At 44.2% G+C, this 288,358-nt stretch overlaps 4 protein-coding genes across 13 annotated transcripts in view; 2 read left to right on the plus strand and 2 right to left on the minus strand.

The window, feature by feature from the left end:
- Positions 1-19,869: 19,869 nt before the first annotated feature.
- DEPDC5 (DEP domain containing 5, GATOR1 subcomplex subunit) lies at positions 19,870-152,503 on the minus strand. 6 transcript variants are annotated; one of them, XM_080821111.1, is made up of 43 exons: positions 152,357-152,503; positions 151,563-151,688; positions 148,483-148,570; positions 148,043-148,089; positions 146,048-146,133; positions 145,101-145,184; positions 144,063-144,112; positions 130,057-130,126; positions 123,258-123,336; positions 121,846-121,907; positions 116,750-116,819; positions 116,380-116,452; positions 104,508-104,611; positions 104,148-104,222; positions 102,478-102,612; positions 101,576-101,637; positions 100,899-100,972; positions 96,017-96,086; positions 93,593-93,629; positions 92,716-92,836; positions 90,218-90,438; positions 85,635-85,838; positions 83,557-83,692; positions 82,453-82,550; positions 71,784-71,849; positions 68,511-68,667; positions 67,885-68,045; positions 64,371-64,488; positions 63,747-63,914; positions 62,499-62,718; positions 61,052-61,185; positions 55,508-55,616; positions 52,511-52,576; positions 42,160-42,314; positions 39,904-39,981; positions 39,264-39,396; positions 37,722-37,830; positions 36,242-36,466; positions 31,217-31,386; positions 26,203-26,374; positions 23,585-23,645; positions 20,805-20,887; positions 19,872-20,636 (listed from the first exon to the last, which is right to left on the minus strand). In XM_080821111.1, exons 2-43 carry the CDS (start codon positions 151,618-151,620, stop codon positions 20,344-20,346), a joined length of 4,782 nt encoding a protein of 1,593 aa, XP_080677237.1. In that variant the 5' UTR covers positions 151,621-151,688; positions 152,357-152,503; the 3' UTR covers positions 19,872-20,343. The 6 variants fall into 6 exon arrangements, 5 of the variants coding, with proteins under 5 accessions (XP_080677241.1, XP_080677237.1, XP_080677239.1 ...); XR_013967833.1 differs by lacking the exon at positions 39,264-39,396; XM_080821113.1 differs by lacking the exon at positions 63,747-63,914.
- Positions 152,504-157,264: 4,761 nt separating this feature from the next.
- Positions 157,265-213,954, plus strand: PRR14L (proline rich 14 like). The gene is made up of 11 exons (XM_080821386.1): positions 157,265-157,457; positions 159,215-159,337; positions 165,573-166,098; positions 179,053-179,125; positions 187,929-187,952; positions 189,092-194,255; positions 198,439-198,510; positions 199,149-199,320; positions 199,898-200,004; positions 210,256-210,327; positions 211,916-213,954. Exons 3-11 carry the CDS (start codon positions 165,625-165,627, stop codon positions 212,193-212,195), a joined length of 6,438 nt encoding a protein of 2,145 aa, XP_080677512.1. The 5' UTR covers positions 157,265-157,457; positions 159,215-159,337; positions 165,573-165,624; the 3' UTR covers positions 212,196-213,954.
- Positions 213,955-240,127: 26,173 nt separating this feature from the next.
- PISD (phosphatidylserine decarboxylase) lies at positions 240,128-283,015 on the plus strand. 5 transcript variants are annotated; one of them, XM_080820885.1, is made up of 10 exons: positions 240,145-240,218; positions 251,644-251,723; positions 255,172-255,347; positions 276,627-276,851; positions 278,382-278,547; positions 279,854-280,090; positions 280,282-280,420; positions 280,600-280,746; positions 280,986-281,146; positions 281,745-283,015. In XM_080820885.1, exons 4-10 carry the CDS (start codon positions 276,799-276,801, stop codon positions 281,967-281,969), a joined length of 1,128 nt encoding a protein of 375 aa, XP_080677011.1. In that variant the 5' UTR covers positions 240,145-240,218; positions 251,644-251,723; positions 255,172-255,347; positions 276,627-276,798; the 3' UTR covers positions 281,970-283,015. The 5 variants fall into 5 exon arrangements, with proteins under 5 accessions (XP_080677009.1, XP_080677010.1, XP_080677012.1 ...); XM_080820883.1 differs by lacking the exon at positions 276,627-276,851 and having other exon boundaries at positions 240,128-240,218; positions 255,172-255,253; XM_080820886.1 differs by lacking the exon at positions 276,627-276,851 and having other exon boundaries at positions 240,142-240,218.
- The window catches only part of SFI1 (SFI1 centrin binding protein), a gene marked incomplete at its 5' end in the record, with an annotated part of 92,227 nt that continues 86,813 nt past the window's right edge, over positions 282,945-288,358 (minus strand). The window contains 10 exon segments of the mRNA XM_080820882.1: positions 282,945-283,195; positions 283,278-283,389; positions 283,612-283,946; positions 285,049-285,280; positions 285,377-285,481; positions 286,162-286,424; positions 286,495-286,671; positions 286,802-286,876; positions 287,474-287,548; positions 287,940-288,100. Coding sequence (XP_080677008.1) covers positions 283,091-283,195; positions 283,278-283,389; positions 283,612-283,946; positions 285,049-285,280; positions 285,377-285,481; positions 286,162-286,424; positions 286,495-286,671; positions 286,802-286,876; positions 287,474-287,548; positions 287,940-288,100 — 1,640 coding nt within the window. The 3' untranslated portion in view covers positions 282,945-283,090.

Raw genomic sequence — 288,358 nt, forward strand, 5'->3', positions numbered from 1 at the left:
CAGAAGAAACATTTTATGAGTTCAGAGCCTAAGCCGAAAGAGACAGTGCAGCTTTCGCCTTCCCCCTCTTAGAATGCTGCCCCTCAATCACCATGTAAGGCCAACTGCAGGATGAGAGGCTGTGCGACAGGGAGCTGAGGTGCCCCAGCCAACAGCCAATACCAACTGCTAGAAGGCTGAGTGAAGCGTTCTTGGACCTTCCAGCCCAGCTGTGCCTCCAGCTGCATGCAGGAGAAACAGGCAGAGAAACCACCCAGGCCAACGATAGACTCATGAGAAATAATAAATGGTTGTTATAAGCCACTAAGTTTGGGGGTTTGTCACACAGTTTGTGTTTGTAATGTGGACATCCATAACATACTCGTCTTCATTCAAGTACCTGCTCAGAGGTCACCTCCTCTGAGAGTCCTTTCCCGATCATCCTGGCTAAAACAGCACACTCCCCACCAGTTGCTCTCTACTCCATTATCCTGTTTCATCCTGTCCTGGGCATGTGTCACCGTCTGAAATCATGATGTATTCACTCACGGACTTGTTCTTCTCCTCCATGGGACAGCAGTTTCCATGAGGCCAGGGGCCATAATGGTTTGTTCCCTGCCATCTCCCTAGCACCTGTGTGGGGTCTGACACAAGGAAGATGCCCCCAGTTGGTGATGGTGGTGAAATCATGTGCCTGTCCCTTGCTGGTGTGGCACCTCGGGGGGCAGAGTTGTAGGTGTGAGCTCCCACCTGGCTACATCCTCCAGAACCAATGCCCCTGGGAGGTCAGGAAGGAAAGGCCAGGTGTCCAGGCTTCTCTCATGGGCAAGAGCTTCAAGTTGAGCAGGAATGAAAGGAAATTGCCAAAACATTCATTTTCAGCAGGGACTCGGATTCAGACCGAGGACATCACTGGCTTTCTCCTCCCGTTGCCGATCACCAGCCGCCTGGCCATGTTCTCCTGAAAGATCACAAAGTTGAGGATCTAGGCAATGGCAGACAGTGTGGGGGACACTGAGTCACTCCTCAGGGACCAAGGATTTCCGAGTCCCTAACACAAAGCAGATCCTCCGAGCCTGCTTTCTCCAGTGCCAAAAACTGGGTAAAGCCACAGCCTCAACTGAGGGAAAACTGCACAGCCAAGAGCAAAAGAATCTGCTATCAGATGTCTCTTCAAGCTACCGTGTTGCGTTCTGTGGGGGCGGAGAGCGCATCGCCACTGTCCAAACCGGGCAGCTCTCCAGCCGGGTGGGCTCATGTTGAAATTCTGGCTGCACTGCTGGGTAGCTGTGTGACTTTGGTGCGCTACCTAACCTCTCTGAGCACCAGCTTCTGCATCTACAGACGGCGCACAATGAAAACCGAAAGTCTAAAGTTGTGCTGGTTGTGGGAGGGAGGGGTGGTCGATGAGATTGCGCATGCGCAGCACAGCGCCGACAAACAGAACCCATCAACGGTTCAGTTCGCCAAGTATTTCCTTACCTCTCCATATGCTGTTGGGGGTTGGGGTGGGGGGCGCAGAGTGTGGAGAGCAAGGTTTGAGTAAGACTCGGACCATTCCTGGGGATTGGAGCCACATTTAGGAGCTGCCTGACAGGGACTCAGTTTACAGTGTGAACCCCTCGGTCCATATTGGAAACACTGGAATGCCTGATTCTACTTAGCACTCTTCACAAGGCTTATGAGAGGACCCCTCAGAGCAGTCCTCCAACCCTCGTGGGAGCACCCCCGGTATGGATAAGGCAATGGTTTGGAGGTAGAGCCCTGGTAGGGATTCAGGAGGCCAGGGTTGGAGGCCCAGCTCTGGCACTAATAAGCTGTGTGACATGGAATAAGTCACTTGCCCTCTCTGGGCTCTGCCTGGTGTCCTCATCTATAAAATGGGTCATTCATCCCCGAATTACCAACTCATAGGGTGGTTGGAGGATCAGATAATGATTCAGATGCAAGAATGTTTTGGAAAGCATTAGCTGTCTGATGAAGAAAACTATTAAAACTGAAAGGACTATGGGAAATCTCTGTACCTTCTGTTCAGTTTTGCTGTGAACTTAAAACTTCTCTAAAAAATAAAGTCTATTTAAAAAGAAACAAACCGGGGCGCCTGGGTGGCTCAGTGGGTTAAGCCTCTGCCTTCGGCTCAGGTCATGATCTCAGGGTCCTGGGATCGAGCCCCGCATCGGGCTCTCTGCTCGGCAGGGAGCCTACGTCCTCCTCTCTCTCTCTCTCTCTCTCTCTCTTGCCTGCCTCTCTGCTTACTTGTGATCTCCATCTGCCAAATAAAGAAAATCTTAAAAAAAAAAAAAAGAAACAAACCTGGATTCTCTAGCAAAAAAACAAAACAAAACAAAACAAAAAAAACACCTCTAAAGCTTTTAAATTAAGCAGTATAATATGAGGTCGAATTCTAGATCGCAACTTGCATGATTCCGGGCAAATGAGTTAACCTTTGTTACTGACAGAGGCTTGGTTTTGCTTCTGCAGGAGACAGGAGCCCTAGGGCAAGAGAAGGGCCAGGGAAGATACTGTCAGATACAAGACAGATGAGATAAAAAAGATGAAGCCTACCAGCCTCCCAAACCCCTGGGCAACCCACAGAGGAGGGTTCCCCACCCAACTGTGAGCTGAGGGCATGGGGCTACCTGTTTCCTTTGCATCCCCTGCGCCCCCTCTGGATCTCAGCTCCACCCCAGGTAGATGGTGACTCAAGTTCTGCAGACTGGTCCCTCTGCCCCTGTTGCCATGGTGCTGCAGCACAGCCCGGCCAATCAGGAAGGAGATGGGTATCTGAGCCTCTGTTGCTAAAGCTGGGGCAGGACGCCTGGCCAATGGGAAGAGCAGCAGAGTGGGGCCACCATGGAAACCTCAGCCCTGAGGTTCCAACTGCGTTTTATCTCCATGCCTCCTTTGCAGGGGGATGGGGAGGGGGTAGGCTGGGTTTTCTGCATTCCTTTTTGGCAAAGAGCATCTCACAACCCCGGGAGGACATTCAGGAGTCGCATTAGGGGTGCACGACAAGAGGCATCTTCAAAGAGTGAGAAAGGACCCCAAGCTTAGCACAGCCCAGCTTCGGACATTCCCTTCATTATGCTTCCACGATACACTCAGCATCACTTATGTCTTTGATCTTAGCCCATCCCCACGGATCTACCTAACCCCATCTATCCTAAGAAATGGCTGAAGACTGCAGAAAAAAACCCACCTCACCCCAAAGTAAGAAAAGGAACACAGGGCTTACCCCCAAAAGGATGCTCTTCTGCTCTGTAGCTTTGTGGTTTGGCACAACCTGCCCCACCTGTCCCCCCAAGGGCAGGGTACAAAGGGGGATCAAGATCAAGGTCAGACACAGGTGTTGCCCCTCTCTGTACAATTTGAAGACTGGGCAAATGGGCTCTGTGATTCCCTTCAGATCTCACATTCTAGACTTAATGCTCTTTTAATCTTCAGGCTCTGGAAAAGCAGATCTACAAGGAATAAGTTTCCCAGGGGGAGCCCTATAAATGGTGTCAGTGGACACAAATAAGACTCAGACTGCTTTGTGCCCTTAAAATGCCAGACCAGCAGGGCCATGGGTTTTAGAGCCTAGGCCCGGAGGGGTAAAGCTGCCCCCTCAAGGTCACTCAGGAAGATAGATGCAGAGCCAAGACTAGAAGCCGTAACTCCCAGGCTCAACTCTTTAGCCTGTAATGTGCAACCTCCTTAAACCAGGCTTTTACCTCGTGCAGGCAACCAGAGAGCTATGCATGCCCATCTTCCCATGCCCCTTATTTTGCAAACACGGGCATAATAACTTCAGGTTAAAATGTGTCCGTCCTGTTCCCCACTTTCTTCAGTCTTTTACTCTGCTGCCTGGCAACAGTTCCCTCCAGACACCTAGTTGTCATCCCAGAGACCACTCCTTCACCCTCATCCTTCCCACCAAACCCACTGCCTAATCATTTCATCTCCTAAATGGCCTCTGAGTCTCCCACTACTCCCCTCCCCCCACCGCTTTCCCCAGTTGAGGTTCCATCATGAGCTTCCTGGACAACTGTTGGCTTCTCACAGGCTTCCTGTTTTTGCACTTGCTCATCCCATCCCCCGCTTCCATTTTCTATAACCGCAGCCAGACGGTGTCTTACAAATACAAATCTGATCCTGTTACCTGAGGCTTGCTTGAGCCTTTAAGTATAATAACCAAAATCCTTAATATGCCCCGGAGGCCTGCAATGTCAGTCCCGCGTCCCCAACTTCATCTTGCCCTTCCATGTGCTCTGCTCTAGCTGCCTGGAATATTCTCACCCCTACCATGTCCCGCAGTTCTTCTAGTTACACCTACCCACCCTTTGGCTCTCTGTTCAATGGTCACTCTCTTGGGGAGGCTTTCTGGACCTCCTTGAATTGGTCAAATTGCCCTGTTTCAGGCTCTCCTAACACTACGTACAACTTTCGTTTGTAGCAAATATCACAGTTGCTGTTTTACACTTATCCATGTAATTATTTGATTCATATCTGCAACCCTGCCCCACTTGATATAAGCTTCATGAGGGCAGTGGCTTTGTCTTGTTCTATGCCTTAAACGTATGGATGAGTGGATGGATGGATAGATGAACAGGTGTATATATGGATGGATGGATGAATGGACAGACGAGTGGGTCTATGTATGTGTGTGGGTATTACTGGATGATAGATAAGTGGGTGTATGGATATATGGATGGATGGAGACTCTCATTTTCCCCAGCTTGATTAGACCTGATCATATCTCCCTCTATTCTATGGCTAGTCTATCCGCCCTTTATTCATTCAACATATACCTAGCATATCTGATGTACCAGGAATGTGCCCACAGTGCTGTCAGAGCCCAGGGAAAGAGGGATCATCATGCCCTTGGAGTTTATTTTATTTTTTTTAAGAGTGTATTTATTTATTTGACAGACAGAGATCACAAGTAGGCAGAGAGGCAAGGAGAGAAAGAGGGGTGTGGGAAGCAGACTCCCCACTGAGAAGAGAGCCCCATGCGGGGCTGGATCCCAGGACCCTGGGATCATGACCTGAGCCAAAGGCAGAGGCTTTAACCCACTGAGCCACCCAGGCGCCCCTATTTTATTTTTTATTTATTTTTTGAGAGAGAGAGAGGGAGTGTGTGTGTGTGTGTGTGTGTGTGTGTGTGTGTGTGTGTGTTTGCAAGGCAGGAGAGGGTCAGAGGGAGAGAGAGAATCTCAAGCAGGTTTCACAGCCAGCAGGGAGCCCAACATTGGGCTCAATCTCACAACCCCTAGATCATGACCTGGGCTGAAATCAAAAGAGTTGGATGCTTAAAGAACTGAGCCACCCAGGCACCCCTGGCCTTGTAATTCAGATATTAATAGCTACTTCCAGTTAACACTTACTACTGTGTGCCAGAGACCACTGTATCCTCTCCTCCTGCAAAACATACTCCTTCCTTTCTACTTATCAGAGCCCAGCGGGGTCTCAAGCGTCAATTCTTCTCTGGTTATCCAGCCCGTGCCTGATCTCCCATCCTCAGAACTGCCCAGCACAGAAGCCTGAGCCACTCTTGCTGGTCTTTGCTCATAAACTTCTTCATGTTATCCTTTCTCCTCGAGTCTTCCTCTCCACCATACTCTAAGTAAGCTCCCTGGGGACAGGATTCATGTCTCAGGGAAGGCCAATCTGTGGGCTGGGCATAGTAAACACATTCCCTCATATAATCCTTACAGACGACTGAGGGAGGCATGATTACCCCTATTTTCAAGAGAAGGAAACTCTTTTTTTTCCCTTAAGATTTTATTTACTTATTTATTTGACATACAGAGATAACAAATAGGCAGAGAGGCAGGCAGAGAGAGAGGGAAGCAGGCTCTCTGCTGAGCAGAGAGCCCGATACGGGTCTCTATCCCAGGACCCGGGGATCATGACCTGAGCCAAAGGCAGAGGCTTAACCCACTGAGCCACCCAAGAGAAGGAAACTCCTGCCTGAGGTCACATAGATAGTAAGTGGTAAAACCGGGTACTGAAGCATGGTGGATTTGAATCTACGGTCCTTAATGGCATTCACCGCCAGCCTGAATATTTCCTCCAGCAGCCCTGGCTGTAGCCCCTCCACCTGTGCCTAAATACTGCTGGTGTGGAGTGACCTGGCCTATTACTGAATACTTGCCTGTTAGGACCTTATTCTAGGGGCATCTGGGTGGCTCAGTCGGTGAAGTGTCTGCCTTCAGCTCAGGTCATGGTCCTGGGGTCCTGGGACTGAGCCTGGACTCAGGCTCCCTGCTTGGCAAGGAGTCTGCTTCTGCCTCTGCCTCTCCTCATTCCTTGTGTGTTTTCTCTCTCTCAAAGAAATTTAAAAAAAGAGAGAGAGAGAGAGAGAGAGAGAGAGAGAAGAGAACTTTTATTCTAAACTAAGGTGAAGTTTGGGGTCACTGTGTAGCAGTTTCAGACAGGAACTTTTTGACTTTGCAGCTGCTACCCAGTGACCCCATTTCTGCCCCCGTGCGACCAGAACAAGCACGTTCCCCTCTTCCACATGGCAGTTTGTCAATAATTTACAACCAGCTCTCATGTCTCCCCTACATCTTATCCTCTTGGGGTTGGGGGTGCTGCAGAGAGAGCACTAACCTTGAACTAGAGAGAGCCTGGGTTCTTATCCTGGCTCAGCCACTGTCCATGGACCAATACATTTCAAAACAAAATTAAGTAGGTGATTTGACAAACAAGGGCATTAAAAAAAAAAAAAAGAAACCCTATCACCACCTCCCATCACCCTTGTTTCATAAAAGAAAGGGCATCCTGACATAAAAAGTAGGGCAGACAATCTGAGATTTAATTTACCTTTATGACAACTCCCTACATTGTCCCCATTTCTCTCATTTCACCGTGTCCCGGCTCAGACCCTGTGGGGGACTGGCCCAGGTCTACAGCCTGCAAGGACCTCTGCTCCAACCAATTAAAGAAAATGCCATCAGCCAGAAAACCCAGAACAGAGTGCCCTGCCATCAGGACACTGTTTCGAGAGGGAAGGAAAAGGGGAACGTGTCTGGCTCCGTGGGATAGCGAAGCTCAGGAAGCAAGACAGACTTCTCCACTGTGTCGCAGCCTCCTGTCCAGTTTCTGTCTTGGCTTAGATGAGCAAAGTCTCTCCCTACCCTCGTAACTCGGCGGGCACCCCTGAAGGCATGCGGCATGCAGGAGCTTCCCAGGACCATATCGCTTAATGGTAGAACCTACTAGAAGTCAGAAGGACTGTTGCGGCTGGAAGGCCGGTGCAAAGCCTGGTTGGTTCTGCAATGACCGCAGATTTTCTCTTGGGGCAGTTCTGGGCTTGTTCTGCCCAAAGCCTCTGACCCAAGTCCTCCTTGCCACTCATTCATTCTCCTCTTTAATGTTTTAAAAAGGCCTGCTGTATGCAAACACTGTGCTAACATCTGCAGTGCAAGGAATGACTTGGTCTCTGTCCTCGTGGAGCTCAGTCTATTAGGAAAGGCAGAAATTAACCCAATGTAGGGGATGGGTGCAAACCTATGTGTGTGACGAGAGCTGGTGCAGAGACACATGCTGCCTGGATTGCATGAACATAGGGGAATTCTGCTCCTCTGTGGTCACGGAGGCTGGGGCGGTAATGACCAAGCTGAGATGGGAATGAAGAGCAGGTCTTGATTGACCAGGTGAGGAAGGAGGGAAAGCAACTTGCAGGCCAACTGCCTGGTGTGGGACCAGCAGGAAGAGCTAAAATGGGGCCGGTGTGACCACAAAGGGGGAAAGCACTGGAGAAGACATGCAAGAGGATGATGCTCGAGAGATAGGTGGAGGGCTCACAGGCTACTTAAAGGCACTGGCTCTTTTTCTTAATTGAAATAGGAGACCACTGAATGGGACTGAGTAAGCAAAGTGGCACGAGGGCAAAGAGGAAACACCTGCCTTCTCCAGGAGGGAAACTGGGAATGGATGTTGACCAGGTTTCGTGCTGATCACTTTGCAACTTAGACATATGTCAAACCATTATGCTGGATGCCTGAAACTCACATGATGCATTATGTCAAGTATACATCAACTTAAAAAAGCAGCAATGCGGGGGCACCTGGGTGGCGCAGTCACTTAAGTGTCTGACTCTTCATCTCAGCTCAGGTCTTGATCTCAGGGTTGTGAGTTCAAGCCCCATGTTGGGCTCCATGCTGGGTGTGGAAACTACTTAAAAAAAAAACAGTGATGATGGTAGTAGTGGTGATAATAATATGGATAAAACTAATAACAGAGCTAGTGTTACTGAACACTATGTCCCATATGCTGCTTTCACAAAGCATTCTTTATGCATCCATTCATTCAGTCCTCACGTTTGCGCTGTGAGGCGGGCACTATTAATATCCCCGCTTCACAACTGACAAAACTGAGGCACAGGAAGAGTAAGTAAGTTGCCCAAGGTCACACAGCTTGTAGGTGGTAGAGCTGGCAGATAAGGGAATGACCTCTGAGCACCTATAGACATTGGTCTCATAAAGAAGTCCTAGGACCAGAAAACGCTCTCCCATACAAAAGACGTCTGGGGACAGCAACCTCTAATAAACTTGATGTGTAACTTGGGCCCTGAGTCCACGTGATTGGTTCTGTGGACAAGCACTCACTGAGCACCTACCGCGTGCTATGTATGCACACTGAGGTGAGTACTGAGGATTTGGAAGGGCCAAAAAACAGTCCCAGAACTTACACTCCAGTGTGGAGAAAAGACAACATACAAGTGGGCAAACAATGCAGATAATTGCAGGTGACGAAAAGAACTGTAAGGGAGAGAGAACAGGGCAGGGTGTTGGGCAGTGACAGGTGGGGGGTGGTGCCTCTCTAGCCAAGGAAGACCTCACTGAGAAGGCAGCAGGTGACACCAACAATGAGAAAACAACTGAGCCGTGACCTTGGGAAAACAGTTCCAAGAAGAGAGGAGAGTCGTCCAAGGCCCCAAGGCAGGGGCAACCTTGGGGTGTTCATGGAACAGAGTGAAGAGATGTTGCATCATTCTGAGTGAGCAGGAAGAGTTGAGAATGGAGACAGATGGTTCCAGAAGCCCAGTCCCCATCGGGCCTTGTGGGCTGTGCAAGAAGTTGGGATTTCATCCTGAATTGATGGGAAGTCACTGGAGGGTTTCAGGCAGGGGAATGGCACAGCCTGTTCTGTGTTTAAAAGAGAGCACGGTGGCTGCTGTGAGAATACGTTCTTCAAGGCAAAAGAGGACACCGGAGGACCAGCCAGGATGCTGCTGCATCAGACGAAGGTGGAGGTGGTGAAAAGGTCAGATTACAATACATTTTTGCTAATGGATTAGATGTGGGTGGGGCCAAGGGAAGGAAACACAGGATAACCCCAAGGCTTTCCGCCTGAAAAACCGGGTAGATGATGGTACAGAGACTAAAACGGGGAAGACTGTGGGAGGAGCAGGTTTGGGTAGGAGCCAGGAGGACACAGCTAAATCAAGAGTTGTGTTTTACACATATCCAGTTTGTCACCCTCTGAGATCACTCAGGAGAGGCTGAGAAGGCAGCTGGACTGACAGGCTGGAGTTCAGAAGTGGGGTTGGGGCTAGAGATCTCAGGTTGAGACACACGAGCCTGGTTAAGTAGGTGGTGGTTAGAATCATGAGACTGGGGCGCCCAAGGAAGGAAATGCAGAACATAGGTCCAGGGCCCACACAGCCTGGGATCCTCCAGTGTGTGGAGACTGTACGGAGCCATGGAGGCCAGTAAGAGAGGGTAAGGAAAAATGGCTGGAGAAGGGAGTCCGCAAGGAGAGTGTGGCCTGGCCCAGCTCTCTGCTGAGCTACCTTGTCGTCTCAGGCAAGTTGCTCCCCATCTCTAGGCTCCAGTTTCCTTTTTGTAAAATAGGGGCAGGAGGGGTTGGCCCTACCCTTCACTGAGATGGCTCCCCCTGGATCGTTGTGTGATATTCCTATGGCCACTGGCCAAATGAAGAAATCAAAACTCGGGCCTGACCACTTCATTTCCAGTCCTCCTATAATGGGCTCGCACTAGAAGAAATACAAAATACGACAAAACATAGCCCAAAGGCCCACCTCTGAGGGCCAGGGGGCAGGGCAAGGTTATAAGACCTGGTGTAGAATCCAGATCTTGCCACATGCCTGCTGGGTGACCTTGGGTGACCCTGATCCTTACAGGTACTCCTCTGTAAGAGGCAGCCAGTAATGCCCACTACGAGGGGTTGTTGCTAGAAATAAACCAGGTGGCAAGCAAAAGCACCCCACACAGCTCCAGGCATGTGGTCAATGCTACTTCCTTCCTCCTTCAGGAAGATTTCTTCCCTGAATCAAAAGAAAAGGACTCCAGAGCAGCTCTACCCTTGGGGAGCAAGGCAGCTCTGCTGGGCCCATGTAGGGGCAGGGAGGCACAAGGGGGGGCATCCGCTTCTAGGGCCAACCATAGCTATAAACTGAAGCCTTTTCCCAGGCTGGCAAAGTCGGGAGATGCTGCAGCAGGAAGCAGGTTGGGTGACCAGGCTCCGTGTCTCCTAGAAGCTGCCCTGGGGTGAAGGTGGCCCCCAGAGTGTGGGAGCCGGGCCTGGAGCCTGGATTCCTGGCCTGGCTCTGTCACGGTTAGACTAATGGCTACACTTACCAGGAACCTCCGCACTGCCAGACACCCAGCCGGTGCTTCAACTGAGGGTTCTTCAGCAACCCTGCACGCATGGTGAACATATTCCTATCGAAAAGAGGGGACTGAGGTCCAGAGAAGAGAAAGTCTTGCCTAAAGTTACCGGGCCTTCCAGATATTTCTCTTGAAGATGTGTCGGACAGGGGGGACCCCTTCAGTGGCCTATATCCTGCGTGTCCTTGTCTCTGCTTTCTCCAGCCACACCGCCTCTCCCCAGGGCTCACAAGCTTCATTTCCCTCTTAGGTTCTTCCTTTCCTCCCACCTCTGCCCTTTGCAAGCTCTGCCATCCATCAGATTTCCATGGAAATGCCTAGAAAGCCTTCCCTGAGTCCTAGACCAGATTGGGAATTCCTCTTTAACCTCTCACAGCGACCTCTCCTTGCCTTTGCTGCACTTTTCACAATGAATTATTTCACAACCATAATACTAGTGAGCTATGTAACATTTTATTTGCCATTATTCTCCCTCCTGTATCTGCACGATGCCTGACATAAAGATGGCTCTCAATGTTTGTAGACGGGAGGATGACCAAACTTGTGAACATGAATGAGAGAGTGAGGCACAAACGAATCTCCCTCTTGAAGAGACGAGCTGATTGCAATTCTGCCAGGAGACAGAATACTTGTATAAAAGGCCGTCTCCTTTGAGGTCTAAATCATAGAACCTGGGAGAAACAGCACCTTCCAATCACGCAGATGCTGCCCAAGGAGGCATGCGTGTGGAGACCCCAAGCTGTGTGTGTTGGGAGGTAGACACCCAGCTCCCAGCATGGGTTAGGTCCCCAGACCAGGCTGGCTTCTCAGTGGCCCCCCCAACCCCAATCTCAGACCCCAGCAGGGTCTGCCAGTCTCCTAGTTTCTGCAGGAGATGGTGGCAAGGGAGTGGTGGTCAGACTTGCCTCGTGTCGCAAGGGGAAGTGGGCCCCGTTTCACTTCTGCTTTGAGGCGAGACACATCCTGTGTGTCCCACCACCCAGGAGTGCTCCTTTCCTAGTGCCAACCACCAGCTGCGACCAGTGTGGAGATGAGGCACTGGAGATCCTGGGAATGTGGCCCTCACTGCCATGTGCCCAGGCCCCAAGCCCTGACCTCCCTCCTTCCTGGACATGGCTGCCCCACCATGGAAGCTACCTTCAGTGGGCTTCTTGTTTCCATGCCTCCACCTCTTTCTCTCTAAGGGAAGAGCCCTGGGGATGGAGAATCCCTGTGTTCAATCCCTCCCCTGCCACATGGACACTCAGTAACCTTGGTTAAGTCCCTCCATTACCCTGAGACTCAGTTTCTCCTCGGTGGAGTGGGGGTACCACCACCTAGCTGCCTCCCTCAGACTGTCCTCAGGCTACTAGCACTCGGCTCATGGGCACGGACTTGCTTGGGGTTCAGTGTAAGAGCTCCTGCTATTACCTTTCTTCTGCTTTCTGTCACTCCCTTCCCAAGCTTCAGACCAGCTTGTGCTGGACCAGGTTCCTGGCACATCTGCCAGCCACATACAAAACAGTGTCTGGTCTCCATGAGGGGTGTATTTACAGCACTGCCTTAAAGTTATGGCATATTCTGTGTGCCACCCAGACCACCTCGCAAAGCTGATGGCATTAGGTCTCCAACTCCCAATTCCTTGAAAAAGGCAGAAGGAACATCGTCCTTCCCCTGCCCCCAAATTTGAAGTCCAGCCAGTGGAACGGACTTGCTCAGGATCGCACAGGTTGTGGGCACTCAAGTCAGACAAGAACTGTAGGGAGTCCAGCTGGTTGTGCAAGTTCTTAAAATATTTCATAGCACTCCCCCTGCCGGGGGTCTCATACCCATTCCCTAGACTCAGCATGATTCTGGGAGCTTGGACAGGCCAAAACTACGAGCAGGGTTTCTGGCTTACTGAAGAGAAAGGGGATAATCAAAGAGGCTCATTCTCTGCCTGCCCTGTCAGGGATGTCAGCCCCCTCCTTAGAGCCTGGGTATGTTTAAAGCTTGCTCTTCAGATCCACGACCAGAAAGAGCAAAGCCTGACAGGTGAGCAAGGTGTCGTATCTCTGTCCCCTCCTCCCCAAGGTGGGACCCCGGGGCCCAGGCTGGCTCAGGGCTTCCTGACAGTGGACCATGTGTCACTCTGGTTTGTACCCTGGAACTTGACCACACTAAACTCCCTCTGGAAATCAGCTGTTGGAAGTGGGCGCTAAGTAGGGCGGGTTTGGAGAAATCTCTCTCCAGTTTCCTCCCTGTCAGGTTTTAGGCAGTCACGTTCTCTTGTTTGGCCTGGTGCCCTCCAGAATCCCTTCCCCGGCCCATCCTCCTCACCCGCCTACCTTCAAATCCCAGTCGAAATGCCCCTTTCTCCAGTCTTCCCAGTTCCCCTACATAGGATTAGGCCCCTCTCCTCTATTTCTGTAGTGCTTTACATCTGTGTCCTTCCACGGAGAGTGCAGGGCTGACATGGTCGAATGAATGAATTGAATCAATGCTAAATGAGCCGAGCCTCTATGTGTGACGGGCGCTCAATGTGGAGGACACAAGGATGAGCAAGATGTGCTCTCTGCCCTCAAGGAGATTATATGTTACTGGAGAGATAAGCTCTTTGTACAAGAAAGAGAAACACAAGGGCCATGCCACAGCACGTAAGCACTCAGTATGACCAGGATTCTAATCCTGGTTCTGTGCACAACTTGCGATATGGCCCTAAGCAGCTCCCTTAGCCACTCTGGCCTTGGGACATAGCAAGAGTAATAGCTATAGGAGATTGGGGATGGGGCTGCCATCAGGAAAGGATTTAGAGCTCCATAATCAGGGGCAAGTGGCATGTATCTTTGCCTCCAAAGTCACAGGAAGAGGGGCCCACCATCTGGGCCTCTTACCAGATCAGAATCTAGTTCAGGGTATCCTAACCTCGACTTTATTGATGTTTGGGGCTGAATAATTATTTGTTGTAGGGGTTGTTCTATGCATTACAGGGTGTTTAAAAACACCCACGAGATGCTAGTAGCACTTCCCACAGTTGTCTCCAGACATTGCCAAATGTCACTCAAAGTTGGGCCAAAATAGCCCCCAGTTGAGAACCCCTGGCTAGCTCCTGGTTCTCCTCCAGTGCTGTATCCAACCGCCTGGAAAAGGGGTGGGGGTTTTGAGACAGCATCAGGACAAAAATGTCACAGGCTGGTCTCAGGCAGAGCCCCACCCGCCCTCTCAAGCTTGGGTCTGCTCAGCTTCTGAGGACACACAGGATGAGGCAGGACACTTCACCTTGTGAAGAGGTGCCTTTCCTAGGACAGCGCCTGGTCACACCTATCTGTTGCTCCCAGACTGTGGGGAGGAGAAGAACCCAGAATGTGAGCTACTAGGGTTGGATGAACAAAGACATTAGGAAGATGTTTCTCTCCCAGAATGCCCTGGGCTTAAAATAAAATTCTGTCTCTTTTTAAGGGACACCCGAGGATTATGGGGAGAGACTGGGCCTGGATAAGCAATCTGGTACAATCCACAGTGGACAGAGAGGAGGTAAGGGACTCAGCTCTCATCCGAGCTGCCACCAGCTACCTCGGAGACTGAAAGGGACTCTATTCCCTCTTGGCACTCAGCTCTCCTGCTAGTCGAGGAGGGGAAAGATTTGAAATCTTGTGATTCCCCAAGGCTTCTCCCAGACTCATTGCCAGAGGAGTTCAGATGAAAACACTGGGGCCTGGAGAGAGGGGTTTGCTGGTGGTCATATAGCAATTCCCTCCACCCACACTCTGCTTTGCTACCAGGGTGAGAAGAGATTTTCTTCCTGGAAGGACTATGTGCTGATTTGCTGAGGAAAAAGATGAATCTTGCTGCAGCCAGAGAAGCAGAGGGAAAACAAATCTAAAGATGGGTAGGAATGAGTCCTTGGTGCCTGCTTTGCCCCTCTCAACCCATGCAATCCAGGCCAGGCACTGGGCAAGTGTGTGGCCTGGCCTGAAAGCCAGGACGTACCCAATGCACTTGCAGGCTGAAGTCGGTGTGGGGCTGGAAGGGAAGGAGCAGACAGGGCCTTCCAGAGAGGAGCCTGGAGGCGAGGAAAAGCCACTGACAGACGCTCAAAATCACTGTGTGCTCCCAGCAGACCATCTATATGTGAGGCCACGTTCATGTGTTACACATCTGTACACCAGCAGAGCCGTACCACACACAATAGAGTCAGCTGAAAGGAATACGGGGCCCCTAGCCAGAGCCCCAGGTCAGAGCAGTGGTGACGCCTCACTGACCCACTGAGGGGACAGCACAGTGGATGGGGGCTGGGCTCTGGAATCCCACAGGCCTGATTCCCAACCCTGCTATTAGCTGTGTGGTCCTGGGCTCCCCTGCCTGGGCCTTCCATTCTCATCTGTCTGAAGATGGCTGGTAAGATTGCCCAATACAGTGGAACATAAAGTATGTATGCTACATTGCCCAGAACAGCCAACACTCAAGAAATGGAGTGTCTGGGACACCTGGGGTGGCTCAGTCAGTTAAGCATCTGCCTTTGGCTTAGGTCATGATCTCAGGGTCCTGGGATTGAGCCCCGCATCAGGCTCTCTGCTGAGCAGGGAGTCTGCTCCTCCCCCTCACTAGCTCTCTCTCAAATAATTAAAATCTTAAAAAAATTAAAAAAAAAAGAAATGGAGGGATGCCTGGATGGCTCAGTGGTTTAGGGCCTCTGCCTTCAGCTCAAGTCATGATTCCAGGGTCCTGGGATCGAGCCCCACATCGGGCTCTCTGCTCAGCAGGGAGCCTGCTTCCTCCTCTCTCTCTGCCTACTTGTGATGTCTGTCAAATAAATAAAATCTTTAAAAAAAAAGAAAAAGAAATGGAGTGACCATTATTATATATAACTGAAATGTTCAGGCTTAAATTGGCTTCTATTCAGCTTTCTGCCCCACTATTTCCTATCCACATTGGTAAAGCCTCACAGACTTCCTTAGCATCAAGCGTATGTCATTTGCTTCTTCCTTATAATACCTCAAGTTTCCATTTTAATTATTTGGATGGGTCTCTTCCTACACGGGGGATGCGGGCTTCCGTGCCCATCCCATGTAGTACTTGGCAGTTCCCGGCCCAGCTGCATAGGCGTTGGTGGTCCTGTGCCTTGGGCCGCCCGGGCAACTGTCTGCTCTCAGATGTCATTTCCCTCAGGCGTCAAGTTCTCTGCCTCTACTGTGTTGCCTTTCAGTGTGTGGCTTCTAATCTGCTTTGGTCTAAGAATCAGACTTATAGGATAGTTAGAGCTGCATGTAGAGTACTCACAAAGAAGCCCAGAGAAGGAATCTGGAACAGGGCTTCTCAAATGAACCACTGAGAGCAGGGTGTCTGTTTCTAGCGCAGAGTCCCGGGACACCCCGCATCAGAATCTCTGGGAGAGGCTCTGGAATCTGCAGTTTATGCAAGCTCCTTCACCCAGGAGCACCGAGAACCACAGCAGGGGGACTAACACAGCTACCACTTCTGCTGTGAAGACTTCTTGGCTTCTTTCCATTCCTTTGGTAGAGGGCCCAGGTGTTATTCTAGCTCGTCTCTTTTCCCATCAGGTTTATCTGTATCTCACACTCTGCGTGGTTCCCCACCCCGGATTCATTTCTACATTCAGGAGGTCGTCTGGTGGCTCACGAGGTGTCCGAGGGCCTGGGTACACCCCAGCATGACCACAGAACTGAGAAATGTCTCCAGAGCTGCTCAGCTTCGGTCAACAACCCTGTTCACGACAAGGAGCCAGCATGGCATGGTCAGGAGGCCCTCTTCATGCTTTTGGCAATGTGGCACCTTTGACAAGAGAAAAAACTTCTCAACAGAGGTTCTTGGCACCTAGATAAGGCAGAATGACCACAGCAACTAGTTAGTGGAGTGCAGCCCTCTGGCCCAAGTGGGGACACTGGGCTCTCAACTACTCTGACTCCTATCCATCCTACGAGGCCCAAGGCCACTTTCTTTTTAAAGACTAGCCCATCCACTCCAGCTCTCTGATTATTCCCTTCTCTAAACTCCTCGGGTTCAGAGAGTCTGGGGCAATTGCCATCATTTTAACAGTTGAAGTTGAGGGAGGGGCACAATGTTCCAGGCACTGTCCAAGCTCTCTACCTACACTCTCTCATGTGGTTTTTAAAACTCTGGGAGGTGGTAGTAGTGTCTTATTTTACAGATGAGGAAACTAAGGTTTGGAGAGATGCAGTAACTTACTCAGATTCACATGCTGGCCAGTGGCCCTGCTAGAATCTGAATCCAGCCATTTGCCTTCTGCGCCTGCCCTCTCAACCGCCACACTGCTGACTACAACCGAATGCTTAGAAAAACACTGGGCCTGGGAACTGGAGGACCTGGCCCTTGTCCCAGTTCCACCTAGAGCCTGGGGCAGGTCATTCCATGTTTCCTTAACTGGGAGAAAATGAAAGGGTTGGTCCAGATCAAGAACCCCTCTGCTCTAAGGCTCTTGTCTTACTTGGCCACCCTCATCCACCTTACACTGGGGTGACCCCAAGTCATGTTGTACATGTGTCTGGGTCTTGATGCCCCACTTCTGAACATGAATAAGTACCCTCCATGACTTAATTGAGGGAACCAGATTGGCGAGCCCATCAAGGTCCTCCTTACAGCCCATGTGTCCTTCCTTTGTGCTAGACCCTGTGAGGGTCCCTGCCATGTGCACCTGCTCCCTTGGTCTCACCAGCTCACCCACTCAATTCTCAGTGACTGGAGAGTGTGCCAGAAGAAATTCTCAGCCTAGAGGGCTGAAAGGGGTCAGCAAATAATTACATTGTCCCAAGCACAGAAGAAGAGCAACACTCAAGAGAGGTAGGGGTATATGTGTGTGTATGTGCATGTATGTGTGTTTGGGGTTGGGAAGAAAGGTGAGGCCATGTAGTCTCTAACAGGTAAGGAACCACACTTGGGAGCCAGAACACTCTAGCTCTCATAGCAAAGAAACGGCAGGGCTGGGATTTAAACCCAGGTCCTCTTGGCCCCAAGCCTCCCGCCTCCCTCTTTCCACCAAGAAATGGTTATTCACATTTATACACCTGGTGTGGGGCCTCCGATCTGCATGGACACATCCCTCATGTCTAACCAAACCACATACTTCCTCAGGCTGGGCTCTCTCTGCATCTGAGCAGCAGGCACGGAGGGAGGTGGGCAGGCCTGAGGGACAGGTGGGAGGACTAGGTGATGGTGGAGTTGAAAGAGGATTGAGTTCTACTCCCAGATTCTGCCTTGGACAAGTGGGTGGAAGGAGGTGCTGGTCAGAAAGGAAGAATGTGGGGACACTAGGGTTGAAGGGCATAGATGTTTCAGGCCCAGCTCTGAAGAATGAGTGGCTAGCATTCTTGCTTGTCAGCTGCCTTCTTCCACCAAATCACTGAGCCTTCTTTTCCCGGGTCATCTTTGGAAGGGGAGGGTGGAACGTAGGACACTGAGGACCACACGTGTCTGTGCCACATGATCTGATTCGGACAGGCACATCCATCGACAATCATGTAGGAATCATGTCGCCACATCCGGCAAGAATCATGCAGGAAGGGTGCCTGGGTGGCTAAGTGGGTTAAGCCTCTGCCTTCAGCTCAGGTCATGATCTCAGGGTCCTGGGATTGAGTCCTGCATTGGGCTCTCTGCTTGGCAGGGAGCCTGCTTCCTCCTCTCTCTCTCTCTGCTTGCCTCTTTGCCTACTTGTGATCTCTCAAATAAATAAATAAAATCTTTAAAAAAAAATCATGCAGGAAGCTGGATCAGAAATATGGCAAAGAGGACTTTCCATCCAGGAATGTCAGAACCACCAACGTTTGTTTACTGCCTGCCAGGCAGTAAGTGCTTTCATATACCTCTGTCTTCTGGTCCTCCCACCATCCTAGCAGACAGTTTCCCATTTTACAAATGAAGAGTGTGGATGCTTAACAAAGAGTAAAGGTTTGTCTGATGGAGGGGAAGGTGAGAAAGAGAAAGAAAATGGGATTTTTATCAGGGACCTATTCCTCACCAGGAATCAACCCGTGTGCTTTCACATATATTAACGGATCTATTCTCTCAAATCTCTACATGTAGCATAAATAGCTCCAATTTACAGATGAGGAAAGGTGCTCCATTAAGTAACTTAAGAACCCAGCACAGGGAGATTCAGATGCAACACCCAGCGCCCGAGTCCTTGAGTCCAGAGTTCATGCATTCACTCCGCATATTCAGCCAACCCCATTTCTCCAGCTTTGCTATTACACTGCATGTTTAAGAACACAGAGATGAACAAAATAGGCAAGCTTCCATCATGCTAGCGTGGAAATGTGCTGAGTGTTGCCCGGGAAGTACAAGGTACCTGAAAGGTAGCCTACTGTGCTTCTCTGGAGAAGTACCACGTGAGCAGAGAGCAGATGAATGATGACCAGGAGTTAGCAAGCAGAGTGGGCCTGGAAAGGAGTGTTCTAAGCAACTGTGCAAAGGATAGCATGTGCAAAGGACCTGAGCCACTAAAGAGTCTGTGATGTTCCAGGTGGTTGGAGGAACAGCCCAGGACAGATAGTACATGACTATGTCTAGGATGTTTGAAGTTCAAGTTCCCAAAGACGTCTAAGTAAGTGGCCGGCACGATCAGAGTGGTTCTTAAAGAAGACTCTGACTGCCAGGTGGAGGATGGCCTGGAGGGAAAGCAGAGATGGGTTAGGGGCTCTCCTAGCCATGCAAGAGGAGGAGGAAGATAGAGGAAGGCTGCACAGGGCGGGGTGGGGAGGGCACAGCAGCAGAAGGCTGGGAAGAAGTGGGTGGCTTTGCAAGCTACTGAGGAGAGAAATCAACAGGGCTTGTGTGGAGAGATGGACGGGGAGGAAGTGGCAGTACCTAGTCATGTCCCCTCTGACCCACAACCCCTCATCCCTGCCACTAGCAGGTTAGGGAAGGGTGCTGAGGTTGAGGCCCCATGCTGAATCTTATTCCTTTAAGAAGTAGGTTCTAAACCTTGGCGTCAATAGAGACTTCCCCCCAACCTTTTTTTCAGAATGCCATGAAATCTGCGTGCCACACCTGGGCTCACCCACTTAGCAAGATTCATTCTGACAGCACAAGCCTGCAGTTGTGCGTGGTACTATCTGCTCTGCTCACTAGGTCTGAAAGAAACTATTCTGTTCTTGCCCAAGGGCTTATGAAAAGACATCTTTCAGGAAATCCCCAGCCAGACTCTCCCAAGACAGTGAATTCAAAGTCCTTCTCACCTTCTGTGGCTGCTTCATTTGCCACTGTGTCCCTGCCAACAGGCCCCGACTGCCCAGCCGAGGATGGGATCACCGCTGCCAGGAACAAGGCAGGGGCCAGAGATGCTGCATGTGGCACTTTATTCCTGCTTCTGATATGTACAGGTATATACAGTTGGTGTGAGCCTATGGTACACTATTTCACAAAACTATCTTACATCCTGTGCATACTTTTGGGCGGGAATCAGCAGACAGCTCCGAAAAGCCCACGGCTAGGGGAAGGAAAGGACGCTCCCAGGAGCCACCCCCTCTCCAAGGACATTCATGGGGGCTGCTCGCCCCTCTCCCCAGTACTGAGGTCCTCCCACGGACCATCTGGGCCTCCCACCTGCTCTCAGCACTTGTTTCTTCCCGAGTCTTTCTCCTCAAGGGGAAGAACATTTTGTTGGCGGGGCAAGGGGAGAAAGCAGCAGCAATGGCCCCCACTCACCGACGGAGGCACTGCCGCCTGCCGCCCAGAGCCCCACTGCCCCTAAGGGACTTGGACAGCAAGAACAGAATCCTCCCTGTGCTTCGGCCCACAGTGCAGCCTGGCCTCACGGGGCACTGGCATGCATCTTCTCCAGGCAGCTGGTCCAGAACGTAACCAGTCGGTTGTCGCGGTTGATGCAGAAGTCCGTGAAATCCCTGAGCAGCCGATCAGCAAACTTCTCGTCCCCTGTGGCACTAGAGCGCCACGTCTTGGTCAGCATGGTATTATAGGCCCAGTTGTAGCCAACCCGTTCCTCACAGAACATGTTCTGGTTGGTGGAGCTGGTGGAGTTCCGCCGCCGCCGCTGTTGTCCTGAGAATTTGCGCCTGGAGTAGGGCAGCTGCAGGAACACTGTTCCTGAGGAGCAAGGGGAGGCCCCATGTCACCGCCACCAGGAGGGCTCCCCCACCCCTGGGCAGCTGCAGGGGCTTTGCAGACACAGGCTTAATCAAGGGGAGGGGGTCTCATGCACAGGCTCCCGCCACAGGAACCCACCTACCCCACATTTCACCTAGAATGTCTCACCTGTAACGTGGATGTACTGAGGCTTGTTCTCGGCGGGGAAGTTAAAAGCAGAAGCGGAATATTTATCTTGCACAAACCCAAACCTAAGGGAAGTACAGGAAGACACACAGATTAGGGCCTCCTTAGCTAAAGGGACAGGGAGAGCAGATGTGGCTAATAGGACTTCCTGACAGCCTGAGCTACATGGACCTGGGAAAATCTCTTTCAAGATTGAACACTCAGGCTACTGGTTTTCGCCCTCACCAGACCTCCTCCCACAGGCTCCCCATCATCTCCAGGTGCGGAAGAGCCCTCACACCAGCTGCACTCCACATCCAGCCCTGTCTCTGCCCCGCCACCTGTCCAGTCAGACCCTCCTCTGGGTGCTGTTGCACTGTCCCATCCCACCCCTCTTCTCTCTCTCCCTAGAATCCACAATGGGTCCTTGACCATGCTGGGTGCCCACCCACAGGACGACAGGGGGAAGGTGCTTATCTTAATTCATCTTAGCCACACCTCTTTCCCTTAGCTCTCCCAGCTAAGCACATAGTGGGTTCTCAAAGAAGGCTCTGAATTGAAATAGAATGAAACCTCTTAACTGAAATCCTCTTCTTAAAAATGAGGAACCAAATCTGGAGCTCTCTGTTTCGCTGCTCCATTCTGGAAATGGGCAGCAGGAGCCACTTTTCATCTGTGACTTACTCGATTCTGTTTCTCATCTATGGTTTATTCTATTCCGGGTTTTTCTATTTCCATCAAACACATTTATTACAGCTCTACCTGTTAACTGCTGAAAAGGACGTGTTAACAGATGTAGCTCCCGCCCTGAGTCTGAGAGGTTTATGTAACGAAAGCAGTGATGTGGGCAGAACTAAAGGAGGTAAAGCACCTGTTTCCTTCCGTTGCATCCTCTGTATAAGCCGCCAGCTTTACACCGGCTTTCAATAACTATTTATCAAGAACACACGAAGTCAAATATGCAAGTTAAATGGATCACCTAACGTGTGCAGCAAGCCCCATCATCTATAGGCTGATTCTATCATGTGTAAGAATGGCTCTGGATTTTGCCTTTCTTCCCCTCTACTTTTCAACCAAGGCTGTTTATTTACTCAGCATGGATCAGCCTGACCAGAATTTTCCCTCATTTCTTCCTTAGGTCACCAGGAAAGACCTTTAATTTTAAAATGGCAATTTAACCACATAGCACTTGGCTCCCTCATTGTCCACTTGGGAAGCATTCGAGAAAGGACTACAGCAAAGGTGGGGGTGGGGTGGGGGGCACCCATCCCACCCAGAAAAATATGAAGGCGCTGGGGAGCCACAGCAGGAAAGCTGGGGAAGGTCCAGGGAAGCTGGACCAGTTTCTTCTTCTTCTTCTTTTTAAAGATTTTTATTTACCGGACCGGTTTCTAACTCTTTCAGAGATGAACCTTATGGGTGGGCTAATGTTTCATTTCAGAGCCACATTCCAATCTAGAGTTCCCTGCTGTGCAAAAGCTACTCTGGGCAAGGCACTTTGCTAGGTGCTGTAAAGGGAAACAAAAATGAGAAAAATGCATACCCTTGTCCTCCAGGGGCCCCTACATTAGGGTAACAGATGGAAAAAAGGGATTGAGAGAGCAGGGACGTGGAATCTGGGTAGAACATGGCTGATAGATGGAGAAGGGGGTGGGGGTTTAGAGGAGAATGTGGAGGTAAGATATAAGTGAGGATGGTGGGTCTAGGTGGGGAAGGGACTGTGATGTTTAGGTGCAGGGACACCAGCAGAATCCATGCAGTGATTCGTGGGGATGGGACAGAAGACATGAAAAAATCAAAAGGCCATGTCCCAAGTGACACCTAATGATATCATCCAAGGGAAGCATCAGACCTGCTTATAAATTCATCAGACAGCTGGGGTCTTCCTAATGATACCCACTGTCTACCCAGGGCTTCCTAGGTGCAGGGAACTCTGGAGAACCCTCCCAACAACCCAGCAAGTGGTGAGAAAATGAAGGTGAAGCAGTTTCAGAACTTGCTCATGGTTCCTCAGCTGCATGCTGGTGGAGGCGGAGGTGAGCCAGGCCTCTCTGCTTTCTGGATTGACACCCTTTGCCACCGACCCACTGCGCTTCCCACCCTCTGCCCCCAGTCAGCACCCTCTCCTGCTGGAAGAAGCCAGTCTGGGGTGGGCCAGGGGCAGGAGTGGGGTGTGAGGTGGGGTGGTAACAGCTGAATAAGGAGATGGCAGGACATTGCAGACAGTGCCGAGAGAGAGGATTATGGAAGTGGGAATGGAGGACTTGCTTCTTCCATGATTAACATGAAGCAGCAAATGAACACTGAGTGGCGCATTCTAGAGACAAAGCTGGACTGGCCTCAGGGCAGCTAAGCCCAGGGAAGCCCCTCCCTGGCACATATCCTAGTACCAGTAAATACCCATGGACTTATCCATTGCTTTTTAACCCCCATTATCTTCTCAGCATGTGTCAAGGGGCTCTTGAAGCGTTTTATAGTTTTTCATCTCATGTCATCTGCTTGACAGCTTGGCTCAAAGTCTTGCTGGAGGCTAAGGAGGAAGCTCTATGCTTTCCGCTCAAGTGGAAGACAGTAATGTGGTCTGAGAAACAACAGCTATGGGTACTGGAGGGGTAACGCTTATCTTTGAAACCAAGGCAAAGGGTCCTGTAGGGTATCGGCAGCAAGTCAGTCTTTGGTGAACTAGATCCGCTTCCCCAGAAATGAAACAAACTGGGTTTGGGTTGACTACTCACAACAGTCACTAATGCCCTCCTACGATGCCCTCCTGCTAAGGGACAAACCTGTGTGCAATGGCTTCCTGGAAAAGGTGCATTCGATCCCAGTATGTTTCCGGTTCAAAGCCTGAAAGAAGAAAAAAAAAAATGCCAGGGTGTGATCCCAAGGTTTTTAAGTTTCCCTGGATCTGGCTTTCTGTATCCTTCACTTCTCTTGGCCATTCCTCCCCTCTGAGCTTCAGTGCTGCTTTTCCACACAACCCGCTTTTGGGAGACCAGCCTCTGTCCCAAGGAACAAAGGCGCATTCTCACCACCACTTCCCTGAAGCTCTATCAGGGTCTAGAAAGGCACTGAATAGGAGTCCTCAGCAACCAGTGTGAGCTACCAGAACTCGAGGTAAGACTCATTCTAATGACTTCCTATGAGCAAAGTGGAAAGGAACATGACATTAAAAATACCAACAAAAGATAAGCTTTAAGTGCATGTTATCTGCTTCTAAGGAGAAAAGAAAAAAAATTTTATTGCCCATCTTCAATTTCCCTACAAGGAAAGACAATAGTACAAGCTCCATTTTAGGGGTGGGGAAACTGAAGTAAATAAATATAAAAAATTATTTTTGGAAAAGTGATGGGCTGGGGAGGGCAGGGGAGCAGACAAGTGCCTTCCTCATCACCCATATCATGGCTCCAGCCTCGCTCCTTCTGCAGCACTGGTGTGAGGACCAAGAGCTGAGGAGGAGATGGAGGGCTGAGGCAGGCTGTCGCTCGGCAACAGGCAACGGGCCAGCGCTGCTCTTGGGACTGAGATGCTGAGGGCTGGAGGAGCAACTGCACAAGATATCCTAAAGAATAGGGGCGCTCTCTCTACTCTCTTTACATTTGGAATTTTCTGTCTAGAATACATTTGAGGGCTGCAGGCAACTAAAGAGCAAACAAGAAAAAAGACTTCAGCCTTAAGAGGTAAAAACAAAGAGCAGATTCCTTGTCAGATTTTTAAGCTTTGGAATCCACTGTTATTGGAAGGGGAGATCACAGAAAGAGAAGCAGCATGGATGCAAGAAAATTGATTTTTAGATTCACGCCCTTTTTGCTTTAAACTAGGACTCCTTTCTTCAGCTGTAACCATGGCAACCAACAGAGGATGCTGGTCTTGAAGCCTCGGTTACAATAGGCAGGGAAAACCAGCAGCTCATACAAAAATGTCCTCCAATGCCAGCCTTGCCAGCAATCCTGTGCTGTGACAGTGAAGGTAGAAAACCCCAGAAGGGCTGGCTGGTGTGGGGGACGTGTCTCCTGAGCATATTAAAAACAGCAGCATGAGGCGGTTGTCTGGCTTGAAATCATCAGATACAAATAGAATCATGTGGCATTTCAAGACTGCAGTGGTCCTCTGTCAGCCACTGGGAGATTACACGAGAAGGGGTGTGTGTGTGTGTGTGTGTATGTGTGTACAGCACTGTGTCAACTCTACAGATCAGGGAACCTATGGCCTCCAGTGGTTCTGTGGGACCTGCCTCAAACCCTAACCATCACTGAAAATAGTGTCTGCATAAAAACGTCTTCTGAGACGTAAACAAAGAATATACAGATGGGCCTTAGGAATACAAGCTGTTTGCATCCCTGGGGCAGCCTGTCACAGGAAAAGTGTGGCAACATTTAGTGAGGCCCTGACCTAGCGAGACCTCTCACCCCCTGGGCTGCTTCTCTCCTTCCACCATTACACAGACTTACACAGGCACGGGAAGAAACCATCTCCCTCACACCAAAAAATTCTTCATTTCACATTTATAATTTCTACATCTGAGAAACGAAAGGGCTACTGACATATTAGCAGCAATTCTAACTTTTCGTTTTCAAAAAGGTCATTCGTCAGCTCACAAAGAGCTCTGTAGAGGCTATTTATATGTTCATAGAAATGAGCAATTAATTGGGGATAAAAAATGTGCTATGTAAAGTAAGACTTGTCCTCCGATCTGTCCTATACCTACCCTCAGAGATCTGTGGGGCAAGGGCAGAGCAGCAGGACAGCCCCACCCACTCCCTGCCTCTGCCCACTCCCAGTTCCCCCTGGACTGACAATCCTGTCCCAGGGGAAAGGCTGTCCTCAGAGTCCTGCGGTCCTCCTCCGAGCCCCCTTCTGCTCTGTCTTCCCTGAGACGCTGGACTCAAGCCACATGTGTGTACCAGGTGCTGACACACTACAGGTTTGCACAATAGGATCCTGGATCCTGTTTTGCATTCAATGCCTTCCTCCCCCCTTTTTTTTAGCCCGTTTGCATGAAATAGCAGATTCAAGCCTCCCATAAGGTTCAAATTCCCACAGCCCTAAGCCAGTTAGGCTGGAGCACGGAAAGGAGAGTGTGGGGAGAATACCAGAGCTGCTCGTGATTTACAGTGTCTCACACCCTCTCCTATCCACCATCTGCTCCCAGCCTCACAAGGGTCTTCCTGAGTTGGCAAGGCAGTGTTAAACTTGACATGCTCTCATTTGAGGAATAAGGAATTTAAGACATTAAGTGACTCATGCAGGGTTACCTGGACACTAAGTAAAGAACCAGTATGAGACCCAGATCTTTTCGGCCCCCTTGTCCAAAGGCTCCCTCTGTGCACTAGCCTAGAGGGGTGGCCTTGGGGGAAGGGGTCTTACTCATGGAAATAGAACATCCAAGGGGAGTGTCTCTTACTATCAAACAAGTGCTCACTGCCCTCCTTGAGCAGGCAGCTGGTGTTGAGTGGAATGAAGAGCTGTGCTCGAAGCGGATCGCCATACAGGTAACTGGGCAGCGCAAAGGGACCCTCCAGAACAGGGACCAACAAAAAGCCGCAGGAAGTGGCTTTGCGATGCCAACCCTGGACCTGGTGGAAAGCACAGAAAGAGAGTCATCTCCAAGTGAATTCAGACAAGAGAAAACACTTCCCAGGGAGTGAGGCCGCCACTGTGGCGGCATACGTATTGATTGGCATGTTCATTTATTCACGTTCACTGGCTTCAAACTGGTCCTGGGCAGGAAACAGCACAGTTTAAGCTCCTCTGACAGATACTTGAAGAACTGTGAATTAAGCGGCTCCTCCTCCCAGTTCGAGCTTCGGCAACTTCAGTGTTTCTTCTGGGAGGAAGCGACTGGAGAGAGCTATTTCTTGCCTCCTAAATGGCCTTCTCATTCTATAGGATGTTGGAGGAAGGTCACAGGATATAAGTTAAGTCCTTCTAAATTTGTCCTTTATCAAAAATTTACTAAGCCCAAAGTATCAAACAGGAAAACAATCCACTCAGGCTGGCTGGAAGGGACATGACGCAGGGCACAAGATGACTGTGGTGGCCTCTGGCCAAAAGCGATAAGCCCTGACCTGGCGGAATTAAAGTCTCTCTCCGGCAAACTCCCAAAAGCCGTCTGTCCAAAGACTCTGAACCAAAGTTAACTGGGGCAGTGAGACAAACCTCCCCATCAGTACCATTTCCTTAGAGAACAATGGCGAATTTCTACATCTTAAGATATTTTCTAGGGGCGCCTGGGTGGCTCAGTGGCTTAAAGCCTCTGCTTCAGCTCAGGTCATGATGCCAGAGTCATGGGATGGAGCCCCCGAATTGGGCTCTGCTCAGCGGGGAGCCTGCTTCCTCCCTTTCTCTCTCTGCCTGCCTCTCGGTCTACTTGTGATCTGTCAAATAAATAAATAAAATCTTAAAAAAAAAAGATACTTTCTGAACCATAAAACTACGTATATTAAAAAAAAAAACAACTGATGTATGTGGCTTTGGCATACAGATGAGGTATGTGTCAAATGTTATTTCAAGGGACGCCTGGGTGGCTCGGTCACTTAAGCGTCTGCCTTTGACCGTGATCCCACGGTCTTGGGATCAAGCCCTGCATCAGGCTCCCTGCTCAGCAGAGTGTCTGATTCTCCCTCTGCCCCTCCCCTGCTTGTGCTCCCAGTCTCTCTCTAATATAATTAAAATCTTAAAATATATAAATGCATGTGTGTGTGTGTATTTATTTATTTATTTATTTATTTTGAGCCATAATTTAATTTAAACAGATATGGTTACCTTAAAAATTGAAGGGGACCACTCTTAGCTTTTTTCCCCAGAAACAGTCATAACAACAATACATCAACAACAAAAACCAAGATTTCTGTTTCACCAAAATAATCTTTTTTTTTTTTCTTAAAGATTTTATTTTTAGGGGTGCCTGGGTGGCTCAGTGGGTTAAGCCTCTGCTTTCGGCTCAGGTCATGATCTCAGGGTCCTGGGACTGAGCCCCAAATCGAGCTCTCTGCTCAGCAGGGAGCCTGCTTCCCCTCCCCCTTCTCTGCCTGCCTCTCTGCCTAACTTGTGATCTCTCTCTGTCAAATAAATAAATAAATCTTTAAAAAAAAAAAAAAAAGATTTTAAGTAATCTCTACACCTAACACAGGGCCCATACCCACAACCTCAAGATCAAGAGTCACGTGCTCTACTAAGCCAGTCACGTGCCCCTGACCAAAATAATTTCTAAAGCTCTTTTTATTTTATGTCATATTTTAAAATATGTCATATTTTAATATTATAAAATGCATTACAATATTATAAATATTACATATTACAAAATTACATAATAAAACATGATTTATAAGAAATTTGGACACTCCCTTAAAATAATAATTAATCTACGCTACAGATTCCTAAAAACTTAAAAAATACCATTGACCTTTGAACAACATAGGGGTTAGGAGCATTAACACCCAATGCAGTAAAAAAATCTGAGTATAACTTTTGACTCCCCGAAAACTTAACTACTAATAGCCTACTGTTGACCCTACCAATAAGACAGGCAGCTGATTAGCATATATTTGTATATTATGGGTATTATATACTGTATGCTTACAATAATGCAAGTTCAAGAAAAGAAAACATTAAGAAAATCATAAGAAAAAAATACATTTATAGTACTGTATTTGTATATACTTTAAAAATTTGATTTAAAAATCAAACCCCTGTTGTTCAAGGGTCAAATCTGTAATGATAAAGGGATTAGCAGCTTTCAGTGGGTTTTACATGAATTGGTGTGAAAAGTGTATTTTGAAAAGACAGTTGCTATATTCTCCCGGGGAGATACTCTTCTTCCCACGGAACTGTGACTATACATGTGCATCTAAAATGTTATGGTCATGTTGTTTGAGGTTGGGCTTCCAAGGAGAAGGCTTAGCTTACCAGGTCAGAGGGTTAGTTCTGCCTGGAGGGAGTGGTTATCCCAGTGTCAACTGGCTGGAGAAGAGCCAGTGTCCTCTGAAAGCTGAGCCAGACAGGTGGCTGGGTGTCTTTTTTTTTTTTTTTTTAAGTAGGCTCCCTGCCTAGTGTGGACCGCAATATGGGGCTTAAACTCACGACCGTGAGATTGAGACCTGAGCTGAGATCAAGAGTCATGTGCATAACCAACTGAGCCACCCAAGCACTCCGCTGGGCATCTTTTTTGATTTGGACCTTGAGAATGTTCCAGTGTTCCAGGGAAGGGGTCCACAGAGGCACTACTGCCATGCGGAGGCAGACTGGGGATGGGCAGGCAGAGAAAAAGACAAATCTCTTCCCCAGGGTATCATGCCCTGTGGGACAAAACTAGGGTTCTGAGCCCTGCAGAGAAAAACAATACGCGGCCAGCTGATGCCATGCTCACTCTCTTTGGTCATCTCTTAGCTTTCTGTAAAGTCTTCCTGAACCTTCTGGCTGCTCTCAGCAAAGCAACGAGATGCTTGCGCGAGTGTAGGAGGACAGCGGGACTCCGTTAAAGCCACAGAAAAGCATTCTTCTGGGTTGAAGGGAAGAGTGTATTAAAGGAGTGGCAGGCTGCAAAGATGGTTCAAGAGGGCACCTGGAAGATTCTGACGGCCTGGCTAAGGAGGGCTTGTTCTAGAGACCTAGTCTCCATTGGGACCAGGGATGGCGGTGGCCAGGCTGGCCTCTCAGTGCGAGCAGTGAGTGACCCGATTAGACAGACTGGCCAGGCCGACGAGAATGACGAAAGACAGAAGACCAATTACAAGACAGCTTCTCAGCTTTGGCACTCAACTTTGGCTGGTTAATTCTTTGTTGTTGAGGCTGTCCTGTGTGAGGTGTTATAGAGTGATACGCAGTAACCCTGGTGTCTACCCCACTAGACACCAGCAGCACTCTTCTACCATTAGTGCCAAGTTAAAAATGTTTCCAAATGTTACCAAATGCTCCTACGGGGACAAAATCACACTCTCTCCCCCAACCCGACCCCTGTTGAGAGCTAGAGTTAAAGGCAGTGATGGTCACTGACAGGGGCTGGTTAAGTAAACAATGATACAAACAACAGAATATTCTGTAGCGCTTAAAAACAATGAAGCACATTGTTTGAAACACAACGAGGCAGACTTATTTATACTGATACTGAGGACATAGTAACAGGACAAAAATAGTAATAGTAATAGTAATAGTAGTAGGACAAAGAACACATTGCAAATACAGTTGGCACTTGAACAACACAGGTTTGCATAGGTCCATTTACATGCAGTTTTTTTTTTCTAAACAGAGGACTGTAAATACATTGTATCTTCCTTATGATCTCCTTAATAACATTTTCTTCTTCCTAGCTTACTTTATTGTAAGAATACAGTATATAATACATATGGCATACAAAACGTGTTAATCAACTGTTTACGTTACCTTTAAGGCTACAGGTTAACAGTACCCTATTAGTAGTTAAGTTTTGGGGAAGTCAAAAGCTTTACTTGAATTTTTGACTGCACAGAATCAGCATCCCTAATACCCCTGTTCAAGTGTCAACTACAGTATTCCAAGCTACCACAGCTGTTTAAAAAAAAAAAAAAAAAGGTAACAAAGCTTTGTATGTGCATATACTATCTCTGGAAGTACACTCAACAAAGTGGTGGGGTGGCTGTTTTTTATTTATTGATTAAAAAAATGTTTTTTAAGTTTGTTTTTGTTTTTGTTTTAAGTAATCTCTATACCCAATGTGGGGCTCAAACCCACAACCCTGAGATCAATCTACTGACTGAGCCAGCCAGGTGCCACAGGGGGTTGCCGGTATTTTTTTCTTCAAATTTTCATTTAAAATTCTAGTTAGTTAACGTATAGTGTAATATTGGTTTCCGGAGTAGAATTCAGTGATTCATCACTTACATATAACACCCAGTGCTCAACATAAGTGACTTCCTTAATATATAACACCCACTTAGCCCAACCCTCACCTACCTCTGGGTGGTTGCTTTTAGATGGAAGTCCCTGAGAACGGGGTAAGGGTGGGGGAAGGATTTACTTTTCACTCGAGACCAGAGATTCTCAATTGAGGGCAATACTCCTCTTCCCTGGGGACATGCAGCATTAGCTGGAGACATTTTTGGTTGTCACAAGGCGGGCATGCTCCTGGCATTTAGGGTAGAGGTCCTAGATATTGCCTAACATCCTACAATGCACAGAACAGCCCCGCTCAACAGAGAATTATCCGTCTCTAGATGTCAAGAGTGCCAAGGCTGAGAAACCCTGACCTAGTTCCTTGCTGACTGTCTCAATTTTTTATTGCATTTAAATTTTTTACAAGGCTATTCCAAACAGTCCAGGTGAAAGGTAATCAGAGCCTGAACTAAAGGGGAAAAAAAAGTGACACAAATCTTTACCAAACATCCACTGTGCCCCCTCGGTAAGGTGAGCCAAGGCCCTGACCACAACACAAGGAGGCTCACCATCTCAAAGAGGACCGCGGCAGTCACAGCCATCCAGTGGAGCTTGATCTCAAAGGCCGCATTCAGGGAAAAGTTGCCATGATAGTAACAGCTGCACCACTCCAGCCGGTCTGTGCGGTTGTTCACGTCCACGTCCAGAGTCACAGTCCTCTGCTCTGGGACAGTGGCAGCTACATCAGCACATTGGAGGGGCCCCGAGAGAGAGAGGGAGAAGAAAGAGTGGGATGAAGTGGAAGAACAAATAGCTAGGCATCCAGATATACACCTGCAGAATCACCTACTAGAAAATCACAGATTCTAGAAGCTTCCTGAAAATCATCTAGTTCAGGGGTCAGTCAACTTTTCCTACATAATGGTAATGTAGCCTGGTAATATGTTGGGTTTTATAGGCTCTGTGGGCTCTGTTTCAGCCACTCAACCCTGCCATTGCAGTGCACTAGCAGCCAGAGACATATAAATGAATAGGCCAGGCGGTGTTCCAGTAAAACTTTATTTACAAAACCAGAAAGATTTTTAGGGCAGTGAAACTATTCTGTATGATACTATCACGGTGGATACACATCCTTACATGTGCATCAGAACTCAAAATATACAACACCAAGAGTGAACTCGAATGTAAACCAGAGGCCCGGGGTGATCCTTGATAACGTAGGTTCACGGATGGTAACAAACGCCCCACTCTGGTGCAGGGCATAGACAGTGGGGGAGGCTGCGCGTGTGCTCGGGCAGGGAGTATATGAAAACTCTGCATGCTTTCCACTCAACTTTGCTGTGAACCTAAAAGTGCTCTAAAAATAAAGTTTATTATACAATAAACAAACAAACAGATGGTAGTCCAGATTTGGCCGGTTAAGCCATAGTTTGCCTCCCCCCATTGGCTCCAACTCCTTCATTTGCAGATGAGGAAACAGCAGCCCATGAAGGAGAAATGCCTTGACCAAGATCAAAGTCAGAACCTCAGCCAGGCTGAACCCCAGATCTTGCCCCTCCAGTGACCCACAAAGGAACACCATGGGACAGACAGCCCAGACCACAGTGAGGAGGAAGTCTCGTTTTTCTGGTTTCGGCCCAGGAAGACAATAGTTTTAGAATCTTTTCTCAAGAAACGAAACCTCATAATGAATTTCAACACCCTGTTCCATCAACTGCGTGTTGCTCAGATTCTAGGCTGGTATCAAACTAGCTCATCCTATCTGGAATTCTTGCTCAGAAATCCTGTTCAACCCAAGATAGGGATGTTTTAAGGATGGATCAATCAAGTTCCTGACCAGACTGAAGGCCTGAAGGAGGCTCAGAAGTAATGGAAAGATCAGGGCTCTGCTCTGCCTGACTGGGCAGTGCCAGATGTGGGGTTTCTACAAACTATTATCAGCTCCTCATTCTCCTCAGCCCCATGAATCCAAAAGTATCCCTTTATCTGAAGCCATCAGCTTAGTTCTGGGTTTTGCAGGTAGAAGCCCTCAGTGGCTTTTACCACTGACAAGGATGAAATGGCTCTTGAATCAGCAATTTTAATCAGCTCCTGCTGAGCAGCAGTGGAGCTACAGCCAGGATGCTGAATGGCCCCGGGGTGAACTGATATTCAGCTGCTGGGTATATAGCTTATCATGCTCACATAGCCAGAATGTGCAAAATGGGAAATGTTCTTCCTCTGGAGTTGGAAGGTCTATGCTCTGCCATTCAGCCAGGTGCCCCTGAGGACAGGGCTTCAGCTCTAATGGTTTAGTTCCTCATTTGCAAACTGAAGTGGTGTCCACCCAGCTGCTTCCTGGAGGAGGGTTGAGGATCAAGGAAAACGTGGCTGTCAGGAGGTTGCAGACTACCCCCACTCTTTCATTCTCCTTTAGCCACCCCACTTGAAACTCTCCTGTTATTCCTTCCTCCCCCATTTAAGCTACAAGCTCACCAATGTTCAATCTGAGGCCTTTCCATGACTCCCATGGACACTGCTCAGCCACCGGGGACAGTTGAGGCTAAAGAACATGGTGGCTCCAATGCTAGAAGTCTCATCAGAACTAGTTTCTGTCTCTGCCTTGTGTTCCTGATTCATGGCCCAACCATAGTAGCCTTTCACTTAATAGCCCCAATCAAAGGAATAAAGCTTTGCTCTCTGGTCTTGGATGGGGTAGTCCTCCCCGGGGGAAAAGCCAGGGTCACAAAAGAAAGGGCACTCAGTAAACACCAGCAGAGAACCTCACACACCTCCTCTCTCCCATCTGGCATGTTCAGTTCAGAACAGGCTAGTCTGAGGAAGCCCAAGGAAGTGTCCTGTTCAGCCAAGTGGTTACAGGCTCAAGATACCACTAGCTTTCACTACTTCAGGGGTGAGATCCGACAGTATGGACACGGCCATCAGGCTAACAATGCTGACAAAGGCTTAGGCCCCAGCTGTGCTGCAGCTTCCAGCGAGTTCTCTGAATCACTCCTTAGTTGCATAAGAACAAATTTACTCACCTTGGGACAGTGAGCTACACTGAGTTGCAGTAAACAGGGGCAAACCCAGAGGAGGAACAGGCTGAGGGTCCTTCACCCGGGTCACAGCAAGGGGGCTGACAATGACCTGGGAGGGGATCAGTGCCACTAGAGGAGAAGAGACTGCAGTCTCAGGTAGGGCACCAGAGATCAATAGTCACACCCAGAGCTGCCCCAAAATGGAAAGAGTAGTCAGTCACAGGAGTGAGTGCCGTGTTGGGGGTAGTTTTCAAGGAGTAGCTGGCTCCCCACTTATTAGGAGTGGGATGGAAAACATTCATGCGTCACGGTTTGGACCGAGGTGTGTGGCAGCCTCTTCTGACCCTGAGACCCAGTGGGGTTATCAAGAAAAAACTGAGAAGTCAAGGATGTGTCAGTGGGCTTAAGGGATACAGTGCTGCTTCTCCCCGGGTCTCAGATGCCCTTGTAGTTTCACAGGTAGGCAACAAATGACAACATGAGGGGAGAAGTGGGAGCCACCATGGGCCAGGGCAGACAGGACTGTGGCACCCATCAGGAATATCAGAACGTCCTTCTGCTAAGAAAAGGAGGTTTCCAACTGAGAATCTGAAAGGTTTGAAAAGGAACATGCCGAAAAAAACAGAAAGGGGAGCAGGTCATAAATGATACACACTTCTTCTTCCCCCTATAAATCAGGTTAATTTTTTTTTTTCCTGAGGGGAAAAAACTAACACTGAGGACAGTCCAATTCAAAGATAACTCATCTTTCTCACTTAAGTAAATGTCTACATTCTAACCTGGAAAAAAAAAAAAAAGGCTGGGAAGAAGTAGCTCCTATCCTAACACAGAGGTCTGAGAGGTGTTGCTGGATAAAATTAGCAGTGGTAAGAAACACATTTCCTGTGGCGGGGGGTGGTTAATGGGAAAAGAAGCGGATGAGTGAAATTCTACTATAATCCTGTGAGCCACTGGAAAACTAATGAAAGGACAGCTTCAAGAAAACAGGCAAACGTGAAATTCCTTCTGGTTTCAGAATCAATGCCAACACCCTAACGCCCACATGCAAACCCCAAGTGGAGGACACCTGCTTAATAAACCACCTGATGAAGACCTAAATCCTCTCTTTCCCCTTACTCTCCCTTTGTTTTGGGCAGATGACTTATTTTTCCATACAGTGCTCCTCTTTAAGTGCAATTTTTCTGAAGTAACTAAGAACCAAAGCTAAAATGAAATAATCTGAATCTCACCTTAAGCTTAGGACTATGGTGGACAGGAGAGGGTTCCACCAGCCTGCTGAAGGAGGAGACTTTGTTAATGAGGATGTGCATGCAGAAATTGTCAAGACAGCCTCCAGAACCAGAATGATGATGCAAAGGGGACAGTTCCCAAAGCAGTAACTCTGACCTAGGAGTAAGTGGGGACATTGGACAATGTCAAGAGATATTTTGTCTCACTGGGTGGTGGTGTGGAGGGCAAGGGGGAGGGGGTGGTGTGCTACTGGTAACTAGTAGGTAAGGAGTAGATGGCCTCTTTTTTCCCAAAAGACTTCAAGGAGGGACAGAGTTAAAAATGCAATGCAAGGAAGTGGGTAAGTTGTGACTACGGGGGGAAGGGGAGCCACTTTCTTCATAGTTTTGTCTTCTCCATGCCCCCCTCAATTCTCACACACAGTGCTGGGCATGCTGGGGTGAGGGTATAAGGCAAGGTTCAAAGCTACATCTGGATCCAAGTGAATCTGACGATCTGGAAACTGTCATGACTCTTAGCATTTCCATTCTACCAGCTAGGTAAGAATTCTAATGAGCTGGGCGTTTCCAGGCAAACTAGGCAGAAGGTGGAATTTCCCTGGAGTCTGATCTATGTTACATTTCCTCCCTTCTTTCCAGAGGGTTTTTAGGATCTCTCCAACCTGCCATTGAGGTTAAATCTTGTGACTGCTTGCCTAGAGCATGCATTGCCTAAAGACGTTTACAGCCCAACCAATCAGTCCAGTTCTTGAGAGCAGAGGTCCCATTTCCTAACAGAGGTCACCACCATTCAATATGTGAATGTGCACCCCTATCTTGGAGCTGCAGGAACCAAGGAAAGGAGGGAAGACTCCTAGTTTACATCCCTTGATGTGGTGAGCACAAGTGGGGAGGAAAGCTGGAAGAAAGATTCATGCTCAGCCTCAGTGTCTGGAATGGATAACCTCTGAGATTCCTTCCTCTTCAGACATCCTAAGACACTAAGGTCCTGGGAAGGCTTCTGGCAGGTCCTAAACCAGCAGTGAGCAGCAGCTCACAATCCCTGTTGTCTGGCTGCTTCTTGGGAAAAGTGGCCCCACTGTCTATTCTCTCCTGTTTATGCAGGTTTAGCACTGTGCCCTGATTTGAGAGTTCTTGGACACTGTTTCTTGGTTGGGATAATAACGATCTTGACCCCCTCAGGTCAATGGGAGCTAGTGTAAGAGTCCACCATGTGGACAGACTACCAGTATGACAAGCGCAGTGGCTCTAATCCTGGTCCATGTGTCATTGTCCCCTTGGCTGACTGCCCTTCTCCCTCAGCTCCCGGCATCATCCCCAGGCCCCATCTGAGCTGAGCACCTACCTAAAAGCGCAGCTGCCTGGCTCCGCCCTCCGAAGCTGCGGCTGAAGGAGCTGTGCCTGCTTGCATAAGAGGCTGGCCGGCTAGGCAGCCAGGGCAAGAGGAAAGCAGGAATCTCGGAGTGCAAGAGCTCTTCGGCCACAAAGGCCACCTCAAACCACTTGCGCTGGAAGCTGGCAAAGTCCTCCACTACCGTTGTGTGCCAGGTGGTGGGTTGCTGCATGGCCACTGGGAAAAGCAAAGGGGAGAGAAAGCGCCCTCAGTACAAATGCTCATTTTCATACCGATGCAGGGCTGAACCTTGAAAACACGATGCTAAGTGAGGGAAACCATACACAATAGGCCACATGTTATAGTGTGCCACTTGAATGAAATATCCAAAATAGGCCACTCCCTAGAGACAGGAGGCAGGCGCGGGGGGCAGGAGGAGTTTGGCAGTGACTGTCACTGGACACAAGGGTTCGTTTCAGGTCCAGAAAACGATCTGGGCCCTAGATAGAGGTGGTGGGTTTGCACAACACCAGGAACGTACTAAATGCCAAAGAAGTGTTCCCATCAGAATGGTTCGTTTTATGTTGCGTGAACTTTTCTTCAATTGAAAAAGATTTTTCTTCCCTCAGTTTCATTCCTCTAATTTCAGAGCAGGTAACAGTAATCAGTTTTGTTTTTTTTCCCCCCACTTGAAGGTAAAATTGGTATTAGTCCAAGTGAGAATTTAAGGGGAAAGGTGGCCGTGAACATGCTATTGGGTGCCAGGAAAAAATCTGCACAGATCCACTTCCGACATGTTCTTGGATAAAAGAGCACAGTGAGAGTGCTCGCTGCTTCATCTGATTCCCAAAACCCAGAGGCTGAGAAGCCGGTTGTCTGCCGGATGGGAGTCACTTCCAGCCAAGGTCCCTGTGGGTTCTGGGTGGACTAGAGCCATGGCTCTGAATCTTGGGTGCCTTGAGCACGACATGAGCTACCTTTGACCTTGCTGGAATGGGTCCCCTCTTGGAATTATGTTTTCTCATTAAAAGAAAAAAGTTAAAATGTATCTTAGAAAACTTGCTAGGATTTGATAGTATTTCTAGGGTAAGAAATGGGAGTCTAGCAAGTAAAAAGTGCTGTAAGTTACAGATCAGACCCTGTCTATACTCAGAACCACCTGCATTGGATAGAGGTGGGAGAGGGAGCACTATAATTCAAATTAGTAACCAAAAAACGGCTAATGGGAATTTCCTCACACCAAGATCCCTTGGCTTCTTGTAGGTTTATCTTCCATCCACATTGTTCTGACCAAGAACATATCATAGCTTTAAGAAACACCCGTCACTCTGGTTATGCTTAAATTAAGTACAAATGCTCAGGAAGTTGACAGATCTGTCTACTTAGAATACAAAGTCACACAAGGAACTCAAGAACCACCATCATTTGACAAAGCAAGCCACCAGGAAAAACACTTGCCCCCGTGGGCAACAGCATTCGCCTTATCTCTGACCTCGGTCAGGTTCTTTGTCCATGACTATCTTGTAGAAATAGAAGCCATAGATGAAGGTCCGCCAGACTTCACCAGATGCATGTGTGATGAGCTGCTCTTCCAGCATTTTCTAGAAGGAGAGACATTGAAACTCTGAAATTACTGTGGAGGTACATCTTGAGGTGCAGCCCTCAGTTCCCTGGAGTCAAGGAAGTGACCGGAACATTGAGGAGACCCTACTCTTCACCCCCCATCAGCCATGATGATTGCTCTAGGATAAATGCTGCACCTGATGTAAATTATATAACACAATTCAAAGGCTTATTATAGTATCGTCAATTATTTCAAACATACAGGAAAGTATAAAGAAGATCCAGGTATACCCCTACCCAGCTTCAACAAACTTAACATTTTGCTATACTGACTTCAGATCTTTTAATTAGAAGACAAAACAAAATATTCTGTGGACCCTCCCATGTCTCATTCCTCTTCCTCTCTCCCCAGAAATAAATGGTTAGTGTAATGTTATTCTCATGCATGTTTTTAATAATTTTATTATATGCACAAGGATTGATAGAGAATATGAGGTATTTTTGTGAGACTGTAAATTTTAAATAAACGGCATGATACAATTATCAGTTTGCATATTGGATTTTCATTCAACATCATGCTTCAGACATTTGTCCATGTTGTTATATGCATCCTTTATGCTCATTCATTTTAAGGGCTGTAGAAGCATTCTACCATGTAAAAAGGAAAATCTGATTCTCGGGGATGGGTAAAGGTCATGTAAAACTGCCTAATGAGACCTTCGAAGAGGGAAATGAGTATTGCATGCTTATTCAAATCAGCTACTGATTTTATGTTTCAGGGATGACAAGTTAGCTGGGACTGTTTCCAGTGGGGGCCTCTGTGTGGACAGGACAGCATGAACCCCATCAGCCAACTTGACCTTCCCTGTTCTTTTCCTCTCCTGTGTGATTTCAGTTCTGAACAGTGTCATTAAATTCAGCAAGTGTTTGCTGGGTGCCTACCGTGTGCCAAACAGCATGGTGATTTGGAAATGGGAAGACAAGAGATAGCTCAGCCCTCAAGGAGCCCAGTCAAGGTGGGAGACAATAAAATGAGATAGGCAGCATCTTCCTTCTGTTGTGCTAAGTGCTCTGACACAGAAGGCCAGGGCACCAGAAGGTCCCTGAGGCAGAGGCCTGGATCCTGAATAAGCAGGAGGTGCCCAGGGCAAAATGGGGGCTGGAGGTCAGAGAGAAGGCATTCCCTGGGAATCTTTCACAGACTCCTCCAACGTTCAAGAGCGCAGACTCCATCCAGAACACTTCAGTTCAGATGATAAATTCTGCTGGATTTTTAAGTCAAGGTACAGTGTCTTTCAAATCAAGACCTGCACGTTCATTGACTGCAGACAGGCCTTATATTTACTAAAAGCAGAGCCTTACCGCAACCCACAGATCCCATTACTGGAAAGCACAGCTGCTTCAGAGACCAGCTCTGGTTTCCCGGGGGCCTGAGCAGACGGTCCTGTGGGCCCTGCCCGTGCTGTCTCACCTGCATGATATCGATCGCCATCGCCTGTGTCTGGACGCCCTCCACATTGTTCACCAGCCAGTGCACCACCTCCGCGCTGATGAAGCAGCACGGTGAGAGGCCCTTCTGTTCTGAGAGCAGCTGGACTCCCGTCCTGAATTGCAACATGGCAGGCAGGGAGCAGGGTATGTGTGCATGGTGGCAACAAGCAAAAGAGAACATGAAAAAGAAGGGACTCCCACTAGAGCATTTAATTTCTGAAGTAAGGCTCCGCACAGTATAATTTCTCTCACTATTCCTAAACCCACAAAAATCTGCAAGACAGGACAAAAGGAGGTGTTATGGGGGGAAAAGGAGAAGATGAAGGAAGAGGAATCTGACACTTAAGAGAATTACCTATAGCTGTCAAGCATTGTACTAGGTAATTTACATAATTATTTCACTTGATCCTTACACTAAGCCTGCAACTTAACCACAAGTATCCAATTTTACAAACAAGGTAACATAGGCTCAGAGAGGTCAAGTAACTTATCCAGGGTCTCACAGCTGGTGAACAATACAGCCAGCTGAATCCACCAAATCACACTGCCCGAGCATCACTGTGTCTCAGGGCTCTGAAATCTTCCTACCCTTGCACTCATACACATGACAAACCACTTACGAGGGGTGCTTCATGGCTTCCAGGATCTCCGTCAGGGTGGAGGATGAAGTTAAGGAGCTTGCTGCCAGTTGCTGAGAGCTGTAAACAGAATGTCCAGTCAGCAAAGCATGGGGATATGGGTGCGGTCAAGAGCATGACCTTCAGGAACCATTCTTACAGAGCTGGAGGCCACGGATGACAGTGATACTGAAGGCATTCAAGCGAATGCTGGTCACTATATCCTAGGGATATCTCATGGGGGGTTTCCTACTTCTAAAACATACATGTTAAGATTAAGAAAAAAAAAAAAAAAGAATCAAAGTGGTTTTGTGTCCAAACTTGCTTCCCTTAATAAGCATCTCCCCTTTTAATTAACACCTCAGCCACTTCCGAGAGATTTCCCTGGACAGCTCTGGTTTTACCCCCAAGGCCTTCCCTACCATTTAATCTCACCAGAGAACGCTAGGTAACCTGGTAAGAACAGGAGAGAGAGAATTCCAGTATCATTGCTTACCAGCTGGAGGGACTCTAGTTCCCTCACCTGAAGATGGGGGTGATACTATTCCTTATCTTTTGGGGGTGTCTTGAGGCTAATGTGTGTAAAATACTGAGTGTAGGGGCAATACCTACAAAGTCTTAAATGGTGAACAATACTGAACATAATAACAATAACATCAACTGGAAACTCAGAGAGGTTAAAGGAACACGTAAAGGTTAAAGAGCTGGGAGGTATCAGGGTCCGGGTTTGAATTCAGGTCTGCCTGTTTCCAGAGCCCAGAACTTTCTACCACCTACCACTTTAGTTCTTCCTCAGTGGTCTGGCTTTAAACATGTGCAATACTTGACAGCCGAGCCCAGATTACTGGGTGGGGGACACTCCTAGCCACCCACCATACCAAACTTGGAGCTTATTCCAGAAGCTCCTCAAGTCCATAAAACCTCTCCCCTTCCTCAGTCTCAGCTGCCTCTTCCTATTTGGAGGGTCCAGGACTCCGTGGAGCATTTCAGAATCTCAGGTTAAAAAAAGCCTGTGAAGACACCACCCACTCCCCCATGAAGTGAACTTCCTTCTAAGGCCTGAGTCCCCACTATAAGAGTCCAAACAAGAGGCTGTCCCGCCCGCAGGAACATCTTCGATGGCAGAGAACTTAGCTCCTTTATGCAGCCCATTTCCCAGGGGCAGTACCAACCGCTAGTCAGTTCTTCATCACAAAATGGGACCTGTTCTTTGTCATTTTCATCATCGGTCCTGATTTGTGTCACTTCTGGTCTTCTCATCTCCAGCCTAAGAATCCCCAGTTCCTCTTTTCTTCCAAAAGCAGAACAAAACCTGCCACTCAATGAGGAAGCAGAGAAACGCACTCCCTCCCTAGGCAGTCCCTCCACTCTCCTCCACGTCCAGAGCCGAAAAATCAGCCAGGCTTGATGGGGATATGGGCCTGGAGGGACAAAAGAGACTAAAGAAGTCCAGGCTGCCTACTGCCTCTGAAGTGATCCTCAGCCCTCCTGGCCAGAGTGAGTGAGGTGCCCTGTACCAGAGGCAGGGAAAACTGGCAGACCATGGGACAGAAAGGAAAGTGGGTGGCTGCTAGCAGGGGCCAGCCAGGTGAGCTGCCGCAGGGGCCCTTTTGCTCTCGGATAAAGGCATGCAAAAGTCACATCTGAAACTATTTCACCAAGGACTGCTCAGGCCGCAGGATAGTGAGGCAACCAGAACAGACTGGGCAGAATATTAGAAGGCTAACACAGCTGGGAAGGAAATCAAAAAGTTGTTTTTCAGATGTGACAAATCGTATTAAAATCTGGGGCTAACTTTCTCAAGTAAATGAGATCCAAGCAGCTTCTTTTTTCCTCAGATACTCAGGAATAGGAAAAGGACAGCCATGGTTGGGGCACAACCAGCCACTCATCTGCTGTTCATTCATTTCTTCAAGCTGCAGACACTGATTGTCCATAGTCAGGCACCAGGTGTGCCACACTCAACAGGACAGACTGGGTCCAGGACCCCTTCCCAAAGCCCACTCCTGCACAATGCCTGATACTTCCCTGTGTCTCCGTGGGCACCTGTCAGCTATCCAGGAAGGAAGGCAGGGCACAGATCCTTAGCCCCATCAAATAGGTGCCACTAAGACCTGAGTGCCCCGGGCTTCCAGGTAGAACTCACAGCTGAGCCAGGTAGTGGACCTGGGACTCTGGACTCTCAGCCTCCACAGCCTCTGTGGCCAGACCCTCCCCAGTGCCTCCCCAGTGCATGAGTTTGGCCATTCTGAGTCTCACCTGCTGTCACTGGAGTTTGCAGAGGGGAAGCTCTGTTCCCCTGAGTTCTGGGGGTTCCCAAAGGCCTGGCTGTTGCCTCTGTCCACAGACTGGCTTGTGCTTACCCCCAAACTGGTGCTGTCCAGCACTGGGGTAGCTGTCTGGTCCACAGACACCTAAAGGAGATTTGAAAATGAACAAAACAACGAAATTCTTTAAGGTTATTTATATACGTGATCCTCCCCATTTCTCTCTCCTTCCTAAACCTCAGTGGTTTGTGGTAAAGAGCTAAAGGAGTCCAGCCCAGTCTCATGTGGGCTGCCTTCTATCAGAGCCATGGGAATTCCTGCACCCCGCACCACGGCTGATAGGAAATCGCCATTCACAGTGAATCCCCAGAACCAAAAAATGGCTCCAGCACCTGACTCAAGCCACAGATTTACACTAAAAAAAAAAAAAAAAAAAAATTCTCCACAGAAATAGTAAGAAAGGCAGCACTCCTGTGAGACTGAGAAGTGGGAGAGAGAGAATACAGAGACAAACGGGTGAATATCCTATCAAACGCCCTCCCTCACCATGGCTTACCCTTTGCCACCCCAACCTTCCTTTCCCGTGTCTGTCAGCAGGACAGTCAACCTTCTAAGTGCCCAGGCTCAATCCTCAGGGGCATCTGGTAGCTCCCTTCCTTCTCTAGCTTCACCTCTAAAGAGAGGCCTAGTTCTGCAGCCTCGCCTCGGCCGATTCACATGTATTTCCACATCATGCCTGTTCTCCCAGGAGAGGCTGTACAGTCTCCTACCTGACTCCACCAACTGCAGCCTCTCGCCCCTGAAGACCCTACCTGCCAGCCACCTCCATTTTCATCCTCCTAAAAAAACCAGTTCCCATCGCTCCGTGACTCTGAAATCTTTCAGGTCTCCCCATGAGCTACCAAACTTGCAGAGCCTTGCGGGTCCAGCACAAACAGCCCTGGCTGGTGATGGCCCTGCACAGCCGGCTACTCACCCACATACACATTTCCAGCCAAATCAGACCCCGTGTGTTTAATCCCGTCTGTGTGTTCCGCCGACTAGAGGTGCCCTTCCCTACAACCGTAAGCTAAAAACCCATCATCTTAAGGGCTACTTCAAATGCTGCTCCCTCAGTAAAATGTCTTCTGACTCACTCTCACCCCAGCTCCCAAAGGAAAACCATCTCTCTCACTCTCTACTTTGGATCTCTAGAATCCCCTCCTGGCAGCTGCCAATTTTTGTTTCATGTAATATTTTATTGGTCTCATTCCCTATAAACATCTTAAGAGCACAGGACTATGACCTGTTCACTTAGAAGGGCTGTACTGTACCCCACAGCAGATACCTGGAGAGAATAGCACTTCCAGAGCACTCCAGGAAAAATCTGACTCCTAGTCCCTCTTATATGGGTTTCTTAAGTACTTTAGAATGGAGCCTTCTATTATCAAACATTTTGTTGGATGTTGTTAAAAATCACTCCTAAAATGGGGTGTCCCAACCTTGGCACCATTGCCACTAAAAGCCAGATGAGTCTTTGGGTGGACTGTCCTGTACCTTAGAAGATGCTGAGCAGCAACCCTGCCTTCACCTACTAGATGCTGGTAACACCAGCCCCCCAAGCCCTCCATTTTCAGCTGTGACAATTAAAAATACCTCCAGATACAACCGAATGCACCCTGGGAAACAAAGTAGCCACCAGTTCTTAAAGAACCATTCTCCTACATCAGGCTCAATCATTTCCAAAAAAGACCACACAGACTTTGCTAGTGCCATAAATACACAGAGAAATGCAGCAAGAAGCAGCTTGCAATTACCAATCACCATCTGCCTCTAACCAGCAAGACTTAAAACAGGTACTAGACCATAAAATTAAATGAGAAGGGCGCCTGGGTGGCTCAATTGGTTAAGCAACTGCCTTAGGCTCAGGTCTTGATTCTAGAGTTCTGGGATCAAGTCCCACATCGGGCTCCCTGCTCGGCGGGGAATCTGTTTCTCCCTCTGACCTCTCCCCTCTCATGTGCTCTCTTTCAAAGAAATAAATTTAAAAAAAAAATTAAATAAGAAGCTAATTGACAGGGGCTAGACCCAGCTCTTATGTTCTACCTTCCAGACCCCTATAGCGGAGTTAACTCTAATCTATAGCACCTGAGAATTGCCCCACCAGCCTAAACTGCCAGAAATTTACATGATTCCTATAACTTTATTTTAGCAGGCCCTCTGAATCAGAAATTGGCAAACATTTTTTGTAAAGGAGCAGAGAGTAATTATTTTAGATTTTGTGGGCTACAGGGCCCTGTTGAAACTACTCAATTCAGTAAGGACAGAAGCAGCCCGATAATGTAAATGAATGGGTGTGGCTCTGTTCCAGTAAGAATTATTTACAAAAGCAGATGGTGGGTCAGATTTGCCCCATAGTTTCCTGACCGCCTGCACTATATCGTATAATGTCCATCTTTCAAGAGACTGCTTAGAACTTAATACCATGAAAGATTATGCTTCTCCCGGGCAAATGGTTTGCCTTTACCTTATGACCACTCTGAATCCTAGAATAGATGTTTCCCACTTTTCTTTGGCTCCCAGATAGTTCAGGGCTGAATTTAGCATTAAACTCTAGATAATTTATAAGACCTCAGATGATATCCTATCTTAAGTTTTTCTTTTCCTACATTTCCTCATTTAGTCACATTTTATTCTGGAGATTGCATTTATTGCCGTAACCCACCTGAAGGACCTTTCTGGAATGAGCAAAAAGACAAGGAAAGTTGGATGCACAGAAGGGCAGAATTTGCACAGAGGCCTAGAAAAGGCAAGTGGTGGGAGGTGCTTGGTGTTGGATGCAGCTCCATTTACCCCCCCCAAAAAAATTTTTTTTTATTTATTTTTAATTTTAAAGTAGTCCCTGCACCCAAAGTGGGTCTCAAACTCACAACCCGGAGATCAAGAGTCACATGCTCTCCCAACTGAGCCAGCCAGGAACCCCAGAGGCAACTCCATTTTAAGAACCTTATTCCAAATCCTCCTTACAGAGGGGTTCCACATAACCTGCATAGACACCTCCACCTCCAGGAGCTGCAGGTGAATCTCTCCATCCTCTTTTGAGTAAGCTACAGTTAGGGACTTGCTTCAAGAACAGAGTATAGGAAGGGAAAAACAGTAACTTCATAATGGAGATCACTGACAAATACTACAACACCAAGTGATGAAGGTTCCTGTAACCAATGATGTTGTGTGGATCCCATGGATCCCCTAGTATGATGTGAGGAGAAGCATACTTCACCACTGAGCTATTCTTGTCAAGAATCCATAACTCCACCAGAAGAAAAACATCAAGCCAGCCCAGATTCAGAGGCATTCTACAGGGTATCTAGCCAGGGCTCCTCAAGACTCTCCACATCATTAAAAAACAAAAACAAGGAAAGACTGAGAAACTGTCACAGATCAGAGGACACTGGGGAGACACTAAAACTAAATGCAACTTGGTGCCCCTGGACTGGAGCCTGGAACAGAAAAAGGACATTAAGAGAAAAGCTGGTGAAACCCAAATAAAGTCTGGTATTTAGTTAAACAAACCAACCCTCATCAGCAATGCCAATCCCCAGTCCCATTCCCCCTTCCCATAGGCCTGAAGCCGTGGGAGAAGATGAGGGATGAAGCTCCACCAGGGATGCCCTAGAAGTTCGCACCATCCACAACAGGCACCCCCAAGGAACCTCCAACTCATGTGGCTGTCACAGCCCCACTTTCTGATGCTGGAAGACCATCAGCCACCAGGAAGCTGTCAGATCTGCCAGCCCAGCTCTCTAACTGTACCTCGAGGGTGGCAGACAGAACATACTGCTTTGTCTTATCTGGAGACAAAGTGGGCTAAGTGGTGTTCCTGGTTTCCCCTCACCTGGCTCTTTTAGGGCATTTAGAGGCATCATAAAGGGACCCATGACAGAATCTCATATTCAGAGAGCTTGGGAATAACTCTCAGCTCCACAGCCAGGTTTCCCAAGGTTTATAATATCAGGGAAGGATGGAATATCTTTTATTTTATTTTATTTATTTGACAGAGAGAGACACAGCAAGAGAGGGAACACAAGCAGGTGGAGAGGGTGAGGGAGAAGCAGGCTTCCTGCTGAGCAGTGAGCCCAGTGTGGGGCTTGATCCCAGCACTCTGGGATCACGACCTGAGCCAAAGGCAACCACCCAACCACCCAGGTGCCCCTGGAATATCCTTCCAAATCAAACCTCTGCCCCCCTGCCCTCATGGAGCTTGCCATCTGGGTGTGGGAAGGAAAAACAGACATTAGACAAGGAATGCCCATGTTAGGACAGCCCTATGCCTAGGAAGAGCTCGGGATTTCTGATCTCAACTGAACCACATTTTCTCCACAAGTACAGCCTCCCTCTTCCATACATCCATCCTAGCCCCTGACTCTGAATGGTTATTTATATTTTCATATCTCAGCACCACTCTAAAAAAAAAAGGAAGAGATTATCAATAAATAGACATACAATAAGATCAAATAAATACATGAGAAAATCCAGTGAACAAGGATAGAAAAAAATGAGAAAAAAAGTAAACAAGGGTAGGGAAAAAATGTGACATTCTAGAGTATCCATAAGTACTTCAATGGTAACATTTTAAATGTCTAGACCGGTTCCATGCAATACAGTGACTACTAGCTATCTGTGGCTATTCAAATATAAATTAAAATAAAATGTAAAATTCAGTTCCTCAGTTGCACCAGCCTCTTGTCAAATGCTCACTAGCCATGTGTGACTAACCATCTGTGTTGGACAGCATGGATACAGAACACTTCCATCATGACAGAAAGTTCTAGTGGACAACACTGTTCTACAGCAAAGGTGGCAAATGAAAATATGTATAGGGACTATTGATATATATTGGCACAGCTGGCTATTACCAAAAAAAAAAAAAAAAAAAAAAGGAAGGCCACACTGCTGGGAAGGAAACCAGGACCCACATCTAGCCTATTTTATAATACAAGACAGAAACCTGTGTATCTGTATGAAAGTTCCTGATTTTTAAGTATTTGCAACCACTTCAAGAGTTAAAAATGCACAACAGCAAGGCTGAACATGTTTTCAGGAGCTGGGAATGAAATGAATGTCCTGCAGGTAAAACTGTGCTCATGGCAAAAGCCTTACACAGAGATTTCTGATAAGAGCCTGACTGATGGTGAAGGGTTTAGGTGAGGGCAACGGTTGATTAATATGACCCTAAGGTCCTCTGGGGGGAGGGTGGAACTAAGCCCCCAGGAACATGAGCCTTTTGTTCACTCTTGTCTCCAAAGAGAGAAAAACAGATCAAAGGTAAAAAGTCCACTTTTGGTCACTGACTCTGACTTCCCTGGGCTCCCACAAGCATGCCAAAAACTGAGGCCCTAACAGCTGTGGCTTCAAAGTGCACTCTGCAACAGCCTGGGTGCCTATGGGAGCATCTCTGGGGCCATCACAGGGCACACCTGCTGGGGGCTGGGAGCCTTTTCAAATCCCCTACATACTTAAGCCAAAATAGTTCCACAGAAAAGAAATTAATTTACCCACAGAAAAGAAAAGGGTTCCTTTTTTGGGTTCCATTGTTCAAATAAACATTTTCGTGTCTATCTCCCCCATTAGTATATCTCAGGCAGTACTTACTGAGCTCCTCCCAAATGCCAAGCAGGGTGCTGAAGAATAACGGTGAGCAACACAGACATGGCAGCTGCCCTATGGGAGCTTACAGGCCTACAGTCTCATGAAGTTTGGCACTAATCAAATCCCAGCCATACAAACACAGAAGTGGAACCAGGAGAAGAGCGGAAAGGAGGGGCACGGGAGCTGTATGAATCTTTAAGATGTAGGATTTGATTAGATGGCTAGGAGTAAACCAGGCACAGAGGGAACAGTGCATGCCAAGGCACTGTGGGTGGAAACCTAGTGCCTACAGCAATGTGGAGAAAGGCTCCTGTCGTTGGAGTCCAAGAGTGACAAAGAGGATGACAGAAGATGAGGCTGAAAAGGGAGCGAGAGCCTTGATCATGCAGGCCCTTCCAGGCTATCATAAGGATTTTAGCCTTTATCCTAAAGGAAAAAAAGCCACATGTTAAGGACTGAATATGTGCCCCCCAAATTCACATGTTGATGCCCTAAGCCCTATGTGATTATATTTGGGGGTGGGGCCTTTGGGAACTGATTAGGTTTAGATGAAGCCATGAGAGTAAAGTCATGATGGGATTAATGTCTTTGTAAAAAGAGGAGAGACCACGGCTCTCTCTATCTGCCACTTGAAGACATAAGAGAAGGCGGCCATCTGCAAGCCAGAAGGCGACGCTCACCAGGAAGTGAATGTGTTGGCACCTTGATCTTGGACTTTTCAGCCTCCAGAACTCAAAGAAGCCAATGCACCCCTTAAGCCCCTAGTCTATGGTGTTCCATTACAGCAAAACCCTGGGCTGGGAAACAGACTGCCAAGAGCCAGGATGGAAGCAAGGAGATCACGCTGGAAGCTCCTTCAGGACCAGGGTGAGAAATGGTCACAGGGACTGGGGGTGGAGGACTGGTGATAGAAATGAAGGAGAAAAGGAGGTGAGTCCTTGCTGGGGTGAGCCCCTGAGACCCATGCCTGCTTTGAGAGTAACTGGCTGGGGGTCAGAGGATGGGGGAGGGAAGAAAGCCTAACATCAGCTCAGGCCTCAGGTGGCAGGAGCTTGTCCCCTTGACCATGATATTCCCTCCAGCTTCAAACTGCAGACTAAAGATACCAGGCTGAATTCTGAAGAAAATTTCATTACCAAGGGCTTCTCATGCCCTCCAAATGCTTGTGTCAGTTTGTGATGATAAAAATCAATTTCCAGAGAGCAGGGCACAGAAAGCACTGTGTAGCTCTGTTCCGGTTATCAGATAGAGTGACATGTTCATTATCATTAGAATGATGAATTGGTGGCACAAGGAACTAGTTTCCAAGGCTGGTGCACGGCCCTGTTACCTGGAACCCTCTGCACATTGCTGTCTGTTTTAATTTTATAGGCACTTTCTTCCCTGAGCAGAGTCAGAGTCTGGGTGATGTCCTCCTACCCCCTTGGCCAGAAGGAACCCCTTGTCAGTAGAAAGCTGTTGTGAAGGGCAAAAATCACAGGCAACATCCTGGCGACTCAGAGCTGGAGGACTTAGATTGCAAAGTCCTACAGGTTCATCCCGAATTTCAGAGATAAAAGGCGCAGGAGACGTCACCCAGGCCCAGTGCATTTTTATGAACACACACACACACACACTCAGGGAAAACAGCTGATGGCCCGATCAAGTTGGGTCACTACCTGGTACCCTCAGCCCCTGTCCTCCCTCCCCTCTCCCACACACAGATACACGTAAGGGGGAATGTACTACGTGCCAGGGTCCAAACTAACCACACAGAAGCTTCATCTCAGTTCCCTCTCAGAGCAAGCCTACAAAGAAAACACAACTAGTCCCATTCTACAGATGAGAAACCTGAGGTTCAGGGAGGTTAGTGCAGCTGCCAAAAGGCTCACAACCAGTCTGATGCCAGAGCCTACACACTGTCTTTATTTTTTTTTAAGATTTTTTTAAAAATCTATTTGACAGAGAAAGAGAGAGTGGCAGGCAGAGGGCGAGGGAGAAGCAGGCTCCCCACTGGGCAGAGAGCCCGATGCAGGGCTCGATCCCCAGACCCCAGGATCTCGACCCGAGCTAAAGGCAGATGTCCAAACAACTGAGCCACCCAGGTGCTCAGTAGGGAGTGACAATCTTTTAACACATAGCACCATTCTCTTAAGGAGCTCATGACCCATTCTTTGCAGTTCCCGGTCTGGGAATTGGGGTGGAGAGCAGAGGCTGCCAGAATGGCGAATAGGCTCTAATAAGCAGCTGTCCGAAATGGACACAGAAACCTGGCACGGTAGGAATCCTATGCTAATCCCAGCCAGTAGCCAGCCATCACATCCCATGCAGCCTGCGATACTGTCCCTGCTTCAGGCATTATTAGAAGTGCGTTACCTAGTTTCCAAATATGTAGGGCTCTTCTAGTTATCTAGTTGTCCTTGACCTGTTACTTAACTGCTCCGTGCACAGAAAAATGCTTTATGGGATTTCATTCCCTTGAAGTCTGTTGAGAAATGCATATTCTTTATAATCCTCAAAACTATCCTACAAGGAAGATATTTTTATTCAAATGAGGAAACTGAGGTTCAGGAGGTTAATTCACATGCCTAAAGCAGCTCCCTGGTACAGTGCTGAAGACGAAATCTGAAAGGAGCCCTCTGACTCCAGTGCCCCTCTCTACTCTCCACACATCATGGTAGAAAACAAACACAGCAAATTCCATGTTACATATATTTTAACACAACAATAATAAATAAAACAAACAAAAACAAACTGAGCACAATCTCATTTTGTGTCAGTATAGAGGATCCCTTACTATATATGAGCAGAGCCAATCTTTTGATTTATGTGTAAGCTTAACAACACACTCGGTTGGTAATACAAACTTTATTCGCGTGCCTCTCCCAACAGCTCATTTTTATACGTGATTTCCAACTGTGGGAACTTGTCCATTTTTATTTCACCTGGAAATCCACCAAGTGAAGCTGTGTGGACTGCTACATTGTTATGGGACTTATAAAATAATTCCCTTCTGGCTCAGCTGATTTTTCTTATGTTAAATTCTAATCCAAGTCCAAAACTTTTCACAACAGAGTCTCTTGTTAGAAAGTAAAAGGTTAATAAGTCCATCCTGAGTTTGATTTAAACCAAAAATGCAGCGTGCCTCCCACACTCAGAGATCAGAGATTTTGATTAGAACTCAGAGATTTCCATCGGGATTTGCCCAGGGTGACACAGCTCACTGGGAAGAGGCAAGCGCAGACCTCTGAAGACCTGCAGAGACAGGCACAGCATCATCTGACCTCTTAAGAAAGGGAAGACTCCAATGCTCATTACCCCCTTTCCCTCCAGGTACATGTGCTAAATGGTGCAGGGGCTCAGCCACTTACGACTTGTGTGCCTTTGACCAGGTAATATATTAAGCCTCAGTATCTTTATCTAGAAAATGGGGTGATAACACCAACACCTCACAGACTGTTGTGAAGACTGCATGTGCAAAACCCTTTGCACAGTAGCTGGCAGAGTGAGGACTAAATCAATGTTGGCTTTCTGAATATCACCAAATAGGGATCCCTTAACCTTTGCCTTTGAACCTCCGAAGTCCTGTCCTCCTTAGTCCACCTCTCTCTGCATAAGCCCTGTCAATTATTTTTTTTTAAGATTTTATTTATTTGCCAAAGAGAGAGAAAGGGAGAGAGCACAAGCAGGGGGAATGCCAGGCAGAGCAGGCAGAGGGAGAAGCAGGCTCCCCGGTGAGTAGGGAGCCTGATGTGGGACTTGATTCCAGGACCCCGGGATCATGACCTGAGCCGAAGGTAGATGCTTAGCCGACTGAGCCACCCAGGCATCCCTAAACCCTCTCAATTCTTTCAAATCTCTGTAACTAAGTCAATTTCATATACTTAGGGACCTTGAAAAAGGGTATAGAGTCCGGTTTCCCTTCCCCTAGGTCCTGTCAGAACAGTAATTACTAAAGCCAATCACAGAGCAGGGGTCACGAGTCAAGCCTGTTGGTCCTGGATTTAAATCCCAGCTCAACCCTGTCCTGTGTAAAGCACAACTTCTTTGTCCTTCAATTTCTCCATGTTATCAACTTACGATAAATTAACTCACAGGTTAGGTAGTGAGAATGAGATGAGAGAACACTACGTGTTTGGCACAGAGCAACTAAAGACTGTTTAGTCTTGGAAGGCCTATAGAGGTCTGGTCCAAACCCTTTATTTGGATTCATTTAGTTAAGGGAAGTCCAGAGGCAAGGCGAGCTGCCCAGTGTCACCCATCATTAAACCTATGATGAAGTGTATGCCCTATTAATAACTGTTTGCCGTTTTTTACCACTTCCTGCCACACTGCTATGAATTTATTAGGTTGCACTGGGAGGAAAAAAAGTAAGTGTTCAGTTCTTAAGAAAGCATATTTCACATTGCTTCTATTATATGGACAAAACACCTGAAAGGGAAGATGCTGCTGATGTGGCAGAGAATTGGTGGCAACTACGTGGCACAGAGAGGCAGACTCAGGAAACACGAGCATCAATGCTGATGGTTCCTCTGCTCTCCTGCATTCATCATTTGCATTCCCCTTTGTCGCCACCAACCCGATGGAAGGGAATGCACACCCCTGAGGCCAAATTCAATTTCCGCTGCTCTTCAAACTCAATTTCAGCCCAAGTCTATCTGTTCAGAGCTGAGCTGAAGCCTTCTGCTGATGGGACAGGCATGCACGGGCTGCAGAGCCCTCAGAGTTTGACTGACCTGTGGGTAGATGGCAGACGATGCTGTGCGCGGGCTGCGGACAAACTCCATAAAGAAGGCCCCGTCCTGAAGTCAGAGGAGGAGGAAGCAGCGGTGGCAGCAGCAAATGCAAGGGAGCGAAGGGACGAATGTGGACCCGTGGTGAACCATCAGGGGAAGGAGAGAGGTATGAAAGAAAAAAATAAAAATAAAAACGAGGAGGGAAGGAGAGAAAGAAGGGCACATGAGGGGAATGGAGAGGAAACAAAAAGAGAGAGAGAGAGAGAGAGAGAAGGGTGGGGGGAGGGGGAGCAATCCACCCAGAAAGACCATATCCAAATGCAAAGCATTAGCAGGAACTCACACCTTCCCAGGCAGAATGTCCCATCTGTGTGGGAGCAAACACAGGGACAGAAGGTGTGTCCAAGCTCCCTCAGGTCTCATCAGAGCCTCACTTGGATGTTGCACCTTCCCACATAGCTCTGAACTTTCTTCAGACCTATGTCAAGGGAGACGAAAAGGCCACAGAGCTGCTTGGTGGGGAGGTGGGGGAAAGCCTGTAGGGGTCACTTCCTGGCCTCCCACCTGGCTAGGTGACCAGCAGCCCTCTTGGGGAGATACAGAGGTTTGAGGTCTTCAGTTAATTAAAATGACAGCCAGATGGGAGAAAAGGATTCAATGCAGGCAAAGTTGGGATCCAGAAGCCAGCAATACCTTCTCCTCCACTGGTTGTATAACAAAATAACCAAGAAGCTGAAATATACATAGTGTCAGAAACATAAGCACTCATAGGATGGAAGACGGGAGCTGGGAGAGCTCTCAAGCTGCCTTCCCTGCTGAACCCTAGCCTTGTGGGGTAGAGGCTTCCAGGTATTTGAAACAAAAATGAATTTCCCAGAGACCCCTCCTTCCATCTTTCTTAAAATCAATAAGTGTCCTCTTGTCCCTTCCAAATATTTTTACTTTTTACACATTATCACTGAAATTCAGAAATGGCACTTGATAAATCTGAAGGTCTGCTTTCTTACAACTTTTCTCCAATTCTCAAAGTAGAATCACTGAAATATGTGAAGGTCCATTTCATCAATACTGCTGCCATTTCCCCATCAACCACGTTGAAGTCAAGTAATAAATCATGGGAATGTGTGGCTATGGAGATGCAAGTTCAGGGACCGCTCTCCGCTTCCTAACACAAGATAATGACTGGAGACACGGTTGGCATTTCTGAGTATGTCACCCAGTGCTCGCTTCGGCAGCACATATACTGAGTATGTCACCCAGAGGTCTTCCCTCTGACCATCTCATAACACCTTCACTTCCCTTTGATTGCTTGGGGATCTACATTGGCCACAAATGATAACCATCCATGTGGATTTTTAGCATTCATTTGGAAAATGGAAGAATATTCTGAACAGCAATCTAATATTTGGCCATTGGTGCATTTTAACCTTACTGCTTGTGGTTCTATAAGTTCTCTACTTCTCAGGCCTGTCCCAGGGACTGGTTCTAATCCTCAAAGATGGCAGTAAGTATGGGTAACAGACAGTGGGCAGCATGCAGGGCGCTTATGCAATCTCATTGTTTCATCTGTGTCCCTTCTCTGCTAGAACATAGAGAAGCAGATGGGCTAATGCTGCTGGGATTTACATACATGTGAAAAGATTCTTTCTTGACTGACAGATCATTCCATATGCAGAGACTGCATATCCTTGGGACTGTACGTAAAGTCACTTCCTAGAGCTGGGTGAGCAAACTACAGCCTGCAGGCCAAATCTGGCTACTGGTTTATTATAGTCTCTGAGCTAAGGGTGGTTTTTAAAATTTTAAATGAATATAGAAGTACCTACATTTAAAAAAAAATGCCTACATAATACCCTTGATCTTGCCTCTTGGCTCATAAAGCCTAAAATATTTATTTAGATTTGACAACCTCTAGTCTAGAAAATATATAAGCTGCCTATAGTCTCAGCTGATACTCTTTCTCAGATTTTAATCCCTTCATCCTGACGGGATAAATTTATCCCAAAGAAATAATAAGAGATGTGGTCAAATAATTATGTGCAAGGATGCTGTTTGCAGTATTATTTATAATTGTGATACAGTGCAGAATAACTGTAAAAATTTAAGGAATAATTACCAAAATTCTTTTTAAAAATCAGAAACCATCTACATTTTTAACAAAAAAGTAAGTTATAAATGAAGGTCTATCTATATGATGAAATATTATGTATTTTTTTTAAATCATGCTTTTGAAAAAATAGTTAACTGACTAGAACATTTTTAAGATATGGAAGTGAAATTTAAAACAAATACATATACAGACTTACAAGTATGTAAGTTGGCCACAGTTTTGAAAAATAAAATACATCTATTGAATCTCCTTCATCTTCTAGTGATAGAGACCAGATAAGACAATGCATAGTCAGCTCACCTTGACTCCCATACCAGATGATCTCACATTCTGAATTTCCCTGAATGAGTAGACAGAGCCAAGTATATTGGTCTTAAAGGATACAAAAAGCCTGACATATGGAGTTTTGTACTTGCTATTCTATATGAGAGGCCGAAGGCCCCACATTTTGATCTTTTCCCCCACAGCATGCCTCCATTTTACTATATTTTTCAGGAGTTTAAGCAAACAGATAGGAATTTCTTTATCAAAGAGTGAGTTCTCATAGGAGCTACCCCACTAACTTTCTACCTCCTGTCTGGGAGAGCCAAAGATGTAGCTGAAGGAAAACCAGATGGCCAATTTCACAGCTCAAGCCAGATCTTGGGACCTGACCAATATAGTTTAGCCTGACTGTGTTATATCTGCATTTATCTAGCAGCTAACTTCCTTACAACTTCGAGCAGAAACGGCTTCTATAGAAATGGCAATGCTTAAGAGGGTTCAGGGTAGAATTCATCCAAATCCTCAGCACGTTCATCCCTGGATTCGAACCACTCTTCATTTTCCTCTCCACTTCGGGTCCCTGAGAGCACAAGGCAGCTCCCTGATGGAGTGGCCCCCTTTACCTTTCGTGGGCTGTCCACGTAGGTGGGAGTCATGGCAACGCTGCTGCTCTCAGCTGGCTGGGAGGAGCTCTTGGCACCATGCACAGCTGCCTGCTGTTCTCCTAGACACCTGAAAGATGGAAAAACACACTTGTAGCTTGCTGAAAGCCCCTGGTAAAAGGCCCATGTCAGCCAAGATGAAATGAAGACAGGTCAGCTGTCACCTCTGAAATACAGACTTCTGCTTTGTTTCTCTTTCAGGCCCAACACAATACCCTTAACTGCATTCATTTTCCTGAACAATCACCGGTCCCCCAAGGTAATAAGAAAAGAGCCCAAATTAAGAAGCACTATGGCAGTACCTACTACTTTGAAAAGTGAAGTAACATGGTGTGAGTGGCTCCATCCAAGAACACCATTTTTTTAATCCACTGGGAAGACTTGTTCTGTTTGTATTAAATATACCAGCAGAAGCACATTCTGAAAATTAGGGCTGCATTAACGTGGCATAAACTAGATGGGGAAATGCATCGACTCCCCATACATTTTGAAGGTTTACATGTTAATTTTTCAAATGCACACACTTAATATCCTTGCCCCGTCCCCCAGCCACATAAATCTAACAGACACTATCTCATAACCTGAGACAACAATGGTTTCTTAGAATATCTTATCCCTCTCAGCTCTGATGTACATAAAAGCATACTTCCACGTTTATTTTCCTTCCATCTGTACTAAAAATAACTATGAGCCATCATAACTTAAATGTTCCCCCAAATTAGACTGCTTCAACACATCACTGAATTTTTGCTTGGAAGATTCCAGAAGTCTCACATTATATATAGTCTTAAATCTTCGTTATTATTGCAAAATATACTTCCTGCAGTGGGCACTGTGAGGCACCGCCCAGATCCCTCTGCTGTGGCCTTGCTGTCATGATAGCTGGGCATACTGTCCAGTGAGCTCACCTGTCAGCCCCTTCAGGGACAGCCCCAAATGCAGAGCAGCCTTGTTTCAGGCTCTTGCCACACCACCCCCAGCAGCCCGCAGACAATGAATGATCCACGAGGGAGTGTGCAGGTCTGGCCATGTTGGGCCACCTGGGCTCATCTCTGAAGGCTGTTCTAGCTCCAGAGCTTGAGTGAGGTGGCCCAAAGCTGTCCTTGGGGCTGTGCTGCACCTGGGCTTCTCCCTCTGTTCGCTCTTGCTTCCTCCTCCCTCCCACACATGCTGATCCCACTGACTCTCCTTAATAAACATCCTGCATGGGAAAAAAAAAAAAAGTCCTGCATGTTAAACTCCATCACAGTCTGCCTCCCCAAGAACCCAGTCTGTAAGACTTCCCTACTCTCAAATTCTGACATGTTTGTTACAGATTGTCAAGTAATCTCATACCAGAGATTAAAAATCAGTTTCCATGGTAACCTATTACACTCTTTTTTTTCCTAGTTTTTATTATGGAAAAATTTCAAACACAAACACAAGTAAAAGGGCTAAGATAATGAGTCCCTACAAATTATATACTTAGGGCCAATTATGACTCATCTATACCCTTTAGCTATACATCCCAATTATTTTGAAGCAAAACTCACACATATTATTTCACCCATGAGAACTTCAGTATGCACTGTATCCCTAAAAGAAAGTAACTTGTGAAAAAACACAACCACAATTCCAATACACTTGAAAATTTTTAATTTTCTAATATCAAGTATTTCCTCAACTGTCTCCCAAAAATCACTTGTACAGTTTGTTTGTTCAAAGCAGGTTTCAACTAAGGTCCCTATGTTGCAATAAGTTATGTCTCTAAACTCTCTTTTAAGGCGTAAGTTCCTCTTCATTTCTCTTTATATCTTTACAATTTATTTATCAAAGAAAGTAGCTCATTTGTCCTGTAAATTCACATAGTCTGGATGGGCTGATTTTCTCCCTTTACTGTTTATCATGTTCCTCTGTGCCTTCTACCTCCTGAGAACTAGAAGTTTTATCTAATGGCTTGAGCAGATTCAGGTTCAATTTTGGGCAAGAACTCTTAAGTGGTGTTGTGTACTTCTATCTGGAGGCCTCTCTCTCTATCTGGCCCTCTCTCTCTGGTGGTAGTAGTGGCCACTGGTGAACGCTGTTAGATCCAGAAGTTCGTTAAAGATCACACATGGTAATAGTCTATCATTCCTTCTGTACCTATGAGCTGTAATACTGAAAATATACAAACCTCCCTATACCAATTACTTTGTTACTCTGAGGTGTAATTCATAGAGGAAAAGCAGAACTAATGCTCAATTCTTTCCCATGTCCCTACACCACACTGTCTCTCTCACAGTGAAGTGTGTTTTCCTCTGAGCTTCATTCACAAATGCACACTGTGACATTCTCTCGTACTTCCCCAAGGCTGCGGGGACAGGAAGCCCTGGTTACCACCCGCCGCCCCATGTCCCCTTAGATGCACATGACAATTCCCATTTACTGAGTTGTCTTCCTTGTGGGGACCTGTGGACTAGGAATCAGGGATTCAGAGGTGAGTAAAACCCTGTTTGGAGGCTCCTTGTCTGATGGCTCAGAAGAAGGGGACCTGCCCGAAAACGAGCAGTTCTACTATACATATGTATATGTGAAAACATACACAGAGACACGCTGCCTTCTGCTGGGATGGGGTTGCCGGCCAAGCCTCTATGGAAGCAGTGACAACTGCTTTTTGGTGGTTTCTGCCCTGACTTAGCTGTCATCAGGTTATGCTCATCTATTACGAGCAGCTGAAGCAGCACCAGCTGCCCAGACTGGTCCCAGTCATGTAGACAATGGGCAGAAGGCCGAGACTTTTGGGGCCTCTACCTTCCACGAGAGTCTGACTAAACATTGACCCCAGATACAGACTAGAAGAGAACCGGAAGAAACACAGTTTATGGTAAGATGGCAGGACTACAGGTGAAATTTTTAAAAATTCTTTTCCATATCGCTATTGCATTGTTTTTCATAATAAACAAAATTGGATCTGCTTAGTGCAGCGAAAGCAAAAGAAAAAGCGCACAAATAAAAAACGCTATGTGAGCAAACATTATATAAAGGTCTGGCTCCCTCTGCTCTACCTCCTGCACTGAGAAAACACAGCAAGTCACCCAAGAGCAGTCATCTGGGGAGAGAATAAGTCTTGGGTCTCTCTGTCCTGCCTATTCCTGGGGGGTTAGCTGAGAGTCTCTCCCTACACACGGCGGGGACACTACCACCCCAACTACCTGCTTCTTCCAGTCTGAGCAGAAAGATGCTCCTTGGAGCATACTAAATGGTGACTCACCGACAAATTAAAATAAGATCCCCACCCCCACCCCCAGCTTCACACCCCTCCCAGCAACATATGTTCCTTGTTCTTTTTTCCAGCAGGAAAGATCTGTGATTAGTTACAGGGAGGACCTGCCAGGCTGAGTTCTGAGCTCTTCCCTTGGTCAGACGAAGGTAAGAGGACCCAGTTCCCCCAGTAATGAGCCCAACCTACATTTGTGCTCTTCCTCTCATTTGTCACCCCAGTGTCCCCGCCATGTTCCCTTCTCTCCCTGTGTCCCTTCCTTTCCATTTTTATCACCGTCTCTCCATCTTCTGTGGCCTTTTGCCTGACTACTGAGAGCCTGCCAAAGAGTCTCTGTCTCTTGAGGCCCACGTCCCAGGCCTTCCTATACATGGGGCTCATCTCCGAAAACACTTCTGTCAAAGACACTGACTGGATATTTCTTGCTATTAAGGAATGACTATAACCTTTTAGACAAATTACAGTATTAGGACTTTTTTTAAAGGGGTACTTCTCTTTCAGTGATATATACTGAAATATTATAGATGAAGATATATGATGCTTGAAATTTAATAAAGAATAAAAAGGGAAGGTGAGAACAAGCAGGATATAAATAAAATAAGAATGGCCATGAGTTGATAATCATCGAAGCTGCCATGACAGGTAAACAGGTATTTATTATACTAGTCTACTTTATCTGTTTGAAATTTTCCATTAAAATAAAACAAAAAAACTTGCAAAGGATCCCTCTTGCTATGAGAACATGCAAGGATAGCTTGGCATCCAAGTTCCCACCTGTCTGTCCAACTGTAACTCCACTATGCCTCAAGGTCACTCGACGTGACGTGTGGAAAGCCTAATGGACACAGGTACCTGCTGGACACCACATGGCCTCTACACCAGAGAGACAAGGTCTAGCCTCCCCTAACATCTGTACAGGCACCCTCAGCATCCCTTCCTCTATCATTCCAAGACTATTTACTGTGCACGTCCTATATTCCAGGCACAACACACAGCCTCTACTCTCAGAGCACAGGCAAACCAGGGGGAACATGAGTAAACCCTGGTAGAATTCTGGGGTAAGGGCTCTGATGCGTGTTGGCCCGAGATGCTGGGAAGCGCAGAATCTGAGTTGGCTGGGAGGACAGAGGGGCAGGAAAGGCTCCTAGAGTGGGTGCCACCTGCACACAGAGGTATTTTCTCCTCTTGCCCAAGTTCCCCCCTTGTCCCTCTGTATAGATACTTCCTTTCCTGCAAGGCCAACTCAAATCTCCCCTCCTGGGATGCTGTCACTGCCCTCCCAGGCAAGATGTGGCCCCACTAGCATCCTGGGAAATGGAGTGCTTACTGTTTATGAAGGGACTACACAAATGCCTAGAGAAGCTAGCCAGGTCACACTCCTGAGGGAACAGGGCAAGTCCAAGACTAGAGGGTGTGCTGGTTTTCCGATAAACCAGGGGGCATGTGCCCATTCTAAAGGACCAGTCCCTCCCATGGCTGGGTAGACACGTGAGTATGCATGCAGCACTATAACTGAGGCTCTTCTATTTTTCAAAAGATTGGATTTTATCTATTATCTATAATACAGTGTTGTGTATATTGCCTATAATATATTGTTTTATATATAACATAATCATGTATCATGTTGTGTATACTATATAATTTCCTGTAAAATCCAGATTTGTATTCCAAATCTCCAAACTAAAAAATGTGGCTCAGCTATTTTAAAAATATTTTGGGCCTTTAGGGCAGTGAAACTACTATGTAATGGTAGCTACATGTCATTATAAATTTGTCTGAAATCCACAGAATATACACTGGATGATGATGATGTGTCAATGTAGCTTTGTCAATTCTAACAAACGGACCACTCCGGAGGGTGGTGTTGACAATGGAGGAATCAATGCAGGTGTGGGAGTCCGGGTGTATATGAGAAATCTCTGTTCCTTCCATTCACGTTTGCTTTGAACCTACAACTGTTCTAAAAAATAAAATCTATTAAAAAAGAACAAAGAAACAAACAGAAACCTTACTTTGTGGGCCAAAGCAAATGTATCTGTAGCTCAAATTAAGCCCCAGACTGCAAGTTTATAATGTCTGGCATATTTCATGTTATTTGACACTTACCAGGTATTAACCCAGCTTTCTGGCTCATGTATGCATCTTTTTCTTAATTTCAGGCTCCTTGCAGATAGAAATCATATTTCACCCCCACTCACAAGGTGGGGCACTGAAAACCTGTGGAGCCTGCAGGGTGGGGATGAGTCTCTTCCCAAGCAGGCACTTACTTCTGACTGGCCTCCATCTCCAACAAGGCGGACAGAGCTGAGGTTCCCTTCTTCCCAACCGGGGGGCCAGTCGACTCAAGGGAGTGTGTGGCAATGGGCCCGGTCATCTGTAAGCCTTTCATGGCAGTCCCTTTCTAAAGCAGAGAAGAGGAAATAAGGCCATCAGCCCAAGTGGGCTCCCTCAGTGGATGCCACTCACAGCCCAGAGAGTGCCTCCTGCATCTGCTGTGCATCAGGCCCTCTGGGAATCCAATTCACAGGCAAGCAACACAGACGCTTGTTATTCGGTAAATGCTGAAAACTGCTTTTTGCCTAAGCTGAAGGTTCGAATGCCTACTGACTCAAAATAAACTGCCTCTTTGAGGTGGATTCCACAGATTTTTTCACCCTTGTCCTGGATCTAGGAAGTAAATAATGTTTTATCTAAGTCACAGAAGAAGAAACTGAGTCCCAGAGAAGTTAAGTGACTTATAGTGAATCCCACTGGAGCTGGAGGTCAAGCTCTAATCATCTGGTTTCAAGACCAGAGCTCTTTCCACCATGCACGGTCTTTAGGAAATCTTTTCTTTCTTTCTTTTCTTTTCTTTTTTTTTTTGAAATGTTTCCCATCATAGGCAATGCTGTTGACAAAGGGTAGCCAGTGTATGGGGAAGAACACTGAACCTGGGGTTAAAAACATAATTGATGATGCAACTCTATTCACACTAAAAAGGAATGAACTACTGAGATGAGCGACAACTTGGATGAATCCCAGAGGCATTGTGCTGAGTTAAAGAAGGCAGCTTCCCAAAAGATTATATTATGTGATTCTGTGCATATGACTTTTGGAAAAGACAACAGTATAGTGACAGAGAACAGATCAGTGGCTGCCAGGGGTTAGAGATGGGGGCAAAGTGTGAGAGAAAGGGTAGCATGAAGGTTTTTTTGGGGAAGTGATAGAACTACTCTGTATCCTGATTATATGAGTCTATACATCCGTTAAAATTTATAGAACTATACACACACACACCCCCAGAATTCCAGCTCTGCCCTTTATTGGATGGGTATCCTCAGACATATCCCCACCCCATGAGCTTCAGTGTCCTCCCTGGGTAGTGTGTGGGTGAATGAATGCCCAAGGTGCTCGAAATTCTAAAAGTGATACAACAGTAAACAAGTATTGCTGCCATTACCCTCTTGAGTGACTTCTACTCAGTAACCCAGCAGAAGCAGCTGGGCTCGACATGGGGTCTCACCTGGGAAGCACATGAAGGAGCTGTGTGTCCTCAGGGCCACAGAACACTGCCATTGGCCGCCTGGTACCCTATCCCTCCCTCCTTCACCCTACACTGGAGAACACACTGTTTTAGATTTAAGATAAATTGTAGAGTAAATCAACTGGCCAGAGAAAGGCCCCCAAGATAGGAGGAGACCAAGCACAGTCCCCAAGGGGCCCACAGAGCCCTACCCGCATCATGCGATCTGAGCGATGTCTCCTGCGGATTCGGTTCAAACCCTCCACGAAGCGGATAAACCCATCCAAGAGCTGCCATTCCTCCTCATCTGCCCGGGGCCTGTCCCCATAGATGTCGCAGTGGGCTTCCCCTTCTGTGATGCGCTTTGTGGCAGTGACACAGGCTGGTAGTAACAGGAAACGGGTCCTCCAGAACTTCAGAGATTCAATTAAGCTGTGAAGGGCCAAAGGGAGAAAAGGGGGTGGTGGTGAACAAAAGCAGGTAATGCGAGCACTCTCAGAACACCAGGGTGGCTCAGTCGGTTGAGTGTCTGACCCTTGGTTTCCACTCAGGTCATGAGATCAAGCCCCGTATCCAGTGGGGAGTCTGCTTCTCTCCCTCTGCCTCTCCAAAAAAAAAAATTAAAAAAAAAAAAAAAGCACTCCCAGTGAAGGTCCCATCTCTAGCCTGTCCTTGGAGCATGTATGTGAGGGGTCCTCTCCCCTTGAGTACGTGTTTGTCTGATGTTACATCTCATGGTTTCATTTAAAACACAGCTCTAGAGGAAGACCACAAAGGGTACTTTTAATTTATATCCCAGAGATGTCAGGACGGTTCTGTACACCCAGACCCGATGGAGTTGTGGCTTTTTATCACCACAATCATAAATCACACATAAAAATTAAAGATCAAAAATGAGATACCACAGGTAGTTAGGAAAAGGTTAAGAACATGATCTACACTGACATTCCATCGAAGAGGACTTCATCACTGAGGTTTCTGTCGTTTCGTGGTAAAATGTGCATAACAAAATGTACTATTTTTTTTTTTTAAAGACTCTACTTATTTATTTGACACACAGAGATCACAAGCAGGCAGAGAGGCAGGCAGAGAGAGAGGAGGAAGCAGGCTCCCCGCCGAGCAGAGCCCGATGCGGGGCTCGATCCCAGAACCCTGAGACCGTGACCTGAGCCGAAGGTAGAGGCTTAACCCACTAAGCCACCCAGGCGCCCCCAAAATGTACTATTTTAACAATCCTTCAGTGTACAATTCTATGCCATTAAATATATCCACACTATTGTGCAACCAACGCCACCACCCACCTTGTTGCTGAGTTTCTTAACTAATGCAGATGTGCTTTTGTTCTTCCATGTTTTCTAAAACAAACATCATCTTGTAATCAGAAAAAAAAAAGGACAGACATGTTCAAAGTCAGGTACACCCAAGGTAGCTGGATGGAAAGCCAAAGTATGTTCTCTGACCTGAAGTCCTCAGAGCCGGCAGAACAGATATACTGATCTAAGTAATTCCACTTGTACTCCTCTAGCCGCTCATGGGAGAATTCCACCCAACAAGAGACGAACTCTGAGTCTGAGTGGGAAGGGCAGAGGCTGTAGGTATAGTGGATCTGGGCAGATTCATAAGGGTACCTGAAAAACAAAGGGCATGCCCAGAAGTCCAAAAGAAAATCACTACCCTGCCACCCCTTTCCATCTCAATACAGTTAGCACCATCCTTGGCATTCAATCCTCAAGTGTGGTAACCAACTCAACCTGGGCGGACCGGTAATGGAAATTTCTCATTTCTTAAACTCTGCCATTCTTTTATCCTCCCACTCTTTATTTCTAATGGGCTTGCTAAGAATCAAGCTAAACGTTACAAGCTGATTCAAACCCCTTTTAGAGGCAGGTGAACTACAACAGTAAAATAACCCTAGAAAACAAAATAGTAATTCCAAGAACAGGAAAACCAACCACTCAACCTGTCTTGGTTTTAATAATGTGTCACAGAATTCACTAGGTGCACAGCAGGCGTTATAAACAGAAGTTAGGATATGGACACAATTCAGGACAGTAGCGGAAAACCTGAAATTTCCAAGGACTCACTTGGGAAGGTAACGTGTCACTGTGATCATCTTATCCTTCAGCGTCACTTTGTGGAATGTTCTGCCCATACTCAGCCAGTACTGATCCTCCTCCTCAGGTCGGTTTCGGGACACAAGGCCTAATAGAGAGGGGGGGAGAAATCATTTCCTCTATCTGGTTGAGGATCGTTCCTTTAATAGGCAATAACTTATCTTCCATATACAGTCAGAAAAGGAGAAACAAAAGAAGCAACTCTCTCTCTTGAGGGACAGTTTCCTGGAAAAGGCTTATTCTTGGTTTAAAAAAAAAAAGTCCTGACGTTGGCAGAATTTTCTGTTACTAAGCCAGCCAGCAGCAGAGAGAGCCCAGAAGTGCTGACAGCATCCAGAAGACGCACTCAAAGGTGAATAGCCTGACTCCTCAGCCTCTGAGAAGGAAAGTTCTGGATTAGATGTTAACGGGCCAAGAGTCAACTCCGGGACTGAAATGGAGCTCCACTCCGCTCCAGCACAAGCTGCCACCCTGGCAACTGAGGTCTTCACCCCAGGGTGGCGGCCAACCTGGTGTCAGCTTCAATGACTCCCACACCACACCAATCCTACTTCAGTCTTAAAGGACTTTCTTCTCCAAACATTGGCTCCTATTGCTTTTTCTCTGCCTTCTCTTCCTGAGCCACAATCAAGATCATATGGGTCATTTAAGGTCACCGTCAAATGCCACTTCCTCCAGAAAGCTAGCAGATTCCATCTGCTGTCTGAATTCTACCCTGGATGTGGCTCCCCATGTGGGTGTCTCACACCCTGCAAACTGGAAGTTCCACAAGGCTGGGGCCCAAATCTTATTTGTGTTTAAATTTTCCAGAGCACCTGGCAAAGTGCCATGCCTACAGCAGGTATTTGAAAAATATTAGTTGAACTGAGTTGGGCATCAGAAAGAGGGAAATTATGAGGAATCAAGAAAAATACGAGCTTTCAAGAGAGTAAAACTAGTGCCTCGATGGACAACAAAGCCAAGACAAGATTCCCATAATCTCAAGATTAAAGACTCCCCTTGTGTAGTTCTGAGAGACAGTCATGCAGCACAGGCAGCATGGGAACTGTTAGGACAAGAGAAGACAGCAGAGGCTGTGGAAAATTTTCTAGGTGATAGCAGTGAGGGGCAGGCTGTCTAAAAGAGGTCAGGCTTTGACTCAGAGGACCCTGGGTTAAACCCAGCACTTCCATTTGCCAGCGGTGTGACCTTGGATGTCAAGTCTCCAAGTCTCCCTTTCTGCAACTAGAAAGTGGGCTTGCGTCTGACTTCAGTTCAGGTCATGATCTCAGAGTCCTGGGATCAAGCCCCACGTCAAGCAGGGAGACTGCTTGTCCCTCTGCCCCTCCCCCCAACCACGCACTCTCTTTCTCCCTCTCTCTCTCAAATAAATAAAATCTTTAATAAAAAAGAAAGAAAGGAAGGAAGGAAGGAAGGAAGAGGCCTTGCCCCCCATCCCTGCATCCTTCTTTCTTGCAATCCCGCTTGCTGTCAGGAAGTCATGGAACAATGTTCACGAGCACCTAGCACAGTACCAACCCCACTCTAAACTAGTTCCTGTTTTTATCCTGCACAGCACTCTTTACAACTTGTGATCAAATAAATACTTGTGGCTTATTAGTTCAATGACTGTCTCATCCAGTAGACAATAAACTTTGAGGACAGGGCTATTCTGTTCACTACCGGAACAGTGTCCCTCTTATAACCAGTAGTCAACAAATCTTCAATCAGACACAATGTCACTTATAATTACTTTTCCAGTAATTATAACAATGATACCATTTCTGTTACTACAGAAATAAAAGGATTAAATTTATTGAAGGAGAAAAGTAGCCAGAAGGGGTGAGTAGACTCTGGCTAACTAGCCATGACACAAGGTTCATTAATCAGCCAGAGCAGAACTGGATGCCAGAGGAATTATGAACCACTAAGGGACACTGATCAGCTACTCTAGAGAAAAGTAGGTAGGAAGGCTGGACAGGGCCATTGACACTAAAGGTGAATTCATTCCACTATTCTTGGGATAAAGGACAAAATCATGTGGCTTTGTGAGGCCTGGGTCTCCTGACATGTCTGATATATCTCTAGCTTACTTCCTGTGCTCCACCCCACCAGTCTTCGTTTTGGTGCCCAGAAAGTGTCACGGTGCCTCCCACCACTCGGCCTTTGCACATACTAATCGCTCTTCCTGGCATGCTCTTCCTACCTACTCCTGCCCACCACTCCCAAGCTGCTTCTCTTCCTAGTAACTCCTGCACATAGTTTAGGTCTCACCTCAAACATCACCTTCTCAAGGAAGCCATCCCTGACCCTCCAGACCAGATTAAGTCCTGTATTAAATATACTCATAGCCCTTTGGTTTTTCCCTCACAATCTTTATCACAATGAGGAATTATATTTCAAGTCTGACTAATGTTATTTTTCCTCACTGGGAATGTTATTTTCCTCACTGGGCTGTAAGTACAAGGACACTGTTGAATGAATGAATGAATGAATGGCGATTCATTCATTCATATATTTATCGACCCACATTGTTGTATACCAGGCACAGTCATTTCCATTGTAGAAGATAAAAACATGAAGATGAAAGAGTCCTGGCACTCAGGAAGATTACTATTCAGTGCAGTCTAGAACATGAAAAGAAGGCAACAAGTGATAAATATCATAATGGGTTTTCAAACAACATCCAGAGGGAGTCCAAAGCTTCATCATAAACAACAACAACTGGTCCATCCAGGACCACCAAGCTCCCCATCACACTGCTTTGATCCTCTGGCCCAAAGCACTTTAATGTGGCCAAAGATGATCTGAGGCTTTGAACTGGGAGTTTAGGAGAGTGGGGAGGCTCAGTAGCTACAAAAAGGAAGCGGGAGAGTAATGGATTGTTCTGGGAAGTGACCACTGCTTTCTGATCCTAAGCACCCACACTTTATTCTCTCTACTTGACTTATTTTAGAAAAGCTCTCCAGAGCCTGGCTGAACCTCAACTGGCCTCACTGAGTCTCTATCACTTATTAGTCTCTACCACTCACAGATGATCCATTATTGCTTCATCATGCTAAGCTTCAGTGACAAAGAGAAGATGCAGCCAGAACGGGGTGGGGGAGTATAAATTCCAGGTTTAAGTAACATCTGAGAACATGCTGTGTGTCCAGGACTTGTGCTAGAAATAAATATCAGGTCTAAAATATTCACAATGTACATTGATAGTTCAGGCCTGGCTCAGCTGCCTGCTACTCCTAGGTGTTGCCAAAGCCAGGCTGTGACATTCCTGAACTGGGTCACACCCCTTCCTTAAAAGGAGAGTGGTAGATTAAGAGAGCTTTAAGATAAATCTGGGTGTAGCAGAGACTTTATTCTTCATGTAAAAGTAAAATTAAGAAAGAAAAAATTTTGTGTTGAAAAGTAATTCTCCTGGATTTATCTATTCCCTACCATCTTGAGAACCTACTTACATGAATTTAGTAGAAAAGAAAAAAATCCAAGTCCAAGAAGAACAACTCACCTCGGCTATAGAGCGGGCTGCTGCTCAGTGGGGGTGGGACAGCGGGGTTGGGCTTCGGGGCCTTGGGCTGCACTATGATTTGGTAGCCCTGCATGAGACGCTGGCAGATGAACTCTTCAAACACCTGCTGGGCTGTCATCTGCACACCCTCCTCGTCCCTCCTGAGAAAACAGACGGTTGTTCACATGTACATGCTTGGTCCAGGGTGAAGTGACACTCAGAGTCCACACTCCCATCCTCTGTTTTGCTTTGACTCCACAAGCCAGCCCTGATAAGCACTCCATGGTAGTTCATAAAACTAACAATCGATAAGCCAGTTTGGGGAGAAATGATCAGTTCGAAGAGGCAGAGGAATAAGGCGGGGAATAGCTAACAGCTGTTCCTAGAATAGCTCAGATAGCTAATCTTAGAAAAAAAGATCCCATCTAGTGGGTCCAGAGCAACTGCCACAGAAAAATGTGAGAAAGCACCCGTGAGGAGAAATGGTTAGAGAAGGCAAGTCAACAGAACCCTAAAGAAAAAACGGACAGTTCTTGCTTCATGAAATTCTCTGAACAGAAAAGGAAGACATAGGTTTGAGAATGCAGTGTTTGGACGCGCATCCAAAACCCTCCTCTGACACCGACCTGTCGATGTCTGCTTCTGGAAGGAGATCGTAACAGCCCTCCGTGTAGTCGTTCTGCAGGCCCTGGCGGTCGGGGAAGTAGTCGGTGGTGAGGGGGAGGCACGCCGGAGTAGTGAGAGATTTCCAGTCCACTCCAACTGTGCAACAGAAGCCTGGCACTACAGGGGGAGCAGACAGTGTCAGAACTGCCTCGTGTAACAGAGGAGAAAGGCATGTGTGGTCACCAGGGCAGGTGTGGGATGTGGGCGGGGCAGGAGGGGGAGGAGTTCACAGTGAACAGTGACAAAATGGCCAGGAAAGGGGATAAAGAAGGAAGGGGGTGGGGGGGAGGGAGAAAGAGAGAAACAGAGTTTGTTAGACAATGCAGTGCACGTGCTCATCCAATCCCATCATGCAAATGGGATTCACAGCTGGTACTCATTTTCTGCTGATCTTAAGCTACAGCCAAAATGCCAGTGAGGTTACTGCAGGGCAGCGCAGGCAGAGTTACATGTCGAAGCAAATCAACATTCCAAGAGTTCCAGCCAGAGCCTCTCTGGAGGACTACAGAGTGGCTGGTGGGGAAAGAGCTCAGCCTGATTTGGGAGCGAAGAGCACATGGTAGCAGAATTGAGGAATACTTCCAGAATTGCAAAAGTAAGCCACAGATCCAAAAGGGTAGGAGAAGTCAAAGAAGGATGTCTGGGAAAGTTACAAGGCCAGGACTTCAAGAGACAGAGTTTAATGATCTAGAAAGGAAAGCTGCAATCAGCAGAGCGGGCCCAATTACGTGGGTCTGCCCTGAATTGCCTGCTCCTTGGTGAAAGCAGGGTTTCTTCACCTTGGCACCACTGACATTTTGGACTGGGTAATCCCTTGTTGTGGGGAGCTGTATTTTGTATTACAGGATGTTGGACAGCATTCCTGGACTGTACTTAGTAGATGCCAGTGGCATCTCCTGGGTGTTAATACTGAGAATGTCCGCAGTTGTTGCCACATGTCCCCCTGGGGAGCAAAAATCCTTCCCTAGTTGAGAATCCTAAGTCAAGGTAATAGGGCAGTTATCTCTTTAAGTAATTTAAGCAAAGATTATTTTTTAAATCTCTAGACAAGGGAGCAATAGGAAACAGAAACACTCCATGCCTTTCTTTGCCTCTAAGTCTCAAGCAAGGGACGCCTTCAACACTGTATCTTTTGCACAGTGCTAATGTGGCTCACAGCGTGATACACCCCTGTTGTCTCATCAGCCCTTACATGGCCACCCTGGAGCAGGGACTGTAACACCATCAACCCCTTTCAACACCTGGCCAAGCCAAACCTCCCAGAGGTTACTCGATCAGAAGCCTCTCTGCTTAGGGATCTTCCCACCATGCAGTGACAGAGACACACACACTACCCAATACAACAGAGTCCCACTTAAGCAGAGTTAAAGGACAAGAAAAGGACCCGTATGCTAAGTCATAGTGGGAGACATGCCCCATGTAGCTACCGCCTTGGGAAAGATAATTTGACCTGCAAGAGGCCTAACTCCATGGTCTACACAGGTCTGAGTATTTTATTTGTGTGTTTGAATTCTACCTTACTGTGGTAAGCTCACTTAACATGAGAACTCTCTTAACAAATGTTTAAATGTACAACACAATATTGTTAACTTGGGCACAGTGCTGTACGGGTCTCTAGAATTTATTCATCATGCATAACTGGAACTTTACACCACTGATCAGCACCTCCCCATGTCTGCCTCTCCTCAAGCCCCTAGTAACCACCATTCCACATTCTCATTCTATGAATCTGACTATACACAGGCCTCGTTAACTTATTAACACTTCAAGAATTGAAAACACAACCCAAAAGAGCCTAACTGATCACCCGAATTTCCCTAAATGGCAGATGAAGGGGTGAGCTTGTTCCTACTTCCTTGTTAGGACCAGGAGCAGAAGGAAGACACCAGATCAAAACCACAGTGGGAAGCCAGAAGCACAAGACAGTTGTATCTTCATGTCCTCTTAGATCGTTCTGGCTCTCGTTAGCATCCTAACCCTCAGGATCATGAACATCTTTCAGAAATGTTTTTTGCTGGGCACACACCAAGACACAGAGAATTCAAATGCGTGGTCCCAAATCCCATGGTGAGAAAGCTCCTGATTCTTAGTTTAATGGTGTTCTTTCCCTGGGAAAAGACTGTGGCCTCTCTTCTAACTCCAGCATCTTCAGGCCCTATAAAGAGGGCCTTTGAGGAGGACCCACATCAAAACCATTAACAATGATAAACGTGGATTACAAAATCCAGTCCTAGGGTTGTACAGAAGAAACAGGCTCATCTATTCATTGCTGGAAGCTTTCTGGAAAATAATCAGCCTGCCACCTGTACTTTGGGGAAAATATATTCCAAGGATGTGAAGGGAAAGAAAAGCTATACCCACTGCATCAGGTATTACACCTGCATTCTACATTATTGCTAAGAAACTAGAAACCACCCAGATGGTCATCAATAATGAATGATTATTCAAACTGGGATGTAATGTGTTTGACACTGCTATTAAAAAGGGGCCTGAAGAGGGACGCCTGGGTAGCTCAGGTCATGATCCCAGAGTCCTGGAATCGAGTCCCACATGGGGCTCCTTGCTTGGCCAGGAGCCTGCTTCTCCCTCTGCCTGCTCTGCCTGCCTCTCCCCCTGCGTGTGCTTGCTCTCTCTCTCTCTGACAAAGAAATAAAATCTTCAAAAAAAGGGCAGTGGGGGCGGGGGTTGAAGAAATAGCAAAACGATTATTATGTTAATCATAAGCCGGGGGAAAACACTCAATAATATATCGCTACTGGTTATAGCTAAGTAAAATAAAGTCTATCAGGTGGTAGGATTTTTTTTCGGTACTTTGCTGTTACAGATATTGAGATGTGCTCTTCCTGCACAGATGTTTCAACAGATAAAGATGATTTTTAAAAAACGCAACCCAGTCAAACAATTTCAACTACAGGTATGTAAACAATTCCAGTCCCTCTTATTCCTTTGTTCCCCAGAGCCACCACAGAGCCTTTAAGGGCTAAGGCCAGCTCTGGACCAGCATAAGGACTTCTTGAGAATTCCGTTACCCTTCCCACATGCCCTGAATCACATTCCAGAACAGGTTATCTGGCCCCTCTCACTTTCCATTGAAGAGGCTGCAGAGTATTCCCTTACCACACTGCCTTCTGGTACCCCAGAGATGTGTAGACTACCCACAGGGGTACCCCTTGTTTCCTTATGCTCTGGCCACCCCCACCCTGACCCCACCCTAATCAGCTGCCCCCTCTTACTTGGGTCTGGAGAGGTAGAAACACTGTCCTCTAGGGAATCCTTATTCTGAGTCCTAGGATTCATACCTATGGAAAGATGAAAACAGGTTGTTTTAATAAGGCTCATTCTGCAGAAAAAAAATTATGGCCAGTTATGGTTGAAAGAGCCCAAAATTATAGCTAAAAATAAAAATGTGAATCAAGTACAAGTTCTATGCTGAATATTTCAAATAGCACAAAAGAGTCAATCCAAGAAAAATGAACAATCTAAAATTTGAGAATAAGCCAAAACTTTACTCTGACGTAATCAATACCACTCTTTGCCCAATGACAGTTAGCATTCACATACATGTGCATGCACACACACAGACACACACACGCACCGGCAAAAAGTAACCCACCACTTATTTTAAGAAGATGGACACATTTCAGTCATTTCAACTAACTGGAGAAAACTTTAGCAAATACAAAATGACCCACTTAAAGTTCATTTCACTCATCAGTCATCTTTATCATCTGGATTTTTCTTCTCCAAGTCTTGGTTTTCTGGAATATGACCTAGGACACATCAAAACTCACCACTTTAAGGAAAAACAATGATTTTCCCTATAGGTGGTCTGAAAGGAAAAACAGAAAGATTCTTTGAAATGCAACTTATTGCCTGAAAAGTAACAGAACTAATTTTAAAGTACATATCAATATTTAAAGGTCCCTTTCTAAATATGTATTTACTAGAAAATTATGATACTATAAAAAAGATTGAAAAAATCCTCACCCAACTGTCAACAGTGGCTATCTGCAAGAAAGAGGTGGAGGAGGTAGTGGGAGGTAAACCAGAACTCGTAGTTTTTATTCTAGATATTGTGTGTCATGTGACTCTTTTACAACAAGAATAAATATGTATAAATCCCTTGTGGAATCTTTGAAAAGACAAGCCACGACATGGGAGAGAGCATCTGCAAATCACTTACCTGGCAAAGGACCTGACCCTGAATATATAGAGACCTCAAAACTCAAGAACAAGAACAAAATAAACTGAAGAGAAATTGGGCCAAAGATTTGAAGACTTCACCAAACATATACAGAAGGCAAAAAAGCACAGGAGAAGATGCTCAACATCCTCAGCCACGAGAGAAATTACCTCTACAGACCTCTCACAATGTCTAGAATGACAAGTCATGCCAAGTATGAATATGGATGTGGAGCCATGGTAAACCCTACACATTGATGGTAGGAATGCAGAATGGTGCACCACCTTGGGAAACAGCTGGTTTCTTTAAAAGTTAAACAGACAGGGGCGCCTGGGTGGCTCAGTGGGTTAAAGCCTCTGCTTTCGGCTCAGGTCATGATCTCAGGGTCCTGGGATCGAGCCCCGCATCGGGCTCTCTGCTCAGCGGGGAGCCTGCTTCCTCCTCTCTCCCTGCCTGCCTCTCTGTCTGCTTGTGATCTCTCTCTGTCAAATAAATAAATAAAATCTTAAAAAAAAAAAAAAGTTAAACAGACAAAAAAAAAAATTTAAAACAGACAGGGGCTCCTGGCTGGCTCAGCTGGAGAAGCACACAACTCTTGATCTCAGGGTCCTGAGTCTGAGTCCCGTGTTGGGTGTAGAGATTACTAAAATAAATAAACTTTTTAAAAAAATTAAAATTAATCTCTCTGATATGAGGAATTTGAGAGGCAGGGTGAGAGGTTTGGGGGGTAGGGAAGGAAAAAATGAAACAAGATGGGATCGGGAGGGAGACAAACCATAAGAGACTCAATCTCACAAAACAAACTGAGGGTTGCTGGGGGCCGTGGGGGGAGGGATAGGGTGGCTGGGTTATGGACATTGGGGAGGGTATGTGACATGGTGAGTGCTGTGAAATGTTGAAGCCTGACGATTCACAGACCTGAATCCCTGGGACAAATAATACATTATATGTTAATAAAAATAATAAAAAAAAGAAAAAAATGGAATGAATGAATGAATGAATAAAGAAAATTTGGTAAATAAAAAAATAAGTAAAATTAATGGGGTGCCTGGACGACTCAGTTGAGTGCTGGACTCTTGAGTTTTCAGCTCAGGTTATGATTTCAGGGTTGTGAGATCGAGCCCCACATGAGGCTCCACACTCAGTGCAGACTCAGCTTGAGATTCTTTTCCCCTCCTACTCCCTCCCCTTCTCCTCCCCCCATTTGCAGGCACACACATGCTCTCTAAAGATAAATAAATAAAATAATTAAAAAATAATAATAATAAAAGTTAAAAAGATATTTACCATCTGACCCAGCAATTCATGCCTAGGAAATTACTCAAGAGAAATAAAAACCAATGTTTACAAAAACCTGTTCTGTAAATGTTTATGGCGGCTTTATTCATAGTTGCCAAAACCTGGAAACACCCCAAATATCTTGCAACTAGTGAAGGGATAAACAAATTAATACATTTATACAATGGAATGCAATTCAGGAATAAAAAGTAATGAACATCTAACAACTTGGATGAATCTCAAATCATTAAATACTGAATAAAAGCAGCAAGGCTCAAAAAGCTACGTACTGTATGATTCCATGTGCATGACATGCTGGGACAAGACCAAACTAGAGGGACAGAGAACAGATCAGTGGGGTTGCCAGTGGACAGGGGGTGGGGTTGTATACAAAGGGGCCACACACAAAAGAATGGGGGGGGGTAATGTAAGTGTTCTGTATCTTGCTTGATATGTTTGTTAGTAGTTTTATGACTGTATACATTTGTTAAAAACTCACAGAACTGTACACTAAAAAGAGTGAATTCTACTGTATGAATTTTAAAATTAATACTTTCAAAAAATTTATTTGATAGTGCACATGAGCAGGGAGAATGGCAGAGAGAGAGGGAGAAGCAGGCTCCTGGGGCTCAATCCCAGGACCCTAGGATCATGACCTGAGCAGGAGACAGACGCTTAACTGACTGAGCCACCCAGGCGCTTCTAAAATTAAAATTTTTTTTTAACATTTAGAAATTTTTTTTTTAATTTTTTAAAATTTAGAAAGATGATGGCACTTGGCCAAACAGTTTTAGGACTTCTTTTTTTGGAACTGCCTTCAGTAGATTTTTCTTTTTTTAATTTCTAGTCATCAGAATAAGGAGATAAAACTTACTAAGTCAGACAAATTCAGTGTTTCATTTTACTCAAACCCCTGCTATGAGGCAGGTATGAAGTAGGTACTATTCCTTTTGTACGGACAAACTGAAGCTCAGAGAAGAGAATTAACTTAGGGAAGATCACACGGTAAATAGGGGAAAGATGCATTTAGACTCTGCTCAACTCTACAGATGCTACATTTCCTGACTCTCCATCTGCAGCACCAGTTTTCAGCTATTGAAAATGTTAGCTGTTCTTTGTCAACAGCCAAAAGCCATTTGAAGCTAAATTTTCTGAAAAAGTGATCTTGGCTGATAACATCCATCTTCATGCAACACAAAGCATGGCTCTTAAGAAGCAAAGAGGTGGGGGCACCTGGGTGGCTCAGACAGTTAAATGTCTGCCTCTGGCTCAGGTCGTGATCCTAGGGTCCTGAGATCAAGCTCCAAGTTGGACTCCCTGCTCAGTGGGAAGCCTGCTTCTCCCTCTCCCTCTGCCCTTCCCCCTGCTCGTGTTCACTCTATCTCTCAAATAAATAAATAAAATATTTTTTTTTAAAAAGGCCACAAAGTGGATTTTCTTGTTCAGCCTGAGAATTAGTATGAAGGCAACTGGTATAAAACCAGCCTCCTCAAAGTATTCTGAGCAATAGGAAATTATTAAACATTACCTCACAGATTTAGATGCTAAATTTTTGTCATTAAAGCATCTTTTTTTTTTTTTTTTTTTTTTTTTTTTTAAGAAAACCCAAATCCAGACTGGGTCTATGAGAACTGAAATTCTTACACTAATAAAGAAACAGTTCAACTAATAACTATGTGGGCAATTCTTTGAGTGCAAAGAGGCAAACCAATAGGGATTCTCAGAGCAGCTCTGGCTTCTAGGCCCAAAGTAGAACTGTGCCATCTCTAATGGACAAAAAGCACATTTAGGGCCACCAGCCTTTTATGACACACACACACACACTTTACTTTTAAAAAACAGCAATGAAAAACATTAAAAGAAAGATATTTTGTGCTCTTTTATGAGGCTCTTTATACATAGTTTTCTTGCAGTTCAAGCCCAACGAACTGCTGCTCCCACCAGCTCTGCCTTTAAGATTTTACTTTCAGTAAAATGGACTGGCTATTGGCATATGACAGCCTCACAACTTGAGGTGACCAAGGTGACACCTCATGGTCAGTTAGCTCTGCTCCAACATAACATTTGTGAATGAGACCTTACTCTCAACATTCAAAGTCAAATATTCACTCAACTTGGGGAAACAATGCTGAAAATCGCCATCTTAGCTTTGTCTTTTGACATCTCTTCAATGTCAAGAAATCTGAATTTTGGGGCATGTCGGTGGCTTAGTCAGTTGAGCATCCAACTCTTGATTTTGGCTCCAGTCATGATCTCAGGGTCGTGGGATACAGCCCCACATTGGGCTCTATGCACGTTGGGGAGCCTGCTTAAGAGTCTCTCCCTCGGGGTGCCTGGGTGGCTCAGTGGGTTAAAGCCTCTGCCTTCGGCTCAGGTCATGATCCTGGGGTCCTGGGATCGAGTCCCGCATCAGGCTCTCTGCTCAGCAGGGAGCCTGCCTCCCTCTCTCTCTGTCTCTGCCTGCCTCTCTGCCTACTTGTGACCTCTGTCAAATAAATAAATAAAAAATCTTAAAAAAAAAAAAAAAAGTCTCTCTCTCCCTCTCCGTCTGCCCCTCAGCCTGCTCGTGGGCACACACATGCTTGCTCTCGCTCTCTCAAAATTAAATAAATAAATCTTTTTAAAAAAGAAGAAGAAGAAGAAGAAGAAGAAGAAGAAGTAGTAGTAGTAGTAGTAGTAGTAGTATGAACATATCCTTTGCTTGCTAAACTCAGGCCAAAATGGGTAATCAGTGTGGAGCCTTCGGAACTGGTCCCCAGTGACATCTAGAAACCTGTGTGTGGGGCTAGTCATTTCTCCTCTCTGGGGTACAGAGATGGAACTTACCCACAAAAATCCCAACCTGGCCTGGGTGAATGACTCTGAGGGCCTTTCCTCCAGCCTCAGTGTGCTACGATTTCCTCTTTACTTCAGCTATCAGGCTGCCACATGTACCTAATACTCAACACAAATACCAAGTTGCAGATTCTGAGTCCTAATACCACAGGGAAAGAAAGCATGGCATCCAGTTGTTTTCTTTTCCAAAATCACCTAGAGCACTTATCCCCAAGGAAGGGAATGACAGTGACTGACAAGTCTTATAAATGGGTGCCCAGTTAAAGAAACAAGAGGGATAAAAATGATCTCCCCAGACTGCTGGGAGACTGGGTGGCTCAGTCGGTTAAGCACCTGCCTTTGGCTCAGGTCATGATCCCAGGGTCCTGGAATCAAGCCTCCCAGTGGGCTCCCAGCTCAGCAGGGTGTCTGCTTCTACCCTTCCCTTTGCCCCGCCCCCTGCTTATGCTAGTTCACACTGTCTTGCTCTCTCTCTCAAATAAATAAAATCCCCCCCCCCCAAAAAAAAAAGAAAAAAGAAAAGACTGTCTCCCCAACCTCATCAACCACCTGGTCCCTGCTGGGGAGCATGGTGAAAAACAAGTGAAGTGTATAGGTATGAGCCCCAGCCAACAATGCTTGAAATGAAATTCTAAAGGGCCAGGAGGGAAACCCACAGAGGCACCACTCCTGTGAATCGTGACTTGCATATGAATCTTGTCCAAAGGCAGGAGAAAATCTGAGTCACGCTTGAGTGCCTGCAGATGGTGCAAACTGTCAAGCCCAGGAGGTAAAGGCGGGGTCACATATGAGGTTCTGTTTCTTTTCTACCTTTTAATGAATAAAAAGATAACTAGTTGTTTAGTTAGACCCCACTTTGTCCCCAGATGAGAACCTATTGTAACAATTTTGCCCTTAAGGAGCCCAATCTACCTTTGCTCCTTACAATAACCCTGTGAGGCAGGCATGAAGATGAAGATCTTTATGTCCATTATACAGATGATGAACCTGAGCATCAGCAAAGGTTGAAGGCTAAACTCTAAAGACCATGAGGGGGACGTCTGGGTGGCTCAGTGGGTTAAGCCGCTGCCTTTAGTTCAGGTCATGATCTCAGGGTCCTGGGATCGAGCCCCGCATCGGGCTCCTTGCTCAGTGGGGAGCCTGCTTCTCTCTCTGCCTCTGCCTGCCCCTCTGCCTACTTGTCATCTCTGTCTCTCTCTCTCTGTCAAATAAATAAATAAAATCTTTTTAAAAAATAAATAAATAAATAAAGACCATGAGGGACAGGGCTGGGGCACTCCTTCATCTATCATATCATAATGCAGCAGAGGTCATATGTTCAAACTGCACAGTAAACCACTAGGTCTAGCTCCCACAAAAGGGCTTCCCTTTCATGGTTGTTATCTTACACAAAACTGCTTCAAACAGAATTGCAAGTGAATGGCGAGCCAGAGCTCCCTGAGGTGAAGAGAACTGGTGCCTTAATTATTTTGTTTCTTCTCAGGCCTTAGCACAGTGCCTACACTTCAATAAACATTTCTGGAATAGGTAAGAGTATAGTGGGTTTTGAGAAAGCAAACCAAATTCCAGGAAGATTGAGGATGGCTTGAAAGGAAAGTCACTTCAAAAACAAGCAAGGCAGAAAAACACTATCCAAGCCTTTGATAAAAGGCATCCAGTTCATTGTTCAACAAGGTTATAAGACAGGAAAGAAAAGCACTCTCCAGTGGAGGAAAAGCTAACCTCAGAAAGCTTTTAATATTCATTCAACTACCTGATATGTGCCAGGAACTGTTTTAAGTTCTGAAGATACAGCCATGAGGGAAACAATCCTTGCCTTGTTGGAGCTTACAATAAAAAATACAAAATTAAAAGATCTAGTATAACAGGTGGTATTCTAGAGAAATAATAGGCATGGAAGATGGATGGGAAGTGCCAGGGTAGAGAGAGGCAATTTGGATAAGACCTAATGGAAGGAATAGAAAAAGCTGTGGGTAGGATGGCCATATCATTTATCATCCAATCCAGGACACCTTCAAGAGTTGAAAGGAGACACTATTAATAATTATACAGGACACTGAATTCAAACCAGGACTGTCCTGGGCAAACTCAGACATGCAGACCTTACCCATAAAGCTCTTCAGTGTGACAGCAGAGCAGAGGGATGAGCAAGAGTGTGCCCCAGATGCAGAGTGTGCCTCATACATTTGGGAAACCACTTCACTGAAGTGCAAGGGGAAATGAGGAGATGAGGTCTGAGAGTAACAAAGGGGTCGCAAGAGGCAGGGGGCTCTGTTGGCTATCGTAACACCCTTGGCTTTTAATCTGAGTGCACTGGGAAGCCCCAGAGGGTTTTGTGCACAGAAGTTTCATGATCTAACTTCTATTTTCAGAGGGTCACTCAGAATTGCTGTGCTGGAAATAAACTACATGAAAGGACAAAAGGAGGAAGCTGAGAGACCAGTTAGCGGGATACTGCAACAGTCAAGCAAAATATGAAGGTACCTTGGACAGGGCTGGGACTGGTGGCAGTGATACCATATGGAAAGATTCAAGATATATCCTGATAGGTCTGACATTAATTGGTTATTATACATGGTAATAAAATTAGAATGATTTTTACGTAATCCTTTCTGTGGCTGGCTAACATAATTGATCAGGAAGCACAAGATCAAAGATGGGAATTCAATTCCTAAGGGAGCCCAATCCTTCAGCCTACCTCCTAATGACCTCTTGCCTCTTTGAAAACACATGCTACCAGCCATAAAGAGACCAGGCAAAGGTAAGGATGATCCTACTTAAGTTCTCACCCTGACTAGAAAAAGACTCCAAGGAGCCCACACCGTCTCTAAGAAGCTACACATTCTAGAACATATTTATGTAATTGCGCACTTGCATACCAATTAAAGAGAATAATTTCATGGGCTGTTCAAATGCTTCTCACATATGGCAGCTTGATCGTGGAAGCACAAATTCATTTGTCAATAAATGTGCTAAACACTGTGGGGAGAAGATGAATAAAGATAAGTTCTCTCAGTCTAGTGCAGAGACAGACATAGAAACAAACAGCGGGATCATGATATGCCAAGTAGTACAATCGCGTTATGCATATGGAGCTCTGTGGAAACATGTCTACCATCTCCTGGGAAGGCCTGGGGATGAGAGCGAACCACCAGGGGTGGCTTCAAAGAGAAGGTATTGTTGGGCTTGAATCATAAAGACTGAGCTCATGTCTTCCAGGGAGAATGAGGGCTAAAGATAGAGGAAAAGCATTCTGCAGGCAGACTAGTCCATGCAAAGGAATAAGAGGACAAGGATCTTTGGAGGAGCCACAAGCAATGGCTGGAATATAACATATGCACATCTCATAACATACCCGATAATGGCAGCTCTCATTCACTGAGCACGCCCCACACATGCCAGGCACTATTCCAAGCACCTTACGTGGATTATCACACTGAATGATACAGATGAAAGTGAGGGCCTCATTGCTCATTAGAAGTGGAGTCAGGACTCACATCCGAAGAGTCGATAGCCTGAGTTCTTTCTCCATGCAGTGATGTGCGGAAGTGGTAACAAATGAGGACACAAGGCAGGCAGGAGACAGGTAATGACCAGCATTACAGGCCACGAACCATGGGAGGGTTTTATACACGGGAAGTGGTGGCTGATCAGATTTGCATTTGGAACTATGTCCTTGGTGACAGCACGGAAGATGAATCAGAGGGGACAGGAACAGGATCGGGAAGATCACTTAGAAGGCTGCTATCATAATCCTGGCCAGAAATGACAGGGGTCATTTCTGAACCAAAGCAGCGGCAGTTGAGGATGGGGGGGAGGGGCCAGAGTCAGAAGAAGGAGGGAACAGAAGAGGGAGAAGGGGTAGGGGAACCACAAGACATGATTTTCGTTGTCAGTACACTAAGGATGAGGTACTCGGGAGTCATCCAAGCAGAGAGGCCCATCAGGTGCATGGATGTATGGTGCAAGCATGATGGTGTCATTAGAGGATCTTCCACAACCATCCCCAAATAAGGATTCTTTGAAACTTCCTTTTTTCCTCAAAGTAGATTTCAAATTTCCAAAAGATTCATCTTCTGAGAAATCATCTGGTCTACCTTTTCTATCCCAGGCCCAGAACCACCCCAAGACTAGTCAAGGTAAATCTTGGTGCTGTTGCCATTGGAACCCAGAATCCCCTTGCTTCAGGTCACCAGTAAAACTAGGTCAAACTGTAGTCCTGTGAGCCCTAGAGCAGTCCTCATTGGTTCAACCCACTCCAAACAGCCTGGGAAGTTCAAAGTCTAGGTTCCTATAAAATGGCCCCTTGACTTAGCAAAATGGAGAGGTTGCCTTTATGATGTTCTGAAGGCACTTTACAGGAGTCTGGTAGCCTAGTGACATTTTCAGAACCCTGAGTGCAGGCATAAAAAATCTCTTATCCCCAAACTGTTACTCAGTTCATTTTCTCATTTAAAGAGAAAGAATAAAAGAGAGAGAGAGAGAGGGAGAGAGAGAGAGAGAAGAAAGGAAGGAGGGACGAAGGGAAGAAAATGAATTAATTATAATCCTTTAAGGATTCATTTACTACCAACTGCTTTTCAATGCTTAGCCACAGACCTCTAGAAATATTGTTGGATGAAGCAACCAACGAATGGAAATAACACTTCATAAACCAATCTCATACAACTTCACTTTCATATACCTTCTTTAAGCTAATTTATAGAAATGCAGTTAGTTACAGAAAACTAAGAGCAGCCCATTTCCACCCTGCCCCCCAAGTTTTAATGGTTTTCACACTCATGTTGAACAACAGCTGTCCTGTGAGGTTTTCCAAAATCTGTGCTCACCCATCCCAACTCCTACTCCCCTACATCCTAATGGTACTCTGAAAAGTGTGGTTGAAATGACGAAGAGCAGTCTGAGTCAGGATACCTGGCCACGGGCTTGAGAGATTCATGTAATATCTCTACACCTCCGGGCATTAAGTTGCCCCATGTGCAAAAAATATTTAATAGCATATGTCCTCCTAGGATGACTGCATGACAGGGGAGATATACAAGTGCTTCTGGAAATCATATAACCTGTATAAATTTATACTCTCCCCACTTCCACCTAGAACCCTCACCTGCTAACTCTCTAGGTAACCAAATTCTATGCCTTCAACTCTGAGGTGCTTGCCCACTTCTTGAAGCAAAAATGCCACTCTTCTCTTTTCTGATTGCACAACTGGAATCACACTGTTTCACTTTGGGCCTCTTCTGATTATTTTTATGCTTCTGGGTGAGGCTCCTACTCCCAGATCTGGAAGCTCCTTGAGAGCAGAGGCTACTCCTGCTGTCCCTGGTGTTACCCTCCACACCAAGCTCATATGCAACCCTTGGTCACGACTCACTGACAGGCCAATGATGAATGCGGCTTGACCAATGTGTTCTTGGCTCAAAACGTAACGTGCGGCCCATTTCTAATTCCATGCATTATACAGCACTGCTTCTAAATAGGTCACCCAAAATCGTGGCTGAAATGATCCCAAAATAGATTTGGCCCTGCTTCTCTGGTTCCCTGTGTCTTTTCTAGATGTGAGCCTGCAACTCTGAGCATCCCAAGTTACCTCTTGGATTGGTTACCTGCACCACTGTTGCTAAGCAGGCTGACAGAAAGCTCTTCTGTTCCACTGAAGTTCAAGAAGGACATGCTGTCACCAGGCTGACGGGAAGTGCTGTGCCTGCAGAGAACAGAGCCCAGCCACCTGGCTTAATGCAGACCATCACCTCTTTCATCCTGCTTACCCTGTATCCCAGGAGTTTTCATCAAAAACAGCTCTGAATATCTGGCCACATAGGCTGGCAACAACTGGGAGCCATATCACAGGCTACCAGGCTGCCGTGCTCGGTATGTGGGCCAGCTCTGGCCTCCCCCGTGGCCTGTTTGTCCTGCCCTCGCCCCTTCAAAACTACTCACCCACTGCCATGCAGGGCAGCCCGCCCTTTCTTGTCCTCAGCCTTCCCCTGCTCACATGGACAGGAGGATGTGAGGTGACTGAAAGGAGGTACCAACTTAAGCTGATTAAGAGGGTCAGGCCCTGCCCTATCTCATCCAACCCATGGCATGTCGAGGTGATTGAAAAGGGGGCCAAAGACTGCCCTTTGCCAAGTGTCTCCTAAAGCATCACAGGAACAGTGAGGCTGGAGGTCACCCTAGCTCATGTTTGTCAAGGCTTAACTGACTTTATTCCTGCACTAACTCTCTTGGCTGCCTTGTACTGCATTCATAGCCCAGGTTCAGAAGAGTTGTCTCTATAAATGCAGGCCTTGATTTCCACTGCTTTTAGCATAAACAACTTCTAAACTCAACAGTGGAATTTCTCAGTGACCAAAACGACAAAAGTCATAGACAGACTGCCTGAAATACGCAGCATGAACCATCTGCCTCAGCACTCGGTCTCTTAACCCTTGGCTAAGGTTTAGACAGAGCTCAGTTTGAGGTTTACCAAGTATGCTTTGAATGAAAGCTACAGCAAGGCCTGGGTAACACGTGTGGCAACAGTGTCAAGCTATTTGCTTTGCACTTGGCCCGGTGAAAGGAATGGCACTGACAAAGGAAAGCCTTGATCTCATCCTGCCCCTTCAAGTCATGGAAACATAACATTTGGTCAGCAGACTGTTCAGCCATGGTCCTGGGTGTTGGGGAGTTTCTCAAGGTACCTTCTGGAGCCCTACACACATCCTCACCTTCCAGCTGCTTCATGATACGCTAACTCCAGCAGCTCTGCAGAGGAGTGAGTTGGGTCCCTCTGCCCGCTGCCCTGCAGCTCCGCCATATTCTGCCGGGTCTGGTGATGGATCTGGATGGCCTCTCCGGATGGTCCTACCCAGACAAAGATCCACTGAGCATCATTCCCACCCAACAGCCAGTGCTTTGTACTTAGCTTGATTCTTCCTTCTTGCTATCTGCTGGGACATGGGTGCTGGGAGAGACCGTCAAGAGAGCACACCAAGGGGAACATTACACACATGACCCTCCAGCTTCCCAAAAGGACATCTCGTCTTCTGAGCAGGACTCATCCTCCTGTGGGGCCTCATACTTGTCATCCTGTTCAGCCTCAGAATACACTAGAAGCCTCTGTCTCATGCATGTCAAGCTGAGACACCATGGAGAAACACTGACATATAGGAGTAGAGGGCCCCTCCCAGGAGGGCTAACACAAACTAAACAAGGAACACAACAAGTGAAATGCCAATGACTCTGTTAACACATAAGGCAGTGACAACTGCAACTCTAAGCAGCAGAGGATGAGCAAGTGCAGAAAAGACATCGGGTGGGCGGAAGAGAAATCACCATGGGTGAAATCTACTAAAAAATGCTTCCTGGGAAAGGAGAAGCTTCAGAGGTGAGTGTTCAGCAAGGTTAGCAGGAACTGAAGGAGAGGGTGGGTACCTGGGCAGAAGAAACAATGTGTATGAAATTGCAAATGTGGAGGAGCCAAAAGACAAGCAGGAGACCACCAGATGGGCTTGGGGAAGAACAGAACCTCTGAGGATGGGAGCAAGGAGATGCCAAGTTGGGGAGTCGGGCAAAGTCAGCTATGAGCAGGCGGGGCGGGCAGGAGGAGGAAACAGAGGAAGCAGGGCCAGACAGTCCTGTTTTAGGAAAGTGCACCTGATGGTTGGGAGCAAGAAGAGCTAGAGGTCACACAAGAAACATCAACAGTTCTCGTAAGAGAATGTGAAGGGAGCCCATGGGGATAACAATGTAGGGAAAGAGACATCGGAAAGAAACAAATCGTGCGACTGATTATGGGGGCAAGAGGGGCAAAGAGGAGTTTGGGAGTAACCCCCCATGACAGCCCAAACAACCAGATTCATTTCTCACTTATTCAACTTTTAACACTAAAAGCAAGTGGAAAAGGAAATAACTAGACATGTGCAGGCATTCAGCAGGATCGCTTCCATGAAAAAACCCTGGAGTTTAATGCATCTGTTCCCTCCCAGCCCAGTCAGAGCCCATTAAGCTGAAGTTTAATTTTAGCCACAGCTTTATAAAATCTTGCTGTCATCCTCTGTAGGAGAGAACACGGATCAAAGAGGACGGGCTAGGAAAAACAGTGAATTTGAAGAAAAAAAATTTTCTTAAGTTTTGATTGCTTTTGAACTTAATTTAAATGGAATCATACAGAATGTACTTCTTTATGTCAGGCTTCTTTCATTATGTTTGTAAATTTAAACATAGGTTTGTATATGGTTGTAGTTCAATTTTATTTCTGTATAGTATCTCGCTATAAAAAATAGAACCCAGTTATTTTACACACTCTTCTTTTTTACTTATTTGAACTAAAAACAAAAAACAAATAAACAAACAAAAAGGTTCACCCATTTCTCAAAAAATGTTTTGTTTTTTTCAGTTGTCAGAGACCTCTGAGAGAGCACAGAGTAACATAACTTCTGTGTAAGCAAGACAATAATATCACTATCCAGAGAGAGAGCTAGGAGAGGAAGAAATGAACAAGAATGAGGGGCAATCGTCTTAAGAAAGAAAGTAGGTGACAAAGTACAGTTCTTTGCAAACAAAAATGAGAAGCCCTTAGGTTTACATAGCTCGGTTGTTACAAGGCCCTTTTCAAGTGTGCCCTCAAGGATCCTCACAAGAACCCCTGGGGTAGGCAGAACAGCCATGGTTATCCCCATCTCATGTGTGGGGCACCAGAGGTGTAGAGAAGTTGAAATACTTGACCAAGCCACATGGTTGGTTAGTGACAAGGACCAGGACTAGGAGCTCCCAGCCTGGGCTCTTTCCCGAGTAACCAACTTACCCACAGGAAAAGTGTGCATCCAGCGCCTTCTGTTGGAGGTAAGCTTCATGGGCATTCGTGAGGGGGCAAAGGGGTTAATGAGTGCCCGCTGGGGTGTGTATCCCCCGGGTCGAACATGCAGCATGGATTCCGCACTGCCTACGTGGAACCTCCCCGGTGCGCTAGAGTCTCGCTGTGGTGGCTCCATCATGTTCTCCAGGACATCTGTCAGTGATGGTGGGGGCACAAAGAGAAACCACAGATCATGGTGAAACCAGGAATGGGCAGGCAATCAGCCAAGCTGACCAGAATCTTGGATATCATACATGTTAGGGAATGAGAGAAACATGTAAAATCACTGAACTATAATGAAATGAAACATTTGATTTGCTTTTTAAATACCTGCTCAATCACTTAAGGGGTCTGACTCTTGATTTCAGCTCAGGTCATGACCCTAGGATCCTGAGAGTCGAGCCCTGTGTGGGGCAATTCTCTCTCCCTCTCCCATTGCCCCTCCCCCATGCTTTCTCAATAAATAAATACCTGAAAGAAGGGCATTCTGGTTCCTAAATTACTGGCCCAATGAAGTCACACCACAATCTGATGGGGAGGACCACACACACATCTGCAGGAGACCTTATACTTTGAGCTGAATGCAACAATTCCCTGGGAGATAGGGTGAGTATATTCTATATGGAAGGAACAATAAAAATAGATATTTGAGGGACACCTGGGTGGCTTAGTCTGTTATGCGTCTGCCTTCAGCTCAGGTCATGATCCCAGAGTCCTGGGATCAAGCCCTGCATCGGGCTCCCTACTTGGCAGGAAGACTGCTTCTCCCTCGCCTACTCCCCATGCTTGAGTTCCCTCTCTCGCTGTATGTCCCTCTCTGTCAAATAAATAAATCTTTTTAAAAATTAAAAAAAAATAGATTTTTGGTGCCTAGAAGGACAGATCCTGGCAGAGATAGCAAATGTGTAGGCATGCGAGACTACAGCCCCTTTGTGCTGGGGCCAAATAACTTCATTCCACCCCTTGCACTATTGATAGGAATGTAAACTGGTGCAGCCACTGTGGAGAAGAGTAAGGAGGTTCCTGAAAAAATTAAAAATAGAATTACCCTATGATATAGTAATCATACTACCAGGTATTTACCCAAAGAATACAAAAACACTCATTCAAAGGGATACATGCACCCCTATGTTTATAGCAGGATTACTTACAATAGCCAAATTATGGAAGCAGCCCAAGCATCCATCAATACATGAATGGAAAAAGATGTGGTATATAAATACAATGATAAATTATTCAGCCATGAAAAAGAATGAAAACTTGCCATTTGCAATGACATGAGTGGAGCCAGAGAGTATTACACTAAGCAAAATGTAAAACAAATGAGCAAAGGAGATAAAGAGAGAGAGGGACAAACCAAGAAACAGACTCTTAACTATAGAGAACAAACTGATAGTTACCAGAGGGGAGGTGGGTGGAGGCATGGGGATTAAGGAGTATACTTGTTGATGAGCAATGGGTGATGTACAGAATTGTTAAATCACTCTATTGTATACCTGAAACTAATAAAACACTGTATGTTAACCATACTGGAAATAATAAAATAAAAATAAATAAAATAAAATAAAAAACTTTGTTCTAGCCAAGAGAACACAGGCAGAAGTGACATGCTCCAATTGAAGGCCTAGACCACAAATATCTCCACTCATAAGTATCCCTTCTCTTTTCCCCTACTGTGCCAACTTTGAAGACCAGTGCTAATGATCATGGCATCCCAGGATGGAAGGATCCTGGGGCCCTAATGATTGGGTGGATCAGAACCTCTTCCTTCTGACTCAGTGACCTGGACATAAGAAAGCAATCAAATGCCAGCCACTGTGTTTAAAAAAAAAAAATTCTTGGGAGAAAAGAATGAAGAAATGGATGCATCCAGTGCTGACCTGGCAAGGAGGTGGCATGATATTTAGACTCAACTTGTCCCCCGTCCAATGGCAGACAGGTCCCTATTATAGAGATGGAGGCCACAGGCTACATAACCTAAGTGGATCAGAGAGTTAAAACCCACAACCAGCATCCCTGGTGTGCATCCCATGTTCACTAAGCAATCACCCACGTTAAAAAGGGGATCCAACAGATGCAAATTCCATGGCATCAAGGAATCTGTCTTGTCCACCAATATTTAGCCAATGCCTACCAAAGAACCTGGTATACAGTAATAGCTAATTCCTCACAGCTGATCTGCATGCAAGAAGAACATTCAGCTCTCTGTGAAAGCTATATATTTTTCACTGTTAGTTAATGAACCGATGATCTGGTTTACCAAGTAAAGAAGAATATGGTCTAGTTAGTTGTCATGAAAGTAAAAGGTGAAAACCCAATTTTTTAAAAAGGTAAGTTCATGCTTTGAAAAGGATGAGAAATATGACTAAGGGATAAAATGGGTCAAAAATACATGTAGAGGAATGGGGAAATGCTTTTTATGTTATGTTGGGTAGGTAAATAGATAAGGCCCCCTGAACATAGCAGAGAAATAGTAAACTAAGAGCCTATAGATTGTACTGCCTTACAATATTCCAATGAATTGGTTTTTGGCTTTCTCAATAAACTCCTAAATATCACTAAAGGACATTGAAATCAATTCTACTATTCAGATAATTTTTAAGAAAACTATTTTCAAAGCTACTTTCAAAGCTATTTTCAAAGCTACAATGTTATCTCCCCAGAAAGCTGGATTTTAGAGTAAAAAAGGGTTTTGAAAGAATTAACGTTTAGTTTAATTTTAGCTTTTGTTACAGACCCTACCAAGAATATTTTCAGCAAAATGGGAGTACCTGTCATGTAAACTTAGATATTTCCAGAAAGTGGGGAAAAGATAACCTAGAAAATTTCAAATGTATTAAAATTCCTTTGAATGCTAAAACTAACTAATGTGACATAGGTTATATACTATAGTCACGCAATTAAATATCTGCTCCTTTCTCTTTCAGCATTTCCTTTTTATACTTTGAGCCAGTTAAAAAACAAACTTCTTCCTGCGGTCAAAAATGTTCCTAGGCCTGGAGCACCTGGGTGGCTCAGTTGCTTAAGTAACTGCCTTCAGCTCAGGTTATGATCCTGGAGTCCCAGGATCAAGTCCTGCATCAGGGTCCCTGCTCAGCAGGCACTCTGCTTCTCCCTCTGACCCTCTCCCTTCTCATGCTCTCTCTCTGTCTTGCAAATAAATAAATAAAATTAAAACAAAACAAAAAAAAAAATGTCCTAGGCCTTTGGCACAGTGTATATGATGCTGGAGCTGATGCCTTCCCCTTCAATGTCCTGACACACAGAAAACAGTCCTCACCCTTCAGGAATCCTTCCAGGAGGGCAACAGAGGGCAGCTGCATGTAAACAATATTCCTAAGTCACTTGTCAAAAGTCAGAAGGGCTATGCTTACATTTATAGAACATCTTTGAAATTAACAAAATTATAGAGAAAGAGAATGATTACTGACAGTGTGTGGCTATAAAGGGGTAGCACAAGACAGCCTTGTGATGATGGGATAGTTTGGTATCTTAATTATGATGATAATCACAAATAAATAAATCTACACACGTGATAAAACTGCATAGGAGGTGCCTAGCTGGCTCAGTTGGTAGAGCATATGACTCTTGATCTCAGAGTCATGAGTTCAAGACCCATGTTGGGCATGGTACTTACTTAAAAAAAAAACAAAACTTACATAGACATACACATGCACAAATGAGTACATGTAAAGCTGGTGAAATCTGAATAAGCTCTGTGGCTTGTACCAATGTCAGTTTCTATGAGTATGAGGTTGTCTATAATTATACAACATGTCCCCATGGGGAAATGAATGAAAGGTACATAGGACCTCCCTGTGTGTGTGCGTGTGTGTGTAATTTGCAGTTTTCCATGAATCCATAATGATTTCAAATAGAAGTTTTTTCAGGAGGGGCCTGTAGACTGCAGGTGCTGTCGGATGGCAGGATGAGATACAGAAAAAGCAGCACCCACGCTCGTTACTGCAAGCCAGGTTAGTAGGTGACTGTGAGAAATCTTAAAGTAGAATATGAGGCAGTGGCTGTTTAAGGGATGGCACAAATGACAGTGATAAGGAAATAAGTAAACAGGGATGCCTGGGTGGCTCAGTCGGTTAAGCGTCTGCCTTCAGCTCAGGTCATGATTTCAGGGTCCTGGGATTGAGCCCCATGTTGGCCTTCCTGCTCAGCAGTGAGTCTGCTTCTCCCTCTGCCTCTGTGTTCTCTCTCTCTGTCTCTCTCTCTCATTCTCTCTCAAGTAAATAAAGTCTTCAAAAAATTTAAAAATTTTTTAAAAAAGGAAATGAGCAAACACCTTTGACTCTAGGCCTAAGAAAGTCTCTATATTAATATAAGGAAAGGTATACAGTTACAGTGAAGGGGGAAAAGGTGTCAGAGGCACATACATACAGCTCAATGCACTGGCATGGAAATAATTAAGATATGGGACTTACACCCCACACCTGGTCACATCCCGTGCCCCCCAGCCCCGGCTATAGGAAGGGAGCTGTCCTCATCTGTCCCTAGCTGTGCCCATGCTTCAGCTCTCTGACCTCGAGTGCTGGTATAGCCCAAGGAGCTGCTGACTTCATACTGGTGCAGGTGGGGGTGTGGGATCATCAGGATGTTGGCACTCCTGCCCAGGGAGCTGTCATCAGAAGCCTGGCTCCTCACTTCCTCAGTGGGCAGTGCGCGGCTGGGCAAGGAAGGGCTGGATGAGACGTCGCAGGAGCTGGCGCTCTTCCGATTGTGACTCTCCCGCTCTCGCACAGACCTGACAGATGAGAGACACTGAGTTACCAACCAACAAGTGATGCTGCCCCACCCAGAACTGAAAACACAAAACCAGTCGCCACCCCAAGATACTTGTGAAACCAATAACAAAAATCCCCAATGTGATCTATGAGTGGGAAATAATGTAGGAGGTATTCTGCCTTGACCAGCTTGAGATGCTGTGTAAAAACTGACTGTTTTCAAATGGCCCAAGTCCTCGCTAGGGTCACTGCTGTCAAGCAGTGACTGGTCCAGTCTGACCCTGCTTGATCCCCACTGATCCATCTCATATCACTGAAAATGGGACAACTAAGCAGGATACGGTATGATGCAAGAGAAAAGTACACAGCGCCACCTCAAGAGTCTTCCTGCATGAAAAATTGAGCCTAAATCTAATCAAGCCTCTGGAGGTCATTGCAGGTTTATAGGAAATCCAGAAAAGAGAGAAGAAGTTAAACATTGTAACATAACAATCAGCCAAAGGAAGAAAGCAACACAATTACATTTAGAGAAAAAAAGATATTCCAATCAAATGCAATGTCTACATCTCCTTTAGATCTCAATTCAAACTAAAAATACATTTTTGAAACAACTGGGAAATCTAATTATAGACTGGCTAGTAGAAGATATGAAAGAATTAGTGTTAATTTTGGTACTTGTGATTACTTATTCTTATCTATTAGAGACATACACTATAGTATTTACAGGTTTTAAAAAAAGGATTTGCTTTAGAATACTCAAGCAAAATGCAAAATGTGGGGAAAGTAATGAAGTGAGTCTCGCAAGACACTGAGCACTCTTCATTATACTACTCCATTTGAACATGTTTGAACATTTCCTTAATAAAGGTTTAAAAAACAGTATACTATTATTAAAACATAAAACTCCCTAAGGGGGAAACTTCTGAAAGCAGTAGGAGGAAGGATCAAAAGGGTAGAAGCCCAATGGGGAGACAAAAATCTAGAACGGAAAAGTTAGCAACTATAGATAAGGCTTGCCCTCTGGCATCAGAGCTGTTTGCTTTCCACCTGGAGGGATTTTGCCTTAAGTCAGAGCTTAAACAGCCTGAAAACAGATCCCCTGGGCTGACCATACGTACATTACTGCAACAGTAAATATATGGACACTAGCGTATGCTCAGTCCTGCACAGGGTACACAGCACCAAAACATGGTCTGCTCCCTCAGGGAACATATAACCTAGGTCTCTGAAATACCAGGTCTTGCCACCTCTCATTAGAAAAAGGAAAACCAAGGATCTTGGACCATGAAAGCATTTTAAAATAGTCCAAATGAAAGCAAGACCGAGCCCCTAAGCAGCATCTATGTGTGGGAGAGCTGTAGTTAATGGCACTGAATGTTCTCAACATTTAGGAAATGTTTTGTCTGAGCTCTAAATGTTTTCATCTTGGGGATGAGGAAAAAGGACAGAAGATAATCATGTGGCCACTATAAGCTCATTTACCAATGTGAAGGGATGCATATTTTTCCAATCACTTGTGCTTAAACAAACTTGCATATTTAAGAAATCTGGAAAATGGGTTTGTGGTACTTGGTTCACAAGGACGGGCAGAAGCCCTGGGATAGGGATGGCTTTTTTTTTTTTACATAATACTCAGAAATGAATATATTGGTAAATCTAACTACATCACTCTTAAAGATTATTTTATGACCAAATACCATGGAGCAATTTAAAAAGCAATTAAAGAGGGATGCCTGGGTGGCTCAGTCGGTTAAGCGGCTACCTTCGGCTCAGGTAATGATCCCAGCGCCCTGGGATCAAGTCCCACATAGGGCTCCTTGCTCTGCAGGGAGCCTGTTTCTCCCTCTGCCTCTGCCTGCCACTCTGCCTGCCTGTCCTCTCTCTATCTCTCTGACAAATAAATAAATAAAATCTTATTTTTAAAAAAAGCAATTAAAGAGAAGTCTCTTGCCTTCTGGGAATAAAAAAGCCAAAAGGAACTGTGGATCTATAGGATCTATACATATTAGTAGCAGCCCAGTGAGAAGAAAATTCTAGAATCTGAATTGTTTCTCTTGGTTAGAAAAAGCAGAACACTCTCTTTATTTGGAGAAAATACTTCCTGCAAATATAGCTAACAAAATGGGTGGGCCAGAGAACCTGGAAACAAAATCCCCAATGAGCTACATGGTATAGCTTCCATTGGCTAATTTTAATTTAAAACAATTTCAGCGTTATACTCATGAAGGTCCCTACAGGCCCTCAGATTTTTTCCAAGCAACTTTTATATACACCCCAAAGTGAATCTGGCAAAAAACCTGCAGGTGGCGAGGCGTTGGGCCCGAGATGGGCCTGGTAGCCTGAAAACTTGGGCGTCGTAGGCATCATAATCTACTTGGATGGGAAGGGCGTTCTCAGGTTCTTTTGGTGTCCCAAGAGCTGAAATGCATAAATCACACAAATAGTCATTAAAACACATTTCAACCAGATGCCTTTGGAGGGTCTTCATCAAAATCTGCAAGGCAGAGATGATCACCATAATGACCGCCGGAGAAAAGCGAGATAACAATCCATTCATCAGGTTGTTGAAATTAAATGACTTACATGTCAAAGTGATACAGAAAAAATAACACTAGCACTAGGGTACATAGGTGGCTCAGTTAAGCATCGAATTCTTGATTTTGGCTCAGGTCATGATCTCACGGTTGTGAGATCGAACACCGCATAGGGCTCGGTGCTCAGCGTAGTCTACTTTACATTCTTTCTCTCCCTCTGCCTCTCCCCCACCCACTCGCTCTCTATCTCTCAATCTCTCTCTCTCTCTCAAAATAAATTTTAAAATATTTTTAAAAAGAAAAAGAAAATAATATAGCACTAAATAAAGGGAAGATTTTGGCAATATTTCATTCTTCTGTGATTCCACTTTAAAAAGATCATCTTAATATGTAACACAGTACTTTAAAATTTTCTACCCAATCCCTACAACTGACCTAAGGAAAAGAAAAACAAGGTTCGTCACCATCCATTTTGCAGGTGATGGGACAAAAATACACAACGTGGTTAAGGGACCTTCCAAAGGGAACTTCAGTTTCCCAACTTGGCAGTGAGCTGTTTATGCGACCTCACATGGTCTTGTTGCCATGGCTTAGCTGACTCTTTCTAAAAGGGATGAAAGGAGATCACAAAAATACTCACATGTATCACGGCCATTTTTTGCTTTCTCAGAGGCAGGCTGTAAAATTAAATAGATAATTAATCACTGTCTCCTCTGCCAGAACAGAACTTATCACAAGGCACAATATGTAGGTGGCTGCTCCCCAGGGAAGGCACAGTGCCTTCCGCCTCACTGAAACTGACGGAAAGGCAGGAGGGAACACTTGAGGCCCACCTACCTCAGTATCAGGCCCTACCCAGCCCACTTCACACCTTGGTCACCCTCAAAACTCTATCCAATGGGGATATGCACCCCACCTTCAGGAAAGGATATTCAGTTCTAAAGAGAAAAAGGACTTGCTCAAAGTCACATGGTTAGCAGCTGGCAGAGCCAAAATCCAAGCCCAGCCCTTCATGCTCTTGGTCAGTTCATTGGTGTGTATGTCCTACCGTGGCTAGCTCCTACCTGACCTTAAGCCCTGCATGCATGCCTCCCCCTTCACCATGGTACTCTCACCAGTCTGCCTACACCCACAAGAGCTCAGCACTCAGTGGATCACCCAGTTTGCTGAAATGGTATACAGAGATAGAAAATAGAAAGAGCTTTTTTTCCCCTCAAATAAATATTTTTCAGGACCCTTTAAACTTTCATAACAATACTCATTGTTTCTTCTTTAAAATGATCATGTTGGGGCGCCTGGGTGGCTCAGTCAGTTAAGCATCTGCCTTTGGCTCAGGTCATGATCCCGGAGTCCTGGGATTGAGCCCTACATTGGGCTCCCTGCTCAATGGAGACCCTGCTTCTCCCTCCACCCCTCACCCTCTCACCCCACTCGTTTTCTCTCTCTCGATCCCTCTCTCAAATATATTTTAAAAATCTTCAAAATAAAATAAAATAATTGTGTTGCAGGGGCACCTAAGTGGCTCAGTTAGGCATCCACCTCTCAATTTCAGCTCAGTTCATGACCTCAGGGTCGTAAGATCAAGCCCCACGTCAGACTCCATGCTCAGCAGAGAATCTGTTGGAGATTCTCTCTCTCTCTCTCTCTCTGCCCCTCCCCCCCCGGCTTACACGCAGCATGAGTGCTCTCGTTCTCTCTCTCTCAAATAATAAATCTTGTGGGGAAAAAAAAAGACAAAAATTATCATGTTGCAGAGAAGTTCCTCTGTGTTCCTCTTTGCCCAGAAGGGTTGTGATAAAGGCATAAAACCTCAGAGGACAGGAGATGGCCCTTTCTGGGCAGAGTCCCTTCTCCCAGCACGTCACTACTTGACATGGCCTATTTTAAGAAGAATCCTCGTAGTCCTTAAAATTAACATTTTCCTTATTAGACAAGTAACATTAACCCCCCATTATCTTCCAGAAAGGAAGAAATGACCCTGATACTACTAACACAGTGACAATGGGACAACTTTCAGAGTTCAGCTCTGGTAGAAACAGGCAGCTGGGTGAGAGCACACTGGTATACCACCTACATACCTAACAGTCTGTTCTTCTCTTCATATTACATCAAAAACACCATTTAAGATTCTTAAAACTGGCATTTTTATTGGCTGTGAATATACTCCATCGAGTGGATATCTCATGGTTTACTTAGTCATTTCCCTATTATCTTCAACTTGTCACTATTATAAATAATACAGGACCAAGACTTCACTTGCATTCAGTACAGCTCAGTTATTTCCTTAGACCACATGGCCAAAATGCAATTATCTAAGTGGCATGAACATTTGCACTGCCCTTGATATACATGGCTGAATGCTTTTCGTAAGTATGGTACACCAACCAGGTACTTGAGCACCAACTTCACCACTTTTTCTAGGACTTGGTATAATTATTTTGTTTTAAGGCTATCTGGTAAGCAGGGGTGCCTGGCTGGCTCAGTCCGTACAGCATGTGACTCTTAATCTTTGGGTTGTTAAGTCTGGGTATAGCAATTATTTAAAAATGAAATGTTTAAATATAAAGTAAAATAAAATAAACCCATTTGGTGAGCAAAAAATAATCCTATTCTTGTTTGAATTTGCATTTCTTTACCACTAAGATTTGATCTTTTCATCATATTTCCCCTTTGCTGCAATGCATGCCCATGTCTTTGTCCCCAAAGGTATCTGAGAGGTCCCAGTATCTGAATAAACCAGCCACATCATAACAAAAATAATTTTTCATTATTAATATTATTCATATTTTTCATTAATAATTTTTTCATTATTATTTCATTATTAATTTTTTCATTATTTTTCATTATTATTAATTTATTTCATTATTAATTATTTTCATTATTATTTTCATTATTTCATTATTTGCCTTGTTACTGATGTATTTAATGTGGAAAATTACAAAGTTCTAAGACGAATATCTTAAACTTATTAATGACCGTAAGGGAGAAGGGCATATCTTGGGGCCAAAATAACCATGTTGGTGAGGGACTGTCCCTGAAGGCTCTGGAGGTTGGTGACACCTACCTTCTTTCCCGCCAGTTTTATTCGCGGGGTGAAACTGTTACAAAAGAGCTGGCTTTTGGATGTATAGAAACTGTGAAAGAAGAAAGGGTCATTAATCTAAGCTCCTTTCATTTTAAACTTCAAGACACAATTAAAACCCAAGCCGTGGATTAGCCCTCTCGTGACTGCCTATGTCTCAGACTTCACTCATTCCCCCAATTCTAACTTGTTCTGTAATTACTATAAAACATTAAATATGGTTTTCATTATTGTTCTTTAATTCTCCATAAACTGTTTCATGCTAGCCCTGATTCCTCACTGGATGAGAATTTCCTCCTTAAATCTATTTATACCATGATACTTTTGCATCTTGATACTTGGCATGATGCTGGGCCCAACGGTGCTCCTTATCACTCATTGGCTGAATAGTATTTGGTAAGCAAGAATAAATCAGGCGAGGAAAGAAAAAAGTGGTCTCATGAAAAGACAGCACAGGGGTGGCTCAGTCTGTTGAGCATCTGACTCTTGATCTTAGCTCACATCTCAATCTCAGGGTTGTGAGTTCAAGACCTGCACTGGGCTCCATTCTGGCCATGGAATCTACTTAAGAAGAAAGAAAAGAAAAGAAAGGAAAAGAAAAGGAAAAAGAAAAAAGGAAAGGGAAAAAAAGAAGGCACAAACCATCAAATTCCTACCCCTTTGAAAATCACATTTGTCATGTCAGGCACAAAAGAAAACTGGGAGACCCAAGCTGGCCCTGGGTATACTGAATGAATGAGTAAATAGAGGCTATACAGCCTTTTCCATTTCTCAGGCATGTCTCTGTATCCTCTTTAATCTATAATTAATTTATGGGAAGGATGTTCTGAATACTAACCAATCCCCACCTTCCATCATAACTCTGATCATAAGCAAAAAAAAAAAAAAAAAAGGCAGTATCAATAGATAACCAGCAGACTGTAGGGCAATCCTAGTAACTAACACTTTATGTGCACAAGAACGTAAGAATACTAACTGCAGTGAGACCTGGAGTCCAACCAGCCCCTGGCACTTGGCCACTCCAAGTGGTACCAAGGAAAGTACCATGTAGAGGATGTAGCTCTGTTTCCAGATATTAATTACAAAAATCTGAGGGAAGTGATGAATCACTAAATTCTACTCCTGAAACCAATATTACACTATATGTTAACTAACTCGGATTTAAATAAAAATTTGAAAAAATATAAATAAATAAAAATTTAAAAATTTGTGTGGCAAAGTGATGTTCGCCAGAAGAATGGGTTTCTACTAGATTTATCCACATGAAATTGCTGTGTTTGAAAGTCAAAACCAGTCTCCTATCACAATTTCAAATGGTTTAAACCAAACAGCTTCAGCTTTGCCATGAACTTGCTGTTCAACCCTCGCAAGCCACTTTACCTCTCTGGAACTCAGGTTCCTCACCTATACAGTGTGACTGGAGGTCTCTATGATCTCCAAAACAGTCTCCGGGGATGGTCGGTGATATCCCCCACCTTTGTAACTCTTATATATCTGCTATTAATTTACTTTTTGGATCTATTTTCATTATTAACCAGCAATACTTGGAGAGTGATAATTTTTCACTGAAGACAATTTGATTATGCTTCAGGTAAGCTCTCTGGCCTTGTGGGATGCTTTTGAAGAGGCTGCGGACAGAATGAGAATAATGGCCCCTATGAGCAGCCATGCAGCCCAGGCAGCCAGCCCTCTTTACTCCTGTCCCTGGGTGGCTCAACCAAACAAGTCTCACAATGAGAAGTGAAAAGCAGGCCTCAGGCCATCCCAGCTCTCAAATTCTGAAGCCCCACCTATGTGAATCTATCATCCATCTTAAATGGCATTAGAGAGCCAATTTGGCATGAAAAATAAAGTGATGAATCAGGAAACCTTCAAGTTATTATTAATTGAAATTTGAGGAAATTACAGTGCTTAAATTCTTATATAATTTTTTGTGTGCTACAGCTACTCTGTCCTTTAATTATTTCCTAAACTAAACATAAAACCATGAAATATAGTGTATAATTAAACAGTAGCTATTTTATAATGGGCAAAAGAATCTGAATGTCTATTTAAAGATTACAAAGCCAAAACTAATTAAAGGGCTGACAAAAAAGAAGATACATTGCTCCCTGAAATAAGTGAAAAATCAAAAAAGTTCAAAATACTATTTTACTGGGACCAAGTTTTTAAAACGACAGTAACATAAATACAAGATGAGGAAGATTCTGAAGGCAACCTCTTGAAAAGCAGGCACTTTTTCTTAAAGTGACTTCGTCAAGCAATGCAATGACAACATACAAAACTGAACATCACCGAACAGTTACACATACATGTACATAACGGAATCACATGGATGACCAGCCAGAGAGTCCCTCACTGGGCCAAGAAGGGAGAGACATACTCAGAACAGGACCAGACCATCCTTACACGGATGGCCAAACCACTATTCCTTCTTGGTTCTTCACCTATGAATGATTACAGCTGCCTGGGAGCAACTACCATACAAGGAAAACCTGGCCCATAACAAAGGTAGAGGAAAAACCAGAAGGCCAAAATCAGCATCTGTGATCAATTTTCAAGCTGGTCTCCAGCAAAGACTTGCAACTAAACAGAAGACAAAATTACAGGTTCAGTTTAGCTTGGGGAACAGCTGAGCAGTCTTCTGCCCCTCACAGAATGCCGGCTTAAAACAGACAACCCAGGGAAGGGCAGAATGCTCTAGAAACACTAAAGAGAAGGTGGCTATTGGCTCTCTAGGACAGCACAGGAAAAACTCACAGAAGAGAGATGTTGGGGTCGGGTCTTAGAGGATAAATAGGCATTTGTGAGGAAGAGGGCAGGTGGAGAGGCCCTCTAGGTAGAAAGACTCAGAAGAGGGGGAAGTGTGCATCTGTTATGCAGAATAAAAGAGGGCAAGAGGGGGAAAGGAGGCCTCAGATGTCAAACACTTTAGTCTTCATCAAGCTGGTATGAGCAATCAGAGAAAAAGAGCAACAGGATTTAGTTTTCATGAAATGACTCTGGTAACCAGGTAGAACAGTAGTTGACAGATGCTGGTCCCCAGACCCCCAGGGTTCCTTGGGGTGACATATGGGCCTACTACATCAGGAAAAGTGAACTTTTCCTTATACAAAAGTGAAAAGAGTACTTTCTCACTACTGTATACTTGGTTGCAAGTAAGACTTATACTTTAAAAAAAAAAGGTGGGGAGGCTGTTGCTTAAGAAAAAAATTGGAAAGAAGAAACCACTGGCCTAAAGAACTGATTCTCGAAGTGGGGAATGGGGAATGAGGTGGGACTCTGCCACCCGGGAGGCATGTGGCAGTGCAGGAGACATTGGATTTTTTTTATTTTGTTGTTTTTTAGTCTAAATGATTTCCCTCTCCAGTTTCCAATGGTTTCAAGTGCACTTTCCATAAACCTGCAGGCATTTTTTAGAAAATCATAAAACACTAAAAAGAAATAATAAAAATAATAAAGTCTTTTCACTTTTGGCAGGTCTGAGGATATCTAGTTCTCATAGTTAGTTTCCAGGAGGTTATGAGCTCTACTGGCAGATTTCAAAGGAACAGATAACTCGCTCCAGGTTTTTTGATAGGAAAATTCACTTAGCCACAGTTCTTATAGACATTTTGGTTGTCATGCTGGGGGTGGGTGCTGCTGGCATCTGGTGGGTAGAGATCAGGGATGCTGCTCAACTTCCTACAAGGCATGGGGCAGCCCCCCAACAACAAAGATGATCTGGCCCAAAATGTCAGTAGTGCTGAGGTTGAAAAACCCTGATCTAAAGGATGGACTGAAGGAGAGAAATCAGAAATAGACACACTATTAAGACTACTGCAGGGCGCCTGGGTGGCTCAGTGGGTTAAGCCTCTGCCTTCGGCTCAGGTCATGATCTCAGGGTCCTGGGATTGAGACCCACATCAGGCTCTCTGCTCAGCAGAGAGCCTGCTTCGCTGCTCTCTCTCTCTGCCTGCCTCTCTGCCTGCCTCTCTGCTACTTGTGATCTTTCTCTCTTTATCAAATAAATAAACAAAATCTTTAAAAAAAAAAAAAAAAAGACTACTGCAGTTATCCGGGGCACTTGGGGGGCTCGGATCATGATCCCAGGACCCCACAGTAGACTTTCTGCTCAGCGGGTGACCTGCTTCTCCCTCTCCCGCTCCCCCTGCTTATGCTATCAAATAAATAAAATCTTAAAAAGAAATAAAAAGATTATTGCAGATATTCAATAAGATGAGGATGGGAGAAGGCAGTAGCACTGAGAGAGGCACGAGAGATAACCCCATTGAGTCTCAGTCAGCAGAAACACTGAGGCCTTGTCCCATGTGAAGAAGAGGCTTGGGGATTTTTCTACAAACAGAGAATGGCAGAATGTTCATCTGCTATAATCTGTGGGAGCTGGGAACTGTAGTAGCTAGGGCTAATAACAGAAATAAGTCCTTCAAATTTGCCTTTATTTTTTCACTCTAGACTGTTCTTATGTTACTGCCACCGCTTTGCATATACAGAAGCTCTAAGCAAACATTGGAACTTTGGTCTCTGCATTTTCTGGACAAAAGTTTCTATGGTAAGAACTTTATAGATTGGCGGGGGGAAGGAGGGGCGCCTGGGTGGCTCAGTTGTTAGGCGGCTGCCTTCGGCTCAGGTCATGATTCTGGGGTCCTGAGATTGAGCCCCACATCCAGCTCCCTGCTCAAAGGGAGACCTGCTTCTCCCTCTCCCACTCCCCCTGCTATGTTCCCTCTCTCTCTGTGTCTCTGTCAAATAAATAAATAAAATCTTCCAAAAAAAAAAAAAAAACTTTACAGATGGGAAGAGAAAATGGCAAGGAAGTTACTCAAAACCCACATCATCTACTACGAATCAAGGTCACACCTACCTGTGGTTTATCCAGTGAGGAATATTATAGTCATCGCCCAGACAAGAATCACGAGGAGCACTTCGATTATGTAGCTAGAAGAGAAAAAGCCAGGTCACAGATCAGCTAGAAAACAAGGAGGCTGTGGAACTGCTCCAACTTTTCTTTTTTTTAAGTTTTTTTTTTTCCATTTTATTTTACTTTATTTCTTTTCAGTGTTCCAGCATTCACTGTTTATGCATCACACCCAGTGCTCCATGCAATACATGCCCTTCTTGATGCCCACCACCAGGCTCACCCAACCCCCCAAGCCTCTCCCCTCCCAAACCCTCAGTTTGTTTCTCAGAGTCCAGTCTCTCATGGTTCATCTCCCCCTCCAATTTCCCCCAACTCACTTCAACTTTTCTGTTCTGAAGTATTCGCTCTTTTATTGTTTTCAAGATTTTATTTATTTATTTGACAGAGTGAGACACAGTGAGAGAGGGAACACAAGCAGGCAGAATGGGAGAGGGAGAAGCAGGCTTCCCACCAAGCAGGGAGCCGGATGTGGGGCTCAATCCCAGGACCCCGGGATCATGACCTGAACCAAAGGCAAACACTTAACAACTGAGCCACCCAGGCACACCTATTCGGAAGTATTCTCAAGACCACCCTAGTACTAGGAACTAGGTTTAGGAAGCACTCCAAAATCAAATTACCTTGAACAACGGGACAGCATGTAATGGTTGCTCCCCCATGCATACCAAGTCCACACCAATTCCTAAAAAAGAGAGAAGACAAAAAGAGTTTGGGGTAGAGGTGGGAAAAAGTAGAGATAAGTGTCCTAATCTATTAACAATACTATTTAAGCGGGTCAGGGTATGAGGCAAAGCTGACTTCCCATCCTATGATTTATAACCTCATTTGCCTACATAGCAGACAAATAAATAGATGCATTTTGTCTCTTTCCTCTTTACCAGGTCCCATCACAGCCTGCAATTATTAAATGCTTGACAATTAACCTTTGACTGCTTTGTAAATCATGACTGGTCAAAAAGACAACCCAGGCCCCCATTACTCAAGTTTCAAGGCCAGAAAGGAACAGGAACCTTGTTATTTCAGTAAAAAAGCAAAACAATCCATATCATTTAATGGAGCTTCTTCATTGGCAATCAGGATCTACATTCCACCTCCATCTTGTCGTTGAAGCACAAATTTAATGAGGCCAGGGGTACAAGCTGGGGTAGCAGGGCACATCATGGAGGGAGGACAGGATCAGAGGATCTGATGGTCCTCCCCAAGGCAGACTGATGGCACACCGGTTCCTTGAAACGATCCCCCCCAAAAGAGTTCTCCAGTGTCATATATATTTGCAAAACCCTGAGTACCATTAGAGATAGACAAAGATACACTAACATATTAAAACCTGCAATTAGGGAATCTGCCTAAGCTGTGTATGACCCAGCACTTCCCAAACCAATTTGACCATGGAACTTTTTTTGTCCCCTAACACTATTCACATCTCCAGGATCTCTGACGCACAGAGCCAGGGAAAGCTCAGAGTTCTACGGGTAAGTCAGGCTATAAACACTCAGAGACAGCACAAACCAAGGAACATTACCATTATCTATCATCCGCTGCTTGGTCAAGATCATGAGTAGACGGTCCACTTCAAACACACCCACCCCAGGCGTGATCACCACAGACATTTGCCCAGTTCGGTCAAAGTTGCGGTTGATGTAGTGCTTGTCAAACACTTGAAAGAAAGCAAAAGTTCTCAAATGAAGACGTTACCGCTTCTCAGAAACCAGCCACTGGCGAGCCTCTCTGTGCCCTCAGGGTATTTTGTCCATGTTTCTTTGTAGCAACATTCTGAACTGAATTCTAGTTAGTCGTGTGTACATCTGCCTCTCCCCATCTACATTAAGAACTGTTTGAACACAAGACTATGTCACATTTGCCTTTGCTAACACCCCATCATTGATGCCTAATACTTGCCTTTTGCAGCATTAAATGCTCAAATTTTATGTCATTAATTTAAACAATCCATAAATGAGTCTATATTGAAATTCATAAAAATCGAATATTAATCTAGGACAATATTTAGAAGAGTGGACTTTTTATATCTGGCAAGTTAATTTTTCTTTCTGTCCTATACAATCCTGACTTTAGAAAACCAAAGATGTTCCAATATGACTAAAGATTGACTAACACAAGACCCTGTGCTTCAGAATCCCCAGCACACCTGGGTGTAGACCCATGGGCAGGTTATATGCAGTGAAGTGACCACACATCATCACTTCCACCACTAGCCAGTGCCAACGGATGCCTAACCAGAGCTGGGCCGATGAGACTGTGCTGGGAACATGGAATTCTGGACAGAGAGGAGAGAGCTGGGAGCTGAACACTGTTCTAGGAATACCTGCTCTTGCAGTTCCTAGAGCCACCTTGGTCCCCACCTTCTTCTGCATGATGTTCAAGCCTTCCCTGGTGGCCTCACCAGGTCTCTATATCCTCAGAGTAAATTTCCCTTTTTGTGTAAACCAATTCAGTAGGTTTCTGTTATTTGGAAACAAAGCATATCAGCTCACACATATATGCTGGGACAAACCTTCAGAAGAAATCACACCACACTGTTAACAAGGTTCCCTCTTAGAAGGGAACTGACAGTAGAGGGAGGGGGAAGATCTTCATTTTTACTTGATATACCTCTGATTATTTGAATTCTAGGAACATGAGTTCCTTTTGTAATTTAAAAAAAATCTTTTTTAATTCCCTAGAAGCATTGAGGCATGGGGAAGAAAATAGCAAGAACATAGTTTTAGTAGAACAGCCCAAGGAAGATTCCTTCCAGCTCTTTACTCTCAGGTTACCATGAGAAGCAGATGAGAACAGCAGACCCAAAAGCTAAATGTTGGCCATTAAAACCATCCAATCAGAAGTTACTGCTTTTAATTAATCTTTGAGGTAGGTGGGTGGGGAGATTATCAACTGGATCTGGGTCTTTGGATGATAGTAAAAAGAAGTTCATAGTCCGGGCGCCTGGGTGGCTCAGTGGGTTAAAGCCTCTGCCTTTGGCTCAGGTCATGATCTCAGAGTCCTGAGGTCGAGCCCCACATCGGGCTCTCTGCTCAGTGGGGAGTCTGCTTCCTCCTCTCTCTCTCTACCTGCCTCTCTGCCTACTTGTGATTTCTGTCAAATAAATAAATAAAATTAAAAAAAAAAAAGAAGAATTTCATAGCCATGTGGTAAACAAGATGCCAGGTCACCATGGCTAGTGTCCTTACTCACCATTGAATGACAGATTGATGGCCTCTAGGTAGTTTCCTTGTGCTGAGGTAGAATTGTCTCCTTGAGGAAAACCCTCTGAAGCAAAAAAACACGAGAAGGAAAAGTATCTCATGAAAGATGAACTCTAAAAGGACAAGTGGAAAGTGGTTGAACAGGGCCCCCCAACCCTGTAGTAGGGACATTATTGAACTTACTGCATACCTAATGAACAAGTGGATGCAACTAGAAATAGAAACCTGACCAGAAGCAGAAACTATGCCCAGCACCAGGAGGGAAGCAAGCATGAACCTCTTCATCTCCCCTCCTTCATCTCTCCATCCTCCTCTCCCTGCCGCACCTCCTATCATATGTATGCAGTACCTGCCTGTTCCAGTCGCACCAACACTGGATACTGGATGAAGAGTTTTTTAATGGTCACAAGGAGTGAAGTCCACTCTTCTCTCCTCTCATTCTGCACCACCACTCTGAAAGGAATATTGTCATAAAATACTGAAGAGATTATTATTTATATCAGGTCCTTCACAGGGTTTTGAAGGAAAGGAGAAGATGGGATTCCCAAGGTTAGGGTAATTTATCATATAATAACAAGTATTAAAGTCAAATGCACATAACAAACATTAACAAAGAAATGTAATCACATAAACAGTCACACAGATTGAAAACAAAAATAAAATATTTAAAAACTGCCTTGAGATTGTATTAATGCCTAGCATTGAGTAGGAATATGAAATTTTCACATAATGAATTACAATTAGGGAATATATAAAAACCCTAAAAGAAAATATCTATATGTATGCTCTACATATATATCCAATAAACATGTCTAGGTCAGGAAACTAGATTAATAGAAAGGGATGGGTTGGGGGGAGCCTCACTGGCTCACCCAGTGGAGCATGAGACTCTTGATCTAGGGTTGTGAGTTTGAGCCTCATGTTGGGCATAGAGATTACTTAAAAATAAAATCTTTAAAAACAAGTAAGAATGGACACCTGGGCAGCTCAGTCAGTTAAGCGTCTGTTTGCAGCTCCGGTCATGATCCTGGAGTCCCAAGATGGAGCACCACGTTGGGCTCCCTACTTGGCAGGAAGTTCACCTCTCCCTCTGACCCTCACCTGCTCATGCTCTCCTGCTCTCTCTCTCAAACAAATAAATAAAATCTAAATAAATAAATAATACAAATGGGGCACCTGGCTGGCTCAGTCAGTAGAGCTTGCAACTCTTGACCTCAGGGTTGTAAGCCAGAGCTCTATTTTGGGCATGGAGATTACTTAAAAATAAAATCTCTTTTTTAAATTGTATTTATTTATTTGAGAGAGAGATAGGTGCTGAGCAGCTGAGCAGGAAGCCCAATTCAAGGCTTGATCCCAGGAACCTGAGATCATGACCTGACCTCAAGGCAGATACTTAACCAACTAACCCACCCAGTGCTCCTTAAAAATAAAGTCTTGAAAAAAAAAAAAGGAAAGAAAGAAGTGATAGGTGGCAATCTGTTTACTACAGACCTTCTGAACCATGTGAATGTATCACAAAAAGTAAAATTTAAATTTAATTGAAAATAGATACATTTGCATTAAATTAGCAATTTTATTTTTTTTAAAGATTTTATTTATCTATTTATTTGACAGAGGGATAGAGAGAATCAGAGAATACAAGCAGGGGGAGTGGCAGGGGGAGGAGAAGCAGGCTCCCAGCTGAGCAGGGAGCCTGATGCAGAGCTCGATCCCAGGACCCTGGGATCATGACCTGAGCAGTAGCTTAACTGACGGAGCCACCCAGGTGCCCCTAACCTAGCAATTTTAATGCTAGGAACTTATCCTAAAGAAACACACAGCAGTGGGTGCCCCGGGTGGCTCAGCTGGTTAAGCATCTGCCTTCAGCTCAGGTCACGATCTTGGGGTCCTGGGATGGAGCCCTGAATTGGGCTCCCTGTTCAGTGGGTAGCCTGCTTCTTTCTCCCTCTCCCCTGTCTCTGCACATGCTCTCTCTTGATATCTCTCTCAAATAAACAAATAAAATCTTTTAAAAAAGAAAGGAGGAGAGAAAGAAAGAGAGAGAGAGAGGGGAGAGAAAGGAAAGGATAGAGGGAGGGAAGGAAATGGGAAGGAGGGAAAGAAAGATGGAAGGAAGGCAGGCAGACACAGGGAGTGTCCAGGTAGCAGAGTCAGTTAAGTGTCTGACTCTTGATTTTGGATCAAGTCATGATCTCAAGTTGGGCTCCACACTCAGTGCTGAGTCCGCTGAAGACTCTCTCTCCCTTGGCACCTCGGTGGCTCAGTTGGTTAACCAACTGCCTTAGGCTCAGGTCATCATCCTGGAGTCCTGGGATCGAGTCCCACATCGGGCTCCCTGCTCGGCGGGGAGTCTGCTTCTCCCTCTGACCTCTCCCCTCTCATGCTCTCTCTCTCATTCTCTCTCTCTCAAATAAATAAATAAAATCTTAAAAAAAACAACAACAACAAAACTCTCTCTCCCTCATCCCATACCCCTATCTCCCCAGCTCTTATACTCTAAGATAAATAAATCTTAAAAAAAAAAAAAAAAGAAAGAAAGAAAGAAAGAAAAGAAACACACAGGACCCAGAATAGCCAACCCAATATTGAAAGAGAAGGAAGTTGGACACCATCCAACTTCAAGAAGCTACAGTAATCAACACAGTGTGGCACTGGTGAAAGAGCAGACAAACAGATTAATGGAACAGAATTGAGGACCTAGAAATAGAATCCCCAAAATATATCAATAGATCTTTGACAAAGAAGCAACAATAACACAATGGAACAAAGATATTCTTTTCAACAAATGGTGTTGGAACAACTGGACATCCACATGCAAAAAAAAAAAAAGAAAGAAAGCAAACCAGACACAGACTTTACGCTCTTCATAAAAATTAACTAAAAAATATGCTTCGATCTTAGGTTTTGGCAGAAAACTTTTTTTTTTTAAGATTTTATTTATTTATTTGACAGAGATCACAAGTAGGCAAAGAGGCAGGCAGAGAGAATGAGAGGGAAGCAGGCTCCCCGCTGAGCAGAGAGCCCGATGTAGGACTCGATCCCAGGACCCCGAGATTATGACCTGAGCCGAAGGCAGTGGCTTAACCCACTGAGCCACCCAGGCGCCCCTGGCAGAAAACTTTTTAAAAACCAACTCAAAGTAGATTATAGACCTAAATATAAAATGTAGAACTATATTGGGCACCTGGGTGGCCCAATCAGTTGGGCGTCTGCCTTCGGCTCAGGTCATGGTCCCAGGGTCCTGGGATTGAGTCTCACATTGGGCTCCCTGCTCCACAGGGAGTCTGCTTCTCCCTCTGCCCCTCCTCCTACTCATCTCTCTCTCTCTCTCTCTCTCAAATAATAAATAAATGAAATCTTAAAAAAAACAAAACTATAAAACTCTAAAAGATAACGTACCATAAAACCTAGATAACCCTCAGTAGGATGATGACTTTTTAGATTCAACACCAAAGGCACAATCCATGAAAGAAAAAAACTGGTAAGCTAGATCTTATTAAAATATAAAAACTTCTGCTCTGGGACAATGTTAAGAGAATGAGAAGACAAGCCACAGACTAGAAGAAAATGCTGGCAAAAGACACATTTGATAAAGGACTATGATCTAAAATACACAAAAAACTCTTAAAACTCAACAATAAGGGGCACCTGGGTGGCTCAGTGGGTTAAAGCCTCTGCCTTCGGCTCAGGTCATGTTCCCAGGGTCCTGGGATCAAGCCCCACATCGGGCTCTGCTCCACGGGGAGCCTGCTTCCTCCTCTCTCTCTCTCTCTCTCTGCCTGCCTCTCTGCCTACTTGTGATCTCTGTCTGTCAAATAAATAAATAAAAGTCTTTAAAAAAAAAAACTCAACAATAAGAAACAAACAACCCGATTTAAAATAGGCAGAACACCTAAAAAGACATCTCAGATGATACACACATGGCAAATAAGTGTATGAAAAGATGTTCCACATCATGTCATATGGGGAAATGCAAATTAAAACAACAATAAGGGACCACTATATACCTATCAGAATAGCCAAAATCCAGGACACGGACAATACCAAATGTTGGTAAGGATGTAGAGCAATAGAAACTGTCATTCATTGCTGGTGGGAATGCAAAATAATGCAGCCACTTTGGAAGACAGTTTGGTGGTTTCTTAAACATACTCCCATCATATGATCTAGCAATCATACTCCTTCATATTTGCCTAAAGGAGATGAAAACTTTGGTCCACACCAAAACCTACACACAGATATTTATAGAAGCCTAATTTATAACTGCCAAAGCTTGAAAGCAACCAAGATGTCCTTCAGTAGATGAATGGATAAATAAATTGTGGTATATCCAGACAATGGAATACTACTGAGTGCTAAAAAGAAATGAGCTATTGAGCCATGACAAGACTTGAAGGAACCTTAAGTGCATATTACTAAGTGAAAGAAGCCAATCTGAAAAGGTTATATACTGTATGATTCCAACTACATGACTTTCTGGAAAAGGCAAAACTGTACAGACTCTAAAAAGATCAGTGGTTGCCAAGGGTTACGGCTTTGGGGGAAGGGATGAATAGTGGTACACTGAGGATTTTTAGGGCAGTAAAAATACTCTGCAAGATACTATGATGATGGAGACATATCATTAAATATTTGTCTAAGCCCACGGAGTGTACAATACCAAGAGTGAGTCCTAAGGTAAACTATGGATTTTCAGTGATTATGGTGTATCTGTGTAGGTTCATGAGTTCTAACAATGGCATCACTCTGGTAAAGGATGTTGATAATATGAGAAGGGCATTATGTAGGTAGAGAGGGTGTATGGGAAATCCCTGTACCTTCTCTCAATTTTGCTGGGAACCCAAAATTGCTCTAAAAAAATTATAAGTCTTAATATTAAAAAAAAAAAAAAAAAAGGGCAGGGAGCCTGGGTGGCTCAGTGGGTTAAGCCTCTGGCTTCGTTCAGCTCAGGTCGTGATCCCAGGGTCCTGGGGTTGAGCCCCACATCAGACTCTGCTCAGCAGGGAGCCTGCTTCTCCCTCTCTCTCTATCTGCCTCTCTGCCTACTTCTGCCTATTGTGATTTCTCTGTCAAATAAATAAATAAATAATCTTAAAAATAGGGACACCTGGGTGGCTCAGTAGGTTAAAGCCTCTGCCTTCCTCTCAGGCCATGATCCCAGGGTCCTGGGATCGAGCCCCGCATTGGGATCTCTGCTCAGCAGGGAACCTGCCTCCCCCTCTCTCTCTGCTTGCCTCTCTGCCTACTTGTGATCTCTGTCCGTCAAACAAATAAATAAAATCTTTAAAAAAAAAAAAAGCTTAAAAAAAAAAAAAAGCAAGAAACATTCAGGAATGCATAACTATATACCTGTATATCACAGTGGACATTGATTAATTTAAAAATTAGAAAAAGATTGGGGTACCTGAGTGGTGCAGTTGATTAGCCATCCAACTCTTGGTTTTGGCTCACGTTGTGGTCTTAGGGTTGTGAGATTGAGCCCCGTGTTGGGCCCTGCACTCAGCACAGTCCGCTTGAGACTCCCTCTCCCTCTGCCCCTCCTGCTCATTCTCTCTCTCTCTTTCAAAGAAATAAATAAATCTTTTTAAAAATGAGAGGGGTGCCCGGGTGGCTCAGTCAGTTAAGCAGCTACCTTTGCCTCAGGTCATGATCCCAGGGTTCTGGGATAGAGCCCCACGTCAGGCTCCCTGCTCAGTGGAGAGCCTGATTTTCCCTCTCCCTCTGCCTGCCGCTCTGCCCACTTGTGCTCTCTCTCCCTCTGTCAAATAAAGAAATAAAATCTTTAATAAATTATTAAAAATTTAGAAAAAATATAAATTAGAAACAGACTAAATATCTAACAATAAGGAACTAAATTATGATAAAATTTCAGACTACAATAGATATATAACTATCAAAAATGAAATCCTCTCTGATAGCCATTTAATATGAGTAATGAAGGTTCACAATGCTATCCTCACCCAAATATATTTGATTTTATTAAAAACAAAGCAAGCCAAAAAAACATCCAATTTTAAAACAGGCTAAACAGGGGCACCTGGCTGGCTCAGTCAGTGCACCATGCAACTCTTGATCTCAGGATTATAGGTTTAAGCCCCACACTCAGTGTAGAGATTACTTAAAAAATAAAATAAAATGGGCCAAATAGAAAAAGATCTAGAGAAACATACCACAGTATTAAAAGTACTTCCCTTTGGATTACAAAGTCAAACCAGGGATAAGACAAAAAACAAAAAAGATGAAAAAATTAGCTAAGAAGATGAATATACAATTTGCAAAAGAGAAATACAAAGGCCAATCAGCATGAGAAAACATTTACTCTTGGTAATAAAAGAAATGACTATTAAGACTTAGTGAGGTAACTGTTCTTCCACTCTAACTGCGAAGAAAGAAAATATTCAGTGTTGGAAAGGACAGAGAAATAACATGACTACTGGGAAAACAGATTTTTTTTTAAACTTCAGTGGTTCTGCAGGGCAATTTGGCAACACAAATGAAAAGCCTTCACAGAAACAGAATATCTTTGACCCAATAACTCCATTTCTGGGAACTTATCCTAAGTTTATGCTTAAGGTTATGCTAAGTTATAAGGTTATGCTAAGGTTATAACTAAGCTAATGCTTAAACACTGTAAGACCATTTACTGGTAGAACTTCTGACAGTAGTGGAAAGTTGAAAATTACTTGTGTTCAATAATAGTTAGCAATCAAATGAAATGTCTGCAGAGCAATAAAAATGATGCTGTGGAAACAGAGTATTTGACATGGAATGGGATTTGTGATGAAGTAAGTGGAAAATGCTGGTTTTGGGGTGCCTAGGTGGCTCAGTTGTTAAGAGTCTGCCTTCAGCTCAGGTCATCATCCTGGAATTGAGCCCCACGTCAGGCTCCCTGCTCAGCAGAAAGCCTGCTTCTCCCTCTCCCACTCCTCCTGCTTGTGTTCCCTCTCTCACTCTCGCTCTCTCTCTCTGTCTGTCAAATAAATAAATAAATAAAATCTTAAGAAGAAAATGCTGGTTTAAAACATCGTGTGAAAAAAGCATGGGAGTCTGTGACCACATCTCTGTGAAATCTACTCTGTCTCTATAAACAAAGAACAGGGTTTGATACACCCAAGTGATGATGACTGCACCTGGGAAGTGGAATTGAGGGTGTCCTATATTGTATTACCCTGTACCTAACTATATTTCATCATTTTCCTAAAAATAAATCTGTATTGTTTTTATAGTAAGAAAAATACAACCAAAGCTTCTTTTAATTTAAAAAATGTTGGGGCTGTTTTTATAATAATTTGAGGAAATTTTAATATACTAATGATATATTATCTTAATGATATATTTATGATGATATATAATGATATATTAATGATATACTTAATATGTAAATCTACACTTGTAACTCATTCATGCTTTCTACAATCTGTTTTAATATGTCCATAATTATCCTCAAGTGAATTCATACTCATTCATATTCATTATGTAGAAATAACTTCATACATTCTTAGGCCAAAAGAGGTTCTAATCAGCTGGCTCAATTGGAAGAGCATACAACTCTTGACCTCAGGGTCATGAGTTCAAACCCCATGTTTAAGTAGAGATTACTTAAAAATAAAATCTTAAAAAAAAAAAACAAATAAAAAGGTTCTAGGAATCCACTGAAGTGGTATGAAGAATTTAACAGCATGAAAGGATAAATGGTGACGTTGGGGGAAGAAATGGCCCATTACAATACAGGACCCAATAGAAAATCAACAAATAATTTAAAGTATGATCAGTATGGGGTTGAAGAATACAGTGGTCAAAAGCACAGACTCTGGGGTGCCTGGGTGGCTCAGTGGGTTAAAGCCTCTGCCTTCGGCTCAGGTCATGATCCCAGGGTCCTGGGATCGAGCTGGACTCTCTGCTTGTCAGGGAGCTTGCTTCCTCCTCTCTCTCTGCCTGCCTCTCTGCCTACTTGTGATCTCTGTCAAATAAATAAATAAAATCTTTAAAAAAAAAAAAAAAAGGCACAGACTCTGAACCACACTGTCTGAATCAAGTGCATACTCCATCACTTAATCCTCCATGGACTTTGGATACGTTACTTAAACTCTGTGTCCAAGTTTCTGCATCTGTAAAATGGGATAACAGCAGCCATCACAAGGAATGCTATGATATTTAAATGAAATCAAGATACTAAAGTGCTTAGCCAGTGTCCCATACATAGTAAGTCCAGAATGCAAATGATAACAATTATCATCTTATTACCATCTCAATAGGAGAGTGGAGCCACTCTTATATTCTATCTTACGCTCCTCTATAGATTTTTCATAATTTCTACAATGAAGATGCATTATTTCTTAAATGATAGAAAAAGGTAATCTGGTAAGTGATAAAGGAAATAGAGTTGACTTTTGAACAACATGGGGGTTGGAGGCACCAACGCCCCCGCCCTGTGCAACTGAAAATCTGCGTATGTTTTGACTCTCCAAAAACTTAACTACTGGGGCGCCTGGGTGGCTCAGTGGGTTAAAGCCTCTGCCTTCAGCTCAGGTCATGATCCCAGGGTCCCGGGATCGAGCCCCACATCTGGCTCTCTGCTCTGTGGGGAGCCTGCTTCCTCCTCTCTTTCTGCCTGCCTCTCTGCCTACTTGTGATCTCTGTCTGTCCAATAAATAAATAAAATCTTAAAAAAAAAAACAAAACTTAACTACTAATAGCCGACTGCTGACCAGAAGCCTTACAGATAACATAGTCCATTAATGCATTTTGTATGTTATAGATATTTTAAACTATAGTCTCACAATAAAATAAGCTGGACAAAATAAACCATTATTAAGAAACTCATAAGTGGGGGAACCTGGGTGCCTCCGTCAGTTGAGTGTCTGACTCAATTTCAGCTCAGGTCATGATCTCAGGGTTGTGGGATAGAGCCCTGTGTCCTACTCTGTGCTCAGCACAGAAAGAGAGATTCTCTCTCTGTCCCTTCCTCTCCCTCTGCCTTTCCCCCTGCTCACATGCATGAGTGCTCCCTCTCTCTCAAATAAATAAATCTTAAAAAGAAATCATAAGGAAAATACCTTTACGTACTGTATTGTGTCTATCGAAAAAATCCACATATAGGTGGAACCAGGCAGTTTAAAACTCATGTTGTTCAAGGGTCAACAGTATAGCAAAATGTTAATTATAGAGCCCAGGTGGTAGGTATACAAGTGTTCACTATACAATTCATTCAACTTGTCTCTCTGTTTGAAAATTTTCACAGTAACATACTGTAAAAACAAATAGAAAACTACCTAAGCTAAAAATGATACATGATCCTAGAAAGAAATCTGGATCAGGAAAAGCATCTCAAGAAGGAATATTAGGACAATTAGCACTGTTACAATGTCCTTGCTCTAAGGAGATAGATAATGAAGTATAAGATAATCATGTGTCTATTAAATGTTAATAATTGATAAATCTGGTGAAAAGTATACAGATATTCATTATATTCCTCCTTCCACTTTCTCATAACTTAAAATTTTTTGAGATAGAAATTTTAAAAGGTTGCCCAAAAAACTGCCTAGAAAGTGTCCGTAACTTCTGTCATTCTTTGGGGCTTATCCACAACCACAGTTTAAAATATAACTATGTGTATGTATATACACACACACACATATACATACACATAGTAAGTCCAGAATACAAATGATAATGTGTGTGTGTGTATATATACATATACACACATATATATACATACACATACACATATATACATATACATATACATATATATATACATATGTATACACACATATACATATACACACACACAGTTATAAAAGAATAAAAAATTTCTTCTTTAGGAATGTTATGACAAAGTTGAGAATGGGGGCGGGGGGGAATACTCTACAAATTGGCATTTGGTGCTGGCTTGGAACTTAGGAAGGAACTAGCTACAAAGAAATGTCTTAAGGCTCCAGGTTGGGGGTAGGGGAGAAGAATGGCCATCTGAGACAAAAACTAAACCCACATACTAAACTGTTTCTGCAAAAGAGAGAGACATTGATTTCCCAGTCTGAGGTAGTAAGGGAAATGAGCAAAGGGTTCCTCCTCTCAGTTACAGAAGGAAATAAATAGTCTGAGGCAGCAAGAATAAACCAGTAACAGAGTCATGTGCTTGAGAGAAGCAGTCTCTACCTGCTTTAACAAGTATAGTAAGGTGAGGAAAAGTGCTTCGTATCAAAAGAGTTCCTTTTTATTTAAACATAAATTTTTGGGGGGCTCCTCAGTGGCTCAGTCAGTTGAGCATCTGCCTTTGGCTCAGGTCATGATCCCAGAGTCCTGGGACTGCCCCGCATAGGGTTCTCTCTGCTTGGTGGGGAGCCTGCTTCTCCCTCTCCCCTCTGCCTGCTGCTCCTCCTGCTTCTGCTAGCTCTTTCTCTGTCAGATAAATAAATAAAGTCTTTAAAAAAAAATATTGGTACCTCAGGCAAAAATAAAACAATCCATTTAAACTCTACAAAGCGAAAGGCTTTCTAAAGCCTTGAGATCTATTCTATCGTCCATCTGAAGTGCCAACAGTCATGTGATAAGCTTCTCCAAGAATCTGAGAATTTAAAAGATCAAAGCCCTTCAGCTCCAGCCCATTGAGCAATCCCCATCTGACTGTATCTGCTATGCTTCTAGCATCTCACAAAGCGTCCCCTTATTCAGCAGCACTGTCAGGACATCTGGACTGATCTGAACTCTGTGCTGACAGAATGAGAAGTACAGGGCATCAGCAACGAGGTAAGTCTTAACTAAAAAGGTCCAATCAAGTCTTTCCAGAGGGCTTCTCAACCTCAGCACTACTGGTATTATGGGCTAAGTAACTTTGCTGTGCAGGCTGTCCTATGCACATTGTAGGACACTTAGCAGCATCGCTGGCCTCTCTGCAGGAGAGGCCTTCTTACCTCCAGCACACTATTTTGACGATAAAAAGAAAAAATCTCTCGACAGTGCCAAATGTGCTGGGTAAGTAGAGGCGGCAGGGAAATTGCCCCAGTGGAGCCTCTGGTTTACAGAAAACAAACCTACACCACCATAAGGATGCACTTAGACCAATCCAGAAGGGGTCTTCTACAGCCTCCCTACTCAAAATGGGATACAAAGACCAACCTACGCAAGCAAAGGAGCTAGCTAGACCGAGCAGAATCTCAGACCCACCCCAGGACTCCTGAACTTAATGGAATCGGCATGATCCCCAGGAATGGTTCACCTGCGCATGGAAGTTGGGGAAGCACACAGTACAACTGAGATTCTTCAACACATCAAATGTTTGGGGGCAAAAAGGAAGGGGGAAACTGCTTTAGATTTAGACTTAACAAGCAAATCAAACATAAATTATTTCAGAGATTAATTAATGACATCTGAATATATACTAGATATTGGATATTAGAATTAACTTTGTTCAACATGACCATGACATTGTGGTTATATGTAAAAATGCCCTTATTTTTTAGATATACCAAAGAACAAAAATGTCACAACATCTGTAATTTACGCTAAAATAAAAGCTAGCCGAAAAAACAAGATGAAGCAAAACAAAGAAACAAACAAACAAAACAGAAGCAAATATGGCATAATAATAACTGTTCAATCTAGCTGTTGGGTATGTGAATTCATTATATTATTTATTCTTCTTTTCTGGGAGTTTGACAGTTTTCACAGTACAAAGTTTGTAAAGTCTAAATGCAGTGTAGTATCCTGGATGAGATCCTGGAACATAAAGTAGAAAAACTAATGAAATCTGAAAACCATTTGAAATTTAGTTAATAGTAATATACCAGGGCCAATATCGCAGTTTGGACAAATGGACTTTGGTTATAAAATGTTAACAGGGGAAACTGGGTAAAGGGTATATGGGAACTCTCTCTCTGGGCTATCTTTGTAACTTCTCTGTAAACCCAGAATTATTCCAAAATGAAAAGGTTAACTTTTTTTTAAGTTAGGAAAGAAACAACCAACCAAACAAACAAACAAACAGAGCATAGAGGGCACCTGGATGGCTTAGTCGGTTAAGCATCTGCCTTTGGCTCAGGTCATGATCCCAGGGTCCTGGGATCAATCCCCACATCAGCCACCCTGCTCAGTGGGGAGCCTGCTTCTACCTTTCCCTTTGCCCCCCCCCACCCTGCCTATCCCCCCGATTCTTGCTCTCTATCTCAATAAAATAAATAAAATCTTTTTTAAAAAAGGCATAGCAAACCACTCAAACATACTTATAAAAGTCTTCATAGTACCGTCCCTTGTGATCCTGTCGAATTGAGGCTCGGTTTACTTCAGGAAATTCATCTGAAAAAGAGAAACAAACACACATAAATCAGAGTGAGAAGAGAAATTCAGTTTCTCTGCTCCCTCTTCTGGGTTGAAAATATGCATCACCAAAATAAATGAATGAATAAAATTATATATCAAGTTGGCTAATCACAGCCTGCAGACCTTCTGCATCCACTAATAGACTATACAATTTTCCATTTTACCCTGGGCTCATAACAGAAAAAGTAGGAAAGATGAGCATTGTGAAGGGAAAGATGTAAGGAATGGGTGGGAAGCTTAAAAAAAAAAACTAGAGGAGAAAGACTTACTCACCAAGAGATTTTGCATCATAGAAAGTTCTAGAAAATAGGACCACTGTCACTTCATGACTACAGTTCTTCTCCTAGAACGAGTAGAGAAAAAAAGGCTTACATTTATTTCATTTACTTCACAATGAAGGAGCCTGCATGAATGTAACAGTCTCAATTTTAGGAGGCTCAGTGGTAGCACACTGTATTAGATGATATCACGTAACTGAGGTTGCATAATGCAGTGAACACAGCACTGCTGGAGTGAGAAGATCTGCACTGAGTCCTGGCTCTGAAATTTACCACCACGTGACCTTGGGCAAATTACCTATTGTCTCAGAAATGCAAAAAACCAGCAAATTGCCAATAAGTATGGGTCACCATCTCCCAGCTCTTGATTTGGCATGAACTAGATTAGCCCAGTTTCAAAGGATTATGGTATCTGTACCTGTTTCGTGGCGTTTTTAAAATTTCTTCAGAAAAGTAGCTTAGGAAACAAGAAGAAAACCCATGGTGGTAGATGTGAGAATCAAACACATCCCAACATCCTACCACTGTCATAAAGATGAGGCTTGGGAGCTACTTGAGACGCAGGAGTCGAAGCCAAGGCAATGAAGTACCTTTGGATGGGGATGGGTTTTGGTGAGAATAATCATTTCCACAGAGTCTGGAGATAAACGTTCTAGAAATAGGCTGTTCACAGATGGCATGAAATTTGGCTTGCACCAGTGAGCCAGCAAGCCCAGTTTCAGTTCCTCCCGATCTTCGAAGAGGATAGCTTACAATGACCCATCTCTAACCGACCATACTCACTGACTACACAATTCACCATTCACCATGTAAGGTATATATACAACATGATGCACATTATACCTCATATACCCCCATGGATATACCTCAAGTGGACAGAAATTCCTAAATACAAGCCACAGCACCCAGAGCAGAGTGCTACAAAAGAGCACATCTTCATTAGCCACCAACAAATCTACTGGATGCCCAGTGCTCCAAACTCCACTCCTGATTTATCTGATTTTGGTATAAGTGATATACAGAAAAAAATGCCTTATAATGGGCTGGTGTGGCCATATGAGCCTCTCAACTCACATGATGACGGGGATAATATATGACAGGCGACATGACCTGGGACTATAATAATACAGACAAGATAGCACAGAGGTTATGATCTCAGGCTACCTCTGGGTGAATGGAAGGCACCAATTAGAATCCTCATTCTGCTTTTACATGCTGTTGATCATGCGCAAATTACCCAGCCTCTTTGAGCTGTACTTTCCCTACCTGTAAAATAGTGGCAAGAGTTTAGTGAGATAATGTGGATAAAACACTTATCAAGATACCTGCTATGTCAAAATTCTCAATAAATGTTAACTCGGACTACTACTATTACTCCCACCACCACTATATTTTGGGCTCTGAAATGAATTCATGAACTCTCATGCTCAATCCTTTTGTCCACAGTGTTAACTTTTAAGTTATTAGACAAGAGGAATAAACAACCTTCACCAAACATCATTAAATCAATACAGAGTGGTTACAGAAAGTTATTTAATTCATTTTCAAGCTCCTGCTTTAAAACCAAGTTCTTGAGTGCCTGGGTGGTTCAGGCATTAAGCATCTGCCTTCAGCTCAGGTCATGATCCCAGGGTACTGGGATGGAGTCCCAGATTGGGATCCTGGTCAAGGAGGAGTCTGCTTCTCCCTCTGCCTCTGCCCTCCCCCAGCTCGTGCTCTCTTTCCCTCTCACATTCTTTCTCACAAAGAAATAAAAATCTTTAAAAAAAAATAAAACTAAGGGCGCCTGGGTGGATCAGTGGGTTAAGCCTCTGCCTTTGGCCCAGGTCATGATCTCAGGGTCCTGGGATCAAGCCCCACATCGGGCTCTCTGCTCAGTGGGGAGCCTGTTTCCCCCCTCTCTCTCTGCCTGCCTCTCTGCCTACTTGTGAACTCTCTGTCAAATAATAAATAAATTTAAATCTTTAAAAAATTTAAAAAAACAAACCAAATTCTTGAATTTAAAAAATAAACAAATTCATGGGGTGCCTGGGTGGCTCAGTCAGTTAAGCAACTGCTTTTGGCTCAGGTCATGATGCCAGGGTCCTGGGATCGAGCCCTGCATCGGGCTCCCTGCTCGGCAGGGAGTCTGGTTCTCCCTCTGCCCCACCCACTCTCTCTCTCTCTCTCAAATAAAAATAAATAAATAAATAAAATCTTTAAAAAAATAAACAAACCCTAAGAACAAAATCCTGTAATCTAATGACTGGGCTTATGCCAAATTTTGCCCCTACAGCTAATCACATATCCACTTACAGAATCTTGGGGTAGTCCACATCTAAGAGACAAACGAGGCAGACCTAAAATGAAGGTTTTCACAGACCTAATAATGAAATGGCCATTATGAGGTCCAAGGTAACAATTATTCAGCCCACCCCAACCTTTAGGCTCAGTACTCAGGCAGACACCAAGGCCTGATCATGGTTAAGCCACATGACTGCAGAAGCCTCCTGGCTGGTCTGCTTAATTTCAGTGTGTCCCTTCACCAAACTGCTCCTGGCCACTGGACTCTTCTTTCCTCAAATTCTCCCTGGCTTTGATCATACTGATATCTTGGTTGAGAACCTGTAATAGCTCCCATACTTCCTGTCAAGTCCAAAACTACCTGGCTCAATGTGACCCTACCTTTCTAATCCACCTCTTTACTTAATTATTCCCCATATAAAGCCCCTGTGAAGTTGCCTAGACCACACCCCACTCTCACACCTGTCTACATCCTTTTGCTCGAACTGTTCACGTGACATACCCTCTCCATCTTCCTTTCCAACATCCAAACCTTCCTCGGCCTTCCAGGCCCAAATTCAAAAGTAAATAAAGTTTCAACCCCTAAAACATACAGTTTGCTATTGCTTCAAATACACAGATGCGAGCTCCCAGCAGATCTGTAAGTTCTCTGGGGGCAAGCATTGTACTTCTACATCTATACCCTTCACAGCTGAAGGATATTGCTTCCATGTTGCTGAGGAAGATGGGACTTAGATTCAGTTGAGACCAGGATCCTACTGACACCATACTATGTACAGATGCTTTAAAACACCTTGTGAGGCAGGAACTATTATCAACTCCATTTTGCAGAAAAGAGAAAAGAGGCCCAGGAGACTGACTACTTCTCCAAAATAAAAAACCGAATCAAAGTAGAACCATAATTTTAAACCCAGTCGGTCTTTATCCAAACTCCACGCTCTTTCCTGCTACATAATATAACCTCAAACATAGCTCTCCTATTTAAGTCTTTGATCCACCTTGAGTTAATTGTTTTAAGGATGTATTTATTTATTTTAGAGAGAGAAAGAGCACTCAAGTGAGGGAAGGGGCAGAGGGAGAGGGAAAGGGAGAGAGGCAGACTCCCTGCTGAGCAGGGAGCCCGAAACAGGGCTTGATCTTACAAGCCTGAGGTTATGACCTGAGCCAAAATCATGAGTCGGATGCTTAACCAACTGAGACACCCAGGCACCCTAATTGAGTTAAGTTTTAAATATGGATGTATAGTGAGAGTCCAAATTCATTCTTTTGCCTATGGGTATTTGGCTCAAAACCATTTGTTGTAGAGACTATTCTTTCCCTCATTGAATGGACTTCACATCTTTGTCTAAAATCAATTGCTCATAGATGTATGGATTGATTTCTGTACTCTCAATTCTATTCCATTGACTTATATCCTTTATCTTTATGCCAGTACCATGCTGTTTTGACTACTTTAACTTTGTAGTAAGTTTTGAAATTAGGAAGTAAGAGTTTTCCAACTTTGTTGCTCTTCCTCAAGGTTGTTTTGACTATGCAGGATCCCTTGCAATTGCATATAAATTTTAGAATCAGCTTTTCTGTTTCTGCAAAGAAAAAGGCCACTGGGATTTTGATAGGGACTGAACCATAGTTTGTTTGTTTGTTTAAGATTTTATTTATTTATCTGAGAGAGCAAGAGAGAGTGAGAGAGAGCATGAGAGGGGAGAAAGTCAGAGGGAGAAGGAGACTCCCCGTGGAGCTGGGAGCCTGATGTGGGACTCAATCCCAAGACTCCGGGATCATGACCTAAGCCGAAGGCAGTCGCCCAACCAACTGAGCCACCCAGGCGCCCTGAACTATAGTTTGTTTTGAGTAGTACTGCCACTTTAACACTATTAAGTTTCCCAATCTATTCTCATGGGTTGTTTTTCATTTTTTAGATCTTTATTAATCTCGGCAAATTTTGTAGATTTTAGTATACAAATTGTGTATCTCCTTGGCTAAATTACTCCAAAGTATTTGATTCTCTCTGATGCTCTTGTAAATGGAATTGTTTTTAATTTAATTCTCTTTTTCAAATTTAACTCTTTGTTTTTATATTTCCTATTCAAACTGTTCATTGCCAATGAAACACAAATGATGGTGTGTGTTGATTTTGTACCCTGAACTTTGCTGAATCCACTTACATTAGTTCTAATAGTTTTTTTGTAGATTTTTTAGGATTTCCTACATATAAGAGTTCATCTGTGAATAGAGGTAGTTTTACCTCTTCTTTTCCAATAAGGGTGCGTTCTACTTCTTTTTCTTGCCTAGTTGCTGCGGTTAGAACTTTTAGTACAACACTGAATACTAATGGTGAAGGCAGGCATCCTTACTGTGTTCCTAAATCTCTCTCTCTTTTTTTTTTTAAGATTTCATTTATTTACTTGAGAGAGAGAGAGAAAGTGAGAGACAGCATAAGAGGGGAGAAGGTCAGAAAGAGAAGCAGACTCCCCGTGGAGCTGGGAAGCCAATGCAGGACTCAATCCCAGAATCATGACCTGAGCAAAGGCAGCTGCCTAACCAACTGAGCCACCCAGGCACCCTGATGTTCCTAAATCTTAAAGGGGAAGTTTTTAGTCTTTCACCATTAAATCTGATGTCACCTGTGGGTTTCTCACAAATACTTTACCATGTTGAGGTGGTTAAAGTAATGTAAATCTAGAGTTTTATCAATTTCGGCTTTAGCTATGGTAACTTTAATTAAAGGCAGCTTAATAAAAATGGTGTATTTCTAAAATCCGCAATAGTAATGTTTATGCAATGAGATTTAGTGTGTGAGAAACATACCTTCCACTTGGTAAAGAGATCAGCAAGGAAACCATTCACAGCTTTCTCAAAATATAGATCCCCTGAAAAGCAACAATGAGAAGAGGGTGAAGATTATCTTTATTTCTTGTTTACAGTATCTGCTCTCAGTAAAGTAGCAGGAATGGGACCAAAGACAAGGTGGGTTCTGCTATATCTTAAAACAAGATTATAAAAGCCAGGTGTATAAAAGTAGCTTCAATCTAGACTTTCCACAGAGCCAAATTAAATATTTGCCTCACTCAGTAAGAAGCTGCGGCTCTAAGGTAAAAGCCAAGATTGAAAATGCTTTGATGACTGAAAAATGCAGTGTTACCTTCAGAATGAGAGGACCATCTTAACCTCCAAATGTGAGTATTCTCACAGTGATGCTTAAAGTTGGTTAGAAGATGACCCTGGGCATTCACTGAATTATCAGTTGCAGTTCCTACTGTTCTTGAGTGACTTTGATGACCCATAAAAGAATTTAGTTTATAGACATGGATGGAGGCTCCACAGCTCAGGGGTTGGAGCACTGGTCTTGTAGACATGGATGGAACTAGAGAGTATTATGTTACGTGAAATAAGTCAATCAGAGAAAGACAATTATCATATGATCTCACTCATATGTGAAATTTAAGAAACAAAACAGAAGATCATAGGGGAAGGGATGGAAAAATAAAACAAGACAAAACCAGAGAGGAAGACAAACCATAAGCGACTCTTAATCACAGGAAATAAACTTAGGGTTGCTAGAGGGAAGGGGTTTGGGAGGATAGGGTAATAGGGTGATGGGCATTATGGAGGGCATGTGGTATAATGAGCACTGAGTGTTACATAAGACTGATGAATCACTGAACCATACCTCTGAAACTAATAATACACTATATGTTAATTAATTCAATTTAAATAAAAAGATTTTAAAAAGAAATTAGTTTGTAATTTTGCTAAACACAAATTTGAAATACATGTACCATAGGGCTGGTGTATTGGACACAGTAGCCACACCTCATAGCAGCTTTATTGCCCTCTATTCATTACATAATAACTCTAATAAAATGAGACAAACATGGAGAGTTCTGAGTGACATGAAGAGAAATGAATGATATCAAAGAAAGTTTGCTCCTAGTCATAGAGTGACTTTGTCTTTTCAACCCAGACTTGCAGGATAATTAAAGATCTGAGAAGTCAGATTTTCCATTAATACTTTATAGCATTTCATGGAATTCACCATATAAATATATATATGTAAAATATTTTCTTTCAATTTGTTTATTTTGGCATTTGATGATTTGTAAAGATCTCAGGACAAATTTTTAGAGAATGTCAATAGCTTACTGTAAAATGATACCAACTTGGGAGAAACCAGAAATGTCAACCCAATGGCAGCTACAACCAGCACTTAGGAACAGTACCATAAATATCGAAATCCCACATTTCACAGCTCATCTGAATAAATATGTAAACCATAGCCGACGTAGAACGAAACACCACCTGAAATAAACAAAAATGTAATTGCGTTAAAAAGCAACGAAATATGGAGTTTCAGTTGTGCAAGATGAAAAAGTTCCAGAGATCCATTTCACAACAATTAAATGTAAATGCACTTAACCCTACTGAACTGTACACTTTAAAATGGTTTAGACAGGGGACCTGAGTGGCTCAGTCAGTTAAGTATCTGACTCTCGATTTTGGCTCAGATCCTGATCTCAGGGTCATGAGATCTTGCCCAGTGCTGGACTTTGAACTGGATATGGAGCCTGCTTGAGACTCTCTCTTCTCCTTCTGCCCCTGCCCCCAACTCGCTCTCATTCTCTCTTAAAAAAAATAAAAATAAAATAAAATGGTTAAGATAGGATGGGGGGGGCGGGCCCGGCTGGCTCAATCAGTAGAGCATGTGACTTTTTTTTTTTTTTTTTTTTTAAGATTTTATTTGTCAGAGGGGCGCCTGGGTGGCTCAGTGGGTTAAAGCCTTTGCCTTCGGCTCAGGTCATGATCCCAGGGTCCTGGGATAGAGCCCCGCGTTGGGCTCCCTGCTCAGCGGGGAGCCTGCTTCCCCCCCTTCTCTGCCTGCTTCTCTGCCTACTTGTGATCTCTGTCTGTCAAATAAATAAATAAAGTCTAAAAAAAAAAAAAAGATTTTATTTGTCAGAGAGAGAGAGAGAGCACAAGCAGGGGGTGGGGCAGGCAAAGAGAGAAGCAGGCTCCCCGATGAGCAAGACCAATGCTGAGCTCGAGACAAAGGCAGACAAAAGCAGACACTTAACCAATTAAGCCACCTGGGCACCCTGCATGTGACTTTTGATCTCAGGGTTGTAAGTTCAAACCCCACACCGGGTGTACAGATTACTTAAAGTAAAATCTTAAAAAATAAATAAAACAAAATAAAATGGTTAAGATGGTATATTTTATGTTTTTTACCACAAAAGAAAAAAAAAAGCAATGATGGAAGATTTTTCTTAATTGTGACATGGAACTTCTAAAAGCAAGCTTCACCCCTGGCATCATAAAGCCACAAAGAGAAGATCTTGTCCCTGTCCTCGAGGAGCTTAGAGTAGAGGATTAAAACACACAAAAGACTGCAACATATACAAACATTCCATGAAGGTTCTCATAAGAAATCTAGGAGGGGCAGTAAATCTACCTAGGAAAGTCAAGAAAACCTCATTATGAATGTAGAACTTGGGCTAGGACATGCCAGTTGATGAGCTGCAAGTCTAATAAATTATTAATTATAATTCACATCAGACACACCCTTTATACCTAGACTGCTTCAAGGAACCAGGAAGGCTTTCCAGAAATAAGGGAGCCTGAGACAAGCACAGAGGGATGAATGAGTAGCTTGTAAGGGGGAGAAGGCAGGATCTAAACGCTCCAGACAGGAGAGAGAAGTAGAGAAGTATGTGCAAAGACATGGACACAAGAGAGAACATGGCATGTTTGAGGAACAGCAAATGGTTCCCAAGGGCAGGACAGCATGTGATAGAGGGACTTATGGGAAAAATGAAAAAATGAGCTCCAGATTCCAATGTCTCCCCAGATTTCTCCTCTCAGAAGTCCAACAGGTATCTCACAAACAACTTTTTTCAACTGCTCCCAAATGTCTCCTCCCCAGTCTTCCTCACCTCATAAAAGACATCACCGTCTGTCCATCAAGCTGATCAATTCTTCTCTTTCCTTCACTCCTCATACCCAATCCACCATTAAGTTTTGTGAACTCTACTCCAAAATGCATCTCAAGTCTGCCCACATCCCTCCATTGCTAGGGCTCCTACCTTAGTCCATACCATAGTCTTCTATCTTCCTGACTTGTTTCTCTGCTTCTACTCTTGCCCCTACAAATAATGCTCTACACAGAGCAGAATACTATGGGTGCGTATGCCACAACCTTTCTTCCTAAGTAATGGGAAGCTGATTCTATTCCAAGAGGCAAGGCACCCAGTCAAAAGACCAAACCTCCCAGCTTCCTGAGTAGCTACATGTGACTAAATTCTGGCCAATAAGATGTAAACAAAATGTCACATCCGGAAGCTGACATGGCTGGAAGGAGCATCCCTCCTGACTTTCTTCCCTTCCTCTCTCCTCAACCTGGAATATGAATGTGGTTACAGCAGCTCCAGCTGCACCATGGAAGCCCAGTCCTGAAGATGGCAGAACAGGAAGACAAATAGAGCCTTAGCTCACCAATAATTGTGACACTGCCATACCAGCTGGGAATGGTCTTTCCATGGACTTCTTTTATCAGAGAGAAAAAAGTTGACTCTGGAACATCAATTTGCCGCTGTTACTTTGGGGTTTTTTTGTTCAACAAAATCCAATTGAATGGCTCTGAACTTGGACCTCATTTGCGGTGACATGGCTAAATGCACCACGACGGTCAGAACTGTCGGTAAATAACAGCACCCATTACAGGGTCTCCCTCAGGAAAATAATGAAGAAAATTCAAAAAGTCAGCACACCAAGTACACATGCTCCTTCTGTGGCAAACTAAGATGAAAAGATGAGCTGTGGGCATCTGGTACTATGGTTCCTACAGGAAAACAGTAGCCAGTGGTGCCTGGACCTACACAACCTCTTCTGCCATCAGAGTGAAGGCGGCCATCAGTGCAGGAAAGGAATTCAGAGACGAGCAGAAGCTCCATCATTTGAAACACCTCTAGCCTATAATAAGTAGGTTAATTAATGTAACAACACAACAACAAAAGAAAAAAAAATGGATGAATAAGTGATCTTTTGAAAGCATAATTCGGGAATCACTCAACTACTTAAAATCCTTCAATAAATTCCAATTGTCTTTCTACCCCAGTTACAAGGACCTGTGTGAACTGGCTGCAACCAGTCCACCTTCCCACCCACATCATTCTTCCTATTCATCTCTTATGCTTCTGCCACACTGGCCTCTCACAATTGTTTCCTCTGCCTGGAAAGCTCTTTGCCTCATCCTCCACACACTGGCTAAGTTTCACTTTTCTGGCGTCTTTCAGAGACACCTCCTTGACCACCTTTGTAAAGAAGATCTGTTACTCTCTCTCTCGCAATGCTCTGTTTCCCTATGAATGTTTACCTCATTGTTTACTGAAGGCCACCTTCAATTAGTCTTTCTCATTACCCAACTAGTTTCCTTTGGACTACTCATCATAATCTAATTACATTTATGGACTGGTTGTCTATTTACATCTGTCTCCCCACTAGGGTGTGTAAGCTCTTTACCAAGAGGGATCTCATCTGTGCTGTTCACTCATGCCTCCCCACTGAGCGGCAGTGCTCCACTCTGAATTCCCCTCTAGAATGAAGGATGTTCATAGGTACACCTGGGTGGCTCAGTCAGTGAAGTGTCTGCCTTGCTCAGGTCATGATCCCAGGGTCCTGGGATCGAGTCCAGCATCAGGCTCCTTGCTCAGCAGGGAGCCTGCTTCTCCTTCTCCCTAGCACTCCCCCTCCTTGTGCACACTCTCTCTCTCTGACAAATAAATAAATAAAATCTTTAGAATGAAGGATGTTGATGGATAACATTCTATACCAGTTTGTTTGGTTTTTTTTAAATAGGTAATCTCTATATCCAACATGGGGCTTGAACTCATGACAAGATGAAGAGCCACATGCCTACCAACTGAGCCAGCCAGGTACCCATCTACCAATTTTTTTTTTTTTTTTTTCAAATTAAGTGTTTAAAAAAAAAAAAAAGAAAAGCACAGTAGCAGGTAGAAGGTGCTTCCATATTATTTTTAAATATGTGAATGAGGGATGCCTGGGTGGCTCAGTCGGTTAGGCCGCTGCCTTCGGCTCAGGTCATGATCCTGGGGGCCTGGGATCAAACCCCACATGGGGCTCCTTGTCCAGCGGGGAGGCTGCTTCTCTCTCTGCCTCTGCCTGCCACTCTGCCTGCTTGTGCTCTCTTTATGACAAATAAATAAAATCTTAAAAAATCTTCAAATATGTGAATGAATGAGGTTGAAGAGGTAAATAAGCATATGCCAAATTATTGTGGTCTTTGTAAATTATGCTTAAGAGTAAATTTCTAGAAAAGTGGGGACAAGCAAAACAAGATCACTATAAAAGAACAATTTGTGCCCATTAGAGCTGCAAAAACTTTAAAAATCTAATACTGGGGCGCCTGGGTGGCTCTGTGGGTTGGGCCTCTGCCTCCGGCTCGGGTCGTGATCTCACGATCCTGGGATCAAGCCCCACATCTGGGCTCTCTGCTCAGTGGGGAGCCTGCTTCCCCCTCTCTCTCTGCCTCTCCCTGTGTCAAATAAATAAATAAAATTGTTAAAAAAGAAATGAATAAATAATTAAATAAAAATCAAAATCTAATACCAAATGTAGGAAAAAATGAAAAATAACAGGAAATTTTATATATTGCTATTAGGAATATTACCTGGTCCAAAATTTTTGAAAAATAATTTTCCATTATCTTACCTATGGCCTATACACTCCTAAGTATAGATTAAAAATATAGTATTGGGGGGGTGCCTGGGTGGCTCAGTGGGTTAAAGCCTCTGCCTTCGGCTCAGGTCGTGGTCCCAGGGTCCTGGGATCGAGCCCCGTGTCGGGCTCTCTGCTCAGCAGGGAGCCTGCTTCCCTTCCTCTCTCTCTGCCTGCCTCTCTGCCTATTTGTGATCTCTGTCTGTCAGATAAATAAATAAAATCTTAAAAAAATATATATATAGTATTGGGGAGCACCTGGGTGGGCACAGTCAGTTGAGTGTCTGACTCCTGGTTTTGGCTGAGGTCATGATCTAGTCATGAGATCCAGCCCTGTGTTGGGCTCTGTGCTTGGTGCAGAGTCTGCTTGGGACTCTCTCTCCCTCTCCCTCTGCCCCTCCCCTCTGCACACTCTCTCCTTTAAATTAATAAATTAATCTTTTTTTTAAAGATTTTATTTATTTATTTGACAGAGAGAGATATCACAAGCAGGCAGAGAGGCAGGCAGAGAGAGAGGGGGAAGCAGGCTCCCCTCTGAGCAGATAGCCCGACGCAGGGCTCGATCCCAGGACCCCGAGACCATGACCCGAGCTGAAGGCAGAGTTTTAACCCACTGAGCCACCCAGGCACCCCAAATCTTTAAAAATATATAAAAAGGGGATGCCAGGTGGTTCAGTCAGTTAAGTGTCCAAGTCTTCATTTTAGCTCAGGTCATGATCTCAGGGTTGTGAGATCAAGCCCTGAATCGAGTTCTGCTCTCAGTGGGAATCTGCTTGAGATTCTCTTCCTCTCTCTCTCCCTCTGCCCCCACCTTGCTCGCACACCTGTGCTGGACCTCTTTCAAATAAATAAATCTTAAAAGTATATACATATTAGTATTAGGTACAAAAAGCTAGCTAAAAAGGACTATACTTTTTTTGACTTTACAAAGCTCAAAAATTAGTGAAACAAATAATATACTGTTAAAACACATATGTATTTGTTACTAAGTAAACAAGAAAAATACACAAAAATAGAATTCAGATAGCAGTTACCTATAAAAGCACTGGTTCTCAACTAGAGGCAATTTTGCTCCCCAAGGGGACACTCAGTAATATCTGGAGATGTTTCTGATTGTCATGACTCACAGGGTACTACCGGAATCTTGTGCAGAGAAATTAGGGATGCTGCTAAATGTCCCATAATGCATGAGACAGCCCCCCCAATCACATTACTGCTATGTTGGACCAGGTAATTCGTTGTTCTGGAGATCTGTCTTATACATTATAATCATGTTTACCACCCTTCTTCACAAAATCCTGGCTGTGACACATAAAAATGTCTCCAGACATTGCCAAAAGATCCCAGTGGAGGCAAGATCACCCTCCGGTCAAACCACCACTCCCAAAGGAGGCAGAGGATGAGAACAAGGAAGAGCAGACAGGTGGTTTCACCAGCATGGGTAATGTTTACAGCTCTTCAGTTTGGATTTTTCCAACTAGAATAGAGAACCAAAGAAGGAAATTCCTTCACAAAAGTCTCTGTTGATGTTTACCAACTGCAGTCTTCTACTAAGTTTAACCTTTGCTATATACTCGCAGGCATCAAAGCCTGCAAACTAGACACTGCATTTCCATGTTTAGACCTCTTTCAGAAGAGAAAACAAAGGGGCACCTGCATGCCTCAGTCAGCTGAGGAAGGCAGCTAAGCATCTGCCTTCCAGTCAGGTCATGATCCCAGGGTCCTGAGATTGAGTCCCCCACCGGGCTCCCTGCTCAGTGGGGAGTCTGCTTCTTCCTCTGCCCCTCCCTCCACTTGTGCCCGCACGCTTGCTCTCTCTCTCTCTCATAAGTAAATAAACAAACAAATAAATAAGAAGAGAAAACAAAGATTTGACCCCAGACTGGAGAGCTCCAACTATAAAACATTAGAATTCCAGGAGTCCTTGGGGAACCTGGGTAGCTCAGTGGGTTAAGTCTCTGCCTTCAGCTCGGGTCATGATCCCAGGGTCCTGGGACTGAGCCCCGTATCCAGCTCTCTGCTCAGCGGGGAGCCTGCTTCCCCCTCCCCCTGCTTTTCTACCTACGTGTGATTTCTCTTTCTCTGTGTCAAATAAATAAACAAAATCTTCAAAAAAAGAAAGAAAGAATTCCAGGAGTCCTTAACAATATTACAATATTATTTACCAGGGTGAACAGTACCCATCAGGAGATAATCAAGTTTTTCATTGTTTCTGATTTGTTTTTGGTGTCAGGACTCAGACATAATGGTATGAAGAAACAAAACCAAAAGGCATTTTATCAGTCTCACCCTGGTATCTTCACTGATATAACCACACATGACCTTCTCATTCTTCACCCACAGCTCACCAGCCTGTGCCCTGAAAAGACAGATACACAGGGTTATTGCAAGTCTTACGTAAAACACAAAGAAACAGGGATAACTTCAGGGTGGCTCCCTGTACTCTGATACTTATCTCTAAATGACCTGCCCAGTTACCGATTTCCAGAGAGAATGCCATGAACAGATTACGCAACATAAAGAATTCTCAGAATGGAGTGGAAGTGCCCTTTCTTCCTTTCTGCTATGGGCTGGAGTAGCTGGTGTCAAGATGGACAAGTTCATGAAACCCAGAAGGTGGTGCTGGTCCTGGCCAGACACTGCTCCAGATGCAAAGCATTGATGATGGCACCTCAAACTGTCCCTACAGCCATACTTTGGTGGTTGGAATTGACCACTATCCCCACAAAGTGACAGCTGCCATGGGCAAGAAGAAAATCACCAAGAGATCAAAGATCAAGACTTTTGTGAAAGCTGGTAACTACAAACAACTTCATGACCACAAGGTACTCTGTGGATACCCCCTTGGAAAAAAACTATCATCAACAGGACATCTTCAGAGACCCTACTCTTAAACACAAGGCCTGAAGAGAGGCCAAGGTCAAGTTCGAGGAGAGATATGAGACAAGCAAGAACAAGTGGTTCTTCCAGAAGCTCCAGTTTTAGATCTGTTTTGTCATTAAAAATAGAAGAAGAAAAAAAAAGAATTCTCAGAGTATAATGAATTTATATGACAGTTCTTAATCTGGGAATCCATAGGCAACATGCAAGTCTCAGGAAGGGCTTCAGGAAATCCATGAATCCTCTGAAATCATGCAAAGATTTCTGGGCAAAGAATTACAGTTTTTGTCAAATCTCTAGAGGGTCCATGTCACAAAAATAATTAGGAAGAACTGACAAACAATTTTGATAATCCCAGCTTTGATATGATGAGTTTCAACAAAAACAAAAATCCATCTTAATATCAGGATTAGAAGACAAGCCATTAGGAGGCATGGGACAGAGTCCCTATTCAATGGAGGCCACTCTGAAAAATATTCATGGCAACTTGATATTGCACTTTGGGGCTTAATGTCTTTTGCTCTGCAACTTATTAAGGGCATGAAGTGGATAGCATAGTTCAAAGAGCATGTCCTTCTGAGCTGACCAGCCTTGAGTGGAACTATTCTCGGCAGGAATCTCAGTTCTAAATGTACTTAAGTAGATGAACGGCCATAGGGAAATAACTCTGAGGCCCAGCACCCTTATCTTAAAAAAGGAAATAATGATGTTTACTTTATAGAGCTATTCAGAGAATTAAACCACATACTGTGGGGAAACTGATCAGGACAGTGCTGGGATAGGAGGTGTCAGAGTTAAGACTACTAGTAGCGGGGCGCCTGGGTGGCTCAGCAGGTTAAGCCTCTGCCTTCGGCTCAGGTCATGATCTCAGGGTCCTGGGATCAAGCCCCGCATTGGGCTCTCTGCTCAGCAGGGAGCCTGTTTCTCCCTCTCTCTCTGCCTGCCTCTCTGCCTACTTGTGACCTCTGTCTCTCTGTCAAATAAATAAAATCTTAAAAAAAAAAAAAAAGAGTACTAGTAGCTACTTGTATTAGCAAGAACTGTAACAATGGTAAGCATTTTTTTAAAGATTTTATTTATTTATTTGCCAGAGAGTGTGTGTGTGAGTGCACAAGCAGGAGGAGCAGCAGGCAGAGGTAGAAGGAGGATCTCTGTTTAGCAAGGAGCCTGATGAGGGACTCGATCCCAGAACCCTGGGATCATGACCTGAGCCCAAGGCAGACACTCAACTGACTGAGCCACCCAGGCACCCCCAGTCTCAATCTTTCTGAGCCAGTTTTTTAAAAAATCAGTAAATGTGATTAATAAGAACACTGCCCCATCCATCTTCTACAGCTCTTGAGAAGACCCAGTAAAAGAGATCACTGTAAATGAGAGTACTTGGTGTACTGTGAAACAATTATTATTCCAATGTAAATGGTTCCTTATAAAACACATATAGAGGGGCGCCTGCATGGCTCAATAGGTTAAAGCCTCTGCTTTCAGCTTGGGTCATGATCCCAGGGTCCTGGGATCGAGCCCTGCATCAGGCTCTCTGCTCAGCAGGGAGCCTGCTTCCCTTCCTCTCTCTCTGCCTGCCTTTCTGCCTACTTGTGATCTCTGTCAAATAAATTTTTAAAAATAAACATAAAAATAAAACACACATAGAAAATTCAGTATTGACCTTTGCTCCTAAACCTAAAATCTGCCCTTTGCCAAACAGGAACTGAGAATGACCCTGAGGTAGATTTTCTTCTCTTTTCTGCTGGTTCAAGGGAAGAAAAACTGCCACGGACCAATGCAAACACAAAATCCATTATCCCCCAAGACAGAACCTAAGAGCACACATGGCTTATGACAAGACAGAAGGGCACACTGCCAAGCCTTGAGGATGAAGGTAACCCAGGGAGTACTAGCCCTTGATTTATGTAGAAGCTTAGGCAGGGCACATCCCCTCCCTTTTCTATCGAGTGAGCTGCTGAGGATCAGTGACTTCCACTATCCTTTACAACTAAATTTCATCCTTCTGTGAATACGAAGTTAAAATAAATGCAAAGTATGGTCACTATCTTGTTACTGTGTAACACAGCTTTGAACAAACTGAATGTCCAACAATGGCAGACAGGTTAAGTAAATTATGATGTAACCAGACAAGAGAATATCATGCAACCATTAAACTCATGTTTACAAGGAGTTTTAACTTCACCACAAGTGTTTATAAGCCTTTAAGTAGAAAAAAGGATACAAAATAGTACACACAGTATCATCATCTATATAAAAATATATGCATGCATGTGTATGCATGAAAATAAACATTGAGGGGTACCCGATTCAGACAGTAGGTCAGGCATGCAACTCTTGATCTCTGGGTGGTGAGTTCAAGCCACACTTTGGACATGGAGATTACTTAATCAAAAATAAAAAAAGAAAGGAAGGAAGAAAGGAAAGAAGGGGCACCTGGGTGGCTCAGTCAGTTAAGCACCTGCCTTTGGCTCAGGTCATGATCTCGGAGTTGTGGGATCGAGACTCACATTGGACTCCCTGCCCAGTGGAGAGTCTGCTTCTCCCTCTGCCTCTCACTCATTCTCTCTCTCTCTCTCTCTCTCTCAAATACATAAATAAATCTTTTTAAAAAATAAAAGAAAGAGTCAAGATGGCAGAGGAGTAGCAGACTGAGATGACATCAGGTCGCAGGAGTTCAGCTAGATAGTTATCAAACCATTCCAAACACCTACAAACACAACAAGAGATTGAAGAGAAGAAGAGCAGCAATTCTAGAAACAGAAAATCGACCACTTTCTGAAAGGTACGATGTGCGGAGAAATGAATCTGAAGCAACAGGAAGATAGACCGTGGAAGGAGGGGCCGGCTCCCGGCAAGCAGTGGAGCAACAGAGCACAAAATCTGAACCCTTAGAAGTCTGCTCCACTGAGGAACATTGCTCTAGAGGCTAAGCAAGGGTGAAGCCCTCACGGGGAGAGTGTGGTCTCAGGTCCCGCAAGGTCACAGAAGGATTGGGAGTGTCTGAATGTAGCAGAACTCACAGGTATCAGAGCGGGGAAGCTGGCTACAGAGACAGAGCCAAGGAGTGAGCTCTCAGCTTGGGAATCTTAAACCATGATCCATGGCACAGTCAGACCACTGCTATCAGAGCAGGGACCCCACAAGTGGCAGATCCGGAGAAACCCACCTTCATCTGCCGGAAAAGCAGAGCGGCAGGAATCTGCTGGGTTTGGAGACTCCAAAGAGGGCTGTGTGCCAGAGACAGAAACGCTCAGTCACAGGCCGGGTGAGCTAGGAGTGCGGCCGAGACCAGGGAGAGGGGAGTGACTGAGCGCTTTTCTCCAAGGGCGCACTGAGGAGTGGGGCCCAAGCTCTCGGCTATTCCAGGCCAGAGAGTGGGAGGCCGCCATTTTAATTCCCGTCCTCCAGAGCTCTACGGAAAGCGTTAGCGGAAGAAAGGCTCCAGAGAGCGAACTGAGCAGATTACTTAGCCCAGCCCCTGGCAAGGGCGGCGCAATTCCACCTCGGGCAAAGACATTTGAGAATCACTATGACAGGCCCCTCCCCCAGAGATCAGCAGGAACAGCTAGCCAAGACCAAGCTCACTGATCAAGGAGAACAGTGGAATTCCAGAGGAGGGGAAAGCAAAGCATGCAATGCATGGTTTTCTCCCTGTGATTCTTCAGTCTTGCAAGGTTAATTAATTTTTTTAATTTAATTTTTTTCTTATTCTAATTTTTTTTAACTTTTCCTCTTTCCTCTTTCAACATTTTTTTAACTAGTTTATCTTAACAATACCTTTCTAAAAAAAAATGTTTTTAAACCTTCATTATTATAATCATATTTTATCCTTCATTGTATCTAACTTTATTTCTTGTATACATATAGGGTTTTTCTTCTAAAAAATTTTGGGATACAATTTCTTCTAATAGATCAAAATATACCCTAAATCTAGCACAGGGCTTTGTTCTAGTCTCCAGCCTGACCAAATTCTCTCCACCTTCTTTTTCTTTCTTTTACCAACCAATGTATCTTACCAATTCTTTTTTAGAAATTTTTTTTAAATTTTCATCTTTACAGTCATATTCCATTCCTTCATCATGTTTACCTTTAATTTTGTATATATGTAAGTTTTTCTTTCTTGAAATTTTGGGAATTAGTTTCTTCTAAGAGACCAAAATACACCCCAAATCAAGTGGATGGCTCTGTTCTATTCACTAGTCTAATATATATATATATATACACATACACACACACACATATATATACGTATTATAAAAAATACATATATATACATATATGTACATATATATGTACATATATACATATATACATATTAAAAATGTATATATACACATATTAAAAAATACATATATATGTGTGTGTATGTGTATATATATATATATATGTATTTTTTTAAATTTATTTTTAAATTTTTTTTAAACTCCCTTTTACCCCCTTTCTCCACCCCCTGATTTGGGGTCTCTTCTGATTTGGATAGCATACATGTATCTAGGGTCTTTGCCACCCTTTTAGTTATTTTATTCTCTCGTTCATATCTGGATAAAATGACAAGGTAGAAAAACTAACCACAAAAAAAAGAATAAGAGGCAGTACCAAAGGCTAGGGACCTAATCAATACAGATATTGGTAATATGTCAGATCTAGAGTGCAGAATGACGATTCTCAAGGTGCTAGCCAGGCTCGAAAAAGGTATGGAAAATATTAGAGAAACCCTGTCTGGAGAAATAAAAACCATCTCTGGAGAAATAAAAGAACTAAAATCTAACCAAGCTGCAATAAAAAAACCTATTAATGAGGGGCAATAAAAAATGGAGGCTCTTACTGCTAGGATAAATGAGGCAGAAGTGAGAATTAGTGATATAGAAAACCAAATGATGGAGAATATAGAAGCTGAGCAAAAGAAAGATAAACAACTACTGGACCATGAGGGGAGAATTCGAGAGATAAGTGAGTGATACTATATGACAAAACAGTATTAGAATTGGGACTCCAGAAGATGAAGGAGGCAGAAGGTATATTGGAGGAAATTATTGTAGAGAATTTCCCTAATATGGCAAAGGGAATAAGCATCGAAATCCAGGAGGTGCAGAGAACCCCCCCTCAAAATCAATAAAAATTGGTCCACACCCCATCATCTAATAGTAAAACTTAAAAGTCTTAGTGACAAAGAGAAAATCCTGAAAGCAGCCTGGAACAAGAAGTCTGTAACATACAATGGTAAAAATATTAGACTGGCAGCAGACTTGTCCAGAGACCTGGCAGGCCAGAAAGAACTGGCATGATATATTCAGAGCACTAAATGAGAAAAACATGCAGCCAAGAATACTATATCCAGCTAGGCTATCACTGAAAATAGAAGTAGAGATAAAAACCTTCCAGGACAAACAAAAACTAAAAGAATTTGTAAACACCAAACCAGCCCTACAGGAAATATTGAAAGGGGTCCTCTAAGCAAAGAGAGAGCCTAGAAGTACTAGACTAGAAAGGAACAGAAACAATATACAGTAACACTCACCTTAGAGGCAATACACTAGCATTAAATTCATATCTGTCAATAATAACCTTGCATGTAAATGGGTTAAATGCCCCAATCAAATGACACAGGGTTAAAAAAAAAAAAAAAAAAGACACGGGGTATCAGAATGGATAAAAAAACAAAACCCATCAATATGCTGTCTACAAGAAACTCATTTTAGACCCAAAGACACCTCCAGATTTAAAGTGAGGGGGTGGAAAACCATTTACCATGCTAATGGACATCAAAAGAAAGCTGGGGTGGCAATCCTTATATGAGATAAATCAGAATTTAAACCAAAGACTATAATAAGAGATGAGGAAGGACACTATATCATACTCAAAGGGTCTGTCCAACAAGAAGACATAACAATTTTAAATATCTGCCCCTAAAATGGGAGCAGCCAACTATATAAACCAATTAATAACAAAATCAAAGAAATACATCGATAGTAATACAATAATAGCAGGGGACTTTAACACTCCCCTCACTGAAATGGACAGATCATCTAAGCAAAAGATCAACAAGGAAATAAAGGCCTTAAATGACACACTGGACCAGATGGACATCACAGATACATTCAGAACATTCCATACCAAAGCAACAGAATATACATTCTTCTCTAGTGCACATGGAACATTCTCCAGAACAGACCACATCCTGGGTCATCAATCAGGTCTCAACCGGTATCAAAAGATTGGGATCATTCCCTGCATGTTTACAGACCACAATGCTCTGAAGCTAGAACTCAATCACAAGAGGAAATTTGGAAAGAACGAAAATACATGGAGACTAAACAGCATCCTTCTAAAAAATGAATGGGTCAACCGGGAAATTACAGAAGAATTGAAAAAATTCATGGAAACAAATGATAATGAAAACACAACAGTTCAAAATCTGTGGGACACAACAAAGGCAGTCCTGAGAGGAAAATATATAGCGCTACAAGCCTTTCTCAAGAAACAAGAAAGGTCTCAAATACACAATCTAACCCTACCCCTAAAGGAGCTGGAGAAAGAACAACAAAGAAAGCCTAAACCCAGCAGGAGAAGAGAAATCATAAAGATCAGAGCAGAAATGAATGAAAATGAAACAAACAAACAAACAAAAAAAAAAAAACAAAAAAACAAAAAACGGTAGAACCAATTAATGAAACTAGGAGCTGGTTCTTTGAAAGAATAAGATTGATAAACCCCTGGCCAGACTTATCAAAAAGAAAAGAGAAAGGACCCAAATAAATAAAACCATGAATGAAAGAGGAGAGATCACAACCAACACCAAAGAAATACAAACAATTATAAGAACATATTACAAGCAACTATACGCCAGCAAATTTGACAATCTGGAAGAAATGGATGCATTCCTAGAGATGTATAAACTACCAAAATTGAACCAGGAAGACATAGAAAACCTGAGCGGACTTGTAACCAGTAAGGAGATTGAAGCAGTGATCAAAAAAATCTCCCAACAAACAATAGCCCAGGGCCAGACGGCTTCCCAGGGTAATTCTACCAAACATTTAAAGAAGAATTCATTCCTATTCTCCTGAGACTGTTCCAAAAAATAGAAATGGAAGGAAAACTTCCAAACTCATTTTATGAGGCCAGCATTATCTTGATCCCAAAACCAGACAAAGACCCCATCAAAAAAGAGAATTACAGACCAATATCCTTGATGAACACAGATGTGAAAATTCTCACCAAAATACTGGCCAAGAGGATCCAACATTACATTAAAAGGATTACTTACCACAACCAAGTGGGATTTGTTCCAGGGCTGCACGGTTGGTTCAACATCCGCAAATCAATCAATGTGGTACAATATATTAACAAAAGAAAGAACAAGAACCATATGATCCTCTCAAAAGATGTTGAAAAAGCATTTGACAAAGTACAGCATCCTTTCTTGATCAAAACTCTTCAAAGTGTAGGGATAGAGGGCACATACCTCAATATCATCAAAGCCATCTTTGAAAAACCCACAGCAAATATCATTCTCAATGGAGAAAAACTGAGAGCTTTGCCACTAAGGTCAGGAACACAGCAGGGATGTCCATTATCACCACTGCTATTCAACATAGTACTAGAAGTCCTAGCCTCAGCCATCAGACAACAAAAAGAAATTAAAGGCATCCAAATCTGCAAAGAAGAAGTCAAACTATCACTCTTCGCAGATGATATGATACATATGTGGAAAACCCAAAACACTCCACTCCAAATCTGCTAGAACTTGTACAGGAATTCAGTTAAGTGCCAGGATATAAAATTAATGCACAGAAATCAGTTGCATTTCTATACACCACCAACAAGACAGAAGAAAGAGAAATTAAGGAGTCAATCCCATTTCAATTGCACCCAAAACCATAAGATACCTAACCAAAGAGGCAAAGAATCTATACTAAGAAAATTATAAAGTACTCATGAAAGAAATTGAGGAAGACACAAAGAAATGGAAAAATGCCCCATGCTCGTGGATTGGAAGAACAAATATAAAATGTCTATGCTACCTAAAACAATCTACATGTTTAATGCAATTCCTATCAAAATCCCATCCAAAAAAAAACAAAAAACAAAAAAACCCAACTGTTGTTTTTTTTTTCCAAAGAAATGGAACAAATAATCCTAATATTTATATGGAACCAGAAAAGACCTCGAATAGCCAGAGCAATATTGAAAAAGAAAGCCAAAATTGGTGGCATCACAATTCCAGACTTCAAGCTCTATTACAAAGCTGTCATCATCAAGACAGTATGGTACTGGCACAAAAACAGACACATAGATCAATGGAACAGAATAGAGAGCCCAGAAATAGACCCTCAACTCCATGGTCAACTAATCTTCAACAACGCAGTAAAGAATGTCCAATGGAAAAAAAATGGTCTCTTCAACAAATGGTATTGGGAAAACTGGATAGCCATATGCAGAAAAATGAAACTGGACCATTTCCTTACACCACACACAAAAATAGACTCAAAATGGATGAAAGACCTCAATGTGAGACAGGAATCCAACAAAATCCTTGAAAAGAACACAGGCAGCAACCTCTTTGACCTCAGCTGCAGCAACTTCTCCCTAGAAACATCACCAAAGGCAAGGGAAGCAAGCACAAAAATGAACTATTGGGACTTCATCAGGATCAAAAGCTTTTGCACAGCAAAGGAAACAATCAACAAAACCAAAAGACAACTGACAGAATGGGAGAAGATATTTGCAAACAACATATGAGATAAAGGGCTAGTATCCAAAATCTAAAAAGAACTTATCAAACTCAACACCCAAAGAACAAATAATTCAATCAAGAAATGGGCAGAGGACGTAAACAGACAATTCTGCAAAGACATCCAGATGGCCAAAAGACACATGAAAAAGTGCTCCACATCACTCGGCATCAGGGAAACACAAATCAAAACCACAATGAGATACCACCACACACCAGTCAGAATGGCTAAAATTAACGAGTCAGGAAACGACAGATGCTGGCGAGGATGGGAAGAAAGGGGAACATTCCTCACTGCTAGTGGGAATGCAAGCTGGTGCAGCCACTCTGGAAAACAGTATGGAGGTTCCTCAAAAAGTGGAAAATAGAGCTACCCTATGACCCAGCAATCGCACTACTGGGTATTTACCCTAAAGATACAAATGTAGTGATCTGAAGGGGCACATGCACCCGAATGTTTTATAGCAGCAATGTCCACAATAGCCAAATTATGAAAAGAACCTAGATGTCCATCAACAGAGGAATGGATAAAGAAGATGTGGTATATATATATACACAAAGGAATACTAGGCAGCCATCAAAAGAAACGAAATCTTCCCATTTGCAACGACATGGATAGAACTAGAGGGTATTATACTGAGTGAAATAAGTCAATCAGAGAAAGACAATTATCATATGATCTCCCTGATATGAGGAATTTAAGAGGCAAAGTGGGGGGTTTAAGGGGTAAGGAAGGAAAAAATGAAACAAGATGGGATTGGGAGGGAGACAAACCATAAGAGACACTTAATCTCACAAAACAAACTGAGGGTTGCCAGGGGGAGGGAGGCAGGGAGAGGGTGGTTGGGTTATGGACATTGGGGAGGGTATGTGCTATGGTGAGTGCTGTGAAGTATGTAAGCCTGACAATTCACAGACCTGTACTGTGGGGCTAATAATGCATTATACGTTAATAAAAATTTTAAAAAAAGATATTAGCAAACAGCATTCAACAATACATTAAAAGGATAATTAACTGTGAAAAAAAATTTTTAAAAATTAAAGAAAAAAAATACTGAAAGGTCACACTAAAATTTAATAGTGGTCACCTATACATAGTTAGCTTATATCCCACCCTAAGTTTTCTACTTTTTTTTTTTTTGAGATTTTATTTATTTATTTGAGAGAGACAGAGCACAAGCAGGGGGATCAGCAGAGGAAGAGGTACAAGCACACTCCCTACTCAGCAGGGAGCCTGATACGTTTTGATCCCAGGACCCTGGGATTATGACCCGAGCTGAAGTCAGACACTTAACCACCTGAGCCACCCAGGGACCTCTCTTTTTTTTTTTTTTTAAGATTTTATTTATTTATTTGAGACAGAGAAAACATGCACACATAAGCATGAGTGGGAGTAGGGGTAGAGGGAACGGGAGGAAGAGAACCCCACTGAGCTGGGAGCCTGATGAGGGGCTCGATCTCAGACAGGGCCTGAGCTGAAGGCAAAAGCATAACCAACTGAGACCCAGGTACCCCAAGTTTTTTTTTTTTCTTTATACTCTCTGTACTACCCAAATTTTCTAGAATAAATGTTTTTTTCAAATTATGAAAGCAAAGTTTTCAGGTTTGGTTTTTTTTCCCACAGAATATAAAATCATGTATACTACATGGTCTCAAGCCAAAAAGAATATTTTGGCAGAACTACATCAAAATGTTAATAGTGGTTGATTCTGAGTAGTAATGTTATGTTTCTCTTCCCTGCTTCTTTTTTCCATTTTTCAAACTGTTTACATTGAACACATATTATATATAAAAAATACTTAGCATATGCCTGGTATCTAACATGTGATAAACAAGTGGTACTTAGTACTAATACTATAGTTAGAGAAGACATTCTAAGAGAATGGCCACCATAGAAGACTCAAGTCAGAGAAGATTCCAGATCTGCAATACAGCAGATCTAGCAGGAAAACACCCAAACTGGGTATTTCAAGGGGGTTTAACTATGACTCTCCACACTGGTCTGTCTGCTTCTGGACAGCTGAGAAGTCAAGGCCAGAAATTATCCGGTGTTGCTCCCTCTGGAGTGTGATCAGAAAAAAAATCTTTTTTTCAGTAAAAAAAGATACCGTAGCTAGTCAGCAGTCCCAAAACTACCTGGAAAAACTTCACGATGAAATCAAATGGACTAGGTTTTTAAGTTCCATATTTTTAAAAAAGCAAAATGCTAATTTTTAGGAGATAGTATTTTAGTGCAGTATTTTTCTTTTAAATTTTTAATTTTTTTTAAGTTATCTATTGCAGGGTTTATTTTTAACATTTTGAAGAATACATTGGGAATTTAGTCTGAGAAAATCAAAATGTTTACCTCTGAAGGAAAAATGATGCTTCAAAGGCAAGGTCTCAAGGTAATGAAATTGTCTCATATGTCCTTAAGAATTAACTAAATTACCAAGTAAAGAAGCTAAATTACAGAAAACTTCAATAATTATGACTTTATGTAAATAACGACTACCTTTTGTTATGTGAGGCCCAGATTATCTTTTTTTTAGTTTCTTTCTTTCCTTCTTTTTTTCTTTTTGTCTTCTTAATTTGCATGCCTCCTCGTAGGAAAGAAAGTGACTTTTGATTCAGTGTAGGAAGATTATAAGTAAGTATTCTGGAGAAATAGTAGAAGACTGTGGTTTACATTTAACCATGAATAAGCAAAATATTATACAGATCTTTAAAAGTCTAAGCCTGACATTATGTCAGGGTTCTCGTTTCTGTATCTGGCACCATGTGGATATGGGCACTTGCACAGAAAAACAAGTAATTTAAGAATGAAAGGTATCTGAGTGGGTTTCTAAACCAGGACTCAGCTAACTATAGCCCGCAGGCCAAATCCAGTCCATCTCCTATTTTTATGTGGCTCACAGTTAAGAATGGATTTTATATTTTTAAATGCTAAAAAAAAAAAAAAAAGCCCAAAAAACAAAAACTTTGCAACAGAGACCTGAGACCCATGTAGCCCAAAGCATAAAATATTTACTCTCTGGTCCTTTACGGAAAAAGATTCTAAACCAACCATTTCATTTTGCAGAGGAGTAGACTCAGAGTCTCCCTGACCTGCCCAACATCACCCCACTAATCACTGGCAGCACAGGAACAGATTATAGGTTTCCGGACTCCTGGCCCACCACCTTGGAGAGACTAAGTTGTACCGGAAAGCATGAATCTAGGTTACATTTCTTATTTAGCTCAAGGCTTAGTCACTTCTTGGGCTGTGCTTTATAATGTTTCACTAAAATTTCTCAAAGAATCTTGACCCTCCAATTTTTAAACCATCCCCTTTTTGGGGAAAAAAAATGAATCCTTTATCCTTTCTTTCCTTTAGGATCAGTAGTTCAGACTAACCAATTAGCCCTAATTGATGATGAAATGTTCTTTACAAAAGGGATTCTGAGGGTGCCTGGGTGGCTCAGTCAGTTAAGTGTCTGCCTTCAGCTCAGGTCATGATCCCCAAGGTCCTAGGATCAAGTCCTACATCAGGCTCCCTGCTCAGTGGGGAGTCTGCTTCTCCCTCTCCCTCTGTGTGCTTGCATGCATGCACTCTCTCTCTCTCTCACTCTCTTTAATAAATAAATACATCTTAAGAAGAAAGGAAGCAAGAAAGAAAGAAAGAAAGAAGGAAAGAAATGGATGGATGGATGGATGAATGGATTCTGGCTAATAAAGGTAGGAGAAATGACTGAATCAGAAAATCACCAACATAAAACGATCATCAATGGGTGATACCATTAGGTGAAAAGTTGATGGGGAACTTCTTAATGGAGGACCAGACTACCTCACTGGAACCCACTGATCAATCCTAGTGCCATTAAAAGTGAGTCAACCAGGGGTGCCTGGGTAGCTCAGTGGATTGATTGTCTGACTTTTGATTCTGGCTCAGGTCATGGTCTTGGGGTCCTGAGATTGAGCCCCACTTTGACTCAGCATGGAGTCTGCTTGAGATTCTCTCTTTCCCTCTCCCTTTGCTCCCACTCACTCACATGTGAGCTCTCGCTCTCTCAAATAAATAAATAAAATCTTAAAAAAAAAAAAATGTGAGTCAACCAGATGTAAACATGCTTGTGTTATACATAACAAATTTCAGGAAAGAAACAATTTCTTCTAAGGAGAAGGATTTGTTTTTCATTATACACCTTTTTGCCCTGTTTGAAGGCTTTACTCTGTGGATGTTGTGCTTTTCAAATTAAAAGGGCTTTCAAAAAATCCCTTTTTCTCTCTTCTTTACAAACTGAAATTTAGGAATCATTTTAATAAATCAAGGGCAGTGCAATACGGTTAAAAAGGCAGCAAATCAGGAACTACTGGGCTAGTCTTTTTGTAACTCCAAGTATGTTTCTTAATCTGTAAAACAAGAAGGTTTGATTAAATACATTCATCTAAGGCTTTTTCTTGTTCTGAAATGATGATGCTATGCCTCCTTTGTTACAGAATACCATGTGGCTTCAGCAACTTCCACTCAACTTAAAACTACTGTAGTGTACTTCGGGATTTTTTGGTTTGTTTTAGCAACAACAGTCTAATCGTTTAAGCTATCATGTATTTTATTATATGGACACCACACACCTCAAATGCAGTACGTATCCCAGTTACTGCACTAGATCCTACTCCTAGATATTAGCTGATAAGTCAAGAGTGATGTAATACCTACCTGATGCCAGCAAATTCCACCTTTTGAGTGATATAGGCACATGTGCTGACCTAAGGAAGACAGAGAGACAGAGAGAATATGAGATTCAACAACACATCAAGGTCACAAAGAAGGTCTCCTGCCTTTTTAATTTCTTCTAACAACCAAAGGTTCAATTAACAAGGGAGTAATAGATTTACCCTATAGGCAAACCTGCTGGGACAAGTATAACAGTAGGTTCTTAAGAGTGTGACAAGTATAGACAATAATAAAGACCAGGTGGAAAATAAGTGCCCAGCTTCACTAACATGCTATCTTCACATATGTTTGCATACATATCTCTATTTACATGCTTATTTAATTACACAACATTCATTTCTCATTTTAGCTCTCATTTTATAGAATGGAACCCTCCCCTGTCCAATAAAAAATGAGCAAACATATTTTTTTCTGAAAATATTCACTGTATGGAAATTCCATCTATAATTCATTGCTTCACAATGCTCAAAATGCCCAATAAGAAAAATTTTCAGCACCAGCTCACAATGAATTGATCATTTTTTAAGTGGAAAACGTTAACTCAAAATAAATAGATCAGGAAAATGGGAGGATACGGCAAAAAGCAGTTTAACCAGGAAGCGACAAGATCTGGATTCTAGCCTGGTGTCAACTGCTGACTATAGTTTTTTAGTCTTGGGTAATCACTTATCCTCTCAATCTCAATTTTCACATCTATAAGTGAAGAGTAGTAAATAGCTATCCATGGGAATGACATGAACGTGTGAAAGCTAAAGTTCCATTCAAATGTAAGGTAATATTATAATTTCCCATTTGAACCAAAAATGTGGAGTAAAAATCTATAAACAAGCAAAACAAAGCTCAAAAAAACCACAAAGAGAATGGAAGAAGATACACAAAGGGTTTACAATAATTATCTGTGAAGCTGGTTTTAGAAATGATTTTATACCCTTCTCCCTATTAAATCTCTACAAGGAAAATGGATTATTTAATGTAACAGGAAAAGTAACAGACTTTTTTTTTTTTTAAATCACATCTTACCAAACTTTTCTTTAGTCGCCACATATCTCCACGGCCTATATACTGATCCTTAAAGGTTAATTCCACTAGGTCAAGGGTCACATCCTAAAAGGGATAATCAAATATATCTCTCTGTGTTACTCTGCCACACTTCATCTTAAGATAAGGCACACTCAGCATGGAGAAACTTTTTAGCAAACAAGAAAACTACTGGAAGAACATTTGATAACAGAACACTAACAAACATCATTTCATCCTGCCAGAAAAGGCTTCTGAGTACAGACGATAAGTCTACAACAGATGCTACAGTAGCTGGATCATGACTAAGTGCAAAGAGTACCAAAATAATAATTCTGTGTTTAGTCTTGATTCCGGCACTTACACAGGACATTGAGCTCTGTGTTTTATTTCCCTAGATAATGTCAGTGGTATCTTCTAAACAATGATTTTTACCTATTATAGCACCATTTCTCATTTCAGAAAAAAAAAATAAGAACACCTAGAGAAATTACAGTATTTTAATAGCAAATTTTACGTTGAGCTTGACATGTACCTATATATACAGAATCTTTTTTTTTTAAAGATTTATCTATTTATTTGACAGAGAGATCACAAGTAGGCAGAGAGGCAGGCAGAGAGAGAGAAGGAAGCAGGCTCCTCGCCGAGGAGAGAGCCTGATGCTGGGCTTGATCCCAGGACACTGGGATCATGACCCGAGCCGAAGGCAGAGGCTTTAACCCACTGAGCCACCCAGGCGCCCCTATATACAGAATCTTTTTAGGAAGGCTTTTATAAAAAGTGAGGGCTTTAAGTGCAACCTATATATATCTACAATTTAAGTGACCTATATATGACCACATATTTAATAATCTAACACTATACTTAAGTTTATTTCCTTAGAGACCCAACCTCTTGGGAACAGTATTAATTGTTCCCAAAAGATACTCAAGTCCAGAACAAACACATACCTTAGGGTCTACAACATTCACATAAACATCTTGATAAGGTCTTAATCGGAACACTTGAGTCACAGTCTGGTCCACACTAATAGTTTCTGAAACAGAAGAAATCTGGATCAGATAACATATTCTGAAAAAGCACACAAATATATTCTAATCTGTAGTCATTTGACAAGCAACACAAATGACTGCTGGCCATGGGTAAGAAAAATTCTCTGCCTTCCAGCATCTGAAAGCTTTTTAGGTGAAACAAGCATGTGAAATAAGACCCAAGCCTTCAGCAATTAAAAATGAAAGAAACAGAAATGGAGACAGAGGGAGAAAATTAAAGAAACCAAGGAGCAACATAAAAAAGTTCAAAGAACTGTGAAAATTCAGAAGGAGACCATTTCTCGTTTGGAATGAAAGTAGCCGAGGTAGTTAAGGGAGAAACAAACTTTTCAACGAGCTCTTACAGCTGGCAAGTAAGAAATATACCAGATGGCAGGAGATGGGGTGGTGAGAGCAAGGAGAAAACTCTTAGGATTTGGGTTTTGGTCTTTTTTTTTAAGATTTTATTTATTTATTTGACAGAGAGAAACAAGCGAGAGAGGGAAGAGAAGCAGGGGGAGTTGGTGAGGGAGAAGCAGGCTTCCTGCTAAGCAGGGAGCCAGATGTGGGGCTCGATCCCAGCACCCTGGGATCATGACCTGAGCCAAATGCGGACGCTTAACGACTGAGCCACCCAGGCACCCCATGATTTGGGTTTTATAAAATGCTTCCCCATCATACTGAATTATAAAAGTAGTGGGCATCACCATCCTTTAGAGCAAATCAGAATTTTTTTTTCTTTGAAGTACCATTTAAGAAATTACCTTATTTGCTATCAATTAACATTTTGGTTCCTTGAACAGCTCATTAGAGGTACACTCATTAGAGGAAAAAAGAAAGGATCAGATCCAGAATGAGTAAGTAGAATGGCTGCTTTGGCTCCTCCACTTACTGACGTCAGGCAAGCCAATTCACCTCAGTGAAACTAAGTTCCCTCCCTCAATCAAGAGTTGTGTGGGAAGATAAAAAGAAAGAGACATTACATGGGGCGCCTGGGTGGCTCAGTGGGTTAAAGCCTCTGCCTTCAGCTCGGGTCATGATCCCAGGGTCCTGGGATCGAGCCCCACATCGGGCTCTCTGCTCCGCAGGGAGCCTGCTTCCTCCTCTCTCTCTGCCTGCTTCTCTGCCTGCTTGTGATCTCTGTCTGTCGAATAAATAAATAAAATCTTTAAAAAAAAAAAAAAAAAAAAAAAAAAAAAAAAAAAAAAAAAAAAAAGAAAGAGACATTACAAAAAGCTCCCAGTTTCACTTATGGAGCATAAGGAATAACATGGAGGATATTGGGAGAAGGAGAGAAGTGAGTTGGGGGAAATCAGAAGGGGAGATGAACCATGAGAGATTGTGGACTCTGAGAAACAAACAGAGTTTTGGAGGGGAGGAGGGTGGGGGATTGGGTGAGCCTGATGGTGGGTATTAAGGAGGGCATGTATTGCATGGAGCACTGGATGTGGTGCATAAACAATGAATCTTGGAACACTGAAAAAATAAAATAAAATGTAAATAAATAAATAAGACAAAAAGCTCCCAGTATACTGTCCTCCATTTGTGATAGGTTATCTTCTCTCACCTAGAGTAGGCACTTACCAAACATCTCATGAAAAAATACAATATTTTGGAAAGCATGCTTTGCCAAATTTTTTTTTTTTTTGAGTTAAGAATAAAGCTTTACCTAGTCAGATTAACTTTCCTCCTGACAATAAAGACAGTTTCTTCAGTGCCCTCAGGATGCTGACAAACGAGATTCCTTGGCAGTTTTGAAATCTGACAATTTTTTTAGGGGCACACATTTTGACAAGGAAAGAAGTAGTATGCCCTCATTCCCTGAGATTATGAAGAGACACGTTCCTTAGAGTTTCTGGAACAGTTTCTAAGTGTAAAAATAAAAACCTTAGAGAAGAGAGATGAAATTCTTACCTTTCTGCAAATCTTCTTTAAGTGACTTGACTTGCAAAAGCAGAGGGCTGGGGGAGAAAGCAACAAAGAGATGGGATGTTGTAAGCTGTAATTAACCAGCTTTCTTCACCCCCTACAAAAGGCAAACAGATCCCTCTGGATATATTGTAACCTGACAGCGCAACAAGGGGGAGAAGTTCTCTTAGAAACAAAGAAACTCTGCACTTGCCCTCCAGGAAACAGCTAAATGCTACACAATTTTTCACAGAGTTGTCATCCTGACTTTAAAATCAGAAAGAATAGACTACTTTTTAAAAGATTATTGCTTTATCAAATCCCAGAGGGCAGGAACAGTTTCATGTAAAGGCTAAGAGCTGTCCTGCCTTGTAAGCCCCTTAAGCAAAATATTCGGAAACAGCAGGCTGCCCAGTTAGTCCCCTTGATCCTAATGAGATGTTTACCTGTATTCATCATTGGGGTGAGCAATCTCCACAATGTCTCCAAGCTTGATGTGAGGAAACACTTTAGGGTTCATGACTAGCTCATCATCTGAAAGACAAGTCAGCAATCTCAAGTAGAAAACGGACTAACTTGGGCGACAAGCTGTGGTATACATTCTCATGTTAGGTCCTCGTGACCTCATTGGTTAGTATCACTACCCCATCTCGAAGATGAGGTTCCATTTTATTTTTGTTTTAAGATTTTTTTTAAATTTATTTATTTGACAGATATCACAAGTAGGCAGAGAGGCAGGCAGAGAGAGAGGGGGAAGCAGGCTCCCCGCTGAGCAGAGAGCCCAATGCAGGGCTCGATCCCAGGACCCTGAGATCACGACCCGAGCCGAAGGCAGAGGCTTCAACCCACTGAGCCACCCAGGCACCCCAAGGTTCCATTTTAAATTACAATTCAGGTGAACTAAAGGATTCACAGAGAGACATAAAACTAGTGAGTAGCTGAGTTGGACAGTGTGCGGAGCCTTTGTCCTCAGAGCCCGTGCTCTTTCTATTACCACCCCACTGGGAAAAAGAAGCCCTTACTCTCCAGAACTTAAACCTCTGGGATTAACACTTTACTTCCTTGAATTATCACATACCTGGCCTATACCAGGAACAAAACAGCCTGATCCCACAAATGCAGCACAATCCCTGATATTTATATAGTGTTCAAAGAATTTCCAAAAATACTGTCTTTAATGTGATCCTCACAATAAATCTTTGGATCTAACAGAAGTGAAGAAATGACCTAGGGGATAACGTGACCTGCCTAAAGGTAAACAGCTAATAACAGCACAGCCAAGACTGATTACTAGCCCAGGATTCATTCTCTCTCTCTCTCTCTCTCTCTCTTTTTTTTTTTTAAGATTTTATTTATTTGACAGAGAGAGACACAGCAAGAGAGGGAACCCAAGCAGGGAGAGTGGGAGAGGAAGAAGCAGACCTCTCGCTGAGCAGGAAGCCTGATGCAGGGCCCCATCCCCTGAGCCTAAGGCAGACACTTAACAACTGAGCCACCCAGGCACCCTTAGCCCAGGATTCCTTCTGCCTAAAGCCCACCACCTCCCATATGTCATAAAACAAAACAAGACAAAATCCCACAAGCCAAGTAAAATACCCTACACTTTGGAAAGCAGCACTTAATCAGGGAAAAATTTTGGATACTAGTTCACATTAGGGTCCAATGAAACTCTTAAAATATAGGGAGGACATATGTTTCACATGTTTATCTACCCCCACCTTCACACTCACTGGGAGTGGAAAGAATTCTTTCATATATAACAAACTCAATCATAAAGAGGGAGTGATTTTGTTGTTGTTGTTAAGGAAAAGCTACAGCCTTTAATTATGCTAAAACCATGACAAATACGTATATCTAAATTTCAAATATAATCAGACTCCACAAAAATTCAGCCTAGGAAAGCAAAGCGTTGGATTAATACCAAATTTTATTTGGTGCATTGCTTCCATTGATAGTTTTATGCCAAATCCACCAAATCCGTGATGCCTTCCCCTAACTTCCATATTCTGAATTAAACTCCCTGAGCACTAATTCCACTGTTTCATTTTACCATTTCCTTTTTGCATATCTGTCTCATCAAGCTAAAAGCTCCTTAGGGACAAAAGACCTTGTCATATTCATAACCTTTACGTTTAGCACAGATATGCACCTAATTTCATTTGATGTGTTTTTATTTATAGTCCTGCAGGAGACAGGGTATAACATCTCTTATACACGTGAAAAAGTAGACACATATACATTATATATACACTGTATATACTACATCTTCTTATTCTTTGTCAAAAGTTGTTTCTGTTTTCTACTCAATTCTACCCACAAGTGCTCAGGCAGCATCAACCGAATACAAAATCTAGTATTAACAACAGACTCTGCACTTTAGCAAAAATTGTGTTTTAAATATAGCAATGCCTGCTATATCCTTGCCCTGGTAATTATAATGGTTACATTTACTGAGTGGCACTGAGTCTGATCCTCTACTAAATACCTTCCATATATCATCTTACTCAATCCTCACATACTTTATGATATCCAAACTAGTGTTTTCCTTTTTGGGGAGTCCTTGCCCTTAGGAGGCTTACACATAGACAAGAGCAAATGCATAGTAAAATACATTTTTAAAAAGACTCATTGTGTTGTTAATTCCAATTTCTGAAGCAAATAAGATTGTTAGGACAAAAAGGAAAATTATTTCTTTACGTAAAGAAAAAAAATCATATTACTAATCGCCATCCTATTCTGCAGATTAATAGACACAATGTGCTAAGAAAAACAGAGAAACTGTTCTAATGTGCTTGAAGTTGTAGATAAGGTAAACTAGGGGCTTGCCTGAGGTCACAGGGAATGTTAGAGGAAGAGCTGAAAAATCTGGTTTAGTACAGAACAATATGCTTTGTCCTGCCCCTCCTCACTATGCCTCTCAGCCAGGCAAAGTTTCATGCTTTGATCAGACCTGTCTAATGTGTGTCTACTACTGCTCTCATATAATGTAAGTTTCTTTTATCTGCCAAACCAGTGCATACTAGAATTTTATAAGATATATGCAATAAATACGTAACATAAAATACAAATAGGGGTGCCTGGGTGGCTCAGTCGACTCAGCATCTGCCTTTGGCTCAGGTCATGATCTCAGGGTCCTGGGATCAAGCCCCACATCGGCTCCCTGATCGACAGGAAGCCTGCTTCTCCCCCTCCAGCTCCCTCTGCTTGTTCTCTCTCTTCCTGTCAAATAAATAATTAATCTTTTAAAATTTAAATAAATAAATAATAAAATACAAATAAATGAAGGGTAGTAGACTGGCAACATTCACCATGTTCCTTAAAAGTCAGAATACAAATGCTTTTAGCAGGGGCCTGTGCTCTCTGGTGCTACTGCCCTCCCTGCAACTATTTCATACTTGCTGTTTCACTCAGTTAAGTTGCCTCTAGCCTCTATGGTCATGTGAGTCAGTGTGTCATTTTCAAGGCACTGGACACACCAAGAACCTCAGCCAACTTACACAACCCCCAAAGACCAATCAATACTGACCACTGCCCCCAAAGCCCTTCTTGTGGATGACAAGTTTGTAGACCTTTGTTGTTCTCATCTTGTACTGTTGTTATTCCTTCAGCTGTTCCAAGCTTGGGGGAGAGAAGTCATCTTGCCTCTCTGCCACTGAAACACAAAAAGGCTAGAATGTCAGACTTTTCTTTGCAACTGCTCTTTGATTTTAGGCCATTGAATACACTGGTATTGTTCAGAGAAGAGGTAGCACCAACCCTTGGATGAAATCACTCCTCCAATTACAAGGAGGGTTAGAGGGCAAAACAGAGAATCTGGAAACTAAAGGAAATTTGGCCCAGGGTCTATTCCAACCTCCAAGAAGATATTCTATCACCCCCTAAATGGAAAACTTGTAGTCAATTGGGCACTCACTACCTTGTCTCTATCTAAAGCAAAAACACCCAAATACTAAAGAGATCTTGAAACAGGTTAGCGCACTCATTTTGTGGATGAAGAAAGGGTGGGCCAGAGCAAGGGACTTGCCCAAGGTCACTGAGATACTCCCGCCATTCACGTTTCGCAGGTCAGTGTCCTGGGCAAGGAGAGGATAAACAGGAGGAAGGCAGGGCTTCGTTCCCTGAATGTCCATTTGTACAAACTCTCTGCGACTCCTCCTCCCCACTCTCATTTCACAGCTGCGGCCACTAAAGCTCAGAGAGGCTCGGAGACTTGTCTAAGATCACACAGCAGCATGGGGAGTGGGGTCAGGACTCGAACCTGGGCCACCACCCCCTCCCTCATACGCCACAAACCCGGGCCCGGCGAGCAGCCCCACTCACCCGCAGCTCCGGAGCCCCTTCCCTCTTCAAGCCAGGACTCCGAGGGCCGGACCCTCCCACGGTCCCCCGCGCCTCCTCTGGACGCCCCGCCTACGCCCCCACAGCCCTTGTGGCTTCCGTGCCCAAGCTCAAGGTTCCTGTCGGCCCGCCCCGGCCACAGTGTGCTCACCTGAGAACCCGCGCAGCTCTGGTGGCTCCGCCCCGGAGCCCCGCCCCCTTCCCGCCCACACGCCCCGGGCCGCTCTGGCCCGGCCTCCGCCTCATCTCGGTGTCCGCGCCACTTCCCCATCCGGGGCTCCCGCCGGGGGCGGGGCGTTGCGTGTGGCTTCTAGCTCTGGCTGCTTGCTGTGTTTTCCGCTCGCAGGCCCGGCGGTAGCCGGCCATGGAAAGGAAGTTGTTTTCCTTCCAGACAGTCTCACATAGATCCATGCCCAAGAGCTTCGTTTCCGATTTAGTGACCCCCCCGCTCAACAGAGCAAACTCAGACGAGTCTCCTCGGATCTGTAAACGGTGTTGCGGACCCTCGCTTAGCCTCACGGGGCTACTGAGAAGCGCAAAATAGTTTCTGGGAGAAATTTTGTAAAATGCAAAGGGCTCAGGTCTTGCGATAGAGCGACGGATTCTGCTGAAAAGCATTCACTTTGGGGTGTACTTTTCAAATCCCTTGAAACCCCAAATGAATTGCGTGCCTCCCTGGTTAATAGCTACCCTCTCACAGACATCCTTATGAAATGGTCACTTCCCTATTAAGTGGCAGGTACATTGTATTTCACATATAGGTAAACAGGCAGGGGACACGAAACTCCTCAGAAGGAAGCAAGGATGGATCCTGACCCAGTCGAGTCCAGCTTGGCTCTGAAGGCGAGCTTCTAACGAGCATCCTCCTCACATACCGAGGAGCTCAGCCTAAGACCCTTTCAGGACATCTTTCTGTTCTCCAGAAGAAAATTAGAGCTGTGTGGGCTGTTCCAGAAACTCGCCAAGGACTTCTGACAAGTTGCCAGTTCCATTTAACTGACAACGGTTTGGGAAATTTTCTGAATGTTTAAAGATAAAAACGTCGCGTGGCACAAAGGAGACCTGAGTGGGAGAAGGCGCGGGGGGGGGGGGGGTGTGAAGAGAGGAGTTTCTTTTCAGTATCTATACTTTTGCTTTAGGATTCAGAAGTTAAAACTATAAAATAATTGTGATTTTTTATATAAGTAAAAACATGTAATCAACTGCAACAGTTGCAAAAACTTCAGGGATAAAATGTTAACTATAAAAGACTTTAATGTTGCTAATTCAGCGGACGCATTCAGATCCCCCTGACTGTTTTGTTAGTAGCAGTGGCTGGTGGGAAGTCTTTCATTCCAGAGGGACTAATGGGATTCTCTCTCACTGGCCCTCGTTGAAATTTGATTCCATCTCCTGAGAGATGTCTATAATTGGTGTCATATCTTAGAACTGCAAATATTTCACTTTTTAATTTGGCAAAAACTTGTAAAACAAACAAACAAACAAAATCTTAACGGGGGTGCCTGGGTGGCTCAGTTAGTTAAGTACCTGCCTTCCATCCAGATCATGATCCCAGAGTACGGGGATCCAGACTCTGCTCTGCTCAGTGAGGAGTCTGCTTCTCCCTCTCCCTCTGCCTGCCGCTCTGCCTACTCGTTCTCTCTTGCTGTGTCAAATAAATAAATAAAATCTTTTTAAAAAGAAAAAAAAAACTAAATAGGTTTTGAGCTTTTAAAAAATTGACAAACCTGATCAAGGTTAGGAATGGCTGGAGCAGTTAGTTCCTGGACTAGGAATCTAGTCTAGGGGATTCTTGATTCTCAGATCACTGTGCTACAACCACCTGCACAATAGCCTGTTTTGGGCAGTGTGGCTTTATACCAAATTCTCTTTTCTCAATTTTCTTCCTTGCAAGATGGAGTTAAGAAGTACCTGTATTTCCTTGTTTGCAAGGTATTTGAGGACCAAATGCAATGATCAGCATGTTATATTAAGTCTTTCAAATTAAAATAATTTAAAGTGCTATATATAAATGCAAAGTATTATTGGCAAGCATGGAATTGATTAGGAAACTGGCTTTCCTCAACTTTCAGGGGATTAAATGATATATATGCTCCTTCCTTTGGACTTCTTTGTGCCTAATAGAGAGCTAGGAGCAGAGTTGGGTAAGGCTAGTGAGACACTTATCTTAGGGCACAAAATGTTAAGGAGATGTCAAAAAATATCAGGGAACAAGCTAAATAATATTTAATATAATTTTTTAAAATAAAAATTAATACAAAAACCCACTGTTAACAAAATATCACATTTTTAAAAAGATTTTATTTATTTATTTGACAGAGAGAGAAAACACAAGTAGACAGAGTGGCAGGTAGAGAGAGAGGAAGAAGTAGGCTCTCCACTGAGCAAGGAGCCCGATGCAGGGCTCAATCCTAGGACCCTGGGATCATGACCTGAGCTGAAGGCAGCCACTGAACTGATGGAGCCACCCAGGCACCCCAAAATATCACATTTTTTAAATGATTTATTTATTTATTTCAGAGAGAGAGAGAGAGCACGAGTGAGGAAGAGGGGCAGAGAGAGAAGCTGGCCCCTGGCTGAGCAGGGAGCCCAATGTGGGGCTAGATCCCAGAACCTTGGGTTCATAACCTGAGCCAGAGACAGATGCTTAACCAACTGAGCCACCCAGGTGCCTCCAAAATATCACATTTTAAAGGGTGTGTGTGTGTGTGTGTGTGTGTGTGTTTATTTGACAGAGAGAGAGAGAGAGAGGACAAGCAGGGAGAGCAGCAGAGGGAGAGAGAGAAACAGGCCCTCTGCTGAGCAGAGAGCCTGATGTATGGCTTGATCCCAGGACCCTGGGACCATGACCCAAGCTGAAGGCAGACACTTAACCGACTGAGCCACCCAGGAGCCCCCAAAATATCACATTTTAAAATAAAGACAAGGTCAGGGCACCTGGATGGCTCAGTCAGTTGGGCATCCAACTCTAGACTTTGGCTCAGGTCATGATCTCAGGGTTGTGGGATTGAGCCTTGTGTCAGGCTCCACACTCAGCAGGGAGTCTGCTTGAGGATTCTCTGTCCCTCTCCCTTTGCCCCTCTTCCCCTTAAATAAATAAATAACTCACTCTTTTAAAATAAAATAAAGACAGGATCAATAGTGATGCTGGGCAGTCATGCTAGATCCTGAGGCAAAAAGACAAACCAGTAATACTGGATTTCTCAGATTCCCCTTCTATAGGCAAGTAGTTGCCTGAGAAAGTACTGGACAATGTGGATACTGTATAAAGGCAGCCATGTTTTAAAGTGAATTTTTAGTTAAATCACCACAATACCGGGACGCCTGGGTGGCTCAGTGGTTAAGCCTCTGCCTTCGGCTCAGGTCATGATCTCAAGGTCCTGGGATCAAGCCCCGAATCCGGCTCTCTGCTCAGCGGGGAGCCTGCTTCCCCCCTCTCTTTCTGCCCACCTCTCTGCTTACTTGTGATCTCTCTCTCTGTCAAATAAATAAATAAAATCTTTTAAAAAAATCATCACAATACCTTTTGTAGTAGCCTATGTATGAATTGTACATATATACAGATGATCTTTGCACTCACAGGCTGTAAAATAACAGAGCTGACATTTGGGTTTATCTATCTCCAGAGCTGACCAAAAATGGGAAAACCACTATCTTGGCCAAAATGGTCCACATGTTGACTGGCTCAAAGATATCCTGATCAGAAAAAAGACAATTAAAATCTCCCATACCTCCAAATCTCTAGTTCTATAGGCAGCCAGGTTATTAAGTTCCAAAAAGCAACAGATTTCTGTGTTTAATATAAGGCTGTGTGATTTGGATCAAGTTGACTCCATTCTCTGAACTTCCTGAATCCTCCCTACTTTTTCTTAAGATTTGTTTATTTATTTATCTTTAACCTTTTTTTTTTTAAGATTTTATTTATTTATTTGTCAGAGAGAGCACCAGAAGGGGAAGCAGTAGACAGAACAGGCAGAGGGAGAAGCAGGCCCCCCACTTAGCAGAGAGCCCAGAGCAGGACTGGAGCCCAGGACTTTGGGATCACAACCTCAGCCAAAGGCAGACACTTAACCGACTGAGCCACCCAGGTGTCCCAGGATTTGTTTATTTATCTGAGAGAGAGTGTGTGCAAGCAGGAGGAATGGGCAGAGGGAGAGGGAGAGAATCTTAAGCAGATTCCCCACCAAGCACAGAGCCCCATATGGAGCTCAACACCAGCTTGATCTCATGACCCTGAGATCATGACCTGAGCCAAAATCAAGAGTTGGACACTTTATCAACTGAGCCACCCAGGCACCCCTTTGATTCCCTTTTGAATAAACCATCTTTCTTCCTTCAAATATCTGTTGAATATTTACTTGTGCCTGATACCATGCTAGGCGCTGACCATAGAATGATGAACAAGCATGGGAAGGGACAGATGATGAATGAATCAATAAACAGTTGCAACCAGTTCTTTAATTTCAACCAGTCTTTAAGCCTTGAAGAAATTAAAACAAGATGCCCTGCAGGACTGGAGGCAGAGGTGCCCTTTAGATTTAGTGTTCAATGTGATTAGAAGGAGCAGGGGACTGACATGACCTAACACACTGATTCGAGTTATAAAAAGATCTCATGGGCTGCCAGTGAGAGTCCCCTAGAATTGCAGCCATTCGGGCCAGGAAAACAGTGGACTAGGCCGGGGTAGCAGCAGGGGAGACAATAGGCCCTAGGGTTCAATAGGAGCTGAGGCAAAAGGTGCCTTCCCCTTTAAGAATCCTGGCCGCAGGGGCGGGGCAGAAGGCTGCTGGGGCCGGCCCAGGGCCGAGACTGGACGCGGGAAGAGCCGCCCCTAGGATTGCGCGCGCGCCATGCGGGGGCGGGACTTGGGTGAGCCCGCATGGCTGGCTCGGGTCCCGGATGAGGAAGTGCGGGGTGGGGGAGGTAAGGAGGAAGAAAACCATAGAGACGAGGAGGCGGTGGCGGCTGGAGCGCCCCCGGGCTCTCTCGGCTCGGTAGGCTCAGGTAGCTTTGGCGGCGGCGCGGCTGCGGCTGCAAAGGCCGGCCTGGCGGGTCGAGCGCGGGCCTTGGAGCAGGCCTCAGGGTAAGAGGCCGGGGGCGGGAAGGCTTCGGGCGCAGCCGCCCCGCCCCACTCCATCCCGAGGGGACCCTCCACCGGGCGTTGCAGGCTGAGGGGGAGCCCGGGCTCCCCTCCCTCTTGGGGTGTCGACGGGAACGGAGGCTGCTCTGCGGGCGGCGGAACGACCCGGGGAGAGGGAGGAGACCAGGCCCCGGGTCGCGAGGGGGAAACGGCTTCTCCGAGTCATGGCTCCAACGGGGGAGAGATATTCCTCTTCAACCTCGATACGGCGGGGGACCCCCAACTTCTCGAGGAGGGCGACGCCCCTTGTTGTGGGCGTACGCTCTTCCCCAGCTCCTGTGCGTTTGTCAGCCATGCGACACCCGCTCCCGGGGTGCGAGAGGGCGATTCTAAACTTACTTCAACAGGAGCGGTAGTAGATAACCCCTCAACAAGACCTTTCCCCCGATTTGGTCAGCGCTCTCGATGAAGAGCGAGATTCAACTTGCCTAAAAGTGTTGGGGAGGGGGGTGTCTTCCTTCCCTGTAAAAGAGAGACTTACCTTCTTTCTTTTATTTTTCACATTTATCCCTAGATATAGAGAGGAAGACCCTGAATTTACTTTGTGGTATTAGAAGTCAGTCTCTTCCCCCCTCCCCCAAGCACGTCCCCAGAGGGAGTCTCGCTTCTCTTCCCGCAAGTCTCTTGGTGTGCAATGAGCTCCTTTCCCTTGCACAGTTAAGAGCATGGCGTCTGGAATGTGGTAGTTTCAAATCTGTCTCCCATTTTCCATCTTCGTGACCTTGGTTAGTTGTTTAACCTTTCTGAGTCTCAATTAGCCCATCTCTAATTTGGGTCCTCTCTGTAGAAAGCATTGTCTTCAGGGCTAAGGGAGAATTTGTGTAAGTGCTTAGGACATAGTAAGCTTTTGGTAGACTGTTGCTGTCATTGTTACTAAATTTGCTGCTACTGCTATTGTTGTTTTTAAAGAAAGAAAACTAGTATCTTCCATAGAGACCCAGATTTTTCCATGCATGCCGCCTCCCATCCCCACCCCCACATCACAGGTGTTCAGTCCATCCTTTCTCACTGGAAAGGAGACTTTTCCCCATCCTGGGGTGGAGAAAGAGGCATTTCTACTTCCTTTAGATTCTTCCATGCTCCCCAGATTAACAAAGAGGGCCTCAGAATAATCAAGAGAAAAGACTTTGTTTTTGGAAACAGGTCTGTACTCCAAGAGGGAGGGAGGACTGATACTAAAAGCCAGCTTTCCCTTTGTCCACAGAAGCTATCACTTCCTGACTGGTTAGAGATGTCCTCACCCACTCCCCCTACCTGCTGTAGTGATTAAAAAGCTTCCTGCTATCTACACACCTCCCCCTCCTCAAAGAGGGAGTTCCAACTTCTTTTCTCTTTCTCTCCCAAGGAAAATAAGACTCTACCTTTGAGAGGAGGAGTCTTTCCTGCAGTGTATTTAGAGTGGCACAGATGGTTTCCTTCTCCTCATCCTTTGAAAAAGAAACGAAAATATTTTATGCAGAAAGCCTTTGTCAGAAATCAGGAACATTTTCGCTGTTTCACTCCCCATGTGGAGACAGAGGGATCCTTTTTCTGCATGCTAATAAAGGAAGGAAAAGGGAAACAGTGCTTGATGCTTTTGAGATTTCCTGCACACTCCCATGTTGAAGAGCTGGGCCCTGTTTAGTATACAGACTTCCCTACCTTACTTTCTGTTTGTCTAGAGATCTTGTTAAAAGATTCTTCTTTCTCTGTCCCTCAAGAAGAGGCCCCTTCTACGAATGCCCTCATGGAGGCATTGGCTACAGTGTCCGAATCTTGGAAAAGAAAGCCCCTTTCTCAAGGTGAAAGGAGTGTTGTGAACTTCTGAGGGCCTGATCGATATTGTGAGTATTGTCCCTTGACATAAGTGTGGCAGCACCCAGTGTTAACTGTTCTCGTTTTGAGCAGCCCTTTTGCGTTGGAATTAAAGGGAGGGGAGACCTTCAGACTGGGGATTATTGGGCACATGGTTTTCTGTTCCGCTTTTTTCTTTGTTTGATTCTTTTTTCTATGTTTTACTTACTGCTATAAACTTTGTACTCCCAGAACTTTTGTTTTAGGGAGTGTTTGAACTACTAAACTGAACGGGCCACTTTGTCAGATTTTTATATTATAAAATGTATTCTAATGAGATTGAGAGCTGCAGTGTTAATCTTTCACTGGTAGTTTATTTTCTTTTTTTCATGTTTTTGTTATTCGGTAGAATAGGAATTAACGTTGCCACTAAGAAAAAGCTTTCTGTGTGTAAACCCTGAGTGCCGCAGTGGGGCTTAGTTGGAATTCTATCACCATTATTGATATCTATAGATGTACTTTGAGAAACAAAGAGAAATAGAAAAGTTATCATTTAGAGTCACGGAATTCTTAGAGGTGGCAGGACCCTTTGAGGTTACTTTGTTTAACTTGTTCATTTTACATGTGAAAAACAAAGAAGAAAAGTGACACATTCAAGACCATACAGGCAGCAGGATAGGGACCCTGATCTCCCAGTTTGGAAACCAGCAACTAGACTGCTTCCCAGCATTGCTGTTGCAGTTGACATGGAAGGTTTTGAGATGATTGTTCTCAATTCAAAAGAATTTTTTCCTTTATTGGGATAACTTCACTGCGTACTCCCTATAAATATGGGTCTTTTTTCAGGGCTAAGTCCATTCCCTAAGCAGTCTAATTCTCATTTGTGTCATGGTAAAGATGACAAGCCAGTAGCAGCTGGTAAGAGTTTGTGAATCTATTATTTATTTTTTGCTTATACCTCAAACTAGATAATTACCCAGTGTGCTAACCCAGTAGGTTGGTTATAAGTCATTAGTAAGGGGGCGCCTGGGTGGCTCAGTGGTTTAAACCTCTGCCTTCGGCTCGGGTCATGATCCCGGCGTCCTGGGATCGAGCCCCACATTGGGCTCTAGGTTCAGCGGGGAGCCTGCTTCCTCCTCTCTCTCTGCCTGCCTCTCTGCCTACTTGTGATCTGTCTGTCAAATAAATAAATAAATAATCTTTAAAAAAAAAAAAAGTCATTAGTAAGGATTAAGCCATAAATCCCTGCCTTCATTTTATGAGCATGTGTAACTCACTGTTTTCTCTTCAAGTTTACTTAATGCTTTAATGTAAAAACTTTTGTGGTTGAGACAGAGAGCTGACATTTGGAAAGATACTGATTAAAAATAAAGGGATAATACACTTACCAGTTATTCTTTTTTTAAAATATTTTTTTGGGGGGTGCCTGGGTGGCTCAGTGGATTAAAGCCTCTGCCTTCGGCTCAGGTCATGATCCGAGGGTCCTGGCATCATGTGGAGAGCCTGCTTCCCTCCCTCTCTCTCTGCTCACCTCTCTGCCTGTTTGTGATCTCTGTCTATCAAATAAATAAATAAAATTTTTAAAAATGTTTAAAAAAATAATAGAATATATTTTTTAAATTTATTTATTTGAGAGGGAGAAAGACACAGCAGGGGGAGTTGGAGAGGGAGAAGCAGGCTTCCCACAGAGCAGAGAGCCCAATGCGGGACTCGATCCCAAGACCCTGGGATCATGACCTGAGCCGACGGCAGATGCTTAACAACTGAGCCACCCAGGCGTCCCACTTACCAGTTATTCTTTATTCCTGTTTGGATCTTGGGAAACAATGTTTAAAATGTTTTAACAGAAGTAATACATACTTACTGTTAAAAGAAAAAAGTACAATATATAAATTGTTGGTGATCTTCTTACCTAGGGTAATACTGTTAATATTTGGATTATATTCTTTCAGACAGTTTTCTTATGTGTATATTTTACCAAAATAAAAGAGTTTTGATGTTTAGTTTGATCAACTATCCCAGGCAGCCTCCTTTGTAGAGTTGTTTCTCTACACCATCATTTTTAATTGTTCCGGTGTGTTTAGAAATTTAGTTTTAAAGAATTTTAATGTCTTCTTAAAATTTTGTTCTGTTCCTGCAGTCTGTGGCATTACCAGTATTTGATGGTGCAAGGTAGTGAGCTGAGAATAATTTTAATCTGCTACTCTAGGCTTACATCTAAATAATACTTCAACTCTGAGGGTTCCAGCTGAGACACTCCCCTGTCCTGGGTGACTCAACTGCAGATACTGCTCAGAAACTCGAGGACCCAGGATGGGGCAAGGAGAAAAGGAGAGAAGTCTGTTTTGCTTCAACAGCCAATGTGCTTAGGTGATTTACAGATTGAAAATTCTTAGAACTGTACCTTTTCCAAACAGAAGATTCAAGAGGTGGTAGCTTTGTGGTGTTTGGCTTTTGTAAATTGGAGGTTATTTGGGAGGGACCAACGCTTTAAAGTTCTGTTTTGGCCAATGCCAGTTTATAGCATAGATGCATGTACAAAAAACATAACAGCTCTGTTTTCCTTGATGAATATTTTGAACCATTCTTTTTTTTTTTTTTAAGATTTTATTTATTTATTTGACAGACAGAGATCACAAGTAGGCAGAGAGGCAGGCAGAGAGAGAGAGGAGGAAGCAGGCTCCTTGCCGAGCAGAGAGCCTGATGTGGGGCTCGATCCCAGGACCCTGGGATCATGACCTGAGCCGAAGGCAGAGGCTTTAACCCGCTGAGCCACCCAGGCGCCCTATTTTGAACCATTCTATGTGATTATCAATATTGCCTCTTCATGATACAGATCTGTTAGTAAATGTGTATTTGTGTATGGTCCTGTATTTGAAACAAATCTTGAATTAGGACCATGGGGATGGAAAGGAGTGGGATTTGTTAGAGACACCATGGGAGTTGAGTTTGTGGCCTACAAGTGCTAATGGAACAACAGGCAGAAGGTCAGATATAGTTGTGTCTGGGGTTCAAGTCTGAGCTCTAGAATAGTGGGGGTATTGTTACTCAGAGAGGCAATGGGTTAAAAAATAAGTATGTAAGTTTACTGAGAACATCTTACTTACCTTCATTTCTGGTTGTTGTTTGTATGTAGTGAGACCCAATTATTTATTGGGTTGAGTGGGTTCTATCTTCAAATGTTAAGTTTGGGAGAGATATCATCCTTGTAAGTGAAACATAGGTCAGGAATTTGAGAAAACATGGGAGCTGGGGATAGGTGTTTTTGTTTTTGTTTTAAATCAGCTTTCAGATACAATTTGCATATCATACAATTCAGCAACTTAAACTGTACAATTTAGTGGTTTTTAGCATAGTCACAGAGTTGTGTCACCATCACCACAATCAATTTTAGAACATTTTAATGCCCCCCCAAAAAACTATTAGCAGTCACTCCCAGTTTTTTGAGCCCTCACTAAGGAACCGTTAATTCACTTTCCAACTCCACAGATTTGCTGATTCTGGATATTTTATATATATGAGATCTTATATGATTCTTTTTGACTGGTGTATTTTATTTACTATAATGTCTTCAAGGTTCATCCATATTGTATCACAAATCAGTATTTACTTCCTTCTCACAGCCAAGTGATATTCCATTGTATGGGTGTACCACATTGCTTATCCATTAATCAGTTGATGGACATATAAGCTGTTTCCACTTTCTGGCTATTGTAAATAGTGCTGCTGTGAACATTTGTATACTAGTTTTTGTGCATGCGTACCTAGGAGGGGAACTTTTGGCTCATATGGTTACCTGTTCTTAAGGGAAAAGTTTTGAGTCATCCACATAGCAGAAAGGCTGCAAAAAAGGTGAGGGCATCAAAAAAGTGAAGCCTGGAATGAGAGGCATATCAAGGATTAAACTTTTGGGAACACTCACACCTTAGTGGCGGTAAGGAAGAGGAGCTCTTGAGCACATGGGGGCAAGAGACCCAGGGAGCTGATCTCCAACAACAAATCTGCTCTTCTACAGTATCCTTTCCTGCACTTACTCTTCTGGTCTGTGTATGGTGTGATAACCAAAAACTGGATTGTATCTGTTGTTGGGAAAGGGAAACTGAGCCAAATGAAAATTGAGCACCTCCTCCCTTTTTTGGCATCCAATAACAATTCTACTTTAGCCGTTAACCCACCCCCCCTCTCTCAGCGGCCTAAAATCTAAAGTGCCTCTAAAAATATCCAGGAGCTAGAGGAGAAAGGGGAAGATTGTAGCTCCAAAAAGAATATGTTTCTGTCAGCACCATTTATTAAAGTGTCTCATTTGATTCTCACCATACTCCTGGACACAACAGTTTATCTCTCCTTGCTGGTTTTTTTTGATTCATTTTTTTCATCAGCCCTCTTGTGTTCTCTGAACTTAATTAATGGATCAGCAGTCTGATTTCCTATAATTTCTAGTATTTAAATTAGTAGTGTCATGTTACATACTTTTACTTTTGGGGAGAAGTCCTTCAAAACATCAAGGACACCCAGTGGATGAAAGCACAGGAACGTGAGTAAGTAAATTTATCCACCACAGGTTGGAAAACCAGAAAGGCAGAATGGTCCAAAATGAAAGGACCTGTCTTTGGTCCCAACTCACCCCCCAGCTTCAGTCTTGATAGCTCAGGTCAATGGATGGGATCTTCTGTGGAAGGAGGAAAGATTGTAAATCCAGGAATATTCAGGGAGTAGGTGCTTCTTGACCAGGAGGCAGAGCAAAGTGTCTTTTATATAAGTGACATGTGTGGGCTCCCCCAGAAAATCAGGGCAGGAATAGAGACAGTGTCCAAGGAAATTGAGTTGTAAAGATTTACATGGTGTATTGGAGAGTCCCTCCTGCTCAGAGATCTGAATGTGGTCAATTGAGAGAGAGAAGGTGAGACAACTTAGTAGTCAAAACAGTTTGGTAGCCAGCAGTGGATTTTGCTTGTATGTAATATGTTTATTTTGGGAAGAGATGGATGTTAGAAAGTGGTAGGAGTAGAAATCTGCTGGCTTTCTGAAATATCCTTTCCTCTGTGCATTTTGGCCAAAGGGATTTGCCATCAATAGCCTCAGGTAAGTCCTTGTTATGAACTCAGTTGCCAGAAATTTCTCACGTTTTCTCTTCCTTTGTTTAGATTAGGGAAAGCATCAAAAATGAAAGCATGTAGTATCTTACTTGGTTAGCCAGTTTCCACCTTGGTCAGGTCAAAGTGAATTTTGTTGTGGAAATTGCCCACATTTGATATACTAAAATGGAAAAGTTACCAATCAGGAAACCTTAGGTCCAAGTGTACCATTCCCTAGCTCTGTGTGTGTGTGTGTGTGTGTGTGTGTGTGTGTGTGTGTAACTTTAGTAATGTAGTTTTATGAATTACACAAATATACATATTTAGCAAATAACTCTTGTTTCCACTCTCCAGTGCAAAAGGTGAAACATTCCCAACACTGTGGAAGCCTCTTGTATTCCCCCAATCTCTCCTCAGATAACCCTGTAATATTTTAGGCAGGTCACTTTTACCTCTTCAATGTGATGTTAGGATCTATAATGGGATGGTGATAGCTGCTCTACTTTGCTCACAGGGTTGTGAGAATCGAATTAGTTGTGTCTGTGAAGGCACTTGGAAAATTTCAAGATGCTGAATGGAAGTCAGAGAGGACTCTGCTAAAGTTCTGGTTTAGTATTGTCTTGTGCCAGTGTGGGTATACCCAGCTCAAGTGTTTGGTAAGCAATAAAGGAATGGAATTCTGTTGTCTATAAACTTTCCTTTACAGAGAATTATTCTTGAGGAAAAGTCAGTATATTAAATTCCTCAGAATTTCTCGGTGTATGTTCATTCAGCAAGTATTTCCTGAGTACTTTCTATGTGCCAAGCACTTCTCCCAGGCAGTGGGGATCCTGCAATGAACATAACAGGCAAGGTTCATGCCCTGAAAACAGGTAGAAAATTATCTTTATCTTCTAACTTACATCATTTCTATCCTTGGATGCTTAGAACATGTTTTATTCTCATCCACATTGCTGGCCCTCCCTCACCCACAATTGAGAATTGTTCATAAGGCTGTATTTCAATTGAGATTAGACAGATGTCTATCAAAGGTGTAAGCTATTTATTTTTCCACTAATTCACAGTCTTTAAGGAAGATGTTTTGGTGCCAGATGTTGCCAGCATTTTAGGTGGATTTTTTTTGTCCTTATTTTAGCCAGTTTTAGCTGAAACAGCTTTCTTCTACCCTGCAAGCTTTTAAACTTTTATCCCTTCCTTTGATTTGTGTCAGGGTGAACCGTTTGATGTAAAAGACTTGACTCCATAATCTTCCATCTGCCCTAATGCTGTCATCCGGAGTAGAGACTCAGCCAGTTCCACTTGATTCCTCCATGTCTGCCGTGGTACAGGAATTATACTCTGAACTCCCTGTGAGTGTCTCCAAAGAGCTTCATGCTGACCCTGAGCCAAGTGTGATTCCAGATGTAAAACCTGGAGCCTCAAGCTCTCTTATAAGTCAGAGTAGGGCAGTGCCCTTGGAGCTGCAGAGGACTCATGCGGAAAGTTGTTGTGAAGAAACTTCTGGCACCTTGGATCATGGGGGTGAACCTGGGCGGTGTGGGCTGGTGGACTCCACAGCAGGAGGTTCTGTGGCTTCTGGGATCTTGGATAGGGAAGAGAAAACCAAGAGCATGGAGCTAAAGGTCTTCAGAGATCAAGGGGACCAGGCGGAAATTTTAAGAGACCCCTGTGAGGGAGCAAAGGAAGACCCACATCAACATTCCACAGCTGCTGAAGAAAAGATCAGCTTAAGTCAGGTAAGACATGAGATCTCAATTCAGATGAGTGTGAATGACAGCTTTCCAGAGTAACACTTCACATGGTAAAGTACAGATGCTGACAGATAGCTTATGATTTGCTCTTGAAATATTTCCAAAGAGTTGAGTTTGATGTTAACTTTCTTTTAATGTTTTTTAAAAAACATTTGTGTCACATCAGACACTTGAAGAGAGAAAGTGCTTATCTAATGAAAAAGTGTCACTTCTCTGAAGCAGCTACCGTATGTGGAATGTTGAGTCTTACGGAAGTCGTGATACTTCTGCATCTGGTTTTTAGAAATGATGGGTACTCATTCCTTAAGTTTTGGTAGCATCACAAATAGGATGGGGGGACATGTCACAGAAATCTCTCTGAGAAACTCTGTTGACCCACGTCGGGCTTCATAGGATGGATACCCTAGAGCAATCTCCATATTTCAGGAGCCAGTCCTTAGCTTGCAGGTCCAGACACTTAACTTTTATTTTTTAGTATATCAGAGATTATCATCTCCAAAGGACTGACCCATGCTAATCCACTTCATGAGAGATTAAAGTATAAATCAGAAAGCCAGTTCTTTAATTCACAGTGAAAAGTGCAATCATAACTTGGTAGAATGGTCACACTGGCTGGTCAGTATGTCTTCTTCCCATAGGCAAGCCTACAATGGGAAATCAAATCTCTCTTTGTAAGTGTGAAATTAGAGTAATAAGGTTCAGGTAGGTAAAACTAATGATTAGTGAGCTGTGATAGCCTGAGGAACCCAGACTCCTAAAGGAAGATACCTGCCAAGTACACTAGAAAACTTACTTTCTCTGGATGGTGCCTCAGACCAGGGTTCAACAAACTTTTTTCTGTACAGGGCCATGTAGTAAATATTTTAGACTTTGTAGGCCATAGGGTCTCTGTCAAAATTACTCAGCTGTGCCCTTATAGCATGAAAGCAGGCATAGACAATACATAAATGAATGAGTGTGGCATAAAACAGTAAACCTTTTTTATAAACACAGGTGCTGGCCTGTGGGGTATAGTTTGTCAGCCCCCACCCTAAACCCACAAATTCATACTGCCTGGGCTTTCTGGGCTAAGTTCCATTTGCCACCTTATAGATATGTCATTTGTTTACACAGGTTACAGGGCAAAATTGATTGTTAATAGACCCCATACATTGACCGTAGTTAGGAATAGGTGAATCTTTAGATAGCAACAATTAAGTAATGTATCTGATTTTATGTTATGATTAGCTACCCTTAAAAATATAAGTGAGGTTAACAGATTCAGGATCTGAAAGTTTCTTAACTTCTTGATATGGTGGTCTCAGTCTAACAAGATGAAAATTTTCTGTAATTTGGTGAAGTTTTCATGTAGTATTTGGTATAAAATAAAAGTACATATACATAAATTATGAAGTACATAATGAATACAGTACATAAACTCACATATATATGCCTCCCAATCTAAGATCTAGAAAATTATTGTCCCTTTCTCCCTCCCAGCTCCACCAGAGATAAATATTATTTTGAATTGTGTAAAGCAAAATTAAATTTAATAGATATAAATGTGAGACTTTTTTACTTTGTTCCAAAAACTGCGTAAGTGGAAAAAAAAAGAGAAAAAAGCAGAAGTACTTTTGGAAAAACAAAAGATCTATAGGCTTTAGCTACTCAATTAGAATTGGCTTTGTGGGATAGCCATCAAGAAAAGCCAATTTGCTCTTAAATGTCCATTAACAGAAATGGGTTACCTGGACTGAGAACTAGCAATTGTAGTCTTTTGTGTGTTCGTTAGTCTATAGTTAGAAAAGCACACTCAACAGTCCCCTCTTCCCACCCCAGCACTCAGATGAGCTCAAGATGCCCCTGGAGTGAGAAGGACAGAGGGAAAGCAAGGAATGTGTCAGCGTTGGGGTCACTGGCCAAACTGGATCCTGTCCTCTCCCCTTGCTGAGCCTGGTGTCACATGTATCATGTGTAGGAAGAGAATAGAAAACCAGAAACGCATTCATGATAAAGAGTTCACACTAATGACAAAACCTGAAAATACACCCCTGAAGGCCAGTCACTTGGATGTGTCCTATGAAAGAAGAACCAAGAGAAGCCTTCAAGAATTTGCAAAGCTGTCAAGCAGAAGTGGTTCTGTTGGGCACAGTTAGGCTCTGTAGAAGTCAGTGGTAGCTCATTCTCTGGTCACAGGACCCTTTGAAAATCTGAATGAATGCTGCATATCTTTTATAAAAGTAGACTCCTGTTTCAGAAGGTTTGCAGAGCCCAGACATCTTTGACATCAAGATAAGAATTTTGCTAGATTGGCAAAACACCACAAACAGACAAAACACAACTGATGAATTAGGAAGACATTTTGCGGTATATATCACAGATAAGGATTTATCTCTCTAATATATAAAGAACTCTCTCTTTTTTAAAAAATATTTTATATGAGAGAGACAGTGCACAAGCAAGAGGAGGGGCAGAAGGAGAATATGCAGGCTCCCTGCTGAGCAGGGAGCCCATTCTAGGGCTCCATCCCAGGGCCCTAGAATCATGACCTGAGCCAAAGGCAGATGCTTAACTGACTGAGCCACTCAGGCACCCCATAAAGAACTCTCTCTTTTTTTTTTTTAAGATTTTATTTATTTGACGGACAAAAATCACAAGCAGGCAGAGAGAGAGAGAGAGAGTAGGAAGCAGGCTCCCCACTGAGCAGAGAGCCTGAGGGGCTCGATCCCAGGACCCCGCCCGAACCGAGATCATGACCTGACCCGAAGGCAGAGGCTTTAACCCACTGAGCCACCCAGGCGCCCCTTAAAGATTTAAGTTGAGGTTCAATCAAGAGTCATGCTCTATTGACCAAGCCAACCAGGCACCCCACTAATATATAAAGAACTCTTAAATTGAGGAATGGAAAACCCAATAGAGAAATGAAGGAAAGACTTGAATAGATGATTAGTGTGTGTGTGTGTGTGTGTGCGCGCATGTGTGTGTTCTTAAACACATGAAGAGATGGTCAACCTCAGTTATAATTAGAGAAATGTAATTTTAAATGGTTGAAATACCACTTTTTTACCTGTAAGACTGGAGAAAATGAAAAATTACGGCAACACGTCCGGTTGGCAAGGCGGTGAGAAAGTGTTCTCACCCATTGCTGGTGGGAATGCATACTGATACAACCTTTCAGAAAAGGCATTTGGCTGCACCTAACTAGAAAGCACATACTCTGACCTGTTGACCTAGCACTCTCATTTCTAGGAATTTACCCTGAATATACACTCCCAAATTATGGAAATACATATATCCAAAGTTACTATTTGCAGCATTGCAAAATGTTAGAAGCAACCTAAATGTCCACATATAGGAGAAAGTTTGACTAAACCATACATAGTATGTATATGGTACATTTATACATGGAGCACTATGCACCTGTAATAAAGAATCAAGGAGGATCTCTGTGTACTGATATGGAGGGATTTCCAGAAGTATCGTGGCTCCCCAAGACCACCTCCAGGTTTCAGTATTCACTGGAACTCACAGGACTCAGTACATGGTCATATTTGTAGCTAAGTTTAATTATAACAAAGAATATAAGCCAATCAGCAAAGGGGAAGCATGGTACAAAGTCCAGAAGATATCAGGTGGTAGCTTCCAAGAGTCCTCTCCCACTGTAGTCACACACACACAAACACATACACAGTCTTCTCTAGGAACGAACTGTGACAACACATGTGTAATGTCTACCACGGAAACTTTTTAGAACCCAGGGTTTTTACTGGGGCTGGTCACGTACCAAAATTCCAGACTTCCAGAAGGAAAGCAGGTGTTCAGCATAAACCCCATTGTCATATGGGTGCACCGAGCCACTCTTCCCACTAGGGAATGTTGGAAACTCTCCCAAAATCTAAGTTCCCGGAAGAGCCAAGGCCACCCTTGCAAGCAGGCCTTCCTAAGGATAACAGGCCTGCTATGTTAACTCTCTTCTGCAAACTAGGATATACTGGTAAATGAAAAGAGCAAAGGGCAAGTAAATAATTGTTTGTATCCTCTCTTTCATTCAAGAAATAAGGGGAGATGAGTATGTACAAGTATCTACTGGTTTGTATAAAACACACACATGTACACGTAGGAAGAATAAAGCAGAAATGAATTGGTTTGGCTACTTATAAGTAGCCAGTGGGAGCAGGGTAGAGAGTGTAGAAATAGGATAGAAGGAACAAGAGGAAGTGACACTTCTCTGAGTACATCTTTTTGTATAGTTTTGAGTCTGTTCTTGAAAAATAACTAATTAGACAACCTGGGTGTGAGGGGAACCCCGAATTGAATAAAAACTCTTAACAAATAACTCTTAACTATATTACAAATGAATAATGAAACCACATTAAGGGAGGGGTATTTCCCCAGTACCTTTGGGAAATAGTATTTTAACTGTACTTTTAAATCTAAATCCAATAAGGCCAAACTTTTCTTTTCTTTTCTTTTCTTTTTTTTTTTTTTAAGAGCGAGAGAACAAGCAGGCAGGCGTGTGGGGAGGGCGGACAGAGCTAGAGGGAGAGAGAATCTTAAGCAGGCTTCATTCATGCACAGCGCAGAGCCCAGTGTGGGGCTCAATCTCCTGACCTGAGATCATGACCTGAGACAAAATCAAGAGTCGGACACTTAACCAACTGAGCCACCCAGTTGCCCCAAATTTTAGTAATTTGTTTTTCACAGGGGTGAGGCTTAGCAATTCCCGAACTGCTGTATGTGTGTTCTGGGGTTGAGCAAATAGGTAAATATTGTGAATAATGAGAGTGAACCAGGTTTCTCACTAACAAAATGAAATTATAGATGGGGGTGGGTTGAGGGCTACAATGAATCCTATGGTGTGAAACTAGAATTGGAGCTATCAGTTTTTAATATATATAGATAGATAAAGAAATGTACTTATATGTATGGGTATGTGAGGTAGGATCTAGATCTCGTGACACCTCACAGCAGTGAGCACCCAGTTCTTGGTTCCTAAATAACATTTTCCAATTAAAGGAACCAGGACTTTTTGGGGAAATGTTTTAGAGGCTGGCACAGGGGAAAATACAAGATGAGCTAAGAACGATTTATGGTTAATTGCTTAGAAAATTAGGAGACATAACAAAAGGACCCAGGAGCCAACTTGAAAGAACTCCCAGTGGCTAAGACTGGGACAATTTGAGCTTAAATAATGATGATAATGGATTATAACCCAGAGAATAAAGCAAGTATCATGAGCCCATGTTGATATAAAATAATTGAATAAATAACTTGGGGAAAAGAAAGCTCTTAAAGAATTTTAGGGGCGCCTGGGTGGCTCAGTGGGTTAAAGCCTCTGCCTTCGGCTCAGGTCATGATCCCAGGGTCCTGGGATCGAGCCCCACATCGGGCTCTCTGCTCATCAGGGAGCCTGCTTCCTCCTCTCTGCCTGCTTCTCTGCCTACTTGTGATCTCCGTCTGTCAAATAAATAAATAAAATCTTAAAAAAAATTCTGATTCATAAATATAAAAGGAATCATGGAAATAAATCTCCATTGGGCAACCATCACAGTAATAATAGTCATCTCAAGCAAGAATCCTCAATGGATGTTAAAACTAGTGGCTAGAAGTTTAAATGAGAAACAAGTATTTACATTGTCTCCAGATACCTCCCCCATAAGATACTTAGTAATTTTATAGTAACAGAATCATTACAAGGTATACAAAGGAGAAAATAATCACAGTGGAGAAACCTAACAGACACCACCTGAACCAAGTGTTGGAAGTTCGCCTCCAGAGGACTGAGAACACCCCCTTCCAAAGCCATGTTCCTCTTGAGAGAATCCACCAAGAACCAGCATCACTTCTGTGAGATTCCTACCCCCAAAATACATAACCAGAATCTACTGATGAAACATCAAACCCAAATCAAGGGACTTCTTTTCAAAAGTGTCAAAGTCACAAAGATGAATATCTAAAGAACTATCTCAGTTTAAGGGAGAACTTAAGGAGACATGATGACTAAATGTATCATGAGAGCCTGGATTGGATCCAGGTCCTGAAAAAGGACTTGGGAAGCCATTAATAAGATTTGAGTAAATTCTGTGAATATTATATTAATAGTTTACTGGTCTTAGTAACTGTATGGTGGTTATGTGTAAGATAGTAGCATTAAAGAAAGCTGGATGAAGACTACAGAAAATTTTTTGAACAGTCTTTGCCAACTTTTTAAATTTTTTTTACATATCTGAGGGAAATTACCTCTGAATTGTTTAAAAACATTAAAAAATTTTTAATATAATAATCGTAAAAACAACCCAAAAAACTCTTCTTGTTTAAGGGAAACAGAATTTAAATCAATAGGAAAGGTACTTTTTCACATCTAGGCCAGTTTAGAAATAGGTTAGGTTGTGTGGGGAAGTCCTGCTGTTTAAGAAGAGACAGAATGACTGAATGTCAGGAATATAGCAGAGGGGGATCTAGTTTGGACAGGCAACCTGAGAGCTGTTCTTTTCCCATCCCAAGGTTCTGTGATTGATTTCTAATAGCCTTCAGCAGCATTCCACAAAGTTCTTTTCCTTCGGCTGTTCTTCATCTCATACCAGCAAAGAGGCCCAGCTGGGCACTGCCACAGGTTTGTAGCACAGTGAATACTCAAAGATTACCACTTACCACTCCTCTCTGTTCCCTCTGGACCAAAATCCATCACGACAGGAAAAGTAGTGGCTTCAGCCACCAAGGCTTCCAGGGCATACATTGTATGAATCCAATGAATTTAACAGAGTCCAGTTTGCTTGGTGAACTTCCCAGTTCAAGGAGAAGGACAGCACTCATTTTTATAATTAGAAGTTTGCGCTGGTTTTAATTCAGTTGTTTAATTCATTGACTTTAATCGCATTTAAAGTCATTATAGGTTTTTGTTGTTGTTAAAAGAAAAAACAAAATATATGTTATTTTATGAAGCAGGATATTTTTAAATGTTGGTGTCAAATTTTTTTGCCTTTTTTAAATTGTGATAAATGCACATAACATAAAATTTACCATTTTAATTATTTGTGCATGTACAGTTCAGTGGCATTAAGCACATTCACACTGTTTTATAACCATCAACACCATCCATCTCCAGAACTGTTTTCATCTTCCTAAGCTGGAACTCTGTACCCATTAAATGCTAACTCCCCATTATACCCTCCCCTCAGTCCCTGGCTACCATCATTCTCCTTTCTGTCTATGAATCTGTCTACTCTAGGGACCTCATCTAAGTGGAATTATACAGTCTTTGTCCTTATGTGACTGCACTTAACATTTTTTTTTAAAGATCCACTTAAAAAAATAAAAATAAATATTCTAACCATGAAATACTTCAGTCATTGAAATGCTTCAATCATGCAAAGGGAAACCAACAAAAAATAATTCTTTCCTGACTTAGGGTTGTGTCAAAAAGGCATAAAAGCTTACAACTAATAATTTGGTGCTTTGATCAGGAAACCACTCTGTTATTGAGGAGGAGAGAAGAAAGACAAAAAGGAAGGAGGGGAAAGTATCAGAACAGACTCAGTGGCAGGGACAGCTGCAAGAGCCAGACTGAATGGTGAAAGAGAGAATTCAGTTCTGAACTCAGTTGTAGGACAAAGGTCGACAACTCTGGTGCACAAAGAGGATATGGACAATGTTAGTGTTATTTAAGAGTAAGATAGAGATGAGTATGTGATACTCCATGTAGATGATTTTAACCTTGAAAACTCTTTATTCAGTGTGTGGTTGGTCCCCCCGCCCCCCCAACATATGCTTGTTCTTTGTTTTTCCTGGTGCTTAGATATAAGCTGTAGGGTGTTTGAGGGTTTTTTGGGTTTTTTTTTAAGATTTTATTTATTCATTGGACAGAGAGAGAGACAGTGAGAGAAGGAACACAAGCTGGGGGAGTGGGAGAGGGAGAAGCAGGCTTCCTGTCGAGCAGGGAGCCCAATGCGGGACTGGATCCCAGGACCCCAGGATGACGACGCCAGCTGAAGGCAGATGCTTAATGACTGAGCCACCGAGGTGCCCCGGGTGTTTAAGTTTTTATGTATTTTACTTTTTTTTTCCTCTCATAGTGGTTGAGGTGCCTGGGTTGAATATGTTATAAAAGCTTTAGTTCCAGGATATGATACTTTATTTGTGCTCAACACAGACACAGAAAAAAGTTCTGATTATCTGTTATCTGTACACATGAAGAGTCAGTATACACTTTTGACAGATATTTGAAGCTATCTGGACAGGGGACATCAAATAAGGATGCACAATGGCTGTTGATCACTTGAACCATGTTATGCTCTTGGAGAAACTTGTTTTTTGTTTTTTTTTTTAAGATTTTATTTATATATTTGACAGAGAGATCACAAGCAGGCAGAGAGGCAGGCAGAGAAAGAGGGGGAAGCAGGCTCTCCACTGAGTAGAGAGCCCGATGTGGGGCTTGATCCCAGGAGCCCGGGATCACGACCCGAGCCAAAGGCAGAGGCTTAACCCACTGAGCCACCCAGGCGCCCCAAGAAACTTGTTTTTTAATGGCATGTTCATCAGACCCAAACTTATGCAATTTGTGTGACTTCACTTAGATGAAAGCCCACTGAAGTAAATGCCCATTAAGCTTATTTACATCTTACTCTAAGAGTCTGTGATCCTACACGAAATTTGCGGTTGAGTGTAGGAGCTTGCTATTTGCTTGAAAGGATATCTTGGTGGAAAGAATTCACTTTTGGTGATTTAAAGGTGGGAAAAGTCTGAACTTCGTGCTGTTACTAGTAAAGCTGGTGGCCATAACCTGTTCTCCAGGTCTGCCAGGGCACTCTTGTCCCCACAGTGATGGTTTGCCCTCTGATATCTCATGATGTTAAAAGTGACAGAAAATTGCCCTAAGCACAAGGGGCATATTGCTGAGACTAAGATAGAACTTTCTCCTAATTATTAGAAGAGTTCTCAGATAATTAGTGGCGGGGTGGGGGGGATTATTATCAAATGCCTCTCCCAGCTAAGGTGATCAGTGCCTTATTTAAAGTCACCAGTTGTTTCCCTGAATTGAAATACATGAAGGAAAATGCCTTTTTAAGCTCTGTAAGGATGATTTACAGTTACTGTTCAACAGCTGTTCCTTTCTAAATATGCAAGAGACAGGAAACTCAAAGACCCACCTAGAGATACAAAAGTTTCTTTTATTTTCAAAGTATTCTTCACTATGAACATAATCATGGCTGTTTCCACAAAGGTTACGTAATAGGAAGAATCTCATTTGCTCCATATTGTTGCCCTGTCATTGCATACTTCAGTGTATAGACAGTCCCATCTGAAGATGGGGCGGTCACTGACCGTCCTTAGTCATGTGGCTCTGCCTCCAGCTCAGGAAGCTCAAATTTAGAAGAGTTCAGTGGAGTCTGGTTATAAGCGGGGCTCACAGCTCAGAGATAAATCAGGCCCTGAAGAGCTTGTAACTTACCATGTGTAAAAAGCTGAAGAATCTGATGTATATTCATATTCTTCTTTGAAACATTTGTGGTGTTCTCTTACTCTAAACTAGTCTCACAGGAATGAATCAGAATTGCATCCTTTCCAGGGCATATGACTTTTAATGGGAAATAAGATCACAGATGAGCAGTAAGAATGGTTTTTCAAGACCTCTAAAATCTGCCACAACTTTGAAGTATCAAAAGTTGATTTTGATTCCAAGCATTTGTCAGGAGCATGGTATATTGGATATACAAGGCAAAGAATGTTTACTGTCGATTTGAAAAATGAATTGGTACTGTTCTGTGGCAATTCTTACTCTATACAGCTAACAGCATATTATAAACTATAGCAGAGGGAAGGAACCATGAGAACTTTCATCTTGGAAGTTGATTCATTCAAAACAGATTTTGCAGAATCTAGGTGGAAGAGAAAATGTTTAGACTCTACCTCTAAAAATCCTGAAAGTTAGAACATTTAGCCTATAAAATATTATAGGAAAAGGAATTGATAAATTTCTGCAAGTGTTTATTATATGACTAGCCGACCATGAGGGGGTTGGGAGAATGACAGGATCATTATGCTCCATGTGTACTGGTTGCAGGTGGGCTGTTCTGTTCTCTCAGCCGCACTTGAGGCCCACACTTGGTAGAGTTCACGTCTGATATGGAGACTACCCACCACTGTGGTGGTGGTTGTTGGGAGTGGGAGGTGTCTCACATCTGACCTCAGCCTCACACTCTGTTTTCTTTTCAACCCAGTCAACTTCTGATCATATTTGAGACTTCAAACTTTATAGGATCTTCTTAACTCAGAACCTTTTAAAAGAAGTCAGCAAGGCAGAGGGAGAGGGGAGTCACTGCCTCCTAGCTTCTGCTTCTCTCCTTCCCTATTACAAATCATGACTAACCAAGAAGAAGGGGACATGGATGAAGCAGTTGGCTTGGCACTCCACCAGGGTATTTTGAGTCCTCCAGCTAAGAACCTTAGAGCGGCAGGTGGAGCAAAACTCAAATTCCAAGAGCCCCTCCAGGAGCAGGAGTCAGTATGGTTAATTGTACAAGCTTGTTCTTAGTGCTAGTAGATAGAGGAGTCCTGAGGTTGGAACAGAGCCCTGTCTAACTCCTCATCCCATAATCTTTTACTCCAACATTCTGCCTTTTCCATAAAGTATTAACCTGAAAAAATAATTCTAAATAGCATCTCATGTCACATCCCAAACATTCAGCCTGAGAACTGGAACAGCAAGAGAAATACCATTTTGGAGAAAGAAGCAAATGTAACTACAAATAAAGATGTTTCTGTAACTTCTTATGGTGAAATAATTTGAGACTTACAGAAAAGTTGCACAAATAGTACGAAGAATTCCCATATACCCTTCATGCAAATTTCTCACATGTTGGGACGCCTGGGTGGCTCAGTTGGTTAAGCGGCTGCCTTCGGCTCAGGTCATGATCCCAGCGTCCTGGGATCGAGTCCCACATCGGGCTCCTTGCTCCGCAGGGAGCCTGCTTCTCCCTCTGCCACTCTGTCTGCCTGTGCTCGCTCTCTCTCTCTCTCTCTCTGACAAATAAATAAATAAAATCTTTAAAAAAAAAAAAAATTTCTCACATGTTAACATTTTTCCACTTTTGCTTTTTTTTTTTTTCCCTTGAATAATTTGGGAGTATAGTTGCGGACATGATGCCTAAATATTTCAATGTGTATTTCCTAGCAAAAAAAGACGTTGTGATACATGATCACACAGTATCTTAGTCAAAATCAAGCAGTTAACACTGATCTATGTATTTTTATTTAATCTACAGACTATATTCAAATTTGGCCAGTTGTTGCGCTGATGTCTTTTGAAGCAAAAGAAAATGGTTTTTTGGGGGGGGGGTCTAGGAAAAATCTAGGATCACTTGTAGCATTCAGTTGGCATGTCTCTTTAACCTCCTGTAATGCATAACAGTTCCTCAGCCCATGACCTTGAGACTTTTGAAGAATACAGGCCATTTATCTTGTAGAATTTCCCTCTATTTGGATTTATCTGGACTTTTCATGATTAGATTCTGATTATGCATTTTGGCAGCAGGAATCCCACAGAAGTGATGCTGGTTCTTCTTGGTCCATCCTCTTAGGAGGCACATGGCTTTGGGTTGCTTCATTCTTGGGAGGTCAAGTCTATCACTTGGTTCAGGTGGGGGCTGCCAGCTTTCTCCACTGCAGTTACTATTTTCCCTTATGAAATTATTAGTTATCTCATGGAGAGATACTTTGAGGCTATGTAAATATTTCTGTTTCTCATTCAAACTTTTAGCCACTAGTTTTAACATCCATTGATGATTGTTGGTTGAGATTATTATTACTGTGGTGGTCACCCTGTAGTGATTTTCTAATTCCATGATTCCTTTTACGGTAAGAAAGAGCTTTCTCTTCTCCTCCTTTGCAAATAAGTTCAATCTGGCATCATGCTAGAACTTATACTTTGTCAAACATGGTAGTGTTACTGTAAATTATCTGGGAGATACTTGTTTTTAAGTTCATGCCTTGCAAAAGTATTCCACACTAAGAAAATGAAAAAATAGTCCTTCACATAAGATAGTCCATGCTGTCAATTTCAGTGGTAATGTTTTATTTCCGCCTGTCTCCACCGGTTCTTGCCACTGCTTTTATCTTCCCTCTCTCTCCTGGGTTCTGTTTCCACCAGAGAACTTTGCTTAGGGTACAAATGGCTTTTGCTAGTTTTGAGTTTGTTTGAAGTGCTATAAAAATTTCAAGTTATAGTAATGATACCACTATCTGTGGATTTAGATTCATACCATGTCAGTATCTTGCACTTAGCAATTCAATCAGTATGAAAAAAAAAAAACTTAAATCTTGGGGTAGGGTAAGAGAGGTGACACAGAAGGAGAGCTTAGCATAAGCAGCAATCTTCGTTCTTTCAGCATTGCCTAGCTGGTAAACCTTCCTTGGTGGGGCTTGAAGCCATTTGCTGCCATGACATGCACGTTCTGCTGCCACTGACCCCTCCCATTTTTCTGAATTTGTTCTGTAGGAGAAAACTGGTTGTCATTGATGGTGTTCTTCTTTGCATGCTCTTCCTCCAGTGAAGGGAGATGAAAAGAAAAAATAGCCCTTCTAAGAAGTTTGGAAAGAAAATGCATACATGATCTCTAGAGTGGTTGAGGATTGAGATACATCCACTTTGGATGTAAATGGATGAAATTAAGGTTACATTGCAGCAATGTGTTTCTTGATTCAGAAGGTATTTAATAGGATCAGCATTTTAAGCCTCTATTATTGTCCAGACCTCGGGAAACTTGGCTTTTCAAGCTCAAAATCTAGAGAAGAGCAGTTTTTATTGATTTTATTTCTTTAAATTTGAGGTTTCCTTCAGTTGCCAATCTTTGTGACTGCTTGCAAATTTCCAGGAGTCATAAAGAAGTTTCTCAGATGGTAATTTGCTTTCATGAGTTCAGGTATCTCTGAATCCTCCCTGACCACTGGATTTTCTTCCTCCAGGAAGACCTCCTGATGCAGTCAAGCAAAGAACGTTTATGCACAGGCCTCCCTGAAGACTGTCTGAGAAGCAAAGGTATTTATTTTTCTCCAGTCTTTTCCTTTTCTACTTATTACACACACTGTTTTAGTTCACAGTTTCTATTTCACATTGGGAATGCAAGTCCCTGCCTTGCAAGATGGACTTAACTGTAGAAATTCTTGATCTTGTCCACTGACATACTTGAAGACACTTAATATTATTGAGGTTAATATTATTAGGTTTTCTTGTGGTTTTTTGGTTTTTGTTTTAATTTTCTCAACTTTTTAAAAAAAAGATTTTATTTATTTATTTGAGAGAGAGAGCACGCAAGCAAGCATGGGGAGGAGGAGAGACAGAGGGCAAAGCAGACTCCCCTCTGAACAGGGAGCCCAGTGTGGGACTGGATTCCAGGACCCTGGGATCATGATCTGAACTGAAGGCAGACACTTAACCAACTGAGCCACCCAGGCACCCGTCTTTTGTTTTTGTTTCTAAGTAAACTCTACCCCCAGTGTGGGGCTTGAACTCATGACCCTGAGATCAAGAGTCCCATGCTCTTCCAGTTGAGCCAGCTAGCCACCCCAAGCAGAGCCTTGGTTTTGACAATAGTTTGCTTCCCCCTTTTATATAATGAACCCCTATTGATGTGAAATCTTTGATTTTATAAAACTAAACTGCCTGTTCGGAAAGGTTAACATGAATGGGGAGGAATTGACCCAGTCCAGTTCAGCACTGTGGAGTGCATCCTGTTCCTGTTCCCCTGGGCAAGGACGGGAGAAAGCGTTCACTCCAGGTCACCTTGAAAACCGTCAAAGCATTTTCATTTCCATTGCTTTGTATTGCTCCTCAAAATAATGAATAGATATAGGCATCTGAGATACCACCTTTAGATTGATTGATTGAGGAGACAGCTGAGACCCAGAGAAAGAGAGTGCTGAGCCAAGATTTTCTCCGCAGGCTGAAAATAATCATAGGTAACTTTAGAGAGGACTCTGTGTATGTATTATGCAATTAAAGTTAAAAATACGGAGTAATCAAAACCACAAAAAAAGGAAAATAGAGCAAGTATGTTTAATTATATGAACATTTTGTTACTGTGATAAAACATCGTATTTGACTCTCTGCTTCTTGGCAGCCCAGACAGAAAAGGAAGCACAAATTGTCCTTATGAGAAAGGGCACTTGTCCCAGTTTATCACCCTGCTTCCTGCTGCTGGAGGTTTCCTCTGTGGCTCAAAGGCTTGGCTGTCCAGTATAGATTAAAACTCTGAAGATGAGAAATGTCCTTTTGTACATGTCTCACCCAGTTCCTAGGGCCTTACTTGGGACCATTTTAGCCACCCCTCCACCCCCCACCTCAAATATCTTTTCAGGAGGGCTCCAGTATTGCTCTATTGAGTCTTTGGTATATTTGTTATATTTTCACCCACATCTTATCACAAGTTTAGTGTCTATTTATTGAACGACACTTTAATTTAACAACTGAACTGACCTTTAAACAGAATTAGGGGGTGCCTGACTGGTTTATTCGGTAGCGCATACAGCTCTTGATCTCAGGTTTGAGCCCCATGTTGGGCATAGAGATTACTTAATGAAGATCAATAAATTAAAAAACAAACAAAAAAATGGGTGCCTGGCTGACTTGGTTGGTAGAGTAAGTAACTCTTGATCTCGGGGTTGTAGGTTCGAGCCCCACATTGGGTGTAGAGATTACTTAAAAAATTCCTTAAAGATTACTTAAAAAAATAAAAATCTTGAAAAATAAATAAATAAAAATCTTGGGAAAAAAATAAAAACAAACAAAAACAAGAGAAGAAAAGAGAATTCTTTTCAGTGAGGAAATCTGCCTTCTCAGACTTACCTGGTTACTGTCCACCGAAAAATCTGGTCTACATAGGACATGGATAAGATGAGCTCTTCTGAAAAGTACTCACAGATAAACTACTTCGTGGTATTTTTCTTCCTGAGCTAATACCATTCTTTAATGACTTAAATTGGGAAAATGATTTATTTTTCTTTCCCCAAAGCCATGTGCAAGGTTCTCAGTTTTAGATGGAGGAACTTGAAGACAGCAGCCCTACTAGAGTTTTTAGTAGCAGTGACCTAGTGTGCCTGACTGTGGTGTGTTCTTCCACTCAGTCCCCAAAGAGACACCCAAGGTGTCCCTTTATTGCACAGGAGGAAACAGGCTCCACCCAACCAATCATGCAAGGCAGAAAGGAAGTTCTATGAAGGCAGGTCTGTGAAAGAAATGAACACACAGGCTGCCGCCACAGATTTCAATTAAACAGGTGTACATGCTGTACTATCATGTGGCCAGCATCTCAGCTCACTTTGCCAGGTTTAAGGTAAAACATCTGGCAACCTGTCATTTACTATTTCTTGGAGACTTAGTGCGCTTCCTCTGGGGTCCCCAGCCTGCAGAATTTTCACTCTGCCCCAGATCCTGGTCCCACACATTTTAGATATAGGTCTTCCTGATAAAAACTAGTATACCCTTCCTACTTTTGTTTTAAATGTTTGCTCTGTCAGGTGCTATAAATTGCTTACAGAGTTTTATTTATATTCAGTTTTGCTTATTCTGAATGAGGGCACCTCAGAGGTTAGGGCTGTGTGAATTTATAAATTTGCTGAGGAATGAATTTGGGTCCTCTGCACAGAGGTGTTCAGCAAGAGAACCTAAGGCTGCCACACTCCCCTTTTTGTGTTGTTCTTCCTTCTCTAAGTAAATGTCCCATTTACAGTACTTCCAAGTTAGTGTGGTATTCAGAGTTTTTAGGTTCTTTACAGTCATGTCTGCTGTGACTTAGGTAGGTAAAATTAGAACAAGCTTAATGCTTTAAAAGGACATTTGTGTTAACCAAAAGTCATCTTTAATTGGTAGGATGTTATTTTGCAGATCATTCCTTATTTCTTGATTGCTGTAGGGCAGGCCTGTGAAAAATGGCCATGGGGGAGCAGTGATGGATGTTGGTTGAGGGGCCATTTCACAAAGGGAGGGTGTCCTCCTATCAGGCACTCTGCTGCCTCTCCCTTTCTACCAGTGTGGCTTTTCTAATGTGGCTTTTTCACCATAATTCTGTTCAGTATTTTATAGAATTGACATTATCAAGTTTTTGTTTGTTTCTGTTGTGGTTCCCCCTGCCCCAAGTTCCCTGTAACAGGCTTGGTTTGGGAAGTTTTTGACTTAATTCCCAGAGTAGCAATCTCCATGAAGGCTTATTTGGGAATTCTCTGAAGTAGGAGAGTCATAAGAAATAGGAAGAGCATTTGAGGGAACACATTATGATGCAGAGGTAAAAGCAGTCAAGGAGGGAAAAGATACCTTATGTAATTTTTGGAACTAGGTAATTTGAACTATTTAGAAGAATTCAAGTTGAAACTATCTTTCAAAGCCCTCTATGTCTGTCATACAATTCAATTAAGCATTTTAAGTAGATGGAAAGAACCCTATCAATAAACTTCTTATGCTTTGTATTCATCTAGATTCTTGGAGTTTATTGATTCTTTTTAAATATATGTATATAATTTGGAAAGAATATTTCCTGTTTATATTCCCTATTTATATCATTGTTCTCCTATAATTTATATTTGGGGGGGGTTGAAAAATCAGCCAGTACCACTCCCATTTAATAGACAACATGAAAGAAGTACAGACCTTTTGGAAACTGAAATTTTTTTTTTACTTTTTTTTTTTTTTAGATTAAGGTGTAGGAGCCCTTGGGTGGTTCAGTCAGTTAAGTGTCTGTCAGGTCATGATCCCAGAGTTCTGGGATCAAGCCCTGCATTGGGCTTCCTGCTCAGTGAGGAGCCTGCTTTTTCCTCTCCCTCTACCACTTCCCACGCTTGTGTTTTTTCGCCCTCTGTCAAATAGATAAATAAAATCATTTTTTAAAAATAAGGTACAACTTAACCTACACTAAAATTCACCCTTTTGTTTGTGTGTACAGCCCTGTAAGTTTTGACAAACACAGTTGTGTGACTCACCACAATCAAGATATAGAACATTTCCATCACCCCAGTGATTTCTCGCATTTCTTTTATAGAGCATCCCTCTGGCCAGCCTCAGTCATTAGCAGCCACTGATATTTTTCTGTCTGTATAGTTTTACGTTTTCCAAAATGTCCCTAAATGTAATCATAGAGGAGAAGCCTTCGAGTCTGGCTTCTTTCATTTAGCACAATGCGTTTAAGATTCATCCATACAGCTATGTGTATCAGTACTTCATTGCTTCTTCTTGCTGAAGAGTATCCTTTTGTCTGGTTGTATCACAGCTTGTTTATTTCCCATTGAGGGAAATTTGAGTTTCCAGTTTGGGCAGTTAGGAATAAAGCTGCAGTGAACGCTTGTGTACGAGGTTTTATGTGAACATGAGTTGCAATTTCACCTGGGCAAATACCTAGGCGTGACACTGCTGGGTCATTTGGAAAGTGTGTTTATTTTATAAGAAACTGACAGTTTTCCAGAGTGGTTGTACCCTTTGGGACCAATAGTATATGAGTTCCAGTTAAGGAGTTGAATCCCTTTTCTTTTTTCTTTTTTTTTTTAATTTTATTTATTTATTTGACAGACAGAGATCATAGGTAGGCAGAGAAGCAGGCATAGAGAGGGGGGGGAAGCAGGCTGGCCACCGAGCAGAGAGCCCAATGTGGGGCTCAATCCCAGAACCCTGGGATCATGACCCCAGCCAAAGGCAGAGGATTTAACCCACTGAGCCACCCAGGTGCCCCTTGAATCCTTTTTCATTGTTGATTCATTCGTTTGGAAAACCAGATGTTCGTTAGAGAAGCTGGGGAGGTGACAGTAGCTTGTAGGGTTGTCTGCTGTCCTCCTCCCTGAAGGTAGTCTTTGTGAGCCTCCACACAGGAGAGCTTCCTTTTGTAAGACATTACAATATTGCTAACCCATTGCACATCTTTTTTAAGACAAGATGTAGGATATGCCAAAACGGATGTCATATTTAGTGTCCACAGTCTAACCACTTAATTTTTTGATTTGGGAAAAGGTTTTGACAGAAATGCTGTTAAATCTTTGTCAACCTCCAGCATGTTTGTCCCCAATTATGGTTATATGGTTATATGGAAATAACACCTAAAAAAAGATCTTTAAGTTTTCTGATCTTTAATCTTTAAGTTTACTTGTATTTTTACTTGTATTTTACTTTAATCTTTAAGTTACTTGTATTGTAATTGGAGTGTAAGCACTTTTTTAAAAATAATTTTATTGAGATACAATTTACATACTATAAAGTTTGCCCATTTGAGGTATACAGTTCAGTGGTTTTCTTCTGTACTTACAGCATGCAACCATAACCCTAATTTAATTTTCGTTACTCCCTAAAGAAACCTTGTTTGTATCCATTAGCATTCATTTTTCATTCCATTCTTCCATACCCCCAACCTCTTCCAGCCACTAATCTGCTCTTGTCTCTGGACATTTTATGTAAATGAGACCTGGTATTTTATGACTGATCTCACTTGGCGTAAAGATTTTTAAGGTTCATCCATGATCTAGCATATATAAGTACTTCATTCATGTTTATGGCTGAATAATATTCCATTCCTCCATTTGTCTGATGGACATTTAGGTTGTTTCCACTTTTTTTTTTTTTTAAGATTTTATTTATTTGACAGAGAGAGATCACAAGTAGGCAGAGAGGCAGGCAGAGAGAAAGGAGGAAACAGGCTCCCTGCTGAGCAGAGAGCACGATGTGGGGCTTGATCCCAGGACCCTGGGATCATGACCTGAGCCGAAGGCAAAGGCTTTAACCCACTGAGCCACCCAGGCGCCCTGGTTGTTTCCACTTTTTAGCTTTTTTTTTTTTTTTTAAAGATTTTATTTACTTATATGACAGACAGAGATCACAAGTAGGCAGAGAGGCACGGAGGAAGCAGGCTCCCTGCTGAGCAGAGAGCCTGATGCGGGGTTCGATCCCAGGACCCTGGGATCATGACCTGAGCCAAAGGCAGAGGCTTTAACCCACTGAGCCACCCAGGCGCCCCTTTTTAGGTATTTTTAATCATGCTGTTGTCAGCATTCATGTATAGATTTTGTGTAGACATAAATTTTTAGTTCTCTCTCTCTCTCTCTCTCTCTCTCTCTCTTTTTTTTAAAGATTTTTTATTTATTTGGGGCAACTGGGTGGCTCAGTCAGTTAAGCATCTGCCTTCAGCTCAGGTCATGATCTCTGGGTCCTGCGATCGAGCCCTGCATCAGGCTCCCTGCTCATCAGGGAGTCTTCTTCTCCCTCTGTTCCTCCCCCTCCCCATGCTTGCTCTCTCTCCCTCTCTCAAATAAATAAATAAATCTTTAAAAAAAAGAGTTGGATGCTTAACCAACTGAGCCACCCAGGTTCCCCGAGATTTTAGTTTTGATGAAGTCCAGTTTACCAGTCTTCTTTTTATCACTATTTCAGTATCTTAGCTAAGAAATCATTACCAAAATCATGAAAATTTACTCTTGTGTTTTCTCGTAAGGCTTTTATACTCTCAGCTCTTATATTAAGGTCTCTGATCTACTTTGAGTTAATTTTTTTGTATGACGTGAGACTGCGTCCATATGTATTCATTTGCATGTGGATGTCCAGTTGTCCTGGCGCCATTTGTTGAAAAGCCATTCTTCTTGGTCTCTTTGTCAAAAATCAGTTGACTGGCTATAAATGTTTGAGTTTCTTTCTGGATTCTCAGTTCCGATTTTCTTGCTCTTCATTAAATCCATCCTGTGTCAGTGCTACACTGTCTCTATTACTGCAACTTTGTTTTTGAAATCAGGAAGTGTGATTCTACCATCTTTGTTCTCTTTCTTTCTTCTTTTTTTTTTTTTTTAAGATTTTATTTATTTATTTGACAGAGGGAGCACAAGCAGGGGGAGTGGGAGAGGGAGAAGCAGCAGGGAGCCCGATGCGGAACTTGATCCCAGGACCCTGGGATCATGACCTGAGCTGAAGGCAGACACTTAATGACTGAGCCACCCAAGCACCCCATCTTTGTTCTTTTTCAAGAGCCTTTCAGTTGTTATGTGTCCCTTGCATTTTCATTTGAGTTTTAGGATTAGTTTGTCAGTTTCTGCAAATGTAAGCACTTTTTAAATGGTTAATAACCATTTAATAAAACAACAAATCTAGGGCCTTCAGCTGAGGTCGTGAAATCCCAATGCTTGCAAAAATAGGCCCGGACTGGGGCACCTGAGTGGCTCAGTTGGTTAAGCAGCTGCCTTCAACTCAGGTCATGATCCAAGGGTCCAGAGATCTAGGCCTGCATTGGGGTCCCTGCTTAGTGGAGAGCCTGCTTCTCCCTCTCCCTTTGTCTCCAGGCTTGTGCTCTTGCTGTCTCTCTCTCTGTCAATAATAATAATTAATAAATAATAAATAAATAAATACAATAAACTCTTTAAAAATAAATAAATAAAAATAGACCCATCCCTCACAAAATACATGTTTTACCCTCCAGTATACCTAAATACTTCTTTTTAATATGCCACATTTTCTTTATCCATTCATTCATTAATGGATACTTAGGGTTGTTTCCATGTCTCACCCACCATAAATAATGTTGGAATGAACATGGGGTGCAGATATCTTTTCAGAATAGTGATTTCATTTCCTTTAGATATATACCCAGAAGTGGAGTTGCTGGATGGAGTATATCTAATTCTTTGAACAGCTTCCCTAACCTTCTTATTCTTCATTCAGACAACATCTATTATGTACCTGCTATGTGCCAAGGTCAGTGTTGGGTACTCAGTCCACAGTGATCATTAAGGTCCTGTTTCTGCCCTCAGATAGCTCCAGTCTCACAGAGGTGATATACTAAACAAATATTTGAGAAACAGTATCACAGAGGTTTTTAGTAGAGATCCTGTACAAGGGAGTGGAAACCCAAAGGAGTTGCTAGCCCTAACCAAGTGTGGACTCTGGCACTTGACTCACCTTTACAAGTCCTGCAAGGGGATACCATCTTTCTCCCCATATTAAAGGGGAGGACTGGGTCAGTGTTCCATAGCCTTCAGAGAACTTTCTAAAAAACATAATTGCCTCAAACTCTCCTTTAAAATTCTTTGACATTTCCAAGTCAACGTGGTTAATTATAATCAAGTAAAAGATTGGTAGAGTATCCTTTTGCTTTCAAGCTGTACACAACCCCTGTTTCCCACCCACCCTTCAGTGTTAATACCACCTGGGAAGCGACTGTTCCCCTGCTTCCCCCTAAGATTCTCAGCTAAGTTGAGAACAGGTGTTCTTCTAGCAGGTAAGGGCTCTGAGGTGGAATCTTGCCTTAAGTGCCTTGCACAGTAGCGAATAGTTTGGGGATGGGTGAAGAGTTTTGCAGTTTTCCTGAGCAGATAAAACGAAGAATTTGACTAGGATGGTGCTAGACCAGCATGGAAAGGACCGCAGTTTACAGGAATGGCTTAATGCCATACTGTCCAGTGAAGAGATACACTAAACCATTTGGGGTAAATGCACTTAGAAATTCATGAATAGGATAGGGTTATTTGCTATAATGTGGAAAGTAAGCTAGTTTCAAAAAAAAAATACTGTGTGGGCCATTAGGATTTCAAGGCCATAATATGTCAATAATTGGAATTTATGCAGGCTTGTGGAATCCAGTATGTATTTATCCATCTAGTATTTGTTGACTCCCAGTATTTTTAAACACTGTGTCCTGTCCTAGCATAGTTATTAAGTTTATCATTTTAACTGTTCTCAGGTCCAGTAAGATAAGAAAGAAAGCAGAACAAAGGAAAAGCACTTTTTCTTTAAATGGCAGGCACTGTACCAGGTGGTGTTTTACATGTATTGTTTAATTTAATCCTCAAAGTAGCACTGAGGTAAGTGTATTTCATACCCTCTTTTTCAGAGGAGGAAACTGAAACTCAGAGAGGTAAGTAATTTCACAGAGCCCACCTGCCTTCAGAGTTGCTGTTCTTTCTCTCAGAATTGCTGCTCTCAGTACCAGTTGAGAAATGGGTAGGGAAGCTCTAGAAAGACAGTATTCATAGAATTTATTGATTTGACCTAACTATTCATTTATTAACTCCCAAGATTTATTGAATGCCATTTTGTACTGGGTATTATGCTGGGCAATAGGGAAAGGTGGAGACCAAGACAAACATGATCCTTACTTTTGGAGTTTATATTCTAGTGAGAATTAGATCTTTAGGTTGATTTGGTTTTAGCTTTATCTGTTTAGTGCTCGTATTTTGTTATATATATGTGTGCATGCAAATATACATACACATATATGCATGTGTATGAATATATCTGTGTTTTCTAAAAAGAAAGTAAGGATGAAAAACTTTTTGTATATTAGCAAGTTTGGGGAACTTGTTTATACAGTGTCTTTTAACTAGGATTTCAGGGACACTGTATAGTAATACTTCTTTATGAATTGCATTTACCTTCTGCTTAAAAAGGTTTTTTGTTTTTTAATGTTTCATAATAGAAAATTTTTAATTTATTGAAAAGTGGAGAGTATACTAAACCCACATGTATCTGTCACTCAGCTTCATAACTAGTCTTGTAGGGAAGCAGTTACTCTAAGTAATTCAGTTCAAAACTAATATTCAACTTATACATTTATCTTTTACATAGGTTTTGTGTAAAACTGTTCTTTTACAAAGAGGTAATTTATGACTCAGTATTATTCAAGTAATAAGAAGATGCTCATTGAATAATATAAGATGTTGTATTGTGGGTCTGCTTTATTAATGTTTTAAAATGGAAGCTTCTTAAGACTCTGGATTACATGTATGTCTCCATATGCAATTGTCCAGCTAAGTAAGTACATTTAAATAAGTAATACTTAGAGAAAGGCAGTTGTTCAAAATTAGGCAAGTATACTTTTGGCCCTGTGTCGTATTTTGCATAAAAGAACAAAACCAGTGGTACAATGCATTAATTTTATAATTTGCTTTTTGAGTTGGGTCTTTTTTGTTGCTATTGGTCACATAATTAAATTTATGAAAGTGTAGCTAATTTTTTTTAATTGCATACTGATTTGGATTTATTTCTCTCGTGCAGAAGGAAATGTACAAATTACAACTGGAACTCTTCTAAAATCTACTGAAGTACAAGGTATAAAGGTCAATGGGACTAAGACGGATTATAATGAAGGACACAAGAATGGCAATGTGAGTAAAGGTCTCTCAGCTGGGTGCAGCGAATACCCAGAAATAGACAAAATCATGGCCAGTGGTGAGGTTTCAGAAACCAGCACATTAGTTTCCCTAGAGCCTTTAACCTTTGTGGACCCTGGATTAACAGAAGCAACTTCTAAAGAAAAAGAATGTGAAGAATTAAAAACTTGTCCTTCTTGGTTGTCATTGTTACCAGGGAGCAGTGCCATTTCCAAAGTGGACAATGGGAAGGAAGAGGTGTGTAAGTTAAACCTTGTCTGTGAAGCAGATGACAATCACCAACAGATTCTCAGCCACCATAATGAAAAACACAGTTCTGCCCATGGCAGTCCCAAAGCCACAAGAAATGTAGTTGTTACAGAACCCTTAGGAGAAAACTCTGGCATTTCCTATTTCTCTTCAAGTTTGTCTGGTCCACAATCCAGAACACCATCCTTAGAAACATGTGGTTTTAAAGGTAATGGCTTGCCAAAGGGATCTGCTGAAAAGACAGGCAGTTCCTGTTTTGTTGAGGATGATCAAAGCAAGAACGTGGCTACTAAAGAAGAAAATGAACAGTTTTTGAACCCCAGGAGTGACAGAAGGGAGCTCTTTCTTGTTAACGCCAGGCAACCAGAAGAGGATGCTAACAGTCATTGTCCTGGTGAAAAAGAGACTATTGCCTCCCTCAAAGAGAATATCCATGGTAACTCTTGTGTTCAAAGCAGTATCCAGATAGACAGCTCTAGTTCTTCAATGCCCGGTTCTTTCACTGAAGCCACGGAAGAAATGTTAAAAAAAAATGATCTGAAAATCACTCTAGACATTCAAGGTAGCTTGAAAAAACATGAGGACCATAGAGAAACTTCTACTGATATGAGCCATTTAGGCAAACACTCTGAAGAGAGCAGCTTTTCCTCCTTAATGCCGATTAAAGAGCCAAAACAGACAACCACTATAGAGCCCAGTAGGATAACTGAAAAGATTTACAGTAAAGACTCTAACTCATTCCGCTCCCAGAGAAATCTGGAAGGCGACACCCAGTTAAGTGAAGCATCATATAATGAATTTCTGTTGGAAAGAAAATCCCTTGTGAGTTTAATGCGTGAGGACCAGATAAGTCCTATGAATGAGGTGTCAAAACCCAAGAAAGATATTGCTCAGTTACCACCATCCCTAGAATTTGATTACAAACCCAAGTCAGAACAAGCTATACAGACTGCACAGGATGATAGTTCACATTTAGATGAACAGAACATTGCCTGTGAGATGAATGAACTTCCTTGTACCAATGAACTGGTTGTAAACAAAATAGAAAGTGAATGTGTTTTAAATCAAGTGCCCCTTAATTCTCAAGACCACGCTAAGTTGCCAGCTCAAAAAAAGATGCCTTTAGCAACAAGCGAGGATTCCCAACAGAGCCATCACCCTCTATTAGAGGATGGAGCAGATGTCATTGCTGATACCCGAACCATTTCCATGAAGACACAAATGAAAGATGTCTCTCCATCAGGTGACAAAACCTGTGGTGCCTCTTCAAACAACCCCACCTTAAACATCAAACCAGGAAGCCTAGAAAGAAAAAACAAAGTGACTGATTCTGGAATAGTCGATCTACATTCCAGACTTCCCTCAAGGAAGAAAGAAGCAGCAGGCTTGCCTCAAGAGGTCTCTGTTATGGAATGTCAAAGTGTTCAATCTCAGGATCTCTCTAGCTGTCCTTGTGTAAGTAAAAATGCACAAGAAAAGACTATGTGTTCTGCTTGTGCTGCTTTTGAGTCCAGCAGAATCATCACAAAAGTTGAAAACTCTTTGATAACCGAGTGTGAAGATGCATTTCAGCACGGCAGTCACCACTGCCAAGGAAGAGAAGACTCCACAGAAAGTAGCACCCACAAAGTGAGTTATACTTCGGAGGGAAGTGAACTTTCTGGGGAAGAAACTAAAGGAGATAAAATGAGAAACAGAATGGCAGCAGACATAAATAGTGAAGCTTTAGACAAGGCCATTCCCCCCACTAGTCATACCCAGCCCAGTGAGGAATGGCTAGAAGGAAAGGAACAGGATGTACCTAAAGAGACTGTGTTTTGCAAGTATAACATCTCTGACTGTGCCGCACCAGAACTAAATGTACCTGCAAACATTCCAAGCCCTGAAAAATTGATGGACCAGTCTCTTACTATTATGTTCTCCAGTTTCAAAAACAGGAGCCAAGCAGTTGAAACTCTTGATCAGAAAGGAGGTGAAGTCCTTAACTGCCAGCGTAATCAGAATGGACCAGATGAAAGCAGAAATGAAGATAAACCAGCTAAGGAGACACTAGATGGTGAAGAGAGAGAGACTGTCATATCGCCTAACAGAGACGTAAGCCACAGCCAAAAGGATCTGCTAGTTGGTTCAGCCAGTAACAACCCATTGTCCAGTGGTAGTTCAAAGAAAGGCGATTTGAAAGGAGACTCTGAATGTATTTCTGGTAGTGAGGAGTCCACAGATGACATGATAGACATCATCTATATGGACTGCAGTAAAAAGTCTACAGAAGGCATGTTAGACTTCAGAGCATCTAGTACCCTTGACAGTGGTGCAGGGCAAGATAGACTGATGTTACAGGAAACCTTGGTGAGTACTCTGTCTCAGAGAGGAGAACTGAATGCTGCATTTATTGGAATGATTGGCCAGGACTCAGATTTCCCAGATGCTATGTCCTCTACAGGGCAGCCTCTGGAAATTAAAAAATCATGTGAGGAGAAAGTAAGCAGATCATTAAAAGATTGTGAAATGGAAGTGTGTCCAGACTCTTGTGCCCATGATATAGAGTCTGTTGCAGATTATGAACCAAATACAAGAACACTGGATAGAGTAAATGTGTCCTTAAATTATATCCATCATGAAGAGCAAGTTAAAGAAACATCTCTTAGAGAAACACAAGGAATGATTAAAGGATCGAGACTGGAAATAAATTCTGAGTTTGATAAGGACAGTACCTTTGGAATTTCCTCGAAAGAGTTGCTGTCTTCTGGATGTCCAGATGAGAACCCTGCTCCCGTAGGGAGCCTGAAATCCATTGAGATAATGCCTTCATATTTGTCTTCTCACAAAAATTCAGAAAGTAATGTTAATAGTGAAGAAACTGACCTGGAAAATCTTTTTAAACCAAAAGATGGTGAAATGCTTTGTGAAAACTTGGGGCACCACACAGTCCTGCTTGAGACGAAGGAAGGAGCACCAGAAGATGGGAATAATTCTAGTGAAGGAGTCAGAATAGACATTAGTGTGCAAAATTTGCCTTTGACAATAGAAACAGGAACTAAATTGAGAGGAGAAAAAACTGAAGAACATCGGAGGGGACCCGTGGGTCACTTAACTGTCACAGAAGAGTCTGAGGAGATGATTACCAGAGAAGCTGGTCATGGTGATAAAATAAGAGAGACCCCCTCTAAGTCCCAGAAGATGCTTGGTGATGAAGAGCAGCAAAGGCAGAGGGCTTTGGACTACATGTTGCAGAATGAAGAGGAATATATACATCAAAAAGAAGTACACATGATATTGGAACAATGCACATCATCTAACATGTTATCAGATGAGTTGCAAGATAAGAACCAAGCTAAAGATTGCAAAGGTGGGTCCACCATGATGAAGGAAATCACCCTAGCAAAGCTGGCCCAGGGCAGCAGAGCTGCACAGTTCCAGAAGTTGGAAGATCCAAAGGAGGAAAGCTTGTGTCATCCATCAGAAAGGGCCATGGAGTCGTGCACAGGTCCTTGCCTTCATGGTGCCCCTCAGAAAGCACAAGACCCTGATTTTGCTGGGTGTGATGAAATACACGGTGCCTTTGGGAACACTTCATATCAGAAAAGAGTGCTTCCCTTAAAGAAGCAGCCCCATCGAACATGTAAGAAAGTTTCCTGTCAGGAGCAAGTCAACGTGGGGAAAAAAATAAGTAAAATCAGAAGCTCTGCCTTTTTCAAGAGTTCCTCTGAAACCGTACCCACAAAAGCACACAGATTTCTCAGTTCATGTGCCATGCCTGCACCTGCGCAATTGGAACCTGAAAGAGAGCCAACCAGGAGCTTAACAAGCCACATACCAAAGCAGAAGGCGACTCCATGCCATCCCTTGAGGAGCCTGAATGTTAGGAAGCCTACCAAAGAATCAGCCTTACTTAGCAAGCTGTCCATTCTTGCCTCCAAACTGGTCCCAGCCACAAAGACCCAGAAACTAAGATATCGGCGGTGTTCCTCTGAACTTCTTCCAGTGGCTAAAAGCTATAAGCGGCTCAGATACAAAAGGCTTCTGGATGGATTTTCATACAATACAATGCAGCTGAATCCCTATTTGGCAGCTGGTGGATGGGATAAGAGACCTAACAGTAAGCCCTTGACACTTTATTCACTCGAAGCCATCAAAATGAGCTTCATAGATTTGAGCAACAAGGTGCCATCACTGCTGTTTGGTTCAGAAGTTTTCCCGGTGTCTTTTCACATGAAATCGGGCTCTGAGTGCATGACCGAGTCCCCAAGGACTTTTCCTGAGCACTGTGCTCCAGCCAGGCTCGCCTTAGGAGAGGCCCCCAGGTGCCTGTCTCAACCTCCCAGGTGGACCTTTTCTTTTTTCTTGTCCCACAGTTGTCCTGGGATGGCCACATTCAGGGAAGACGCTGGCCTCCATGGTCAGGCATGTGCCCAGGCTCCTTCACAGTCTCCAGGTCCTCTCCAAGACTATGGAGGCACTGCCATAGTCCAGACCAGAGCAGGCTGCTCTGTCCTTGGCCTTCACACACTTCTAGCACTTTGTTCTCCTGGATGTTACCGAATCTGGACAAAAAAACGGAGCTTTGCTAGTCACATGCCTACCATGCAGAGGCTCTTCATGACCCAGTTTACACAGGGCTTAAAAGGGTTAAGATCTCCAGCCTCCATAGCAGACAAGGTCTTCTGTTCTCTTCCCTACTCGGTGGGCCGAGTGCTTTCCATTTGGAGCCAGCATGGGCCTTCTGCCTGCCCCTTCGAAATCTCTACTCTTCATTCCACTCACAGCAAGCAACAGCCAACTCTGAGCACCACGAGCAGGTAAAATCCGTGTTTGCTTTTCAACTTCTGGGGAAAGTTGAGAGCTGGAAATGCAAGGCTATTTAGAGTTCTTGTGTCTGCATTTTCTGTTTACCTTGGCAAATCTCTGCTGAGAAAATGTACCTGTAAGTCTTAAGTATTTTTACCATTCTATGTTCTGTCCATGTCATTCACAAACCATCAAATCTTTTGAATCTCTTCTATCTATGCCCCTGCCTTGCAAAGAGCAAACACCATTACAGGTCAAAAACTTAAAAATAGTGACAAACAGGGGCGCCTGGGTGGCTCAGTGGGTTAAGCCTCTGCCTTTGGCTCAGGTCATGATCTCAGGATCTTGGGATCGAGCCCCGCATTGGGTTCTCTGCTCAGCAGGGAGCCTGCGCTTCACTCTTTCTCTCTACCAGCCTCTCTGCCTACTTTGTGATCTCTCTCTCTCTGTCAAATAAATAAAATCTTTTAAAAAGAAAATAGTGACAAACAATGGCTTCTAACTATATCTTACTGACAATGTTATTCAGTCAGCAACTGATTTGATGTTTGATGTATAAAGGATACAGAGTAAGTACTTTTTTTTTTCTTAAGATGTTATTTATTTATTTGAGAGAGCACAGCACAGGGAGCAGCAGGCAGAAGGGAAGGGAGAAGCAGGCTCCCCACTGAGCAGAGAGCCCAACGCAGGGCTCAGTCCCAAGACTCTGGGATCATGAACTGAGCTGAAGGCAAACAACTTAACCGACTGAGCCACCCAGGCACCCTCAGAATAAGTACTTCTTAAGTAAATAAACTAATTATGTAGGCATCATAGGCATCACCAAATCTAGTTCACAAACCTTTGAATTTCTCTCTGGAGCAGAGAGGATTCAAAGATTGACATTTACATACTATAGTTGTACAATTTATAGAATTTTAAGTGAGCCAGAGAAGACGGATTTGACCACTTAGAATACTTGTAAATAATTTCACCAATATCATTTTACCTTCTTTTTTTTTTAGATTTCATTTATTTATTTTAGAGAGGGAGTTGGGAGAGGCACCTGGGTGGCTCAGTGGGTTAAGCCTCTGCCTTCGGCTCAGGTCATGATCTAAGGGTCCTGGGATCAAGTCCCACATTGGGCTCTCTGCTCAACAGGGAGCCTGCTTCCTCCTCTTTCTCTCTGCCTGCCTCTCTGCCTACTTGTGATCTCTCTCTGTCAAATAAATAAATAAAATCTTAAAAAAACAAAAACAAAAACATTTATTAAAAAAAAAAGAGAGGGAGTTGGGGCAAGAGGGAGATGGAGAGGGAGAATCTCAAGCAGACTCCCTGCTGATCCCAGTCCGTACACAGGGATCAGTCCCACAACCCTGAGATCATGACCTGAGCTGAAATTGAGATTTGGACACTTAACTGACTGAGCCACCCAGGTGCCCCTCATTTTACCTCCTTATAAAAATAAGAGGAAAAAGAATTTGAGAGTTAAATTCCTGAAGATCTGTCTCAGACATAATAAATCCTATTTGTAATCCCTCAAACAGAAACTGAACATTTTTTTAATTAGCCTTCATCGTTGCTATAATTTAAAAACTCAGCACCATCAAAGCCTTAAAATTACAAATAGCCTGGAAGAGGCCTTGTTTTTTGTGTGTCTGTGCAGTCTCTTGTGCAGAATCATTCTGTGTCACTAAAATGCTATCTGGCGCATATTGCAAAGTTCCCTGAGCATCTTAGCAGAAAACTAACTAAATCAAAGAGTTTCAGAAAAACACCCCAGAACCTGAATGTGGCTGATGGAAATTGAGGGATGAATGCTCTTCTAAGTACTTGTCTTGTAGTTAATAGAAAAATGTTCATATAGTGTAGTTACAAAAAATACTCTGGAATGAATCAAATTGTTTTATTTTTTTATTTAATTTTTTTCCCAAAGACTTTATTTATTTATTTGAGAGAAAGAGCGATAGCAAGAGAGAGAGAGCACAAGCAGGAGAAGGGCGGAGGGAGAGAGAGAAGCAGACTCCACACTGAGCAGGGAGCCCGACACGGGGCTCAATCCCAGGACCCTGAGATTGTGACCTGAGCCAAAGGCAGACAGACTCTTAACTGACTGAGCCACCCAGGCACCCCTGACTCAGATTGTTTTAAATGATAGTGTACTCCTTTTATTTTGTCTGGTTTGTCAGTATGCCTCTATGATGTCATAACCACACTTTGCTCAGTGTCTGACACGTAGCTTTATTTATTTATTTTTGACACACAGCTTTAAATTGCACCTTCTCTACGCTATGTTCATGCCTGAGGTTCGAATGCAGGCCAGTTCTTTGTTGTACCGTGTGAAGATGTGTGGCCTTTGGCCTTTTCCTTCATCCAGAACTCTTTTCCCTCCTGACTTCTGTTTCCTGGTGTGGGATATTTTTTTCTCTCCCTCCCTTCCTTTGTCTAGCATTTTACTTTGTTTTATTTATTTTAGTTCAGTTCAAGTGTAATGTGGGGGTAGGGACTTTCCCTTGTTGTTGGTTCTAGAAGTGCCTTAACATCATATGCCTTGACTTTAAGTTTAGAAGTTTGCTGTTTTTCTAAACATACTTAGAAATATTAAGCATGATAAATTGGGTAACCCAAGAAAGCAGGACTTAACAAATGTTAAATTAATTTGTTTCTGTAGCTTTTTTTTTTTGGACAGAGAGAGAGCAAGTGCACAAGCAGGGTGAGGCAGCAGGGGGAGAGGCAGTAGCAGGCTCCTGCTGAGCATGGAGCCCAATGTGGGCCTCAGTCCCTGGACCCCAGGGATCATGACCCAAGCCAAAGGCAGATGCTCAACCAACTGAGCCACCCAGGCAGCCCATAGGATTTTTTTTTTTTAAGTTTTATTTATTTAATCTACTCCCAATGTGGGGCTTGAACTCACGACCCTAAGATCAAGAGCTTGCCTGCTCTTCTGACTGAGCCAGCCAGGCACCCCCATAAGATTCTATTTGAACCTTAAGCACTCAATAATATAGGTTGAATGGGCCTCTTTTTCGCTGTTTTTATAGATGATGATCTTGAGGCATATGGTTTTTTCTAACCCTGATCAGGTTAGTGTTTCAGCTGAACTAGACCTAGACGCAGGGTCTCCTGATTTCTGATTTGGTCTGCTGCTTTTCCAGTATACACCCTGCCTCTTTCCTTTTATCAGTACCTGTCAAGGAATCCTGAATTAGTGCTAAACCTTCTAAAAATCTGAATTATCTTTATTTTCTAGACATTGAGCAAATCTACTTCTAAGAGAAGGTGGATTGTTTTATGGCCATACAAACACCTCATTAATTAAACCTGTACTGTGATCCAAATTCAGTAGAAACTGATACAGGTTTTACTTTGAGAGGCACAAAAAGCTCTCCACTATCACGTATTGATGTATCTATAAGTGATGAATACCATTGCTTCATTTATAAAAATAAAAGTTTAATTATAAAGGAGCTAATCCTGTTAGTGGTTTTCTTCTACATAACCATGTTTTCTGTGGAACTTGGCTTTAAATAAAACAAGGTTCCTTCATAATCTTCTCTAAGGGTATAGAAATTATATTTTATTTTGGGCACCTGGGTGGCTCAGTGGGTTAAGCCTCTGCCTTCGGCTCAGGTCATGATCCCAGGGTCATGGGATCAAGGCCCGCATCAGACATTCTGCTCAGGAAGGAACCTGCTTTCCCCTTTCTCTCTCTGCCTGCCTCTCTGCCTACTTGTGATATCTCTCTCTCTCTGTCAAATAAATAAATAAAATCTTTTTTAAAAAATTAGATTTTATTTTAATGGCATTAATAAAATAAAATAAAATATAAGATTTTTTATCTGTGAATCATTTCTTGAAATCTTTTAAGATATATATTTAACAACAGAAGGTGTAAGACTCAAAGTCATCCTTGTTCCCCTCCATTCTCTTACTGTCCTCTCTTTGTTACTCTCTCTATCTTCTTCCCATATAAGTTAGAAAATATCTTCCCATCAGCCTGCCTCCATTCCAGTGGTGGGCACGCAAATGTAATTCTCATGACTGGAGGCGGTTTTTCTTCTTTCTGAGTGACTGACATTTCTTGTCTTCCTGGGGCCTAATTGCATATCATGTGCCATCGGGGCATCAAAACCTTTGAGTACCACAGTGGCATCAAAACTTTCCTGTTGTTCCACTGCCCTAACCTGTTGCTTTTGTACTTTTGCTCCACCTCAGCCACACCATGTTACCATATGTGCCTCTTCCAGGCATGGAAGCTTCTTATAACACCAGTGGCAGTCAGATGAGGTAAGCCTCCAGCAGCACCTGGTACAGAGGGCTTGCAATGAGTTTGTGTGCATGTGTGGGAGACCAAGGAAAGAGCGAATGTGCAAGTAAACACAGCACCTGAGAGGACGCGCTGGCAGATGGTGTACATCGAGCACAGCATGATTCTGACATCTTTTCCTTCCAAACACGATCTGAGATTCAGATATCTTTTATCCTAAGTAGCACCTAAGGATGTGTAATCAGTACCATTTACTGAAAAAAAGTCAAAATCATTAGCCAGCTCATTGAACCACAGATTCCCTGTCAAGCTATCTCTTGGTCATAGAGCCATCTTCATTGCCTTGATGGGCTTGATCTTATCTGAGCACAGTTCTTTTGTTCAGTTCACTAAATGCCTTTTTCCTCCAAAGAGTCTGTTCCTTTTTATATCTTTCCTTATAAAAGGAAAGGATTGGCCACATCCTCATAATTTTTTTAAATATGTAGACACAGGCTGTGTCCAGAAATAACTAGAGAATCCCTTGGCTGGGAACATCATTGCTGGAAAAAGGGAAGATGTTCAACCTTAGTCTGATGTTAAGGAATTGTATGTGCCCAGGTAGAAAGCGAAACCTGTCTCATATTTTCCTTCTCCGTTTTTCTTTCCATGGTGCTAGACTAGAGCCTCCATTCCCTGCCTTGGTACCAAAGTCTTGCTTGGTAACAGACTCAGCTGTCAGCAAGCTCCTGCTTTCAGCCTCCGAGTTCCAGGTTCCTGAATTTGATGAGCTGGATAGTGTGGCAGCGGCATGCCCCCATCCACAGAGCAGCCCTCCAGAAGAGAAGGAGGTAAATGTAAAGAGCTGATAGAGTCGGGGGCAGTACTGGAAGTGTCCATTGAGGTCTGCAGATCACATGATGGGTACACAGGCCCCTGGGTGTCTTTGCTTATCACTGTTAGCTTCAGCTGAATGCTGGAGATTACCAAAGCAGGGGTTTTTCTGCTTGGCCACTGAAGGCTACTCTGGATCTCTGAATCTGCATTGTTTTCCAGGTCCCTTTTTTTCAATGATAGCATTTAACAGTATTTAGAGTATTAGACCAAAGAGCTGCTTCATGCATTCAAAGATGAGTGAACAATGGTATTCTTCAATTTTGCAATCTCTCTCTGTCTCCAACAGTTAACAGGCTTTCATATTGCTAATCTCAATATCTGAGCTGAATGTACGGATTCTCTTCTAATAATATAAAGGGAGTGGTTGCTGAGAACACTGTCAGCAGGAGTAAGTAGAGCTTTGTCATAAACTATGAGTTAGAGTCATCTATAAACTGAGGAAGCAAAATCTTAGAGTGTCAAGAAAAAGGACTTTATGTATTTAAAATGTCTTACAACTTGACCATCTTTCTTCTTAATCTTTAAAAATAGGCTGAGCCAGAGAAGAGGCCAAAGAAAGTCTCACAGATTCGTATCCGGAAAACCATTCCTAAGCCAGACCCTAATCTTACCCCTATGGGCCTTCCTCGACCCAAAAGGTGAGCTCCTTCTACATACACATAGGTCCACTTTTTTGGAAAATTGTTTGGTAGAAGATAATGACCTTTTAAATGGTCATACATTCTACGCTATTTATTACACTTCTAGGAATTTATCCAAAACAGTTAATTGGTAATATGACCAGAGATTGATGTGCCAGGGATATTGTTCTGCATTCTTAATCATTTTTATCAAGCTCACTATGCCAGATATTATCCTGTCCCTTTGTGTACATAGTCTGTTTGTCCCCCAGTGGTGCTGAGAGGTCAGCACAGTTGTCGCTCCCGGGTTTAGACAAGGATGCCAGGGCTTAGTGTTTAAGACACCTGTTTTAGGCCATGGTGTCAGTCGTGGCTCAGGTGGCTTCTCTCTCACACGGTTTTTACCTGAACCCACAGCCCAAGCTCACAACATGCTGGTGCAAATTGACAAGGGACCTAATGTCATGAGAGAAAGAAGTTGAAATTTTTTTTTCTTCCTCTCTTTCTTTTTTTTTTTTTTTTTTTTTAAGAAAATTCCAGATCCATGCTATGGTCTATATCATGGCCTTTAAAAACTTGGTTTCTAAAGATTTATTTTTTATGACAGAGATAATTGCTAACCCTAAAATGGGAAGTGGAAAGAAAAAACAGATTACCAAATTAGGTGTTTGGTGTACTGTAAATTACACAGACACACTATGAAAATAACATTTTATAAAAGATCTCCAGAGTTACGTTTTCTTGTGGTGGATTTCACTCCTTCATTTCTCACTGGCAAATAGAAGCCTAACAGTAGTCCCTTAAGTGACTCCAGGTAAGTTATTAAACCTTCCTGAACTTCAAGAATGTGTCTATAAAGTGTAGTAGGAATTCCTAACACTTAAGATTGCTGTACAGTCCAGTTGAGGAAAAAATGTGTACTGTGCCTATTACATTGCTTCACACAACACAAATGCAATAATTATTGCTATAATCATAATTGACCTACTTTTCCCATATGGTTTTTGTCTTAATATATTTTTATCTTACAGTTCTTTTATTGATCATCCTACCATATGTCTTTATAAGAGAAATTTTGAAATAAATCAGATACCCTAGGTTGAATAGTACTTACTACTAGAACGAAACAGGATTCAAAATCAGATGTATTCTATCTTGCATTTATATATAGATATAAGTTCTGAAAAACCTTTTTATGATAAATAAGTAGTTGGAAGTAGAGACAGTTAATACAGTAATGACATTCAGTCCTTTTAACTTCTTTCAAGTAACATTATTAACCAAAAAGTCACAGAGTGGTCTATCATCAAATTATATTTAATGATTTATCACCTAATTTTATTGAAAGCTAAGAACTGACAAGTGCTGATTCATATAGGTTCTGTTACCAGGCATTGAAACAGTGAGTGTTTCATTGTACAAGCAACACACCAAAAAGATCTGACCAGTAAGTGTCAGATGCCCAATAATTTGTATGCTGGTCTTTCACTTAGAGATACTTTATTTAAGTTGATATAATGAAAGAGGTTGAAAAAATAAGATTTTTAACAAACCTTAGTCTAAGATACCTTTTGATAAAGTGCTTTTTATTCCCATCCTCTTCTGTCAAAAAACCTTGAAGTTTCAGATTTAGTGTAGTAAATGTATGGAAAAGCCTTGACATTCAACTTTTTTTTAATACACTTGACAAAATGTTACATTAGTTTCCCATTTGCAGTACAGTGGTTCAACAAGACTACACATTATGCTGTGCTCACCACAGTTGTAACTCTTATCTGTCACCATACAATGTTGTTATAATACCATTCTGTGCTCAACACAGTTGTAACTCTTATCTGTCACCATACAATGCTGTTATAATACCATTGACTATATTCCCTGTGCTATACCTTTTATCCCTGTGACTTATTCATTCCGTAGCAGGAAACCCTAATCTCCCACTCTCCTTCACCCATTTTGCACATTCCCTAACCCCTTAACATATAACTGAATTGGCATACACAGTTTTTATTATTCAAGCCCATCAGCCAAATCATTCTTACTCCCTAACTTTTGTTTTCCAACTCAAGTAAATGTTTTAATTCGCACTTAAGAAAACCATGCAAACCATTGAGAAATAAATTATGGAACATATCTTACCAGTAAAATATCTTGCATTTATATATAGATATAAGTTCTGAAAATATCTTACTTGTAAAAGCTGTAAGTCAAAATTAAAATCATATATAACAAATATATAATTTATTTTAATAGCACATTATTAAAATAACATGGTAATGCTGTTTCTCATTACTGGATTTGTAATAAACTAATGTAATGTGTAGCTGGAATAATAAATTATGACATGAGGGGGCACCTGCGTGGCTCAGTCATTAAGCATCTGCCTTCTGCTCAGGTCATGCTCCCAGGGTGCTGGGATCGAGCCCCAAATTTGGCTCCCTGCTTGGCGGGGAGCCTGCTTCTCCCTCTCCCACTCACCCTGCTTGTGTTCCCTCTCTCGCTGTGTCTCTCTCAAATAAATAAATAAAGTATTTTTTAATAAATAAATAAATAATGAAGTGAGGAGTGTGGTAAAAGCATGATACTGCTTCAGTAAATGTATATGCATACATGAATCAAACAATGTTATTGGACTTTTAGGAACAATAAAGAGTCATGTAAAACATCAAATAAACCTATTTATGTAAATCTTAGGACTGCTTCAGTATTTAATGTAGGAGAAAAGTGTACTGTGAAACCAACTTACATGGCAGTATCCTGTAATTTTTGCTGTTGTTAACAGGTATAGAAGTTACAACACTTTATAAGCTAAAATAAGATGAGGATTAAATAATCGAATTAAATTTTTCTTAATGTGATTTGTTAAGTTTATTCCTTAACTGAAGGAAATTACTTAAAATTTTTGTTTGTGGGTTTTACACACTTCATCTAAGAATGTTTGATAGTGTTGGTAAACATTTCAGTGGTATATTTTAAGAAAGAAGAATTGACTGTTAAGTAGGCCCTCCTTCTTAAGGAGGCATTGTTTGATGATAATCAGGAGACCCATGATGTAGGGTCACCCTGACAAACCCATTCTGCAGCATATATGAAATCTGAATATTCTGACACCAGCCAAAGTACCCTATTTCTAAAGCCACTCCTCTCTTACTGGAACTACATGTGATAGGGAAAGACCAATCCAGTACAAGTTTACTGTGATTTCATTAATTACTGAAGGGGACTTAGCAAGATCACTGATTTGACTCATTTACTGAAGTAACATTGGGGATGGATAGGTGCTATTCTGAAAGAATTCGTGGGGATGGAAAAATCTGCATAAACATTCAAGGACACTTCTCAAACACATGACTAGAAGTTCTAGGAAATTAAAGATTGAGAGATCCCACTAAAACTGGGTATTCATGTACTCTGTGGCATGTCTTCTGGTACACTGGTGTGAATGCCACTGGTCTAGGTTATTTAACAGCAACCTTATTTAGCTCTTGGGAGTTCATGTGTCTGTCAGTCCAACCAGACAAACTACACAGTACGTTAAATAGGGAAATGGTAAAATAAAATCTTAAAACTATAATAGGAGAGTAACCACAAGATGTACAGAGAATTCTGAGGGTACCCTAAGACTGAGGGCAAGTACTCAAAGAAGGACAAACTTGGAAGAGGGGCCACCTCCCTAGGTTGCCATTTAGACTTTGTTGGAGAGGGTATAGTTGCAACCTATTGGATGGCTGGGTTGCTAAGGCCAGAGCTAGGCAAGTAGGAAATAGCAACTTTGCAGGGTGCAGACAAGCTGAGGTAGGTGGGCATGCAGGGGAAGGGGATACTGCTTCGGATGTAAGTCCTGGAGCATGTGGTATTTCTTTCAGGAGGGCCACAGGAAACAGCTCTCAGGAAGTTGGAGTGCAAGCTTATAGCCTGGAGTGCCACGTATTTCCTGACGCGGAAACATGTGACATGATCACTAGGCTAGGGTTGCCAGAGCACTGAAGGACTACATGCTCTGTCCACACAGCTAGGGCTGAGCCCACACCAGATGCCCCTCCTTGACATCCCAACAAGCACGCACAGTGATGGGGGGTGGGGGGAGTTTATCAGAACCAGGAAGAGAAGCTCCTTTCCTCCTACAGTGTTGCCCCAGTGCCCTCTTCTGCCAAAGATTTTAGCGTCACACTTACTGTAAAGAAGAAATGCTTTGAGAGTCCAAGATTCCATTTTCACAGAGTAGGTACTAAAAGGTACATTTTAATCTAAGAAGCAATAATTTGATAGCTGGTACATGCCAGTATACACCAGAAATATGAATGCAGTTCACTTGACCAAGAGACTGTCCTTTTAAGAAGAGATTTGAATAAATGGAAAAGTGGCATTTAACACAGTCACATGGAAGAATAAAGAAGCAAGAATAGCGAGGAAAATTCAGAAAAGGGGTGAAATAAGAGAGGTACTAATCCTGAGAGATATTAAAATATATTGTAAAGTCTCAGTAAATAAGAATGGTGTTGTGCCAGAGCATTAAACATACAAATTGATAAATTAAAATAGAAAGTCCAGAACTAGACACAAACACATAGATTTAGTATGTGATCAAGGTGTCCCCTCAAATCAGTGGCAACTGGGTAGCCATTTTAAAAGTAATAAACTTGGTGGGGAGTGTTGCCTGCCTGGCTGTCAGTAGAACATGCAACTTTTGTTCTTGGGGCTGTAAGTTCAAGCCACATGTTGGGTATAAAGATCACTGAAAAGTAAAATTTTGGGATCACCTGGGTGGCTCAGGGTCTGTTGAGTGTCTGCCTTGGGCTCAGGTCATGATCCCAGAGTCCTGGAATATTGAGCCCCTTTCTCATGTTTTCTCTTGCTCACTCTCTCACTCTCTCTCAAAAAATAAAATCTTAAAAATAAAATCTTCAAAAAAAAATAATAAAGTTGAATCTGTATCTTAGACCTTTTACCAGAAGAAATTCCAAATGACTCAGATTTAAATGGAAACAAATCAGACTGTAAGAATACTTGAGGAAGGGGCACCTGGGGGGCTCGGTGGGTTAAAGCCTCTGCCTTCGGCTCAGGTCATGATCCCAGAGTCCTGGCTCTCTGCTCTCAGCGAGTCTGCTTCCTCCTCTCTCTCTGCCTGCCTCTCTGCCTACTTGCTCTTCTGTCTGTCAAATAAATAAAATCTTGGGGGAAAAAAAAAGAATACTTGAGGAAACCATAGGAATTTTTTTTTTTTTTTAATGTAAACTCTCCCCCCAGCATGGCCCCAAGATCAAGAGTCACATGCTTCACTGACTGAACAAGCCAGGTGCCTCTGCCCGTAGGAAATTTCTAACTGGAGTGACTGACTAGAATATAAAGTCCAGAGCCATAAAATAAAAGTCTGAGAAATATATTTCATAAAAATCTAGCACTTCTGCTAGAAAAAAAAATACCATAAACAAAGTCAAAACACAACTTGTAAGGCACCTGGGTGGCTTAGTCAGTTAAGTGCCTAACTCTATTCAGGTCATGATCTTAGGTCCTAAGATTGAGCCTCGGTTATGGGCTCTGCACTTGGTGGGGAGTCTTCTTGAAACTGCCCCCCCACCCTGTCCTTTTGCACGCGTACACTCTGTCTCAAATAAGAACTTTAAAAAAGAAAAACAAACCCACAACTTCTAATTGACTAGATGGGAGGAGGCCTTTCACAATGTATACACATAACAGAGCCTCAAGATGTACACTTTAAATGTCTTACAGTTTTGTCAGTTATATGTCAATAAAGCTGAAAAAGTAAAATTTTAAGAAACCACAAACTCCTATCAAAAGGCTAATTTACATACATACACGTGCTTGTGCATACAAACATAGCAGACTTCTACAAATTGATAAGAGAAAATGAAAATCCCCACAGAAAACTGGGCAAAGGATGTGACTAGATAGATGGTCCACAGGTAAAGAAGTGAAAATAGCTCTTACCCAAATGGAACAAGTGATCATAACACCACATTGCTTGTTTGGAGGGCTGTATTAAAATTAGAAATGTGCAGACCCTTTGGATGTCTAGGAATTTCTGATACAGATACACTTCCATGTATAGGAAATGACGTGGTTAAAACTCACTACAACATGATAATGTCAGAAGACTAAGAAAAATATGGGTCTGATCAAATAATTTATGGTACATCTATTCAAAAGAACAGAATGCCATATAATCTTTCAAAAAACCAAGTTGTACCATTTTATATAATCAATGTCTTAAAGTAATGTTACGCTAGAGCCACAATTGTCTGGAATGCTGCCATTTGTATAAAACAATGGAGGTTTCGGGAAATAGGAATTCTTAAGACTTCTGTGTTTTATATAGACTATTTCTGCAGCCATGTCTTCTATAAACATTTATAAATGAGAGATGTGATTGCTCAAAATGAGGATTTGAACCTACCCCCCAAATGCCTGATATTTTGTCTTTGGCCGCATATAGAGATTTGTTCTCTGTGCCTCAGAATATAAAAGTCATTGTTACTCAAGCAGTTTGGTCACCTTAGGGATTCAATGTCCCTAGTCATTTTCTAGGCCAGAAAACACGGTGCCATCAAAAGTTGTTGCTGTATTCTGCTTAGCGTATATATCAGCACATCTCAGCCTCAAGACCACACCTTATGCAGAGAGTTTTCTCTGAAATTGCCTTCCTCATGGTGCAAGTCATAAAAACAAATCAAGTGATGAGGGAGAGAGCACCCACCAGATGGGAAGACACTCAAATGTAGACTCTCGCCAAAACCACTCTGGGCAAGGTGGTCTCTCCACAGAACATGTGCTTTTGAGGCAGACTGCACCATTCCAGTGAGTGAAGCCTCTCTGAAGAAGGCAGAGTTTGTTAAGGGCCAGAAATTCCAGAATCTGAGCTCTGTTTACCAACTTTCACCTCAGCGCAGAAATGACACATACTGCCCTGATTTGCCAGTCAGAATGACTTTCACTTTCAGACCGTCCATCAGACATCTTTAATGTAGCAATTGCTACCAGTAAGAAGCAGAGAAGCTGCTGTCTGTTGGAATGCCAGTGCTAATCACTATTAAAAATTATATATGTGTTGTTACTTTGTGTATCTTCCATGAGCATGTTCTTTGCTGAATTGAAATTGAACCAAACAAAACCTCGTAAGATTTTCAGAAAGAAACTAAAACATGATGACAGAGTTAATTGACGTGCTCTGCAGACTGTTTTTCTTATCTGAATGACAGGTTTAAAATATACAGAAACATTGTGATGATTTGCTCTTTCATAATAGTTAATGTAAAAGTTATGCTCTCTGAAAATAAGTTTCTACTTAGATAAGTGTGGTGACCTACAGCTTTCCTCTTCCACATAGTAGCCAAAATGAAGTGAGTATACACAAATAAATGAATAAAAGGGTGAATTTTATAGTATATGAACCAAGACTTCTCAAGGACTGATTAAAGTTCTGTAGCAGAAAATGTAGAAGATGAGTGTAGGGGCACCTGGCGGGCTCAATCAGTTAAGCATCCTGTTTCTGATTTTGGCTCAGGTCATGATTGCGGGGTTGTGAGATTGGGCCCCACATTGGGCTCCGTGCTCAGCATGGAGTCTGCGTGTTCCTCTCCCTTTGCTGCTCCTGCTCGCTCACTGTCTCTCTCAAATAAGTAAATAAATTATTTTTTTAAAAAAGATGCATATAGAATATCTTTTCTTACCAGGAAGTGCTAAAGCTCTCAAAGACTACAAAGGTCATGTCAAATAGATCAGGAACCAGTTTGGAACTCCCATTGGCCACAGATGAAATGGTCTGAGCATTGAAAAGATTAAAGCACAAGAAATGTGTTTAAATGCGATAGTTTATAATGAAACTTTTTTAAAAAGATTTTATTTATTTGAGAGAAAGTGAGAGACCACAGAGGGAAAGGAAGAAACAGACTCCCAGCTGAGGAGGGAGCCCTGTGTGGGGCTCGATCCCAGAACCCTGAGATGATTACCCAAGCCAAAGTCAGACACTTAACTGACTGGGCCACCCAGACGCCCCTACAATCCATTGGCCGTATTTGGATGAGATTAGGGAACCAATTAATTGTTTTGGAAATCAGTAAATAAGGGGAAAGAACCAAGTATGATTTGTTTTTCCAAACGTATACCTTGTACCTCAGGATTACCAAGTAATTGATGAGCATGAGGTTTTTCAATTTAGATAGAAGAATTCTACCTTATGATTGGAGGAGTGATAGACTATCACCATGTATGACCCTAAAGAAGTAATAAATGTAGTCAACCTTTTTCAGTGGCTATTAGTATTACAAAAAAAGTCAATAACAGGTCCCTCATGATTTAAGTATATACCACCATCTAAAAATCTTCCTATCAAAACACCTAAATCTGATAATGCCTCTATATCTAATTGTCGGTCTGTAGGAAATACCTATAGTAGTTCCCATATGTTTGGGTCAGAGAAACAGGTTAAATGATACTGCGTAGGTGTACTCGAGAAAATCTAGACTGGGGAAGCCTCAGGTCAAACGACCTGGTTTCTTCACCAAATAAATTACAAAATGAAAAGGGAGACAGACAAAATAGAACACAGGTAACATACAAATTGAGATGGGTTTGATTGGGATTAAAAATTCCAGGGACCTGTGTTTGGGAAAAGGGTAAAAATGATGTACTTCAGTTTCTGAGTTAAAAATACTTACTGAAATTCTTGCCAACCACTAAAAGAGGAAGGTATGATTTCCAAGCCAGTAAGGGGGGATAAAAAAGAGAAAGTAAGCAGTCAGTCAAGGAGAAGAAAAACACTGAAAAGGTAGGATTAAAAGAAGCTGTAAAATATGATAATAGATAAAAATACAGTTATATCATTGCCAGTAAATATAAATGGACAAAATTTCATAAAACTGAAAATTAACAGCCTAGAAAAGAAAAAATCTAGTATGTGCTGTGCACATGAGCCATTTAAAACTCATTGCGGAAGGGCTGAAAGACCTTCTCCAAAACCCTCAGTTAATTCCTCACAGTCCACAGTCTCTCATGGTTCGTCTCCCCCTCCGATTTCCCCCAACTTCCTTCTCTTCTCCATCTCCCCATGTCCTCCATGTCATTCCTTATGCTCCACAAATAAGTGAAACTATAATGATAATTGACTCTCTCTATTTGACTTATTTCACTCAGCATAATCTCTTCCAGTCCCGTCCATGTTGATTTAAAAGTTGGGTATTCATCCTTTTTGGTGGAGGCATAATACTCCACAGTATATATGGACCACATCTTCTTTATCCATTCATCCGTTGAAGGGCATCTTGCTTCTTTGCACAATTTTGGTGGCTGTGGCCATTGCTGCTATGAACATTGGGGTACAGGTGGCCCTTCTTTTCACTACATCTGTATCTTTGGGGTAAATACCCAGTAGTGCAATTGCAGGGTCATAGGGTAGCTCTATTTTTTTAATTTCTTAAGGAATCTCCACACTGTTTTCCAAAGTGGCTGCACCAACTTGCATTCCCACCAACAGTGTAAGAGGGTTCCCCTTTCTCCACATCCTCTCCAATACACATTGTTTACTGTCTCGTTAATTTTGGCCATTCTATCTGGTGTAAGGTGGTATCTCAATGTGGTTTTGATTTGAGTCTCCCTGATGGCTAATGATGATGAACATTTTTTCATGTGTCTGTTAGCCACTTGTATGTCTTCATTGGAGAAGTGTCTGTTCATGTCTTCTGCCCATTTTTTGACATGATTATCTGTGTTTTGGGTGTTGAGTTTGAGGAGTTCTTTATGGATCTTGGATATCAGCCTTTTGTCTGTACTGTCATTTGCAAATATCTTCTCCCATTCCGTGGTTGCCTCTTTGTTTTGTTGACTGTTTCCTTTGCTATGCAGAAGCTTTTGATCTTGATGAAGTCCCAGAAGTTCATTTTCGCTTTTGTTTCTTTTGCCTTTGGAGACATATCTTGAAAGAAGTTGCTGTGGCCAATGTCAAAGATGTTACTGCCTATGTTCTCCTCTAGGATTCTGATGGATTCCTGCCTCACGTTGAGGTCTTTCATCCATTTTGAGTTTATCTTTCAGTCTTACCTCTCTTAAGAGAGCATGGAGAGGGGCGTCTGGGTGGCTTACTTGGTTGAGAATCTGCCTTAAGCTCAGGTCATGCTCCTAGGGTCCTCTGCTCAATGGGGAGTCTATTCCTCCCCTCTCCCCTGCTCGTGCCCTCACTCTCTGTCTCTCATAAAGAAATAAAGTCTTTTAAAAAAAAAAAAAAAGCATGAAGAACTTACTTTGTTCTCTTTTCAGGTTGAAGAAAAAGGAGTTTAGTTTAGAAGAAATCTATACCAATAAGAATTATAAGTCTCCTCCTGCAAACAGGTGGGTACATGAGTAGGAGTTAATAGACTGGGAGGGCTTCTGAAATGATCAATGCAAATCTCCAATCCTTTCACTTCAGAAAGGGTTTTATGTTCAGTTATTTTACTTCCCAGCATTTGGACCAGGGCTGGTGGTAGGATGGAACAGGAACGTGTGTTGAGTGACGTAGGTACAGAAAACGTCTTATTTCAATTTGTACTTGTGTTTTTAGCAAACATGCCAGCTCTCTTCTTCAGGACTTATAATGGTCAATCTTCAGATATGATTCCAAATACAGAACAAATTTCATTGGCTGCCTTTGAGTCTGAATTCAGTTTAAGTCAGGGAACATTTTTTTAAAATTCCAGTTGTGTCCAGGTTGTAGCAAGAGAGTTTCTATGATTTTATCCTGTAAATTGAACATTTGCTCTAAGACGTTTGTACAGATTATTCATTGCAGCATTACTAAATAATAGGAAAGGATTGGAAACAACTGAAAATATCCACTAATCAAGTTTTGATTAAATTGTAATCCAGCCTTATAATGGAATGTACTGTATAGCCATTAAAAAGATGAATCGGAAACAAACTGAGGGCTATCAGGGAGGGAGTTAAGGAGAGGATGGTTGGGTTTTGGACATTGGGGAAGGTATGTGCTATGGTGAGTGCTGTGAAGTGTGTAAACCTGGCAATTCACAGACCTGTATCCCTGGGGCTAATAATGTATTATATGTTAATAAAAAAAATAAAAAATTATTAAAAAAAAAAAAAAGATGAATCTGGCTCCCGGGTGGCTCAGTTTGTTAAGCATCTGCCTTTGGTTTGGGTCATGATCCCAGGGTCCTGGGATCAAGCTGCTCAGTGAGGAGGCTGCTTCACCCTCTCCCTCTGCTGCTCCCCCTGCTTGTGCTCTCTGTCTCTCTTCGTCAAATAGATAAAATCTTTCTTTAAAAAAAAGTTATTAGCAAGTCAGAGAGGCATAGTGCATGAGATAGTGTATGTAATTTGCTACCATTTGAGTAAGAGGGAAAAAATTCAAAGTGGAAGATAAATGTCATGGGTCAGCAGGCTACAGGCCAAATTCAGCCAATGGCCTGTTTCTTTTCTTTCCTTTTTTTTTTTATTATAGTCTATGAGCAAAGAATGGTTTCTACATTTTTTTTTTTTTGGTTTCTACATTTTTAAAGAGTTGTTTAAAAACAAAAAGAAGAGTATGTAGTAGAGTCCTATGTGGTTTACTAATTTTAAAATGTTTACTCTGGCATTTTACGTAAAAGGGCTCACCTCTGATAATAAATGCTTATTTATGTGTGTCTGTGCATTGAATGACTTTTGGGAGGATACACAAAAAAATTGCTGGTGTTGCTGACAAGGGCTGGCCTTTTATTCTTTACCCTTTTGTCCAGCTGCAGTTTTTTCACTATGTGTTTGTATATTACATACCCATATATATTTTTTCTCATACAAAAGAGAGAAATACTGGCCAGAGGAAACAGTTGAGTAAGTAGTTGTTAGTTGTTTTAGCCCCAGTTAACCATTAAGGGTTGGTGGCCCAGGAGACACGCCACATGAGTCAGCGTGTTGATTGTTTTTTGTGCTTTGCTCTCAGGTGTTTGGAGACCATCTTTGAGGAACCTAAGGAACGAAATGGTACGCTAATCTCAATCAGCCAACAGAAGAGAAAACGAGTTCTAGAATTTCAGGATTTTACCGTCCCACGAAAGAGGAGAGCTCGTGGTAAAGTCAAGGTGGCAGGCAGCTTTACCAGGGCGCAGAAGGCAGCTCTGCAGAGTCGGGAGCTCGATGCTCTGTTGATACAGAAACTAATGGAATTGGAGACATTTTTTGCCAAGGAAGAGGAGGATCAGGAGCGACCATCTGGTTGTTGAGAAGCAATTCAGTTTGGGGGTCTCGATTTTAGGTTTTCCAGGCTCCTTGGAAGAGGTTGCCTAATTTTGTCCTACCACCCAAACTACTCAAGATGCAGTCCATGGATTTTTACCTATTTTAAGGTGCAACCTTTTTAGGAAATGGTGAAGGAGGGTCCTCTACTTCTACTGCTGAGTATTGAACCTCAGGAATGCTCCCTTTATCCTAGAAATGGTCCTGAATGACATCTGGCCTCCTCCCCCCCCACTCGCCATCCTCAGGAGGAGGACACAGCACACCTTCAGTAACACTAGGATTCCAAGGACTCACAGCATTTGCACGTCCATGTGAAAGTTCTGCATTGTTTACGGTGGTGCTAGACCAAGATTATTTAGAGACATGGCCTAGGGAGGGGGACCTGGCGTCCTGTCCTGTGTGGTCACACCGGCTCACTTCCATAGTTGAGGAAAGATGAGCTGTTGTGTTTCCTGATCCTCTGAGTCTGTCTGCCTAGAACCATGTGTGCGTGCATGTGTGTGTGCGTGTGTGTGTGTGTGTGGCTTTTTCCCATCATTTTCTCCCCTCTGTGACTGTGGGTCACTAGTGCCAGAGGAGCCCGTCCAGGCCCCATTCGAAGTAAGTTGCACTTTTTAATGTTGTGGTGTTATTTTCATTTGTTTTAATTCCTTTTTTTTTTTTTTTTGTATTATTGCTGCATGTTTGGAGCCTTTAAATGTGATTTTAAAACAAATTTTTTAAGACATCAAGGAGAAAGACAATACACGTCTTCAGAATATATGACAGGCATTTGACCCAGTGTATCAGTGCATGGTTTGGGACAATGGAGAGACATTTTTCCATCATGTGTTTCAAGCAGCCCCTTCCCCATCTCTACCTTCCAGTGTAACTCATTAGAGGGAGTACTTTTTCATCTGGGTTCTCATCCTTGCTCGTTAAGTCGATGTGTTTATTTTAATAATGGAAGTAAGAACAGGTTTTCCTCCCAGCCATTTAAAAAATACGAATGTTGGGTGTGATCTTAATGGGTTATATCCGAAGTGGTAGTATATAACAAAGTTGGGCATAACAGCTCAGGCTGTGATAAAGGTCAACCCAGAGTGTGCTCCAGAAGTGGGGAGTGAGACAGGGCATGGTTCAGACCCAGTGATGCATCCTTGTGGTGGGATCATGAAATTCCACCGCCAGCCCTCTCCGAGGACACCATCGTATTTGGGGCTGTGTCAAACCTACTGGAAATTTTGTGGAGTGCCAGAGTTAGCAGAGTCCTTTATATGGGCCTGCGGGAGTCCATGGATTTAGAAGGACACTATGTGGGTCAGCCAGGCCCGGAGGTGTCATTCCTTTTCCACTTAACTCCTGTGTGCCCTTGCCCTGCTTCCCCCTACCTCCTTCCCTTGTGTTTTATCTTTCTTTCTCTCTTGCTCTCAAAACAAAAGTTCAGAGAATTAACATTCCTTGACTGGTGAGTGAGATGCAAAATCCAGCCTCAGGACACTGGTCACCTCTTCCCGTTCTCCTAGGAGCCTCTGCTGGGAAGCATCCGCCCCTAGAGACTGTCAGAACTCCAGAGATATTTTCAAAGCCAGTCTGTTAGAGAAGAGTGAGTGGTGCCGTCCTGGAGTGTGTCTCTTCGGGTTCCTTTGTCTCCCCATTTGTGAGTGGGTGGAGAGATGGGGTGGGGGCGGGGGGGTCTCTATGTGCCTTTCCTTTGCAGGTTGACAGTCTATGCCGCACTGGAGCAGAAGAACTGACATAAGCAAGAAAAAAAAAAAAGTGCCACATCTGTCTTCTAGGCCCACTGCCTCAGACATAGCATTTAGTAAGTGAGATACATACCTGGTGACCCACGGAGGCTTCTAAGGCCTTGGCCAAATAGCATTAGAAGAGGGCCACACTTCCACACTGGCTCTGAATGATGTGAACCAGATCCTGTTGTTCTACATCCGCTTTGCCCAGACTGTATAGACACGACCTGTGTTTCACCTCAGTACCTCTCCCTTCCTGGGACAAGGTCCTTAGACACTAAATGCTTCTCTCTGTCTTTTTGCCTAAAGGAGTGGGATTAGTAATCCATTGCACCCTCCGACAGACGTTTTTAGGGAGTGCTGCTGGACAGCGTGCAAACTCCCAGCAACTCAACAGCCCTGTTTGCCAGCTCCATTGCCAGTGCAGACAAGTTAGTAATGTGGCAGCCATGTCATCCACCAGACTGAAGTTGAGTGGGCACAGCTGTGGCATCACCACCATTACAGAAACACAATTTCAAGTTTGCGCTTCATAGGCATGGCACTTGGAAGAGCCAGGAGCTGTGATTTGGAACACTGGAGGGATGGAGGAAGTGAGGCCTGGGCTCTCTCCTTGTCCTGGCCGTGTGGGAGAGAAGCAGCTCTGAGGCAGCCCTGCCTATCCTTGAAAATCTTGGCCTGACCCCTGACTAGGGGTCTTCCCCTGCTCCAAAGTTAAGAAGGGGCCCCCATTGCAAACTTGAAATTGCTTGCCTGAAGTCAACACATCAACTTCTAGCCATGCTCAGCCGCACACCTATCTTAGCATCCATTTTCATCATAAGCCTGGCCAGCTTCAATGCTTTCTGTGGTCCTCGGAGCCTGTGGAAGCTGCCTGCAGTGGGAGGCATTAGTCAGCTGCTGGCACACCACCTGTCCAGAGCTACTGGAGGTGTCCTGGGTTGGAGGCTGGTACAACTTCTGAGTATGGGGACTTCCTACCCCAAGTGGTGGGAAGTTACAATTAACTATGATTTACTCAGCTATAACTCAACTCCAGAGGTTTAGTGTTTTTAATACGGGAAAGAGAGGAGAAATCTCAGGTCCAATCAGGGTTCTGCCCATCCGCTTTTCACTGAAACTTCAAAGATGGGTGGTTGTTTTGTTTTTTGGGTTTTTGTTTTTGTTTTTGTTTTCCCCATCTTTCAGTTTATAGCTACATTTTCCTCTTATCTGCTCCCCACCCACTTTCCCCTTCTCTTGTGGTCACCTTTCCAGCTTCATTTCTCCTTTCGTTTAAATGTACCTCATCACCTATTCAAGCAGATTATGTCCACTTTTTCTTAGTGACCTTACTCTAAGAGCTACAGCTGAGGGAGGTACAATGGAAAGACATGTAGCGTTTGCCTTACTTGGAGCCTGAAGAGCTTAGAAACTCATGCTGTGAATCCCAAAACTCAGCGCTCCTTCACGAGCTGTGAAAATCATGACACTTCGTCACAGTTTTGCCTGAAAGGGTCTTTTGCGTGGGCACCAGAGCCAACCTGAGGTAAATTCCAGATCCTACCATCTGGGCATGATCCCTCCCCCCAGGGTTCACTCCCTGCCCACCAGACCGAGAGCCTGTGGAGTGTGCGGGACTAGGGCAGCGGAGCCAAGGCATTGGCACAGCCTAATGGAACGCACAGCCAGCGCTCCGTCCCCAGGCTGGGATTCCATCTCATAATTCCATGTATAGTAAGATCCGCGAAAGACCAACTTTTAGTCAGTGATACTTTTTTCCCACCACCCGAGGGAGAAGTACCCAGTTGGTGCTTTCTTTAATTCCCTTTTGTTTTGTTTTGTTTCTGGAAGCTTTTCCCCTGGTATCATGGAAAGGACCTCTTAAACACCACATTGTGGGTGGCTGTATCCAAAGTCTAAATAATTGGCCAGAGGTATGGAATAGCCTTTCCTGGATTCATCCACGGGAAGGGCGCCTTACCACAACTGCACATCTTAATGTAAACAGCTGACTTCGGAGGAAGGCTTAGTTTTACAAAAATCAAAGTTTCATATTATCATTTAACCACAAATGGAGCAGCAAACGCTAATTAGATTATAAAGTGAGGGTCCCCATAAAGCCCTCCATCTAGCACAGCATATTCTCAGATTTGATGCTTGTTCATTGTGTGTCTTCATGAGCCCCTCCCTGGTGCTGAATTGGATTTGAATTCCTGGCGAGAGGCCTCAGCATCTCCTTGGGCTGGTCTGGGCCAGTAAATAGCTGCCTGAAGTGTTTATATATTATCATGGTCAATAGTTCAGTGAAATTTGTACATTTTTGGTAACATTGGCATACAAGATGCCCCTGCAGTTCCTTTTCTGTTTGGTAGTTTGTGACTCTAAAATTCCCACTGTTATGTGTGTTAATTTATGAAAATAAAATTTTTTTTGAAAACCTTTCAAATAACTCTCAAGGCTGTTATTTCATCCTTTTGAAAAAAAAAAGAGGGGGGCCACTTGGGTGGTTCAGTTGGTTAAGTGTCTCTTAATTTTTGGTTTGGGTCATGATTTCAGGGTTGTGAGATCAAACACCACGTGGGGCTCTGTGCTCAGCATGGAGTATGCTTGAGATGCTCTTTCTCCCTCTGCCTCTGCTCACTCGCTCTCCCAAAATAAATAAAATCCTTTAAAAAAAAATTTTTTTAAGTAATCTCTACACCCAGCTTGGGGCTCAAACTTCAAACCCCAAGATCAAGAGTCACATGCTCTACCAACTGAGCCTGCCAGGCACCCCTCTTATTTTATTCTTACAGCTTGGTAATAGATTAAAATTTTACCTCTAATGTCGTGAGGTTTTGCCATTTTCTGAGGACTGCCCCAAGGACTCCTGCTTTGGGTGACCTTCTGATCCTGCAGTGAACCTTTGAAATTTTACTCAGTGGGGGACACCTGGGTGGCACAATTGGTTGAGCGTCCGACTCTTGGTTTTGGCTCGGATCATGATCTTGGGGTGGTGGGATCAAACCCTGCATCAGGCCCTGTGCTCAGCCAGTAGTCTACTTCTTTCTCTCTCCCTCTGCTCCTCCCTCCTTGAGCTCATTCTCACTCTTTCTCTCTGAAGTAAATAAGTCTTAAATAAAATAAAATAAAATTTACTCAGTGGTAACAAATTATCTTGTGAAAGAATTTGGTATTTGGAAACCCCTGAGACTCATTCAGATCTGAGTCATACCAAGTGGGATAGGGTTGCTGAGCAGTGTTTTAGGTGTGATGGGTTTTTTAATTATATATAATGTATTATTTACTTCAGGGTGCAGGTGTGTGAATCGTCAGTCTTATACAATTCACAGCACTCATTAGGTATGATTTTTAAATAGTGCACCTTACTTTGTCATTTGGCAGAGGGGCAAGAAAGCAGTTACGAATTCAAGTCAAATATGTTTCAAATACTAGCCTATTTGGGTAAGAGCTTGACTTGCTAATGAAACTAGATAGAGTATAAATAAATACGTTCATTTACTGTAAAAAGGGTCTTGCCTTTTATCGCATCCTCCTATCCATCCATGAGTTAGGCTGCGAGTCCCTCTTTCCACCAATGGCAGCTAGCAAATGACTGAAAACATGGCTCTCTAACACACTGACATGTCCGAGAGAAGCATGATTTCTGAGGATGTTCTTCATCTGTCCAGAGGAAAAGCAGTGCCCAGTGTCCCTTCTTGGCTTTTTCTAATTCTTGGGCTTCTACAACACACAATTCCATCCAAGTAGTCTTTTATATTTGGGGAACATTCTGCCTTGCAGCTGTGCTTCTGTTAGTTTTCACAATTACTTGAAAAGAGTACTCTCCTACACATTTTCTTTGTTTAGAAGGGAGAGACTAATCATCTATTAAGTGTTCTTTCTTTAGCGAATCCCATTACAGAATCTTAGGTTGGTAGGACCTCCTGAGAATAAGGACTGGTCCGTGCTGATTAAGAATCCTCTGTGGTGTCCTGCCCTGTTGCAGTGACAGACATCTCATCTCTGCAGTTGCTTCTGGGACTTTTCTCAAGAAGTGTAATAGAAAATTCTAATTTGGGGGCGCCTGGGTGGCTCAGTGGGTTAAAGCCTCTGCTTTCGGCTCAGGTCATGATCTCAGGGTCCTGGGATCGAGCCCCGCATTGGGCTCTCTGCTCAGCGGGGAGCCTGCTTCCTCCTCTCTCCCTGCCTGCCTCTCCGTCTGCTTGTGATCTCTCTCTGTCAAATAAATAAATAAAATCTTAAAAAAAAAAAAGAAAGAAAAAAGAAAATTCTAATTTTTTTTAAGATTTTTTTAAAAAATTATTTATTTGACAGACAGAGACCGCAAATAGGCAGAGAGGCAGGCGGAGGGCAGGGGGAAGCAGGCTCCCTGCTGAGCAGAGATTCCCGATGTGGGGCTCGATCCCAGGACCCTGAGACCATGACCTGAGCCGAAGGCAGAGGCCCAACCCACTGAGCCACCCAGGTGCCCCAGAAAATTCTAATTTTTAAGTAACTTCCAAGGTCATGGATGAGTCTTAACATCTCACACTTCCAGTGTCTTCTCCCTTTGCACTGAGGAGATAGAAGCAGTTTGAATAGAACTTACATGCAGACCTTTTGCAGTTCCTTGAACAGACCAGGCATGCTTCCACTGTATGATACATTCACTTGATTTGCCATCTCCAGGGCCCAGAATGTTCTCCCATGTTTCTATGTGTTCCCTCAGATCTTTGCCTTCCCAGATCACCCTTCCTAAAGGTGTATCCCCACCCATTCTGCGTCACCGTTATGTACTTTATACTCTACAGCACTTACTATAACTTTGTACATATTCATTCCTGTAAGGTAAGCTCCTTGAGGTCAGGAACTTTGTTTTATTCACCCTGGGCTCTCCTGTCTCCTGAAGCACTTTAAACAGCCCCTCACATATGGGAGGAGCTGTGTAAACATGTCGTGGGTGAACGAATAGGCTGCTTTCACATAACTTGTGGCGTGGTGGAGTCCTTTTCAAGCCCCTGACTCTGGCTATGTGAAGGTCCTGTAATTCTTCCCTTCAGTGACTCTTCAAGGGACCCAGCCTGCAGCTACCCAGATACAAAGGGTAGAACTGGTCAACTTTTCTATTTTGTTGTTGTTAAGATTTTATTTATTTGACAGAGCTCGCAAGCACGGGCAGTGGCAGGTGGAGAAGGAAAAGCAGACTGAGCAGGGAGCCCGCTGTGGGACTCCATCCCAGGACCCTGGGATCATGACCTGAACCCAAGGCAGATGCTTAACTGACTGAGCCACCCAGGCGCCCCTGGTCAACTCTTCTGATGCCCAGCTCTGCCCAGCTCTGCCCAGCTCCTGCTGCAGCCTCACCTACAGCTGGTCTCACGCCTTCTGATTGGCTGTAGCTCACAAGTGGGGAGTGGCCAGTTGAGTTACCCAATGCGGAGGCAGCAGGCAGTGGGGTCACCTATCTGGGAGGTGGTACCTGCAACCCAACCTGGAGACTGCATCCCTGGCCCAAGGAAGTAAGTGTGGGGTGCTGGAAGGCAGAAAATCCCATGCATAGGTATCGTCTTGGGAATTTTTCTCCTTTTTCTTTTGCATTTTTTAAAAAGATTTCTTTATTTGAGAGAACACAAGCCGGGAGGAGGCAGAGGGAGAGGCAGAATCAGACTCCCCGCCCTGCAGAAAGCCTGATATGGGGCCCGATCCCAAGACTCTGATATCACGACCTGAACTGAAGGCAGACACTTGACTGACTGAGCCACTCCGGCGCCCCCTTCTTTTGCATTTCTAATCTCAGACTCTTGAAGATGGTGAAATGGTTCCTGAAATAGTGCAAACAGAGAGGTGAATTCCCAAAGCATTGCAGCAGTGGATGAGTCTGGCTGCCTTCCCCTACTGCTGCCTACAAAAGCCATCTTTGTGAAACACAGTTTTGCCCTTGTCAGAACCACCTCTTAAAATCTCTTCATGGCTTTGTCCTCACACCCAAATAAAGATAATGATTGCCATTTACTGAGTCCTGCCCAAGGGCCAAGCATTTTGTGCTTATGTTCTCCTTGAATTCTCACAGCAACTTGGAGTAAATCATCGTAGTCCCCATTTTGTAGATGAGGAAACGGGCCTCCTCCTGACTGTGAGGCTGTGTTATCAAAATCAGCATTTCTGCCCACATCTTCCTCTCCAGCCTCATTCCCCTTTGAATCAGCACCCTGAATTTCTTCTAGTTTCTCAGATCCTCCATGCTGTCTCTTCCCTTGAAGCTTTTGCAGGAAAGTTGTCACATTGGCCGGAAATATTCTTTCTCCCACCCCTTCGTTGAACTGCCTGAACTTCAGATCTCTGAAGGCTTTCCCCAGCCTCTTCCGGCTCTGTCCCCACCACTGCCTGGTAGACACCCCTCTTAGATGCTTCCTCAGTGCATATACTCCCCCACCCTCTGAGCTGCCTGCTCATTCCCCAGGATCCCCCTCCCCTGTGAGCTTCAGGACAGCAGGTCTTGTTTGCCATCCCCAGCCCCTTGCACATCCCTGGCACACACGTGCTCAATAACTGCTTATTGAACAGATCAGTGTATCATGGCTTGCCTGAGCACCATGGGACACAAAATAGCCAGTCCTCTGGAAGGTCATGGACAGGTAGGGGAGAGAGACACATGGGTCAGGAACTGAGAGGAGGCAGACCGGCAAGTTTTAGGATATAGGTAGAGTGCTGCGGGGAGAGAAAAAGACTTTTTTTTTTTTTTTTTTAAGAAATATAAAAGTTGCAGGGAAAAAAAAAAAGAAGAACAACATAGTAAGCACCCACATTTCCACCATCCAGAATTAACAAGGGTTAGTATTTTTCAAATTGTTTCCAGTCATGTTTAAAAGAAATAAACCATTATGGCTATCACCAAAGTCCCAAGAAATGATCAGTCCCTATTACATCCCTGCTCCATTCCTTAGAGACAGCCACTGCCAGGTTAGTATTTGTCCTTCAGTCCCCTAACTCTTGTCTCTCTCTCTCTCCATAAGCAACTTACAATGTTCTTTTTATATTGTTTTGTTTAGTAAGCTCTATGCCCAGTGTGGAGCTTAAGCTCATGACAAGAGTCACAAGCTCTACCGACTGAGGCCGCTAAGTGCCTCTGTATTGGCTTTAAGACACATTTATTCAGCATCATGATCAGATGATTACTTTTAGCAATGAAAAGTATGGGTGCAAAAGAAAATCTATATTAAGACTCTTTATTGGGGGGGTCCCTGGGTGGTTCAATCAGTGAAGTTTCTGCCTTCAGCTCAGGTCATGATCCCAGGGTCCTGGGATCCAGTCCTGCATCAGGCTTCCTGCTCAGTGGGGAGCCTGCTTCTCCTTCTCCCCAGCTCCTGCTCTCTATGGCTATCTCTGTCTCTCTCTCTCTCAAATAAATAAATAAAATCTTTAAAAAAAATACTTTATTGGAATGCTTCAACTTTTTACCGACAGAAACAAACAAACAAACAACCAAAAAACTCTATTATAAAATTAGTCACAAATACAGTCCTTATGTTTTTTGTCCATAGACATGAATATTGTCTAAAACTTACCCTTTTTTTTTTAGATTTATTTATTTATTTGACACAGGGAGGGAGCACAAGCAGGGGAAGCAGCTAGCAGAGGGAGAGGGAGAAGGAGGCACCTTGCTGAGCAGAGAGCCCCATGTGGGGCTCGATCCCAAGACCTTGAGATCATGACCTGAGCCGAAGGCAGATGCTTCGCTGACTGAGCCAGACAGGCACCCCAAAACTTGTCTTCTTTGTAGCAGTTAGGTTCTGCCACCATGGTGTTTGGGGGGTTTCACAAATAAATCTATTGTAGCTTTCCTGTTCCTTCTCTGGCTCTCCTCTCTCACTAAGCTTTATTTCTTGGCAGTAATTGAAACCTCCTGCCACCACCATCACCAGCTTGGTTTTGTGGTTTGGCAGAGTATTGGCCTCCAACACCACAGGGCCCAGAGCTTCTGCCTCCAAAGTGTTTTCCTTTCATGGATCCAGATTTTGAAGAGTGATTGTTGTAATTGCCAAAATCATCATAGCTTCTGCCACCTCCATAGTGGCTTCCATTATTACCAAATCCATTACAGCTATCCCCACTGCCACCGTATGCAACCACTACTATGGCAGCCACCAAAGTCACCTCAACCACTAACTACTCCATGACCAAAGTTGTCATTCCCATCAAAACCATTTCCATGATCACCACCAATGTTTCCAGAGTCACTTCAACCTCTTTGGTTGGACAAAGCACTACCCATCTCCTGCTAGATAGGGCTTTCCTCACTTCACAGTTGTGGCCATTCATAGTATGGTATTTCTTTTTTTTTTTTTTTTAAGATTTTATTTTTCTGGGGCGCCTGGGTGGCTCAGTGAGTTAAACCTTCTGCCTTCGGCTCAGGTCATGATCCCAGGATCCTGGGATTGAGCCCGCATCAGGCTCTCTGCTCACTGGGGAGCCTGCTTCCTCCTCTCTCTCTCTTTCTCTCTCTCTGCCTGCCTCTCTGCCTACTTGTGATCTCTCTCTGTCAAATAAATAAATAAAGTCTTTAAAAAAAAAAGATTTTATTTTTCTGACAGAGAGATATAGAGAGCGCCTGTAGGCAGACCAGCAAACAGAGGGAGAAGGAGAAGCAGGCTGCCCGCTGAGCAGGGAGCCTGATGTGGGTCTCAATATCAGGACCCTGGGATCATGACCTGAGCTGAAGGCAGAAACTTAACCGACTAAAACACCCAGGCACCCCATAGCGTGGTATTCCTGAATGACAATTTGACCACGACAGTTTGTCGTGTTCATCAAAGGTCCCAAAAGCAAAAACTCTCTTCCTGGCACCGCCTCAGTCAGCCATGATTTCAATGACTTCAATTTCCCCATACTGTTCAGAATAATCTCTTAAGTGATGTTCTTCAGCGTCTTCTCTAATGTCACCAACAAAAAATCTTTTTCACAGGTAAGTGGGCACCAGGTCTTTGAGAATCTTCTCTTTGGTTCCACAACTCTCCAATCCACCTGCCCCTGAAGCACTTAGTGTTTGGCTCTCTCATTATACCACATAGTCCGTGAGCTTTCTGCATTGCTCAAAATGGTTCCTCAGACTCATCAGCTGTTTGAAAGCTCCCATGAAGAACTCTGCAGCTGCTCAGAATCTTTGGGAGACTGACTTCGACATGCCAGCAGGAGGAGAAACTTGAACAATGCTTACTTGCCAGCATTCACAGATAGAAAGGATATGTATTTTGGTTTTATTGTTTTTATTTTTTTATAGATTTTATTTATTTATTTGACAGACAGAGACCACAAGCAGGCAGAGAGGCAGGCAGAGAGAGAGGAAGGGAAGCAGGCTCCTCAATGAGCAGAGAGCCCGATGCAGGGCTTGATCCCAGGACCCTGGGATCATGACCTGAGCCGAAGGCAGAGTCCTTAACCCACTGAGCCACCCAGGTGTCCCTATTTTTTTATTCTTGAATAGGCACCACAGCCAGAATGGAGCCCAATGTGGAGCCCGAACTCACAACCCTGAGAACAAGACCTGAACTAACATCGAGTCCGATGCCTAACCAACTGAGCTACGCAGGCGCCCTGTATTTTTTTTTTAAGATATTATTTATTTGTTTGAGAGAGAGAGGAAGAGAGAGCATGAAAGGGGTGAGGGGCAGAGGGAGACGCAGACTCCCTGCTGAGCTGGGAGCCCAGTGCGGGACTCGATGCTGGGACTCCAGCATGACCTGAGCCAAAGGCAGTCACCTAACCAATTGAGCCACCTAGGCACACTCAATGTATTTTCTTTTTAAAGTGCACCAATTGTCTACTGAGTATGTGTCATTTAGTGTCTTGGTTATTTTCAAATGACATTTTATTTTGGAGACCTACTCAGATTGATATATGTAGATATGGGTCACTGCTCTCCCTTGCTATAGAGTAGACCATCATAGAAGCATAATTGGAGAATTTCTGCATCAGTAGGGATTCAGAGAGATGGTGCAGTCTTTTGGAAAAGAGCAGGAATGGTCTGGGCCCTCTGCTTTAACCCACTGAGCCACCCAGGCGCCCCTACTATCCTGCTCTTGGATTTGTATAGGTCAACTGTGGTTTGGCTGATCTAGAGTGGGCTCAGTTCAGTGGATCTGCTTCAAACTCCAGGTCAGCAGGGTTTGGCTGTAGTTTAGGTTCTTGTCTGGTCCAAGTATCTCTCACATTCTTTGCACCAATAGCTTCCTAGAGCAAGAGAGCCAAGCCAAACCACACAAGTACGTTGAAAGCCTCTGCGCTCTCCTCACATCATTCCGTGCTCCGTTGACCAAAGCAAGTCATATGGCCAACCTCAGTATCAACAGAGCAGGGGAAAATACTCTACCTGTAGTAGGAAGAATCAATCACAAAGCCACAAGGGAAAGAACATGAGTGTAATACAGGGAAGTATAAAGAACTGGGACAAATGGGTAAAAATTCAACCTACCACAGAGTGTGAAAAAGAAAACAAAATTGATAACAATCATGGGCAGAAAAAGCTAAAAACTTGCTCTACCTGAGAAGTAATCTTATGAACAGCAAAAAAACAATTGCTTTACCAAACAAGTTTTTGTCCCAGCTTCAAAGTCACAAAAATGAAAATCTTAGCAGGAACCCTTGGAATTTCTTCTCAGGACTGTATGCTGCAAATCACTCAGATTGAAGCTCCCACAACAATGTAACAAAACTTGTGTTTGCTAAATGGGGTTAAATGCCTTTGGCATTCCTCAACACCGCCCCCCCACTCCCCCCCCACTCCCCCCACCCCCACCCCGCCCTTAGCTCCGGATTCAGTTACCAGCAACAGAGTTCTATTGTTACCCTTCAGAACCTCCATTTGTCTCAGTATTCTTTGGAAGGCATAGGATTCATAAAAAGTCATCCTGGAAAATTTTTGGACAATCTGGGTGTAATAGCCCAACCATTTCATTTACTGACCCGGTGAATCTTATAAAGTCACATGACCTCTTTAAAAAAACGAAAGATTTGCACAAGAGCGATCTACCCACAGCCACTCTTTCTCACCCTCCTCCCCGGAAAATCCAACTCTACACAGCATCCAGAATGAGATTTTTTTTTCTTAAGTCATCAAGGAAAGGTTTTATTCCAGAGGTAGCTTGAATGAGGGGACAGAAGTCTGGCTCAAATCTGTCCGGAATGAGATTTATTTATTTATTTATTAAAAGATTTTATTTATTTGACAGAGAGAGGTCACAAGTAGGCAGAGAAGCAGGCAGAGAGAGAGGGGAAAAGCAGGCTCCCTGTTGAGCAGAGATTCCCAGTGCAGGACTCTATCCTAGGACCCTGAGATCATGACCTGAGCTGAAGACTCAGTGGGCTTAACCCACTGAGCCACCCAGGCACCCCTATTTTTTTTTAATAAATAATGAAATCTTTAAAGATTTTTTAAAAATCTTTATTTCTATTATTTTTTTAAGTGATCTCTATGCCCAACTTGGGGCTCGAACTCACAACCCTAAGATCAAGAGACTGAGGGGCGCCTGGGTGGCTCAGTGGGTTAAAGCCTCTGCCTTCGGCTCAGGTCATGATCCCAGGGTCCTGGGATCGAGCCCCACGTTGGGCTCTCTTCTCCATGGAGAGCCTGCTTTCTCCTCTCTCTCTGCCTGTCTCTCTGCCTACTTGTGATCTCTGTCTGTCAAACAAATAAATAAAATCTTTAAAAAAAAAAAAAATCAAGAGACTGAGCCAGCCAGGCACCCCTGGAATGAGATTTTTTTTAAATAAAACATTTTGAGGGGCGCCTGGGTGGCTCAGTGGGTTAAAGCCTCTGCCTTCGGCTCAGGTCATGATCCCAGGGTCCTGGAATCAAGCCCCGCGTCGGGGTCTCTGCTCGGCGGGGAGCCTGCCTCCCCCTCTCTCTGTGTGCCTGCCTCTATGCCTACTTGTGATCTCTGTCAAATAAATAAATAAATGAAATCTTTAAAATAAATAAATAAATAAAACATTTTGATTTTGAGATAATTGTAGATTCACATGCACATTCTGCAAGGAATAATACAGAGGAAGCCAGTTTCCCAATGTAACATCTTGCAAAACAATGCATTTCTGCTGTGGTCTGAACATATCCCCCAAAATTCGTATGTTGAAGTACTAACCCCTAAAGTGATGGTATTAAGAGGTGGGACTTTGGGGATCTGCTTAAATTATGAGGGTGGATCCCTCATGAATGGGATTAGTACCTTATAAAAGAGGCTCGAGAGATCTCAAGCGCCTTCCACCATGTGCGGACACTTGGATTTACCAGTGTCCAGAACTTTAGAAAATAAATTTCCATTTTTTATAAATTGCCCAGTCTGGGGGTGCGCGGATGGCTCAGACAGTTAAACGTCTGCTCAGGTTGTGACCCCAGGGTTCAGGGATCCTGGGATGAACCCTACCTGGGGCTCCCTGCTCAGCAGAGAACCTGCTTCTCCCTCTCCCTCTACCGGCGCTCTGCCTACTGTGCTCTCTCTATCTCTCTGCCAAATAAATAAATAAATAAAATCTATTTAAAAATTGCCTAGTCTGTATTTTGTTATAACAGTCTGAATAAGCAAGATAATTTCTATCAAGATACAGTACATTTCTTTCAGATTGGGTCATTTCTATTGTTCCATCTCATGTTCGTTATTGCCTCTGTCCCTCCATTCTCCTGCTGAGCTCATGCACTGAGATTTGTTTTGTTTTGTTTTAATTTATGTTAGTATATTTTTTAGTTCTAAAATGTTCATTTGGATCTTCTCTCTTAAAGATTTATTTATTTGAGAAAGAGAGAGTGTGAGCGCACATATGCAAGGGGGAGGGGTGAAAAGAGGAAGAAAGAATCCCAAGCAGACTCCCTGCTGAGCGTGGAGCCTGATGAGACTCTGGTATCATGACCTGAGCTGAAATCAAGAGTCAGATGCTGGACCAACTGAGCCACCCAGGTGCCCCTGGTTCTTCTCTTCGCTAGGACTTTCTTTTCTTTTTTTAAAAAAAAAATTTTATTTATTTATTTATTTGACAGAGAGAGACACAGTGAGAGAGGAAATACAAGCAGGGGAGTGGGAGAGGGAGAACAGGCTTTCCTCAGAGCAGGGAGCCTGATGCGGGGCTGGATCCCAGGACCCTGGGATCATGACCCGAGCTGAAGGCAGATGCTTAACTGACTGAGCCACCCAGGCCCCCCTCTTTGCTAGGACTTTCTTTTTCTTTTCTTTTCTTTCTTTTTTTTTTTTTTTTAAGATTTTATTTATTTATTTGACAGAGATCACAAGTAGGCAGAGAGGCAGGCAGAGAGAGAGGGGGAAGCAGGCTCCCTGCTTGCAGAGAGCCCGATGCAGGGCTCGATTCCAGGAGTCTGGGATCATGACCTGAGCTGAAGGCAGAGGCTTTAACCCACTGAGCCACCCAGGAGCCCCGCTAGGACTTTCTTTTTCATTGTGAGGACTTATTATTTTCTTCATTTGTTTCAAAAGTGTTTGTAGTTGTTCACTGAAACATTTTTATGACGATTGCTTTGAAAATATTTTCATCTGGGTCGCCTGGGTGGCTCAGTGGGTTAAGCCTCTGCCTTCAGTTCAGGTCATGATCTCAGGGTCCTGGGATTGAGCCCTGCATTGGGCTCTCTGCTAAGCAGGGAGCCTGCTTCCCCCTCTCTCTCTGCCTGCCTCTCTGCCTACTTGTGATCTCTGTCTGTCAAATAAATAAATAAAAATCTTTAAAAATTAAAAAAAAATATTTTCATCTTTGTCAGATAATCCTAACATCTCTGCCATTTTGTGTTGGTATATATTGATCAGTTTTTGTTTCATTTTGTTTTTAAATTCATTTTGAGATTTTTCTGATTCTTGGTATGGCAAGTGATTTTTCACTGAAACTTTGACACTGTGGGTGTTATGAGACCCTGAATCTTATGAAAACTTCTGTTTCAGCTAATTTCTAGTGATTATTGCCACATAAGGGGAAGGCCAGGTTTCCCATTCACCAGCCTCTGTCACTACCTGAGGGGGTCCTCCTCACTAGTACTGGATTGGGGTGGGAGTTCTGGCTCCCCATGGAAACTCTATGGACACCTCCCTAGCTGGGAGGGGTAAGAGTACTTCATTACTGGCCCCGATGTGGCTTCCATTGATACCACAGTGTTGGGGGGAGGGGGGCCTTGTTATTGCTGGTCAGTGGTTGAGAGTTCTGACTCTCCACTAAATCTCCTGTGACACCAGCCCAATGGGAGGGGAGAGGGTGCCTTGATCCTGCCAGATAGGTGAAAGTCAGGCTCCCCATGTGGTCCCCATGATACTGTGGGGGTGAAGAGAGTGAGCTTGGTTACCTCCTGATGGAGATGGAAGTCCTAGCTCCCTACTTGGCTTGGCCTTCTCTGACACCAGCCCAGTGGGGAGGTTGAGAGGCTTCATAACGGTCTGTCGAAGATGGGAGTCTAGGCTCCCCATTCAGCCTCTGCTGGTGAGAGTGTGGCTGGAGTAGAATGGCTATTGTCCATCTTTTTCTGAAAGGCTCCCCCTTTCCTGGTCCTTTGGCTAGAGACCACAGACTTGTTGTTGTTTGTTTGTTTTTTGTCTGAACCCACTGGCATTTTCTAGTTGCCAACATTTTCAGCTCCAGGTCTGAGGTATATGAGGCAAAAAAAAACCCAACCAAACAAACAAACAAAAAACACCAACCCAGGGAACTCACCACTATGTGTTATTCATACCCTGAGTTATTACCTAAACAGTCTGCCTCTTTCTACCTTTTGGAGTCTTTTTGTATTTTATATATATGCCCAGATCTTGTTTGAAGCACTGTCCTGGGGAGTAGGGATCAATACAGTGGACAGGATGGACTGCTCCTTGGGGGTTTGCTGCAATGTGTGGGGGTAGGGAGTATCCAGAGAAGCCTTTTAGACCCAACAGTCCTGGGTCTCTGAAGAAGCTGTATTTGAATGAACAAAGGAGCATCACCCTCTCCACTCCTTTCCTTGGCCTCAGGGGCTGTCGCAGGTCAGGGGGCTGTCAGGAGACCTTGAAGAAAGACTGCTAGGAAGACAGCAACAGAAATGGGATAAATTCCTCATGTTCAATGGACCACTACCCAAAAGCACGGCTCACTTTTTTTAATTTATAGATTTATTCACTTATTTTTTTAATTTGAGTGAGAGCGAGAGACAGAACATAAGCAGGGTTAGGGGGAGGGAAGAGGGAGGAGAGGAATAAGCAAGCTCCCCAAAAGCAGGGAGCCTGACTTGGGGCTCAATCCCAGGACCCCATGATCCCAAGATCATGAACTGAGCCAAAGGCAGACGGTTAACTCACTGAGCCACACAGGCACCCCTATTTTTTTTCTTAAATATTTATTTACTTATTTGAGAGAGAGAGAGTGAGTGGCAGAATGGGTAGTGAGAGAGAATCTTCAAGCAGACTCTCAGGTGAGCGCAGAGACCGATGCAGAGCTGGATCCCACAACCCACAAAATCAGGGTTCAAGCCAAAACCAAGAGTCAGACACCCAACACACTGAGCCACCCAGGTACCCACAGCATGGTTCTTTCTTTCTTTCCCTCCCTCCCTCCCTTCCTTCCTTCCTCTCTTTCTTTTAAGACTTTATTTATTTATTTGAGAGAATAACACAGAGATAGTGAGAAAGAGAGCGCCCAAGTGGGGAGGAGAGGGAGAAACAGGCTCCCCTCTGAGCAGGGAGCCCGATGATGTACTCAATCCTGGGATCCTGCCATCACTACCTGAGCCAAGACAGATGCTTAACCAAAGGAGCCACCCAGGGGCCCCAAGCATGGTGCTTTCTAAGAGAGCAGTTGTTTCAACTTTCCCAGCACTTGGGCCCCAGTTCAGGATCACTTAATTCTGCACAAATTGCTTTGAATCATTCATTATACAAGTATTTGTTCAGCACCTCCCTTGTCCTATGTCCCAGTGTAGTAGGCGTTAGGGACTTAATGAGCAAACAGAGCAAACAGAGGTTCGAATTCTGCCTTCTGGGGGAAGGAGACAGAACTAAGTGGTAATTTTTAAATTGCAGCAAGTAGTGAGACAATGACAAAGTGATGAGTGCTAGGAAGGAAGGAAAATACGGGGAGTTGATAAAGGCTCTCACAAGCTGCCATTAAAAACTCACTGTTTTTAGTGAGTGTTGAGTGTAATATCAAAAAACAGAAGTTTTCTCATAGAGTTAGTTGTACTTGGGTTATTCAAACACACTTAACATTGATTTTTGGTTCTTCCTCACAACTAACAATTGATTTAATTTCAATCTAAAGAGCCTCTGCTTTACCACCAAAAAGTCTACTGAACTCAAATTATACATGCTGATTCCCCTTGTTGATTTAGCTTAATTTTTCTCCACCCCCCTGTATCAAATAAATAAATAAAATCTTAATTTTTTTTTTTTTTTTCTGAAAAGGGGCACCTAGGTGATTCAGTTGGTTAAACATCTGCCTTTGGCTCAGGTCATGATCTTGGCATCCTAGGATGGAGGCTGTGTTGGGCTCCCTGCTCAGCCAGGAGCCTGCTTCTCCCCCTCCCTCTGCCCCTTCCCCTGCTTGTGCCCATTCTCTCCCTCTCTCCCTCTCTCTCTCTGTGTCAAATAAGTAAGTAAAATTTTTTTTAAAAAAAGATTTTATTTATTTATTTGAGAGACAGAGATCACAAGTAGGCAGAGAGGCAGACAGAGAGAGAGGAAGAAGCAGGCTTCCCGCCGAGCAGAGAACCTGACTCGGGGCTCGATCCCAGGACCCTGGGATCATGACCCGAGCTGAAAGCAGAGGCTTTAACCTACTGAGCCACTCAGGCACCCCTAAAATGAAACTTTAAAGAGGTGACTCAATTAAAATGAGACTGTTAGGGCTGGCTCAGTGGGTAGAGCATACGACTCAGTCTTGGGTCATGAGTTGGAGCCCCATGTTGAGTATAGAGGTTACTAAAAAAGAAAAAAAAGATGAAAGGTAAAATGAGATGTTATGGTGGGCTCTAATCCCATCTGAGAGGTGTTTTATAAGAACCTCTTCTTATAAAAACACACCAAGGGATGTCAAGAATTTGCACACACAGAGGAAAGACCATGTGAAGACACTGTGAGAAGGCAGCCATCTGTAAAAGCTAAGGAGAGAAGCAGCAGCAGAAGTCAAAGCTACTGATAACGTGATCTTGGACTTCTGGCCTCCAGAACTGGGAAAAAATTAGTTTATGTTGTTTAAGCCAGCACATCTGTGGTATTTTGTTATGTCAGCATTAGCTGGCTGGTACACATCACTTATAGGAAGCCCAGTGAGGGCTCTGACATTCTCAAAGCCCAAGCTTTGCTCATTTTATCAGGAGTGATGGCATACCCTCTCCATTACCACCCTAGGACAACTTGATCACTAGGCACAAAAATAGAAAAAAATTGTAGGGACTGTGATGTTGCTAGGGGCCCACAGCAATGTTCTAATTTTAATTTATTTAAAATAGGGGGAAATATATAATTATAGTAACGAACCAGGCCTGGATTCCTTTGTATTTCTATAAATACAGTTGTAAAACGCAATTTTTATTTTTTATTTTTATTTATTTATTTTTTATGGAGGAAGGGTTCCATTAAGGCAGAAGTGAAAGTTGAAAAATGAGGGGTGCCTGGCTGGCTAGCTCAGTTGGGGGAACATGTGACTCTTGATCCCGGGATTGTGAGTTTGAGCCCCATATTGGGTGCAGAGATTACTTAAAAATAGAATTTTTTTTTAAGATTTTTTTTTTTTTTTGACTGACAGAGATCACAAGTAGGCATAGAGGCAGGCAGAGAGAGAGGAGGAAGCAGGCTCCCTGCTGAGCAGAGAGCCCGATGTGGGGCTCGATCCCAGGACCTTGGGATCATGACCTGAGCGGAAGGCAGAGGCTTTAACCCACTGAGCCACCCAGGCGCCCCCAAAATAGAATATTTTTTTAAAAAAAGATTTAATTTATTTATTTGACACAGAGAGACAGCACAAGCAGGGGGAGCCAGAGAGGGAGAGGGAGAACCAGGCTCTCCATTGAGCAGGGAGCTGGACGCAGGGCTTCATCTCAGGACCCTGGGATCATGACCTGAGCCGAAGGCAGACGCTTAAGGACTGAGCCACCCAGATGCCCCTTAAAAATAAAATCTTAAAAAAGAAAGAAAGGAAGGAAGGAAGGAAGGAAGGATGGAAGGAAGGAAGGAAGGAAGAAAGGAAGAAAGAAAGAAAGAAAGAAAGAAAGAAAGAAAGAAAGAAAGAAAGAAAGAAATCTCAGGGGGATTGCAAATTCGTTCTTAAATCCTAGGCCACCTCTGCCCCCTAGTGGTAATAGAGAAATTTCAGAAGAAATGAATGTGCAGTAGCTGTTGGATAATTCACACCTACCAGGTGCTTTGAAATTGTCCTATATCGTTTCATCCTCACAATACCATGCACTTAGTGATATTCAATGTCCAGATAAGTCACCTAGACTCAAGGTGCTTAAGACCTTTAACCAGGGTCACATGACTAGTTGGACAGTTGGTTTCCAGCCATGGCCCAACACTATGGAGAACCCCGTTTATCCAGATTTCCCGTTGTTGGGATGGGGGACTCCAGCAGTGAGAATTACAGTAATGCTCTAGGTTTCCCAGTTTGGAGACAGAACAGAACTTTTGGAGAGTTTTGCACGGCCAGCATCTTTCATGCTGTCTGCATTTACTTAGAGTCAGACACTGTGCTTAAATTAAGGCTGTGATGGGGATCATCACTGAATGCAACTTAAGTTAATACGAGTCTTCTAAGGAGGCTGCATTTTCTTCCTTCCTTCCTTTCTTTCTTTTTTAAGATTTTATTTATTTATTTGACAGAGAGAGAGAGCTGGAGCACACAAGCAGGGGGAGCAGCAAAGGGAGAGGGGGAAGCAGGCTCCCTGCTGAGCCTGTGCCGGATGCGGGACTTGATCCGAGGACCCTGGGATCATGACCCCAGCGGAAGGCAATTGCTTAACCAACTGAGCCACTCAGGGACCTCAGGAGGTTGCATTTTCGAGGTAGAGAAGAGATTTGGCTTGGCTGCCTCATTCACATCTCTTTGGAATCACATCTATTTATACATCATCAGTGTCTCTGAAAGAAAGGCACTGGGTGCCTCTCCCCGCCCGGATATAGGAGCGGCTGTTTTTCCTTGCTGAAGAAGGGCCAGCAAATTCAAGCGCTGATGGGCAGGGAGCATGTTTTAAAGTTTGGGACTATCTTTTACTAAAACCATTCAGTTATCCATTTCTTTCTTTCTTTTCCTGAGCCAGCCAGGAGCCCCCAGAATGTACTTTGATACATTGAGATGAATACATATAGACTGTACACTGTGTACACAGTGTTGTACTCCTGAAACTAATGTAATGTGTGAATCATTCTTCAATTTAAAACAATTATTTTTTAAATAAATTTTTTAAAATAAAAAGTATTTTGGGGTTGCCTGACTGGTTCAGTGGGTGGAGCATGTGATTCTTCATCTCAGGGCTGTAAGTTCAAGCCCCATGTTGGGTGTAGAGATGGCTTACAGATAAAATCTTTTTTCAAAAAAGTATTTTGAGGGGCGCCTGGGTGGCTCAGTGGGTTGGGGCCTCTGCCTTCGGCTCAGGTCATGATCTCAAGGTCCTGGGATCGAGCCCCGCGTCGGGCTCTCTGCTCAGCAGGGAGCCTGCTTCCTACTCTCTCTCTCTGCCTGCCTCTCTGCCTACTTGTGATTTCTCTCTGTCGAATAAATAAATAAAATCTTTAAAAAAAAAAAAAAAAAGTATTTTGAACTGAGTAAAATTGAAAACATTGAAAAGTAGAATGTATATATGTGTATAAAAATAGAATGTATATATGTGTATAAAAATAGAATGTATATCTATTGAAAAATAGAATGTATAGCTAAGGCTCTACTTAGAAATGTTATAGCTTAAAATGCATATATTAGAAAAGATTGGTGAAAAACAAATCCTGTAAGTATTCTGAGAAATTTAGAAAAGGACAGCACATTGAACCCAGAGAAAGTAGAAAAAAATAATACAGTTAAGTAGGTACTAACAAAATAAGAAAACAAATGTATAATAGATCAAATAGTCAAAGTTAAATAAGTCCTTTGAAAAAATATTAATAAACCTCTAGCAAGATTGACCAAGAGAAGAAAAACAAAAGACACACTTCATAAATTCACCAAAGTGAGGAAAGAAGATGAGTACATCACTAAAAATCCTATAAACATGAGCAAGAATACAAAATAATGTTAGGGGGCACCTGGGTGGCTCAGTAGGTTAAGCATCTGCCTTCAGTTCAGGTCATGATCCCAGGGTCCTGGGATCGAACCCCGAGTCGGGTTCTCTGCTCGGTGGGAAGCCTGCTTCTTCCTCTCTCTCTGCCTGCCTCTCTGCCTACTTGTGATCTCTGTCTGTCAAATAAATAAATAAAATCTTTATTAAAAACCCAACACAAGAAAAAAAAAAACCCAACACAAGAATAGAAAACCTGAACAAATACCACATCTGTTAAACTTTTTAAAAAACATTTTATTTCTAAATACTCTCTACACCCAAGTGGGGCTCAAACTCACAACCCCGAGATCTAAAGTTGCATGCCCCACTGACTGAGTCAGCCAGGTGCTCCACATATATTAAATGTATTCAATCTGTGATTGAATCTCCCTCCTTGTCCACGTAGCTTTGCGGATGAATCCTTCCAAATTTTAAGGAAGATGTAGCACCAATCTTACACTTTCCAGAGAACTGAAAAAGAGAAGGGCACTTTCATTTATGATAACAAAAACCTGACAGGAACATAAGAAAGAAAGAATAATAGTCCATTCTCTCTCTATGTAGATACAAAAAAACTAAACAAAATAATAGCAAATTTAATCTAGCGATATATTTAAAAGGATAACACACCATGACCAGCAACACAAGTTTGATTTAACTACAAAAATCAATCAATGGGCAAATGAATAGCCACAGGCAAAAGAATGAGATTGGATCCTTACCTTACAACTTGTACAAAACTTAACTCAAAATGAATCTTGGAGTGCCTGGGTGGCTCAGTAGGTTAAGCCTCTGCCTTAGGCTCAGGTCATGATCCCAGGGTCCTAGGATCGAGCCCTGCATCAGGCTCTCTGCTCAGCGGGAAGCCTGCTTCCCCTCTCTCTCTGCCTGCCTCTCTGCCTACTTGTGATTTCTGTCAAATAAATAAATAAAAATAAATCTTAAAAAAAGAATCTTAAAACTTAAAATGAGTCTTAAACTATAAAACTCTTAGAAGAAAGCATATGTGTAAATCTTCATGACCTTGATTTTGGCGAATGATTCTTAGATACGACATCAAAAGCATAAGCAACAAAAAAAAAAGTAGATAAATTTAACTTCATCAAAATTAAGAACGTTCATATTTCAAAGGACACCATCAAAAATGAAAAGATAATTCGCAGAATGGGAGAAATCACATATCTGATTAAGGAATTATATTAGAATATATATAAAGAACTCTTACAACTTAATAAAAAGACAATGCAATTTAAAAATGGAAAAGATCTGGGGTGCCGGGTGGCTCAGTCATTAGTCATCTGCCTTCGGCTCAGGTCATGATCCCAGGGTCCTGGGATGGAGCCCCGCATAGGGCTCCGGGCTCTAGCAGGAAGCCTGCTTCTCCCTCTCCCACTCTCCATGCCTGTGTTTCCTCTCTCACTGTGTCTCTCTCTGTCAAGTAAATAAATAAAATCTTTTAAAAAATAAAAAATAAAAATGGATCTGAAGAGACACTTCTTCAAGGGAGATATGCAAATAGCTAATAAACACAGGAAAAGATGCTAAACATTATTAGTCATCAGAGAAATACAAATCAAAGCTAAATGAGATACCACTTCATAGACATTAGGATGGATGTAATAATGATAATTTTAAAAAAACAGAAAATAACAAGTGTTGATGAGATGTGAAGAGATCAAAACCCTCATGCACTGCTGGTGGGAACCTAAAATGGTACAGCCATCTTGGGAAACAATCTGGCAGTTCCTCAAACAATTAACAATTGAGTCAACATACAAGCCAGGAATTCCACTCCTAAAATAAAATAAAATTCCACTCCTAAAATAAAATAAAAAGAAATGAAGTACCGATAGATACTACAACATGGTTGAATCTTGAAAACATTATGCTAAGTGAAAGAGCCAGTTACAAAAGTCCACACATTAGGGGTGCCTCAGTGGCTCTGTCGCTTAAATGTTTGACTTTGTCTCAGGTCACAATCTTGCGGTCCTGGGATCCAACCCTGCTTCAGGCTCTCTGCTCAGTGAGGAGTCTGCTTTTCCATCTCCTTCTGTCCCTTCCCTGCTTGTGCTTTCTCTGTCTCTCTCTCAAATAAATAAATAAAAATCTAAAAAATAAAAAAAGTCTATGGACACCTCCGTGGTTCAGTTGGTTAGGCATCTGCCTTCGGCTCAAGTCATGATCCCAGAATCCTGGGATCAAGCTCCGCGTTGGACTCTCTGTTCAGTGGGAAGCCTGCTTCTCCTTCTCTCTCTCCGCTCACCCTGTTTGTGTTCTCTCTTGCCCTCTCTCTCAAATAAATAAATAAATTCTTTTAAAAAGTCTACATATTATTTTGATTCCTTTCATAGGAAAGTCCAGAATAGGGAATTCTATTGAGGTAGAAAGTAGATTACTCTTTACTTACATCTGGGGAAGTAGAAATGGGGGACACAGAGGTGACAGCTAAAGGGTGTGGGGTTTCTCTTTGGGGTGATGAAATGTAATTTATTATGGTGATGGTTGCACAATCCTTGTGGATATATTAAAAGCCATCGAGTTGTGCACTTAAAATGAGTGAATTGTATGGTATGTGAACTATATCTCAATACATTTGTCTTAAAAAAAAATCAATGTAAGTCACCACATAAACAGAATTGAGAAGGAAAAAAGCTAATATATGCTCATCTTAATATATGCCAAAATGTACATTTGTATACTCTCACTTATGATAAAAAATTTTACACAATAGTAGGAATAGAAGGGAAGACTTTTTTTAAAAAGATTATTTATTTATTTATTTATTTGACGAGAGAGAGAAAGAGAGAGAGAGAGATCACAAGAAGGCAGAGAGGCAGGCAGGGAGAGGGAGGAAGCAGGCTTTCCGCTGAGCAGAGAGCCTGATGCGGGGCTCGATCCCAAGACCCTGAGATCATGACCTGAGCCGAAGGCAGAGGCTTAACCCACTGAGCCACCCAGGCGCCCCTAGAAGGGAAGACTTTTAATCAGCAAAATATCTATTATAAATACCTACAACCAAACATCCTACTACAAGCTCATTTATAAAGTATAAGTAAAGTATTTATAAAGTATATTTCTATATTCTAGCAATAAATAGAAATAAAAATTTTAAACAGCTCTATTGAGATATTCACATACCATATAATTCACCCATTTTATTTTATTATTATTTTTTAAGTAGGCTCCATGCTGGGTGTGGAGCCCAGTGTGAGGCTTGAACTCACAACCCTGAGATCAAGACCTGAGCTGAGATCAAGAGTCAGATGCTCTACCGATTGAGCCAGCCAGACACCCCCAAATTCACCCATTTTAAGGTGACACTTCAAAGGTTTTTAGTATATTCACAGATATGTATATCATCACCACAGCCAAGTTTAGAACATTTTCATCAACCCCTGAAAAATCTCATCCCTTTAGTTATCCCCATCCCCTCATTCCCTCTTCCCCAGCCCTAGGCAATTACTAATCTGTTTCCCGTCTCTGCCGATTTCTCTGTTCTGGATATTTCTTATGAATAGAATAATACAAAATGTGACCCTTTGTGAGTGGGCTCTTTCATTTAGCATAATGTTTCCAAGGTTCACCAGTGTTGTAACATGAATGAGTACTTTATTCCTTTTTATAGCCAAATAGTATTCCATTGTACGGATGCATCTTATTTTGCTTATCCATACCATGTCTATGTCATTTGATGGACATTTGTGCCTTTTGGATTTTATGAACAATGCTGCTATAAGCACGTGTGTACAGGTTTTTGTGTGGACATACACTTTCATTTCTCTTGGGTATATGCCTGCACGTAGAAGTGCTGGGGTATATGGTGGTAAGTCTATGGTTAATTGTTGAGAGACTGCCAGATTGTTTTCCAAAGAAGGTGCATCTTTTCACATTCCCACCAGCAGAGTATGAAGGTTGTGATTTCTCCACACATATTCTTCTCAATATTTGTTATCAACTAACTTTTACTTTTTTATATATTTTTAAAGATTTTATTTATTTGAGAAGAGAAAGTGCAAGTGATGGGGGAGGGGAGGAGGCAGAGGGAGAGGGAGAACTGACTTTGTTTTCAAAAATTGTGGTAAAATATACATAACATTTTTAAGTGTATAATTCAGTGACATCAAGTATATTCACAATGTTAGACAATAGTTGCCACTATTTCCAGAACTTTTTCATCATCCGCAACAAAAACTTTGTACCCATCTACTCCCCAATCTCCCCTCCTCTCGGCTTCTGGTAGTCTCTATTCTACTTTCTGTTTATAAATTTGCCATTTTAGGTACTTCATATGGCATCATACAATATTTGTCCTTTTGTGTCTGGGTAATTTACTTATCATAATGTCTTTAAAGTTTATACATGATGTAACATATATCTATACGTCACCCCTTTACATAGCTGAATAATATTCCACTATATGGATGGATCACATTTTGTTTATTCATTCTTCTATAAATACACTTTCTGGCTATTGTGAATACTGCTGCAATAAACATTGGTGTACAAGTATCTGAGTCCCTGCTTTCAGTTCCTTTGGGTGTATATATAGGAGTGAAATTGCCGGATCATATCATAGCTCTGTGTTTAACTTTTTGGGGAATTATCAAATTGGTTTCCATAGTGGCTGTACCATTTTACCTTACCACTAGCAATGCACAAGGGTTCTAGGTTTTCCACATCCTTACCAATACTTGTTACTTTCCATTAAAAAAAAATTTATAATCATTCTAATGGATGTGAAGTTGGTATCTAATTGTGGTTTTGATGTGCATTTCCCTAATGACTAGTGATGTTGAGCATCTTATTAGCCATTTGTATGATTTCTTTTTTTCTTTTTTTTTTTTTTTGAGAAATGACTGGTCATTTTTTGCCCAGTTTTTAATTTTTTTTAATTGAGTTTTAGAAGTTCTTTTTTTAAAAATATTTTAAAAGAGATCACAAGTAGGCAGAGAGGCGGGGGGTGAGGGGGTGGGGGGAAGCAGGCTCAGCGCTGAGCAGAGAGCCCCATGTGGGGCTCGATCTCCGGACCCTGAGATCATGACCTGAGCTGACAGCAGAGGCTTAACCCACTGAGCCACCCAGGCACCCCGAGTTTTAGAAGTTCTTTATGTATCCTGGATATTAGATATTTATCAGATACAGGATTTATGAATATTTTCTTTCTGTGGGTTGTCTTTGAATTCTCTTGATAGTGTCCTTTGGTGCACAAAAGTTTTAATTTTAGGGGTGCCTGGGTGGCTCAGTCATTAAGCGTCTCCTTTTGAGTTGTCTCAGTCGAATAGTAAAACCAATTCTATACTTCTTTTTCCCGTCTCATATTCTAAAGGCCTACGGAAGGAGGTGTCTTCCCTCCAACAGGAAACCTGATGCCTGTTAGGCTCCCTGGAAGGGCTGGTTGGGCACTAGTTGATCTGTGCTTAAATAACCGCACAGAAATAATTGCAGACATCAGGCAAAATATATCCTCTTGTGTCAAATGTCCGGTGAAGACAACTGTGATTAGCAGGCTGGGGGAGGAAAAAGTGGAGCTGTGTTTCTTCAGTTTGGGAAAGTAAGAACGAGACACCGTGCACGCAAAGTGCTCAGAACAGGGCCTGGCACTTAGGACGCAAGGAATAAAAGGAGTGGTGGGTGCTCTTAGCTTCTCCATTTGTAATTAAGGGAACTGGCTAAGCTGATACATTCTCAGATCTTGCTTGGGTGACTCATCCTACAGGTGCACGAGGAATCGCAAGCCAGTGGGAAGAAAGACTGCGGACTTTGCACCCAGGCCCCAATTTGGCACAGCAGGAACCTACCCAACCTGGTTCTGGAGGTGCCCAAAGAGCCGGGCTGGGGCGGCCGGGAGCAGCCATAGGGTGGAGCTTAGCCGTCTCCGCCCACAGCCCACCGCGTTCTTCATTGGTCCCGTGAGCTTTACGTACGTAACGTCAGACGCACGCGCCACAAGTGTGGAAAGGGGGCGTGGCCCACCAAGAAGGAGGACACAAGATGGCGACGTCCGTGAGGTCGAGGTGCCTGAGGTTGCTACGCGTTGTCGCACCGTGGCGGAGCAGGTATAGCTGCCTGGAGAGGCTGTCTCGGGTGGGAGGCGGCCTGGTCCGAGCCGGAGTGTCGGGAGGGAGAAACCGTTTCTCTTTTGTGGGTTCCCTGAGAAGGGGTCGGGTAAAGACTGAGCCATCCACCTTCACGTAGAGCTCGGGAGCAGGTGCGATTGCCAGTGCTTGGGGAGGTCCGGATTTATTTAGGGTCTGGCCTGAGCGCTCTCGCTTTGCCCTTTCCAGCTGGGTGGAAGTGCAGAAGGGGCAAAACAAACAAACAAAACAGATGGAATAGGCTGCGTGCCGTCCACTAGAGTCGAGGCTGGGCTGGACATCTCTTTCGGGGTTTGTGTTCCTGGAAGGGCAGTACGATGTGGGAAGAGCTTTGGGCTGGAAGTCGGGGACTTTCATCTCGAATTCTTGGTCTTTGAAGCAAAGAGGTTGATTGGGTGATCCCAAATAGTCTGTAAGGAATTAGGGTGTTGGTTACTCTGGGGACTAACTCCCACCTCTTAGGTTCTTAGAATTGGAAGAGATCTAAGGGATCATCTAAATCCATCCTGTTTTTCGAATTGGCAAAATTGAGGCCTTGAGTATGGGAGAGACCTGCTCAGTTTTACCCAGCCAGTTAGTAGCAGAGCCAGGACCCTGACCAGCCTCATGCATGGACCTTTCCCCCAGACCGCCCACCATGAGGGCAGTTATTATTCAGAAATAGCTTGGGGGCATTTGGACTCCCGGAAAATGGATTAAAACGTTGGTAGCTATGACTCAGAGTTGGCTGCTTGGTGTCATTTCAGATATCGGGGGTTTGAGAGATGCTCGGTGATTTTTGTTTTTCCAGCAGAGTTAATTTTGTCAGCGTTAACCAAAACTTGCTCTGTGACCAGAGGTGGTGGCTTGTCATTGTAATTTGGCAAGTAAAAGAACACTGGATTTGGACTGAGAGGGAACAGAAACTGTGATTGGCTTTACCATGAAAGCTTTACTCTACTATCACTGACTATTCAGAAATGGTGTGGTTTCTCTTAGGAGAAGGCTCCGCAGTGTGGGGTAACTATTGGGATTTGGACTGAGGGTCTCTGATTTGATATTGATACCAGCTGTGCTGATTTGATATTGATACCAGCCATGAATTCAGCTAAACTGTGTCATGAGTTAGAAAGCTAAAAATGACACTCATAAGATATTTTTTAAAAAATGATGATGGGGAGGATTACTCACCATCATTAAAAAAAAAGGGTTGGAGGCGGGGAGTCATACTTTAGTATCAGTGGAGATTAAATGAGACTGGATTTAGGTGCAGGGGTTGGAAGGGATGAGGATTTGGACACAATAAGAATTTTTAATTTTCAAAGGTATTATATATTAATACACACAAAAAACAACAAGACAGTATTTTCTTAGGTTTTAAGTGAAGTATGTCTGTGAGACATATAGATGAGAGCCTCATATTGCAGGGGAGTTTTTGGTAACTCAGTGATGTGTGGCAGGTGATAGAACAAAGAGAAAGCAACATCTTGGGTGATAATTAATGGCCATGTTTTCCAAACTTGTTTGATAAAATAATAGGGTGGATGTTTATTAGAAATTGAGATTCCCAGATATATCCCCACCTTGCTGCCAAATTCACCTTCAGTAGGTGTAGTAGCTTGGGGCTGCAAGTGCTTCAGATGATTCTCAGGTTCAGGTAAGTGTGGATTTAGTAACTAGGTAGTGGTTGCTTATGCAAGACTTTGATTCAGAAATATTTATAATATTCCTACCACTGCAAACCATAGTGCCAGGAACCATGGGGGAAGAGAGGGAAGAAACGAATTATAAGATACAGTATTTGGAATAAGCTTTGTGTTTAAGGAACTTTGCAGTTTAGTAGAAGAGAGAGAAAACACTCAACACTAATACAAGATAGAATGTGGAACAAGGCCTTCGGAAGGTCTCCCAGTTCGTTTTTAGGAGAGTTTTCATAACTTCAGAAAGGGGAGATAGAAGGACTAGAGTTAAGCATCACCACCATAGATGTTAAAGGATTTTATAACCATGACAGTATGGGCACAGACCAATCAGCATGGACATTGGTCATAGGCAATTTTTTTTTTTTTAAACTAATCTTTACTCCCAACGTGGGGCATGAATTTGCAACCCTGAGGTCACAAGTGACATGTTCCACTGACTGAGCCCCTGGTCATAGACAATTGGTAATGAATATAAACTGCTATTTTATTTATTTATTTATTTATTTTTAAATGTTTTACCCATCCATTTGAGAGAGGGAGACAGAGATAGTGTGAGAGAAAGAGAGAGAGAGCGAGAGCGAGCGAGTTCGCACGAATGGGGAGGAGAGGGAGAAGCTGGTTCCCTGCTGAGCAGGGAGGCCAACCCAGGGTTCCATCCCAGGACCCCAGGACCATGACCTGAGCTGAAGGCAGACGCTTAACCAACTGAACTACCCAGGAGCCCCTAACCTCTGTTACTTTAAATAATAGTAATATGTAACTAGGTGCTGGTTTTTCATGATTGTCTCAGGTAATCTTATTGAGGTAGGTCCTGTTTTTACAGGTGGATAAATTGAGGCTTAGAATTAATTACATTTCTAAAGTCACACTGCTTGTGAGTGGCAATGAGCCATACAATCAGACTTGTGTGCTCAGTCATGGGCTTTAATCACCTGTTTGCAGGATACCCACATGAGTTACCAGCTTCAGAAGAGACATCTGATTAAACTTTTCCATTCATCCCTCTGGGCTTAATCTCACCACTGGGATTGGAGTTCAGTAAGAAGGCAGACAAACCACTATGTTCATCAAGGAATATGGACAGTTGGGGCGCCTAGGTGGCTCAGACAGTTAAGTGTCTGCCTTTGGCTCAGGTGATGATCCCAGAGTTCTGGGATCAAGCCCTGCATCAGGCTCCTTGCTCAGCAGGGAGCCTACTTCTCCCTTTCCCTCTGCCTACTGCTCCCCCCCTCCCTGCTTGTGCTCTCTCTTGCTCTCTCCCTGTCAAGAAAATAAAATCTTTTAAAAAAAGGTTTATGGGCTGTAAACAAACAGGTGGAGAGAGAGAGATATATATATGTGTATATATATATATATATATATATGCACACACACACACACACGTATATATGTAATCTGTTCATTCTAGATAGCAAGAAGTGCTATGAAAAAAAAATAGGCGCCCCTGGGTGGCTCAGTGGATTAAGCCTCTGCCTTTGGCTCAGGTAATGATCTCAGGGTCCTGGGATTGAGCTCCACATCGGGCTCTCTGCTCAGCGGGGAGCCTGCTTCCCCCTCTCTCTCTGCCTGCCTCTCTGTGATCTCTCTCTCTCTGTCAAATAAATAAATAAGATCTTAAAAAAAAGAAAAAGGAAAAAAAAATAAAGGAAAGTGATTAAAGGGTTAATGCTTGATGGGGACAACTCTTGGGCATATGGTGGTCAGGAAAGTCAAGCTCAGTAGGACACCTTTTCACAGAGAACTGACTAATGAGGGAGTGAGTCACATAGAAGGATGTGCCCAGTAGAACAAACAGCAATTGCAGGGTGTGGGAAGAGGCCAGGGTGTGGTGGGTACTAGGAGTGGCAACAGGAATGAGTAAGGAGAAGATGGAAAGCAGCAGGATATCTGAGAATCCAGCAAGGACCAAGTACATGGGGTCTGGTTTTATTTTCTGTTTTGAAAAAAACATTCTGGCTGTTTTGGGATGAATAGTATATAGAGGGCCAAGAATGGAAACGGGAGACTGGAGAACAGGCCTTCATAGTCATCTGGTAAGAGAATCAGGTGTCTTGGGCTGGATGGAGTGTGAGTAGTGGTGGCAGTGAAAAATCTGCAGGTAAAGATACACACACACACATTTTAAGTTTATTTTTTAAGTAATCTGTACACTCAGTGTGGGTCTTGAACTTAAGACCACGGGAACAAGTTGCATGCTCTTCCAGCTGAGCCAGCCAAGTGCCCTTAGGCAGATAAAGATATATTTTATTTATTAAAAAAAAAGATATATTTTATTTATTTAATTTATTTTTTAATTTTTAAAAAAATTTATTTACTTGACAGAGATAGAGGACAAGTAGGCAGAGGGAGAGGGAGAAGTAGACTCCCCACTGAGCAAGAAGCCTGATGCAGGGCTTGATCCCAGAACCCCAGGATCATGACCTGAGCCAAAGGCAGATGCTTAACAACTGAGCTACCCAGGCGCCCCAGATAAATATATTTTAAAGGAAGTTTTCCTGTCTTGCCAGTGGACTGAATATGGATAGTGAGAAAGAAAGGACCTCTATAAAATGAGTCTTAGGGTTTTTTTTGATTTGTGTAGCTGTGTGAGGGGTGATACCTTTTGCTGAGATGGTGTATTAATAGAAATGTTGCTATAGTAGCAGGTAAACCCCAGGATCTCTAACTTAACACAGTAAGTTTATGTCTTGATCTTATAAAGTCCCAGTGGGTCCTTCTGATCGGTGGGACAACAGTAATTCAAAGATGCTCCTGCTGTCTTTAGCACATGGTTCCCCAAGTTCTGCACTTTTGTCTGCAGTGAGCTGGCTGAAGGGGAAAGCCTGGAGGTGGATTCCTGGAAAACCTGAATGGTCTTCACGTTGGTTAGAACGCAGTTTTGTGGTCACAGCCTACTGCAGAGGAAGCTGGGAAACTCCATGTTTTGGGTGTCCAGGGAGAAGAAGACATGGATTTGATAAACACGGACTAGTCACACTACAGATGGACACCTCTGAGGGTGGGGGGGGGGAACAGGTTGAAGGGGAGTTAGGGAGGGTTAAGAGTTGTGTTTTGGACAAAGTCAATTTGAGATGATGAAGAGTGGGGATGTTGAGTAGCCAGTTGAAAAAAAATGGATCTGGACACCTCTGAAGGAGCAGTGAGGGAATCATCATTGTCTGGCCATTTAAAGACAGGTGCCTGGGGGCCTGGGTGAAATAGGTGATGGGGATTAAGCCATGCATTTGTTGTGATGCGCATTGAGTGACGTATGGAATTGTTGAATCACTGTATTATACACCTGAAACTAATATAATATTGTATGTCAATTATATTGGAATTAAAATTTTAAAAAGTAAAGGCAGGGTACTGGATGAGCAACTCTAGGAAGAGTGTAGATAGAGATGAGATCTGAACGTGGGCATGGCAACAGTTTGAAGGCAGGGAGAGGCCAGAAAGGTAGGAGGAAAATCAGCATCCCAGAGCCATGTGAGAGTTGTGTTACAGGAAGGAGAAAGGTTGGTCAAGAGGTACAAACTTCTGGTTGTAAAATAAATAAGTCATGGAGATGTGTAGTTAATCATATTGTATGGCATACTTGAAAGTTGCTGAGAGAGCCCATCTTAAAAGTTCTCATCACGGGGGCCCCTGGGTGGCTCAGTGGGTTAAAGCCTCTGCCTTTGGCTCGGGTCATGATCCCAGGGTCCTGGGATCGAGCCCCACATTGGCCTCTCTGCTCTGCAGGGAGCCTGCTTCCTCCTCTCTCTCTCTCTGCCTGCTTCTCTGCCTACTTGTGATCTCTGTCTGTCAAATAAGTAAATAAAATCTTTTAAAAAAAAATTCTCATCATAAGAAAAAAAGTTTTGGGGTGCCTGGGTGGCTCAGTGGGTTAAAGCCGCTGCCTTCAGCTTAGGTCATGATCCCAGCGTCCTGGGATTGAGCCCCGCATCGGGCTCTTTGCTCAACAGGGAGCCTGCTTCCTCCCTTCTCTCTCTGCCTGCCTCTCTGCCTACTTGTGATCTGTCAAATAAATAAATAAAATCTTTAAGAAAAAAAAATTAAAAAAAGAAAAAAAGTTTTGTAGCTGTCTGGCGACATATGTTAACTAGACTTACTGTGGTGATCATTTTGCAATATATGCAAAAAAATTTTTTTTAATTTATTTATTTGATAGAGATCACAAGTAGTCAGAGAGGCAGGCAGAGAGATAGGAGGAAGCGGGCTCCCCGCTGAGCAGAGAACCCGATGTGGGGCTCGATCCCAGGACCCTGGGATCATGACCTGAGCCAAAAGCAGAGGCTTTAACCCACTGAGCCACCCAGGCGCCCCAATATATGCAAAATTTTTAAAAGATTGTATTATTTATGAGAGAGTTAGCAAGAGAGGGAACACAAACAGCAGAGCTGGAGAAGGAGGAACAGGCTCCCCGCTGAGCAGGGAGCCTAATTTCAGGCTCGATCCCAGGATGCCGGGACCATGACCCGAGGCAAAGGCAGACCCCTAACTACTGAGCCACCCAGGTGCCCCACAATGTATACAAATACTGAGTCATGTTGTACACTTGAGACTAACAATATTATATGGCAGTCATACCTCAATAAAAAAAAAAAGAGGGAGAGAAAGGGATTAGTTATGGCAGATGTTGCTGTGAGAGGTCAAATAATATGAGACCCAAGAAACATGCATTGTGTGTTGGCAACACGGAGATTGTTGGTGACCTTGACAAGAGGTGACAGGATAGGAACAAAAGCCTGGTTGAGCAGGATTAAGAGAGGGTGGGAAGTGAACCTAGGTCTTTTTTTGGTTAAGTTTTTATTTTTTATTTTATTTTACTTCAAGATTTTACTTATTAAGTGAGAGTGAGAGAGAGAATATGTGTGAGCCACGGGAAGGGCAGAGAAGCAAATTCCCACTGAGCAGGGAGCAGATGTGGGGCTCCATCCCAGGACTCTAGGATCATGACCTGAGCCAAAGGCAGACGCTTAACTGACTGAGCCACCCAGGTGCCCTTTTTAAGCTTTTATTTTAATTCCAGTTAGTTAACGTACAGTGTTATATTAGTTTCAGAGGAACAATATAGTGATTCAGCAATTCCATACGACACACAATGCTCATCACAAGTGTGCTCCTTAATCCCCATCACCTATTTAACTCATCCCTCTACTCCCCTCCCCTCTGGTACCTATCAGTTTCTTCTCTGTAGTTATAAAGAGTCTGTTTCTTGTTTTGTCTCTCCCGTTTTTTCCTTTTTTGCCCTCTGTTCATTTTTTTGATTCTTAAATTCCACGTATGAGTTGCATAATTTGTTATTTGTCTTTCTCTGACCTATCTCGCTTAGCATTATATTCTCTAGCTCCATCCATGTCATTGCAAATGGCAAGATTCATTCTTTTTTATGGCTGAATAATATTCCATTGTCTGTGTATATGTATTGTGTGTGTGGTGTGTGTGTATATATACATACATATATCTATACACACACATCTTCTTTAACCACTCGTCAGGTGGATACTTGGGCTGCTTCCATATCTTGGCTATTGTAAATAATCCTGTTATAAACAGGGGTACAAGTATTACTTTGAATTAGTGTTTTTGTATTTTTTTTTAAGATTTTATTTATTTATTTGACAGAGAGATCACAATTAGGCAGAGAGGCAGGCAGAGAGAGAGGGAAGCAGGCTCCCTGCCAAGCAGAGAGCCCAACGCAGGCCTCGATCCCAAGACCCCGAGATCATGACCTGAGCTGAAGGCAGAGGCTTAACCCACTGAGCCACCCAGGTGCCTCAGTGTTTCTGTATTTTTTGAGTAAATATCCAGTAGTGTGATTACAGGATCATAAGTTTTTAACTTTTTGAGGAACCTCCATACTGTTTTCCCCAGTGGCTGCACCAGTTTGCATTCCCACCAACAGTGCAAGAGGGTTCCTTTTTCTGAACAACCTTGTCAGAAGAAACCTGTTGTTTCTTATGTTGATTTTAGCCATTCTGACAGGTGTGAGGTGATTTGTATTTTTTTGTATTGTATTTTTTTTGTATTTGTATATTTTTTGTGTTGTAGTTTTGATTTGTATTTCCTGATGACAGATGATGAGCACCTTTTCATATGACTGTTGGCCATCTGGATGTCTTCTTTAGAGAAACGTCTGCTCATGTCTTCTGCCAATTTTTTATTTGGATTATTTGTTATTTGGGCATTGAGTTTTATAAGTTCTTTATATATTTTAGATACTAACCCTTTATTGGGTATATCATTTGCAAATATCTTCTCCCAACTCATTCCATAGGTTGCCTTTTAGTTGTTTTTTTTTTTAATTAACATATATGTATTATTTGTTTCAGGGGTACATGTCTGTGATTCATCAGTCTTAACATAATTCACAGCACTCACTATAGTACGTACCCTCCCAGTGTCCATCACCCAGCCACCCCATCCTCCTACCCCCTGCCTTTTAGTTTTGTTGATTGTTTCCTTCACTGTGCAGAAGCTTTTTTTTTTTTTTTAAGATTTTATTTATTTATTTGATAGAGAGATCACAAGTAGACAGAGAGGCAGGCAGAGGGAGAGGCATACTCCCTGTTGAGCAGAGAGCCCAATGTGGGGCTCAATCCCAGGACCCTGAGATCATGACCTGAGCCAAAGGCAGAGGCTCAACCCACTGAGCCACCCCGGCACCCGTGTGCAGAAGCTTTTTATTTTGACGTAATCCCAGTAGTTTATTTTTGCTTTTGACCTATCTAGAACAAAGCTGCTACAGCTGATGTCAGAGAAATTATTGCCTGTGTTCTCTTCTAGGATTTTTGTGGTTGAGAGTGAACCTAGCCCTTTTTAAGAGCTTGTTATGAAGGAGAGAAGAAAAGTGGGGTGGAAGCTAGAGAACGATGCATGGTGGACAGTGTTTATGTAAGATTAGAGAAAGTATAGGGTTTATATTAGGATAGAAACAATCCAGTAATAAAAGACAAATTGGTGTAATGGCGCATTTGCTGGACATTTTTTCCAGGAGCTGAGGCTAAGGCGGTATACAAGAGAGCCGAGCTCTGTGTTCTGGGGTAGGGCTGCCGAGGGGGAAGACTACATGCAAGAGAAACCACCTGTGTGTCGTGTATCTGGTTCCAGTGGATAGACAATTCTCTCTGATTCATACCTTCCCCAGCTAAGGGAGGAAAAAAAGAAGCCTTATTCAACAGTCTGCAAACATTCTTTTAGTTGGGGGGTTCAGCATTCATTCTGGGACACATAACACAGCAGTGTATAGAAGACAACAATGTAGCTTTAGTCAGATTTATACTTCTTGTTCTAATTCTTTTTGGAAAGCAGGGTTTGAGGCTTTTAGCTTTTGTAGCGGGAGTTTTTAGTCTTAAGAAATGAGCATTGTTCAGTGCTGAAAGAACATTCATATACTAAAACATCGCCCTTCTTTGTGTTAGTAGCTGTACGTCTCTCTGGCCTTTGTGGTGGTGATTATCATGGTCCCATATTTTATCTCCATACAAACCTGACTCGCCTATTGGAGCATCAGGTTCATCACATTAGCCATTTTCGCACCATGCTGTGAGGGTGTTTCTAAGTCAATTCTGATCATGTTTGCAGACCATCTATATAAGATGTAACTACTAAATATCCATGAAAGTAAATATTATTGTAGGAAGGCCATACACAGAGTTCTGTTTTCCACAAAAGTGACAATGTAGACGTTTACTAAATTACTGCTTCTATCATAAAGGGCTCCAGCAGAGAAAGAAGTGCTTACTGGTGAGGAGTTTCTTTACTTCAGATTTCAGGTCAAATTAGGGGGAAACTGAAGTGCTATCTGAATTGAAAGGGAAATATTTCCTCTTTGATTAGGGGAGATCCAATTTTTAACTAAAAGTTGATGAATGCTTTCCTTTTTTTTTTTTTTTTTTTAGATTTTACTTATGGGGCACCTGGGTGGCTCAGTGGGTTAAAGCCTCTGCCTTCGGCTTGGGTCATGATCCCAGGGTCCTGGGATCAAGCCCACATCGGGCTCTCTGCTCAGCAGGGAGCCTGCTTCTTCCTCTCTCTCTGCCTGCCTCTCTGCCTACTTGTGATCTCTGTCTGTCAAATAAATAAATAAAATCTTTAAAAAAAAAAAAAAGATTTTACTTATTGGAGCACCTGGGTGGCTCAGTGGGTTAAGCCTCTGCCTTTGGCTCAGGTCATGATCTCAGGGTCCTGGGATCGAGCCCCACATCAGGCTCTCTGCTCAGCAGGGAGCCTGCTTCCCCCTCTCTCTGCTTGCCTCTCTGCCTACTTGTGATCTCTCTCTGTCAAGTAAATAAATAAATAAAATCTTTAAAAAAAAAAGAAATAATGTTTTCTTAGAGTGGAAAGCTGTGAAAAGTTGTTGGTAATTTTTTTTCACTCTGTCAAACTAGCTTGACAAAATAGCAAAGTAGCTACAAAAGAGAATTCAAAAATTCTAAATTAAGTGAGCCTTCCAGACTTGAAGTATATTAGAATAGTTCACGTGGTTGTTTGTGTCATTTTTTTCCTAGGCCAGACATTTAAAATTTAAAGTTTCAGCTACCAGTATTAGATTCCTTAATGAGTAGGGGTTATATGTTGACAAGTACAGTTGTTCTTTTGTGGTATGGAAACATAAGGCTTTGTGTAGGAGTGCTGGGTTTACTGTCTATTATGATCTTATGTTAATTAAGAAAAAAATAACTTTATTGTGAAATAGTTTCAGACTTAACAGAAAAGTTACAAAAATAATGAATAAATTCCCAAAAACCGTTTACCCAGATTCCCCAAGTGTCAACTGCATTTGCTTTACTCTTCTCCCTTCTTCTTCCTCTTCTCTCTGTATACACGTGTATGTGTATATATATATTTTTTTGTAAAACGCTTGAGAGAAAATGACAGATTTGGTACTCCTTTACTATGAACTTTTCAGCTTTTTTCCTACAAGATCATCTTCTCACACAACCACTGTACAGTGGTCAAAACTAAGAAATTAAGATTGATATAAGACTTATTGAATCTATACATTGTATTCAAGTTTTCCCAGTTGATCCACGTTTTAAAAAACTTTTAAAAAGATTTTATTTATTTATTTATTTATTTGAGAGAGGGAGAGCACGCATGCACCAGGGAGCCAGTGAGCATGAGCAGGGGGAAGGGGCAGAAGGAGAGGGAGAAGTAGACTCCCTGCTGAATGGCGAGCTTGATGTGGGGCTCATTCCCAGGACCCTGGGATCATGACATGAGTCAATCACTTAACCGACTGAGCCACCCAGGTGCTCCAACATTTTTTAAAGTAATTTTTAAAAAATATTTATTTGTCAGAGATAGAACACAAGCAGGGAGAGCAGTAGGCAGAGGGAGCAGCATGTAGAGGGAGAAATGGGCTCCCTGGGAGCCTGATGTGGGACTTGATACCAGGACCCTGGGATCATGACCTAAGCTAAAGTTAGACACTTAATCGACTGAGCCACTCAGGCATCCCTGTACTCTCTCATTCTCTCTCTCTCTCTCTAATAAATAAATAAAATCTTAAAAAAATTTTTTTAAATAGGGGCTCCTACGTGGCTCAGTCAGTTAAGCGGCTGACTCTTGATCTCAGCTCAGGTCTTGATCCTCAGGGTTGTGAGTTTAAGCCCCATGTTGGGCTCTATGCTGGGCAAGGAGCCTTCTTTAAAAAAAATTTTTTTTTTAATTTTTAAAAAATAAATGTTTAATGGTTCATTTTTGCTTGATTATAGCCTCCTTCACTGTGAGAACACTGCTGTGAGCCACTTCCTACAGTCCTTAAGGAAGCTGCCTGTCAGAGCCTTCTACACAAGTAAGTGGGCAGTTAGAGGTAGTGCTGGCCTCTCTGTGCTTCAGTTTGCTTTATCAGTACACTGGGATAAACAGCTCCTATTTCATTGCGTTGTTAGTAGAATTAACTGACCTTTTATCTGTGGGGTACTTAGAGTATCTGGTCGATAGTCATCACTGGAGCCCTAGTGATCATTACGTCATCGTTTTTACTGGCTGCGTAGTATTCTGTTGAAGACTACCATTTGGTGTTGGACCTTTAAGTTGTTTCTAGGCTTTTTCTACTATAGACATTTCTGTGGTAACATATCTTGGTGCAGCTTCAGGATAAATCTGTAGAGCTAGAATGGCTGGAGCAGAAGATTTATGTATTTTACAAGATGGCGTTTAGGCCAAATTGTTCTTCAAGGAGGGTTGTTCCAGCTTGTGTGCATATGAGCACGAGGTGCTCATGAGTATCTCAGTTCCCCACACCCTCATCAAAACTGGATTATGGATTTTTTTGATTTTGTAAGGAGCTTGATTTTGTAAGATATCCTTTTTATTCGATCATACCAGAAGCCATTTTGAACTGACCATGAGAGGACCTTGGGAATAAAACAAATTGGTTAATGAGAATGAAAACAAAACGTTTATTATGGTAGTTAATAGCAGCACATCTGGGTGTTCCTTATTTAGTTAAGACTTGCAAGCTGGAACACGTGGGAATCACGAGAAGGATAGAAGGGGAGCCACAGTACCTGAGCCATAAACTTGGATCGGCAGAGTAGCTGTGCTTTTATGAAGTGACAAGCCCAGCAGAGAGGTGGTCAGTAGTGGAGGGCTGTCTCTACTTAACAGCTTCTTTTTGGAGAGGCAAAGTAAGCCTCAGAGAAGGCAAGACATGTAGTCAAAGGGCTAGTGTAGCGGGCAGCATTCAGAGGAACATGGCTAGTCCATCTAGGGTGGGGGCTCACTGCAGTGAGGAGGGAACATAAGCACTTCGCTTGTCACCAGTTATTTCAGAAAGAGGGAAAAAAGTTGCTTTATGGTCAGTCTTTCTTGGTCAGAGGCAGAATATTTAGTTGTGAACTAGTAAGGGTTCTTTAGGAATAATTAGAAGATGGAAGAGATTAATGACACCCACACTTGCTCATTAAAAGAAGAAACAGCAACACCCAAAACATGATGGGGGGAGCTGGTGATAGTCAGGAGCAGGAGGGCTTCCTCCCGTTGGAAGTCACAGGTAGTAAGAAGGGTATTCTCTGGTTTTGTATAGGCTCCTGGTGATTCAGTTCTTGAGATTTTGTTTTAATAACAGCATTAATGAGGTATAATCCATATACTATAAAATTCATCTTTTTAAAGTGCAGTTCAGTGGCTTTGAGTATATTCAGAATTGTGCAACCATCACCACTATTAATTTTAGAATTTCATTCCTCCCCCCTTTCCCCAAGCCAGTAACAATACTTGACTCTTTAAACTATCACTCCCCATTTCTCCCTGGCCCCAGCCCCTGGCAACCATTAACCTACTTTATGTCTCTATAGTATGTTTCCTATACTGGACGCTTCATGTCCTATACTGGACAATATGCAGCCTTTTGTGGCTGGCTTCTTTCACAAAAGGTTTTTAAGGTTCATGTTATATCATGTGTTGGTACTTTATTCCTTTGTGTTATCAAATAATACTCCATTGTATGGATATGCAACATTTTAATTCATTTACCAGTTGATGGACATTTGGGTTGTTTCTACTTTTTGGCTGCTACTGAACATTTTTGTATAAGTTTTTGTGTAGATGTAGGTTTCATTTCTCTCAGAAATATCCCTAATAACAGAATTGCTGGGTCACAGTGGTAATTTTATGTTTAACATTTTGAGGAACTGACAAACTGCCCGTTTTGAAATCCCACCAGCAGTGTATGAGTGTTCTACTTTCTCTACGTCTTTGCCAACACTTAATTGTCTTTTTGATTATAACCATCCTAGTTGGTGTTAAGTGGTATCTCACCATGGTTTTGATTTGCATTTTCCTGATTACTAATGATGTGTTGGTTTGCTACGGCTGTGCTAGCAAAGTACTGCAAACTGAGTGGCTTAAATAGTAGAAACTTACTCAAGTTGAAGACCAGAGGTCTGAGATCAAGGTGTCACAGGGCTGCTTCCTTCTAAGCGTTGTGAGGGGAAACCTGTTCCATGCCTCTGGTCTGGCTTCTCATGGTTTGCTGGCTTTTTTGGCTCACAGAAGCATCATCCTGATCTCTGCCTTCATCTTCACACAGCATTCTCTTTATGAGCATGTCTGTCTCCAAGTTTTGCCTTTTTATTAGGACACCAGTCGTTACCCGGTTAGGGCCCACCATGATGTCCATATTTTATCTTGTTTACTTCTCTAGAGACCCTGTATCCAAGTAAGGTCACATTCTGGGTACTGGGAATTAGGACTCAGTATGTGAATTCTGGGGGAGATACACTTCAACCCATAGTAGATGTTGAGCATCTTTTCATGTGTTTATTGGCCATCTGTGTATCCTCTTTGGAGAAATGCCTATTTCGATCCTGTGTATGTTTTTAAGTTGGATTCTCTTTTTTTATTATTGAATCGTAAGATCTTATGGGAGTTTGCATTTGAGAATACTAGTGTCTAGTCAGATTTGGGTCTGGATTGTAGAAGTAAGGTCAGAGAGTCCTGGGTGAGAAATGGTGCCCAATTCCCAGTTCTGGATCTGGTGGTAGCCAGCCTGGCAATCTTGATTAGTTTCCTGACCTCTTTGTAATTCAGTGTTTTCATCTTAAATTCTCTGGCTGTGGTGGCAATTGAGGTGCATTGTAGTTTCATAGGAAAGATGCTTGTCCCTTGGGCACCTGGGTGGCTCAGTTGCTTAAGTGTCTGCCTTCTGCTTGGGTCATGATCCCAGGGTCCTAGAATTGAGCCCTGCATTGGGCTCCCTGCTTGGCAGATCGTCTGCTTCTCCTTTTCCCTCTGCTGCTCCCCCTGCTTGTTTTCTCTCTCTCTTTCTCTCTGTCAAATAAATAAGATCTAAATTCTAATAAATAAAACACACACACACACACACGCACGCACGCACGCAAAAAGATGTTTGTCCCTTACTTACTGGTAGAATTTGGAGACAGAAGGTCTTTTTTTTTATTCTTTTTTTTTTTTTTAACTTATTTGAGAAACAGAGTGAGCGAGAGAGAGCACAAGCTGGAGGAGGGGCAGAAGGAGAGGGGGAAGCAGGCTTCCCACTGAACAGAGATGTGGGGCTCAATCCCAGGACCCTGGGATCATGACCTGAGTCAAAGGCAGCTGCCCAACCAACTGAGCCACCCAGGCGGCCCCAGAAGGGTCTTAATAGTGACTCAAGGTTGCACCTGCCTATCAAAAATGCACTGGTGTTTCCTGGATCTCATTTTAGTGTCGTTTGCATGACTCATCTTTGTCCCTTCTCCCAGTCTCAAAATTTTCCTGTTTTTTTTTTGTTACAGATGCCAGAAGAGTCCACACTGCCCCTGCTCGTACCTTGTTTCTGCTGCGTCCCCTGCCCATTCTGTTGGTGACAGGCGGCGGGTATGCGGGTTACCGGCAATATGAGAAATACAGGGAGCGAGAGCTGGAGAAGCTGGGGTTAGAGATTCCACCCAAACTTGCTGGTCACTGGGAGGTAGGAATAAAGGTGGAACCACCTTGAATTCTCATTTAGCACAACTGTCTGTCACTTTTTAAATTGCCTCAAAGTTGAAATGTTTGAAGAAATGAAATGTGCTTCTTTGGAGCTCATGTCTCCAGTGGGCTTTTGGCCAGACACAGATGTTATGCCTTTGGCGTCATGTTGGGCTTCTTTTCTGCGTCTACGCCTACCCCTGGTCTCCCCAAGGGCTCTGAGTAGCAATTATCTGCAGTTGCAGTCCTCAGAGTTCATGCCTTGTGTGGGGCCTGACATCCTAGTTGTTTTTGCCCTCCTCTGTCTGAGGATAAGCTGAAATGGTGGGTCTTTTGTGATGTGGATAAGTTCTTACCAGGAACCAGACTGAAATAATCAAATTCCTTTATTGTTACTGCTTGAAATGCTTCCCCCACAACAGGGCAGACTTTGATGTTGTTGAGCCATGCGTGATGTACAATGAACTGTCTTACTCAGTTGCGCTCTGGTGGCCCAGAATGATACCTAACTCGGAGCAGACATTCAGTAAATGTTGAAATTGAACATTAAGGTGTAAATTTAAAAATGTCTTTTTTTCAGCCATAGTGTAATAAATTAAAAATCTGAAACATCAGTAGATCTCATAGCCTGGGCAAAAGTGGGGGGGAGCAAAAGTAGAGACTTTATGGCATTTGGAATGATGCATTTGGGTTTCTTCATGAACCTCAGGGCATGTGGGTTCTGAAGGCGAGTCCCAACCATGTCCCTCAGTAGCTGTGTGAACATGTCACTTGCCGTCCGGTCCTCTCTGTGACTATGCTATAAGTAGTATAAACAACTATAAGGCATGCTGGATTGGAACCTGAGATTCCTTCTAGCTCTAGCAGAGTTTATCTAGGAATATTTGTTGGCATTGGCATTACATGCTACATTACAGGCTTCCTCCCACAATCCTATTTTGAATTTTGGTTTAGACCCTCTTCTTCCAGTAGAATACAGTGTAAAGATTTCCTCTGATTTCCAACAGTCCTGTAAAACTGTGACTTAAGTCAGCCGGCCCTACAGATCCAGATGTGGGTGTTACCCCAAGAGGTACCTTTTTGCTTGCCCATGTATATCTACCCTTTTTTTGGCCTGTTCGTACATCTTGGACTTTATAGTAGCCTATCTCAGACCAAAAAAGAGAAAAGGTTTTTTGTCTTTTGGTAGTATATGACAAAATCCTTTTGGCAAAGGATAATTGTGTAGTATGTGAGTCACACTTTTAAAATTTGCTGTACTCTTATTTCCCATGACATTGGTGGTTTCCTCTGTAAATATACCTTTTCCTTTACGCTAATAAACTACTTGTTAGACTGTGATCATATGACGCCACTCAAGTGTTAGACCCAAGGTAGCTTCTCTCTGACCCCATGCGTTTGCAGGCTGAATCACGCTGTGACAAGCTTGCATGCTTGTTCAGCAAATTCCCACCCATTTCAAAGGTCTTCCAAGAGAATCTACATTTGGAAGAAATCTGTGACTTCCAAAATCATAAAGACTAATGTCAGTAGTAGTTTTTTAGCATTCACCATTTGCGTAATTAGTATTACTGTCATGCAGGAGCCAATACCTGAAAGACAACCATTTGTAGGGAGGACAGGGTTGATTGGCTTATAAGTTCTAGTGCCTGGACAGTAACAGAACACTGGATCCGAGAGGCCCTGTGGAGCGTGAGATCTGAAGCCCCTATTGGTTAAGAGCTGGGTTTCAGTTAGATACTGTTCTTCTGGTGGAGTAAAATGGCCACAGGACTGCTGGGTTTACAGGCAGGATGCCAGCATTTCACTTCATGAAGGGGAAATGATCTGGACTCTGAGTAGACATTGTAGGATTTCAGGAGAGGCAGCAGGTCGTGAGAAGGGAGAGTGCTGACTGGCAGTCGCAAACTAGATCCTAGTCCTGCCCCTGCCCCACCTAATCACTGCATCTCATGAAAAATGAGAGTACCCTAATCTGATCGATCACCAGAATTGCTGGGGAGCTTTAAAAACTGTGGATTCTTTGATCTCACCCCTGGAGATTTAGAAAGTTTGGGCAAGCTCAAGATCTTTGTTTTTAAAAAGGCCCTTCAGTGATTCTGATGATAAGCCAGATGAGGAATCATGGGCTCATGAGCTGTAAGGTTCCCTTCAGGGCTCTGTTTTTGAGTGGCAGATGAAAACCGCTGCTACTAATTTTGCTGGAATATAATCTCTTCATATCCCTGGGTCAAGTGTGGCATCTCTTGAGCTTGAAAGAGGACTGGCTAGTACTTATGCCGAGATGAGCCCCTGGTACTCTTTAAGGATTTATACCCATATCTTTCCTTTTCTTTCCCCCCCATATCTTTCCTTTATTTCAATTTAAGTCTGTCTGTCCTTCCTTCCTCCCTCCCTTGTCCTCCCTTCTCCCTTCACTTCCCTTTCCAACAGTATAGAAGAAACCATAACTCCAAACTCTGCTCCGCCTCATTCACTGCAAACTCCGCTCGAGGGTGTGGGGAGAGGGCACAGCTCTTGCAGAGGGGCAGCAGGGAGGCAGGTGTCAGACACAGTTGAAGACTTGAGCTCAGCTGCAGCATCTTGGCAGGCTGTTTCATCTTCCTGGGTTTGTTCTTTCTTTTTTTTAAAGACTTTATTTATTTATTTGACAGAGAGAGACAGCGAGAGAGGGAACACAAGCAGGGGGAGTGGAAGAGGGAGAAGCAGGCTTTCCACTGAGCAGGGATCCTGACATGGGACTCAATCCCAGGACCTGGGGTCATGACCTGAGCCGAAGAGACGCTTAATGCCTGACCCACCCAGGCACCCCCTTCATTTTTTTAAAAGATTTTATTTGTTTGAGAGTGAGATCATGAGCATAAGGAAAGGGTAGAGAGAGAAGCAGGTTCCCCGCTGAGCAGGGATCCTGATGTGGGACTTGATCCCAGGACCCGGGGATCATGACTTGAGCCAAAGGCAGGTGCTTAACCAACTGAACCACCCAGGCGCCCACTAGGTTCTGTTTTTATAGGTCTAAGAAAATCTTTGCTTGCTCTAAGAGTCATGTACGCAAAAAAGCTCATGCAGTTGGCTGAGTAGAAATGAAGCCTTTGTGTTTGCTTGATGGGATGAAGGAAACTCTGTAACTAGCAGCAAAGTGAGTAGCCTGTTGTGAGTATTCAGAAGCATCCAGGTTCCAGCAGCTCCACTCTTTCTTTGTGTATATATGGCATCACTTTCCCCAACGGGGAAATAGCTCACTTTTTTTAAAATTAGAAAGCGTTATAAAATGTGAAGACAAAACAGTGATGACCCAGGATTGTACAATGCACAGGAAACCACAGTTCATGTTTTGGGGAACTTAGCCCTTTTGGGGTTTGGGGTATTTAGGAATATGTATTGTTAATTTTTATTTTAAATGAGGTAGTTTTAAAATTTTTAAATAAAACAGTCATGTACAAATTCAAATACTAATGAAGGGTTACATATAAAGATGTCTTCCACTCTCTGCCCCTTCTACTAATTTCATCTCCACTCTTCAGAAGCAGGCAAGCATTTTTAACATTAGCGTATCTTTACAGAATGTTTCTACTTACATATTTTCTGGCTATTCAGAGGTGATTTAATTTTGACATGCATCGCTATGTAAGTTTAAAGTATATAGCATGATAGTTTGATTTACATATATTGCAAAATGATTGTCAGAATAGATTCAGCTAACATCCATCATCTCTCTAGATATAATTTTAAAAAAAGAAGAAAGGAAAAAAGAAAAAACTTTTCCCAAACTCTTAGGATTACCTCATTGTGCTTTCCTCTGTGATAGACAGCAGTCAGTGTTGGCTATAGGTTGTTTGTTCCATCACTAGTACTTACTTCTCTTGTAACTGGAAGTTTGTACTTTTTGACCTTCTTCCAGTTCCCTATGTCCTTCCACTTCCTGGGGTCCGATTTCTTTTCCTCCAAGTTTGGTTTTTTCCTTTTTCTTTTTCTTTTTCTTTTCTTTTCTTTCTTTTTTTTTTTTACCTTTTATTTGTTTTTTTAGATTCCACATATAAATGAAATCATGCAGTATTTGTCTTTCTTTTTCTGGCTTAATTCACTTAGCATAATGCTTGCAGGGTTCATCCACGTTGTTGCAAGTATAGGATTTCCTAATTTTTTCTGGCTGAATAATATATTCTGTTGTATGTATGTACATATATACATTGTGTGTGTGTGTGTTTGTGTGTGTTATCCATTGGACACTTAGGTTATTTCCATGTCTTGGCCATTGTAAATAATGTTGCTATGATGATTTAATTTTTTTTTTTAAGATTTTATTTATTTATTTGACAGACAGAGATCACAAGTAGTCAGAGAGGCAGGCAGAGAAAGAGTGGGGAGGTGGGTGGGGAAGCAGGCTCCCCGCTGAGCAGAGAGCCTGATGTGGGGCTCGATCCCAGGACCCTGGGATCACGACCTGAGCCAAAGGCAGAGGCTTTAACCTGCTGAGCCACCCAGGCGCCCCAGATGATTTAATTTTTTAAAAACATTTTTATTTGACAGAGAGAGAGCATAAGCAGGGGGAGTGGGAGGGGGAGAAGCAGGCTCCCCGCTAAGCAGGGAAGACCCTGGGATCTTGACCCGAGTGGAAGGCAGATGCTTAACTGACTGAGCCAGCCACCCAGGCACTCTGATGATTTAATTTTTTAAGTTAACTTTACTGAGGTATTATTTCCATATAGTAAAATATACCCTTTTTAAGCATATAGTTCATTGTTGCTTTTTTATTTTATTTTATTTTTTATTTAAAAAATTTCTTTTAAAGATTTTTATTTGAGAGAGAGAAGGAGAGAGGGAGAGAGAGAGAGACAGAGTAAGGGAGGGGCAGAGGGAGAAGCAGACTCCCCGCTGAGCAGGTAGCCTGACTTGGGGCTCGATCCCAGGACCTCGAGTTCATGACCTGATTGGAAGTCAGACACTCAACCAACTGAGCCATCCAGGTGCCCCAGTCTGTTTCTGTTTTGCTTTTTTTTTGGTTTTTAGATTCTACATATAAGTGAAATCATACAGTATTTGTCTTTATTTCACTTAGCATAGTACCTTGCATGTACATCCATGTTGTCACAAATGGCAAGATTTCATTCTTTTTTGTGGCTGAATAATATTCCACTGTGTGTATATACTACATTTTCTTTCTTTTTTTCTTTCTTTTTTAAAGATTGTATTTATTTATTTGACAGAGATCACAAGTAGGCAGAGAGAGAGAGGGAGAAGCAGGCTCCCCACTGAGCAGAGAGCCCGATGTGGGGCTCAATCCCAGGACCCTGGGATCATGACCTGAGCTGAAAGCAGAGGCTTTAACCCACTGAGCCACCCAGGCGCCCCTATACTACATTTTCTTTATCCATTCATTTATCTGTGGACACTTAGGTGGCTTCCATATTTTGGCTATTGTAAATACTGCTGCAGTGAATATAGGGGTGCATGTATCTTTTTGAATTAGTATTTTTATTTTCTTCAGATAAATACCCAGAAGTGGAATTGCTGGGTTGTATGGCAGTTCTAGTTTAAATTTTTGCGGAATTCTCACTGTTTTCCACAGTGACTGCAACAATTTGCATTTCTACCAATAGTGCATGAGGGTTCCCTTTTTTCCACATCCTTGCCAACACTTATTATTTCTTGTCTTTTTTTAAAAAGATTTTATTTTATTTATTTGATAGACAGAGATCACAAGTAGGCAGAGATACAGGCAGAGAGAGGGGAGGAGGCAGGCTCCCTGCTGAGCAGAGAGCCTGATGCGGGGCTCGATCCCAGGACCCTGAGATTATGACCTGAGCTGAAGGCAGAGGCTTTAACCCACTGAGCCACCCAGGTGCCCCTCTTGTCTTTTTTATATTAGCCATTCTGATAGGTGTGAGGTGATAACGAGTTGTGGTTTTGATTTGCATGTCCCTGATGATTAATGATGTTAATTTCTGCCCATTTTGTAATTGACTGACTCCTTTTGGTGTCAAGTTGTAGAAATTCTTTATGTATATTGGATATTAACCCCTTACCAGATGTATCATTTGCAACTATCTTCTCCCATTCAGTAGGTTGCCTTTTCTTTTTTGTTGATGGTTTTCCTTTGCTGTGCAAAAACTTTTTAGTTTGATGTAGTCCCAGTTGTTTAATTTTGCTTTTGTTGCCCTGGCCTGAGGAGACAGATTCAAAAGAATATTGCCAAGATCAACATCTTAGAGTTTATGCCTATGCTTTCTTTTAGGAATTTTATGGTTTCAGGTCTTACTTTTAGGACTTTAATTCATTTTGAGTTTATTTTTGTATATGGTGTAATAAAGTGGACCAATTTCATTCTTTTTCATGTGGCTGTTGAGTTTTTCCAGAACTATTTAAAGAGTTGGCATTTTCTCCATTGTCTATTCTCACCTCCTTTATTACAGATTGTGTAAGTGTGGGTTTATTTCTGGACTCTGTTCTGTTCCATTCATTTGTGTATCATTTCATTGGGTTTTTTTTGGTAAATATATATACCTCTGTAATCAGTACCACACTCAAGATAGGGAACATGTGCCCCTTTGTAGTCAGTATCCACCCATGGCTCCAAGGCAATCACTGATCTGCTTTCTGTCACTATGAATTAGATTTGTCGTTTAAGATATTTTAATAAATGGGATATACTTATTTATTTATTCATAGATTTTTTTAAAAATTTGTCAGAGAGCGAGAGAGCACATACAAGCAGGGGGAGCAGAAAAGGGAGAACGCAGGCCTCTATCCCAGGACCCTGAGATCATGACCTTGAGCCAAAGGCAGATGCTTAAGCAGATAAGCCACCCAGGCATCCCTTATGGAGTTCTCTGCATAGCTCCCTCCTTTCTAGTTCTCCACCTTCAAGAACCTAGCTCTTTATTGAGGTAGTCATTTGGGTTTCATTACAAACAAGCAGAACTCATTTCAGCAGGGACACTCGGAGGGGTCTGTTTTATCCTTAAAGGTTCTAGAACCAATTCCAATGTGTGTGCTTGTGGGGTGGGGGAGGTTGTGTTTCACTATACCAATAAGCAGGGCCCTTAACACCAACTGGGTGTCCTACAGTTCAGCTCCATTCTGACACTATCTGCCCAGAGATCGCATCCTATTTTACAGATCAAGGGCTCAAGTCCCACAAGACTGTCCCTCCCCCCCAGATGCTTTCAGAAGTTGTTAACTTCTGCTTCTGACTGACTAGCTATAGGTTGGAGGTTCCACACCCCTCCCCCACCCCCACTTTGAGATACTGGTTAAGAACTCAGTCCTACAAGACTGACTTCCTAACTCTCTTCAGATGCCAGTTGCAAGTCCAGGTGCTTCTGATTGAATGGCTATAAATTGCAGGTCTCCATAACCTTTTTCTTAGGTTCAGCTAATTTGCTAGAGCAGCTCACAGGGCTCAGAGTAACATTTTACTTGCTAGATTACCAGTTTATTACAAAGGATATTGAAGGATACCAATCAACGGCCAGATAGAGATACCTAGGGTGAGGTCCTGAAAGAAGGAACTTCTTTTCTTATGGAGTATGGGGCTCTGTAGGGTGGCACGTAAAAGCCTTCTGGTTCCCCAGCCTGGAAGCATTTCGAACCCCATCTTTTTTGGTTTTTATGGAGGTTTCGTTACTTAGGCATGAATGATTAATTAAGCCACTGGTCAGTGGTGATTGATTCAGCCTCTAGTCCCTCTCCCTTCCCCCGAGGTCAGGGGGTGGGTCTGAAAGTTCTCCCTCTCTTTTGTGGTCAGTTCCCTATCCTTACAGGATTTCGAGAAGTCAGCTCATTAACATAAATCCAGCAGTGATGGAGAGAGAGTTGTTATGATTAACAAAACACCCATTTCAGCTTTTTGGCTGTCAAATGATTTTAGGAGCTGAAGACAAAAGACCACACAGTATAACAAAAGATGCTTCCATTGCTCTTGTCACTCGGAATTCCAAGGGTGTTGGGAGCTGAGATCCAGGAACAGCGACCAGTTATTTATGAGAAATGTGTTCTACTCAAATGAATGACCAAATACATATTTTTTACAAACCATAATATTACAGTTGTATATCAGGAATGACTGCTTATAGAAGCTGTCACCACCATTTAAGACTCTTCTACCCCTTTGTTACAGTGGTAAGGCACTGGCTGCCCTTTTGCCCCTGTGCTTTGAGTTCAGCCAGAGCCCCCTTCTGTATGCTGTAGCCGTCCAGCATGCCTTTATGGGTGATAACCAGTGATTTCACTTTCCTCACTGGCTGAGAGGAGTGTTTGGGAGGAAAGGAGAGGTCACAGGTCACATTAACATGAAACTGTTGATCCATAATCTCTGGGGAGTGCAGCTCGAGGAGAGGGACGTGGAGACATCCTTTCTTGCCTTGCTTCTGTTGTACACTCTGTTCTCATCGTCTCTACCTTCTCTGTGTCTCTGGCTTTGTGTTCATGTCTGCATCTTTCCCTTCTCCTCACCTTTTCTAAGTCATTTTGCTCTTTGTTCTAACAGCAACTCTCTTCCTCTCCTCCCAGAATATTTTGGTGTTGTGTACTTACCCACAGTCTTGGTCTCTTTATTCTCTTTTTTCACTCTTTGATAAACTACCCTCATGACCTCATTATCTCCCAAAGGCCCCATCTCCAGATGCCTTTGCTTTAAGAATTAGGACTTCAACATATGAATTTGGGTGGTTAAAATTCACCATTTTAACCACTTCTAAGTGTACACAATTCAGTGGTGGTAAGTACATTCATAGTACATTCCATTACCACTGTCTATTTCTAGAACATTTTCATTGTCCCAAACAGAAACTTTGTACTCATTAAACAATACTGTTTTTTTCTCCTGCCCCCAGCTTCTGCCGCCCTTAGTCACCACCATTTCTGTCTCTGTGAATTTGCCTATTCTAGGTACTTCATATAAGTGGAATCAGACAACATTTGCCCTATATTTTTCATAGATGCTACGTGTTGTAGCATCTATTGGAGTTTCACTTCTTTTTAAGTTTGAGTAGTATTCCATTGTATGGATGTATACCACATTTCATTTATCCAGTCATCTGTTGATAGACACTGGCTTGTTTCTACTGGGTTGTTGGCTATTGTGAATAGTGCTGCTGTGAACACTGTGTACAAGAACGCGCTGGAGTCATTGCTCTCAGCTCTTTTGGGTGTGTACCTAGGAGTAGAATTGCTGGATCACATGATCATAAGTGTTTAACTTTTAGAAGGATTGCTGGACTTTCCCACAGCGGCTATGCCATTTTACATTTCCACTAGCAGTGTGGAGGATTCCAGTTTCTCCATATCCCTGCCGTCACTTACTCACTTTGATGATAGCTATTTTAGTGGCTGTGAGGTGGCATCTCAATGTGGTTTTGATTTGCATTCTCTAATGAGTAATGATGTTGTGCATCTTTTTCACGTGTTTATTGGCTATTTATATAGTTTCTTTGAAGAAATGTTTGTTTCTTCAACTCCTTTGCTCATTTTCACATTGGGTGGTTGGTTTTTTGTTGTTGAGTTGTAGGAGTTCTTTTTATATTCTGGATGTTAAACCCTTACCATCTATATGTGTTGGCAGGTATTTTTTTCCCATAAATTGTACTTTTACTCTCTTAATCGTATGTTTTGATATGCAAAAGTTTTTAATTTTGATGAAGTCTAGTTTATTTGTTTTTGCATTTATTGCCTTTGTTTTTGGTGTCCTATCCCAGAAGTCATTGCTGAATCCAATATTGTGAAGATTTTTTCCTGTTATCTTCTAAGGAATTTTTAGGTCTTTTTTTTTTTTTAAAGAAAAATTCTAGGGTGCCTGGGTGGCTCAGTCATTAGGTGTCTGCCTTCAGCTTAGGTCATGATCCCAGGGTCCTGGGATCGAACCCCCACATCGGGCTCCCTGCTCGGCAGGAAGCCTGCTTCTCCCTCTCCCACTCCCCCTGCTTGTGTTCCCTCTCTCACTGTGTCTCTTTCTGTCAAATAAATAAAATCTTTAAAAAAAAAAAAAAAGAGAGAGAAATTTTAGGTCCTGGGGCACCTGGATGGCTCAGTTGTTAAGTGTCTGCCTTCGGCTCAGGTCATGATCTCGGGGTCCTGGGATCAAGCCCTGCATTGGGCTCCCTGCTTGATAGGAAGCCTGCTTCTCCCTCGCCCACTCCCCCTGCTTGTGTTCCCTCTCTCACTGTATCTCTTTCTGTCAAATAAATAAGCAAAATATTTAAAAAGTTTTAGGTCTTTTGTTTAGGTTTTCGATACATTTATGGGGCTTGATCCCAGGACCCTGGGATCATGACCTGAGCCGAAGGCAAATGCTTAACCAACTGAGCCACCCAGTGGCCCCTAGTTAAGGGTTTCTTTTTTAATGGTGTAAGGTAAGTGTCCAACTTTATTCTTTTGAATGTGGTTATCAGTTTTCCCTGCACCATTAGTTGGAAAGACTGTCCTTTTCCCATTGGATGGTCATGGCACCCCTGTGGACATCTATCTCCTATTTTATTTTATTTCATTTTATTTTGGAGAGAGAGAAAGTGCAAATGGAGGGTACTTGGGTCAGAGTGGGAGCTTGGGGTGGGGGAAGGGCTTGGTTCTGGGTGTGTTTTGAGGGGAGAGTGAACAGGATGTAATGAAGGATTTGGATGCAGGGAGGTGGGAAGGGATTCAGGATTTCTGACTTGAGCAGATGGAGGGGTGGAGTAGCTCTTCATAGAGCTGTGGGAAAATAGGGAGCAGCTAGACTCTGGTGTATTAATTCAAGTTGTAACTTGCTTTTCTTTAAATGTGAGTCGACTTCAGCATTTTTTCACGTTTGTTCTGTTTATACTGGCTCAGAGTATTTGTAATTTTAACATTTACATTGAATGGGATGGAGCAAGGAATCCATGCTCCTCCAAAAACAGGGCTCCCAGCTTTGTCAAGCCATGAAGACGCCCTGCCCTTAGAGCAGGAGCCAAGGCAGTCAGGGTGCCGGTAGTATGGCTGCTTCCAGGAGTTTCTTTTCAGAAATCCATGATGATGGAAAAGCTCTGGGTTTGTGGTCAAAGTACCTCTTCAGTTAGGCTGCCTAGGCCTTGGTGTTTGGCCTTAGAAAGGAGCGTGGTTGACACGGGTCCCTGCAGAGAGCTGGCTTTGAGTGAACAGCACAGGGGATAGAAGGCAACCAGGTGTGCCTGGAGCTGTCACATGTTCTGAGTTTGTGTGGCATTTGTGATTCCAGATACTCTATTTTTGTGTCCTCGTTGTCCTTTTGTCCTTGTTGTCAGTAAGGGAACCAAAACCTTCATGGGCACTTCTTAACAAGGAGGGGTGGAAGTTGGTCCTGCACATAGCTCTGCAGCCTGCTGACTCCAGGGATTCCTGTGAACACCTAGGTGATTTGAGCTCCATGCAGGATGACATCCAGTGACAGACTCCCCTCAGTCTCCAGCATTTCCAAGCTGTCCTTTCTTCCTTGACCGCTGGACCTGAGGACAGAAATCCGTGTGGTGGGAAAACTGGTCTGGTGGACATGGTGGGCTCTTTAGGGAGGAAGCAGTCCTCCTGTCCCTCTTCCTGCTGGCCTCTTACGTGACTCCACAGAGAGGGCTGGGCCTATGTGATTGGCACCTGACATCTCCTATCAGGTGCGAAGGGCTGTCTCCAGCCTGGAGCCCGGCGTTGGGGGTGTGAATATACCCGGGCTGTGTGGACAGCAAATAAGTGGTTCGGCCCTGAGGCCCTCCGTGTGAAGTGGCAGCAGTGGGTGCTGAGGGCAGGCCTGGCTGTCCTCACCGAAGACAGGAGCAGGTCTGCAGGTGGAATGTGGTCTTGGGTTTTTCTCCCCAGTAACAGAATTTAGAGAATTTTCTGTGGTTTATTTATTTTTTTTAAAGATTTTATTTATTTGACAGAGATCACAAGTAGGCAGAGAAGCAGAGAGAGAGAGAGAGAGAGGAGGAAGCAGGTTCCCTGCTGAGCAGAGAGCCCAATGTGGGGCTCCATCCCAGGACCCTGGGATCATGACCTGAGCCAAAGGCAGAGGCTTTAACCCACTGAGCCACCCAGGCGCCCTCCCCTTTTTTTAAAGAATTTTTTTAAAGGTTTTATTTATTCATTTAACAAAGAGGGAGAGTACAAGCAGGAAGAGCAGCAGGCAGAGTGGGAGGGAGAAGCAAGCTCTCTGCTGAGCCAGGAGCCAGATGTGGGACTCTATCCCAGGACCCTGGGATCACGACCTGAGCTGAAGTCAGCCGCTTAACATACTGAGCCACCCAGGCGTCCCAGAATTTTCTGTGGTTTAAAGCAAACTGTTCCAACTCTTACATTGTGAACATTTTTGAACAGAGTAGAAAAGTTGAAAGAATAGACTTATACCCACATACACACCTCTTGATTGAACAGTTAATGTTTTATTATATCTGCTTTATCTCTTTCTAAATATATATATATATACACATACACACACATATATATTTTATTTTTCTCTGAACCATTTGAAAGTACCTTACAGTCATTGTGAAACTTCAACTCTAAATACTTCAGTTCGTATCTAAGCATAACAACAACTTGGTTTTGTTGTTCAATTTTGGCCTGGCCATGGGGGCTTGTGGCAAGGTTGAGGCATACAGGGACCAGCAACGTAGACAATAGGCTGCAGTCAGGAGCCCCTGGAGCCGCATCCACGCTCACTTCCTGTGTTAGCACTGCTTTCTGATTTCCAACCTTAGTTCAGAACCTTAAAAAATGTATGGTACAGCATTCCAGTTTGTGAAAAGGAATGAGGACAGAGCAGCCTGTGCCCACACATTGCCCTGTGTCCTTGCTCCTGCCCACCCGCCCAGAGCCCCATTGGCTGTGCTGTGGTGTCTGTGACCCTGGACAGTATTGAGCATGATCTGCACTTTTTACAACTTTATGTAGTCACTATAGCTTTATTCCTATCTTCTGTAAACAGACTGCTATTAACTTCCTCATAAGGTTGTTAAATGAGAAGGATGTATGTGTAAATACCTTGTCCCATGCCGGCAGGGAGTAGAGTCAGTACATCTGGGCATGCCTATTTTATTGCGTTTTGCTTTATTGCGCTCCAGAGATAATTGCATTCATTTTACAAATGGAAGGTTGATGGTAACCCTATGTCCAGGAAGTCTGTCAGTGCCATTTTGCCAACAGCATTTGCTCAGTTTGTGTCCCGGTATCATATTTTGGTAATTCTCGCAATATTTCAAATGTTTTCATTATTATATTTGTTATGGTGATCTATGATCAGTGACTACAACTTGCTGAAAGCGCAGATGATAACTAACATTTTTCAGCAGTATTTCTAAATTACATACATTGCTTTTTTTTTTTTTAAGATTTTATTAATTTGAGAGAGCTAGAGCACAAGCTAGGGATGGGGGTAGAGGCAGAGGCAGAGGGAGAGGGAGAAGCAGACTCCCCACTGAGTAGGGAGCCCAGTGTGGGGGCTTGATCCTAGGACCCCCAGATCATGACCTGAGCCCAAGGCAGACACTTAAGACAGCTGAGCCATCTGGGCATCCCATGTACATTGCTTTTTTAGATATAATGCTATTGCATATTTAATATACTAATATGTAGTATAGCATAAACAGAACTTCTATATACACTGGGAAATAAAAAAATTCATTTGACTTCCTTTATTGTGATACTTCTTTTTTTTTTTTTTTTTAAAGATTTTATTTATTTATTTGACAGAGAGAGATCACAAGTAGGCAGAGAGGCAGGCAGAGAGAGAGAGGAAGCAGGCTTCCTGCTGAGCAGAGAGCCCGATGTGGGGCTCGATCCCAGGACCCTGGGATCACGACCTGAGCCGAAGGCAGAGGCTTTAACCCACTGAGCCACCCAGGCGCCCCTATTGTGATACTTCTTTTGTTGCAGTAGGCTGGAACCAGACCATCTCTGAGGTATGCCTAGACTGTTACACTTCTTGCCTAATAGGTGTTGAGGAAATGTGGATGTTGAAGTGGGCAAACAGTCAAGTTGGCAGGGAAGTAGATCCCCCTTGCCCACTCAAGTACAGTTTACTTTACAGCCCAGCTCTGTCCTCAGAGAATCTTGGGCTCATTTAAGGGCAGGAGGGTGTATCAGTGGCTTCAGGGCCCCTACCTGGGAGGGGCTGTGGCAGCCTCTCCCCCAGGTCGCTCAGGCTGTGACAGAGTGTTGCCAGCTCCAGGCCCCCCTCTACTCCAGCCTTTGCCTCTTCCCTGCCTCCCCCACCTCTGGGACAGCTCTGTGCCTGTACCACTCACCATTTGGGAACTGCCTGGCTCCTGAGGCTTTGAGCAGCCAGTGTGTGGAAGAGCCCAGGACTCTGCCTGAAGAAGATGAGGAACAAGACAAAGCTGAGCTGCGGGGCTGGAAGGAGTCCAGGGTGGCTGACTCAGACATCTTCAGGGCCCTGTGTGGAGCTTTCTGCTAGGCTGTTCTGCCACAAATCACTTTGTTTCCTTTATCATGCTGCAGACCACCCCTCTTCTAGGGCCCCCCTTCCAGGAGCTGCTGGTGGGACTAAGAAACATTTGCACATTTGAGGGGGGAGTTTGGCAGGGCTGGGAGAAGCTTTCAGATGAAGAGATCTCCTAGGGCACCTCATGCTTGTCCTGGCTCCTTGGCCAGACTTTTGTGCGGGCGCTTACTTGCCCATGACTTCTTTTGCCAGCCGTGAGACACCAGCCATTAGTGGTCTTCCTCAGGAAGCCTGTCCTGGCCCCCAGGAAATGAGAATTAGCAAGAACACCTGGCACCCTCACCCCACCATTACTCATCACCTGGCACAGCAATGCATGAAGTTCAGTCTGTAGGGAGCTCCAGTGGCTTGACTCACCTGGGATGCCTGTCCTCAGGTGCTCATGGCCAAATGGCCTGAGGCCTGCAGAGCCTTGAAGTGGCACTAGGTGGCACTCTCACACAGGGGAGTCCCAGCAGGGTGGTTGGAAGGGACCTCATTCGGGATAGGAACGTAAACTTACCAAAGAGTTTTTGTTTTTCCCAGAAATCATTATTAACTATTGTCTGGAATCTAGAAGGCATTTCCTTACTGAAACGTATGAGGTGGAAGTCATGCTAGAAGGCTGATCTCAGGACAGACCTGTGGGCTGGTTTATGAGTTTTCTAAATACCAATCTGCCCAAGAGGCTTAGAATGGTTGTAAAGGAGCTCTGGTAGACGTGGAGTAGCAGTGTTCCTCTTTTTACAGGGAGAGCATTGGTGCTCCAAAGGCTGCTCAGCAAATGAGAACCCGGGCTTTTGTTTTCCTCCCCTGAGTGTAACTTGGACTAGACCTGGTCTGGAAGTAGTGGCAGCTTTGGGGAGGTCAGAATGGTCCTCTAGGATCTTTCTGGTTCTGGAATTTAGTGTTGCCAGGATCTGTGTTATCCTCTTGTGCTTTAACTGCTTTTTATCCAGGCTTCATGGTGTGTTTGCTTGGAGCTCTGGGGTGAGAATGGGGTCTCTTAAGTCTCACTGAGGCTCAGAGAAAGCTGTGGGCCCAGACTAGGAGCTGCCAGGTACAGCCCATGTTGGGTATTCACCAGCCTTGTGCTGGAACCAGAGCCCCAGGGTGCTGGAACTTGACATAGTGCATCCCTGCTGGCCTGTTCCTGGTGTGCATTGTGGTATCCAGTGTTATGGAAGTCCATGAGGAGGGACCCTAACTGTCTTCTGACCTCCCCACTGCAGCATTCCAGGCCTGTAGCTTTTCACAGAGCACTTGCTGGGATAGAGCCAGATGAGGAGGACAGGTGTGTGGTGCTTTGTCTGCCCAGCACCATGTCCTTTTCCAGGCTGCCTGGGCCCAGCTGCCCATCTCTTTACAAGCCAGAAGGCTCTTTCTTCCTGTTCCAAATGTTGCTTTAGAAACCAAATTCTCTGAGGGCGCCTGGGTGGCTCAGTGGGTTGAGGCCTCTGCTTTCGGCTCGGGTCATGGTCCCGGGGTCCTGGGATCCAGCCCCACGGTGGGCTCTCTGCTCGGCGGGGGGCCTGCTTCCTCCTCTCTCTCTGCCTGCCTCTCTGCCTACTTGTGATCTCTGTCTGTCAAATAAATAAATAAAAATGAAAAATCTTTAAAAAAAAATTCTCCGTGGTCATAAGAAGCTAGGGATGTACCTTTTTATTTTACAAATTTTTTTTTAAGATTATGTATTTATTTATTTGACAGACAGATCACAAGTAGGCGGGGAGGCAGGCAGAGAGAGAGGAAGGGAAGCAGGCTCCCTGTGGAGCTAAGAGCCTGATGCGGGGCTTGATCCTAGGACCCTGGGTTCATGACCTGAGCCAAAGGCAGAGGCTTTAACCCACTGAACCACCCAGGCACCCCTAGGGATGTACCTTTGATCAGTACCCTAGAGTGGCAAGACTGAGCCTTTGGAGGCAGTCTGACCATTGAAGGGGGTGCTGACCTACTAAACTGGCTCCCGAATGCCACACCCTTTCTTCGGTGTTGCCGTCAGACACTCTGTCTTGCGTAGAAAATGTTAAGCTGGTTCCTTCTCTCCATCCCTTGTGGAGCAAGTCCTTGGTGGGCGTGGGGATAAGGTGCTGACCTGCCCAGGCTGAGCCCTGCTATCTAGTGGGGTAGAAAGGCAACTGTAGGAATCTCTCCCCCCATCCCCCTGTCCCCGCCGGCAGCACAGGTTCTAAACAGCCCAAGGCCAGAGGGGACCTTGCTTACTGGGTCTGGTTCCGTGGTCTATGCCAGATTTTGTGTGGCAGGGGTTTTATATGATGGTGGAGAAGAGGGGGCAGGGGTGGGAGGAGGGGCAGCTTGTACCTTCAGAAAGAGCCAGACTTAGATGCCTTGTGTGTGCTTCAAGGGCCAGAAAAGGTGGCTGGGGGTGGCATTCTCAGTCTTGGAAAGCTGGCCCTGGGTGAGGTGAGCCGCACGTGGAGGTCTGAGAGTACCCAGGTGGGGGTGGGCAGGGAGGAAGGCCCTCAGCCAGGCCCAGGAGGTGTTGCCCGGGAAATCCCGTGACCGGCGGGGTTGGTCCCTGGGCCGCAGCCCCTCCCCTTAAAGGGGCCTTGGGCGCGGTGGCTGCGCCCGGCGGGAGGGAGGAGCCGTCTGTCTGCCGTTGTCCGGTGTCTGCCCTCTGTCCCCGCCCCTGGCGGCCTCAGTGGCCGGAGCCGAGTCCCCGCCCGCGGAGGCTTCCTCCCCGGAGCGGCACCTCCCTGACAGTCGGTCCCTGAAGCCCAGCCCAGCCGGACGGGACCACCAGCTGGTGAGTGAGCCAGGGAGCTGTGGGCTCCCTGGAGCGGGCGTCATTGGTGCCCGTCGCCCCATGGAACTGCGGGACCCTGGGCAGGAGAGCCCACCCCACAGTCTCCATCCCGTTGTGGGCTTCTCTTGCCCCACATGGTGGGTCGCGGGCCGCGTGGGATGAGCTCATTTCCGCCGCGTCTGGTAGCATCTCCTGGCCCTCCAGCCGAAAGGGGAAACGCTGGGCTGGGGCTGTGTGTCCCCTTCCGCGCAGGGAGCTCCGGGTGATTTCCTCAGTGCTGCCCACGGGGCCTGACCGGCCTGACCGGCGCCAATCGGGGAGGGAAGCGGCCCTGTTCCTGGGTGGGACCGGAGGTGTTCCCAGTTCCTCACCCAAGGGGCAGAGAGGGGGTGACATGCTGCCCTTCGCAGAGCCCCATCCCAGAGTCAGGGTTCCTTTCATTTGGGAGATTTAAGGAAGCCCCACGCTGTGGGGAGTACCTTCCCATTCCCCCCGCCCCCTTCCCTGGCCTCTGGCTTTAAAGAAGCATCTCTGGGCCCTTCTCTTTGCTTCCTCTTCTCTTGCCCAAAGCTTCCCCAAGATGGCTCGCCCGTTTCACCTGGCGAGAATCCATTTTCCCTGTTCCCGGTTTTTGAAGTTTTGTCTGCTTCTAGCCCTGGAACACAGGGAGGAAGGGTTGGTGGCCCCCCTGGACACAGCTGCCTGTGTGTGCTTCAGGTGAGCTGCAGGAGGAAAGCCACCCTGCCCTGCCTTCTGGGGTGAAAGTGGGCTCAGAAAGGCAGGCAGGTAAATCTAGGACTTGAGGCCTCTGAGGCTCGCTCTCTGCTGAGGCTTCAGGAGGAGTGACCCTGGCACCCAGTGAGAGTTCCACTCAGGGAGCAAGAGCAAATTTCTCAGTGTCTCTGGCAGGACCTGTGCCTAGCTACAAGGCCTTTGGTGCTCAGGGAGTGCTTGTTGGGGGCAGACAGTCCTGACTCTGTCCCTGCCTTCCTGGACTTGACAAAACTCAAACCTGAATCCACCAAAGTCCAAGGGAACCAGGCAGGAGCCTGCCTCCCACAGTCCCCTGCCCCCACACCTCTAGCAACAGTAACTGGCCTGGGTCTGTCCATCTGACTTCAGTTGGAATGTTCCATTCCACTGAGGGGGTAGTGTTGCCTTCATCACAGGCTGTGAGGGGTAGATGGGGACATTGAGCACTGCTCGAGTTGAACCCCCAGAATGGGACATCCAGACAAAGGTGACCCCCCCCCCACCTGGTCCTCTTGGGCCGTTGCTTCTCCTCAGAGGGGCAGCCACTGTTACTGTGGTTTGGGCTCTTTTCAGAACTGCCGCCTCTACCCTGTGCCTTCATCTTGCCAGTGGGAGTGAACCTCCTTCCTCCAGAGTGTGAGTTTGGAAACAGAGGTGAGGGGTTGGGATTCAGGTCCAGGGGATGAGGCTGCCCCAAGGTGTTGGGTGGAAGTGAGGCGTGGTGTTTCTGAACAGAGCAGAGTTCTGGACCAGGGTTGCTGCTATGATCTGAGCCTGGAGGCGGTGAGCGGGAGGAGTGACCCTTCCCATTTTCCAGATGAGGAAACTGATAGCCTCAGAGCACCTGTGACTTGCAAGGCCTCTCCCAGCTCAGGGCCAGCTGGGCAGCCAGGATTGCAGTAATTGAGTTGTCCCCATCCCCTTCCAAAGCCTCTGAGTTCTCCTGCTCATTGTGGCTGGCCCTTAGGCCTTACGATAACTTCAAACTCCTACTGGTCACAGCTCACAACTCTTCTCCACAGAGTGTTCTTGAGACTGGGGAGTGAGGGAGGGTGTCTGTACTTCCTCACCTCAGGGTACGCTCCTGGCAGATTCCTCATCTGGGCCTGAGCCCCTTGTCCCACTCCAGGGAGCCAGAGAGGGAGCTGGAGAGCAACAAAGTTCTGGCTTGGGCTCCAAGGTCATTGCAGGTGTCGGGGGAAGTCTGGCACTGAAATGGGGAGGGCAGGAGCACTGTTGGCCTGGGAAGTGGCGCTTAGCCTTTGGGAATCAGGAAGGAAGGAATAACCCTTAGGGACCCCCTTCCCTCCATCCTGCAGCTTTGAACTGAACAGAGGGTGCCAGGCCTGTTCCCTGGGGAATAGGTGAATTCATGTCTGTTTTCTGGGGAACTTTTCTGGCCCATGCATGGTGATTTGGAAGGAGCCTGTGACAGTCTGGTCCCTGTCCCATTTCCAGAGAGTAAGTAGAGTGGTGATGGAGACAGGATGGAGGGCAGAAGACATTCTGCCAGCCCTTTGGGGCAGTTTCTAGAGTCTCCAGGATAGCAACAACTTGGGCTGGCCCCCTTGAACACCCTGCACTGCCGTGGCGGGCTGTGTGGCCTAGCCAAGTCTCTAGGCCGGAGGCTCTGGGGTGAATGAAATGGGAGAGGCACACACAGGAATCTGCTTTGAGGACTGGAGGTTTGGGGCCAAGCTAGGTTTGTGTGTGGGCCCTGGCAGGTGCCTTTCTAGTCGCATGCTGCAGTGGCTGCTGCCTCGTGTGGTAGGATATCGAGGAAAATGGTAAGAGGAGATGGGGGCTCCCGTCCTCTCCCATAAGGCCTCACTGTGAATCCCAGGTGTGGATTCAGTCCGAGCTTTCTAGAGTAGGGGAAGAGTGCTGGGAAGCCAAGCACTGTGCCCAACCCAACTTGCCTGTCACCCCTCGGGACCTGTTTTCCTGGGGAGCTGACAGGGTCTAGTGTGGGGCCCCCGTGGCCTGGTGGGCCGTGGAGGGGCGGGGTGTGTCCTCAGTACGTGGGCAGTATAGTTGAAGTGATCTGACTGTTGTGGATGGGAAAGTTAGGAGGCTGAGCCTTGGTGGGGGATAGACACGGGGTGTCCATGGGTCCCTGGGCCTGGCCCTTGGGGCGGAGGAGGCTTGTGTCCAAGTCGGCTTTTTGGTGAGACTGGGTGGTGGGCAGCATCCCACCTGGCTCACCCTCAGTGAGCTGTTCTGCCCACCCAGGCAAGTGGCCTGGGAAGATGATCTCTGCTGGAGGGGTCTGGGCCTGGCGTTGCCCAGGCTTTGCCACTTCCTTGGTCGGGGCTGGAAATCCGTGCTTTGCTTTCGGACTTCCGTCAGTCTTGACCCAGTGCAGTCTCCCTCTGCACACTGCGCTCCCAGGGATTCAGCGCTAACCTCCAGGGCCTAGCCTTTTCATCTCTGGCTGAGGTGGCTTTGCTGGGGCATCAGACATTTCACACTAGTGTGGGTGGAGCCATGTCTAAGTGGGGCCTCTTGCTCTGTGAGTCTGTTGGCTGTGGCAGGGGTGGGGGGTGGTCAGCACTGGCCTGGGACTGCATCCACGGCCGGGTCAGTTCTCCACCTTGGGAGCTTCTCTTAAGGCCCGCATCTCTGCATCTACCGATGGTGGCCAGCACTGTCCCCTGTAGCCTGCCGTTGGGATTGGAGGCCAGGCTGGGTGGGGCCTTGACTCCCCCTGGGTTTAGACAGCAACTGTGGAATGTTTGTTCTCCTTCCCTGTTATCTGTGAGGGCCTTGTGGAGGCTGGGCGTGTCCTCCCAGATCGTCAGGCAGGGCCAAAGTGCTGTCCAAAGCAAAGATTGGGGGGGTTGCTGGTTTGGGCTTCAGTGCTGGTTGGTTTTCCTTCAGGTCAGGTCATGTGCGTGCTCATCTGCTGAGGAGGGGTTGTGGGGGTTGGTATCAGGGATGGGAGGCTCTGAGGCCTGGGGGGCAGCAAAGCGAGAGCTGTAGCAGGTCAGATGTCCAGCGTCTCACCCACTGTGCCTCTCCTCGCTTCCTGCTCTCTCATTCCTCAGATGTTACTTCGTCACCTGAATGGAAAATGGGTCAGGTCCTGGAGAGGGAGGGGCTGCCCAAGCCACAGACAGGCCGACGCTGGGTGCCCGCCTGGAGCACAGGGCTCTCAGATTCCCACTTGTGCTTCTTGGGCTCATAAGCGTCTTGTCTCTTCCCTGCCATCAGCTCACTGGAGCAGGCAGGTGGCCAAGCCTAGGGACAGAGTGGGTGGAAGGCAGGGGCTTGTGTCCCAGGCGGTAGGCCTCTGCCGCTTCCTGAGCTGGTGTGACCAGTGCCTGTCTTTGCAATAGCCCCGACCTCAAACCTGTGCCCCGTGAGCCAGCGGGACCCAACCAAGCTGGGAAGAGGCCCACCAGCCACCAGGCGGCCAGCCGGAGGAGTGGTGACAGCACAGGAGCTCCTGGCTGGGGGGAAGGGAGGAAGGAGGAGAAACAAAGGCGAGTGTGCCTGGCGCCGCCCACCATGTGTCAGTCAGAGGCACGGCGAGGACCTGAGCTCCGAGCAGCGGCGAAATGGTGAGATGCTGCCGGCCCCGTCCTAACCCCTCTGTGCCCCGCCACAACCTCCGGAAGGTCAGAGTTCATGTCCAGCGGCCCCATGGTGGAGGTGGCAGCCGGGGGCCAGGGGATCAGCCCCCGAGGCTGGAGGGGCCCGGCCCGGGGGGCCTGAGTCGGAGAGCCCGCTTCAGGTACCTGGGGAGGCGGAGTGGGCTGGTGGCCTTGTGTCTGCTGCACCCTAATTGCTGCTCCCAGGCCCCCCCACCCCGATTCTCCCCCCACCCCCAGCTCCGGGAGAGGGGCTACTCTTCTGGGATTGGTCCCTGGGCTTCTGCAGTGATCAGGGCGGGTGGGGGAAGCCCTGAGGACAGCAGGGATTTGTTCAGCTTTGCTTGGTCCCTACCCCCTTAAGGGACTTTTTGAAAATACAGTGGGGTGGAGTGGGGTGGGGTCGGCTGGGAGAAGAACACAGGGAGCCTGGCGAGCTGTGGAAAGAAGCATCTTCCATTGCCATCCCAGCCGTCAGCTTGGTTCTCCCATTTTTTCTTTTTAGTATGAGCTGAGATGCCTCTTTGTTCCTTGCTTTGTTCAGCAACTGGGGGCACAGGACACGCTTCTCTGAGAGCACAAAGGCGCAGATGGGAGCCTTAGATTATCCAGTTGAATGCAGTCTTTGCGCAGATGAGGAAACTGAGGCCTGGGAACCTTCCTAGAGTGGATGGGAATGTGGTTGCCTGGTGGCTGCACTGGGCCTCAGGAGCATTTTCTAGTGCCTAGGCATGAGACCAGGGGACTTGGGTCTGCTGTGTCTCAGGAAGCCAGGGTTCTGGTGGAAATGTCCACCCCGCCTGTAAGATCCCCATGAGGCTGAGCCTGTGCAGAATGCGCTGAATTTGGGCTGGTGGGGACCTTTGCCGAAAGGAGGGGGCTGGCTCAGGTGTGTGGCCCCAGCAGACCTGGGAGGTGTTCTGAGGGCTGGTGGGGGTTTCCCCCCACCAGCCTCTAAGTCTCCTTTGGAGAACCTGATCTGATGTAGAAAGACCAGGCAGGTGGATGGAGCTTTAGCTGTTCAGGGTATGCGTGTGTGCAGGTGTGTGTTCCTGGGCTTTTCCTTTGGGATCTAGTCAGGCCCAATCCCTTCATTTATCAGATGTGGAAATGAGGCCGAGCGCCAGGAAGAGATTCTCCAAGATGCTACCGCGCAGTGGTTGCAGTCGCACCCCACTGCTGTGTGCTGCTGCACTGCTGGGGCTCTGGCTCCAACTGTCTCCCCTGGTGCCCCTGTGGCCACAGCCGGCCCCAGGAGTGGGGGGCTGGGATGCAGGCTGTGCACCCTGTCTTCCCTGTGCTGCCCCCGATTCCTAGTCCTCCTTAGCTGGTAGGCAGGTGGGTGAGACTGGGATGGGAGTCTGCTGAACAAAGGCAGCTGAGCCCCTACCTCAGCCTGGGGTTGGGTTGAGGGACCTCAAGGCAGGCTTGCTGAGGGCGGGGTGGGGCCTCCCAGACCCTGCCAGCTGACCTGGCCGTGCATGGACATCTGCTCTGCAGGTTGCACTTCCCCCAGCTGGCTCTGAGGCGGAGGCTGGGACAGCTGAGCTGTATGTCCAGACCCGCCCTGAAACTGCGCTCCTGGCCCCTGACGGTCCTCTACTACCTCCTGCCCTTCGGTGCCCTCAGACCGCTCAGCCGGGTGGGATGGAGGCCCGTGAGCAGGGTAAGTGTGCCAGGCTGCTGGCCCAGCTCCCCCTCCCCACCCTCCAAGGGTAGGCCTAAGGTTGGGACCCTGCCCACAGAAACGGAGGGGACATTTGTCGGATTAGAGCTGATGGTGTGGGTGCTGAGCCCTCCGGGATGGTCATTTTGACAGGCAAGTTGGTTGGGAAGACCAGGCAGGCTGGTGGCCCTGATGGCCTGCTCTGCACTGCCTGTTCTTGCCTGCACTTGTGCCATTTGGGGGCTCTGCTTCTGGAAGGAACCCACACTGGGAATTCAGAAAATGGTGTCCGATTTCCTGTGTTTGGGCAGAGGAGAGCTTAGAGGTGATTTTGAGAAGAATGCAAATTAATTCCTGGGTGCCAGAGGGTGATTGAGGAGGACTGAGGCCTGTTTGGGCCCCTTAGGGTGTGGATGGACTTGGGAGCCCCAGGCAGTGCTGGATGACTGAGCGACCTGGCCGCCGCACCCTCGAGGGCTGCCTGGCTCCCTAGCCCTGGGCTCCCTGGGCAGGCTGACACCAGGCAGGGAACCCTGGACTCTCGTGCGCGTCAGCTGGGAAGAGTTTGGGGCACCACTCACTCAGTACACTGTAGAGGTGTTTAAAGTTGGAATGAAATTGCCTTTATACCCTAGGGACTTGGTATCTGGGTTGGGCTGACAAGTAGCAGCTGCCAGTTAGAGGCAGGTTCTGCTGTGGTGGCCGCACCTGAGGCTTGAAAGGCATCCCCTTCCAGGTCGCCACCCCCAGCAGATAGCGGGGGTGCTGGGGGAGGCCAGGGCCCGGTCCCCTCTGCCTCCAGGAAGCAGCCCCCAGTGCCCTAACAGTAAAGTGCCTCAGAGCCCTGGCAGCCTGCTTCTGGTGACCGTGGTCCAGAGCACCTGCTGTGGGGGGTTTCCTCTGCCTCCTCTTCAGACTAGAACACGTGCTTTGGGCTGTAGACCTTCCCATGCCCCCGGGGCCTCCTGCCCCTTTCTGCCACAGCCTCTTGGTGCAGGCAGCAGAGCAGTTCACCCCCCACCTTTCCTAAAGAGGGAAGACCAGACTGTGCTGGCCAGTCTGTCCTTGGGGATGGGGGCAGTTGCTACTGGTGCATTAAGTGACTGAAACTGCTGGGTTTAAGTCACTGTGTCAGTCTTGGCCAGTACTCAGTTTGTGGGAGTGTTTGGGAAGCTCAGTCTGGTTCCTAGTGGGCAACAACCACATCACAAAGCCGTGGCAGGGTGCCCACATCTCCAGGGGTGGTGGGTGGCTGAGTAGGGGGCACGCGGGGCCATCTGCTCATCTGCCTGCCTGTGGCCCACAGGTGGCCCTGTACAAGTCGGTGCCCACGCGCCTGCTGTCTCGGGCCTGGGGCCGCCTCAACCAGGTGGAGCTGCCGCACTGGTTGCGCCGGCCTGTCTATAGCCTGTACATCTGGACCTTCGGGGTGAACATGAAGGAGGCTGCCGTGGAGGACCTGCACCACTACCGCAACCTTAGCGAGTTCTTCCGGCGCAAGCTGAAGCCACAGGCCCGGCCTGTCTGTGGCTTGCACAGCGTGGTGAGGCCTGGCCCTGCCCTCCATCCCTCCCCCGGAAATGGGACTCTTGCCCTTGCCTTTGGCAACCAGTCCCAGCAGTCCCCGCAGGTGGCCCATGGGTACTCCTCCTAGGCTGGGGCCCCCAGGGAGGTGGAGACCCTGCCCCAAGTCCCCCTGCTTCCCTGGTAGCAAGCCTCTCTTGGCCCTTCCAGATCAGCCCCTCAGATGGGAAGATCCTGAACTTCGGGCAGGTGAAGAACTGCGAGGTGGAGCAGGTGAAGGGGGTCACCTACTCGCTGGAGTCATTCCTGGGTCCACGTACTTCCACAGATGACCTGTCCTTTCCACCAGGTGGGTCGTTGCCTGGTGGCAGCCTTGAGACCCTGTGGCAGCATGGCTGGGCTGGTCATTGGGCAGGGAAAGGCTAGGAATCACTTCGTGGAGCTTTGGGGCCTCCCTGAAGCCCATGTCCAGACTGCACAGGCTCAGGTGCTTGTCTGACAGCTGGCCCTCATGTCTGCCTCCTGCAGCGCCCCCCTGCGGCTCCTTCAGGAACCAGCTGGTCACTAGAGAAGGGAATGAGCTCTACCACTGTGTCATCTACCTGGCCCCTGGAGACTACCACTGCTTCCACTCCCCCACTGACTGGACCGTTTCCCACCGGCGCCATTTCCCAGGTTGGCCAGAGCCTTACAATTTTTTTGGTGTCCTAAGCTTTTTGGTGTCGAGGGACCGAGGCTCCACACTTGGGGTGCTGAGGCTGTGAGGTGACTGCTTTAGTCTGGCTGCATGAGGGCAGCAGGGGGCAGTCTGGGGTCTAGCCCACTCTGCATTTGGAAGGATATGGGTGGACAGGGGGCTTTGGGAGGCTGGTCTTCTTGCTGGGTGGGGAATGGCAGTGACTCTGCCCCCACAGGCTCCCTGATGTCTGTGAACCCTGGTATGGCCCGCTGGATCAAAGAGCTCTTCTGCCACAACGAGCGGGTGGTCCTCACTGGGGACTGGAAACACGGCTTCTTCTCCCTGACGGCTGTGGGGGCTACCAACGTGGGCTCCATACGCATCTACTTTGACAGGGTAAGCAGAGTCAGGCCCAAGGACTGGGCCACTTGGTGTCCCCCCCACTCCTTCTCCCATGGAGCCAGATCCGTTAAGACTGTAAGTTCTAGAAGAGCGTGTCCCTGGCCAGGCCTGGCTCTGTGGAGCAGCTGCCCCAAGGAGGGGCTTGGCCCTGCTCTGCCAGCCCTCACTCCTATATGCTATCATTGCTTATCTGGAAATGGCTGGACAGGGAGGGCGTTCACCTCCCAGCCTGTACTTTGCTTCTGCTGGGAACCCAAGGGGAATATGGAGCTCAGAGTGGAGCATGCTGATCAGAAGCCGAGTGTCTGAGAGGGTGGCTAGTGGCCATCCTTCCCTCAGAAGTGGGGGGCAGGGCTGCCTTTCTTGGTATCAGCTTATGGCTGCCCCTTGCCTGTTCTGGGTGCTAGAGAAGGGTGGGGTCTGAATCCTCTGTGTCCCCCCGGGTCCCAGTTCACAGCTTCTACTGCGGACACTCTGGTTAGGCTTATGGGCCAAGCCGCTGTGCCCAGCTCCCTTTCCAGGCTGGGTTAGGGACAGGCAGCACAGAGGTGTTCTGGGTCCAGGAGCAGACTCCACATGCTCTACCCTGCAGGACCTGCACACGAACAGCCCACGCTACAGCAAGGGCTCCTACAATGACTTCAGCTTCGTGACACATACCAACAAGGAGGGCATCCCTATGCGCAAGGGCGAGCACCTGGGCGAGTTCAACTTGGGCTCCACCATCGTACTCATCTTTGAGGCTCCCAAGGACTTCAACTTTAAGCTGAAAGCGGGACAGAAGATCCGGTTCGGAGAGGCTCTGGGCTCCCTCTAGAGCCTTCTTCCTGACGTCGGCTGCTGAAGGAGCTTTCTTAACAGAAATGGGAGGGTCTTTTTGGGGAGCCTCCACGGCTGTCTAGGGAGGGGACAGTCTCAGGGCTATAGGGTCCGACCAGGCGGGACCTGGGTGACTAGTTCCTACTGTCCTGAGGTGTGGGTGAGGTCAGAGCCCTCGTCGGCCCTGGACCTATATCATCCCTCTTCCCATCTAAAGAGAACGTGCAGGTCAAGATGATCTCAGATTCCCTTTTGGAGATTTTTTTTAATCTATTGTATAAACTGGAGACCCTACGTCTCCTGGCTGGGTGTTCAGTTGGTCTTGATTTCTGTTGTAAGACAGAAGTGGTTATATCTGTTCTTGCTGCTCTCATCATTGCTTTTCAGCCTCCCCCTCTGCGTCCCCTGCACTGACCAGGCTGTGCTGCCCCCAGAGCAGCGCCATGTGGCCTTTAACACAACTGCTTTCTATTCCCAACTCACCCCCTGCTTGTTTGGGAAGAGCTTTCTCCTTGCATTTGTGGCTGTGAACACATCATCTTTGACTCCGCCAGCATCTTCTGAGGGGGACTGATGGGGTGGCACTCTACATACCCCAGTGAGTGACCTTCCAGAGGTGGCAAGACATCGTTCTAGTAGGCAAGACCAGTTATTGAACCCCCACCCCCCGAATGGGTCCAGAGTGAATGGACAGGCAGGTAGTGGTGGCCTGGTGTGTGTGGGGGAATGCCCCCCCACATATCCAGACCCACAGAAACATGGTAAGTTGCTGCTATTGATTCAGGGGCTTGTGTTGGCGGCAGAAGAGCCTTGGTGTATTGGAGGGGGTGTCAGTGCCTACAACACCTGTCGCCAGGTAACAGGTACACAGTCCTTAGGGAGCCACTGATGGGGGGGGGGCAGGGTTCAGGTTTCCCGGGGACGCTGTGAATTTCTCCTGCAGGAGAAGCCATTTGAACTCTTTCAACTGTATCAGTAGCACAGTATTTTTGTATGAAAAGTGGGAGACTTCTGAACAGTAATTCATTTAATTGCAACCTTTTGAAATAAAAAAATAAAACTCATTGCAGCTTTGCGTTCTGTTCCTGGAGGTGGGCTGAGACCTCCCTGGGGCAATGACTAGCACAGAGCCCGCCGCAGGGCCTGGACCCGGGCAATGCAGGCACGGATGGGTTGGCGTTGGGCCTGGAGCTCAGAGGCCAGCTGCTGGATCTGCCGCTCCACCTGGGGAGAGGGGGCGGGGAGGCTGTGTGGGGACCAGGGGAGGGGAGGGGGGAAGCTGTGCCAGGGCTGCCTGGGGCCTCACCTCCTGTAGTTCTTCCTGCACCTGCCGCTCTGCTTCCTGGTCCTCAGGCCTGGGCTCCTCCTGGCTCAGCTCCAGCCATCGGTGCAGGCTTTTTGCTTGTCGCTGGCAGGACCTGCCCGAGGGAGACACATGCTGCCAGCCTGGCCAGACCCTTGGCTGTGCCTCCAGGTAGGGAAGCAGCCTATCTGCTACTTCTGGGGGTGGGGCGGCTCGAGGAGGGTGGTGCTGTTCCCTTGCCAGCCTCCCCAACCCTCCCCCACCAAGCTCTGCAAGCACCTTGGGTGACCCTCCCAGCCAGATCTGGGGAAACAGCTTGGGGGGTTCTGGGTCTTACCAGAGGTTCTGCTTCATGGTCTGGTAATCCTGCAGTTGCTTCTGGATGCTCTCAAGCTCAGCCTCCAGGTCCGTGTGGCTCTTGGTGACAGAACAAGCTGGATCTTGACCACCCTTGGGGCTAGGCCAAGGCTGAGTGGAAGGATCCCAGGTACTGGGAGTGGCCTGAGCACTTAGAGTGCTGTCAGGCCTCAGGTGCACCCACGTGGCTGTGGAGCCAGCCCCAGGCCCTGTGCCTGTGAAGTCCCCAGGAAGCAGCAGGCGGGAGTGAGGGACACTGGCTGGGGATGGTGAGGCCTGGCATGTCAGCCCAGAGGTGGTGGGTTGTGCAGACACCTGTAAAGGGAGAACAGATGAACACAGAAGCAGGGAGGAAGGCTGGGGGAGAGGCACCAGGTCGCCCACTGCAGGGGTATGGGGGGGGTGAGGTCTTGGACCCACACCTGTGCAGTCCAGTCCCACCCCTACCCTAGGGCCTGGTTCAGCCCATCCTGAGCAGCTGTTTGACCCCCACCCCATTCTGAGCTGTGCCCCTGCACTTCAGTGAGGAAAAGTGGTCCAGGGCAATTGTCCTGGTTGGACCACACATCCCCAACCCTCCCCAACTCTGCCGCTGTCTCCTCTATTACTGAGCACTTGTGCCTTCTCGCACCTTGCTGTCCCTGCCCAGACTCCTCCATCTGGCTGTCATATGCCCCAGGGAGCCGCCGCCTTCTCCAAGGCTACCTCTTTGGTTCCCAGGGGTTTACCTTCAACAACTACATTGCAGACTCTCAGTTTTGCTCCCCAGCCCTGACCACCTTCCCAAGGGCCACACTCAGAACCTTGTTGCTTATCTCAAATTTAACAGGTTCACGACAGACTGTTCAGGCTTTATCCCAAGCAGGCCTCTTCCCCCCACCCCCCATTTTCCCTCTTTCAGTAAGGAACTCATTATTCCTGGAGTTATTCAAGCCAGAAGTCCAAATGCCATCCTGGATTCCTTCCTCACCCTTATCAAACCCATCGGAGCAGGTCCTGCCTAGTCTGCCTCCCACGATGGGCTCTGCCCACAGCCACAGTCACCACCTAATCCTGGCCCATGGGATCATGGCTGCCAACCAGCCCCCATCTCCTTCTACTGAAAATCCCGATATTTCCCCTGGGCCTGCAGGACCCTCGTGATCTGCAGTGTCTTCATCCATGTCCAGGGCTCTTCTTTGGTCCCCACCTCTGCAACATGAGCTTCACAAGCAGGGGCCCAGCAGCCTTTCCCTACTGTGTCCCTAGGGCAGGGGCACCTCTACTTGATGAAGGCATGAGTGGCCTCCCTCCATCTCCCTGAGCCAGTAGTGCTCTGGAAGCAGTGAGTATAGCTGTAGCTACAGCACTGAGAGCGTGAGAAGAGCAGCAAAGGCCAGACCAAAGAACAAGACCCCAGGTGACCAGGAGGACTTACCCTGGCAGGGACTTCGGCCACACATGGCATGAAGGATGAAGGGGGCAGCAGCTCTGGGCCTGTACTCAACGCGGGGGGCAGCTTTGGGCCAGGATGACTCAGCAGGGCCTTGGGCTGGGGCAGGGGGCTGCTTGGGACAAGGGCTGTCCAGGCCGCTGGCAGGAAAGGCCTCGTCAGGGCAGGGCCTGCTGGCCGGGCCATGCCTGAGTCACATTCCTGTGGTGCCTTGGGCCTAAGCAGAGGGACGACAGGAGCTGGTCAGGCCCTGGCACCAGCCTGAGAAGCAGGAAGGAAAGGAAGCCACCCACCCTAGGACCACACCATATACCCTTTCCCCCCAAGGGTGCCACACCCCAGGGGCCTCTGGCTCGGCACCAGCTCCAGCAGGAAATGTGGGCGTCGAGGCTGCTTTCTTGCCGAGCGGGCATCATTGCTGGGAAGAAAAATGGGCCTGTTCCTCTCACCTACCCAGGGCATCCAGTCCCACCCCTCCAATCTTACAGGGAAACAGGGAAACTGCTGGCCTAAGGTCCACAGGCGACGGGGAGTGGGCCTGGGCCACAGAGTACTTTCAGTAATTCCAATGAAGTGAGCCTGATGTTGTGGGGGGTGCCTCACCCGCCTCATTTCATTTGACCTCTGCAGCTACTCAGTGACACAGGTGCCCCTCCCACATCAGAGGGGGAGCACACTCTTCCAGGTCTGGCCCTGTTGGGATCCAGTGCCAAGGGAAGCAGACTGAGGCTCAGGCAGTGTTGGTCACTCTGGGAGCCAACAGCTGGGTCAGCCCAGTGTGCAGGGATGGGCCAGGTTACAAACAGTGGGGTTTCCTGGTCGGAAGGGGAGAAGCAGGGTGACTGGCAGGTCTGGGGGCGTGAGGGCGGGGCTTCCCGACAGCCGATTCCTTTTTTAAAAACAACATGTTCTTTCCCCCACGTTCTGCAGGAACAGAGGCTGCAGTCCCTTTATTTGGGGTTGATGGAATGGGAAGGGACAGGATCCTGCTAGAGAAAGGGGTCCACACGGTTCAACTGGGACCTCCCTCCTTGTATAGTGCAAATTTCTGCTCCAGGCAAAAAGCAAGGAGGAAGAGGCAAGGGATGGGCTACTCACAGCTCTAGGAGGTGGGGGTCCCCAGCAGCCAGGGACAGGCTGCCCCAAGCCCCCCAGGGCCCATGGGGAGCTCGTGCCTTCTTGGTCTCCGGGGCAGCATCCCCAGCCCCAGCCGCAACATAGCTGGAAAGGGGACTGTCAAATGTCACTCTCCTGCTGGGCATGGTGGATGTGGGTGAACGAGTCTCCCTGTCCTGGCCCAGAACCTTCTGTTTCCAGAGCATGGCACAGCGATGGACCGCACGGTGGAGACTGTGAGCCGCCTGCAACAGGCCTCTGGTCAAGTCGTGCCGCGTCTGACCCGCTCCCCATGAGAAGGCGGGGGACCCTCACCTGCACCTGCTGCTGGGCATGCAGCTGCTGCCGGAGGGCCTTCATGCCGCCTGCGAACCGTAAAAGGCGTGTGGCGCCCTCCCGGAGGAGCTGCTGGTGGTAGGCCTGTATGGCCTGCTCCTGACGTGCCTTCTTTCTTCTCCTCTCCAGCACAAAGCCCAGCCACGAGGCCCACACCTCCAGAGAGAGGAGGAAAGGAGGCCCGCCCAGTTCTCCCTGCTTAAGGCTCCCCCCAGGGCTGTGCCCATGACCCACCCTGGCCTCTTCCGAGGTGTACAGGGACAGCTGGGTGTGGAGCCCCTGTTACCTTTGCCTGTAGTGAGAAGGACCAGAACCACAGGGCCCGGGCTGTGCCCTGCTGCTCCCGCCTCCTATTTGCCAGCTAGGGGCCAGAAAAAGATTATGGAAGTCAGGGAGGCCACTCTGACCACAGGGACCTGGTCACTCCGAGACCCTTTTCTAGTAAGGCTGCCCTCCCTCCACTGGGAAGGGCCCAGCACTGCCGGGCGCTGAGTTGGTGGACCAAGGAGTGATCCTCTGGGAAGAACAAAGGTAGAGCTCTGGGGGAAGGGAGCAAGTGGGGGCAGAGTGCTGGGCACCTGAAGGTCTGCTGGGCATGATGCAACCCTGCCTGGTGTTTTAGCACGTCCTTGGTGAAGACTTAAAATGCATTCATATTAATTTTTGGATATTACCCTAATGTGACATTGTAGAAACAGGGCCCTGAAGTGATGGGTTTGTATAGGTCACAGATGGAAGGAACTGGGCAGTGCCGGGAAATGACCAGGGTTGGGGGTGCTCTCAGACAAGGGTGGAATTTAAAATTTTAAATGTGGGGGTGCCGTGGAGTATGTGACTCTTGATCTTGGGGTCGTGAGTTTGAGCCCCATGTTGGGTATAGAGATTAAATAAATGAAAAATAATAAATGTGGGTTCAGGAGGCAGTGGGAGGGGGAAGGGGCTTCTCGTTGGCTCCCACCTGTTGTTTCCACTGGTGGAAGCAGGCCCGGCTGCGGGTCTGGGCCAGGAACTGGGCACCCTGCCTCTGCAGGAGCTGGGGAGAGAACAGCTAAAAGCAGTCAGGGCCCTGCATCCCAATCATCTGGGCACAGCCTTGTGGTGAGACGCTCTCGGCCCAAGAGAACTGTCCTCCCATCTCCAAGAACAGTCTTGGATAAAGCCAAGGCTTCCTGTACCAGGCAGGAGCATCGAGCTCTGACACCCCACGCTTCAGGATGAGCCAGGTTTCCCTCCTGGGCCATCTGGTGCCTGGGGGAGACCTGACCCAGAGGCTGGCTTCCCTCAGCCTTCCCAGAAGGTCCCTGCAGCCTTGTGCCCGCAGGACCCCAACCACCCAGCACCCATCCTGGTGGTCGTGGGTTCTGCCACAGCGCCCTCTTCCCCACGTGGTGGTCTCCTGGCCCGGGACCCGCCGCTTGCCTCACCCGCTTCCTGATGCAGCCCAGATGGTGCGCCTTCCACTGGGCCAGAGCTCGCAGCAGCAGCCGCCAGCCGTGGTGTGCAGCCGCCCTCCTGAGCTGGGCTCTCTGCTGGGCCGCCCTCTGGTGTCGGTCCCGCCAGCGCCGAAACCACGTCCTAAGACAACCTGAGGCAGATCCAAGTCAGAGTTTACTCTTTTGGAGGTTTCTACAAACCAATCTGCAAGGTTCAGAGAGCTGAAAAGGTTGTGTTGGGGTAGAGCTGGGGTGTCAGCCCCCACTCGGTGAAACGACCACATGGGGACGGTGGCCGCTGTGTGTCGACATCTGTGGCCACCTTCAGTGGCCATGAGCACCCTGGGGGCCGGAACCTGGTGTGCCGTTTACTATTGTGCCCCCAAAGGATCAGCCAGAACCACCCGCCT

This window comes from Martes martes (genome assembly GCF_963455335.1).
Source record: "Martes martes genome assembly, chromosome: 13".
NCBI lineage: Eukaryota > Metazoa > Chordata > Mammalia > Carnivora > Mustelidae > Martes > Martes martes.

Coding starts and splice junctions, on each gene's coding strand:
- DEPDC5 (XM_080821111.1), bottom strand. CDS start 151,620: ATGAGAACAACAAAGGTCTACAAACTTGTCATCCACAAGAAGGGCTTT. Junction 61,186..62,498: donor GCTCAGATCGCATGATGCGG/GTAGGGCTCTGT, acceptor TCTCTGCTTTAG/AAAGGGACTGCCATGAAAGG. Junction 36,467..37,721: donor GGACAAAGAACCTGACCGAG/GTCAGAGATAAG, acceptor TGCTTTTCCCAG/TGGCCATGCAGCAACCCACC.
- PRR14L (XM_080821386.1), top strand. CDS start 165,625: ATGCTGTCATCCGGAGTAGAGACTCAGCCAGTTCCACTTGATTCCTCC. Junction 199,321..199,897: donor GCCCTCCAGAAGAGAAGGAG/GTAAATGTAAAG, acceptor CTTTAAAAATAG/GCTGAGCCAGAGAAGAGGCC. Junction 210,328..211,915: donor AAGTCTCCTCCTGCAAACAG/GTGGGTACATGA, acceptor CTTTGCTCTCAG/GTGTTTGGAGACCATCTTTG.
- PISD (XM_080820883.1), top strand. CDS start 240,154: ATGGCGACGTCCGTGAGGTCGAGGTGCCTGAGGTTGCTACGCGTTGTC. Junction 255,254..278,381: donor CTGTTGGTGACAGGCGGCGG/GTATGCGGGTTA, acceptor TCTGCTCTGCAG/GTTGCACTTCCCCCAGCTGG. Junction 281,147..281,744: donor TACGCATCTACTTTGACAGG/GTAAGCAGAGTC, acceptor TCTACCCTGCAG/GACCTGCACACGAACAGCCC.